Genomic DNA, 260666 nt, shown 5'->3' on the forward strand with positions numbered 1-260666 from the left:
GGGCAAAACCAACCTCCCCTGGGCTCCAGAGGCCCTCTGGAGGCTATAAACAGGCATTTCCTGTATTTCCGGAAGGCCCATTTTTCGGCCTCCTGAGGCTGCAGAGGCTTCCCTCGAGCCTCTGGGAGGCCGAAAAAGGCCTCAAACAGGCCGAAAATCAGCTGGGAGGCACGTGCATGCGCAGTGCAGGTAAAAGGGCTGTTGCACGTGCATGCAACGGGGGGGCACATTGCACTGTGGGTGCCAACGCGCACGCTTTCAGCCCACCACAAGAAAAAGGTTCGCCATCACTGCCCTAGTTGGCCTCCTGCACCATGGGAGGGCGCTTTCACCTTCCCCAGGCTCCGAAGGCTTTCCTTCAGCCCCTGGGAAGGAGAAAAGGGTCTCCCCCAGGCTCCAGAGGCCCTCCGGAGGCCGGAAACAGGTCTGTTTCCAGCCTTCCAGAGCCTCTGGGAGGCCCATTTTTCATCGTCCCCAAGCCTCCACACAGGCCCTGCACTTACCTCGCATCCAAAATGGGCCACGTGGAGACTCCTAGGAGGGATGGGGTGAGCGGGGCCAGCTAGGGGTGGGATATGGTGGTTCACCGAACTGACCATAACATTAGCTATGGGTTTACCCGAACCTGGATGAACCCGTAGCAACCCACCCCTGTTTTCATCCAGAGGAGAACATCTGATGTTCATGCTGGCATTCAGACCCATTGTGGAGCTGCGATACTCTTATTGCTGCTTAAATTCTTTAGGTTATATTGTTTTATCTTTTATGTATTTTATGGACTGTAGCTCATCCCCTCAGATCCTTAAGTTAGTGGGATTGCTGTGAATATTGTAATACATCTCCAGTTACAAGGGTTATTGTATAATGAAAGGGCACGGGTTTACAATATTTGTTTATTTATATGCACACAGTTTTTTTACTTTGTGTTCTGGGGTCATTTGTCCATCTTTCACCATCATGAAGCTTCTTTTGTCAGTGACCCTGGACATTTTCCTGGCAGCAGAACGGCCTTGCGATTGGGGGGGAGGCAGTAGGCCTGAAAAAATGTGGATTCATTGTGAAAGTGAGTGGCCACTACAGAAGGAGAACACTGAGGTCAGTTTGATCTGGTAGGGTGAATGAGTAAGGATTGAATTTCAAAACCAATATATCAAGGAAGAGTGAGAGGAAGGGAAAGACCGAGAAGGCTGTGGTTGGATGGAGTTGAGATCCTCAAACCGGAAAAGGTGAAAAGTTTAGGGGATAAAAGGCAGTGGATGTCTTTTGTATGGAAGTGATGAAAGCAAGAATGGCTTGTAAGACCAGAAGGCTGTCATGATTGGGGTTGGGTGAATAAAGATACGATGAGGTGGAGTTGGATGGAGTGGAAAACCAATATGGTCTAAAGAGGAAAGGCTGGCCCAACAGCAGTGAGACCAAGTTCAAGGTCAGCTGTGACCAACCCTTCCCTCTCAGCCCCACTAAGCCCTCAGAATTGTTGCTCTGGGAATAAAATGGAGGCAGATTTGCTGTAGAAGCCACCATGACAAGATAGTATCTAACTCCAGGGTCTTCAAACTTGGTAAGTTTAAGACTTGTGGATTTCAACTCCCAGAATCCCTGAGCTAACATGACTGGAAGAGGAATTCTGGGAGTTGAAGTCCGCAAGTCTTAAAGCTGTCAAGTTTGAGGACCCCTGATCCAACTAGTTATTATCATCTGGGTGTGGCTTTTATTTCCTTTCCTTAGTTGCCTCTTGTCTCTAATTTTGTAATTTTTATGTATTTTCCTAATATTTCTCCCCCTCCCACAGTAGGGGATAGCACGATGGACAGGTATGCATGCTGACAACAGTTCCGATCCAATGGCATACTTTTTAACAAAATCTGGATTTTTTTTTTCTTTCTCTGTGCCCTCCCTCCCTCCTTTTTTCCTTCTTCTCTAGTCAGATTTTGACCAGACACGACATATATTCCCAACCCACAGAGTCAAATGGTTCTTTCTTTTCTGACATGTTCAAGTAGTTTGTGGATTTCAGATCGTCTGGGTGGGGCATTGGGAAGCCGGCAAAGCCTCCAAAATTCCTGCCTTTCCCAGATGAGATCCAGCTGTTTCACAGGTGCACCGGGGCTAATAGCTGAAGAGGTTTGGCCAGCTAAAAATGGTTGCCCACATAAGTCAGTGGATGAGAAGATTGTATGTGTGTGTCAACACACACACACAATTAAAGTACAGTATATCCTTCCATTCCTTTTTTGATTAGTCAAAGCAATTGTTCTCTGTTAAAACCGGTCAATTATAGCACAAATTCTCTGGCACTCAGTGCTGGGATTCAATTTTTTTTACTCCTGATTCTCTGGGCATGGCTTGGTGGGCGTGGCAGGGGAAGGATACTGCAAAATCTCATTCCATCCCCACCCCACTAACCTGCTTTCCAGCTCCGTTCTCCTGTGCAGGGCAACAAAAGGAGACCCAGCCGATCTGCTGGGACTCAATGGGAGGCAGAGAATAGATGGGGGCAGGGCCAGTCAGAGGTGGGATTGGCCGGTTCTCCGAACTACTCAAAATTTCCGCTACCAGATATTTTTATTGGGAATTTTGCCTGAAGGTTATAGTAGAGAGGTAACATATTTGATTATTAATGTATGAACAGCAGCTAGAATTGTATTTGCACAAAATTGGAAAAATAAGAAAATTCCGACAGAGGATGAAACAATTAAGAAAATAATGGAATGTGCGGGAATGAGTAGACTAACAATGGCAATTGGAGAACAGGAGGAAAAAGAGTATTATAAGATTTGGGATTTATTTTACGAATGGTAAGAAAGATAGAAGAGTAAGAAACTGAAATATGTGGTAACAGTAATAATATACTATAATTGATTAACCTTGAATGAGTAAGAGAATGAATATAACTGTAAGGATGAGATATGTTCTTAAAAGATAACAATTACAAAATTATATTGTTAATGATAATATAATAATTGAACAATATGATATAAAATGTTGATTAGAATGGTTTATAAGTATAATTAAGTAAGAAATGTATACTAATATTATTTGTGCACAAGCTATTTGTACCCAACCGACACACTGTAAAATTGAAAGATGGTTTTATTTATTGTTTTTGTTGTTAAATTTTTTTTAAAAATCCAAAAAATTTCCACTACTGGTTCTCCAGAACTGGTCAGAACCTGCTGAATACCACCTCTGCTCGGATCCTTCCACATCAGAAAGTAGCCTCATCTTTTCTTGAAGCCAGTTATTTTCAGATTATTGAGATGGGGGCCCAAATTCTAATTAGAAAGGCAAATTAAGTGGGGAGGATTCCATGTAAACTCCATCCAAGCCAGACTAGTTTCAGTTTACTTGGTGAGTCAGCCCTGCAAAAACGCACTGCCACTTGTTTAAAGGTTCTTCCAGTGACTGTTTTGTATGCCATAATGGAAGAGGTGAACTGTTTAGGAAGTTTCAAAAACCTTTCAAAATTAGTTAAACTGTTGTATTAGGAATCTGGGTTTATGTCAGATTGCTTCTTTTGCAATAGCCGTTGATCTCATCTATGACACACAGGCAGTCCTTGACTTATAACCATTCATTTAGTGTTGTGGTTCGCTGGCAGCAGGTGTGGACAGCTGAGGACTCGGAGAGCAAGGATTCAGATGAGGGGCCTGCATGTGATACAGGGATGGGGCCAGGACCATCAGGGAATGGAATGCTGCCTTTGGAGATGGTGGAGGCTGGCAGCAGTGATGAAGTGGTTCCCAGGAAGCCCGAGCTTCTCTTTCTCAAAGGAAAGACCAGCTGCAGCAGCACGGGCGACTCGGGAGTAAGCCTGCAAGGTAATGGCCCCTCCCTGAGAAGATGAAAGCCAGCTGAGAAACCGGAGTTCTTTGCAGGAAGCAAAGAAGTTTGATAGTCGAGCCTGGTGGATGTTGGAATATCTGAGTTGGTGTTTGGAGACTCTTTGATGTGAAGAAACAGACTTCCTAAATGAAACAGTAAAAGGTGGTGCTGTTACCTTTGTCTCGTGTTTGCTTTCTTGGAACCAGGTTTGGCTCAGAACATTTAGCAGGCATTTGAAGATACAATGGCCCTGGGGGAAAAAGTTACTTATGATCCGTCTTCACACTTATGACCTTCACAGTCACATTATCAAAATTCAACCAGCTTATATTTACAACAGTTGCAGCAACCTGGAGTCATGCGATCGCCATTTGCCAAGCTCCCAGCCAGCTTCTGACCAGCAAAATTGATGGGAAGAACCGGATTCATTTAATGAACAGTTGATTCGTTTAACAACTGCAGTGATTTGATTAATAAACATGGCAAAAAGGTCATAAAATGGGGTGCAACTCACTTGAAAACCACTTTGATTCTGGACCCAGTTGTAGTCGTAAATCGAGGACTACTCGCATGTTACAATATTTCCATATGAGTATTTGGACACAGATGTTGTAGGACATGACCAGGTTGAGCTGGAGGGAGGGGTCAAACACATCATCAGTTTAGAATCTCTTTGAGTTCTAAGTCCAGCTGACCTTGAATTCCACTGATTCTTATCTACTTCCAATTTGCTTTAACCGTTAGTAGTTCAGATTCTTGTAAAAGGTTGGGGATCACTGTTGTAAAGAACATAAGCCTGCAATAAACCTTTATATTCATTTGAACTGCCTGGATTTCCAGTTTCCCATGCTTGACAGATGCCCCAAGACATACAGTAATGGTAATTTCTAATCTCACAATTTATTTGAAGAGCTATCTTTTGAAAGCAACATACAAAGGGCACAATATGAAAACAGTAATTTACTCAATCTGCAGAAATGAAGAAAAGGTAACAAGTGCCCTAAAATGCCAATTAGCAGGGGTTGCACTGCTGCATTGATACTTGTCTACAAAGATTAGGGCTGGATGATCTTTATGCTCATGAGAAATACATGCTAAGGGTGGAGTTGCCTTAGCCCAGGCTATGTCTGGAATTCATGCCACGAAGGAAGCATGATGTCATTCTTAAGTCAAATTAAGGCAGAATTCATAGATGGAAAAACTCTGAATTCAAAGCAGGAGATTGTGAGTTCAACTCCTGCCTTAACCATGAAAGCCAGGTATACTCTCTTAGCCCAACATACCTCAAAGGGTTGTTGTTATGGGGAAAATAGAAGGAATAAGTTGCACTGGATATGTTTGCCACCTTGAGTAATTTGTAAAAGCAATAAAGGTGGGATACAAATAAGTATTGATTTGATGATGTAATCTTAAAGAGGGAGGTTACATTATATATTGGTTTGTTACTGCTGTAAAAGATCAGAATCCATTTCTTTATGGTTTTCCCCTCCTCTTTTTTTTCTTTTTTCACTATTTTTATTTACTCTTTCTTTTTCTCTGGGCGAAATGGTGCATTGTAGGACAAAACCTTTTCAACCAAGGTACCTCAAATATGCTAAATTACAGAATGCATCCAAAATCCCGAACCCATCACTCCTGTGGAATTGAAATTTGGCAAATTTTATATAACATTTTATGACGTAAAAATGATCATAAAGCATTTTATGACTGTGACCGACTCCTTATATTTGACTGTGCTGTACATTCAACTTGGACCACTTCCAAGGCAGATATAGTTCTGACTATTATCTCGAGTTTCTAAGGTCTTTACCAGTTCTTGGTTGGTTCTCTCCTTGATTAGTGTCCATCCATTGGTTCTTGTCTTGCCTTCAGGTGCTTTGGAGAAGATGGAATCGACCTGTTTTCCAAAGCTGGGGTCTCCAACCTTGGCAACTTTAAGACTTGTGGACTTCAACTCCCAGAGTTCTGGGAGTTAAAGTCCACAAGTCTTAAAGTTGCCAAGGTTGGAGATCCTTGATCCAAAGCACCTGAAGGCAGGACAAGAAGCAATGAATGAACACTAATCAAGGAGAGAACCAACCTAGAACTCAGGAGAAATTTCCTGACAGTGAGAACACTTAATCAGTGGAACAACTTGCCTCCAGAAGTTGTGAATGCTCCAGCACTGGAAGGTTTTAAGGTGAGACTGGACAACCATTTGCCTGAAATGCTATAGGGTTTCCTGCCAAAGCAAGGGGTTAGATTAGATGATCTCCTAGGTCCCTTCCAACTCTGTTATTCTGCCTTTTGTTCCCCTGGATCATTCGTGGATTTGATGCATCGTACATCTTACTCTCTTCCTACAATCCTCCTAGAATAGGATAAAATAGAATAGGATAGGATAGGATACGATAACAGAGTTGGAAGGGACCTTGGAGGTCTTCTAGTCCAACCCCCTGCCTAGGCAGGAAACCCTACACCACTCCAGACAAAGGGTTATCCAATCTCTTCTTAACAACTTCCAGTGTTGGAGCATCCACAACTTCTGGAGGCAAATTGTTCCACTGATTAATTGTTCTAACTGTCCGGAAATGTCTCCTTAGTTCTAGGTTGCTTCTCTCCTTGATTGGTTTCTACCCATTGCTTCTTCTCCTGCCTTTAGAAGCTTTGGAGAATAGCTTGACTCCCTCTTTTTGGGAAGGTCTTGATTCTACACCAAGATTCACTTGGGGACCCTTTTATATCCCATTTCCATGCACCCTTTTGTTAAAAACAGCATCTGAAGCTTGCAAGTTGGGTGGGGAGTGAAAGACCCCAACACGTTCCCATTTCCTCACATTTGGGCTATGTTTGATTCAACTCAGCTTAAGAACTGGAGTCCATGTTTCCTTCCCCCCCCACCCACCCTCTGCTTAATATCTCTTCTTCCTTGCCACCCCAAAGGCTTCTCTTTGCTTTCATGAAGAGCCAACTGAAAGCCGTATCAGCAGAATCTCAGCTGCCACTGCGGCTTCCACCACAGAATGAATTGATTTAAAAGCAAGGTTCAGTTTTAAAGATGGGGTTTGCAGTGTGTCCATATGACTAATGAGGGTTTGGAAGACATCTAGGCACACATCAGGCTAACCTCAGTGCAACCCAACCGTAGCAACGAGTCCCTCGTGTGATCGCTTGCCATACCCAAGGCCTAGGCCTCCATCTCTGTGTGCATAGAAGGGAAGGAGGCTGACCTTGCTTTGAAATGCTGACGTCTATTTACACACACACACACACACACACACACACACACAAATGTTGAATGCATTAACAAGCGGGAGAGTGAAATCCCGAGGAAGCAAACATGGACAATCCAAAGCAATGTGAATCACAAGAACATGGGCAGAGCTTAGGACAGGGGTCTTCAAACTTGACAGCTTTAAGACTTGAGGACTTCAACTCCCAGAATTCCTCCTCCAGTCATGTTAGCTCAGGAATTCTGGGAGTTTCAGTCCCCAAGTCTTAAACTTGTAACGTTTGAAGACCCTTGGCCTAGCAGATTAGGCCAATGGCCCGTCTCATTCAACATTCACCTTCCTGATTTGGCCATCCAGATGCTTGCAAAGAGGGCACAAAGTCAACACCATTTCCTGTTTGATGTTTATTTCCCAGAGACTCTGACCTAAAGGCTTATTCTGTTTGAATGTGAAGGCTCGATTAATATAGGTAATGGCGGTTGGCCAAACCTTTGTGCACTGCAAACAGGTGTCTAATTATGGTTTCCCCAACTTGTCCCCCTCCCAATAAGTTGGGACTCCAACTCCCAGAATTTTCTGCGAGGCCAGTAGATTTGCCAGTGGTTCATGCTAGCTGAGAACTTCGGCATTTGCATTTCCCAAATGGGGAAAAGCGGATTCAATTTTTTAAAATGGATTTATAGTATTGGATTCCTAGCCCTCCTGAGAAGCAACCCAGGTGGGCTTCCAGAATCTTACATCAAAACATACTGTGAAAAATTAAAAGTGCAGATAAAATAAGCCAGCCAATAAATACCAAGTGACCTAACACTTAAAAGTCAAGCAGAAGAGAGAATATCTGTTACAGATTTCCTAAATATCAGGAGCAGAGGTGGTATTCAGCAGGTTCTGACCAGTTCTGGAGAACCGGTAGCGGAAATTTTGAGTAGTTCAGAGAACCGGCCAATACCACCCCTGACTGACTGACCATCTATTCTCTGCCTCCCATTAAGTCCCAGCTGATCATCTGGGTCTTCTTTTGTTGCCCTGCACAGGAGAACGGAGCTGGAAGGCAGGTTAGTGGGGTGGGGAGGGAATGGTGATTTTGCAGTATCCTTCCCCTGCCATGCCCACCAAGCCACACCCACCAAACCACGCCCACAAAACCGGTAGTAAAAAAGTTTGAATCCCACCACTGATGAGGAGATATCAGCTACAAGGGGCTGTTCCTGAGGAAGTGTCTTTAAAAATCTGGGAGCCATGCAGGCGAAGGTCGGTTTTGATTTGCCAAATAGGTGAACCTCATTTGCAATAAATGAGACAGGACCTAAGTAAGGCTGTACGCCAGTGTTTTCTCAACCTTGGCAACTTTCAGATGTGTGGATTTCAACTCCCAGGATTCCCAAACCAGTCTTGCTGCCTGGAGAATTCCAAGTCCACATATGTTATGCCATACACTAAATCAATAACCTGTTAGAGGAAAACAGAATGTGCTTTCCTCCAACGTATTATTGATCTAGTACACCAGTGTCAAACTCGAGAGGTCACGTTGCTGTCACGTGACGTTTTCCTCCTTCATGGAGCTGGGATGGGTGCAGTGGTAGGATTCAATTTTTTTTTACAACCAGTTCTGTAGGCGTGGCTTGGTGGGCGTGGTGTGGCTTGGTGAGTGTGTCTTGGTGGGCATGGCAGGGGAAGGATACTGCAAAATCCCCATTCCCTCCCCACCCCACTAACCTGCTTTCCAGCTCCGTTCTCCTGTGCAGGGCAACCAAAGAAGACCCAGCCGATCAGCTGGGACTCAATGGGAGGCAGAGAATAGATGGGGGCAGGGCCAGTCAGAGCTGGCATTTGTTGGTTGTCCAAACTACTCAAAATTTCTGCTTCTGGTTCTGTAGAACTGGTCAGAACCTGCTGAATACCACCTCTGGATAAGCGTGCCCCTGTGTGTGATGCATCTGGCTTGTGGGCCACCAGTTTGAAACCCCTGATATGGCATGCTGGGTTGGGAATTCTGGGAGTTGAAGTCCACACATGTTCAAGTGGCTGAGGTTGACCCAAATGTGCTTTTTCAAGGGGCAACTGGACTTTCTGTTTTTTTCTTTGAAAATTTTTCACTTCTCAACCAAGAAGCTTCTTCAGCACAGACGGACCATTCGTCCTAAGCTGAAGAAGCTTCTTGGATGAGAAGCAAAATGTCTTCAAAGAAAAGTCCAGTTGCCTCTTGAAAAAGCACCTTCGGGACAACCATGACCTGGATGACTGAGAGTCTCCATAAGCATTTGGCTGAGGTTGAGAAACGCTGCTTTCCCAACAAGATCTTTGCTTCTTAGCCACAAGTGTCCCCAGTGGAAACTTGGCTTTGATTTCCTGAAAGGAAGAGATTGTGCTGCTGTGGAATTTTAGGTCCTGCATAAATTAAGTTCACTGTGAGGAATTCTGGATTTTGGTATCTGTCTTACGTGCTTTGCAGAACTTCTAGACATCTACCAAAGGTTGACAAAAACAGCAGGACTAAACAGAGCAGCAAACAACCAAAGCAAACATCTAGATTTGTAGAGAGGGAATTAATCCTACTCCACTCCAGGAGGAATGGACTTAACTCCAAGTGGACAAATAAATCAAGATGGTTCTCTCCACATTAGAAACATCTGTGCATGACAGTGACAAGCTGGCTTTTGTAATTGCAAAGAACCAAGTGTTGCAGAAAGAAGGGGAAATGATGGCTTAACTGAGGTAGGAATCCAGTGTAGGATAAGTAAATTGTGCATTTACTCTGGTGCATCAAAGGTTACTCTGCCTTGCACAAATGTGAACACAGCTACCTTGACGTATCTGCTGTTCAAATGTTCTTTTCCCTCCATTCCTGGGAAATAGGAACTAATGCAACAGGCTCTTCACACATACAATTTTCTTCCTTCAGCTGAAAATACCTCCTTTTAGATACGGCTACAATAAAAACCAGAATGGTCAGCATCTTAGCTATTGCATCAACTCAAGTCCATCTTTTCCTATTTTGTGCAGGTTTTAACCATATTAAATATCTTGTGGTGTTTATTTGTGTTTTAGGTGAGCCAAATAATTCATTTAATGTATGTATGTATTTGTACTGTGTATGGCTGACACCTTGACTTTTTTTTTTTTTAAACCCTGTCCAGGGATGGGATTCTGCAGGTTTGGACCGGTTCAGCTGAACCGGTAGCTCCGGCGATCATTTGGCCCCGCCTACCCATCCCTGCCCTAGTCTGTTCTTTATTTCCATGTTTTGCAGCCCAGCTGATTCGCCAGGCACAGTGGACGGCCGCGCCTCAGCTCTTTTACTCACTGGGGCTGCAGGAAAAGGTAAACTGTAGAGCTAAAAATGGGCAGTTTTCAAACACTGCGCGTACGTGCAAAGAGCGCACTCACTGAGCCAGTTGTTACACCAGCTGAATCCCACCACTGACCCCGTCCCACATTATATTATTCTTTTTTGTAAAGGGTAAGCAACTTTGTGTAAAGTTGAAAAAGGAAGAGAAATCAGGAATATATTTCAGTAGAATATGCTTTGCAATTTTATAAGGAGAAAACTTTGACCTGTTTCAGGTGCCTTTTAAAGCAGTGGTCGCCAACCGGTGGGCCAGGGACCACTGGTGGTCTGTGAGAAATTTTTGGTGGTCCACAGAGAAATGTCCCCCCCAAAGCACTCCCCCCAAAGCAATTAATCCAGGCTGCACGGGAACATAAGGCTGAGCCGACCACAAGGACTGCCCACCCATTGGCCCCCACCCTTTGCCCAAACGCAAACCTTACCTTGAGTAGAGCCATGCAAGTTGGAACTGGAAGGTAAGACCAATGGTGGGGGAGGGAAATCTGCCCTGGGGTGGCTTGCTGACAGTGGTGGGAAAGTCAGTCCCATATTCCAGAGCTGGAGGAGCTGTTCCGGGATGACCAAAGGGCCAGACTACAGCAGCTCTGGAATATGGGACCGACTTTCCCACCAACGTGAGCAAGCCACTGTCAGTCAAAATTCATATTAGTGGTCCGCGAGATTTAAAATTATGATTTTGGTGGTCCCTGAGGTCCAAAAGGTTGGCGACCCCTGCTTTAAAGAGTTTCAAAGCAAATAAAAATACAGTGGAAGGAAAAATGTTCTCGAATATTCATAGGCTGCTTCACTCTTTGATAAAAGCGAGACGTTGCTTTCCAAAATCCAGAGCTTTAATACTGCAACTTTTACTTACAACAGCCGTGGGTGACTGGTGGAAGCATGCCCAGAAGGAAAGACGCAAGAGGAAGATTTTTACAGATCACAGCTTGTGGTTGCTAGTGTTCCCCTGCCACAAAACCCAACATCTCTTTGCAAGAACTCATCGTGGTGTATTATCTTTGGACAGCTGCCTCATTGTAGTAAGGGTGAAGCAACTCCCCTCGTTCAAATTATACCAGATCCTGAGTAGAACCAAGTAAAAACTATCAATGGTTTCCTCGCTTTCTTGGCAATCAGGCACCTAAGGATCAAGGGACCAATTCTGACTTTTGTGTTGTTGGCATTGGAAATCGAGACATCAAAATGTCAGGAACTTTGTGATCTCTTCTGAAAATCCATTTTGAACCTTGACCACTCCATCCTGAAAAAGTGGAAGAACTGGAAAAGCTGATAGTGTTTGCTGTCCTCTAGTGTTTTATCTCCACACCAATTCTATTTAAAAAATAATCAATGAGGGGGAGAAGCAGGGGTGAGATTCTACCAGTTCGCACCTATTCGCTAGAACTGGTTGTTAACATTCTAAGCAGTTCAGAGAACCGGTTGTTAGAAGAAATTACTGGGCTAATCCTGTAAGGAAGGCAGGAAGGAAACATTCTGGTGTTGCTTACAGAAACTGCCTCTCCGTTAACCCTTATTACATTCTTGGCAGGACTAGACTTCCTGTCTCAGGAACTTCTCTGGAGTTTTTTCCTTCCTTTGTTGGTACGTTGCTTGTGTGGAGTGACCATTCAAAGTTACAATGGCACTGAAAAAAGTGACTTATGACCATTTTTCACACTTACGATTGTTGCAGAATCCCCACAGTCCTGAGAGGCCAGGCGAGGAGATGCATGCCTCGATGTGAGTGATGTTGAGTTGGCCACGCCCAGCCAATAACATGACCACCAAGCCACGCCCACCCAGTCACATGACCACCAAGCCACGCCCACTAACTAAGCCACGCCCACAGAACCGGTTGTTAAAAATTTTGAATCCCATCCCTGCGGGGAAGGCAGGAGAGGGTCACCTGCCTAGAGGTGGATCATCAGCAGAAGATTCAAGCTGAAATATTCCTTTGTGTGATATATTAATGGCTCCTAGAACCTGCTGTCTTCACAGAAGGGCTGGCTAGATTTTTGGGCACAGGGATGTGTTCTGACCCAGCTCCCCAAACATAACAAACCCTCTGAAGGACTCAAAGATTCCTTTATTAGGAGCGCCAGCATCCCTGGCAAAACGTTTCTCTCTCAATGCAGGCTAACAAGTCTGTCCGGCTGGGAGATGAATAGTTGTCTACCACACCTATTCATCTCTGCCCCCTGCCTTTGATCCCCAGAGCTAAGGTGGGGCTTCGCTAGGGTGGCTCTTCCTTCCCAAGGTTCAGCTCGCGGATTTCCACTGCTCTCCTCTCCTCTGCTTTCTGCGCATCTGCACGTCAGGCACTGGACCCAGCTTTTCCTCCTCTTCCTCATCAGCCACCTCCCGACCTGGGGGCTGTTGACTCTCCATTTGAGGGCTGATGGATGGCCCAGGCTCCGCCTCTGTCTCTCTCTGCGCCGTTCCTTCTTCCCCCTTGGAGCTCTCAGGTTGCCTTGATGCTGTTCCTGACCTCCTCCACACCTCCTCCTCTGATTTGGCTGTTGGACGGGCCCGGCAGCCGACAGACCAAAACAGGATGACTGCTTCGGGTGGCATATACTGGAGGATAAAACAGGGCATAAATTCCGGGGTGGGATTCTACCGATTCTGTCCGCCTCTGTAGAACCGGTAGTTCTGAAGAGCAGCAGACAGAGAGCATACATAGAACCGGTTCTATGTCTGCTGCTGTTTTGGCCCACCTGCCCGCCCGGGCTCTTACCTGACCTTTATTTTCTGCTTTGTCAAACGCAGCTGCTTCGCGCAGGATAAAAGGGCTTTTTCAACCGCTGCGCACTTGCACGCAGCGCTGCTAAGCTGTCTGGGCAGCTCAGCAGGTCGTAAATTGCGCTCGCGCGACTCACGCGACTCGCACGCACGTAGCATGCGTGCGCAACGCAGAGCAACAGAACCGATAGTTATACCGGTCGGTTCCCATCCTTGCATCAACTCAGCTTCTTCCATTACTCCCAATCAATGCTAAAGAATGTAAAATAGGATGGGGTATCTTTTTCAGGGAGTGTTGCCACAGAGACCCAAAATCTTAGGATACAAATCTTAGAGATATACATGTATTAAAACCATCCATTCAAATGCATTTATTCCTCTGTTTTCCAAGACTTCTGCACCTTCCAGACTGAAACTGGCACTTCATAACTCAGATGAGAAGAATTCAGTTGACTTAATATAAACAATCAAAGTTGACAAAAAAATTTTATCTCGGCTATGCTTTTTCCTTCTCCTGCTGAGACCATCTTGGCTGAAATAGCCTGAGCCCTGAAAGTTGGTTTCTCTGCTGTGAGTACTTCTGGTAGTAAATGGCCATTTTAAATTTTAAATCCCAGCTGCTTTGAATGGGATCTGTGGGTTTTTTTTATTGTGGTTTTAGTATACATCCTGATTTTATATATCATTGGCCACTGCCATTTTATTTTTTCTGCCCATTTTATTATGTAACTTGACTGATTATTTGGCTTCTAATATATTTGTAATGGCCAACATAGTTATTATTTTAAACTAGAAAAAGCAGGGTCCATTTTAAAAATAAATATAATCGCATGCAGACGGATCAATGTGTCCCAAAAGTGCTTTTTCAAGAGGCAACTGCACTTTCTTGTTTTTCTTTGAAGATGTTTCACTTCTCATCCAAGAAGCTTCTTCAGCTCTGACTGGATGGTAGGGAATAGAGGGATTTATACTCCTTGAAGACAGCTGGCCATTTGCATTCTTTTAGAGAGTGGCTGAGGTCACTTCAGGGTGGGATTCAAAAATTTTAACAACTGGTTCTGTGGGCGTGGCTTAGGTGGTGGGCGTGGCTTGGTGGTCATGTTATTGGCTGGGCGTGGCCAACTCAATATCACTCACATTGAGTCATGCATCTCCTCACCTGGCCTCTCGTGACTGTGGGGATGCTGCAACAGTCGTAAGTGTGAAAAATGGTCATAAGTCACTTTTTTCAGTGCCATTGTAACTTTGAATGGTCACTCCACACAAACAAAGTACCAGCAAAGGAGGGGAAAAAACTCCAAAGATGTTCTTGAGACAGGAAGTCTAGTCCTGCCAAGAATGTAATTAGGGTTAATGGAGAGGCAGTTTCTGTAAGCAACACCAGAATGTTTCCTTCCTGCCTTCCTTACAGGATTAGCCCAGTAATTTCTTCTAACAACCGGTTCTCTGAACTGCTTAGAATGTTAACAACCGGTTCTAGCAAATAGGTACGAACTGGTAGAATCCCACCCCTGGATCACTTGGAGGTTTATCTGTGTGTTCAGGGTCACCTGAGTAGTGCAAATGGGTGTGGAGCCTTCTTGAGATAACCATGACTGGATGACCGAGAATCTCCATAGATATGGAGAGGAGACCAATATTTAGAGGTTGGAGAATATTGGTCTCCAGCTTCTAAATATTGGAGAATGCAGCTAAGGATTGAATTGTTGAGATTTTGATGTTTTCTGATTTTGGGTGTTTTCTTCCAAATGTTTCGTCCCCAGATTAGGGAACTTCCTCAGTTTAGAGGAGAATGGGGTATGCTGGTTGTTTATATTATATATTTATATCTTGCTTTATTATTTCTACAAATAATTGAAGATGGTGAACATACCCAACACATCTTCCTCCTCTTATTTTGCCCGCAAGATCCACACTAGGAGGTAGGTTGGAGTTAGAGAGAGGAACTGGTCCAAGGACACTGGCTTTCATGGCTAAGGTGGGATTTGAATTCAGTCTCCTGCTTTCTAGCCTAGTGTCTTAACCACTAGGTAAAACTGTCTGTCCTTGGCAGGAGATATGAATTATATGTGATAACCTCCCTTTATATTTGGTAGTCTTGGTTGGGGTGGAGTTTCTTACTTGATTGCTGTTCATCTAGCTAGTACTGGTTCCTGTTGATCTGGGTCTTGGGTGATGAAAAAGGGTGAGTTTCCTTCAGTTGGCATCTTTCCTTGACCTCTGGTTGCCGCTTTACTTCAGTGCACTGATGATGTTACCTAGGTTGGTAATATAATGTCTGCAGGAAGAGAAGGAAGCTCAGAGAACTCAATAGATAACTTTCTGTTTTAAAGGTTTTTAGAGTGATATATGAGAGGCACTTTAAGGGGCATTTGTTGTATGTGGGGAGATCAAACATTGGTGATATGCAAAAACAGATGGCCCTTGTCTTCGTGCCTTGGTTATTTCTTCTAACACGCATTGTGTGGGAACCCCGATGACTAGGCCAGATGGCCTGATCCTGCAGGATGACTTTTATCTTTTATTTTCCATAGTTTAGGATATACACCTACTAAGTTGTATAGCGTACATCCCATCATCAATGCTTCCAATCCCAGTTCTTCCATGCTCGAGTTTATGGAACCCAAATTATGTTTCCATCTTTCCTGAGATACTCCTAAGCATAAGTAATGTTTTGAGTGTAAAGCTTTTAGAGCATGATTAGTTGCCTGGAATGTTGGCTAGCTGTTGGGAGAAAAAAAAACATTTATTTATTTATGTATTTGCTTGCTTACCTACAATGGTATGATGTCCATTTCCAAGTAGCTCTGAGAGCTTACATAAAGCAACTTACAACTTACATCATACTCAGCTTCCCAGTGGCAATAGGTTAATGGCAACATCTGCCAGAGTAGATTGACACTGTTGCGTCCATATATTTTCCTGAAGATCTATATCTTCAAGGACAGAGGTGGGCTGCTGGGAGTTCGCAGCGGCTCGGGAGATCCCCTAGCTAAGACTCTGCGGGGCTCAGAGAGCCCCCAATAACCTCAGAAAGACAAGCAGCAAGGGAAAGCTCTTAGTAGGCTTAACAGAACTTCTGGGCGTTCAGCCAAGAGCATTTCACACCTTGTAAAAGTGTTGCAAGCTGGATAAACAATCCACTCAACGATTGTGAGGGAGAGCCATTGAGAAAATCAGATAACATAGCCACTAGCCTCCGAGGGGATTAATTCCCAAATAATAAGAATCACGTAGCTCACCAGAAACGCCGCTAAGAATCCAAGATCCTTCTCACAGTCACTGCTATTAAGCCTGGTTTCACCCAGTCTTTTATTTAAGTATTAAATGCACGAAATAATAAACAACTTTTTGGTATATACCTTTGTTTAAGTAATTAGGGCAAAGAAGCGAGTTGGCCACACCCACCCAATCACATGACCACCCAGCCACGCCCACCCAGCCAGTCATTAGGGCAGAGAGCCCCTTGCTAAAAAATTTGAAGCCCACCCCTGTTCCAGGATATTCAGAAGCCCAACCATATATGGTCTAGGTTAGTGGCGAATATTTGTAGCTCAGGTGTAGGATGAGGATGGAGGTTTGTTCTCCGAGCTTGTGAGTTGGTTTCCAAATGTTTCCTTAGCAGGCTAAGTAACATCTTCAATGGAATTTAGTGGATGTCAGTGTTGGTTGTTCTTCTGTTCATAAGGGCTTTGTGTGGTCCAGGAAGATGGTACGAAACAGCCACGAAAAGGGTTTGCCATCATGTTTGCCATTACGTTTGCCATAGGCTTGCCATCATGGCTATATAGTGTCCATGTGACACCTTATGGATATATCCTGAAAGATCAGAATAAATGGCGTCAACCTTGAGCCGGTCAGAATCGAACTGCTGAAATGCTGACAGCCGGCAGTCAGCAAAAGTAGCCTGCCGTATTGCATTCTAACTACTGCACCACCATGGCTCATATCCTAGACTGGTAAAGTGGTCAAGTTATTGATTATATCCTGCCTTTATTATTTTAATAAATAATTCAAGATAGTGAACGTACCTATTATTCGTTCCTCCTTCTATTTTCCCAACAACAACCTTGTGAGGTGGTTTGGGCTGAGAGACAGGGGCTGGCCCGAGGTCACCCAGCCAGCTGTCATGCTTAATGTGGAACTAGAACTCACAATCTTCTAGCTTCTAGCCTGGTGCCTTAACCATTAGACCAAACTGACCGTGTCTTTCTTGCTGTTATTTTGGCACAATTGTGGCGGGATGACTCCAGAAAATACTCAAAGTCATTAAGGGGGAAAACAGCCTGTGAAAGATAGATAATTGTTCTCATTGGATGATTTTTCTGGCTGTTCCTTCACATCTCGAATTTTAGAACATCTTGTAATGAAAAGGAATTCAAAAGTTTGCACCTTCATTTTTATGGCAGTATGGGTGGTCCAATAAATAAAATAAGGATTTATTGTTTGAGGGTTTTTGTGAAATGTCACAAAGTAGTGTATAGTGTTTCCCTCAGGCAATATGTATATCATGGTAAAACAAAATGAAATATCGATCTCTATATCTATCTCTATCTATCTATCTATCTATCTATCTATCTATCTATCTACAAATAAATTAATATAAATATATATTAAATATTATTTAATAGAGACAAATTTGGTGTGTTCAGTTTTAGGACACCTAGAAATAATCTGAAGCTGTGCTAGACTTTCTTTAAATAAAACTGAAAATATAATTTGAATCAATGGGATTCCTTTAATTTATAAAATAAAAAGATGAAATCTCAGAAAATAAAAACCCAGTTTAAGGTAGCATAAATTTATCTAATATAAATTTTAAACATGCAATGTACATAGTTCAGAATTTAGTTGTTCTATGAAAGGATCCTAAATTGGAGGGTTTTTCTCTCATCTAGCTTTACACTCTATCATATCTCCTCTGATTATTTAGTCAAACATTAGTCAGATTTATGTTCAGATGATCTGGAGAGGGGCAATTAATTGCAAATGTTTACAGATTCTCAGCTGTGCTTGATGTTTCTTCTATTTCTCAGCAAGCTCAAGAGGACTGCATGGGAATCGAATTCAAATTAAATTAATGTATTTAAAAACGGAATTCAGAGAGTGGTTGGGAAATTGAATTGCTTTTACACAATCCAAACGGCCTTTTGAGACCCAGCATTGTAAGCATAACTAAGGACAAGTAGTTTCTTCTTTTTTCCTTGCTGCAAAGCTTTTGAAAACTGAATTGCAAAAAGAATGGAAATACTTAAAAGACATCTTCTCGCAGGCTCTTTCCTAAGCACCCACAGTCCTGTGGCGTTTCTCTTCTCTGATCATCTGATGACATCATCAGCTGTTATTCCCCTCAGCCTCCCCTCCTCCCCTCCATCTTCTATGCCCTGTTTTCCCTTGTCTGTCTTAGATGCAATATCTTCCTGTTGGCTTTGGATCTGATTTGTATTTTTATTGGCCAGAACTGGCAACCTTGAAAATCAGAGGCTATTTCAGGCGAGAGTGCTCCATTTTTTCCCCCAATGTTTTTTCAGAGCCTCCAGCCACACCCCTGACCTTTTCTTCCAGCCATAATAAACCAGCAGAAAGAATGTTTTATTTCTGCTTCTGGTCACAATGTGCCAGTGCTCTGGAAAGCTTGTTCAGGATCATAATAGAATCAAGGGGAGACCAAGCTGGGATGGCTCCAAGAAAGTCACAAGGAGTCAAAAAGCAAAGCCAACCTCATCCACTCAGTCACATTTTTCATGGTCTCGAAGAGTAAGGTTCCATCAGAAATGAGTTTTGCACAAATGAGCTGCAATGACAGCGAGGTGCTTGTTAAACACCCATATTTGGCCATCATGTGTGTGACACAGTCACTGCCCACCATTAACGATGATTATGTCTTGCTGTTGCATCTTCTTCCCTCTGGCTCAAAATATTGCTCCCCTCAACCCAACTGAACATCAAGATATTGGAAAATGCTTCCTTCTTTCTGGAGCTTATAGTGGATTGTGTGCGCATGCATAGGGGGTACGCATTGCCTTCCGGGTGCTGGCACGCAAGTGAGAGCATGCAAGCGTGCGCACAGTTTTTGGCACAGGAGCCCAAAAAGGTTATCCATCACTGCTATAGTGACAACAATACCCCCATTAACACTGCAGTTATTACATTCCAATGCATATTTAGCAGCTTTCCGAAATCAGGCCTGATTATAAGCTCTGAATAAGAACAAGATTGCACCAACATGAAGGCTAGAAAAAAGCCTGACACATGGAAAAATATTTTACTTTTTCAACTGCTCTACAATCTTTATATGGAAATGTTGAGGATCCATCTGTTAGGATAGGGAGTCCCTGGTCTATAGTCCATTCTTAGAAAAGCATTCAAAGTCCAGTTTGGTCTTCCATGTACATCTTCCATATAATCCTCAAAGCTCTTACTATCATATGCTGTCCAGTTTCTTTAAAACAAATGGAGTGATGCACAGCACAGCTATGTAAATGTGGAAGTTGTGAATCGAAGAGGGAATGCCCTTGAGCATTTTCAGGTCCTCCAGGTCCAGCTTGGGCCCCAGACCTTCAAGGTGGAACATGGTCTCAGCTGCCGTCAGTGCCCAACGCTCAGCCACGCTCCTCTCCTGGGCCAAAGAAGCTTCCAAAAAACCAAGGTTGACTCAGCCTCCCATCCTTCCAAGATCGATAAAATGAGGACCCAGATTGTTGGAGGCAATATGCTGACTCCGTAAACCGCTTAGAGAGGGCTGTAAACTATGTGAAGCGGTATATAAATCTAAGTGCTATTGTTATTGCTATCTTGAAAACACAGCCACAGCAAAACAAGTTGGGAACAATTGACCTCTGTGTCTTCAGAACATTTTCTTTTTAATCACTATAGGGAATATTGTATGGAAAGCTGGACTATAATGCTACTTGCAAATTTTTTAAAATTACAGCTAATTTGTGGTTGCAATTCGCACAGTCTACTTTGGAATCTCTAAATACTGACCCCAGTAAATGAATTGGAGGATTTCTGTTATTGTTTACCAATATTATTAAAATGGTAATATTTTATTATTTCCAGATCTTAGGGAACTAATATATTATGAGTTCTTCTCTTGTTTTAAAGTGAAAATTTTAAGGACTATGGTACTCATTGTCAGAAGTTGACTTTACAGCATTGAAAGGAATAGTTGAAAAGGTGACCAAGTTATTTGCACAGCTTTTAAAGGCACCATGATGTGATTACAAATTTGCCAAGAACCCAGCCATCAGTCAGACGTGTTTATGGCCATCAAACATTTGAGTTGGACTTTTGAATTGTGGAGAAGTCAGCCAGAGTGTCTAAAAACCTGGATCCTTTGAGCAGCAGCCAAACCTTGGTTTGAAAAATTACACATGATACACACAAAAATCAGATCCTCGGTACAAAAATAAATAAATAGCAAAAACAACAAAAAATAGAATGCTTTCCATTTTACTTTGAAACGTATAAAAAATATCAACTTTTAAGAACATGGCATTAAAATGTAATTCAAATGTCAGGATGGATAGAAATTTTTCAGCTGTTGCATTCAGTACATGAATTCAGACTGTCTATACCAGCGTTTGTCAACCTTGGCAGTTTTAAGATGGGTAGACTTCAACTCCCAGAATTCCCCAGCCAGGCATGACTAGGAATTCTAGGAATTGAAGTCCACTATCTTAAAGCTGCCAAGGTTGAGAAATGCTGGATATAAGAAGATATATCCAAATGTGGCAATGTATTAGAACTTTCTTTTTTGTAGACAGTTTAAAAAGAGGGCACACAATTTTCAATCGTTTCAGCTGAGCTCATGCTTTTCATATGTTGCAAATACATCTGAAACCACTTCTGAGAATGTGTGTAGAGAAGGTTGATAACAGGAAGAACATACCCCAAGCATATGAGGTCACCAACCTGAAGTGAGCTTGTGGCAACTTATAGATCTGTTGAGGCATCCGAAAGCATTAAAGCAAACACCTCCTTTGGAAGGCTTGCTAGCATACAACTCAACCCATGGGAATTCTTGAACTTGGAAATGGCTGCTTGGGTCTTTCAAAAGAGACGGCTGCTTCAATGGGTCAAGGACTTGTCTCTCACCCTTCTTTCCAATATTTTGCTCAACCATAGTGTCTAGGATAGCATTCTATTCTGGATTGCTTTTGAAAAAGCTAAGTAGGGTAGGACCAGTGGTGGGATTCAATTTTTTTTACTAACGGTTCTGTGGGCATGGGTTAGTGGACATGGCTTGGTGGGCGTGGCAGGGGAAGGATACTGCAAAATCTCCATTCCCTCCCTACTCCTGGGGGAAGGTTATTGCAAAATCCCAATTTCCTCCCCACCCCACTAACCTGCTTTCCAGCTCCGTTCTCCTGTGCAAGGCAACAAAAGGAGACCCAGCCAATCAGCTGGGACCCAATGGGAGGCAGAGAATAGATGGGGGCGGGGCCAGTCAGAGGTGGTATTTGCCGGTTTTCCGAACTACTCAAAATTTCCACTACCGGTTCTCCAGAACTGGTCAGAACCTGCTGAATACCACCTCTGGGTAGGACAAGTTAGTGTATGTGGGAATCCCTGGACTGCAGGAAACTGACCTTTTCATTCCATTCTCACAACACTTTAGCCAAGCGCCAATGGGAAACCCATCAATAATACCAATTTAATCCTCAAGGTTTAGGGCAATTCTTTTGGTAATGGAGAAAGTCTTCGTGATGGTTTCTGTTCATCAACACGGAGAATTATCTCCAGTCTGACCATCTCCTAGCTCAATTACATGATTTTAAAAGCAGTGGTTTTACCCTGCTGTATGCGGTTCTCTAATCTCTTTCTCTTGCAAGTCCTATCCCTTTATTCCTCCTCTTGATTTCCCCCCACCTCTTTTAACCAGTTCCCGGCCTGTAAGAGGACTTTTCTTCTTATCCCGTGGCTGCTACGTTTGTTCAGGGGTCTTTGGTGAGGGCCTTTGTTGAAAGCCTTTGAAAGTCCCAAGTACACAATATCTTCCGGATCACTTCCATCCCACATTGCTTGTTGACACTTTCAAAGGACTCAAAAACACTAATGAGCCATAAAAGGACCAAGTTGTGAAACCTGAAGGAGCAACCTGCGGTTGAGACAAATTGGGTGTGCAATCAGCCGGAGGTTTCTCTAGCCTCTCCAAAGTGGTCAAGTGAGTTTGGATAGCTCTTTATTTATTCTACTTTATTTATTTAATAATGTATTTTTGAATTGCCCTGCCACTCGAGGAGTGCTTGAGACATTCTGGCCTCAAATGTGCACACATCCTCAGAGGTCTGTGTTTGTAGACACCTATTAAGAAGAAGATTACTAAGCAATGGCTGGAATTACTGAAAGGAACATTAACTGATTTAATGAGCTTTTAGCAGTTTCACTGTCTGCAACCAGGTACTAAAGAAAAGTAGCAGCCACAACAAAGGTCAGAGGGGCCATCTGTCTTTAGATGGATCCCAAAATATTTATTATTAAGTTAATAGAACTTCTGTCGGAAAGGTACTTCCATGTCCAACAGCTTGTATAAGAAGACCCTATATTTCAGACAAATGGCTGTCTAGCCTCTTCTTAAAAACTTCCAGTGATGGAGCACCCAAAACTTCTGAAGACAAACTGTTCCACTGATTAATTGTTCAATTCATGCTGATTATCCTTTATCTATTCACAGCTATAACTTCCTTACCCTTAATACCCTCAAAAGTTTAGGGTTCCAGGAATTGTACTTAAATCCTTTTCCACCTTAGAATTCTAATGCTGGATTGAATTTTTCCCCCCTTCCAGATAATTGGCTACAAGTTAATTATTGTACAATTTGAGAAATCAGAGTGCAAATTTGCTAGGGGCTGATTTGGTATGATTTCTGCTTGCCTAGATATTCTAAAAAGTCATAATTTACTATAGCTGCAAAAATAGTGGGCCCAATGTCCAGTTAGGAATAACAACCAAATTCTACCTAACACCAGCAGAAATTCATTGGTGTACAAGAGAAATTGAGCACCGACATGCTGGAACAGGTTTCTGTCTGTGGCCACTTCAACAGAGACCACAAACATCTTTTAATACACCGATGACATATTCTGTTCATACCTGAAATACTGTTCAACACAGCACTAAGAGCATCCATTACAAAAAAAACATCATCCAGTAGGTGTAATTCTAGGAAATGGACAGAGAACCTGTTGAGTTTCTGATCGATCATGATATTTGCTGGAATTCCAATTCTCCATTCCCTCCCTACTCCTGGGGAAGGTTATTGCAAAATCCCAATTTCCTCCCCACCCCACTAACCTGCTTTCCAGCTCCATTCTCCTGTGCAAGGCAACTAAAGGAGACCCAGCCAATCACCTGGGACTGAATGGGAGGCAGAGAATAGATGGGGGTGGGGCCAGTCAGAGGTGGTGTTTGCCGGTTCTCTGAACTACTCAAAATTTCTGCTACCGGTTCTCCAGAACTGGTCAGAACCTGCTGAATACCACCTCTGGGTAGGACAAGTTAGGGGAAGAGAAAGACGCAGCCCTAAACAGGGATGGCACCAGCATTAATCACTGTCTCATGAATTAATCTTGTTTGACGGACTATTATATTTGGCAGATTATTATATTCATCGCCTTGAGTTATTTGTCAAAAATAATAATGGAAGGATATGATTCATTCATTCCAAGAAAGTTACTATTCTATGCAATTCCATCCCAGTTATTTTTATTTTACCTTTGAGGCCAGTTAAAATGCTGAGTTATTATTTATTAGATTGATATGCCACCCAACCAGTGGTGGATTTCAAAAAAAAATTTTTACCATCGGTTTTGTGGACGTGGCTTGGCATGTGCACATGTGCAGAGGGTTTGATACTAACTTTCTTCTGCAATCCTGCATGCTCCCTGTGTCTTCCACAGCTGATCCGCAGCAATCGGCTGTGCCGTGCGAAGCAGCTGAGCTTCAGAACCAGGAAATAAAGATAGTATAGAGCTGAAATGGGCGGGCGGGCCCAGCAGCTGATCCTCGGAGCTACCGGTTCACGTGAACTGGGCTGAACCAGTAGAATACCACCACTGCATCCAACTCATTGTCAAGCAGCTCTGGTATTGTAACTGGTATTGTGCAGAGTTTGCCCATTTCTTTAAAATGGGGCTCTCCAAACTTGGCAAGTTTAAGACTTGAGGACTTCAACTCCCAGAAGGCACCTGGGAGTTGAAGTCCATAAGTCTTAAACTTGCCAACTTTGGAGAGCCCTCTGTAAAAATCTGTGGATTTTAATTAGTTAGCAAAGAATTTGATGCATCTCTGTCTTGCCTGCAGTGGGGAGTTCTATATGTGCCCTCAGAGTGGGGGCATTTCTGGGGAGGGTTTGTCAAAAAAGCCAAGATGTGGGCCACAATCAAGTGACTAAGGCCCCACCCTTCTTACATATGCCACATCCTCAGTCACCCCTAAGCAAAACATTTATATTTATATGGCACAGATGACTTGCATTCCAGCTTTGAGCCCTTTTATAGCCCAAAAGAAATGGCCTTATAATGCCATCTCTAAACCACAGGGTTGTATTTATTATTACCGTTATTAATGATTTTTTAAATTCAACTTTGGAATTCCCCTACTCCTTTTGGCTGATGCCAACGTTGCACTTAGATCAGGGGTGTCAAATTCAGTTTCACCGAGGGGCACATCAGGGTTGTGTTTGACCTCGGGGGAGGGGTATGGGCATGGCCAGCTTGATGTCACTCATGTCTGGGCCAGGGGTGGGATTCAAAAATCCCAGCAAAAGGTTCGCTGCCCGGTTGCTGGGTGAAGGTGGCCATGATGGGTGTAGCCTACAGGAAGCTCCTATTTCCGGCTTCCGGTGGACTTCCAGAGCCCAGGGGAGGCCGTTTTCACCCTCCCAAGGGTCCAGAGGCCTCTCCCGGGCCTCTGGGAGGGTGAAAACAGCCTCCCCTGGCTCTGGAGGCCCTCAGAAACCCGGAAACAGGCCTGTTTCTGGACTTCCAGAAGGCCCATTTTTTCCCCCTTCCCAGAGCCTCTGCGTGGATCCTGCACTTACCTCCATCGAAAATGGGTGTGTGGAGACTCCTGGAAGGGACAGGGTGGGATGTGCAGGGCCAACTGGTCAGTTGAAATACCAGTTTGGCTAACCAGATGTAAATTTAACATCTGGTTCGCCTGAACGGGTCCAAACTGGTAGAATCCCACCCCTGGTCTGGGGCACCTGTGGTGGCCCAGGCAGCCCCCCTGGCTCCATTTTCGTCTGGGATGCCTCCTGCAGTGCCTCTGCCAGCAAAAATGGGTACAACCTCCCCCGCAGCCCTGAGGTCCATTTTCTCTGGCAGAGGCACTGCAGGCCAGGGCGGCCCTGCGGGCCAGATCTAAGCACCCCATGGTTTGGATCCAGCCCACGGGCCTTGAGTTTGACACCCCTGACTTAGATTAACACAAGTGCAGCCTTTACTTCTAGTGCCTTACAATGTCAGATCTGTATTGTGTTAATCTAAAATTGTAACGGACATGTATCGGCAGCGTCCACAAACTGCATTTCTCAGTTTTATTTCTGCTATGGCTAATTGAATTATATGGGTTATTCCAGCTCTACCCCCACCCCCAAACCATTGTCTAACCACGTTACGCTGGTTTTCATTTGGAGAAAACCAAAATCATAAGCAATGAAGGAAGAGTCGTTACCTATCTCTGCAAAAATGCAGAAACTTACAAAGAATTGTTTCACCAAGAGTCTCGGGACTTTTATTTGAAAGGAACCATACATTTTCAACACCACTGAAAGGACAGCGATTGAAGCTAGCTTGGTAATGTCACAATATAGTGTTTTGAGAACTTGAAGGACAAAGAAAGGCAGTTTTTTTTTTCTTTCTGTGTGTTTGATTGCTTTGCTTTATTCAAAAACAGAATGAAATGGAGTTACAGCATTTGGTGACAACCATCAACCTTTGCCTGACTTCAACTAAACCATGCCATCCAAGACCAAAGGTGGCAATTCTCCCTGAGCCAACGAACCCCAAACCCAGAGCCACTTGGTCTTACAGGGGTTTAGTTTCAACCCGTTGCTCCCCATCCAGCCTCTAACAGCCTCCAGGCACTGCGAGAGGGAGGACACAGCAACACTTAACTCACCATAGGCCGAGACATACAGCTGAGTATCATCAGCATACTGGTGATACCTCAGTCCATGATGATGGATGATCTCACCCAGCAGCTTCATATAAATGTTGAACAGGAGTGGAGAGAGTACTGAGCCCTGCGGAATCTTGTAAAGCAGTGGGTGAGGGCTGGATTTCTCCCCTCCTATCAACACTGACTGAGAGCAGCCGCAGAGGAAGGAAGTGAACCAGGACAGCACAAGGCCTCCCACTCCCATCCCCAGAAGCCACCCCAGCCCATGGTCAATGGTATCAAAAGCCACCATGAGGTCAAGTAGAGCAAGGATGGATGCACTATCCCCATCCTGCTCCCGCCAGAGATAATCCAAAAGTGCGACCAATGCCGTTTCTGTCCCAGATGGAAGGATTAATGTTGCTTGCAGACAGCTGGTCATTTGCATTCATTGAGGCCACTTGGAGTTCTACCTGTGTCCTCAGGGTCACCTGAGTGGCCCAAATGGTTCCTGTAGTCTGTAATTTTTGGAAATCCCTGACCCTGAGGACACAGATAACCCTCCAAGTGGCCTCAATGACTCTCTAAAAGGATGCAAATGACCAACTGTCTGCAAGGAATATAAATCCTTCCATTCCCCACCATCCAGTCAGAGTTGAAGAAGCTTCTTGGATGAGAAGCAAAACATCTTCAAAGAAAAAACAAGAACATCCGACTATCATTTTACCTTCTCTGTTTTGGAGCACAGGTAGTCCTTGGGTTGCGAACCCAATTGGGGCCAGAATTTCTGTGGCTGGAAAAGGCCTCTGGTAAGTGGTAAATTTTATGACCATTTTTTTTGGCCATAGCTCTTACATTATTAAGTGAATCATGAGGTTGTTAAGCAAATCTTGGCTTGTCGGAAGCTATTTGGGAAGGTAACAAGTAGCAGCCACATGATCCCTGTAATTTGTCATAAATACATGCTGGTTACCAAGCACCTGAAGTTTGATGACGTAAATATTAGTATGCTGGAACAGTCATAAGTATGAGGACTGATCATAAGTTACTTTTTTTCCCAGTGCCTTTGTAACGGTCACTAAATGAATGATTGTAACTTGAGGATTATCCAAAAGGCATAAAAAAGTCAAAAGGTTTCTGTGTAACTGAAGCCTTACTCCTTTTTTACGTGTTGGTGGTGCCCATAAAAAAAAAAGAACTGCAGTTTCAGTTGCATAATTAGAGCTGACTTCTTGATCTCTTGACTTTTTTGACCTTACTGGACTCCCCTTTTTCTTTCTCTGGAAAAACCTTCATGCTTTACTTTCCCCAAAGTACAGGGTCCTCCTTCGCGTTACATTCCCTCCGGAGTTTGTCTGATTAAGGAGCGAGGGTCTTGGATTACGGCTCTTTTCAAAGAACGAGCTCTTGCTTAATCAAATCCAATTACAAAACTGTGTTTCTCCAGCCAGCTTGTGCCTTCTGCCCAATTTCCTCGTTCTTAACTACTTAATCTGTCAGGTCAGAAACCGTGGTTTAATAATAGTTTGTTCCTACAGGACTACCGACCCTTAGAAAGAAGGAATTAGAGTGCCAGGAAAATGCTTAGGCCTCGTATGCTGAACATTCAATTAGGCAGTAAAGCATGATAAAGTGGCAGCCACTAAAATTTCCAGCAGCGGGAAAATGTTCGTTATGTTATGTTTTCCTAGCCACAAAGTTTGGTGGGAAGGGTTGACAGTCTGGCTGGATGCCAAGAGCAACTATTTGCCAAATGGAAAGCATCCAGGTTTTCGCCCCTCTGCCTTGAGAAAAAGGAGCAGCCGCAGCTAAAATTATTGATTGATTCCAAACAAGTCAAAGTTGGCCTGGTACCCAGCTCTTGTGTTTCCTTAACAGTTGTGCAATTCCAAGGATTACGCCAGGATTAACAAATATTGTCAACACACAAAGGCGGTTTTTTACCATGGGTATCCATCTAGATGCTACAATAATACTTGATCCAGTAGATCTGAGTTTAATCCACTGCTCTATGCAAGAATCTGAACAAAATCGTCCCAGACAGGTGGCTGTATAGAGTGAACATCATGAAGGAAAAATTCCCTTCTCTCGGAAAGGCCTCCATTGTCTGATTTTTATTGAACCTTTTCACAATAATAATAATAACTTAATACAAACAAAAAAGAAAAGAAAGGGGGAAAAGAAAGCTAGAAGTGCAAAAAGAAGAAGAGAAGGAAAATAGAAGGATATGAAGAAAAAATGGGAAGAAGTCGTTTACAATCACCTTTGCAGCAGTTATAAGTACAATTATATTTTAACCTCTCCTTCTATAATCTATCATCATCAAATATGTTTTTTAATGCCACTCAGAGTCACTTCTTGTGTGGCCCTATACATTTGATGCAGAAGTGGTATTCAGCAAGTTCTGACCAGTTCTGGAGAACTGGTAGCAGAAATTTTTAAATCCCATCACTGATTTGATGATTGATAGGTGGATAGATAGATAGATAGATAGATAGATAGATAGATAGATAGATAGATAGACAGATAGTAGATAGATGATAGATGGATGGTTGGATAGATGGATGGCTAGGTAGGTAGGTAGGTAGATATGATAAATATGATACCGTAGAGATAAATAGATAAATAGATAGATAAGATAGATAAGATAGATAGATAGATAGATAGATGATAGATAGATAGATAGATAGATAGATAGATAGATAGATAGATAGATAGGTAGATAGTAGATAAATGATAGCTAGATAAATGATAAATAGGAGAGAGAGAGAGAGAGAGAGAGAGAGAGAGAGAGAGAGAATCACAAGTTCATTTTTTTCTGTTCCACAAAAATAGTCCATGAAAAATGTTGTTAATGTTTGTTATCAAACAAGTCAGTTTAGCCATTTCAGCAAGTTCTGTCATCTTCACCGATCTGTAGATATTGGGGACACATTCATGAGATTGCCAAGAGTTGAGCTCAGCTGGAAGACTTCCCTTTCTCCCTTTCCTATAACTTACATTCATTATTCTACAACTTAGACTTTGGAATAATAGTGGGAATGCGAGCTACGTTTGCCTGGACAATGATTGAGGAATCCTTTGGATTTCATGCACACACTCTCAGACCCCAGCTTCAATGTTTCATGCAAGCTTGAGAAGAGACGCAGCTGCTTTAAAAGTCACATTGCCTTTAATGAACCAACCCTTCTAGAGCATTCAACTTACAATAATTTGTTTAGTAACAGTTCGCAGTTATAATTTCACTGAAAACAGTGACTTATACTGTTCTTTTTTCACACTTACGGCCGTTGAAGCATCTCCATGGTCATGTGATCAAACTTCAGACACTTGGCAAAACTGGCATGTATTTATGATAGTTGCAGTATTCCAGGGTCATGTTGTGGTTCGCCAGCAGCCTGTGCAGACGGCAGCAGAATCAGACAGTGGGGAAGAATGGGGACCAGTCCAGGAGTCTGGAGAGGACTCGGATGAGGGTCCTGCATCCAATGCAGAGATGGGGCCAGGACCATCAGGTGTGCTGACTCTGGAGCCTTCGGGGCCTTCGGAGTCTGGCAGCAGCAAGGCAGAGGAACAAGGGGAGCCTGTTCCCAGTGCACATGTGCACAGAGCTGCTAGAAGGCAAGAGCAGCTGAAACAACAGGGGTGACTAGGGAGTAAGGCTTGGAGGTGATTGGCCCTCTCATAAGGTATAAAAGACAGGCAAAGGTGAAGAAACCTTTGTAGGAAACAAAGTCGTTCGTTCTGTTTGGATTAATCCTTGAAGCTCTGTGTGGACTTCGTACTTCAGTTGGGTTTTTATAATTCATTTGGCACTCTAGCTGTTGGCAGCAATTCAAAGGAGAGAAAGGTGGGTGCTTATTTCGAGGGATTGTTTAGGACTCATTACAGGCTGGGAATGAACATAATTCCCAGCATTGAAATAAAACAAGAGTTGTTTTAACTAAACATGTGCTTAATTACGGTCTCGGAAGCCTTGGTCAGAACACATGTGATCACTTTTTGCAACATTCTGACAAGCAAAGGCAATGGGGAAGTCGGAGCTGTGGTGGCGCAGTGGTTAGAATGCAGTACTGCAGGCTACTTCTGCTGACAGAATTTGGCAGTTCGATTCTCACTGGCTCAAGGTTGACTCAACCTTCCATCTTTCCAAGGTCGGTAAAATGAGAAGCCAGATTGTTGGGGGCAATATGCTGACTCTGTAAACCACTTAGAGAAGGCTATAAAGCACTGTGTATTGGTATGTAAGTGCTATTGCTATTGCTATCCACTTAACAACTGTGGTACTAACTTAAGAATTGCATTGCTTCACTTAATAACTGTCACAAGAAAGGTCATAAAATGGGGCAAAACTCACTTAACAACTGTCTTGTTTAGCAACAGAAATTTTTGGCTCAGTTGTGATCGTAAGTCGAGAACTACCTGTACATATAGTGCTCCCACCTGTGTGCTTTTTACGGAGGAAGTAAGAAACCACAGGACTTGAAATGCCTTACCTAATTTTCTGGTGGCTTTTTTTTAATGTTTGTACATATCTTGCCTTTTTTTCTAACTATAGTCTGTGGACTATCCTGCCTGCTTAGAAACTTTAGCTAAAGCCACAACTCTGGGGAGGCACCTGTTCACTGCAAGACATCTTGTGTGCCAGAAGCCTGGAAGCTTCTGTGCCTGTTATGGTAAAACAGCAATTAAATTGTAAATCTATAATGTCAGTGCTTCGGAGTCAAATACAGGCTACAAAAGGAGCCGTGCATTTCTTTGCAAAGATATCCATTGAGGCTCTTTCTCTGATGGGCTATACCAGTGGTGGCTAACCTTTTTGGGCTCCTGTGCCAAAAAATGTGTGCACACTTGCACGTGCTCGCTCACATGCCAGCACCCAGAAGGCAGTGTGCATCCCCCCCACACCTTTTGCACATGTGCACACAATCTTCCCCACCTCCTTACCTGCACTGCATCTCACAGCTGATTTTCGGCCAGTTTAGGGCCTTTTTTGGCCTCCCAGAGGCTTGTAGGATGAATAATAGGCCCGTTTTGTCACTTACAGGAAGTGAAAAAGGCCTCAAACCAGCCGAAAAATCAGCTGTGAGGTGCACACATGCGCAGTGAGGTAAGTTTGCCTGCAGCTCGTGTGCTGGCACAAATGGCTCTGCGTGCCACCTATGGCAGTTGCTCAATATCTGATGCTTGGTTGACTTGAGTGTAGCAAGAATGTAAATTAAAAATGTTCAGGTTCCTTCCAGAGACAAGAACTTCTCAGCTAGGATACTTGTTTCTTTTTTTCTTTTTTCTTCTTTCTTTCTTTCTTTCTTTCTTTCTTTCTTTCTTTCTTTCTTTCTTTCTTTCTTTCTTTCTTTCTTTCTTTCTTGAAGTTTTTTTAATTTTTAAACATACATCAATATCATTTTATGGACAGTGTGGCATTCATTTTGATACAAAAGTAATATTAATACAAGTGAAAATTACTACATAAATCAAACTCACATCATCTAATGTTATTATACATATCTGTATCAGCACATAATCCTTCATTTTTCAATTTTTCAATATTTGCTACATCCTCCTAGTAGTAATAGCATTATTTTTGAACATACCTGATAGCATCCTTTTTTCAAAATCTGATCTTAACCTCTAACATTCACTTTAAATGTGTTATGTAAAAATATGTATAACAATATTCCCCCTATTTCTAATTTTTTAATCTATTCTAATTTTTAATACAGTCAATCTTGGGTTGTTGTTTTTAAAGAAGAATGCTGCCTATCGATCATCTCTTATCCTCTTGGAAGTTTCACTTCTCCTCTTTTTGACTTACCTCCCATATTCCTCCCTTGAGTCCTTATCTACATCTTTCATATCTTTACAACCCAACTTGTACAAGGATACTCCTAATTACCACAGAATATGGTGGCCTTAATAATCACATCAAACAGTTGGCAATTTGCGATCAGGTGGGTGAAATGTTTCAAAATATATATTTTATAACCTTGGTTTTCTTTTATTGCACTGTCCCAAAGGAGAAGAATATTTTTTCTCACTCGTCTTTATCTGGGGCATTGAAAGCGGCTGTATGTTTACGTACTCTGCATTTGTGCTTCCTTGTCTAGATAATTATCTGGTTATCACAAGTTAGATCGGAATGTCCCTGCCATTATTGGAGTCCTGTCAAAAATGTCACTGCTGGTGTGAAAAAACATGTCCTTGGTGTGTGTAGCTAGAAAGATGGAATCTTTTATCATTAGTCTTTTAGAGCCTCTTTGTAAATTGGGGTGTGCTGGATCATTAAATCCTGCTCTCAGAAGTCAGGCAATATCCAGGCTCCTTGGAGCCACCCACAGTTCCTTCCTTCAGAAACGAGATAATAAACTAAAAGGGAAATGAAATTGCCAAGACCTAAGCATTTAATTGTGGCTTCCTATCGTATGAAACCCAGAAAGTGATTATTCTTGGTTTCTCAAGAAGTCAAAGCATGAAGCCTTAGCTCCAAGTTGGCTTCTGAACAGCAGCGGGGTCCTACTTGTCCCACTACTGGTTTGGTGATTGTGCGTGCGTGCACATCTAACACTTGTTGGTTGCTACTCTGGATCTGTTTAGGGGCAAATCTTGTTGTCAAAAGCTGGACTTGTAGGAGTATTTCTGTGCTAAGAGCTGATGGACTTTGAAAGCCAGTCTGGGCATCTTCCTCAGAAGGGAGAGCAGAGACTCCTATGTCAATTCACGGTGCAGAAGGTCCCAAACTCTTTAGGGTGGAATAATAGGTATGGTACAAAACCAGAAACCATATGAATCATGCCTGGTTTGGCGAATGCGCTTCTAAAGTCAGAAAACAAAGATATTCTTCATCCAGAGGGATTTGTAGACTTCTTTTGCTGGCCTTGGGAAGTGTTTCAGCATGCATCGGGTGTGATTTATAGACCTGTGGTGAATGTTATGTGGTTTCCACATTGTGCTGCTGTCTTCCACCAAGTCAACATTAACACTTTCTATCTGAAGTTTCAGCTTCTTCTGGGCTGTTTTTCTTTTCTTTTTTTTCCTGATGGAGATCGGCCTTCAAGAAAGACCAGTGCAGACTCAAAGATCAATGGCCGTGTTTTGTTTTGTTTTTTTGCCAGATCTCTTTAGAAAAGAAGGGACTGCATTCATGTTTTTGGAGTGATTCGACAATTAACATAAAAATTAGGGAGTCTGTGGAAAAGAGGCACAATTGAGTGGATGCTGCATACTCCTTCACTTCCAGAAAGGTGGGAGAATACCTTTTGCTGCACGGACTCGATTTGAAGAGGGTGGCTCAGGGATCTGTAATTTTCAATACATTTCTGTGCTTCTTTTTTGGCCATTGCACCGAGCTGTTCTGGATTATATGCACAGAGTAAAAAACAAAAGTTGTTATTTTTAGATTGTAGATCATGGACCAGATATGAAAAGCAGCATATTCAGAAGGGTCCCCCAGAGGTCAAAAAGTCCAAAATAGCAATAGCACGTAGACTTATATACCGCTTCATAGTGCTTTTACAGCCTTCTCTAAGTGGTTTACAGCAGGGGTCCCCAACCACCGGTCCGCGGACCTGTACCAGTCCGTGGAACAAATCCTACCGGGCCGCTGTTTTGCTGGGCGCCGCCATCTTGTTTTGATGAAAAAATGCTTCCGGTGAGCTTTTCCGGGTAGAAAGCTTACCGGAAGCACTTTTTCATCAAAACAAGATGGCGCCGCCCAGCTGATGCCGGTACCGGGCCGCGGCATAAAAAAGGTTGGGGACCACTGGTTTACAGAGTCAGGCTATTGCACCCCCCCCACCAACAATATGGGCCCTCATTTTACCAACTTCAGAAGGATGGAAGGTTGAGTCAACCTTGAGCCTGGTGGGACTTGAACTCTGCTGGCAGTCAGCAGTCAGCAGAAGTAGCCTGCAGTACTGCACTCTAGCCACTGCGCCACCAGGAGCATGCCAACAAAGCCCCACTCTTCTTTTTTTGTGATTTGATGTGTGACGTGTGAAAAAGGAGATTGTGCTTCGATCTTGGCCACCATCTTGGCTTTTTTGAGATCTTTCTGAAGTTGGTTCTGAATGTTGTGCTGGTGGTTTTGGTGGGATATTCCAATATGGGGAGGTGCAACACGGAGCTCCATAAAGACCCAAAGGCAGCAGAGGAAGAGAGTAGAGAAAGTGAGCCAAGGAGGCTAAAATGTCTGGAGAAAGTGGACCTAGATAAAGCCTCCCAGTAGTCTTCCAATATTTGAGGGACTGCCACAGAGAGGAAGGGGTCAAGCTATTTTCTAAAGCCCCTGAAGGCCAGACAAGGAACAATGGATGGAAACTGGACAAGGAGAGATTTAACCTGGAAATAAGGAGAAACTTTCTGACAGTGAGAGCAATCAACCAATGGAACAGAAGTTGCCTTCGGAAGTTGTGGGAGCGCCATCACTTGAGACCTTCAAGAAGAGATTGGACTGCCATTTGTCAGAAATGGTTTAGGGCTGGGATGGCGAATCTATGGCACGCATGCCACAGGTGGCACGCAGAGCCATTAGTGCCGGCACATGAGCTGCAGACAAATTTACCTCACTGCTCATGCGTGTGCCTCACAGCTGATTTTCGGCCAGTTTGAGGCCTTTTTCGGCCTCCCAGAGGCTTAAGGAAGGCTTCTGCAGGCTTCTACAAGCTTTGTAGGCCAAAATCTAGCCCCGTTTTGTCACTTCCATTTTTTTCCGGAAAAACAGGAAGTGACAAAACGGGGCTAGATTTTGGCCTACAAAGCTTGTAGAAGCCTGCAGAAGCTTTCCTCAAGCATTTGGGAGGCTGAAAAAGGCCTCAAACTGGCCAAAAATCAGCTGTGAGGCACAGTGCAGGTGGGGGAGGCTGGGGGAATTGCACGCACATGCGTAGGGGACGTGGGGGGGCGCATTGCCTTCTGGGTGCTGGCACGTGAGTGTGAGCGTGCAAGCGCGCACACAATTTTTGGCACAGGAGCCCAAAAAGGTTAGCCACCACTGGTGTAGGGCCTCCCGCTTGGGAGGGGGGTTGGACTAGATGACCTACAAGGTCCCTTCCAAGTCTGATTATCTGTATCTGTACCTTGAAAATCCAGAAGACTTCGTGAACGTCAGATCTGTTCCTGCATACTCCTTCACCTCTAGAAAGGTGGGAGAATTTTGTACCTATGGCCTGAAGGTGGGGAATGACTCTTGCTTCAATGTGTCAACACTGTTCATCTTGCTTCCTTTTTGTTTGTTTTTTTGACACTGGGAATTATTGTGCATAAGTTTCTTTATTTATTTTTTTTAAAAAGGGGGGGAAGGTTCATTTTTGAAAATGTCTCCAATCTGCACTCAGAAATGGGAATGCCCAGAATCCTACCGCTTTTTTTATTATTATTTTCTGTCTCAGAGGTGTAGAAGAGCTCTTACTGTAAAGGTATGTATTTCAACCACACCCAAAGAATGTCTAAGGGCATTTTAAACACTCCCACATGTCTCTGGGTACATTGGATTAGAATAGGTATGTATTTTTCTTTCCTTTTTTTTTTTGCTTGCTTGTATCAGTCATCATATTTCATCGGTAAATTCTTGGTCCAAAACGCCATTGAACCTGTCGCTGCCGCTGTTGCGCTGATGCTTTCACCACCCCACTTTCTCCAGCCTAGTTGCCCCCTCCCCTTTGGAAGGCAGACACGTTGTCCCCAGGGAGAATTAACGGAGAAGCATTAGCTTGCGAAATATATGCCAAATGAGCTAATGATTCTGACACTTCCACAATGCAAGCTTTGCAAGGAGGCCGCGCAGACAGGCAGGGCTGTTTTTTTCTCCCTTGCTTTTCTCTCTTTTCTTTTCCCTTTCTTTCGGGCTAAATGTTTGTAGGGAAACAAAATGGATTTATTTTTGCTCAACCCAGGCATAATATCGGGACTTATCCAGTTCCGGACCCCAGGGCTTCAGACAACTAACAAAACCCTTCTTACTTCTGCTCTGTTGCTTCCCTGCTATGTTTTTTCACACGCAGGAAGAGGAAAAAGCCCAGCTGCCAATCAGGGAGCTTGGTTGGCCATTCTTTTCTGCTGGGAAAGCCCGGAATGGCCTCCCCAGGCACAAACCCAGTCCTTGCTTTCCTGTATGCCCTGGGAGGTGGAAGAGAGGAAGGAAGGAAGGAAGGAAGGAAGGAAGGAAGGAAGGAAGGAAGGAAGGAGGAAAGAAGGAAGGAAGGCATAAAGGAAGGAAGGAAGGAGGAAGGGTGGAAGGAGGAAGGAAGGAAGGAAGGAAGGAAGGAAGGAAGGAAGGAAGGAAGGAAGGAAGGAAGGAGGCAGGAAGGAGGAAAGAAGGAAGGAAGGCATAAAGGAAGGAAGGAAGGAGGAAGGGTGGAAGGAGGAAGGAAGGATGGAAGGAGGAAGGGTGGAAGGAGGAAGGGTGGAAGGAGGAAGGAAGGAAGGAAAGATGGAAGGAGGAAAGGTGGAAGGAGGAAGGGTGGAAGGAGGAAGGAAGGAGGAAGGAAGGAAGGAAGGCACAAAGGAAGGAAGGCATAAAGGAAGGAAGGAAGGAAGGAAGGAAGGAGGGGTGGAAGGAGGGATGGTGGAAGGGGAAGGAAGGAAGGAAGGAAGGAAGGAAGGAAGGAGGAAGGGTGGAAGGATGAAGGAAGGAAGGCATGAAGGAAGGAAGGAAGGAAGGAGGAAGGGTGGAAGGAGGAAGGCATAAAGGAAGGAAGGAAGGAAGGAGGAAGGGTGGAAGGAGGAAGGAAGGGTGGAAGGAGGAAGGAAGGGTGGAAGGGTGGAAGAAAGGAAGGAAGGGTGGAAGGAGGAAGGAAGGAAGGAAGGGTGGAAGGAGGAAGAAAGGAAGGAAGGGTGGAAGGAGGAAGGAAGGAAGGAAGGATGGAAGGAAAGAAAGAAATAAGTTAGTTTTGACACCAAGACACATAGTTCTGGATGCTTCAAGCTAGACTTCAGCCTCTATTCCCATGCTCTTCTTTCTCTGCTGCTAACAATAATTTCCCAAAGTTTTTCCACCAAGTCCCAGACCAATATAATAAGCAAAGGGAGGTGCACCAAAAATCCCATGGCTTCCTGAAGGTTCTTTGTGGGATCTGGCTCTGCAAGATGAGTGGATCTGAAAAATAAGTGAGGGATATTATACTCTTGTTGGGAGTTTGATACATACCAGTTTAGATTCAGGTTGGTTTCTGTCAAGCTCGGGACACGGTGGCGTAATGACGCTGGAAGTGCCAGCCAGAAATGGACTAAACTCTGGTAGTTCGAGCCAAGCTCCATGAGATGGACTGAGCTCTCATCACTCAATCCCTAGCTCCTGCCCTTCCCAGCCGTGCAATATTGCGAGTAGATAAATGGGTACCACTTTGATGGAAAAAATGTAGCCACGTTTGTGTGTGCGAAAGAATGGAAGCTGCCTCTGGATCTGACCAGACATGGGGCAAAGCAACTTGAGGTGAGTTAAGGTGAGACTAGCTAGCCCGGAACAGCTAGCTACCTGAGTACCACTAGTCAGCTGGTGTAAATTAGTTCACCCCCAATGGTCCACCAAGGATAGGCACACAAGCGCTGAACAGAAGGATCTAGCAATTGAGACTGTTAGGACTGCATTATGATTTCCCAAACATTGTATGCCATATACTAAGTGAATAAATAAATCTATCGAGCTACTAGGTGTATATATAACCACTGACACTGAATTTTATTTCATTGAAAGGTCTGAGGCATGTTCAGAAACTCCTCCTTAAATTAAGTTAAATTAAGTTGGGGCAAAGCAAAAAGTGCTTGAATCAGGCTAATGGCATTTCCCAATGTAATTCTCTACTGAACCGGTGCAAGTCATTTTGGGTGAAACCTCGCCGCCTCTCTGATTTTTCTGAGTTTAATGATGGTGATGAAGTGTTCTCTCCTATTTTGTAATTTTTACTTTTAAGGAATCTGTTCTACCCCAGATTACAGGGTTGGGTGAATCACACGGTAAGATGGCTGTCTACCTTCTTCCAAGGTTTTGCTCTTGTCCAGGTCTTTCCCAGCCATTCTCCACCAGCCACGCTTGTAGGTCTATGCAGCTTACCAAGGGTGGCAACCACAGGGATTCCAGGCAGAGGAGCTTCTGAAATGGACGGTCACCGCCAAACCCTCACACAATTTTCATCCCTCTTTTTATGCTGAAGCAGGAGTTGCGTGCTACAGGAGAGGGGCATTGGCTAAGACTTCATAAAATTGGTTGAAAGCATTTCAGGAAGAGAAGAAAAATAATATTGCGAGAAAGTGGCCCTATGCTGCTAAGTCATAATTTTCAAAGATGAAGGACAAAGGTTAACTCGACTCTATTGGAACTCTAGCATTACGCATGAGGAAACCCTCAGAAATTGTTTGCCTTGCTGATACTTTAATTTTCCAGAATAAGGTGAAAGAAAAGATAAGATTGTCTCATCGTTACCAAACAAAACGTGATGGCAGCTTCGGATGGAACGAACTCCAATCTCCTGGGTTAGTGAGATAAATGAAAAGGGAACATGGTCAGACATGCAACCTAGGTTTTAGGAAAACTGATTTCAACAATATTGAAAAAACACTAGAGAAGAGATAAGAAGATGGATGGAGAGATTTTGAGAGTGAAATATGGAGGGTCCAGTAGCAAACAATTAGATCGAAAGAAGAAGAAGATCTAAAGAATCTGGTGGAAAATGTCCTTCAGCAAAAGAAATCTGAAAAAATATCATCTTTGAGTGTCATCTGTTCCTTCTTGGATTCACGGGCATTCCTTTCTCTTGTTCCACACAACCTCCTGGATTCCCATACATACAGAAATGGAGACAGCTGGTCATTTGCATCCTTTTATCTGCAAGGAATATAAATCGCTCCATTCCCCACTATCTTGTCAGAGCTGAAGAAGCTTCTTGGATGAGAAGTGAAATGTCTTCAAAGAAAAACAAGGAACTCCAGTTGCCTCTTGAAAAAGCACCTTTGAGGACAGTCCAAGAAGCTATTATGCAAAGAGGAATGGTCAAGATACCATCAACAGTACAACAGTTTCATGGATATTTCCTTCTTTTGTGCCACACTAGCAACACCTGGGATACTTATCCAGTTATTATAGTATAATACTACTTATTATATTATGGTTTGTCATTCAGCCAGCCAGATGCTTAGGCAGGATTTGGCATTTTTGTCTACCTATCGAGTCCTTCCCAAGGACCTGGATAGGCAGATGATGTTTGTTAAAGGTATCTTTGCAGGATGTAAGCTGTTCTGAGTAAAGCTGCTTTTTGCAATTGACCAATGGTGATTTTTGTCGATGGCGTTCCAGTTGTTTTGGAACGCCAAAGGTGCCTATTACAAAGATAATATATTATTACTGTTGTTTTGAACTGCAAATTGGAAAAAACTTTCTAAACTTGTAGATTGAAATTACTAGATTGCCTACTTCACATCTAAAGGTATTTTAATCAGACACCCCCATTAAAAGTGCACAACATCTATTCATGAAATGTAGTGCAGTTCTAAGATATTATCATACTAGTGTTTCACAAGAAGAGTTCTCCACTCCTCTACTCGTTGCAGAATACCTTATGCCACCAAACTCGAAATTCTAGACCTAGAAAACCTAGAACTACGCCGCCTTCAGTCCGATCTAAGTATAGTACATAAAATCATACATTGCAATGTCCTACCTGTCAATGAATACTTCAGCTTCAACCATAACAATACAAGAGCAAACAATAGATAAAAACTCAAGGTTAACCGCACCAAACTTGATTGCAAGAAATACAACTTCAGCAACAGAGTGGTCAATGTCTGGAATACTCTACCTGACTCTGTGGTTTTTTCCCCAAACCCCAAAAACTTTTAAGACTTAGACTGTCTACTATTGACCTCACCCCTTTCCTAAGAGGTCTGTACATAAGCACACCAACGTGCCTACCGTCCTTGTCCTATTGTTTCTTTTATTTTTTTTATTTTTCTTATATGTATCCATGTATTCATAATTATGTTTTTACTTATACCTATTATCTTGTAAGCAATTGACAAACCAAATAAATAAATAAGTGTTGTGGATCTAGAAATTTTTTTTCTTTTCCTTTGTGAAAATGTGAGAAACGTTCTCCAGCTTTCTACCTGTTTGTGACAATTCTGTTTGGGACCAGAATTTCCGTTGATAAGCAAGGGGATTGTTACATGAGTCACACTCAATTTTTTTCAATTTTTGCCAAGATTGTTAAATGAATTACTCCAATTGTTAAGGGGATCATATGATTTTAAGCAAATCTGGCTTCCCCCATTGATTTGGAAGTCAGGTGGAAAGGTCACAAATGGTGATCACATGACTGCAGGACACTGCAACAATCCTAAATACTGTGTTTCCCCCAAAATAAGACTCTGTCATATATCTATCTCTATCTCTATCTCTATCTCTATCTCTATCTCTATCTCTATCTCTATCTCTATCTCTATCTCTATCTATCTATCTATCTATCTATCTATCTATCTATTCTTAAGTTTTCACGGGTACTTACATATATGGTATTCAGCTTTGTTCGGGTATTTTCCCACGTCATTATAGTTGTGCTTTTAAAGTTGTAGCAATGTTTGATGGCAGAATCTCATCTGCCATCATCAGGCTTCTGTATTGGGATATACATATAATCAGGCTTCTGTACAATACAGAAGCCTGATGATGGCAGATGAGATTCTGCTGAAACGTTGCTACAACTTTAAAAGCACAACTATAATGACGTGGGAAAATACCCGAACAAAGCTGAATACCATGTATGTATGTATGTATGTATGTATGTATGTATGTACATATATAGCCATCAAAAAAGGCATCAGGTCTTATTTTCGGGGGATGTCATCCACTGACTAACTTCACTTGCGCGCATCACCCCTGGCCTCCTTTTTGCTGTCAGAGGCCTTCAGGAACTTCTTCTGCAGTGGGCAAGGCTTTCCTGAAGGCCTCTGCAGCTGATAACAGAGCTTTGGATCAATCCTGAGCTTTGTTATTAGCTACAGAGGCCTTCAGGAAAGCCTTGCCAGCTGCAGAAGGATCGGGCCAGCAAGGCAGGTGTTGGCATGTGCGAGGCCTGGCTACAACTGTCCAAAGGTAAGTAGTAGGGCAGCTCCACCTCCCATCCCCACCCTAGTTTAATTTTTACCCGTGCATTCTGGAGTGGGCAGGATCTTAATTAGGGTTTATTTTGGGGGTAGGGCTTATATTGGGCGCACATGTAAAAATCAAGCTAGGACTTACTTTCAGGGTAGGTTGTATTTTCGGGGAAACGGTACATGTCGGTTGGCTGAATTTTGATCTCGTGACCATGGCGATGCTGCAACAGTCATAAGTGGGAGGACCATCATAAGTCACTTTTTTTCCAGTGGCATAATAACTTCACATGGTCGCTAAACGAATGGTTGAAAATCGAGAACTACCTATAGTCGGTATGAAATGTTATATGCTGAAAAAGAGAAATTATGGTTTGTTTACCAGCTTTGTTACATTCTAAGAAAAATATTATGCTTTCCCATCTGAAGAAAGAGTTGGTTATTGATGGCGTAGTTATTATTTCTGCCCTGCGCAAAAAATAATAATAATAATGTGCTTTTTCTTTTTATCTTACAAAGGGAGACCCCTGGAAGATTATTCCCTTGAAGAGCTCCATTCAGAGCTGAAATGGATTTGAAGTACTTTAAAGGATATTTAACTCCAGGTATACTTTCTTTCTACCCCCCCCTTTTTTTTTTCTTTTTTGAGACTGATGCACGTTATTCATTAAACTAACAGTTTCCCCTTTGCCTGTCTTTTTTAAGTGTGACTTGTGCCCTTGCTGTGTGTGTGTGTGTGTGTGTGTGTATTTGTCATCACAACATGTTTCCATGGAGCTGGATCTGATGTTACATGAATAAGGGCATTGTTTCTTTATTTTTTTCCTTTCTTCCCGAGTTCCCAAGCATATTTGCGACACAGGTTGGGAAGCAAAAAACATGACTTCACAAGTTAAATATTGCTAGCTGCTAGGGTGTATTGAAGCTAAGCATCCTTGCACGCCATAATTCTCTGTGCTGTTGAGTTGAGGTTTAAGCATTTCAAAGTAGATACGCAGCAGGGACCCCAAAGATGAAATTTCACCCCCCTGAACCTTAATGGATTCTGAATCATAGTGATGCAAGCCTTAAAGCTATGAGATTCTCTTGCACCAGCTCTAGAGAAGACTTGTGTAGAAATGGTCTTGTACGAGGGCCACACAAAATCTGATCAAATCTTAGAGGTAGCGCTCCGACTTTCTTTAAAGGAAGTCTAATTGAAATCAGAGCCCCTTAGTCTGCTGGGGGGGTTCTGTATATTCCTGAGGACTAGAATGTTAATTTTAAATGGAAGTTACTTTGTCAGGGTTTTACCAAGCTCATTCTTGATCATCTCCATTTGCTGATTTACCTTTACATGTATATCTTTTAGTTTGTTCTACACAGCACAGAGTTCACTTTGTAATCAACATCAAATCTAATTTAGATGATAGATAGATTATAGATAGATAGATAGATAGATAGATAGATAGATAGATAGATAGAGATAGAGATAGAGATAGAGATAGAGATAGAGATAGAGATAGAGATAGAGATAGAGATAGAGATAGACAGACAGACAGACAGACAGACAGACAGACAGACAGATAGATAGATAGATAGATAGATAGATAGATAGATAGATAGATAGATAGATGATTAGATGATAGATAGATAGATGATAGATGATAGATAGATAGATAGATAGATAGATAGATAGATAGATAGATAGATAGATAGATAGATAGATAGATAGATAACAGAGATAGATAGATAGAGATAGAGATAGATAAATAGATAGACAGACAGACAGATAATAGAGAGAGAGAGGTAATAGAGAGAGGGATAGGGACAGAGATAAATAGATGATAGATAGATAGATAGATAGATAGATAGATAGATAGATAGATAGATAGATAGATGACAGATAATTTGGAAGAATCATCATGAAACCAAAACTTTTGTTAATTAAAAGGGCATTTTCTTTTGCAGTGAAAGCATGCTTTTACAATTATTTAGCCTTACTGATTTCAAACCTGGGGAAAAGATGGAAATGCCTTCATCAAACTACATTTAAGTGTGGGTGTACCTTGGAGTTCAAGGGAGCCTGAAAAGAGCCTATTTTGGCTTGGTGACTTCTGCACTGACATTTGGCAAAGATGGAGTTAAGAAGTCCCCCATGGGATGCTCTTTCCTAGCGTGGCTCATTCATCACCCCGAAATGGCTGAGAAGGTTTCTTCAGTAAAGTCTGAATAGCTTTACAAAGAGAAACGAGAGGGAAGCGTAGTGAATGGAAAATGCTAACTTAACAAGGACGCCCCGCTTTCATTGCTAAGCATTTTGATCTGCTAGGATTTGTATGTGGTTACATCAGACCTGGAAAAGAGGGATTCTGCTCCCACTATCGAGTAGCATTTCCTCAATTATTTCTAGAGAAGGTTTTACTCACCTCTTGGGAATTGTCAGTTTTAAAACAGGGGAAGGGATTGGGATTGGGCAAAATATACTAATGGAGCTTAATGAGATACAATCACCCCCAGACCTTCCCATCACAATAAGAATAAGAAACCAAAGGAAAGAAATGCTAGTGTTTCTGTACAACTTCTTCGAACTAACCCAGTTTTGGTTGGTTCACAGTCCTTGTGCAAAAACAACTCCCAGTGAACTGCTGGTTTTAATTTAAAATCCACATCTTTATTAATTCCTTAGAACTTGCTAAGTTTTTAATCCATCCATCTATGTTTTGCCTTCCAACAGAAGACTTATCATGGTTAAATTTGGGTTGGACCTTTTGCTATTGATGTTGGGTGTCCTAGTTTTGGTTTTCATTGGTCTGTAAAAATAATAATAATAATAACCAAAGGAACAACTTGCCTCCAGAAGTTGTGGATGCTCCAACACTGGAAGTTTTTAAGAAGAGATTGGACAACCATTTGTTTGAAATGGTATAGGGTTTCCTGCCTAGGCAGGGGGTTGGACTAGAAGACCTCCAAGGTCCCTTCCAACTCTGTTATTCTCTTATTCAAAAAACCCCACTTTAAAAAAAAACCATACAATTTAATATTGTATCAAATAAATACAGATTGTCCATGTAATGGGCATTGTTTTTAACTCTAAAATGTTTCTAATGTATTGTGCATTGTTTTGGAACAGTGCATATTTCTTTTTCATAGTGACAAAGTGGAATGAAGTAATATTACAGGGTTTTCCAAGTCTTTCTGCAATTGCCCAAACTACATTCTTTGAAATAATAGCAGAAGATCTGGAAAATTTGAAGTGAAACCAAAAGTTGTAATTGTTTATTTGTTTGTTTGTTTTTGCAGAGGTATCTGGGGCATTGTTAAAATCTGCATGGACTGTATATAGCTAGACAAGTGACTCTAATAGGAATGAATGAATGTTTATAGTGAAAATGAATGGAAAAAAGTACACAAACGAGTACTTCACATATTTGCTCAGAATGAATATTTGAAACAGAAGGAAGGGAGAGACCACATAGGCTTATCTTTGGATGCTAAGACTTCATTGTGATTCTATATTGGCTGTATTAGAACAACGTAACAGAAGCACCAACCATTTCTGAATTTCTCAAAAAGGTGAAAGCTACTATAGTATCTGCTAGTTTGCTTCCTGTAATGTGCTCAGAGCAAGACCATTAAAAATTAAGCCAAGCGAAGCCTACAATTCTTTTAGTCAAAAACATCGAGCTTGATAAAGTTCTGTGGAATTTTTTATGGCCTGGAATTCCTTTGAAACCTATTCCTCCAAATCTTCAAGACCACAATAATTCATCAAGGGCATGTAATTTTTAAAATTACAGCACATTAATAGCAACTTTTCTAAGTTGCTTTGCTAAGGGTTTAGAAGAAGAAGAAGCACTTATTGTCATCCTGGGTGGCAATGCCCTATTAGCCAACATTTTCAGCTCAACAGTTTGGATAAAAGTGAGAGAAAGAAAAGAAAAAATCAGGCAACAGTCTTTTTAAAATGATTCTTGCAGTAGTATTGTTTTCTGTGCTCCCTACAACATGTATAAAAAGGTTATCTAAAAATGTACTCAGTTTTTTTTATCATTGGATAAAAAATAAACTGTCGGATGTGTCATGGGAAACAGAAGCAGCTCCGTGGTATTCTAAACCAGGGGTGTCAAACTCAATTTCATTGAGGGCTGCATGAGGGTTGTGTTTGACCTTGGGGGGCTGGGGTGGGCAGGGCCAGCTTGATGTGACTTGTGTCGGGGGCGCCTGTGATGGCCCAAGCTCTCTGCCAATGAAAATGGGCTCCCGAGTTCCATTTTCGGCTGCGACAGCCTCCTGCAACCCGCTGTCAGTGAAAAACAGAGTTTGGGAGGGCTGCCCACAGGCCTCCTGAGCTCCATTTTCTCTGGTAGAGGCCCCACGGTCCTTTGCTGTTTCCAGGGCGGTCCCATGGGCCAGATCTAAGCACCCTTCAGGATGGATGCGGTCCGCAGGTCTTGAGTTTGACATCCCTGTTCTAAACTGAGGGAAGATGTATTGTCTGAAAAATGCACTTAGAATAGAAAAACAAAATGACCGCCTCACTCCCAGATTCTTCAGCTTTCTTCACACAACTTCATAGTCCAAAACAATGTAGCTGCTCTTGTTAATATATCATTCGTCCAACCGAACATGCATGGAAAGAATAATTACTCAGTGCTTCGATGCCTCTTACAAGGGGATGTGTTGCACCCCTGATCTCAAAAGGCTGCACCCCTCTAAGCCAGGAAGTCCACACATTAATCTTATCCTTGTTTTGTTGAAAATCACAGCCGCAACTCTTCTCTTCCTCTTCAGCAGTTGCATCCTTCTGCTCTTCTCAAGCAGGATGATTAGGGGACTGGAGACTAAAACATACGAAGAACGGTTAGAGGAACTGGGCCTGGCTAGTCTAGTGAAGAGAAGGACCAGGGGAGACATGATTGCAGTCTTCCAATATTTGAGGGGCTGCCACAGGGAGGAAGGGGTCAAGCTATTTAACAAAGCACCCGAAGGCTAGACAAGGAATAATGGATGGAAACTTGAACAAGGAGAGATTCAACCTGGAAAGAAGGAGAAACTTTCTGACAGTGAGAACAATCAACCAATGGAACAGAAGTTGCCTTCGGAAGTTATGGGAACTTCATCACTGGAGGCTTTCAAGAAAATATTGGACTGCCATCTGTCAGAAATGGTGCAGGGTCTCCTGCTTGGGCAGGGGGTTGGACTAGATGACCTACAAGGTCCCTTCCAACTCTGATTATCGGTTAAATCTGATATTTGAAGTTGTTAGTCATTAAGTAAATTTCACCTGGGTTGACTGCTTGAAACTGATCACTCTTGAACCAAAAACACCCAAGCAGTAAGAAGTTCTCTCTCTCTCTTATTTTGTCCAAATAGCTGAAATGTTCCTTGGTAATAATTATGTATTGGATAGCAAAGGCAGTGAAAATGGGCGACCACAAAGACATTTCCTCATTCCTTCCTTTTCAAGTATTCAATCTGAAACGCCCAAACTGCATATTTTCTTTCCCCTTTTCATAGATTTACGTTTAAAGGTATGGATGATATCTCTGTTTCTCTTTGCTTTTAATTGACCAGGAATATTTTAAAGAAATTCGTAGAGCAACTTTCCCTCAGAGGTGCCTCTCAGGGCAGCTGGGGGGGGCAGTTTCCATCAACTCCGCTCAACCCAGGCAGAGGGAGAAGAGCTCCACAAAGCAACGGCTGAAAACATATAATTATTAAATTTATTCATTAAACACACTTCTACCCTGTTTGAATCCCAATGACTCTTGATGGCTTACATAGAATATAAATAGAAACAATTTAAAACATCCACGGTCACGTGTTAATACCATACTGGGATAAAAGAAATAATAGCAAGAATAACAACAATCCATCAGAATTCTAAAAATAAAGGGTGGAGTCATATAAGAAGCTCCAACTCCCTCCCAAACAACGTTGTTTTCAACAAATTCCAAAAAAAAAAATCAGCACGGAGGAGGCTAGCCTGGTGTCCACTGGAGGCTGTGCCACAGCATTGGCGCTGCCAAAGCAAAGGGGCACTTTATCATTGTAGCTCCCTCCTCTTGAAAATGTGGGGTTTTCACCAGGGTTTTTCCCACTCCTAGTTATTTCAACAAATGGGCCTCTACTAGTTGGAGTAGGTGATTCCAGACGTGGGCTGCTGTCGGTTTGCACCGGTTCATCTGAACCGGTAGTTAAGATTCTGCGCAGTTCGGCGAACCAGCAAATCCCACCACTGGCTGGCCCAACCCCCGCTCTTTTTTCGGCCTGTTTTGGGGGCCATTTTGGACAAAAATTGTCCAAAAAAACAGCCTGGAAACAGTCCCAAAAATGGCCCGAAGATGGCCAAAAATTTGCCAAAAAACAGGCCAAAACACGGACAGAGGCGGGGCTAGACAGTGGTGGGATTAGCCCCAACTGGTTGAATTCTACCTCTGGCTTTGAGGTGAGTGGCCAGGAGCCGGGGCTGGGCGTGATGAGTGACATCACCCACCTACTCACATGACCAACCAGCCACACCTACCCAGCCAGAGAACCTGTTGTTAAGTTATTCCAATTCCACCACTGGGTTCCCAGATTCTGCAGATAACCAGGGCTTTAGGAATCAAAACCAGGACCTCAAATTGTATCTGGAAACTGGTTGGCAACCAGGGTGCAAAACCAATGCTACATATTCCTATCATTGGAAACCAGAGAGTATTCATTCTACACTAATTACAATAAGAATAATCTTTCAGAGCCGCCTCATGCAAACACATTACAGTAGTCTTAATGGAGGTAAGAGGGTGCGATGGCTCAGCAGTTAAAGACCCCGAGCTTGTCAGCTTGGAAAACTGACAGCCTGGGTTCAAGACCCGAGTGCCATGGGATGGGATGAGCTCCCGTTGTTTACTCCAGCTCCTGCCCACCTAGCAGTTACAAAGCAAACAAATGCAAATAGATAGATAGGTACAGTCCTGCTGGCCACATGACCATGGAAAAGGTCTTTGGACAGCATTGGGACCCTCAACTAAAGAACAGGAATAAGTATTGCCCCCTAGAGTCAGACACGACTGGACACGACTATGTTTAACAGGAGTAATGAGGCCATGATCTGCTCCTAGGCAGGCCTCAACAACTGGCCCCAACAGATGGAACTGTGCCTTGGACCTTCTGTGGACCATGACTTCTTGGACCATGACTTCTGTGTGCTGTCTGAGCAGGAGCCTTGAGTCCAGCAGCCTCCCCTAAGTCACAAAGCTGCTGCCTTGCGGGAGGATATGTCCATCAAGCAACAGGTCCCGAAGGATCTTCTGAAAAAAGGGTGCCCCAAAGTCCTGTGTTGAACTCATGACTCAGTTATCACTTGAGGGAAGCAGGAGTGACTTGAGGACAAGTAAGAGCAGTGAGTCAAAGAGAGAGAACTGTCTGCTGGGCCCAGCAGGAGTGCTAACCAAGGAAACAATGATGCCGTACTGAAGTGCAATTTCTGACTTCGTTTCCCACCAACACTGAAAAGCTGGTTGTTATATTTCCTGCTCTTCCCACGTGAGTCCTTTTCATATTTAAGAAGCTGTGTTGTAAAGGTGCAGCTTCAGTGTGAGGGGGGTCTCTGCTGATCAAATGAGGTTGGGACCAGACTGGCAATTGTGTGGAATTTTGATGCATCCAATGGTTTTCCATGGATGGGAAACTCGTTTTCCTAGGCACTCTTCTTTGAAATGTGTTCACACCCACAGGCCCCACCGAAACCTAGCAGGAAGGCGATTGCTACCCAAATGGAAATTCCTCTTGCTTTGCTCATTTGGCCTGGATTATTAGTTTTAACCAGACCCTGTGTGAGTTTCTGGAGACAGATATAGCAATAGCCCTTAGACATATATAGCGCTTTACAGTGCTTTACAGCCCTCTCTAAACGGTTTACAGAGTCAGCCTATTGCCCCCCAACAATCTGGGTCCTCATTTTACCCACCTCGGAAGGACGGAAGGCTGAGTCAACCTTGAGCCTGGTGAGATTCAAACTGCCAAATTGCAGGTAGCCGGCAGTCAGCAGAAGTAGCCTGCGGTACTGCGTTCTAACCACTGCACCACCATGGCTCAGGATATGGATATGATGAGCCGCGTGTTTAATTCATGGCTGTGTTGTGACAATGGACAAGGGAAGCATATACGAAAATAGAGGGGCTTCAGTTACAAGGGCACACTTACCATTTTGCAGATTTTTGACACCATACCCCATGGACTCCTGGAGTAAAGATAAACAGATAGTCTTCTAATTACAACGATTCATTTAGTGAGCAGTCTTTGAGCCCTACGTGCACGTGTCCGTGAAGCGCATGAAGTGTGCTCTCCAAACCAGTAGGAAAAAAATTGGAAACCCACCACTGATTCAAAGTTACGATGACACTGGAAAAAAGGGACTTATGATTGTTTTTCACACAATTATTGCAGCATCCCCATGGTCACATGATCAAAATGGCAAAATGGCAAACTTGGTAACTGACTCTGACTCAGAAAGAGTGCAGAGAAGAGCAACACAGATGATTAGGGGACTGGAGGCTAAAACATACAAAAACAGTTGCTGGAACTGAGTATGTCGAGTTTGATGAAAAGAAGGACCAGGGGAGACATGATAGCAGTGTTCCAATATCTCAGGGGCTGCCCCAAAGAAGTGGGAGTCCAGCTATTCTCCAAAGCACCTGGGAGTAGGATAAGAAGCAATGGATGGAAACTCATCAAGGAGAGAAGCAACCGAGAACTAAGGAGAAATTTCCTGACAGTTAGAACAATTAATCAGTGGAACAACTTGCCTCCAGATATTGTGAATGCTCCAATACTGGAAGTTTAGAAAGAGGTTGGACACCATTTGTGTGAAATGGTATAGGGTTTCCTGCCTAAGTAGAAGGTTGGATTAGAAGACCTCCAAGGTCCCTTTCAACTCTTATTCTATTCTATTCTGTTCTGTTCTGTTCTGTTCTGTTCTGTTTTCTTCTGTTCTGCTCTGCTCTACTCTACTCTACTCTACTCTACTCTATCTATTCTATTCTATTCTATTCTATTCTATTCTATTCTATTCTATTCTATTCTCATTCAATTTCCTATTCTATTCTATTTTTTCTACTCTATTCTACTCTATTCTACTCTACTCTACTCTACTCTATTCTCATTCTCATTCTCATTCTCATTCTCATTCTCATTCTACTCTACTCTACTCTACTCTACTCTACTCTACTCTACTCTACTCTACTCTACCCTACTCTACTCTACTCTACTCTACTCTACTCTACTCCACTCCACTCCACTCCACTCCACTCCACACCACACCAATCCACTCCACTCCACTCCACTCTACTCTATACTCTACTCTATTCTAATTTATGACAGTTGCAGTGTCCTGGGGTTATGTGATCGACTTTTGTAAGCTGACAAGAGTCGATCACACAATGGGGAAGCCAGATTCACTTAATAACCATGTTACTAACTTAACAACTGCAATGATTCTCTCTACAACTATGGCAAGAAAGCTGATAAACCGACTTAACAAATGTGTCCCTTAGCCACAGAAATGTTAGGCTCAGTTGTGGTTGTAAGTCAGGTGATACAGGTTGTAAGGCTGCCTGTATCACCCAATATTATGCTATAGATAGGCACCAGAATGTTTAACAGGCATGCATCTAATCCCCCAATCAACCATATTCACACATTCACAGGTGTATGTGCATCTACATGTTTGTTACGTGATAGTTTGTGAACCAACTTTTTTGGAAACAGATTGAATTGCAGAGGTGGCTTTTGGCCAGATCGGTTGGAACAAACGTAGAGAGCAAACCTGTCTTTCTGCATTGCTGCCATTTTTTTCTTCATCTTTTTTTAAAAATTATTTTGAAGAAGAAGGATTTTATCCAGTAATTTCCATTTACAGTGTTTTCTCTAATGAGCCTTAGGCCTTTCTGCATGCTTGAGCAATGTAGAATGAGCACGACTTTAATATTATATTCATATTACGGAGAGCAACACAAAGAATCAGGATATGTTTCACGTAGTTTAGGATTAATATATTTTGCACTCCTATTCAGTCTTTGCAATGCAAAAGCCCGACTTCCTTTGATGCATTAGGATAATAAAATTTTACTTTTGCATAGTAGTATAAACTAGCCATTTCTGTAACAACAAAGCTATCTAATTAGTAAAACCCAAAATCAATGGTTCGTTTTTTTCCCACCTCAAGCACAAAGTCCAGAAGCTGTTTCTAAGTAGAAACAATTTGGCCACCTCTGCTAACTCCATCAACTTTTGCAACTATGGCATATAAAACTTTTGCTAGACCAATACTCGAATACAGCTCATCAGTCTGGAATCTGCACTGTATATCGGACATTAATACAATTGAGCGAGTCCAAAAGTATTTCACCAGAAGAGTACTACACTCTTCTGCTCGCAACAGAATAACCCTATATCACCAGACTTGAAATTTTGGGCTTGGACAACCTTGAACTACGCCACCTACGGTTGGACTTAAGCGTAGTACACAAAATTATCTGCTATAATGTCCTACCAGTCAATGACTACTTCAGCTTCAACTGCAATAATACAAGAGCACACAACAGATACAAACTCAATGTAAACCACTCCAAACTTGATTGCAGGAAGTACTTCCTTGATTGCAGGAAGTCAATGCCTGGAATACACTACCTGACTCTGTTGTTACATCCTCTAACCACCCACCCCCACTCTTTTAACCTCAAACTATCCACTATTATCCTCACCCCATTCCTAAGAGGTCTGTAAGGGGGGTGCATAAGTGCACAATTGTGCCTACCATCCCTGTCCTACTCTCCTATTTATTCATACCTATTTCCTGTATTCTAACTCATGTTTATACTTATACCTACTATCTTGTAAGCGATTGACAAATCAAATAAAAAATGAAATAAAATTAATAAACCATTTGTCCATTGTGGGGATCACAGATGATGACCCAGGGTGGGATACAAAATAAACACAGTCACAAAAACAGGTGAAGCCCCTTTTATTCCTTCACTTTGCTTCAAAGCTCCAAATATTCTTGACTGGAGACAAAAAACTCCCTCACAAGCAGTTAGGAAAAGGAGGAAATTCCGTTTAAACTAAAAATGCCTACAAATTATAAAGAGTAAAAAGAACACAAACCACACTGAAGCAGTTAAGGGAACCAGGCAAGATTAGGGCTTGAAGACTTCCACAGATATCGGAACACACACTGGGAAGGACGCAAAACTCAGAGAGGAACGACAGACTAGAGATATTTCCATGCTTTGTTTCCAGCACTGGCCCATACGCATGTCCGTCCTTTTAACCAGTTCTCACAGCTGCAGCCCATGAAGAGGATCAAGGCCCTTTCCTCCCCAGTAGACCACGCCATTCACATCTCTCCCTTATTGTCTCCTCCCTGTGTGCCCTAGGATGGAGAAGGGATGGGCCTGGGTCTTCCTCTGACTGCCCAGCCAGACTCTGCCCTTCCCCAGCCTCCTCCACAACCTCCGGAGCCACACTTCCACTCCCTGTCAGCTGTTCCTTCTCTCCCTCGGAGTCAGTCTCCAACAGGGGCATGACAGCGTCCTTCCATTTTTGGGCATAAAGTAATCTTACTGCCGACAACATATATAACATCAAAGTTCCATCCCCCCCCCCACCCCCCCAAAAAAAGTTTCTGGTTTTATCTTTATATTCACTTTAAGAATCGTCTGTATTACGATGTGAATCCTACTCCAATATTTCACAGGAAGCTCAGGCCTCAAACTCGGACTGTCAGCTTTCCAAGCTGACATGCCTAGGATCTTAACTGCTGAGCCATAAGGCCTCACTTGATGCTCAGCTATCACTAACATCACAAGTAAATGTGATGGCACAGAAATGTTGCTGCTGGCATAAATATGCCTTGTGCACCACCCATTACTCTCCCTCAGCCAAATGGATGTGGCAGGATGTACATCGGTATTCAATAGAAGACACCATGTTGTGTTGTGTATCCTGTCATCATGCACACTGCACAAATGTTTTGGGTCATGCTCTTTGACATCATGAGATGTGTGGTGACATTTTCCCGCCCCTCACACTCTCCACAGACACAAGTCCATCTTTGGGTGATATTCACAGCCAGAGGTGGTATTCAGCATGTTCTGACCAGTTCTGGAGAACCAGTAGCGAATAATTTGAGTAGTTCAGACAACCGGCAAATACCACCTCTGACAGGCCCCACCCCCATCTATTCTCTGCCTCCCAAGTCCCAGATGATCAGCTGGGTCTTCTTTTGTTGCCCTGCACAGGAGAACAGAGCTGGAAAGCAGGTTAGTGGGGTGGGATGGGGTGGGGAGGGAATGAGGATTTTGCAGGATCCTTCCCCTGCCACACCCACCAAGCCACACCATGCTCACCAAGCCACACTCACAGAACCGGTAGTAAAAAAAAAAATTGAATACCATCACTGTTCACAGCAATGCGCTTAATGTTGAATTAGCTTTGTAGAATAAGTGAGGACAGCCAAAACACCTTCCCCATCTAAGAGGTCTAAGAAGGCCCTACTACCTGTTTATTTGATGACAAAAAAAAAAGAAAAAAAAAACCTTTGTTTGTGGGGCAGAAGAAGGAGGAAAAAACCAAAACAGGGAAGCCCCCTTGCTCAAAGTAACGCTGGAGAAAAACCCAAGCAGTTAGGAAAAGGAGGAAGACAAAAGCACAAATAAAGGAAAAGACCCCACCGAAGCAGAGGACCAGGCAGAAGGGCGCCAGCGACCCGGAAGGGCCAGAGACACGCGGTAGCACTGGCCCAGCCCGCGCCGCGCAGCCCGAAGGGGCCCTCTCCCAGGCCACGCATCTCCTCCCTGGCTAGATGGAGAAGGGGGCCGTCCCGCTGCCCAGCCGCTGCCCTCCCCAGCCTCCACACCCCGAGCCCTCCCTCCCTCGCGTTTCTCCTGTTAGATGATCAGCTGGGGTTGCCCTGCACAGGAGAACAGAGCTGAAAGCAGGTTAGTGGGGTGGGGTGGGGTGGGAGGGGAATGAGGATTTTTGCAGGAACCACCTCAGCCACACTCACAGAGTATTGCAAGCGCTTAATGTTGAATTAGCTTTGTAGAATAAATGTTAGTAGTATTGCAGCAGTAGTCCAGGAAGCCAAAACGAGAGTGGAAGGGCCCCAGAGTATACACACACTGAACACAAACACTGTTTGTAGTTTAAATAGTTTTTAATCCAGTTAGAGTTTAAGAATTGTCATTCAGTCCATTAAGTCATTCACAGTATTTCCATCCAGTAAGACTCACTAGTATAGTCCAAGTTAAGAGTTCTTGCAATATCTTTATCAGCCGATAAAGATATCTTCTCCTTCTCCGGTTTCACTCTCCAGAGAAACAAACGCTGGATATTCAGTAGAATTACGCAGTAAATCAGCAAACAGTAGCAAACAATAACAGTTCAGTCACAGGCACTCACAGTCAGTAATCACAGTTAGTCACAGTAACACACAGTTACTCGCAGCAGCACACAGTTACAGCAAGACACACATTTACAGTCAGTAAGCTTTCCAGCTTCTAATGCTTCCTTATATTGTAACTTCTAACCGCACCCTTAATCGGCTAATTGCCTGCTGTATTGTGCTTAAAGTGATAAGCACTTAAACCATGATATCTAAGTTTATATATTTATTCACCCAAACCATATTTGGTATCAATGTTATACCTAACATACTCCCTTTGGGTGAAATAAATATATAATACCTTACAATCTAACCCCATATTTTTCACAACACTCCTGGTGCTTACTGGCACCTTGGGCTTTAGTAAAATTATCAGCTAAATTGTCCTCCGACATACAGTACTCTAGCTGAATCATCTTACTTCTTACAGATTGTCTCATGTTTAGGTATCTTAGATCTGTATGCTTGCTCCTTGTTTTTACTCCAATATTTGTGGCCATTTGAATTGCTGCCTGATTATCTTCATGTATAATTATAGGATAATCTACAGTTATACCTATATCAATTCAACATTTGTTTATACATTATTAATTCTGTACATAACAATGATAAACAGGAGAATTCTGCCTCCATAGTAGACAAACTTATATGCTGTTGTCTTATTGACTTCCAGCCTATTAATGTTTTACCCAGCATTATGGCTGTTCCTGGAAGTCGACTTTCTAGTGTCTCTTTCTGATGCAAAGCTAGCATCTGCATATGCACTTAGAATTAAATCACCCTTTGGTTCTAAATACAATGAATAATTCATTGTCTTTTAAGATATCTTAATATCCTCTTAGCTGCAATCCAGTGTCTTTCACATGGTGCAGAATTGAATCTAGCCAACTGATTCACGCAGTACGATATATCTGGTCTAGACCAATTACTAATATAACTCAAACTACCAATTAAAGATTGATAAATCACCTTATCAAACTGAGGGCTTTGTACATCAGTGTTGCTAAAACTCTGACTCATTGAGTCTTAGCTGGCTTACAAAGCTCCATCTTGTAATCTTTTAGCAATTTGCTTATCTTATCTTCCTGAGATATCTTAAAACCTTTCCGTGTTTTCTTTATATTCAAACCGAGATACTTCTTTATCTCCCCTAATTGCTTGATCTTTATTCTCTTTCCTAATGATGCTATTATTTTATTAGCTTCATCATTAGTTTCAGTTATCAATGCAATGTCATCTGTGAATAGTAATAATAATGATACTTTCCCATTTGTCTCCCTCTTAAACAGACATGGATCGGTTAAACCAGCTTTAAATCCTATATTGTCTAGTTCCTTTACAATATACTGGTTCCATTCATAGCCTGATTGTTTAAGACCATAGAGGCTTTTCTTTAACAACCAACAATCATTATTATCCTTATTTTCACTTTTAATACCAACAGGTTTTTCATATAAATAGTATGTTTTAATGGGGCGTGCAAGTAAGCAGTTTCCACATCTAGATGGTTAACTATATAGTTTTTACTAGCTGCCCACACTAAAGCTGCTCTCAAGGTTGCTGCCTTAAGACTAGGTGCAAACACCTCATCATAGTCATTAGCATTCTGCCTAAAACCTTGGGCTACTAACCTTGCCTTATGGATTAAATTACCATCTTTATCTATTTTTACCTTAAATATCCATTTGCAGCCAATGGATTTCTTTCCTACAGGTAATTTTGCATTCTCATACACCTTCATATCTCTTAATGAATTCAGTTCCTTATTCATTGCTGCATACCATCTTTCTTTTTCCTTAGTAGGATACTTTTAATTTCTTCAACAGAATTAGGAACTTGATTAATCTGACACACTGTGTTAGCCTGGTACCTATCAGGCGTGTCTAGATATACGTGTAGTTCTTCTGGGAATTACAGGGCTTACAGGAGGACTTTGTTGAACTACTACCTGTTCATCTTCCTCATCCTGTTCAGCTATTGAATCTGTTTCTTCCTTTATGGGCACTATTTCATCCTGTATTTTTCTCTTTACTTTATTTTTAATTTGCAAATTTCAATTGCTACGACATGCATCAACTAAACTGTTCTAGGACCACATCAAAAAGATATGCCAACATTTTGCTTTGGTTGCCAAATATTTTACATGGACAATTTGGCCTTCATAGGGTTCACCCCTGTTTGGGACATAGTCAGAAACAATTCTCAGGCCTGAACTGCTCAGATGTCCAGATTGTATAAGACAACAACTCCGTATAAGAAAGTAACTCCTTTAAAACTTTGGAGTGTTTTTACATATGGTCCCACCTTTTCATCTTTGGAAAAGGAATTCAGGACTTCCTTTTAATCTTGGAATGTTTAAAGATGATTTGTTCAGCATTTTCCCCTATAATTGTTTTAATCATCTGTCAATAAAGTAACTTTTTTTTGTCAATGTTTGTATCTTTATTTTCTAAAATGCAGGCAGCTAAGAAATCAAAGGAATAAACTACAGCAGCATCAGTTTAACTTCCTGACTTTCCTATGGGAAGTTTAGAAAAGGTTTCATCAGGGACATCAGCTGCAAGACGGCAGGTATGGAGTTGGGTTCAAAGTCCTGCCTCTTTTGTATCTGTGTGGTGCCTGGAAACTCCACCTGCCGTGTTGCTGATTTGACATCTTGCAGAAGCTCCTATTTTTCATCATTATTTATTTAACAGAATAACAGAGTTGGAAGGGACCTTGGAGGTCTTCTAGTCGAACCCCCTGCTTGAGCAGGAGACCCTATACCATTCTAGACAAGTGGCTGTTCAGTCTCTTCTTAAATGCCTCAAGTGATGGAGCATTTACAACTTCTGGAGGCAAGCTCTTCCACTAATTAATTGTTCTCACTGTCAGGAAATTTCTCCTGAGTTCTAGGTTGCTTCTCTCCTTGGTTAGTTTCCATCCATTGTTTCTTGTCTTGTCTTCTGACACTTTGGGAAATAGGTTGATCCCTTTTTCTTTATTGACTCTCAATTTTGAGTCATGCCCCAAATCCTTCTACACTTTCAGTTGTGTCCTGAAGAAACTACCATAGAAAATAGGTTACAGAATGATCTGAATTTTTCTCTCTCTTGTTCTTTGCAGCTGTTGGACACTTCCAGTAAGAACCTCTTTGAAACTAAAGAAGAACCCAAGTTTTAGAAAGTAAAAAAATATAACTTGTTCTCGAGGACAAGAAAAGTAATGGCAGGTTTTATATTATGCATTCTGTTTTAGATTTATTGGAAGAAATGCTCAAAGGCTCAAAACTGCTTATGGCGAGCAACCATTTCATAGCGAATGACTTCTGTGGTTTCGGCACAGTGGCCTAGATTTGACAAGAGTTAAATACAGGTTTAGATTTGGGGGGTGGGAAAAAAAAAACAAATCTGCATTTGAAGTTCCATGTGGTTTGTTTGGCGTTCAAGTAAATGTCCTATCAAATCAAATTCACGGAACTGCGCTATGGAATTGCACTCATTCACCAACAACGGAACACAAATCTCTAATATGTTCATTCTTGGAAGCACTGGAGTGGTATGTCTTAATAGTTACCACACCCTCCACTGCAGCAAATCCCAGCAGGCGATTTTGCTTCCTGAGGTTCTGTTTGTGTTCATATGAAGTCGAGTTCACTGGAGGATATGACAAGTTTCTTTATGTCCAAGGAAGAAACAAGGAACACAAAGGGGAGATAAAGACTGCTGTGGTTTGCAGCCGTGTTGATGGCAGCGAAATCGGACAGTGGGGAAGAACGGGGACCGGTCAGGGAGTCGGAAGAGGACTTGGACGAGGGTCCTACATCTGATGCAGAGATGGGGCCAGGACCATCTGGGAGTGGGGTGCTGCCTCCAGAGCGTCTGGAGCCTCCAGAGTCTGGGAGCAGCGAGGCAGAGGACCCAGGGGAGCCTGTTCCCAGTGCGCGTGTGCTCAGAGCTGCTAGAAGGCAAGAGCAACTAAAACAGAAGGGGTGACTTGGGAGTAAGGCTGGGAGGTGATTGCCCCTCCCATAAGGGATAAAGGACTGGCAAAGATGATGAAACCTTTGCAGGAAGCAAAATTGTTCGTTCAGTTCAGATTCGTTCTTGAAGCTCTTTGTACTTCAGTTACTTTCTTTTCTAGTTCATTTGACACTTCTGCTATTGCCAGCACTTCACAAGAAAGAAAGGTGGGTGCTTATCTCGAGGGACTGTTTGAGATTCTTTACCAGCTGGGAATGAAAATAATTCCCAGCATTGCAATAAAACAAGACTTGTTTTTAAAATAAGTATGTGCGTAATTACGGTCTCGGAAGCCTTGATCAGAACAAAGACATGGCACTTTTGACCGGTCTGTTGGGCCCTCAAGCCACCACTAAAATTTCTCCTGATGGAAAGAAAACATTTGCAAAATGTCAAAGAGTCAACAATGACAACTGCAGTGAGAAGTTGTTGTTTTTTTTTTAAAGTCAAGATGTCACCCATGGCCACCATCTTGGCATTGTTGAGCCACGCAGCCCAGCCACAGGTGCTTCTGGTAATACGGGGATTGATAATTCAGGATCTCAGTCAACATCTGAAGGGTTTTCTCCAGAGGGAAAAGATTAAGAATGTGTGCATAGCTGAAGTGTGCCGAGTACATTAGGATGGGCAGGGTCTCATCTGGAGATGTCCCATTCTGGCAGTGGTGGGATTCAGTCAGTTTGCTCCACTTTGGGAGAACCGGTTGTTCACTTTCTGAGCCAGTTTGGTGAACCAGTTTGGTGAACTGGTTGTTGAAAGAAATCATTAGGGCAGAGAACCTGTTGTTAAATTATTTGACTCCCACCATTGCGTTCTGGAGATAGCTAGTAGACTAAGATAAGATCCCACCTCCAGCCAATTGATGCCTTAGTGAATTTTATCCAATTTGTTATTCATTTTAACATCTTAACTTTTAATAGCAATAGCACTTAGACTTATATACTGCTTCATAGTGCTTTACAGCCCTCTCTAAGCGGTTTACAGAGTCAGCCTCTTGCCCCCAATAATCTGGGTCCTCGTTTTACTGACCTGGGAAGGAGGGAAGGCTGAGCCAACCTTGAGCCTGGTGAGCTTTGAACTGCCAAATTGCAGGTAGCCGGCAGTCAGCAGAAGTAGCCTGCAGTACTGTCTTCTAACCGCTGCGCCAATGCAGCTTAATGCCCAATATTTTAATTTGTTTAAATCTCCTAATTGTTTTATCCTGCTATTTATGACATTGTAAGGTGTGGACTTCAACTCCCAGAATTCCCCAGCCTGGCTGGGGAATTCTGGGAGTTGAAGTCCAGACGTCTTACAGTTGCTAAGGTTGAGAAATTCTTTTTTTACATGGATATTTCTGAAGATGGAACAATCTGACTATATTTTTTTAAAGTCCCATTAGAAACCCATGATCAAAACCCAATTCATCACTACTTGAATTGAGGTCATTCAGAGGAGATATTTAGCAAGCAATCTGAATCAAGTAGACATGACTAAGATTGCTATAGACAAAAACCTGTTTATAAACTACTAGCTCAATACCCATGCTTCGCTATGAAACTATGTGGTTGAGCTTACTTTTTGGGGAGAAAACAAGGGAAAAAATTCTGCCTCTGCTTACCAGCATCCATCAGTATTCATCTGGCTAGCATCCTGTCAGTGTGTGAGAGAGTTGAGGGCTGTTTGGAAACTGAAAGAGTATTTGCTGTGTGAGCAAGGAGACAGCATGGAGCCTGGCCATGGCTTAGCTCAATTGTTTTGTATTAAAGCTGCTTGGTGCCATGAAACTAAAACTGAAACTCCTCTCCTCTGCTTGTGTTTTGCAATTGGAATTTCTTTTCAGGTGGGGAGGGGGGGTAGAACTCCTTAGCACCAGAGCGTGTTAATAATAATATAGGAAATACTAATGCTGTGATGGTCGTTTTGAAAAATTCTTTCTTAGTGAGCACCTAGAAGCCAAGAGGGACATACATGCCAAATTTCAAGTTTGTAGGCTTTATGGTTCTGGAGATTTTGTGATGCTGTGTGAGTGATATTTCGCTTTTATATATAGCAGCAATTTTAAAAAAAAAAATCAGTGGAGCAGTATTGAAGACAACATCCCACAAATCTGAAGATACATTGAACATTGTTGATACAGGTGTGCGATTCTACTGAGTTGGCAGGGCAGTAAGTAAAACCAAGCTTATACACTATAGCACCTCCTGAAGGACAATCCTTGTTAGATAGCCAATGATCCTAAAAAGGCTGGAAAGGAGAAAAACCTTCTATAATTTTCCTGCCATCTCTGGGCAAATATCTGAAAAAGAGCTTAAAATGGGATAGGTGGAAGGCCCAGGGGCACCTGCATGGAAGATAAAAAAAAGGCAAGATGGAGATGGCCCCACTTAAACCAAAGCCATACTCGCTTGTACTGGTGTTGCCAACATGGGTAACCTCCAGGGATGGGATTCTACCAGTTCGCACCTATTCTCTAGAACCAGTTGTTAACATTCTAAGCAGTTTGGAGAACCGGTTGTTAGAAGAAATTACTGAGCTAATCCTGTAAGGAAGGCAGGAAGGAAACATTCTGGTGTTGCTTACAGAAACTGCCTCTCCGTTAACCCTTATTACATTCTTGGCAGGACTAGACTTCCTGTCTCAGGAACTTCTCTGAAAGTTCCTGAAAATAATTGAACTGGACTATGCTAATATAGTTATGATGGGAGACTTTAATGGAATTGTAGACAATAAACTGGACTATACAGAATGTTTTGAACTTTCTTAAGGCCACGGGAGCTATAAAGCTCTTCCAAAGAGAGGAAGAGGGCAACCAATAATCTTCTGGACAATGACATTAACCCCCTGGAGTGCTGTCCTATCTGCCCCTGTGCAATTGGCAAACCATACAGAGGTGCTGTATGATAAAATGCTCTCTATGGTGCAGCGGTAGAAGGTTATCAGCAGTTTAATGATTTAATGATCATCCACCTGTTACTTCTTGCCCTGCCCCTCAGGTGCTTTGGGGAATAGGTCACTCCCTCTTCTCTGTGATAGCCCCTCAAGTACTGGAAGACAGCTATCATTTCACCCCTAAACCTTATGTTTAGTAGGCTGGAGATACATAGCACTTGATCATTCCTCATATGGTTTAGCCCAGGGGTGGGATCCAACCGGTGTAACTACTGGTGATTTATTATTTGCATGCTGTGCACGCATGTGAACCGTCGTCAGCTTGCTGCCTGGACAGCTGAGCAGCGCTGCGTGCGGGTGTGCAGCGGTTGAAAAAGCACTTTTTTCCTGCTTTTTCAACCGCAGCTGTGTTGTGCAAAGCAGCTGAGGTTGAAAAAGCAGGAAATAAAGGTCAGATAAGAGCCCAGGCAGGCGGGTGGACCAAAACAGCAGCAGACATAGAAGTGGTTCTATGCCTGCTCCTCTTCCGAGCTACCGGTTCTACAGAGCCAGACAGAACCAGTAGAATCCCATCCCTGGTTTAGCCTGCAGAGCCCTTAGTGCAGGGGTGTCAAACTCGATTTCATTGAGGACCACATCAGGGTTGTGTTTGACCTCAGGTGAGGTGGAGTGGGCATGGCCAGCTTGATGTCACTCGTGTCAGGGGCACCTTTGGCCCAAGTGCTCTGTCAGCAAAAACGGGTTCCTGAGCTCAGTTTTCAGCTGCAATGGCCTCCTGCAACCCACTGCCAATGAAAACGGAGCTTGGGAAGGCTGTGTGTGGCCCTTGTGGGTTCCATTTTCACTGGCAGGGGCACTGTGGGCTGGTCCTTTGCTGTTTCCAGGGCAGCCACATGGGCCATATCTAAGCACCCCAGGGGCCGCATGCGGCCTTGAGTTTGACCCCTGCCTTAGCATCTGTATTGCTTTCTCTGCACTATTTCTGGGGGGTCAGCAACTTTTTTTGTACAGTGACAACCAGATCTGGATGCAGTATTCCAAGTATGATCTCACTAGTGTAGAGTGATACTGTCACTTCTTATTATGTAGATGCCAGCCCTCTGTTGATGCAGCCTAGGACTGCTTTGGCTTTTTGGGGCAGCTGCAGCAAACTCCTGGCTCATAGGTTATGTGGTTGTCTACTAGGAGTGAGTTCCTCAACCTTTCCGGTTTTGCAAACCGGTGGTGGGGGGAGAGGGGATGATTCCAGGCAAGTGGCCAGCAAGTAGCCCATGCATGCAACTCTATTTTCATGAATGATGTGCATGCTTGCCCACTGCTTGTGCAAGTGGGGATGTGTGTCTGTGAGAACACTCGCCTGCCATGTCTGCAGCCCAGTTGCAAATAACTCACTGTCCACTAATGGGACGTGGCCCAGAAGTTGGAGACTCCTGCACTAGGATATCTACTGTAGATCCCTGTCACGGTTACTGCTGTTGAGCCAGGGTCTGCCTATTATATAGTCGTGCATTTGATTTCTTCTGCCTAGATACAGGACCTTAATTTTCTCACCACTGAACTGCTTCTTGTTTGATAAGGCCCAATGCTCAAGTCTATCTTCTGAGTCTTGTGTCTGTCTTCCAACATGTTGGCAATTTCACCCCAGCTTAGTGATGTCTGCATTTAATGAGTTCTCCTTCTATCTCCTCATCTAGATCATTTATGAAAATGTTGAAAATCATTGGGCCCAAGACAGGAACTTGAGGTATCCCACTGCATGCTTCCCTCCAAGTAGATCAGAGGTGGTATTCAGCAGATTCTGACCAGTTCTGAAGAACCAGTAGCGGAAATTTTGAGTAGTTCAGAGAATCAGCAAATACCACCTCTGACTGGAGATTTTACAGTTTCCTTCCCCTGCCATGCCCCACCAAGCCATGCCCACAGAACTGGTAGTAAAAATTTTTTGAATCCCACCACTGATGTAGATGTAGCTCCATTGAGGTCTACACATTGAGTGCAGTTGCTCAGCCAACCGTGAATCTATCTGGTGGGGATGCTGTCTATTCCACATTGTTCTATTTTACCAAGAAGTAGGCTGTGATCTACTTTGTCAAATGCCTTGCTGTTGTGTAACTATGCATCTCTCTCATCTCTCTCTTGACATCTACATCTATCTCTATCTATGTCTTTATCTGCTAATGCTATGCATATTTTGTGCATGTGTTTTGAAACTTGAAAAGGCACAGATAGCCCAAACAAAGGCCATTTTGTCAAATATTTTGTCCCAGATACTTACATACACATATGATCTCCCAGCTTCTACTTGATCTCTGTTGGAGGTGGTTGGATTATCAACCAACTCCAATAGTTGACTTCCTCAAATTTGGGACCCAATGTGAAATTGCCCCTTGGGGGTTTACTCTTGATGTGATATAAGAACACCTTTAAAAATAGTTTCTCATGTCAATGTTCTCTGTCCCAAGAAACAAGCATAGTTGAGATGTTTTTGAAATTCTTTAATGTACAGTGTTCTGAGCTCTGTCATCATTAATTCTTGTAAATCACAGTGTGACATTGGAAACACTTGGCATTTCCTAGGCTTTCTCCCACTTCCACTTCCACTCCCATCCCCTTTTGGTCCCCACTCCTTTGATACCAAGCTTTTTTGTGCTTTTCTCAAGATTGACTGTTTCTCATCTTTTTGGTACACAACTAGCATGGTTTCCTATTGTCATCAATGCTGCATTCCTTTTGATGTGCTTCTGTCACTCATCGGCCCATCAGGCATTGATTGATCCTAGAGAAGCCTTCGTTAAAAATCTCCTATCGGTATGAGGAAATTTCAGAACCTACTGAAAATTCCTGTCAATCTGTAAAAAGAAATTTCAATTGGGTGAACCCTTGAAATAAAGTTTAGGGGAGGAGAAAATGTGATCAAATTCTGGGGACGACAATAATGTTTAGATAATGGAAGGGCTGTTTCATGTTTAATGCAACATACTATGAATTTGGGGATATGTATGTCCTGCCTGCAAGAGGCCATGGTGTTCATTCCGTGGGATAGCAGTACATTGTTTTTATTCTCTCTCTCTCTCTCTTTTACATTTACAATTTGCACACACACAAAAGAACACTTTGCATGCATTAGAGTGCAAGTGAAGCTCTGCAGCAAGGTGAATTAATTTGAGCAGGCAGGAAAGTTATGTAAGTTGGAGATAGTTACTTCAGTGAATGCTGTGTAAATATTCACACATGCATACACACAACTTTGTTCAGTGTTGCTCACAATAATTTAAAATAATTTCTGTAGACATTTAAATGCTATAGCATAATATAACTTAAGTGAATACCCACCCTCCACAAATATTACTGGCATATTTACAATATCTTGTGCCATAGGACTGTGTATGGAAATATGATACTGCAACTGGTGAGCTTAAAGAATCAGTTCTCCTGATCTAAGGGATGAACCTTCTTGAGGGTTCAGCTTAACTGTAGGGGTGATTAATACTTTTCAGACATTGATTATTTTTTTTTAATGGGGGAGAGGAAGAAGGAAAGAAAAAACCCACAGATGATGATGATGGGGAAAGATGCTAATGAAGGTTGATTGGAAATATCTGCAGTGAAGATGTAACCATGCTATCTGACTATGGTTACAGTATTTGACCAGAATGGAAGCATATTTGCCCTCTTAACAATCTGTTCATAGATGTCTTAAGAGCGGTGGCCTCCAACCTTTGTGGGCACCAGGGACTGGTTCTGTGGAGAGGTTTTTCCACGGACTGGAGGGGGCATGGTTTCGCATGCTGCCTGCATCCCACGGATGGGGCTTCACTTGTTTGCACGGCAGGGGTGAAATCCAACTACCTTGCACCACCTCGGGACAGGTGGTGGGGATGATTTGAATCGGTTGGCCCCGCCCACACCCCTCCACCTTCTTCCTTTTAGAGATTGAGTCCCACCAAGCCACGCCCACCAAGCCATGCCCACAGAGCCGATGGGGGAAAAAATTGAATTTCACCCCTGTTGCACGGCCCAGTTTCTGGCATGGTACCGGTCCACGGACCAGGGATTCGGGTTGGGGACTGATGTCTTAAGAGGACCTGGGATCGAACCTGTGAATGAGCTTTAGATAGTAGGGTCAATAGAGTGTGGCCAAAAGAGCCAGGAAATGCATTATTGAAACTCCTCCCCAGCCTTAAAAAAAAAACTTTTGGAGGCTCTTTCCTGCAAGTACCCCTAACGGTTGGCGCCAATTCATAAGTGGATTTCCAGAATTTTTGAAAGATCATCAGAGATCCCGTATCTCTACAAATGGAGCTGACATTTTTATGCGTAAACTCCTTTGAATCTAGAATTAAAATTGCTATGACAATCTTCACCAAAATTGAGCAACCACACTGCCTAAAAAAAGAAAGGGAAATATATTTCTACCAACTAAAATGACTTTGCTCCCCATGTGAGAATTTGGTGAATTTTGTAATTGCGTGTTCTGCTTCACAAAATTATCACTTAACAGTGAAATATTTTCCAAATGCATGGAGATCAGCTTTTGTTGTGATTTCAGTCTTTGTATCTGTTGTTTGAATAATTTTGCTAGATGCTAATAAAATGCAATTAAATATTCTGGAACAGAAAGTTTATGAAGCTTCATATTTGATGACTGCAAAAATCATGAGCGCGTTCTAACGCTCATAATTGCATTTGGGGGCATCACACGGCTTCACATTTTATATTTAAAGTGTTGTGGTTTTTTAAAAATTGTTGAATTATGAGCTGAGAATGCTAAAATTCCATTGGCCTGTTCTGCCACACAGCAGTGACATAAATACGTGGCATGAAATCAAGGATAGCAAATGATGGTTTGATCTATGAGATATTTACCAACAGGCATAGATGTGTTCCAGGCAAATGTACAATTATCTTCCTTTCTGTGATGTCACTACATAAATGCCACTCTTATGGGCCTGCTTCTCAACAAATGTGCAGCACACTTATATTATCATTTCTCCTCTAGATCTGCTAATTATTCTCAAGGATTGTTATATCATACAGTCACTAATGATCACGATTAAGCTTCCTACATTAAAAATAAATCATTTCAGAATCTGGATGAATTGTGACTTGGACAAAGATGTTCTACGATTGAAGCCAATGTTTTTAAAACTATGGCATAGCATTTTGTGTGAATCTGGTCCCCATAATTCTCTAAATCATGGCCACTCACAGTCATGCACTAAATGTTCTCTCACTAATGTTTTATTGTAGTTTCCGTTTACTCTTTGAGACCACAGACTGAAGCTCAGCATGCTGGCTGGGGAATTCCGGGAGTTGAAGTCCACACATCTTAAAGTTGCCAAGTTTGAAAACACTCAGCTGGATGTCTCAAGGGCCCCCTTCCAATTCTAGAATTTTAAGACTCCCTTGTGAAATTTGGTAACTTTGGACATTTGATAGATTAGCCATCTATCTCAAGGTGGCAACAATGGTGTTGAATGAAATCTTGGGTGCTGCACTCCAGCAAAAATTGCCCTATTTTCTATTACCTTTATAGGTAATTAAAATGAATTACAATTGGTATGATTATTTTCCAATTCAACAATTTCATCCTCAAATTGGAATAAGATTAAATTTGGTAAACACTTTTGGAAGATTCAGAGAGCGGCAGATAAGGACTTGAGGAAGATTTGACCCCAGGTCAGCTCTCCTTGTTCTATAAACACACTTGCTTTGTTTATATTGTGTATGACCTCCTACCAGATGCCCCCTCTGAGCCATACATCCCATCAATCTGGTGATAGAATGGATTAAAATTATCCAGATCAGATAAATATGGTTGGCTTATCTAACTGTACATTCACAAAGTGAATTGTTGGAAAGCACCGATCTGCACCTATCAACTCTTGGAAGATGGAAACCAAAACCACATTATCACCTTTGAAGCCACCAGGTGTTGTATTGAGTGATTCCAACACAACTTCCTGAACTTATTCCAGGGGTGCGTATGTCAAATAAGTCAAGATGGCAGCTGCAACTGGGTGGTTGAAGTCCTGCTGTTCCCCCCCCACACACACACACACACATGTAAGAGAAACAATGGGGTTTCAACTATTCTTGGTTTTTTTTTATCTTCTCTCTTTGGGGACATCCATGCCAGGCAGGAAGTTTCAGTAGCAGCTACTTGCTTAAGACTTAATGTGATTTAATGTCACACTTTCAAGTTTGTAGTAGCAGACTGAGGCTCGGCTACCAGTTCCGTCCCTTGCCTAGGAGAAGATACGTGTTCACAAGCACACCCTCTCTGTATCGGCTGCCGTATTGTTTTAGGAATATGCCTTAAAAACGAAAAAACAAAAGCAATATACAAAGAGGTCTATTGGGAAGCAAAAGGATGGTTTAATGCTGTCAACGTTAGTTAGATTAATTGTGTCACTAAAAATGACTCAGACTAATACACTGGCCTTGTATTAGCTTGTTCTACTGTGCGACTGAGTCATCGGCAGCTGCAACATGTGCTTCAACAACTGTTGTTTACATTGCTTTCCTGGCATGGGGTTAGCATGTAATCTCTTCCAAAGAGCCAATAAAAAGCCTGTCTAAACCTGGAAATTATGAAACAATAAGAAAAGGCCATTGCCGAATAATGCTAACACCGCAAAAAAAGCGCCCCTTTCCTCTGAGTTACTGGCAATTCAGCCGCACAACGGATGACTTGCGACTGAATGTCGAATTGGGGTTTATAGGGGAGAAAAATAAGGGGCGTTTCTCTGTAAGAAATTTGAAGTGAACTGGGTGGGACAGTGTTTCTCAACCTCGGCAACTTGAAAGTGGGTAGACTTCAACTCCCAGAATTCCCCCTGCCAGAATTCCCCAGAATAGCTGGCTGACAGAATTCTGGGAGTTGAAGTCCACTCACCTTCAATGGCTGAAGTTGAGAAACGTTGGCATAGGAGAATGAATGAGAAGGTTTTTTTCCCTTGCATCCTCAGTACTACAGTAGATTTTACACCACAATTCGAGGATATTTGTAATGCAATTGTTGGGGGGGTGGAGGGGGGGCGGGAGGAACCTGCTCTGCACCCTAGTTCATACCAACTGTGATTGCTGGCAGAGACTGAAAAAAGGAATACTTAGAATCACAAGGCATGTGATGACAGGAAGACCCCAGAGAATCAGCTAAATTAAGGGAGTAGCTGTCCATCAAACAATCCAAACTGAATTTGCATTTAGTGAGAAGAGTGTAAGCAAATAGTCAGGAGTGTATCTTGCACCAGACCCTATTTTCAAAATGGAGGGCTGGAAATATACACCGTGTTTCTCCAAAAATAAGACCAGGTTTTATAATTTTTTTGCCACCAAAAAAGGCACCAGGTCTTATTTTCAGGGGATGTCTTCCACTAACTCACCTCACTATCTGAAGGTAAGTAGTAGGGCAGCTCCACCCTAGCTAAATTTTTACCTGTGCGCCTTGCCCCATTGCGTGCACCCCAGAGCGGGTGGAGTCTTAACTAGGGCTTATTTTGGGGGCGGTAGGGCTTATGTTGGTGTACATGAAAAATCAAGCTAGGTTTTATTTTCGGGATAGCTCTTGTTTTGGGGGAAACGGGGCACCTGAATGGGTCAAAAATGTCTTGTGGCCGCCATGACATAATTGAAGCTTGGAGCCTTTTTTAGATGAAATGTATCCCATATTGAAAAGGGGCAGGACATGAATCGTGCAGTTGCATTGCCATTTTGATGTTTCTGACCCCTTATATCATCCTCATAACATAATGTGCAATGGAGTCATTCCTCATCTCTAGAAGTCACTAAATTTGGTGATTCACAGCCCACAAAGGAAATGAAGTTCTCTCTCCCCTCACCACTGAAGTGTCATCAATTGCCGGATAAACCCTAGATTTGTTTCTGGTATTAAGTAACTGTTATACAAAGATCTTCCTCCCTAATTCATCTCCATAATCTACGAAGACCCTCAGAGCTTTGCAGAAAATTGTAAGAGAAATTTGAGCACATGTAATTGTTTGATACAAAGCCCCATTCAACTGAGAGAGACCACACAGACCTAGAAACATGACACAAACAGTGAGAGGACTTTCAAGAAAGGAGGAATCCAAATACACATCCCAATAAACCAATAAATTTGTATAAGGCTTAACGTATCCCCAGGAAAATCAAGATGACACAGGACCATGGTTGCCATCTTAAGAGCTGTTTGACTTTTTTGCAACCCTCTCACCTTTGTGGATATATTATCCCTGCTTGTCTTTGTCTAGCATCACAAGAGGGGGTCTCTGACAATTTTCCATGTCCAACTTGCCATAGCCAACTCACTATAGCCACCTCACCACAGACAACTTGCCCTGGCCAACTTTCTGCAGCCAACATGCTGTGGGACAACTAGCCATGACCAACTCACCACAGGACAACTCACTGCGGGACAAAAGATACACTAATAAGCAGTTAGGCTTATATACTGCTTTACAGTGCTTTTACAGCCCTCTCTAAGCAGTTTACAGTCAGCCTATTGCCTCCAACAATTTTGGGTCCCCATTTTACCGACCTCGGAAGGATAGAAGGCTGAGTCAACCTTGAGCCTGGTGTGATTTGAACTGCCAAATTGCAGGCAGCTGGCAGTCAGCAGAAGTAGCCTGCAGTACAGCACTCTAGCCACTGCGCCACCCTGCAGAAATAGTGGAACAGAACCATTAAAAAAGGAGGGACAACATGAAATGTGAATGACAAAAGTTAAAATAGTTTTTTTTTATTTATTTTAAATAATTAAAATGAATTGTTAAATTGTCCCGCAGCAAGTTGTCTCATGGCGAGTTGGCTGTGGTGACTTGTCCCAACGGCGAGGTGGCCACAGCAAGTTGTCCCATTCTGTGGTGTGATTGCTATTTCTGCCCCAGCTTTCAATAGCAAAACAAGGGAGAAGCCAAGTCACCTGGCTTTTCAATCATCATTTTACACTGTCAGTTTGCTTTTCCTTTGTCCTGAACGATCCTCTGGCCCAAGGACAGAACTCTGGTTAACAGTGGAGTGCCATGAAATCAGTAGCATTGAAAAACATCAGGGAGAACCAAGTACCCAAAATGAAAATAAAAGAAGTCAGAGCTCCAGTAATTTTACATTTAGTTCAAAGTAAAGACATGGCTACCCGTTAGTGCTTAGAGAGTTTTGATAATATTAAAAACATAAATAAGAGAATCTTTTTTTCTTTTTCCTGCTGAAATGTCCATTCAAAAGGTTCCAGTGTTACTGGGAGCTGTCAGAATTTCCTCTTTTATTTTGTCTATAAATTCATCGTCGAAGTTCCTCCCAACCCCGCATTTCATTTGTCTTAGCTGCTGCCCTTTTCCCCTACTTTATTCCCTTTCTTTTTCAGAAGTAAATGTTGAAGCAACACTGTCAGAATCTTAGTTTTGTACTTAACATTTCAATTCCTCTTTCTTCCTTTTGTCCTTTTCTTTAAATAGAAAAAAAAATGTTTCCGTCAGGCGTCTTGATGCTCAATCTGAATTTGAAAATCTCTTTCTGGAATCTGTGTCTATTTGTATTGTATGCATGACTTAATCTAAGAGTAAAACTCTACAACACCTCAGACTGCAGTGGGCAAAGGGAGGAGGAATCAAAAGGAAAAATTGTACACCTTGAATAACAGCATCCTAGTTCCATCATCCCATCCCGCGGGTCCCTTGGACCAGGGGTCGCCAACCTTTTGGACCTCAGGGACCACCAAATTCGTAATTTTAAATCCCAGGGACCGCTAATATGAATCTTGATTAACGGCTTGCTGACATTGGTGGGAAAGTCAGTCGCATATTCCAGAGCTGCCGTAGTCACAGGACTGGCCCTTTGGTCATCCCGGAGCAGCTGCTCCTCCACTCGGGTGCACTGGCCTGCCATGGACTGGAGGAACTGCTCCGGGATGACCAAAGGGCCAGTCCTGTGACTACTGCAGCTCTGGAATATGGGACCGACTTTCCCACCAACATCAGCAAGCCACCCTGGGGCGGATTTCCGTCCCCCACTGTTGGTCTTACCTTCCAGTTCCAGGTTGTGTGGCTCTACTCAAGGTAAGGTTTGTGCTCGGCCGAAGGGTGGGGGCCAGCGGGTGGGTGGGCCATGAGGGCAACACAGCCTTGTGTTCCTGTGTAGCCTGAATTGATTGCTTTGGGGGGAGTGCTTGGGGGAGACATTTCTCTGCAGACCACCCAAACATTTTTTGCGGACCACCGGTGGTCCCTGGCCCACCGGTTGGCGACCACTGCCTTGGGACTAATGGAATCAAAGCAACTCTAGCCAACAGATTACGCATTGCTCTTCCAACTGTGTTAGTAAGAAACAAAGAGATTGGTTCTACCCCTCCCTTCCCACCCACCCCCCAAAAAAGGAAAAGAAAGAAAGAAAAATGTGCAAAATGATGCTGTAGTTATTTCGTTCCACACTACCAAGTTGGTGCTTTATGTCCATGTTCAGGTTTGCTCCATCTGAAGGTTACTTGCAAGTGAACACTTCTGTCCGTTCACTGCAGGTGTTGCATTTCACAAAGCAGCACCAGTGGAACTTGCAGTTGCACTGCCACACCTTGGTGTACTGGTGAGTGTTGTAGCCCCTTCCGCAGCACATCATGCCACAGCCGTCTGCCCCGAGGGACGTACGGTTGCAGAGCCTGCCCTGGGTCCCCACGCTCCCTGTGGAAGCATCTTCTTCACAGTAATTCGGCGACTTGTCGATGTAGACCAAATCGGTCTCCATCGGCTTCTGGTAGCTTTTGATCTGTTTGATCTTCAGGAAGGTCGGTTGCCGTAGCCGGCTGGCCCGGACCACTTCCACTTGCACCGCAGCATTGTATTTCTCTTTTAAAATATATCCAATCTCTCGGAATTTGGGGAGTGTAGTCCAACAAGTCTTCGTGGTGCAGGAACCAGAAACGCCATGGCATTTGCACTCCAGTTTCATCCGCCCTTCAAGCACCTGTGCAGGCAAACAGGGAGAACAAAGTAACAGCAACAGGCTACAGCTTTCCTTCTGCTTGGGGGATCTTAAATGTTGGGCCTTCAGAGTTCATTAAACGTTACAAAACCTCTATAAATATTAGTGGCGCGATCCGTCAAGAAGCCGCCAATTTTAAATCCCGCTGATTTCATTTGGAGAATAGGGTTGTATCATTTTCTCATTAAAACCCATGGAAATTAAACAAGATTCCTTCTTTTTAGCTGGAAGGAATATAGCCTAGTATTTTATTAGCTTCTCATGGATCCTGAGCCTTTTATTTATTTATTGAGTACAATTTATTTATTGAGGAGAGGAGGGGAGGAGAGGGGTGAGAAGAAGGGGGAAGTGGGAGGAGAGGAGAGAGAGGGAAAAGGAGAAGAGAGGAGGGGAAAGGGAAGACAAAAGGGGAAGGGGAGGGAGGAGGAGGAGGAAAGATCGGAAAGAGGAAGTAGGAGGAGAGGGGAAGGGGAGGAGGAGGAGAAGACAGAGAGGGGAAGGAGAAGGGGAAGAGAAGAGAGGGGGAAGGGAGAGGAGAGAGGGAAAAGGAAAGAGAGAAGGGGAAGGAGAGGAGATAGGGGAAGGGGGAAGAGAGGAGAGGGAGGGGAGAGGGGAAAGGGGGAGGGGGAGGAGAGGAAAAGGGAAAGGGGAAGGAGGAGAGGAGAAAGAGAGGAAAGGAGAAGAGGAAAGGGGAAGGGGAGGAGAGGGAGGAGAGATAGGAAAGAGGAGGGGAGGAGAGGAGAGGGGAAATCTATATTCTCCTTCCATATTCTATGTTACTACATTCAGAATGTCAGTCCAAGCATTTTACTCCCAACGCCAGCTGATTCATGATGCCCACATTGGCCTAAGTTTATGTTTCACTGTAAGATTATTGGTTGCATTTTCCCGTTATGTACATTTTTCTCCCCATACACATTTTCAACAGTTGGGAACGCAATGCAGCCCATGAAAGACACCCTTCTGTTTCCCGGGATTTTGCAGTAGCAAACCTGGCAGCCAAGGGGAGCAATCGGACCAATTCCTGGACTTGCCCTGAAGTACGTGCAACAGGAAATCTCCGGCGCAAAGCAAGAGCTTGGGTTCATTCTGAAGTCATTTTAGACAATAATAAACCTGACAAGAAGGATCTATTGCATTTCCCTTCCCCTTTGCAGAGCACGCCAATGGCATCACCCTCATCAGGAATGCCCCAGACAGAGTCAGTTGCTATGGGCAACTATGGCAAGACACCAGTTTGAACTACATACACAGTCCACAACCATCACTGTAATGTGTAACCACTAATTCAATAATATTGTTTTCACACAGTGTGATTATTAAATAGATTAAGTAAGTGCTCATTTTGGAAAGGTTTAATTGGATAGATTGAAATGCATGGCCTGCCTTCTTCCCTTCCCTTCTCTTCCCCTCCTTCTCTCCCTCCCTTCCCTTCCCTTCCCTTCCCTTCCTTTCCCTTCCCTTCCCTTCCTCCCTTCCTTCCCTCCCTCCCTCCCAGAGGTGGTATTCAGCCGGTTCTGACCAGTTCTGGAGAACCAGTAGTGAAAATTTTGAGTAGGCCAGAGAACCAGCGAATCCCACCTCTGACTGGAGATTTTACATTATCCTTCCCCTGCCACGCCCACCAAGCCACGCCCACAGAACGGGTAGTAAAACAAATTGAATCCCACCACTGCCTCCCTCCCTTCCATGTTATATTGCTCTTGCCACACTTTTCTGGCACAATATTTGAATATGTGAGACTTCTGGATTGGGAGAAGAGGCCAAGAAGCTTTGAGCACAGATTTCAGCGAGGAGCTGGCATTAAATCCTCTCTGATGATGGATTAACTGCACATATCTGTTCCCATAGGAGAGATTGGTAGATCTATGATACAGGTTACTTCCCAGCACTGAAGGGAGACCATACTAATCAAACCATGGACAGCATCTGACAAGGGAGCAAATCCGATTATTTGAAGCTCCGCCTGGATTTTTCTCCAAGGAGAACATCTCCATTCAGATGCAGGAAAAGGGAAGAGCTTTGGCAGACACCTTCTCCTTGTCTTATTTTCAACCCTCCTATGGATGCCTGGCTCTTTTATGGTGGGTTCCCCCCGACCCCTTTTTTTTTCTTTTGTTTCCTCAATGTTCTCTATTTCTGCTAACCTGGAATTCCTTCTCTTGTCTCAAGATATTTAGGTTAACAAGCCTTCATTCCCCAGCACCTGAATTCCTTATTAGGCCAGATCAACACAGCCAAAATTTAATGCTGCAATGGCACTAGATGTGTGTGTGTGTGTGTGTGTGTGTGTTAAGAGAGAGATGGCCATGATGACAAGGGCCTGTGCCTTTTCTCAGGCCTTGTTCGTGGCAAAAAGAGAGAAAGAAACCAAGAACAAGAAAAGTAAATGAAGGGTTGCAACCAACTTGTCCAAAATGACACAGAGTTGGAGGATTTAACATTCCCAATTTGGACTGGGAGGAAAATCTGGAAAGGATCTTTTAAAGGACCAAAACATTTGGCTGGGAGTCCCAATTGGAGGATGAGTCCATCTCACAGGCTTCAATGTTCAGTTATTCCTAGAAAACTCAAGAGGATTTATTTATTTGATTTGTCATTCGGTCACAAGATAATAGGTATAAGGATAAACATAGTTATGAATACAAGAAATGAGTACATATAAGAAAAAAAGAAACAATAGGACAGGGACTGTAGGCACGATTGGTGCGCTTATGCACGCCCCCTACAGACCTCTTAGGAAAGGGGTGACATCAATAGTAGACAGTCTAAGGTTCAAGTTTTTGGGGTTTGGGGAAGAAACTACAGAGTCGGGTAGAGTATTCCAGATATTGACTACTCTGTTGCTGAAGTCGTATTTCCTGCAATCAAGTTTTGATTTTGATCAAAATTTGGATCTAGAGCTCCAAATCGTAAACAAGATAAGATCTAAATAGTATCTGAATTGGGAGACTTCTATAAAATCACAGGAATGTAGACTTTACAGAGAATGTAGATTTTCCTCTTGGAAATCTTTCCCATATAGGTTTTTCCCATGTAATTTCCTAGTAAACATAGTTGGGGCATACTGGAAACGTTAGTACCCTTCTAAGCTAACTAATGGGCTACTAATCCATTGGTGACCTCCATTTTGCAGTGCGAAAAGAAGGAGATGTAACCCTAACCCTAAGTGGAATTTTTCCCAGATGGGTTTTTCCCATGTATTTTACCAGGAAACATTTATAGGGCACACTCTTCATGGCCTCCTCAGGTTTCCAATGGGCTATGAACTCATTGGCGGCCTCAGTTTTCACTGCAAATTCATGGCGACCTAACCCTAACCCTAAGTTGGATTTTTCCTGTGATGACTCGGGACGTGGCACAAAGGCAATAGGGTCAGCTAATCAGTAGGAGTCCCTTTATTAGCTCCAACTTTGCCCCTAATGTCCTGGTTACCTTCTGGGCTGGAGAAAAACTCTCCCAGGAACAGCCTTTGGCTGCAGAGAATCAAGTCCAAAACATGGTCAACAAAAACTGTAACTGTAAGTCCAATCAAGGCAAAGTGAGGTAATTAGTCCGGCAGGGCAAGAGAAGGAATTCCAGACATGAAGGAATGGCAGTAATTCAACCTGGTTGGGAGGATGCCAGGAACACAGAACTAAAGTCAACACAAAGATAAACTCACATTTGTTCCCAGCAGACGTTGCACTCATCTTGCATCTCTTTTAAACTCTCTTTCCAGGTGTGCCCTAATGAAGGGAATCGGGGCCCTTTCCTCCCCCATAAGCCAGGCAACCCACGTTGCGCTCTTCTCCATTCCACCCTGCGTGCCCTAGGACAAAGAGGGGATGGACCTGGGTCTTCCTCTGAATTCCCTTTCCCTTGTTCTACCTCTCCCCTGCTCTGCCCAGCCGGACTTCCCCAGTTTCCTCCACAGTCAACGGAGCCACACTCCCACTCCAGGGGTAGGATTCAAATTTCTCAACAACCAGTTCTGTAGGTGTGGCCTAATTTGTGGGTGTGGCTTGGTGGTCATGTGACTGGGTGGGCGTGGGTTGCTGACTGGGCATGGCTTGGTAATCATGTGACTGGGTGGGCATGGCTTGTATGTAAATATTATAAATATTTATGTAAATATTGATATATATTTTTTAAAAAGAGCAACTTTTACCCAAAATCAGGCAAAGCAGGCAGACAGATTGAGTTGCTCACAGAATCACAGATTCACTCAGAGATCTATCTATCTGCCATTGGCTAGCTCAGTCTGTCACATAAAATTTGCTTGCAAGCAAACTCATAAAATTTGCTTGCAAGCAAACTCACAAAATTAACTCACAACACACCATGTATGTAAATATTGAATTTTTTATTTAAAAAAAGAGCAACTTTTACCCCAAAGCAGGCAGGCAGATTGAGTTGCTCACAGAATCACAGTTTAATTTAGAGATCTATCTATCTGCAATTGGCTACCTGAGTCTGCACTGAAAACTTTCAGTCCTAAGGAAGGTTCGGCTCTGCTTTTAGATTAGCTAGAAAGCAAGAAATCCAAGGATTTCCTGCTTTCTAGCTAATCTAAATCTCCTGGCAGAGCAGAACAGTTAATGGTTGGGAGGGGAAAAAAAGGAAAAACAACAACTTACCAAACCAAGCAAGTTGGATGGCTCACATGCCAGGTAAGGAGTGAGAGGGCGGGGAGGGGAGGGGCCAGTCAGTGGAGCGATTTGCCGGTTCTCCAAACTGGGGACAATTGTGTGTGCAAGTGTTTGCAAGAAATCATCAGCTGTGCTGCCTGGACAGCTGACAAGCGCTGTGCTCGGGTGCGCAACATTTGAAAATCCTCGTTTCCTGCTTTTTCAACCTCAGCTGTGCCGCGCAAAGCAGCTGAGGAGGGAAAAGCAGGGAATAAAGGACAGCCTAGAGCCCGGACAGGCAGGTGGGCCAAACAGCGAACTGGTTTGGTGTCAGCTGCTCTTTGCAGCTACAGGTTCTATGGAACCAGGCTGAACCAGTAGCATCCCACCCCTGTCCCGCTCCGTCAGCTGTTCACCTTCCTCCTTGGATTCAGACTCCGACAGTGGCCTGACATTTCCATGATGGGTTTTTTCCCATGTAATTTCCCAGGAAACATAGATATGGCACGCTGGAAAAGTTAGTGGCCTCCTAACTCAACTGAATCAATGTCTTCCTTGGGAAACAGACACGGTGAGACGATTACACCTCACACAGGATCTAAAGAGATTTGAAGGCTAAACGTTCTCCTTTCTAGGGCTCTGGGGCCTTCAAGTTTTATGTTGCTTTTCAAGACACTGAGAACTTTAATAGAGGTAGTCCTCGATTTACAACCGTTCATTCGGTGACCGTTCAAAGTTATGACGCCACTGACAAAAGTGACTTAGGGCCATTTTTGCAGCATCCCCATGATCATGTGATCAAAATTCAACTTATGACCTGTTGCAGCCTCTTGGGGCCGTGTGATTCCTTTTTGTGACCTTCTGACAAACAAAGTCAATGGGGAAGCCAAATTCGCTTAACAACAGTGTTAAGAAAGGCTGTAAAATGGGGCAAAACTCACTTAACAAATTTAGTTTAGTTTAGTTTTTGGTTTACTTTATTGTCATTGCACCTCGTACAACGAAATCAAACATCATCTTCAGTGCACATCATGACCATGAAAATAAACACAAACATACATCCTTCACACTCCGCACATTGAATTGAAAACCCCGACAACACACCAACACTGCACTATACAGCAGAATTCAAAAGAGCTACTGCCCTGGGATAGAAGCTGTTTTTCAGCCTATTTGTCCTTGTTTTTATTATCCTGTACCCTCTGCCAGATGGCAATAGTTAAAAAAAAAAAAGGGTGCCCAGGATGAGATGGATCTTTGATAAGAATGTTTTGAACTTTCTTAAGGCAGCGGGAGCTATAAAGCTCTTCCAAAGAGAGGAGAGGGCAACCCATGATCTTCTGGGCAATGACGTTAACCCTCTGGAATGCTTTCCTATCTGCCACTGTGCAATTGGCAAACCATACAGAGGTGCAGTAAGTTAAGATACTCTTTATGTTGCAGCGGTAGAAGGTCACCAGCAGTTTTTTGTGCAGTTGTTATTTCCTGAGAAGCTTCAGGTAGTATTATCTCTGCTGGGCCCTTTTAGTTTAGTTTAGTTTAGTTTATTGTCATTTTACCTTGTACAACGAAATCAAACACCATCTTCAGTGCACATCATGACCATGAAAATAAACACAAACACACATCCTTCACACTCCGCACATTGAATTGAAAACCCCGACAACACACCAACACTGCACTATACAGCAGAATTCAACAGAGCTACTGCCCTGGGATAGAAGCTGTTTTTCAGCCTATTTGTCCTTGTTTTTATAATCCTGTACCGTCTGCCAGGTGGTAATCGTTCAAAAAATGGGTGCCCAGGATGAGATGGATCTTTGAGAATGTTGTTGAGAATTTTCACTGAACAACATAAATTTTGGGCTCAGTTGCACTCATACATTGAGGATTACCTGTATGCAACTCGTTATGCCGAGCATACTGAATAAATATTATGTATTTATAACTATTTTCTTTTTCACTTTGTGTTATGGAGAATTAAAGTGCTGTCAGACCATACAGTAGCTGGGAATGCCTTCAGTTATAGTTTGCCAACAATGAATAAATGTTTACATTGTATAGACCATGAAGATTTTTAGAATTTGACTCATTTAAGACAGATGTTTTAAAATGTCTTTGAAGATCCATAAGCATAAAAATCAACTTTTCTGGGCTTTGGAGCTTCACTGGGAGCCAAATCCTGAACTCTGGTCCAGTTTCTGACTTCCAGAACCTTTCCTCTTTCAGTAGGCTTAAAATAAAAAATAAAAAGTTGTGCAGCTCTCCCCTTGTGAAAGCTGGTGTTGGAACAAGAGCGTCATAAAAACCCCTCCTTCCATCCCTCACATCTTGTGGAACAGTCACAATACGTTTCCCTTTCATTTAGGGGATACCGTATCAAGGCAGGATGCATCCCAGCCTGTTGCTTCCCTATGAAATTAGGCATCGAGCGTTGTATAATTTTGAGATACCCTAAGAATACAATGTATAAAACCAGTAATAACATTCTGCACGTGTTAGTTTTGGCGGGCACCCCCTAGTTTCGTATTTTTTCCTGGTGGAGATATTCATTTTCAAACCAGATGCTGGCTGAAACAAAACCCCAAGCTACTTTTATCCAGTTAATAGACAGAAAAATGTTTAAAATTGTTGGGTTCAATCAGAAGCTCCTGAGTCTGTTTCTTTCTACAGTAGGTCAAGCTCAGAAGCAAAACCACTGACATGGCCTTGAACTGAGCAATACTAGGCTATTCAGGTAAGTACAGGTAGTCCTCGACTTATGACCAGGAATGGGATGCTGCCGGTAATAACAACCTGTTTGGTGATTGCACCTGATGCGCGTGCACGCACCTGACGTGCAGACTGTACATGTGTGAACCTTACTGCAAAAATCCTTACCTGCTATGTTATTTGGAGTTAGTTAACTCAGCTGAGGAGCGGCACTCCGCTCTTCCATGCTGATCAGCTGGGATGATAAAGGTCAGTACAGCACAGGGACAGGTAGGTGGGCCCACACGATCGCTGGAGCAAACCGGTTCGCTCCCAGCTGATCTTCAGAGCTAGGGGTTCACCCGAACCGGTCCAAACCGGCAGAATCCCACCCCTACTTATGACCACAATTGAGCCCAGGATTTATGTGGCTGTGGAAGAAAGTGAGTTGGGTCCCGTTTTATGACTTTCCTTGCCACATTCGTTAAGTGAATCCCTACAGTTGTTCAATGAGTCACAGGGTGGTTAAGGGAATCTAGCTTCCGCCGTTGACTTCGACTGTTGGAAAGTCCCCAAAGATGGTCACTTAACCTCCAGGACACTACAACCGTCATAAATATCAAACCTCGGGAATGTAAATCATGTGACCATGGGGAATGCTGCAAAAATGGTCGTAATTGTGAAAAACTGGTCGTAAGTCCCTTTTTTCAGAGCCGTTGTCACTTTGAATGGTCACTAAATGAACTGTTGTAAGTTGAGGACTCCCTCTATTTCCAGCTTTTCCATCTTCAGTCCTGTAAAAGTCAGTGTCAAGCACTCCCAGGTCTTTTAGATTCAAGAATATTATAAGCAAACTTAGTACAATCATTCATTTAGCAACAGTTTGAAGTTACAAGGGCAGTGAAAAAAAAGTGACTTACATCTGGGCCTCACACATACCCCACAGTCATGTGATCAAAATTTGGGTGCTTGGCAACTGGCATGTATTTACCTGGTTGACATTCCTATACGCATGAGCCAAAGGTGTTCTCAAAGTGTTAATGCAGCTGCATCTTTTTCAAGACCTGTGCAGCTTCTTTGAAGGCTGCTCCCCAGCTGTTGGAAAGTATCCACACCACTGCCAGCATCGCAACCACTTTCTTTCCTTATTCTTCCCAATGCCTCATTGTCTGTATCTCTCACACACGTGAGGGCACAGGGGTGGTATTCTACCGGTTTGGACCGGTTCTGACCGGTTCTATAGAATCGGTTGTTATGATTCTGCGCAGTTTGGAGAACCAGCAAATTGTGCCCCTGGCTGGCCCCGCCCCTCTCTGCCCACCCCTCCCCTCCGTACCCAGTCCTTTTCGCACATGCGCGACATCACACACATGCCCAACATCGCTGACTGCGTTCTCCCCCACCCAGTCACTTCTTAAGGTATTTCTTTTTTCCCCCCTCCCGATGATCAGCTGTTCTGATGATCAGCTGTGCTGGGATCCCCCTCGCTGTCTTACTGCTTCACCCAGGAGGCTTCCCTGAGGCCCAGGAGGCAAAAAGGCGCATGCAGGGCAGTGCTGCACCCCCATCTGTGCTCCGTTTTTGGCCTTCCTGGGCCCCAAGGAAGCCTTCTGGGAGCAAAATGCCCCCCCCCCCCAGGAGGCTTCCCCGAGGCCCAGGAGGCAAAAAAATGGGGGGGAGGTGCTGCAAGAAGAAAAGGAAGAGGAAGAGGAGAGGAAGAGGAGGAGGAGGAGGACGATGAAAAAGAAGAAGAAGAAGAAGAAGAAGAGGAAGAGGAAGAAGGAGAAGGAGAAGGAGAAGGAGAAGGAGAAGGAGAAGGAGAAGGAGAAGAAGAAGAAGAAGAAGAAGAAGAAGAAGAAGAAGAAGAAGAAGAAGAAGAAGAAGAAGAAGAAGAAGAAGAAGAAGAAGAAGAAGAAGAAGAAGAAGAAGAAGAAGAAGAAGAAGAAGAAGAAGAAGCAACAGCCATACCCACCTAGCCATGCCCACAGAACTGGTTGTTAAAAAATTTGAATCCCACCCCTGTGTGGGCACACCTATCCTTCCCTATGAAAATCTACTTTGCCCCTGAGACCTTTTCCATTTCCTCACAACAAAACCTTTTTATCTTGTTTTGCTCAAGCAGAACATCATTCAGTCCATAACCATCCATGTACAAGCTGCAATCTTACTGTCCAGATGTGTGTTCCCAATTTAGCAATCCCTGGACCTCCCCTCCCTCAAATCATATCACCCTTCTCCTGTGTAATATACCTTTCTTCCGGCTTCATTGTTGTGCAGATTCATCAGCCTCCGAGCGCTCTTTCGGATTTCTCTGGCATCAACAAACCTTTTGGAGAAGTCGATGCCGTATCTGATATCGGCAGAACAGCCTCCCCACTTCCACCCTTCCTCCTGGTTGTAATAACCTTGTTTCTCTCTGTCACAACCACAACTGCTGAGATTCCCCTGGCTGCAGGCAGCCGTGATTGCGTGGGCGACACCAGCGGCAGTGATGGCATAGGTGAAGGCAGCTTCTTTGCTTCCTGTGGGGACAACGTAGAAAAAAAAGGGAGGGGGAAAAATCAGCTGGAAGATCATGAGAAACTCAGTCCTTGGACATCTTGAAAAATTGCACATTTTAGGAGCACACATGGCGTTCATTCTTGTACCAGTGTTTCTTTAAGATGGGTGGACTTCAACTCTGGGAGATGAAGAGAAATCTTGAGAGTTGAAGTTCTTAGAACTTCAACTGGCCAAAGGTGAAAAACCCTGCCTTACACTATTAGTTATGATATCCACTTACCTGAAATTGGCCCAACTTAGGGGCTGATGATAGCGGTGAGGAAGCTTCCATAAATTAAGAAAAAAATTGAATCCAACCACCTTTTTTATTCAGTTCGATATGAAACTCCCAAATGGGCAGATGAGATCAGTTTGATGCAATTTAGAAAAGGCCCTTGTGAAAGAAGTTCGAAGATCTTTTGTTCAAAGCTTATCTTGCCCAATTCGATTAGGGGGCTTTGGAAAGCTGTTCAGTTTTGGAGACCTGATCAATCCCATTTTCAGTCAGCTTGCTGAACCGACTGTACTTGCGTAGACCTAAAACTCGGATTTGAGTTGTCTGAGGGCAGCAAATGAAGGCTGGGAAGGGCTGGTTAGCATTGCTTACTAACAGGGCCAAGCCCAAGGATGACACGGCAAAATCCTATCAAGTCTATTCCTTTATTTGCTTACACGTAATAGACAGAATCTTGCCAGACTAAAGTTATGCCATTCTAACCTACAAAGAGGCATACTGAGAGATTCTAGGGTGTGACTATCCTAAACCTCTTCTTCCCTCCCTATCCAGCTCAGGACTGGGCAGTCTCTTATTGTAGGCTTCTCGCTAGTATGTACTACCTCCTCCCAAAAAATTGTGATGCTCTTGCACAATTTCCCCCCACCTTGTCGGATAAAGAGCATTCCCTCCTAGGGATCTATAAGAGAGAATATAGTCCACAGCTTCATAACAGGCAGAGAAAGAAACTCAAAAAGGACCTTCCTAAATCCTCAGGTTGTAAAAGACTTGCAGGATTTGGTTAAATGTAGCCTTACAATAAAGTAGAATTAGTTCATCTAGTTGAGTTTCCTATTTGATCTGAGAAGACTAACAATACACCACCTTTTCAAGGTATTTGAAGAAGGCTAATATACACTCTGAGAGCCAGTTAGATACAGGCATGAGGCCAGAAACCCTTCTTCCAGTCAGTTTCAGTTTGACTAGTTAGATTCACTAGAGAGAAATGTTCAGGGATGTTCAGGGCATACCGCTGTGTTCTACTGCTTATTCGCTTTATACTACCCAGAGGTGGTATTCAGCAGGTTCTGACCAGTTCTGGAGAACCGGTAGCAGAAATTTTGAGAAGTTTGGAGAACCTGCAAGTACCACCTCTGACTGGCCCCACCAACCCCATCTCTTCTCTGCCTCCCATTGAGTCCCAGCTGATTGGCTGGGTCTTCTTTGGTTGCCCTGCACAGGAGAACAGAGCTGGAAAACAGGTTAGTGAGGTGGGGAGGGAATGGATATTTTGCAGTAACCTTCCTCCGCCATGCCCACAGAACTGGTAGTAAAAAAAAATTGAATCCCACCATTGATATTACCCTGATTGCCTTGAAAGAGAACAGCATGATGGATATGCAACTTTCTAAAATTAACTTGCAATTACTTTTGTGAAATCAAAAACTGGAAAATACTTCGCTGTCTTGATCTACATATGAATAGTTTGCTCTTGATCACTATCAAAGCACCAGATTAATATTTTATTTATATTTAATAAATATTTATTTATTTATTGTATTGATATTTATTCATTCATATTTCCACAGAATATTATCTCTCATTGCTTCCTTAATGTTATCCAAGTCTGGATGACGTTCAGCCTTTCTCCTGGAATAACGGAGCTGTTCTTCTTTGCAACTGATTCGATCTGATGAAGGAATTCTACTACTGGCATCTGGATCCTTGTTCAGTGTGATCATCCTTAACTCAGAAATTAAATGCCAAATAAAAGATCTCTTTCCAAGTCAGAGTTTCAGATTTAACTCTTCGCCCCCCCACCCCTTCTGTAAGACCTGAGCTTTCTGAAAACTGGAGGCCTTCCAGAAAAGGGTGGGAATTGTGTCTGAGAGGTGAAAGTTTGCAATGCGAAGATGAGGAAACCGTCTGAGTTGTTCCAGTCAGGCAGCTGGATTTTGGACCCAATCTGTGAAATATTAGAAACATGGGTGTAGTCGTATATGAAACCTCTAATTAAATCAACAAAAAATATATAGTTTGAGATGGATGCTGAAGTTATGGGCTTATGGTCTGAATATCAACCTTTCCACCCTGCTAAGCAACCCCTTTGATAAGGTTCAAGACAGAAGACAGAAGACACTCCAAACCCTCTGGGAGCTTGCTTGATGATCTCTGGGACCTCACCAACAAAGCCTTGAAGTCTCCGACATCATATTTCCAGTTCAGCAGCAGTAAGTAGCGTCCCGCTTTGGAACTGCGGCTGGTCCCCAGAGATCATCAAGCAAAACCAGAGAGCAAGTTTAGGAAACCTAACGTGCAAGGTTTCTCTTTCCTCAGCAACCCAAAGGAGCAGATTGCTTGCAGTCTGAACCATGTTGCTTCTTCCAAACGTTTGCGTTCATTTCCAACATTAGAGCAGAGCTCTGTTTCACCATGGCAAATTGTTTTTGCTCAAAGGACATTTCTGCTTAACTCTTAACACCATGATATGGATAACTGCGGAGTGAAATCATCAGCTGGGTGGAGAAATTCAGAATCCTACCTTGCATAACTTTCTCTCAACCTAGCTGACTTTACAAAAAAAGAAAGAAAGAAAGAAAGAAAGAAAGAAAGAAAGAAAGAAAGAAAGAAAGAAAGAAAGAAAGAAAGAAAGAAAGAAAGAAAGAAAGAATCAATCCTTAGAGAAGGTGGGGAGATGGCAAACCTAAGGATAATCCCCAAAGACAATGCGTTGTGTGGGAGCCCCGGTGATCCAGTGGTTAGAGTGCAGCACTGCTGGCTAACTCTGCCCACAGTCTGGAGTTCAATCCTGACAGGGGCTCAAGGTTGATTCATCCTCCCATCCTTCTGAGGTCAGTAAAATGAGGACCCAGATTGTTGGGAACAATATACTGATATTGTAAACCACCCAGAGAGTGCACTATGGGGAAGTATATAAGTCTATTGCTATTGCTATCATGGTAGAGGTCAGGGGTTTCATTGAGGGCCGCATCAGGGTCTGGTTGACCTTGGGGTGGGGCCAGGGCCAACTGGGTGGGTGTGGCCAATTGGGTGGGCATGGCCAGCTTGACGCCACTTCCCAAACGGCTGGCATATTATAGTTGTCAACAGAAAGAAGGGGGTGGGGGGAGTTTCAAAGAGCAGGCGGCAGTGTGGAATTGAAAGTACATTCCATTCATATTTTCTTCAAAGACTGATTAGATGGCTGAACCTTCTGCCATGAAAAAATCTAATTGGAGAGCATGATTGATGACTCTTGGCTTTGGACATGTTTCGTTGGATGATACACCCAGAGGGGTGAGAGGGAAAACAGAATCAAGGGTGACAGTGAATTGCGTATCTCAGACTTGGCTACGCCCAGGCTAATGCTGGAATGTTAACTTCTAATAAATCATTTTTAGTTTTGGGAGTGTGGCTCGAGACTCATGATTTAATTTGAGTAACTGCCAGAATCCTGACAGCCACGCTGGCCTGATCTTTCCTCTTTGCATTGGGTAGGCCAGGGCAGCCCCATGGGCCAGATCTGATCATATTAGAGGCCAGATCCAGCCCGTGGGCCTTGAGTTTGAAACCCCTGGTAATGGATAAAGGGCTCTGGACTTTTCTTCTGAACATCAAGTCAAGTTGTGTGATGCAAACTCAGGACTGTTGCTTGCTCCCTAGAGAACTGCTATTGACTTGTGGCAATAAAAAGGCCCCCAGCATAAATGCAAACCAAACAAAGTCCAGTTGCCTCATGAAAAAAAAAAGCACTTTTGGGAAAACCAAGCAGCTATATTTTGCTTTTTTTCATGACTCATCCATTCTTCACAAGCAAATCAATTACTATGGTCATTTCAATGACATACCTTTTAGTTTTCACATCCTTTAACAAGCCCTGGTGACCCACTGGTTAGAATGCAGTACTGCATGCTAACTCTGCCCACAGACTGGAGTTCAACCCTGACAGGTGCTCAAGGTTGACTCAGCCTTCCATCCTTCCAAGGTCAGTAAAATGAGGACCCCAGATTGTTGGGGGGGGGGGGGCAATATGCTGACAGTGTAAATTGCCCAGAGAGTGCTGTTAAGCACAATGGGGCAGTATATAAGTCTATTGCTATTGCTATTATGGTAGAGGTAAGAATCTACCCAACAAATTAATTACTATGGTCATTTCAATGACATACCTTTTAATTTTCACATCCTTTAACAAGACCTCCCATTCATCAGGTCCATCTTAGAACCATTATTCCAAATGATGGAAACAAACCTTCAAAGAACAAAACTCGGGGAAATTATCTTTCCATACAGAGTTGTCCATAGCATGTGGTCAAAAGCAGAGATGGTATTCAGCAGGTTCTGACCAGTTCTAAAGAACTGGTAGTGGAAATTTTGAGTAGTTCGGAGAACCGGCAAATACCACCTCTGACTGGCCCTGCCCCATCTATGCTCCGCCTCCCATTGAGTCCCAGATGATCAGCTGGGTCTTCTTTCATTGCCCTGCACAGGAGAATGGAGCTGGAAAGCAGGTTAGTGGGGTGGGAAGGGAATGGGAATTTTGCCATGCCCACCAAACCACATCCACCAAGCTATGCCCACAGAACCAGTTGTAAAAATTTTTTAATACCACCACTGGTCAAAAGGTCATAATCAATGGTGGGTTTCCAAATGGTTTCCTACCAGTTCTATGTGCGGTTCTATGCACGTGCGCTTCTGCTACCGGTATGCAACCTCCGCTACTGGTATGCCAGAACCGATCTGAACCGGCTGAATAACACCCCTGGTCATAATGATGCCATAATGGTGCCACTCAAGCTCTGGGGGGAGTGAGGGAAGACAACACATGTGAAAAACAGCACTGCTGATTGCACAATTGCGATGCCATCTTGACTTTCTGGGCCACATGCTCTGCTTTCATTCTTTTGAAAAGAACGAATTTGGAGAGGTTTGTGCCATGCAGTCCTGGTGCTGGCTGTTATTTAGAGCATCTTGCCTCTCGAGAGCAGCGGAGACCACGGCCTCCTTCCGTCATCACATCCCATTGCTTCTTTTCTGCCCTCGGTGTAAGCCTGTAGTGGCCTGTTTTGTGTTCAACAGTATTTAATGAACTTCATTGTTAGGGAATCGCCACAGTTCAAACAAGCAGGAGCAGCGTTTGAATGCGTAGGCAGTGAAAGGAAAGGAAAGGTGAGGAACGTGTGTGCACTTGAATGGACATCTCGTAGCACCCAGGCAGGATGGAGAATGATCCATTTTTGAAAAAAAACGCTTCAGAAAATTAGTCCCCTAGCTGATTATACCACACTAGGAAATTCTTATAACCGTCTCTTTGAAAATAAGCCTCATTGAGTGTAAGGAGACTGTCTTCCCAAATAAGAGGACAAAGCAGAGGTGGGGTGAAATTCAAAGATACAGGTAATCCTCAACTTATGACCCACAACTGAGCCCGACATTTATGTTGCTAAATGAGAAATTTTACATGCGCGCAAAGCGCACATAAAACATAGTCACGAAACCCGTAGTAACACCGGTTGAATCCCACCTCTGTAGATATGGCGCAGTGTTCTAGTCTGTCAAGATCCATCTGGATCTTGAGCCTATCATCTAGGGCAGTGGTGGCTAAACTTTTTGGGCACCTGTGCCAAAAATTGTGCGCGTGCTTGCATGCTCGTGCTCACGTGCCAGCACCCAGAATGCAATGCGTCCCCCCCACGCCCCCTATGCATGCGCACACAATCCCCAGTCACCCACCCCCCACTGCCCCCTTACCTGCACTGTGCCTCACAGCTGATTTTCGGCCGGTTTGAGGCCTTTTTCGTCCTCCCAAAGGCTTGAAAAAAGGCTTCTGCAAGCTTTGCAGGCCGAAAACTAGCCCTGCTTCATCACTTCCTGTTTTTCCGAAAATACCGGAAGTGACAAAACGGGGCTAGTTTTCGGCCTGTAAAACTTGCAGAAGCCTGCAGAAGCCTTCCTCAAGCCTTTGGGAGGCCGAAAAAGGCCTCAAACCAGCCAAAAATTAACTGTGAGGCACGCACATGTGCAGTGAGGTACGTTTGCCTACATACAGCTCGTGTGCCGGCACAAGTGGCTCTGCGTGCCATAGGTTCGCCATCACAGATATAGGGCATTGGCTATTCCTGCCAGCTTAGTATCATCTGCAAATTTCATAAGTTCCCCTTCTATTCCCTCATCTAAGTCATTTATGAAGATATTTAAGAGTAGTGGGCTTAAGACAGAGCCTTGTGGTACCCCTCTACTTACTTCTCTGCATGTAGACGTAGTACCATTAAGGAGTACTTGTTGAGTACGGTTTGTTAACCATCTGATGGTAATGCTATCTATCCCACTTTTTTCTAGCTTATCAAGAAGAAGGTCCCTGATGGTGAACCTATGGTACGCATGCCAGAAGTGGCATGCAGAGCCATCTCCACCGGTACGTGAGCCATAGCCCTAGAGCAGGTCTACTGCGCAGTCATGCGCACCGCCTGCCTGCCAGCTGATCATTGGGTAGCTGCCACGCATGTGCAGGGGGCGTGCGTGCGCAGATCTGCGTGCATGCGCAGAAATGCACGGTGCGTGTGGGGGGTTGCACGTGCATGCACAGGGTGCCCCCGTGCATTGCACTTTTGGCACGTGAGGACGGAAAGATTCGCCATCAGTGAAGTCGGTTGTGGTTTACTGGAGGGGGAGATGTCAATGTTGCTGGCGATTATAAATCATTTGCATTTTCCTGAGGTGAGAAATGGGGATTCTTCTCCCCTCCCTCTCCTCGCCGCCCCCCCCTCCCCCCCCGGGGGGAATTGCTCCTTCATCTAGAAGACAAGATGATTCAGTCTGGTGGAATCAGCCCATCTTGAAAATTCAACACATAGAAGATGAAGATGGACACACGATTGTTATAAACGGATAAGGCAAAATAAGATTGTGCCCCCACTGCCAGATTCTGCGTGAACAAACGTTCAATACTCATGTTTGACATGGAGATGTTGCCAAGGCCAAGAAGAAAAACAAATGCATAAAATCAGAGCTTTTTTTTTTTTTTTTAAAGGAAAATTATAGGGTGTTATTATTATTTCTTAGCTGGGGGCAGTGGGTGGGATTGTTGGAGATCTTCTGCACTAAGCCACAGATCCAAATTTATATTTCATTTCCACTTGTTGAAAGAGTCCAATTTCCAGTGCAAAATCATATTTGTGTCTGTTCAGAAGTACGTGCAGTGGTTTCCATGGGGCTTATTCATACAAAATTATAGGCTGAAAGTACCAAGTTATTTATTCATTTTCTTCATTTAAAATTTTTCACCCCTCACCTTCCGTTAGCCTCCTCAAAATGATTAACAAAATCAGAGCATGGAGGAATGCTGCTAAATCAATACAGAATAGCAAATCGATGGCTGGAAATTGATGGTGCCAATGGCAGGTATGGCGACGGAAAGATCATTCTCAGCCCCTCCATCTGCTACGGGGCGTTGGATTTATAAAGGATTAATATTGATTCCTAGTGTTCTTTTAGAAATTTGGGGGTGGGGGGAGAGGCCTCTGAGAGGAAAGAGAGAGAGGGAGAAAGGAAGGAAGTACAGGAGAAAAAAGAGAGAAAAGGAGAAAGGGAGAAAGGGAGGGGAGGGAGGACAGGAGAAGAGAGAAAGAGAAAAAGGAGAAAGGGAGAAAAAGAGAAAGGGGGGAGGGAGGGAGGACAGGAGAAGGGAGAAAGAGAGAAAGGGGAGGGAAGGAGGGAGGAAGGACAGGAGAAGAGAGGAAGAGAGAAAGGGAGAAAAAGAGAAAGGCAGGGAGACAGGGCAGGAGAAGAGAGAAAATGAGAAAGGGAGAAAGGGAAGGAAGGAGGGAGGGAGGGAAAAGGAAAGAAAAAGAAAGAAAGAAGGAAGGAAGGAAGGAGAGAGAGGGGGGGGAGAGAGAGAGGGAGAGAGAGAGAGAGAGAGAATCCAGATTATGTTTCACTGTGTCAGTAGTAGTATGTGGAATATTGCCACTAATCCCTGAAAAACAAACAAAAACGTGTTGTTGCAGAAAATGCCCCTGGGTAATAGGTCAGAGAAATTGCAGCAAACTCTCCTGCTAAGGGCTTCTGTTTGAACAGTAGTTAATATTACCAGGCCTGTAGAAAAGGCCTGGATCGATGGAGTAGAGAAAGCAAATAACTGGTAGCGGTGGAGAAAAGCATGATTTTTTCCCCGAATAAAAGTAGAAAGTAAAATAAAAAGACACTAGAAGCAAGAATTTGCTATTCAAAGATCAGCAAGTGCAACAGAAGAGGGAATTTACAGTACTATCCTTCTAGAGCAGGGGTCTCCAACCCCCCAACCCTGGTCCACGAACTGCCACCGGTCCGTGGCATGCCAGCAACCGGTCTGCACAAACAAGCAAAGCCCCATCTGCGGGATCAGAGGTGGTCTTCGACAGGTTCTGACCAGTTCTGAGAACTGGTAGTGGAAATTTTGAGTAGTTCAGAGAACCGGCAAATACCACCTCTGAGTGGCCCCACCCCCATCTATTCTCTGCCTCCCATTGAGTCCCAGCTGATTGGCTGGGTCTCCTTTTGTTGTCCTGCACAGGAGAACGGAGCTGGAAAGCAGGTTAGTGGGGTGGGGAGGCAATGGGGATTTTGCAGTAACCTTCCCCTGCCACGCACACCAAGCCACGCCAAGCCGCCAAGCCACACCCACAGAACAAGTAGTAAAAAAATTTGAACCCCACAGGATGCAGGCAACATGCAAAACCATGCCCCCTCCAGTCTGTGGAAAAACTTTTCTCCACAGAACTGGTCCTTAGTGCCAAAAATTGGGGGGCTGCTGTTCTACAGAGCATCTTGAGGTGATTTCATGTACAAGGGCTGAAGGTGTTATCCTCTATCAAACCTTGTGAGGGCCTTTCCGCTACTCTGCTCCCCAAACAACTAATTCCCACAACACTGTCAAACTATTTACTAAGACTGTATTACTATTATTCTTCACATCCTTCCTATTCCCTACCTCTTATGACTATAAGAGATATTACCTATCACTTATGACTATAACCTTGTTGCTTATATCTTTACGATTTATATTGTTTTATGTGTTTCCTAGTATTTGATTGCTTATCCTATGACTATCACTAAATGTTGTATCTTATGATTCTTGATTATTATTTTTAATGTATACTGAGCGCCTATGCACCAAAGACAAAATCCTTGTGTGTCCAATCACACTTGTCCAATAAAGAATTCTGTTCTGTTCCATTCCAAATTCTAATTCTAATTCTAATTCTAATTCTAATAATAATTAATTCTAATTCTAATCAATTAATTCTAATTCTAATTCTAATTCTAATTCTATTCCATTCCATTCCATTCCATTCCATTCTAATTCTATTCTATTCTATTCTAAATGGGACCCTGTCCGGCACTCTTTGGCTTGTTTCCCTCCTAAGTCCACCTATGTCCATTTTGCAAATAGACAAACAGTTTGTGCAATGTCCAGTCCCCATCAATGTTATGTCCGGGCACATCACACCAGGTTGCCACATTCTAATATTTTCATGGGTGGGCTGCTGGGGGTTTGCAGGGGTTCAGGGAACCCCTAGCTAAGATTCTGTACAGTTTGGAGAACCTCCAAATCCCACTCCTGGCTGGCCCCGCCCATCCTGCCCCACCCCTCCCAGGAGTCCCCATGTGGCCTGTTTTGGATGCAGGCGCACGTGGAGACTTGGGGAGGGCAAAAAACAGGCCTCCCGGTAGTTCGGGAAGGCCAGAAATGGGCCCGTTTCTGGCTTCTAGAGAGCCTCAGGAGCTTGGAAGGGCTGTTTTCGCCCACCCGGAGGCTCAAGGAAAGCCTCCGGAGTCCGGGAAGGGCAAAAACACCCCTCCTGCTGTGTTGCAGGAGGCCAACTAGGCCACGCCCACCATGGCCATGCCTACCCATCAACTGGGCAAAGAACCCCTTGCTAAAATTTTTGAAGCCCACCCCTGAATATTTTGTCTGCTTCCCTGATAAGTTTTCATATACTTTTTATGTCCGCTGAATTTGTTCCCTGCGTTAGCCGAGGTTGGCTTTTCTATGCGTTGGGACATTGGGGGGGGGGACGGGGACCCAAGCCCTAAGGTAAAGATTACCTCAAGTTGAGCTTTGCTCCTGATGAATCGATCCGTACCTGGAGGTCTTCTAGTCACAATTCCCAGGGTGTTTTTTTATTTCAACTGCCACTTCTTTTTACACGTATCACATGTGCCACTTCGACATTTGTTCACACCCTCATCCTCAGGGGTGTCCACATCACAGGCCAAACATCCATCACGCTGTTGGGGGTGCCAAATTGATTTTTGTGGCCATACACTGTGGGCATCCCTGCCCATGAAAATAAATAAGCTTGACTCTCCTTAACTTTTTCCCTATATCAGCCACGGGTGGCTATGTGTTACCACAAATTAACAATATGTTTCCTTTAAAAGAATTGAACAAAGTTTTATAAAGTATGAAGTTTTATGATAAATCACAATTATCATTATAGCATAGTGCCGACTTTGGATAATATGTATCTGACTACGAAGTCATGTACTATAAGGACAAAAAAGAGCAATAAACTTATATTTTCTACTCATACGATGCATTTGGGATCATGTCTACTCCCAAAGCATAATATATTTATATATATTTCACCTTCAGTTTTAGAAACCAAGCCCAGTCAGCTCAGTCCTAATTCAATCTTAATGGGAGAATCTGAGATTTAAAGAGGAGAATATTCAAAGCTCAATCAATTCAGTTCAAGCCACTTTGAGATTCAAAGTTTACTGAAATATATACTAACCTTGGAGGAAGAGCCACATTCTTACAGGTGCCTCGTAGCTTGAAACATGGAATAAAGATGGCAGTGGTAACAGATAGTTTTGGAGGATATTAGCCATCCAAAGAGTTAAGGACAAGTTTCAGCCAAATACCTTAAACAGTTTCACTGCAATAAATTTTTGAAATAGTCCTTTTGCATCGCTTTGAAGGCAGAAGCAGCAGAGATGAAGAAAAGACACTCATAATTCAGTGAGAAGTCTATGCTGAATTGAATGAACAATGTAGGAAGCAACTCCAACTTAAAAATAAACACTTTCAAAAACTATAAAAAGTACTTTTCTTAATTCCCCGCTTGCTTTTCTGGAAATACTGAATAATGCCCCCGTTTTCCCCCCCATTTGTGTGTATGTGTGTGTGTGTATTTGTGTTTGTATTGTTGTTGCTGTAATTGCTAGGGCATTAAGAGGTTGGGCAAAGCAGTTGGCAAGCAGTCCCAGACTCACCATCTGCAGAAACTATCATGGGCACAAAATACACCAAAGCTGCTCCATTTTGTTATGTCCAACTGTAATTTAGCGATTGGGTGATGTCCAATAAATCAACATATGTTAGAGCTATGGTTTGCTGACAATGTTTGTTTGTAAAGATAACAGTATTTGGTTTTTCACAGTATTTTATTTATACATTTTTTAGCTTTTGTATAGGTTTTATCTTTCTAAGATTGTCAACTACACAGTTACTCTATGTTAAAATTGGTGGCCAATAAATTTTACAAAGGAAGGAAGGAAGGCAACAGGCCAATATAATGAAATGAAATGCAAAGTCCAGGAGATACTGGAAAGAAATTACATGGACAGTGTTATTCCCTCCTCTACTACTAAAAACTATTAAAAATATTTTTTTTAAATATTAAGGTTGACCCCAAAGTATGTTCCGATATGGTCATCTGGGGGCCACACTTGAATTTGCTCAGAGCAGGATTCAAGAGAAGCACTAGAGAGAACAAAGTTAAAGGCTGTGGCTATTAGGCTGAAAAGATGAAAGATGAAAAATGAATGAGGTTCGGAATTAAGTTAGACTTCACACCTCCAAAGAGCTTTGACTGGCAGAGGCTTAATTAACTTGCTATCTGTCATCGGCTGGTTGTTTCAGTTCAGAGAGAACATCAACATCTCACCTCCATCTCCCGGTGTTTTCCAGAGGTGGAAAATAAGTGGCAATGTTGGGCATTGTTTGTAACAATTCCAGAAGCAAAACCAGCAACAGCCACCAGCTCTACAAAGTATTTCGTAGGCCTACCAAGCCCTTTTCAGCCACCTGAGGCAATTTGCTGCCTTAAGAAAGCCTTTATTTTTATTTGTGAAACTGCTTTGATGGTTGATGTTTGACTAACATTTCATGACAGGGAATCTGCCTTTTCAAACTTTGCTTCGATATATTCCAGACCCATCTCAGAACATGGAAGCTTGGAAATCCATGTTGTATTGCTTCACCCTACCCCTGTGATGACAAACCTATGGCACGTGTGCCACAGGTGGCACGCAGAGCCATTTGTGGTGGCACGCGAGCCACAGGCAAGCTTACCTCACTGCGCATGTGCATGCCTTACAGCTGATTTTCGGCCTGTTTAAGGTCTTTTTTGGCCTCCCAGAGGCTTGAGGAAAGTCTTCGCAGGATGAAAAATAGGCCTGTTTCGTCACTTCCTGTATTTCTGGAAATACTGGAAGTGATGAAACGGGCCTATTTTTCAGCCTGCAAAGACTTGCCTCAAGCCTCTGGGAGGCCGAAAAAGACCTCAAACAGGCCAAAATTCCACTGGGAGGCGCAGTGCAGGTAAGGGGGCAGCGGCGGGGGGATTGTGCGTGCATGCGCAGGGGGTGTGGGGGGACGCCCACATTGCCTTCTGGGTGCTGGCATGCAAGTGCACGCACAATTTTTGGCATAGAAGCCCAAAAAGGTTACTCACCATTGCCCTACTCCATTTCTCAGGCTTTCCACTTGAGTTAAATTAAATTTCAAGGGGCGACATCAGATGCGAATTTAGCCTTACAACTTTTTGAGAACTCTACATACGATGTACCTGAGGCACTAATATGTGCTAATGTATTCTAGGTAGAAAACCAGAAGCTGCTTTGGCAAGGAAAGAAACTATGGAGAACACAATTTAATATTAGTAATAATCAGTTTCCTGGATGCCCTGCTGACGATTATATGATATACTAAAAAGTTAGCTAATTACTGTCTGAGTGTATAACATTCTTGAAATCTTTTCAGGAAATACAGAAATAGTGTATTGATTACCAAAGATAGCTCCAAAGTGATTGCTATGTACGTGTGTGTGTGTGTGTGTGTAAATGTTTGTGTGAGTGTGCTTTTGTGTTCTCTCTGTATGTGTGTTTATGTGAAAACAGTCAAGATGAGGTTCCAAAGGTGCTTTTTCAAGAGGCAACTGGACTTTCTGGTTTTTCTTTGAAGAAGTTTCTTTTCTCATTCCAGAAGCTTCTTCAGTTCTGTCTGGATGGTGGGGGACCATCTTCATCTTGGATAAAAAGCGAAACATCTTCAAAGAAAAACCAGAAAGTCCAGTTGCCTCTTGAAAAAGCACCTTTGGAACAAACATAACCTGGATGACTGAGAATCTCCATAGGTAGTCAAGGTGAGGGCTATGGCTATGCAATTGTAATCTGCTCCTTTTCCTAAATAGGCAGGCCTCCGATTGCATGGTTAAGCCCACCATCTTGATGTCCTTGCCAGATGTTCTTCTTTCAATTTAAAACCTGCCCAGTCTGGGACACCACTCATCCCATTTTATTAGCAACAACAAGCCTTTATATCTGAGGACTGAATCAGATTTGGCATTCAGATGCTTCTGGTATGGTGGGCCGAGCTTGTCTTGTACCACAACAGTAATGGCGCCTGTATGAAAAAAGCAAGTAATTCCTGACAAACTCTTGACATACAGGAATTGCTTGGCTGCTGTTAAGTAGACACTCAGATATTCTTTGACCTTGTCTAATTTTTATACCTAATTACCAGTTGCACTTGAAGTCCACCTGATTGTGTCAGAGACCTCAGAAATCATTTACAGTGGTGACACAGCCAGGCCAAAAGCTTTCCGACTCCTTTCCTAAAGAACTAGGCCTACCCATAATAAAAATGCATTTAGGGTGGGAATTAATTTGTCAGCTACGCTTCTGGAGTAAAGCTATTTTTCAGCTACTGATTTCCTTATTTGACTAAACATAATAAATGGATCACTGAATAGTTTATTTTCTTGAAAGTAATATTAATCTGCAGCCCTTTGTGTATTTTGAGATAATAAATCTTTTTATAAAATACAGTTCGGTGCTTGAATGTTGCATAAACGTCTCCTAGGCAGCTTCCAGATTTGGGGCACATTTGGCTAGTACAGTGTGAGGGCAAAGTGACTGTTGTGTTGTGTGGTTGCTTTGCAAATCATACCCCCCCACGCGCTTTGGTTAAGGAACATATGATTTACTAAATAGGACAGATGTTGAGGTAAAGACAAGCAGAGGAAAAATGCTACCCTTGTCACTTGGAATTGTAATTCTATTATTTAGCATTTCCTGTTCGGTATCAAGAGCTGGACCAGGTGATCAGCCCATCATCTACAATTGCAGGACATGGATTTGAGCAGCAATTGTGCAGGACAAGAAGCAATGGATGGGAACTAATCAAGGAGAGAAGCAACTTGGAATTAAGGAGAAACTCCCTAACAGTGAGGACAATTAACCAGTGGAACAGAAGTTGCCTTCAGAAGTTGGGGCTGCTTCATCACTGGAAGAAGAAACTGGACAATCACTTATCTGAAATGGTATTGATTCTCCCTTGAGCAGGGGGCTGGACTAGAAGACCTCCAAGGTTCCTTCAGCTCTATTCTGATAGTTTTTGATTGAACTACAAACAAATGCCAGGTCATTTTGAGAAACAAACCAACTTAAATGGATGGGTTTATATTGTAGAAAATTAGCCAATGAGATCTTTGAGTTTCTGTTTATATTTCTTGGGGAAGTATGTTTTATCCCAATTGCAGTTCTCTTTGATTTCCATGTAGGGGTAGTCCTCGTCTTATGACCACTATTGAAGCCAAATTACTCTTGCTAAACAAACCTTAGGTGAGGTTTGTTCAATTTTACAAGCTTTCTTGCCACAAATTGTTAAGTGAATCACTGCAATTGTTAAATTACCAACATGGTTGTTAAGTGAATCTGATTTCCCCTGATATTTTTCTTTTTTCTTTTGCTTGTCAGAAGGCCGCAAAAGATGATCAATGACCCCTGGATACTATAACTGTCATAAACACACGCTGGTTGCCAAGCAACTGAATGTTGGTCATGTGAGTACAGGGAAGCTGCAATGGTCTTAAGTGTGAAAAGCAGTCATAAGTCACTTTTTTCAGTGCTGTTGTAATTTTGAATGATCACTAAACATATGGTTGTAAGTTGAGGACTATAATTACCAGGGGTGGGATTCTACAGGTTCACACTTATTCGCTAGAACCGGTTGTTAACATTCTAAGCAGTTCGGAGAACCGGTTGTTAGAAGAAATTACTGGGCTAATCCTGTAAGGAAGGCAGGAAGGAAACATTCTGGTGTTGCTTACAGAAACTGCCTCTCCATTAACCCTTATTACATTCTTGGCAGGACTAGACTTCCTGTCTCAGGAACTTCTCTGGAGTTTTTCCCCCTCCTTTGCTGGTACTTTGCTTGTGTGGCGTGACCATTCAAAGTTACAATGGCACTGAAAAAAGTGACTTATGACCATTTTTCACACTTACGACTGTTGCAGCATCCCCACAGTCATGAGAGGCCAGGCGAGGAGATGCGTGCCTCGATGTGAGTGATGTTGAGTTGGCCTCACCCAGCCAGTCACATGACCACCAAGCCACGCCCACCAATTAAGCCAAACCCATAGAACCGGTTGTTAAAAAATTTGAATCCCACCTCTGATCATTACCCCCAAACAACAATATTCACACACTTTTTACAAAAGACCAAAGATATTGCAAGGTCACCCTTCAAATAACCAACTTAGAGAGAAACCTGAGGATGGCCAGAAAGACATAAATGTCCATGGGATTCAGGTTATGGCAGGCTCCACCCTCAACAATGTCACTGAAAAATCTCCCGTGTACAGGGTTGGGAATCAACTGGTGTTACTACCAGTTCAGTGACTACGTTCTGCGCGTGCGTGTAAAAAAAACCTTAAGCTGTGCCTCCTGGAGAGCTGAAAAGTGCAGTGCGCAGGTGCACAGCATTTGAAAAGCCTCTTTCTTCCTGCTTTTTCAACCACAGCTGTGCTGCGCAAAGCAGCTGAGGATGAAAAAGCAGGAAATAAAGGACAGGTAAGAGCCTGGGCGGGCAGGTGGGCCAAACAGCAGCAAACAGAACCAGTTTGGTTTTGCTGCTCTTCAGAGCTACCAGTTCTATAGAGCCAGGCAGAACGGTAGCATCCCACCCCTGCCCCTGTAAGTGACACATCATGATACATGATTGCACATCTTCAGATGCTGCAAAAACATATCCTGTTCCTTACTTGCTGGCAAAAAAAACCCAAGCCAGTCACCCGAGTTGGCTTGTTTTCAGACTGTAAATTCCGATGTCCAGCCAAGAATAGCCTTTTGCTACAAGTGTGGGGTTTTTTGCCCACAAGATAATGATGTTCGTCCATCGTGTTTGAAGAGAACTTTGACATCTAACGGGTTATGGGCTGTCCACAGTGTGTCCTCAGGTGGCTGGTAAGGCCTATACGGGCACAGAATGTTCTGCCACATGTCAGGCAGACATGTGCGAGCATCATTGTTGCAGCATTTGCAGCACTGGCTTTGCAGAGTGCTTGCTTCTTTTGAGCTGTGGTAGTTCTTCAAATGTCTGGCAGCCTTGGTGGACCAACGTGCGCAATGTCAATCAATCTTGTGCCACGGTTTCCCAGGAGGTGATGTCGATGTCCAGGGACTTGGAAGAGGCTTTTAACGTGTTTTTGTATCGCTTCCTTTGTCCTCCTTGTGATCGCTTTCCTTGAGACAGCTCACCATGGAGGAGCTGTTTAGGGATGCGGTGGTCTGGCATCCTTGCAACATGGCCTGGCCAGCCTGTCTAGGCTTTCATCAGCAGGCCTGCTCTGGAGAGGACTTCTGTGTCTGACACCTTGTCCTGCCACTGGATCCTCAGAAGTCTGCGATGGCAGATCGTGTGGAAGTGGTTCAGTTGCCTAGAGTGCCTCCTGTATACAGTCCAAGTCTCACTGGCATACATCCAAGTGTGATGACCTGGGGCGTGGCACAAAGGCAACAAAGCAAGATAATAAATAGAGATCCCTTTATTAGCTCCAACTTTGCCCCCAATGACCCGGTTATCTTCCGGTCTGGAGAAAAACTCTCCCATGAACCTGCACCAGCCTTTGGCTGCAGATATTCCAGTCCAAACATTGTAAACTGAAAACTTTAAATTATAAATAATTCCAGCAGAGCAAGGTACGAAGTTCCAGAAATGAAGTAACAAAGTTGTAAATCAAACCAGTTGGGAGGATGCCAGGAACTCAGATAACAGCAACCAACACAAGATAAACTCAACATTTGTTCCCAACAAACGCCCCTCCCAACTGGTTCTCCTTTAAACTCCCTTCCCAGGTGTGCTTTGTGAAGGGAATCAGGGCCCTTTCTTCCCTCGTAAGCCACGCAACCCACATTGCTCTCTTCTCCATTCTTTCCTGTGTGCCCTAGGATGAAGAGGGGGTGGGCCTTGGTCTTCCTTTGAACCCCCTCTCCCTTGTTCTACCTTTTTCCTGCTCTGCCCAGCCTGACTTTGCCCTTCTCCAGTTTCCTCCACAGCCAACGTAGCCACACTCCCACTCCCTGATGGCTGTTCAGCTTCCTCCTCAGATTCAGACTCCGGGGCGGCGGTTAAGGGCATGATACCAAGTCTTATTTGCCCACAAGATAAAAAAACAAACAAACAACCCCCCCACAACCCAAAGTCAATGGTTTAATGTTGTGTTACCCTCTGCTTGGATATTTTAATATTTTCTAGGCATATAGTTATGTATGTTGACTGGATTGGCTATACTGGAATGCCCATGCCAATAGTCCTCATGTATTTTGGGGCAACTGCAAAGGAAGAAATTAAACTGAATGATGATAGATGTCCTAAAATGAAGGACAATGTGCTGTAGGTCACACCTGTATTGTGTAGGGTCCTTGCTGGCTGCTGTTGCTCTAATATTAGAGTATATTAACTACATCATAACCCATCATTCCCTTGGGGTTATTGCATAAGGCACCTCTAACAATTACAGAGGTATAAATAATCAGGAAGGAGAAGACATCCAGTCTTGAACATTAATAGTGAGGTCTTGACATATCTTGCTTATTTTTCTTAGGAAGACTTTTGCAGCTCCGGTTCAAGTCACGACACAGCAAAGTGCTGAAGGCAAAAATTCTGCACCCAGCAGAATTCAGACAGCATGGCCTAATTAACTCCTGAAGGGCTGAACAGAGCAGTTAAGGATATCTGACAACTGTTTGACATGAGCTTGAGTGGAGAGGAAAGAGTTTGTCTTGACTCTTCCACTGTAACTCTTGGATCCACAAATGTGATGATCATTTTTTTTAAAAGAAGGATTCCCCAACCTTGGCTATTATAAGACAGGAGAACCTCAGCTCCCAGAATTCCTTAGCTATAGAATTGTAGGGCAGAGGTCTTCAAACTTGATAGCTTTAAGATTTGTGGACTTCAACTCCCAGAATTTCTCCTCCAGTCAGGTTAGCTCAGGAATTCTGGGTGTTGAAGTCCACAAGTCTTCAACTTGCCAAGTTTGAAGACCCTTGTGCTAGGGGTTGAAGTCCATGGGTCTTAAGGTTGCCGTGGTTGGGAAATCTGCATTAAGGAAAAGCAAACCCTACTGCAGGAGTGTTGAAATAGCTAAGATGGCATCTGCAAAGCACGGCCAAAGCCCCTCCCACTTTTTAAACAAGTTTCACATGTATCAGACACATAAAGAAGGAGCAAGCTTTGACTGCATGGTCGGATATGCAGTCTTCCCTTTTGGGATCTTGTCTTTGATGCCCCTGGGTGATTGGACAATCTTTCCAATGATTTACACAAGGAAGTATCGGAAGGAAGAGATAGGTCATTTTAAAAGAAAAATAAATAAATTCAATTGTCCTTAATATGGCAGAATTTATATGATTAATATCTCTTACCTGTCAGGTATTAAACATAAAACCTTACATAAATTATCAACCATCAAATACTCTAAGTTATGTGTTAAATATATTATTATGTGATGCTGCATAATAACAAATGTAGATGACTGTATATCCCATATACATGGGCATATATAATATGTACTATGCATATTACATATGTAGTAAAGTCCTCAACTTGTGACTGGTCATTTAAGGACCATTCAGACTTTAAGAAGCTATTTACAGCCTATCCTTCAAGTTGCAATTTCCTCTCCACAGACCTGTGATAACATGACTACAATTCCAGGATGCATCGTGCTCATAAATCAACCTGTATAAATTGCGATCAATAATAATAATTTATTAAAGTTCTACGCCACCCAGCTCTCAATATCTCCTGGCAGCACATAACAATCAAACGGAAAAATTACAATACAGTCAATAAAACAGAAAGAGATAAATTATTGTTCTTAGTTGCAAGTTCATCAGTTCGATCTAATACTTCACACCATATATCAAATGGCATCAAGAATGAAAAAGAATGCCCAAAATGGACCACAATTGAGCTCAACATTCCCACTGCTAAGCAAGGAAGTTGTTAAATGAGTTTTTTGCCCCCATTTTACAGCCACAGTTGTTAAGCTGCTTTTTAAATCGTTAAGTGAATCTGGCTTTCTGAGTTGGCTTTGGTTGTAGGAAGGCCAGCTGGGAAGGTTATAAACCAAGGGACTTCAAACTTGGCAAGTTGAAGACTTGTGGACTTCAACCCCCAGAATTCCTGAGCTAACATGACTGGAGGAAGAATTCTGGGAGTTGAAGTCCGCAAGACTTAAAGCTATCAAGTTTGAAGACCCCTGTTATAAATGGTGATCATGTGACCCTGGGACATTGCAACTGTCATAAATACAGGCCAGTTGCCAAGTACCCCAATTTTGATCACATAACCAGGCGGAGGCAGCAACTGTCATAAGTGTCAAAAATGGTCATAAGTTACTTTCTTCGGTGTCGAAACTTTGAACAGTCACTAAACCAACAGTTGTAAGTTGAGAACTTTCTGTATTTAGCAATAAGGAAGAAGTATCGGATTTTCACCTGGAGTCCTTTGGCCCACTACTCACAATTTTCACTAAGTCCCCAATGTTTAATGTAATATGGAATTCAACTGAGGATTAAAACAAGGGGTGGGGGAGAAACAAAGGCCATATAGAAAGATAGAAATGTACCCAGTAATATATTAGCTTACTCCAGATAAATTTCATTAATGAACTGCAAAATTGATCTTGTTGGGACTAATTAAACTCAATGCTTGTTTCAGAGGAGCAAACCCTCTACTGCATTTTGAAGGAATCTTTAACTTCTAACTCAAGACTCTCAGGGAATAGTAATAAAATAGTCAGAATCTTAAAATCATGTACTCAACAACATTTTAAACCACCAGAGATAAATATCGTAAAGCACATCTTACAAAGATAGGAATATTCTTAATTTCAGAATCTCACTGAGTGCCAGCCAAGACAGGTTGAAAAAGAACGCAGAATAGAGAATAGTTAGGTTGGAAGGGACCTTGAAGGTCTTCTAGTCCAACCCCTCTGTCCAATTTACAGCAGCTTGCAACCCCAGAAAATGAACAGGAGGACAAACAGGAACAGAGTTTCACAAGGAAAGAGCATGCCAGCTCAAAACTCTAAAAATATAAACCAGTGATTATATGTATGTTATGTAATTCCTAAAAGTTATGTTTAAAAAAACCCTGCCTGTTGCCAACAATAACTGGCGTAAAGATAGTGAGATAGGTGCTTTGAGTAATTGCGTAGTATCAACAGACTATTTTGAGTTTATGCTCAGCGAAACAAGCTCAGTTAACAAACTGATTCCTTTGAATCAAGGAGGCTAACCTGAAGATGTTTAGAGAGTCAGAGAGAGAGATATAGATGAAATGTGACAATCAGAGGTGGTCTTCAGCAGGTTCTGACCAGTTCTGGAGAACCGGTAGTGGAAATTTTGAGTAGTTTGGAGAACCAGCAAATACCACCTCTGATTGGAGATTTTACAGTATCCCTCCCCTGCCCTGCCCACAGAACCGGTAGTGAAAAAATTTGAATCCCATTGCTTATGTTGTATCTTTCATTAGCTTCAGGTAGACCGAGAGAAGGTTATCTGAAAGCAATTGATAATTTAAGACATTGTACATTATATGGGTCATTGTTTCTCAACCTCAGCAATTTAAAAAAATGTGCTTTAACACCCAGAATTCCCCAGAGAACAAGTCTGAGTTTGATTTCTAGGATGCATTCACTTGGTCAAATATGGAAGTGGCTACCTCTGCCTAGGTACTCGCAATCTCCCATCCAAATACTAACCCAGAGGTGGTATTCAGCAGGTTCTGACCAGTTCTGGAGAACCCATAGCAGAACTTTGGAGTAGTTCAGAGAACCGGCAAATCCCACCTCTGACTCTGACTGGCCCCGCCCCCGTCTATTCTCTGCCTCCCCTTGAGTCTCAGCTGATCATCTGGGTCTTCTTTGGTTGCCTTGCGCAGGAGAATGGAGCTGGAAAGCAGGTTAGTGAGGTGGGGAGGGAATGGGGATTTTGCAGTATCCTTCCTCTGCCACGCCCACCAAGCCACACCATGCACACCAAGCCACGCCCACAGAACCGGTAGTAAAAAAAATTTGAATCACACCACTGATTACAACATCTTCCAGGTTGATGGGCCCTTTGCTATCAGGGGGAATTGGGGTCTGGAAAGAAAAGGACATCATCATGCCCAGGATAAGAGAGAAGTTCCTGCAGGAAAGAAGCCACCCACATTCTCTCATTCTGAAGACTCTTCTCCAGAGGGGGAGAAATTTTGATTGTGTACAATCTAATCAAATGTGGCAAGAAAAGTCAAAAAGTGGGGCAAAACTCACTTAACAAATGCCTCGGGAAGAGAAATCTGGGGCTCAATTGTAATGGTAAGTCAAGGACTATCTGTGTAGTCTGACTGGGAAATAAGTGCTCTTAGATCAAGGGTGTCAAACTCAAGGCTGGATTCGGCCCATGGGGTGCTTAGATCTGGCCCACAGGGACGCCATGGAAACAGCAAAGGACCGGCCTGTGGTGCCTCTGCCAGCGTGTGGCCCTCCTGAGCTCTGTTTTCACTGGCAGAGGGTTGCAGGAGGCCATCGTAGCAAAAAATAGAGCTCAGGAGCCCATTTTCACTGGCAGAGCACTCGGTCCACCACAGGTGCCCCGACATGAGTGACGTCAAGCTGGGCCATCGCACTCTGGCCCTGCACCCCCCTGGTCCCCCGAGGTCAAACACAACCCTGATGCGGCCCTCAATGAAATCGAGTTTGACACCCCTGTCTAGGATGGTGGGCTGAAGGTTCCATAGAACTTGTTAGGGATGTCTTGCTGATCCAAAAATAAATATTGGAACTGAGACACCCAAACAGAAAAGGTGGCTTGTCCTGGATGAAAAAATTTGGATACAGTATACAATTAGAAGATTGCGAAAATTATGGATGAAAAATTACAAATTAACAATGGCAGCCTCATGCAAAGAACATTTGTACAAAATGTTTTATTGCTGGCAGGTACCTTCTTTCACATGTGGTGGACCTGCCCAAAAGCAAAGAAATTTTGGAATAAAAGATCTGGTTACAGGAAATAACAGGCTTAAAGATAGTACCCAAACCCAAAACATTTCTACCAGTGATAACTAGAGGTGAATATTCTAAAGATATTGAATACTTAATAACACATATATTAACAGTGGCTAGGATAATATATGCTCAAAATTGGAAATTAGATGGTAGCCCCACAGACGATATGATCATAAAGAAAGTAATGGACTGCGCAGAAATGAACAAGCTTACAATGGAAGTGCAGGAGAGAGAAGAAAAAGAATGCTATACAGTCTGGGAAAAACTGTATGTCTGGTTAGACAATGGAAAGAAAAGATAACATAAAAGTGTAATAATGTAATTGTAAATTTTATATGTGTGTGTGTACAGAAAAATGGAATAACCGATGCCACAAACAACTGCAAAAAATGTATATAGAATTCGTTTTATATAGAATGCGATCAAAATGGAACCTCCATGTGCGTGTCGGGGCAGAGCATCAACCTTGATGTTGGAAGTTTCCTCTTCTCTGTGATTCCTATGGCTTGATAGAGCCCCAAAAGGTGAAAACTCAGTAAAATTTATTTTAAAAAAAGAAAGAAAGAAAAGGTGGCTTGTAAGAAGTGGCCATAAGGTTAGCGTGACCCTTGAGTTGCAAACACCAGGCAGTCAAAAATGAGGAGACCCCCTTGGCTCCTCCATAGTGGCAGATACATGCAACTTTTTTCTTTTTTTCATAGCAGGCCTAGAGAAGAGAGAGAGAGATTTGAATGGAATGTGGAGAGGTAGCTTCCTGGCTGACCTTGCAGCTCAATAAATGTGCCATCGGAGTTCAGAGGGACGTGTTACTTGAAACTCCAGCAGCCTGGAGGAAGAAAAATCCTTCTTGATGTGGCTTCAGCAATGCACCTAGACGCAAGCTGGAATCTTGAGCGTTTTATTACGGTATCCAGCCAGTGCCTTCTGAGTGTCTCCTCCTCTTTCGCGGTAGCAAAGTCACCTCTTTATCTTATCTCATCACCAAAAACATCATCTCGAGATCACCTTCTGTCTGCGAGCTATGCAAGTCAGCCTTTAACCCGCCCACCCCTGCTTCTAAGCCGCTTGACAATAATTCCACGGCTTATATTGCTTTCTGCTAATTTACAGCTTCAAAGCAATGTCAGAGTAGAACTTGGGAGTGCTTTCGCATGATGGATCGTTTCATTGCCCCGACTTGCTGGCAATTGGGGTGCCGGATGGCATGTGGCAGAAACCTAAATGCTGCTGTGCATTCTGAGACACCTCTGTGGAATTTGGGGATTGCAAATCATTTGGCACTGGCACACATTGGCAAACTGGAAAAAACAAGGCCTGTTGTCTTTTGGCTTGCAATATAATTTGCCTTTGGTTTCATCTAAAAAGGCCCTTTATCGCGTCTCATCCCAAAATTGATATTATTCTCATGCAGCCCCTGTTCACTTCTGCTGTGATTTTCCCCTCAGTGCAATTTCCCAGCAATTTTGGGTATTATTTCTAGATGGGGTGGGGATTACATGGCTAGGTTCAGAGCAATGCCAAGACCTAAAATTGTTGCTCCGATTCATATATTAGGGCAGGGGCCTTCAAACTTGACAGCTTTAAGACTTGTGGACTTCAACTCCCAGAATTCCTCCTCCAGTCATGTTAGCTCAGGAATTCTGGGAGTTGAAGTTCACGAGTCTCAAACTTGCCAAGTTTGAAGACCCTTGTCTTAGGGCATTAGTCAAGATTTGTCTGTACCAAAATGTGGATCGGTTTGATTCCTCTAAAAGTTCCAGTCACATTTGATTATTCTTAGCTAAAGGGGTGAGTTGTCTAATGTGGTAGCAGGGATCTTCCTAATGAAGGACGTGTCTCTAAAACAAGGGTCTTCAAATTTGGCAAGTTTAAGACTTGTGGACTTCAACTCCCAGAATTCCTGAGCTAACATGACTGGAGGAAGAATTCTGGGAGTTGAAGTCCACAAGTCTTAAAGCTGTCAAGTTTGAAGGCGCCTGCTCTAAAACACGGCCAATTTGATCCAACTCTTCCTGATCCCATGTTCTTTGAGTGATAGAACCTCAACTTCCAGAACTTCCAGGCTACTAAACGGCCACAATGGGATCCTGGAGATTGTAGCTCAATCCATAGGACACTTAGCTACCTGGGATTTAACCATTTCTTTCGGACAAAGCATGGGACATTTTGCAGAGCACACTCCTCCCTTTGGATGGCAGCCATATTTGAAAGACCTCCTTATTTTTTTTAAAAAAGGATTCAATTGACCAGAGGAACAGTGGAAATGAGACCAAAGCCTTATTGCTGGCCTCTAATATGGAACATCATCATGCACTGAATGAGTTTTGTGGTGGATCAGAATCTGCTTGAGAAAACTGTCAGGACTGCAATGGTCAGCCCAGCTTTTTCAGATTATTAAAGACAGAGATGCATGTAAAAAGGGGCAGGTGTTGGATTATAGTTGTAGTTATCAACTTGACTTTTTTACCCCTCCTATGGATACCTCTACCAGATCTCATTCCACTCCTTGATTTATCTTCAGAATATAGCATTTAGACTTATATACCGCTTCCAAGTGCTTTACAGTCCACTCTAAGCGATTTGCAGAGTCAGCCTATTGCCTCCAAGAATCTGGGTCCTCATTTCACCGACCTCGGAAGGAGGGAAGGTTGAGTCAACCTGGAGCCGGTGAGGATTGAACCCTGGTAGTCAACAGAATTAGCCTGCAATACTGCATTCCAACCACTGCACCACCACAAATAAGGCTGCTCATATGCCTTTTTCTCACTGAACATTCATCAGCTGGGAATTCATGAAACATACCCAGGACAATAGAAGAGAATATCTGTAACTCAGAGTTGAATTGATGATGTTACCTAGTTAGGTAATGAAACATCTGCAAGAAAGCCATCAAACTCAGAGAGCACCAAGGACCCCACACCAGGACAAATTTAGAGGTTTCCTGAGACCGTAATTAAGCGCACCCTTAGTCCAAACAACTCTTGTTTTATTTCAATGCTGGGAATTATGCTCATTCCCAGCCTGTAATGAGTCCCAAACAGTCCCTCGAGATAAGCACCCACCTTTATCTCCTTTGAATTGCTGCCAACAACTAGAGTGCCAAATGAACAATAAAAAACCAACCGAAGTACACAGTCCACACAGAGCTTCAAGGATTAATCTGCATAGAATGAATGACTTTGCTTCCTGCAAAGGTTTCTCTACCTTTGCACTAACTTTATACCGTATGGGAGGGGCAATCACCTCCAAGCTTTACTCCTGTGTCGCCCCTTTTGTCTTAGCTGGTCTTGCCTTCTGGCAGCTCTGCGCACACGCACAGTGGGAACAGGCTCCCCTTGTTCCTCTGCCTCTCTGCTGCCAGATTCTGGAGGCTCCGGAGTCAGCACAATACTCCCAAGATGGTCCTGGCCCCATCTCTGTATTGGACGCAGGACCCTCATCCGAGTCCTCCCCAGACTCCCGGACTGGTCCCTGTTCTTCCCCACTATCCGATTCTGCTGCTGTCTGCACAGGCTGCCGGCAAACCACAACAAGAGTCTTGACGCATCTTATGTGCACACAAGATTATTTGAAAGACCTTACAGGGGGTGAACGTGGCCCACATATCACTCAACTGAATTCTTTGGTTCAGTTGTGTGCTAGAAGAGTCATATCACGGGTTTGCTGAAACTGATTCCAACCAGGATGGCCCTTGGAAGCAAATCTTCTGAAGTTCAAACACATTAACAATAAACTTGCTTTTTACTGGTCCTTGTGATGTTGCTTTGAAATAAACATATAATATTCCATATGTTTATGTTTAACACATAGCATTATGAGGGCTATTTGCCACGAAGCTTAAAAAAAAGTAGAGGTGGAAGCTGTGATCATGTGGTTGTAGCCTCCATTTTGAATTATTGGACATTTTTCCCCTCCCTGTGCCCCTGGAATTAACACTATTCCATGTTTTATTTTAGAGCCGTGTTTTTCAAACTTAACTTAACAGTTCCCAGAATTCTCCAGCCAGCACATTGAAAGCCACGTATCTTCTAGTCAAATTTGAGAAATGCCGATTTAGACTTTGATTTTACACTGCAACATTATACTTGGCTGGAATACAGTACTATATCAGCTGCTGTTTTGTAACAACATTATAAAATAATTGCTAATTTAATTATAAGTACACTAGCTCGATACCCGTGCTTCACTATGAAACTATGTGGTCAGGCTTAGTTTTTGGGGAGGAAAATAAGGGGGGGAAATTCTGCCTCTGCCTACCAGCATCCATCAGTATTCATCTGGCTAACATCCTGTCAGTGTGTAAGAGAGTTGAGGGCTGTTTGGAAACTGAAAGAGTATTTGCTTTGTGAGCAAGAAGGAGACAGCAAGGAGCCTGGGCGTGGCTTAGCTCAACTGTTCTATACTAAAGCTGCTTGGTGCTGTGAAACTGAAACTGAAAAAAACTCCTCTGCTTGTGTTTTGCATTTGGAACAGATTTCTTTTCAGGTGGGAAAGGGGAGTAGAACTCCTTAGCATCAGAGCGTGTTAACAATAATAGCATAGGAAATACTAATGCTCTGATGGTCATTTTGAAAAATCCTTTCTTAGTGAGCACCTAGAAGCCAAGAGGAACATACATGCCAAATTTCAAGTTTGTAGGCTTTACGGTTCTGGAGATTTTGTGATGATGCATGAGTGGTATTTCGCTTTTATAGATAGAGATTAATAAAAATATCCCTCTGTATTTTTTTGTTGAAAAGTGCTTTCTTGCTCAAAGTTTTCCTGCAGAAAAACATTTTATTACTCATCAACAATAAAATACTTATAGGGACCAATATTCACAGCCTGGCCTTAATGTGAATCAGCTTCAGTACAATTCAAAATATGCTTTCTTAGTACTCAGAAAGTAATACAGCATGCTTCTGCCTTACATTATAAAATTATCCAGATTGTCCTCTTTTCTGTCTCTCTCTCCAATTATTTCCGGCTTCCTTAACATTCTCAATGTTTTTATTAGATTGAAAAGATATCCGCAAGGTAGCTTTCCCATAATAGAAACAAATATATTTTGCAATAAATAAGCATAACGTTAACTTGACATTAATGGTATTTATCCAGTTAAATACCAGTGCCAATACTACGTAATCTGAAACAAAGGAACGGACAAATCCCAGCATGAATAATAATTTTAAAGGTAAAATCATTTCTCATTTATCAAAATTGTCAAACTTGATTTAAGATCTCTCTTCCTCCTTCTCTTCAATAAATGGAGCCATAGAGTAAGGATATTAAAACTACTGCAGAGATAGTTATCAACTTATGACGAGTCTATTAGCAACAGTTCAAAGTTACGGCCTACCTGAAAAAGGTCGTACCAGATCCAAAATTCTGATGCCTGCATTTCATGTGATTGGCAACAAGCAGTTTTCCAGTATTTGAGGGGCTGCCACAAAGATGAGGAAGGGAAACTATTGTCCAAAGGACCAGAAGGCAAGGCAAGAAATGATGGAGGGAAACTAGTCAAGGAAAGGAGACACCTAGAACTAAGGAGAAATTTCCTAACAATGAGAACAATCAACCAGTGGAAGGGCTTGCCTTTGGAAGTTATAGGTGCCCCATCACTGGAGGCTTTCAGGAATAGACTGGACAGCTATTTGTTTGAAATGGTAAAAACTCTCCTGCTTGAGCAGGGGGTTGGACTAGATGACCTCCAAGGTCCCTTCCAACTATGTTGTTCTATGTTCTATGGTTGCATTTATGGCTATTGGCATTATCTCATGATCACATGTCCGTGTTTTACAACAGTTTTGCCAAACTTCGGTTTTCGGCAAAACCACTCCATAGCAAAACAATGGGTTCACTGAATGACTACCACAAAACAGTCCTAAAATTGGTTTTTAATTTTACAACAATTATGACAATAACCATAATGGGCAGGGTCAATTAAGATCGTAACTAGAGGACATACCTATATGCCTACCTACTATATATACGACAAATAACTTCCATGCAAGTATAGAAAAAGAATGTTATGTTATTGTGCAATTCTCTGTCCTGAAGTTTTCAGGGTTTTTTTCTTTTTAAAAGCAAGGGTTCTAGCCATTCAGAGTATTAAAAACAGACAATGAAAAGGTACAAGTAGGCATGAATCCAGATGCAAAGCAATCCCACAAGTTCAAATCTTTTCAACGCAAAATGGACAGGGGAATGTGTAGCCACCATATTCCAAAAGGTATTTAATCTCACTCTTTTTTTGCCACTTCCCTATTTGGGGTGCAGGTAACCTCAATCCTTGACGAGGTCATGAAGGTCACAAACTATGTTTTATTACAGGCTATTGTTGTGAAGGATGGGGGCAACTGAACGAATGCTTAAAATGTACAAACAACACCTACTGAAATGCAGGGTTGAAGATTTCCAATAATTGGATTTGTGGACTCATTACCATTAATAAAAAGTTCCTCATTATCTATTCTAAATAGTACAGTAAAGATGCAAGGTATGAATAATATACAAATAATGGCCAAAAAACCCCACACCCAACCCTCTTAAATGTTTTCTCATTTATCACCATTGAAGTAGAAGATGGAATGTGATTTCTGACACCACCAGGTTTGGAAAATAATTTTGAGCAGATGCAAATGGATAGCAATAGCCCTCATATTAGCAATAGCAATTAGCACTTAGACTTATATACTGCTTTATAGTGCTTTACAGACCTCTCTAAGCGGTTCACAGAGTCAGCCTTTTGCCCCCAACAATCTGGGTCCTCATTTTACCCACCTCAGCAGGGTGGAAGGCTGAGTCAATCTTGAGCCTGGTGGGATTTGAACTGCCAAATTGCAGGCAGCTGGCAATCAGCAGGAGAAGTTTGAAGTACTGCACTCTAACCACTGTACCACCGAGGCTGATTCATATTGTTTCTTGTATCTGATTACCACCATCATCTACAAGTAGTTCCTATTATTCCAAATAGCCTTACCCTAACCAAAAGGTGTTGATAGCTATTGTATGGAGATGAGGTGGGCATTGTTTCTTCCTTAATATTATATCTGATGTGTTTCAGCCAGGGAAGAAACAATACTCCAATTAAGGAACTATCAAAAAAAAGTAATCCACCCCAACCAAGATTGGACCCCACTCTCCCCTGCACTGATGAAGTTCCCTAGTCTGATAACCAGATGTTTGGAAGAAGCCAACCAAGCTCAGACAACATCAAGAACCCAACAGTTCAACCTTCATCAATTCCCACAGAGGTGTGGGTGAGAGTCAAGATACAATTAGCAAATGCACTTAGATTTATATACCGCTTCATAGTGCTTTACAGACCTCTCTAAGCGGTTTACAGAGGCAGCATATTGCCCCCAACAATCTGGGTCCTCATTTTACCAACCTCAGAAGGATAGAAAGCTGAGTCAACCTTGAGCCGGTGAGATTTGAACTGCTGGCAGTTGGCAGTCAGCAGAATTAAATCTGCAATACCGCATTCTAACCACTGTGCCACCAACATTCTTGGATGCAGCTGCAACCATGTAATCAAGCCCTCCCCCCCTTTTCTGCATGTATCACACATGCATCGCACATAAGAAGGGGCAGGGGTGCAATTGTTCAGTTGTGGCCAACATTTAACTCTCTTGATTCTTTCCCACAAAGGCCCCTGTACATAGGCAGAAGAAATTTTACAGAAATGTTAAAGAACAGATTCGAGAGCAGATTGTGTGTGTGTGTGTGTGTGTGTGTGTGTGTGTGTGTATGTGTGTGTACTATTACAGTTTTCAACTAGCTAAAATAGTGCATCATAGGGAATAAATTTTTGAATCAAGTTGTCTCAAATGGGTTAACTTATGTGTCCAAAATCTGGGATCCATTACACCCCATACTGAAATTTCAAGGATTTTCAGACCAGTTGTATTAGCTGGCTGGGCAGCTGCACTTAAGCAACCATGATTTCTAATGCTTCCTGCCAGCTTCCACAATTGATGTCAATGGAGAAGCCTACAGGAAGTCAGAAATTGCTCCGAGGCCCACTGCATTTTTGCCCGCCTGTGATCATGCTGCTTCTCTGGTTAGGTAAGGAAATATCTCTGAAATGATATGTGCTATTTTTGTCTTACAGCTTTCATTATTCTGCTACAGAATAATAATGGGGAAAAAATTAAAGGTTTTTGCAGTGGCGCAAAGAAGAAGAATTGATAAGGGTGATGCCTAGCTTCTCAACCTTGAATATGAGATGGTTACATCCGAGAACTTTGTTGAGATGTAACTCATAGCCATCAATCCCTAATTTTGTAAAACTGTCCTAACTAAGCATGCATATATTGCACTGGATCCAGAAATCATCTCTACTTATATGTAAGGCAGGACTAGAGAATGTAATCTTTGTTCTTCTTATGATGTTGTCCCACTCTCATCTTCAGAGGTGTCAACAGGGTATGGTAATGATGGCAACTTTTTAAAGAATAGAATAGAACTTCCAGTGTTGGAACATTTACAACTTCTGGAGGAAATTGTTCCACTGATTAATTGTTCTAACTGTCAGGAAATGTCTCCTTAGTTCTAGGTTGCTTCTCTCCTTGATTAGTTACCACCCATTGCTTCTTGGCCTGCCCTCAGATCCTTTGGAGAATAGATTGACTCCTTTTTCTTTGTGGCAGCCTCTGAGATATTGGAAGACTGCTACCATGTCTCCCCTGGTCTTTCTCTTCACTAGACTAGCCATGCCCAGTTCCAGCAACCATTCTTCATATGTTTTAGCCTCCAGCCCCCTTAATCATCTTGTTTGCTCCTCTCTGCATTCTTTCTAGAGTCACAACATCTTTTTTACACTGTGATGACCAAAACTGGATGCAGTATTCCAAGTATGGCCTTACCAAGGCATTATAAAATGATATTATCACTTCACGTGATCTTAATTCTGTCCCTCTATTTATGCAGCCTAGAACTGTGTTGGCTTTTTTGGCAACTGCAACACACTGCTGGCTCATATTTAAATGATTGTCCACTAGGACTCTGAGTTCCCTCTCACAGTTACTACTATTGAGTGGGATAATGAGTTGTATGTGTACATTAAAAAAAAGCAGCGATTTGGTCACACCATTCTAGCTACCTTCTTGATTATCTGACCACATCCTATGGGCACCCTATCCTTTCCCATGATCCTGGTTGTTTATGTTGGTTCATAAATACAAATTCAACATGTAGAACAGCCCAGGGCACATATTCTGGAAAGAAAGAGAAATTCTCTAGTGATGGGTTCAGAGGTTGGTAGTCAGCAGGTTCTGACCAATTCTGGAGAACCGGTAGAGGAAATTTTGAGCAGTTCAGAGAACCGGCCAATACCACCTCTGACTGGCCTCACCCATATCTCTTCTCTGCCTCCCATTGAGTCCCAGCTGATCGGCTGGGTCTTATTTCATTGCCCTGCACAGGAGAATGGAGCTGGAAAGCAGGTTAGTGGGGTGGGGAGGGAATGTGGATTTTGCAGTATCCTTTTTCTGCCATGCCCACCAAGCCACGCCCACATTATTGTTAGTAAAAAAAATTGAATCCCATCACTGGATGGTTCCAGCACAAGCCTAAAAGCTTGGAAGAATAAACCTTTGGTCCTGGTGGCAGACTGGATTCTGCAATGAGTCATAAAGCTCAAATGGGTGCAACTATGGGTCAAGTCATGCAAGAAAAGCAATTTGCAGACTCTCTGAGCAGGGGAAGGAGTGTTCCACATTGCAGTAACCCCAGCAAGAGCAGAGACAGCCCCAAGGCCACATGTGGAGCCTGTAATGCTCAACAAGGATCTCACTCATATGCAGAATCCGCCCCACTAAAATGAATAACAAATGTTGGTCAATTCACTGGTTTCATTTGAGCTAATCTAAGTGTGAATAAGTTTAGATTTGACTTGTGGCATTGCTTCTAAAATTAATATCCCTCAAAGCTCCTACCAAAAAAATTCACCTGAATAAAAAAAATTAAGTGGAGGAGGAAGAAGAGAAAGAAAAAGAGAAAAGGAGGAGGAAGAGGAAGAAAGAGAGGGAGAGAGAGAGAGAGAGAAGAGGAGGCAGAGGAGAAGGAAGAAGAAGCGGAAAAGGAAGAGGGAGGGAAGGAGGAAGGAAGGAAGGAAGGAAGGAAGGAAGGAAGGAAGGAAGGAAGGAAGGAAGGAAGGAAGGAAGGAAGGAAGGAAGGAAGGCAGGCAGGCAGAGGACAAATAATACTGTGATTTAAAAAAAACTAGTAGAAAGAAAGGCAGAAGACAAAATTGCCAAATATGGAGCATTACTTTACACAGAACCTTACCTACTCGAAGCTCTTGACCAAAGACGGTTTTTTCTCCCAGTGCTGAGCAGTTCCACCTGCCATATCGGAACTGGTACTGACATTCATTGATTCCCATCTGGGCCCCTTCTCCAATAACTATGATGGCATCGGGGCGGGTCTGGCAAATCGCTCGCTGCCGTGGGGCCAAGCCTGGAATCTTGTTGCAGATGATGTTCGCTCCCAAAGCCACCACCGATGACAACGCTCTGAAGAAAAGCAGAAAAGCAGCGTGAGAATTGAGGGAAGCCATTCATTCTATATTCTTTGCTAGAGCAGCTGGCTGCAGAAGGCAATTGTCTACAGAAGGAGGGAAAGGACTGTAAAATGGCTCCTATAATTATACTCACTTATCTCAACCTCTTTGTTCTGGCAGTTGAGCTGGAAGCCTTGTGTGACTTTTGGTAACGCCTGGTTCTCTTGGACCAGACTTAACACGTGTGCCATCTGCCTCACAAAATGTTGGCACCTTCAGGCTCAGTCGCCCATAAAATGAGGAAGTGAGGAGATACGAGAAGCTGATATTAAACTTTGATTTGGATTTTTGGAAACGGGCGCAGCTGAAATTCGCATTGAGTATAGAAAGGTTTGGCTCAGCCTGGCTGCAGAAAGCAGGACGACTGCAGTTCGTCCCTTCTAATTTTAAACCACAGCAGAAAAAAAAAAGAGAGAGAGAGCAGGGAATGGCTTTATTTGACCAACATTCATGCTCATTATTATAAACACGAAGTGGTGAATGATTAATAGGAGCTTGTAAGCATAAATTTCAGAGTCAAATTCTTCAGACCTGGAAAATGGTTTGCAAGCAGTCCAGAAAAGCATCTCAAATGTTTAGTCAAAGAAGCATTTTCGGTAATTGCAACAGACACATTTATAATTTTCATTAAACCCTTTGCATACTGTGGTACATTGTCTCAGGCATGAACGGATCCAAAACGGCATTCAGATTCTTGGCTCCCAGTGGGATCTCTCCTCAGTTCATTTACCTTCCATTTATAAGGTTGTGGGTATGAATCCCACAATGCTGCTGGCAAAGGGGGAAGCTAATTCTTGGAAACGAGATGCTGGGCTAGCAGGACTCTTCTGCTGATTAAGCAAGGCTATAGTTTGGTTCCTCTGTGATGAAACAGGCTTTTGTGTCATCCTAGCCAGGTCTTGAGTCAGCAAAAACACAACGCAGAGAAGAAAGGGGACATAGCTGATATGGCGGATATAAAGGATCAAGAAGATTGTGGGGGTGTCCATAGAAGAGTTACAGCAGGGGTGTATCAAACTCGATTTCATTGAGGGCCACATCAGGGTAGTGTTTGACCTTGAGGGGCCGGGGTGGGCGTGGCCAGGTGGGCGTGGCCAGCTCAACGTCACTTGTGTCGTGGGCACCTGTGGTGGCCTGAGCGCTCTGCCAGGGAAAAAGGGCTCCCAAACTCCATTTTCGGCTGCAACAGCCTCCTGCAACCCCCTGCCAACGAAAACGGAGCCCCTCCACCGAGCTCCATTTTTGCTGGAAGAGGCACCGCAGGCCGGTCCTTCACTGTTTCCAGGGTGGCTTTTCAGGCCAGATCTAAGCACCCTGTGGGCTGGATTCAGCCCACTGGCCTTGAGTTTGACACCCCTGAGTTACAGACCATCACGAGGGACAGTGACGATACTATCCCAGGAGTTTAAGCCTCAAGCCTCAGGATTTTGCTGATTTTGCAAAAGTTCCAGCCCTTAGAAGTATTTCAGATGAATCCCTGTTGAAGTGACGGTAGACTTAGAACCAGAGAAATAAGGCCAAACAGAAGGATTGTCACTAAGCTGGGAATTTTATCACCATCAAGCAGATAGGAAGGTCTGCAAGAACTTGTTTCATGTTGACTATCTTTTGGTTTTTCATAACAGAATGTCTCTCTTCCCTAAGATTACGCTGTCTTATGTCTCCCTCCCACCCAGCCTCCCAACCTCTAAAGCACATCCAGTTCTCACCTTCCTACCTGATGTCAGTGATTAGCCGAGAATAAATGTTTGCGACTTCTTTATGCAAGCGGAGCAAATGCCAAAACATCACAGCTCTGCCCAAAACACAACTGCACTGCCTTTCTTAAGGGCGAATGGAGTGCAAACATAATATTTGCTGATGAACTCTCTTAATAAGATATGCCAATGGAGAACCCTTTCAAGATGGCTCACGTACAAAACCACGATGGAATGCAGCGATTCAGGCAAGGCACGGCCTTGAAAGAGCTGCTGGAGGGAAGGCAGCTATCAATTAGAACAGAACTTGCTGTGTACAGCAAGTATCTGAAGCATGTCTAGGAGCCTCAGAATGCAAGGAACAGAGCCACATTCCTCCACCCACTCTCCTTGGAACAACCAGGTACCTACTTCTTAGTCAGTGTCCCTGGTTCAGATTATGGTCTCCAGGTACAATTCCAGAGCTGATTTTCACTGTTAAGGTCCCTCGTGTTCTAAAGAGCAGGCACAGAAGAACTTCATGGTTAAGCAGCAGCTTGTAGAGCGAGGTCTTAGCTGGTCTCCAAAAGCTGAGCAAGATCAGATATAGTTAGAGCAGGGCTGTCAAACTCGATTTCATTGAGGGCCACGTCAGGGTTGTGTTTGACCTCGGGGGGGGGGAGCATGAGGAAGGGGGCCGTGGTCAAGGGTGGAGGTGGTCAGCTTGACATCACTCGGGTCAGGGATGCCTGTGGTGGCCCGAGCACTCCGCCAGCGAAAACGGGCTCCCAACAGGGGTGGGCTGCTGGGGGTTCGAGAGATCCTTTAGCTAAGATTCTGCAGTTCAGAGAACCCCCAAATCCCACTCCTGGCTGGTCCTGCCCTCCCCTCCCCTCCCAGGAGTCTCCACGTGGCCTGTTTTGGATACAGCTAAGTGCACGGTGCCTGCACAGGCTCAGGGAGGGCGAAAGAAGGACCTCCTGGAAGGCCGGAAATGAGCCTATTTCTGGCTTCCAGAGAGCCTCCGGAGTCCGGGGGGCTGTTTTTGCCCTCCCAGAGGCTCGAGGAAAGCCTCCAGAGTCCGGGGAGGGCAAAAACCGCCCCTCCCCGCTGTGGTGCAGGAGGCTGCCTAGGCCACGTCCACTATGGCCATGCCTACCCAGCAACTGGGCAGAGAACCCGTTGCTTAAATTTTAGAAGCCCACCCCTGACTCCTGAGCTCAGTTTTCGGCTGCAATGGCCTCCTCCAACCCTCTGCCAGTAAAAATTGAGCTCGTGAGAGCTGCATGCAGCCCTCCTGAGCTCCGTTTTTACCGGCAGAGGCCCACAAGTCGGTTTTTCACTGTTTCCAGGGTGGCTCCACAGGCCAGATCTAAGCACTCTGCTGGATACTTCCGGGTTAGAGTTTACAGGAAAAAGATCAGGAAAAACCAAGACTACAACTCTGACCAAGAAGTCACAGCTCAGAAAAAGGTTATGGCAAACCACTTCCATATTCTCACCAAGAAGACTACCTAGACGTGTCCCTGGAATCATCAGGACCTCAAAAAGGATTCGCTCCGGTCTAAGAATGATCTGTCTACTTGCTTAAGTCACCAGTTATTTTATCATTGATACTGGATTGGTTTTCTTACCTTGTCATTCTGGTAAAAAAAAGAAAATAACTACTTGCCCTTAACAGAAAATAATAATTTAATCTACTCTGTGCCAGACAGGCCACAGTTAAATGTGTTATTCAGATAGCCTTGACTTAGAATATATAGATCAACAGGATCACATCCAGAGAAAACATTGGGCGGCCTTCACAAGAGCCACCCTATGTTAAATGGATTGCAAAGATCAGTCTGAGAAGTGGTAGCGGTAGGATCATCAAGGAGAGATCACAATTAGTTTGAGAGCCAAAGCTAGAAAGAAGACTCCCTTGGAGATCCCTAAAGACATACCACCAATTTATCTTTGATGGGAGATGCTACATCTCATATGTAAAACACCTGACAGGTAAACAGTAGAAGGTTTCTGTGCCAAGAATTTCCAGTTCATGCCTGAACCTATCCGGATGTACATTTTAACATTGGCCACTTTGTGCTTCCAACAAGGAATACTGGCTTACATGTTGTTACCTACAACTAGCCAATAAAAAGACCAAGACCTGGCCAAAGCAAACAGTATTTTCTGCAGGGATACTCAGTGTCCCTGTAGATAATGGGAAGAATTGTTTTAATGGGCCAAGGAACCAATAAAAGAAATATCAAGGGGAAAAAAATAAAAATACGTAGATGTGCACTTGTCCTTCCATCAGCTTTCTTGTTGGCCTTATCAATATTTTATAGCCTATGTCAATTCTTCAGACGAATTCCTGATCAGATAGTTCTTCATCTCCCTCCTGTTACAGTCACCACTGAGCAGAGCATCAAAGCTGAAATCCCATCGTTTTGACCAATGAATGAAGCCCAGATGTTTGGAGTCGGGGGGAAGGGTAAAGTGGATGAACGTGAAAGTGTGGATAGAGATCTCAGGACCCGGGCCGCATGATTTACCTACTTGCATCAAAAATCAGGACGCAAAATGCATAATGAGCCATGGTGGCGCAGTGGTTAGAATGCAGATTAATTCTACCAACTGTCAGCTGTTCAATTCTCACCAGACTCAAGGTTGACTCAGCCTTCCATCCTTCCGAGGTTGGTAAAATGAGGACCCAGATAGTTGGGGGCAAGAGGCTGACTCTGTAAACCGTGAAGTGGTGTATAAGTCTAAGTACTATTGCTATGCAGGTATGAAAAGCTGGAGATTGCACTGATTTTGTATTTTGTCATTTTTATATCACTGTGGTTTAAAGCAGATAGGCATGATGGAGGAGGAGGAGGAGGAGGAGGAGGAGGAGGAGGAGGAGGAGGAGGAGGAGGAGGAGGAGGAGGAGAAAGTATTTTCCTCAGGGTGACTATCACAAATGTAAGACTTATCAGATCAAACCAGTAATAACAGGCTAGTCTTGTGTAGGAAGGGATGAAAGCTTCATAATTTGTTGACCACATTCTTTACACAAGGAAGATCCTGAGTTCAACCTCAAGCATAATTGCTTAACGGGATCTCAGGTTGGGATACTGGAGAAGTACCAGCCACAGCTTCAAAGGTTACTAGAGTGGAATTCTGTCTCAGTGACCACAGAACTTGGGCAGTGGCTGACATACATGTTGTTCTGTGGTCACTGAGCCAGAATATTGATGCATCCCTTCGGCAGATGCACAGAATGGATTTTTTGAGGGATTACCGAGAGAAAACTATTTTTCTCTTTCTATTTGCCTATCAGAAAGCTTCACTCACTGTTGGCAAAGAATGCGTACCAGTCATAGATTGAAGGAAGTTAGCCATGCACAGATCTCATTAACAGAACACTCAAATCCCTTGACACGGCTTTAAAAATCTCTTGTACAAGGGTTGATTAAAATAACAAAACAACATGGTATAATGGAATCTTTGTGCAAAAGGGCTGCCATGTAGTTTCTGTGATACTTTTGACACATCTGAAACACAATCTCACTACTGGATGGTTTATTTAATTAAGAATTCCTAAGCAAATGTTTTTTTTTTTTTTTGGAGCATCTGTACATCACTGAAAATTGGCAGGGAAACATTTGGCATTTGACTTCATCTGCATGTATATTGCTGTTCTCCATAGTCCCTACTTCAATCTTCAAAACAATCACCGGAGCTGAAGCAACGATGAAAAGGAAATAAAAGAATTTACAGGGGTGGAGGTAGTGGTTTCAGTCAGGAGCATCTGTGCAGATGTTTTTAAAAAAAAGTCAAAAGCCCTGCTCCGTTTTTCAAATGTGTTGTGACTTCCATCATGGCTGCCATCTAGACATTTTTTAAAAAAAAAAAAATCCTCATTCTCGGGAGACACCCTTAGCTCCAGTTCTGGCTCTGACTCGGCATCCAAGCTCACGAGTCTGGATAGGAACTGGAAAGATGTCCTCTAATCAAAATAATAGGCAAGGCAGAGCCCAGAAACTTGGCAGACTGGATCAGAAAGACCCATAGGCTGAATGAGCAGAGCATCGAAGACCCCACGAGGAAGACCTCGAACAAGAAGAACATCAGAAAAGAGATTTGGGATATGCCAGAAACAGAAGAGGAAAAGAAGCTAAACACTCTGGATGTGGAGGAGGGAAGAATTTATTAACTGGTAGTTTTATGTCTGTCTTCTCTCTCTGACGGTCATTGTAGTGGAAGATGTTTAGGAGGGACCAGGAGACAATGAAGAACAACACAGCTAACTTAAACGAATTCAGGTCTCTAGGATGAGGTGAGTTTTACAGCCTAGGTGCTTAAAGAATTAGGGGAGACAACAACAGAACTATTTCAGGTAATCTCTGAGGACCCATATTGAGGACCCCAAAGAATGAAGAGGAACTGGTATGGACCCAATGCCTTCAATATTCAAAAAGGGGAAAATTACAGCTTAATGTGACTGATACAAACGACGCATCACTTTTTATGCAAGGGTGGGCTTTAAAATTTTTAGCAAGGGGTTCTCTGCCCAGTTGCTGGGGGGGGCGTGGCCATGGAGGCCATAGTCGGCCTCCTGCACCACAGTGTGTGTGTGTGTGGGTGTTTTTGCCCTCCCTGGGCTCCAGAGGCCTTCCTTGAGCCTCTGGGAGGATGAAAACAGCCTCCCTGGGCTCTGGAGGCTCTCTGGAAGCTGGAAACAAGCCGGTTGCCAGTCTTCCTGAATTTCTGGGAGGCCTGTTTTTCACCCTCCCTGAGTCTCCGTGCGCGCCCTGCTTTTTCCTGCATCCCAAACAGGCTGTGTGGGGACTCCTGGGCAGGGTGGGTGGGGCCAGCCAGGAGTGGGATTTGGGGGTTCTCCAAACTCTGCAGAATCTTAGCTCGAGGGTTTCTCCAATTCTGTGAACCCCCAGCAGCCCACCCCTGCTTTGATGATGTCCTTGTACTTTCCAGCTTATGACTTCTGCTTTGGTCTAAGATTAGGATCCCTGTTTCCTCAGGGAGACACCAGCCAAGAAGGACTTGGACAAATAACCCGGCGGTTGAACACGTAGCATTTTGACTGTCAAAAAAAAAATCAGTCATTTGAATGGTGTTATATATTTGCATTCTTTAATGATCGGACACCGTTTACAACCTGCCCCAGTCTTCCTGCAAAGAGTTGCATCTGGAAACTACGGTAGCAAAGCGATGCAATTCTTTGTGGTTCTCTGCCACCACAGACCTAATTAGAGGCTCAGCTTCTGGCAGCATTCTCACTTGTGATGTGGAAAATCTAAGTCGCACCGTGAACAATCCAGAAAATTGAGGATTTGAAATGCAGATGTTCTTTGGCAATTTGAAATGTACATGTCCCTTTACAATAACCAACTAAGCGGTAATTATCATTGAGGACTTTGGGCCTTGTAAAAGTTTCATAGGTGCATCAAAGGACCGGTGTCCAATCCATGCACTTGAGGACTTTATAACGTGGATGCCTGTCACTCAGGCTACATTCCACTTAGTGGCCCTCGCCATAAAATATGTCCATCAGAGCTGGAGGCCCCTCCACAATTTTTTTCCCCTCACTAGTTTGATCTCCAACCTAAAAGACACTTGGCACCAATTCAGCACATATCCCAAGCTTACATCTAAATGGCACATGTTGGGATTTCCCCAAAACTAAAGGCTGGAGGAGATTTCGACAAAAACAGGATTTTTCCAGCAATGTGGATGGTGGAATTTCCTCTGGGATATCTTTTAAGGGGAACAGAATCAGCATCGTGCCGTGTTCACCATCTTGTAGATTTTGACACCCGTCCCTGTGGACACTCCTGGATTCGCTGCCAGTGGCTGTGCTCATAGCAGCCAGCTGGAATGGTTCAAATGTACGCTGGATGGTTTAATGGAATAGCAGGCTCACGAATGTTGAGAAGCAGGGAAGGTTGCTTACAGCTCCTGAATCATAGTCAGCAAGCTTTACACCTTGTCACAGTTCAAGGGGCTCCTGCCCTCTAATCTAGGGCTTATGAGTTTCCCACATGCATCCAATCGTCATCACTGATGAATTATTGTTTATTCTTTTCTCTTTGCTTAGATGAAATGGTTAAAGCCAGAGGCGGTATTCAGCAGGTTCTGACCAGTTCTGGAGAACCAGTAGGGGAAATTTTGAGTAGTTCAGAGAACCGGCAAATACCACCTCTGACTGGCCCCGCCCCCATCTCTTCTCTGCCTCCCATTGAGTCCCAGCTGATCGGCTGGGTCTTCTTTGGTTGCCCTGCACAGGAGAATGGAGCTGGAAAGCAGGTGAGTGGGGTGAGGAGGGAATGGGGATTTTACAGTAACCTTCCCCCAGGAGTGGGGAGGGAATGGAGATTTTACAGTATCTTTCCCCTGCCATGCCCAGCATGCCACACCCACCACACCACGCCTACAGAACCGGTAGTAAAAAAAATTTGAATCCCACCACTGGTTAAGGCCACTGTAGTTAAATATGTTGTCCCCTCAAAACCCTTAGTGAGACAGCTAAGGATGGAAGTGAATCAATTGTCCTAAGGAATAGTCAGTGTGAAATGAAGGAAACTGAACACCTTCCAGGCACTTGGAGTCTTCATTTTAATGTATTCATTCAAAGTATTCATTCAAATGTCATGCAAATTAAAATAAGGGCCAAAGTGTCCACTAAATTCTCTTGACATGCATTAACTCAGGGTCCCTGTGATGAGAGTCCACAGGTCCCCACAGGAGTTTTTCAAGAGAAAGGGGCCACGTTGTAATGCAAGACATGACTTCCATGTCTCCCACTGTAGGACAGTGTTTCTCAGTTTAAGATGTGTGGACTTCAACACCCAGAGGGAAATTTTATGACTGAAATTTGGTGATGTGATTGGAGATGTTGGTGGGGGGAGACCAGGAGTGGGATTCAAATTTTTAGCAACCGGTTCTGTGGGTGTGGCTTAAGTAGTGGGCATGGCTTGGTGGTCATGTGACTAGGTGGACATGGCTTGGTGGTCATATTATTGGCTGGGTGAGGCCAACTCAATATCACTCACATCGAGGCACGCATCTCCTCGCCTGGCCTCTCATGACTGTGGGGATGCTGCAACAGTCGTAAGTGTGAAAAATGGTCATAAGTCACTTTTTTCAGTGCCATTGTAACTTTGAATGGTCACTCCACACAAGCAAAGTACCAGGAAAGGAGGGGAAAAAAAACTCCAGAGACGTTCCTGAGACAGGAAGTCTAGTCCTGCCAAGAATGTAATAAGTGTTAACGGAGAGGTTTCTGTAAGCAACCCCAGAATGTTTCCTTCCTGCCTTCCTTACAGGATTAGCCCAGTAATTTCTTCTAACAACCGGTTCTCCGAACTGCTTAGAATGTTAACAACCGGTTCTAGCGAATAGGTGCGAACTGGTAGAATCCCACCCCTGGAGGAGACACAGAAAAGAGAGATTTTGGAGCTTTGGGAGCTTTCATCATATTTGCAAAAATGGCACAAAATAGTAAAAATAACACCTGCAGGAAGACACGTGCATTCACTGAATTTGGTCCATATTTAGAACTGTGTGCCTCCTTTAGAAGTTCACTGGGGAAGCTCCCTCCATTCATCAGTTAAGTATTCCCTTGTCTGCTGGCCTATCCAATTTCAGAATTCAAAAAATTCTGGGCCAAAATTTTGAGAAAAGAGAAAGAAATGCCCTCTTCCATCAGTCAATGGCACATCGTGGGTCAAAAGCCAACATTTGCTTTTAAAAGTTATGCTCTCTTGTTTCTTTTCTTTTATGTACACTGAGAGCATTTGCACAAATTCCTTGTGTGTCCAATCACACTTGGCCAATAAAGAATTCTATTCTGTTCTGTTCTGTTCTGTTCTGCTCTGCTCTGCTCTGCTCTGCTCTGCTCTACTCTGCTCTACTCTACTCTTTCAGAGACACAGCTGTGCCCTTTTAAAACGGTGCTTGCTCTAGTATTTATAAAAGCACTGTAAATTAAAATAAATGCACTGTTAAGGGCAGGTCAAGAAGTAATGGGTAGAAGATAATTAAAGAGAGATTCAACCTAGAACTAAGGAGAAATTTTCTGATAGTGAAAACAATTAAACAGCGGAAGTTGAGGGTGTTCCATCACTGGAGATTTTTAAGAAGAGATTGGACAGCCAATTGTCTGAAATGGTATAGAATCTCCTGCCACATGCAGAGGGTTGGACTAGATCCAACCCCCTGCCCAAGCAGGAGACCCTACACCATTTCTGACAGATGGCAGTCCAGTCTCTTCTTGAAAGCTTCCAGTGATGAAGCTCCCACAACTTTTGAAAGCAAGCTTAGCTGTTCCATTGGTTGATTGTTCTCCCTGTCAGAAAATTTCTCCTTATTTCTAGGTTGAATCTCTCCTTGTTCAGTTTCCATCCATTATTCCTTGTCTGGCCTACAGGAGCTTTAGAAAATAGCTTGACCCCTTCCTCTCTGTGGCAGCCCCTCTAATATTGGAAGACTGCTTTCATGTCTCCCCTGGTCCTTCTCTTCCCTAGACTAGCCATGCCCAGTTCCTGTAACCGTTCTTCATATGTTTTAGCCTCCAGTCCCCTAATCATCCTGGTTGCTCTTCTCTGCACTCTTTCTAGAGTCTCGACGTCTTTTTTATAGTGTGGAGACCAAAACTGGATGCAGTACTCTAGGTGTAGTCTTACTAAGGCTTTAGAGAGTGGTATTAGTGCCACACTTGATCTTGATCAGGGGTCTTCAAATTTGACCGCTTTAAGACTTGTGGACTTCAACTCCCAGAATTCCTCCTCCATTCATGTCAGCTCAGGAATTCTGGGAGTTGAAGTCCACAAGTCTTAAACTTGCCAAGTTTGAAGACCCTTGATCTTCATTATATCCCTCAGTTAATGCAGCTTAGGATTGCATTCAATCATTCATTCAACAAAGCTCATCTGCAATCTTGAAGCGGTTGGTGAACCTAGGAAAAGCAGACCCCACCATTTTTCATGACATTTTGTCTGAAGACAACAGGTCCACCCACATGATTCAAAGGGCCATGCTTGGTGCCAAAAAGTGTTCTTTTGGGAAAGAGGCGTGGACTGTTGTCCCGACATGCACCCAAAAGCAACCCACCATTTCCATACTGATTTTGTATTTGTTTCTGGATGTGTTCGCCCACAAAAATCTTCAGAGGTCCACATTACATGTTACCCACTACAGAATGTTGTTCGTAACTTTGAAGGAGCATTTTCTGGGAAGCAATTTTAGAGTCAGGAATATACAATTTGACACACAAGAATGGAGCTGTGGTGTATAGGGAATCTACTGTCATACAGTCATGCTTTTCTAAGGAGTAATCTTCGGAGCGAAAGGGTGGGGAAAAATATTGTTACTTATGGAAGCTTTGTATTTCTTGTCCTGAAAAACTGACCCTTATGGAGTTGACCTCATCTTTGAAATTTAATCTATGTCCACAAGTTAAAAAAAATATTGGACGAAAATACATACTTGGTTGGAAAAAATGATAAAACAGCATAGAGACATGAAACCAGAAATGTTCTTATTGGGCATTCTACTAGAAAAATATGATAAAGAGACTACATATTTGATTTTACATGTATTAACTGCAACTAGAACTGTATATGCTCAACAATGGAAATGTGATGAGATCCTGACAGATGAGAATGTAATTAAGAAAATACTAACATGTGCAGAAATGGATAGACTAATGCTTACTATTGACAAAGAAGAAACTAAACACTTTTTTGACATGAGACTTATTTTATCGATGGCTAGACAATAAAAACAGGTTAGAAAGAAAGAGACAGAAAAAGATAAATGTTAAAATAGAAATTTGTTAAAATGCACAAACGAAATATTATTGTTACTACTGTATTAATGTTATTGTGATGAATGTTATTGTAAACAGTTTGATTATAATTATGACTGGCAGCCAAACTTACCTCACTGTGCATGCGCTCACCTCACAGCTGATTTTCGCCCTGTTTGAGGCCTTTTTCAGCCTCCCAGTGGCTTGAGGAAAGTCTCTCCAGCCCGAAAAATAGGCCCGTTTTGTCACTTTGGGGGCTGCAGAGGCTTTCATCAAGCCTCTGGGAGGCTGAAAAAGGCCTCAAACGGGCCGAAAATCAGCTGGGAGGCGCAATGCAGGTAAGTGGGCAGCGGCGGGGGGGATTGCGCGCACTTGCACAGGGGGCGTGGAGGGGGTGTGCATTGCCTTCTGGGTGCTGGCATGTGAGCGAGCGAGCACATGGACATGGACAATTTTTGGCACAGGAGCCCAAAAAGGTTAGTCACCACTGCTATAAAAGGATGCAAATCACCAGCTGTTTGCAAGGAATATAAATCCTTCTATTCCCTACCATCCGGTCAGAGCTGAAGAAGCTTTTTGGATAAGAAGTGAAACGTCTTCAAAATAAGAAGAAAAAAACCCAAGAAAGTCCAGTTGCCTCCTGAAAAAAAAGCACCTTTGGGGAGACCCCTGACCTGGGTGACTAAGAACCCCCTACCGAATTTCCTTGGGAAGGTTTCCTCGTTTGCAAAGCTGTCAGGGACCCCTCCCTCCCTCCCTTCCCCGATTCAGAGGACCGATGACAGAGAGGGTGCCCTCCCAGCAAGAAATCCTTCCCCTGCAGCCGGTTAATGCAGTTCGTCATTCTGCTCCAGGAAAACAAATAGAAGCGAGAAAAATTGTGGTTGACAAGAATAGAAGCCTTGGCCTGAGCCTCTGCCCCACCCGAGCTTGGCAAAGATCTTGAGCTGCCTGAACAGCTGCCAGCCCCTGAGGCTTCCACCTGCTTGTGATACATGTTGGGACATCTCAGGATCATCATCTTAAGCACAATCGTCTCTCGCAAGGGCCATTCCTTTCCCTAATGTGCCCAGAAGGAGTCTCGAGGTAAGTAAGCGGCCTCTTCCTAAAAAAGCAATTCTACTTCCACTGGATTACCATAAAAAACCAGCGTTTTGGGAAGAATGCACAGCTACAAACTCTTTCCACATCTGGTGGGGGGGGGAAGGCAGTTTCGAGGTGGAGAGGTGATTTGGTGGTGGAGGGTTTCTTTTAACGCAGGAAAAGCAACGATTTGAAGTCTCTCTCGAGTTGAGCTTAATGCTGCCATATATTTCCTTGGCGATAAGATGGGAACAGCTTGATGAACCCTTTTAGAATAGAATAGAATAAGGGACCTTGGAGGTCTTCTAGTCCAACCCCCTGCCTAGGCAGGAAACCCTACACCACTTCAGACAAATGGTTGTTCAATCTCCTCTTAAAACCTTCCAGCGTTGGAGCATTTACAACTTCTGGAGGCAAATTGTTCCACTGATTAATTGTTCTAACTGTCCGGAAATTTCTCCTTAGTTCTCAGTTGCTTCTCTCCTTGATGAGTTTCCATCCATGGCTTCTTGTCCTGCCCTCAGTTGCTTTGGAGAATAGCTGGACTCCCTCTTCTTTGGGGCAGCCCCTGAGATATTGGAACACTGCTATCATGTCTCCCCTTGTCTTTCTTTTCATCAGACTAGACATGCCCAATTCCAGCAACCGTTCTTCATATGTTTTAGTCTCCAGTCCCCTAATCATCTTGGTTGCTTATGCTTTAGGGGGGATAGTCTTTAATTCCTCAAAACAGCTTAGAGCCACTTTTGTTTGATGGCGAAGGTACCAGGCTAGAAACCAGGAGACTGCGAGTTCTAGTCCTGCCTTAGCCATGCAAGCCAACGGGGTGACTTTGGGCCAGTTGCTCTCAGCCCAACCCATCGCACACGATTGTTGTTGTGAGAAAATAGGAGGAGGAAGGTACGTTAGGGAGGGCGTGTCAATTTTTTCAACTTTCAACTTCCAAACATTAGGGGTGTTCAAAAGCCTGGGGGATGATACAATATATTTTGGTTACTTGAGTATAATTTAGGTGCACTTGATAAGTAACGACATAAATGTCATAACTTTTTAACATTTTGTTTGTTTCCTTTTGATATTCACTTTTGAGTTATTTGTCAGTAAAAATGATAAAGGCAGGATCAGGGGTGGGATTCAAATTTCTTAACAACCTGTTCTGTGGGTGTGGCCTAATTTGTGGGTGTGGCTTGGTGGTCATGTGGCTGGGTGGTCATGGCTTGTGGACTGAGCATGGCTTGGTGGTCACATGACTGGGTGGGCGTGGCTTGTATGTAAATATTGTAAATATTTATGTAAATATTGAATTTTTTATTTAAAAAAAGAACAACTTTTACCCAAAAGCAGGCAAAGCAGGCAAGCAGATTGAGTTGCTCACAGATTCACTCAGAAATCTATCTTTCTGCAATCTGCTGCCTGAGTCTGTCACGTTAAATTTGCTTGCAAGCAAACTCATAAAATTAACTCACAACGTAACATGTATGTAAATATTGAATGTTTTATAAACAAAAGAGCAACTTTTACCCAAAATCAGGCAAAGCAGGTAGGCAGATTGAGTTGCTCACAGATTCACTCAGAGATCTATCTTTCTGTAATCTGCTACCTGAATCTGCACTGAAAAATAGAAGCTACACTCCTAAAGAAGGTTCAGCTCTCCTTTTAGATTAGCTAGAAAGCAAGAAATCCAACAATTTCCTGCTTTCTCACTAATCTAAATCTCCCAGCACAGCTGATAGTTGGAACAGCTGATGGTCAGGCAAAAAAAAAGGAAAAATAGCAACTTACCAAAAATTTGGTAAGGCACAACACAGGTAAGTTGGATGGCGTGCATGCCAGGTAAGGAATGAGTAGGCAGGATGGGGAAGGATGTGGCCAGCCAGTGGCATGATTTGCCGGTTCTCCGAACTGCACAGAATCATAACAACCGGTTCTATAGAACTGGTCTGACCAGGTAGGTTGGAAAGACCCTGACAAGAAGGATAATATGAGGGGGAAAAAGTTCAGTTTGGATCACTACTGTGGTGTGCACACACCTTGAGGGTGGTGTACAAACAAACCAGATTATGTCATATTCTGTCTGGGACAATCCCATAGCAGCCCCCTAGCCAACTTTGGCTGCCCTCAAAAAACTCAGCTGGGTTAGACCAGGTTGGTATTTGGAGAGAAGACTTTGAGAAATGCATTTACTTATTTGAATCCCACCCAAAAGAGCCGGTTTGAAGTAAAGGTTAAAAGCATCAGACTAGAAATTGGGAGGCCATGAGTTCAATACCTGCCTTAGACACAAAACCAGCTGGGTGACTGTAGGCTAGTCACTCTCTCTCCCAGCCCCAGGAAGGAGAAGAAGAAGGAAAGAGCAAACCACTTCTAAAATCTGGCCAAGAAAATTGTAGGGATTAGACTGATTCAAAGGTATACATACACACATACTTAACCACCATAATATACTTCAGCAAAGACACACCAGCATTGCTCCAGTATTAAATAAACCACAATAGAGCCGTAGAACAATCTCTGACGATTTTCAGACCACCGATGTCTTGTGATCCCAAGAAACCAGAACTATTTTGAAACTCTCTGGTGTGAGGAGTCCCCGTTTTGAACACAACTTTGGGCAATTTTAGATAATTAACATGATCCCTACTTCCGTAGTATTTGAAAATAATCCTGCCACAGAGCAAAGTAATCCACAAAAGACAGACAAGGCAACTCAAACTATCATCCTCTTTTAACGACCCCATAATCCCTTATGGGGTGGAGTCCGGGAAACTGAATGGAGCTGAGTGTTTACTGGCCGGATGCCCTTCCTATCACCAATTCGGGGTTTTATTTATTAAGGCAATTCAAACTATGACATGGTAAAAAGAAAGCAAGGAATTGAAAGTCGGGAATAGGAAGGAAAGAGGGACCTTGTATGAAGGGGCAAAGGGAATGTCATGCCCCTGTTGGAGACTCACTCCGGGGGAGAGATGGAATAGTTGACAGGGAGGGGAGTGGCTCCGGTGGTTGTGGAGGAAACTGGCCAGATGGGCATTCAGAGGAAGACCCAGGCCCATCTCCTCTTCATCCTAGGGCACACAGGGAGGAGTGGATAAGGGAGAAACGTGAGTGGCGTGGTCTACGGGGGAGGAAAGGGTCCTGATGCCCTTCATGGGCTACAGCTGGGAGGACTGGTTAAAAGGACAAACTGCTCATGGAAAAGTTGCTGAAAGCAAAGCGTGCATTCTTGTCCTCCCAACTGTGGTTGCTGCGTTATCTGGTAGAAGTCTGCAATTAATCACCCTTGCCTGCCGTAGTAATTCCTTCAGTGTGGTGTGTTGGTTTTTTTTATTTTGAATTAACTTTGCTTTGGGTGCAGACTGCATTTACTCCCTCTGTAAACTGTTTTCTTTAAGAGTTTGATATCCAGCAGAGGTTAATTGGAATTGGGGCAAAGTTGGAGGCATTAAAGGGACTTTCTTCTGTTTTTGTGACTTGGTTATTTTTGTGTCATGCCCCAGGTCATCACAGGGAAGTATAAATGAAGGATTGATCCTGGCGAGAGTTTTCAACATGAACTTACTTACAGCTATGTCCACCTGCCAGCCTTAAAGCATTGCTACCTTGCAAGGGAAATCCTATCTTGCTATCTAAAAGCTTACAGGTAGTCCTTGACTAACAATCATTCATACAGCAATCATTCAGTGTGACAATGGCACCGAAAGAAGCAACTTACAACTGGACACTCACAACCATCACAGCATCCCCATGATGATCAAAATTTCACAACCAGCATGTATTTACCATGGTTGTAGCATCTCTGGATCCTGCGATCGCCATTGCGACCTTCCCAATCAGCTTCTGATAAGCAGAGCCAATGGGAGGAATCCAGATTCGCTGAACTATTCTGTCATTTACTTAAACCGGGGCTATCCAACTTTTGCAACTTTTAAGACTTGTGGACTTCCATTTCCAGAATTCCCCAGCCAGCGAAGCGAATTCTGGGAGTTGAAGTCCACAAGTCTTAAAGTTGCCAAGGTTGGAGAGCCCTGATTTAAACAACTGCAGTGATTCACTTAACAAAAACAGGATATACAACCGGGCCACTTAGCAACTGCTTTGTTTAGCCACAGAAATTGTGACGGTAAGTTGAGGGCTAGATGCATTTCCTTAGCATGAACAGCTGAAGTGGGCTAGTTTTGCAAAGGGTTGGAAGCAGAGGTGGAAGTCCTGACCAGTTCTGGTGAACCGGTAGCAGCAGTGGTGGGATTCAAATATTTTTACTACCGGTTCTGTAGGCGTGGCTTGGTGGGCATGGCAGGGGAAGGATACTGTAAAATCTCCAGTCAGAGGTGGCATTTGCCGGTTCTCCTAACGACGCAAACTTTCCGCTACCGGTTCTCCAGAACTGGTCAGAACCCGCTGAATACCACCTCTGGGTAGTGGAAATTTTGCATCGTTAGGAGAACTGGCAAATCCCACCTCTGACTGGCCCCGCCCCCATCTCTTCTCTGCCTCTCATTGAGTCCCAGCTGATCGGCTGGGTCTTCCTTGGTTGCCCTGCACAGGAGAACGGAGCTGGAAAGCAGGTGAGTGGGGTGGGGAGGGAATGGAGATTTTGCAGTATCCTTCCCCTGCCATGCCCACCAAGCCATGCCACGCCCATCAAGCCACGCCCACAGAACCAGTAGTAAAAAAAAATTGAATCCCACCACTGGGTCCACCCCTATCTATTCTCCGTCTCCCGAGTCCCAGCTGATCGGCTGGGTCTTCTTTTGTTGCCCTGCACAGGAGAATGGAGCTGGAAAGCAGGTGAGTGGGGTGGGGAGGGAATGGGGATTTTGCAATAAACTTCCCCTGCCCTGTCCACCAAGCCACAGAACCGGTAGTAAAAAAAAATTGAATCCCACCACTCCTTCACTCTTCCTTTTCCTATCAAATCTGCAGAGAAGTGTGAGGAGGGCAGAAGTTTAGAGTGAACGTAAATGTCAATTTTCTAGAGGAGTAAGCAGGCAGATTTACTGCAAAAAAAAATCTTCAAATCTGGCTCTTGCTTGGAGGATGTAAATCACTAACTTTCCCCCCTTTTATGTAGGATCTGATTGTGCAACAGAGACACCCTCAGGGTAAGGTCAAAAAGTTAAATGCACTGCACATCAAACACAGACAAAGTTTTGGTGACACCCTTAAATGTTACAGTTACACCATCTTATGTTTGTGACCACACGTGCAAATGTCTGTGTGGACTCACACTTCTCCATGGGCATCAACAGTGTGGCAGCCTAGATTCTGGGAATGGGAGAATTGGAGGTAGTCCTCGACTTACAACAGTTCATTTAGTGACCATTCAAAGTTACAACAGCACTGGAAAAATGGACTTACGATTGTTTTTCACACTTAGGACTGCTTTGATATCCCTAAGTGATCAAAATTGGACGCTCGGCAACTAGGGTCCCAAGATCATAGGATGAACTTTTGAGACTTTCTGACAAACAATCTCAATGTGGAAGCCAGGTTCACTTAATAACCCGGTTACTAACTTATCCATTGCAGTGATTCACTTAACAACTGAGGCAAGAAAGGTCATACCGTGGTGCAAAATTCACTTTAAAAATGTCTCACTCAATTGTGGTCGTAAGTCGAGGACCACCTGTATATGCCATGAATCTTCTTTTTTTTTTTAGTCCAAGTTATTTTTATTTATATATAAACATTTTGAATACAGTGTGTTGTCCGGGCATGTCGTTTTACAAAAGAAACAAAAAAAGAAAAGAAATAGTAACGTATATGCTAATAACAACAGTAGTGGTACAACAGAATGATTTTAACCAAATTTATAATTATGTTGGCTTGTTTATAATCCTATTGATTGCACATCAACATATTTACAGTTATAAACCATATTTACGTTTAATTTATACATAGCAACTGATAACTTATAAAAAGTTATGACATGAATCTTCATAGGGATACAACTCTTCTTTTTTCTTAATTTCCAATGTTAATCTATTCATTTCTGCACATTCAAATATTTTCTCAATTAAAGTTGTTTCTTTTTCTGATGTATGAGATATCTGGGGGGGGGCTTAAACATTTTTGGAGGGTCCCTGGGAGCTTGGTCAGCCTTAGACAGTGAGCCTATGGTGCCTTCTGGATTATCCAACCTTGGTCAAGGGAGAGGACTGTACCACTTCAGGCTGTAACGGAGAGACTATTTTTCTAATGATGCTTCCAAGCCTCAAACATCCTTCCCAATCCTTCAAAAAAAAGTAGACTGCGGTTATGTTTTGGGCCTGGACAAGCTAGAACTGTGCCACCTGCGGTCCGATCTAAGCATCATTCACAAAATTGTCTGCTACAACGTCTTGCCTGTCAACGACTTCTTCAGCTTCAACCACAATAACACACAGGCAAATAACCGATACAAACTCAAGGTAAACCGCTCCAAACCCGATTGCAGAAAATATGACTTCAGCAACAGAGTGGTCAATGCCTGGAATGCCCTATCTGACTCTTGTCACAGCCTCAAGCCCTCACAGCTTCAACCTCAAACTGTCTCTCATGGACCTCACCCCATTCCTAAGAGGTCCTTAAAGGGGGTGTGCATAAGCGCACCTGCATGCCTACCATCCCTGTCGTACTGTCCCCATTTATCTGTATTTATTTCCTTTGTTCTTGTTTATGTTCATACTTATACTTGTTATCTTGTACATGTTTGACAAACAAATACACAAATAATAATAATAAAAATGTTGGGTCTTTACATTGGTCCATGACCATAACAAAAATTGATTTGGTCAGTTCTTTCTTCAGATGGCTGATTTATTTTAACGCTGGATTTACGATTCTCTTACATCGGTAGCCCCACCTGTGAAACAGGGGTGGGGCTTCAATTGTGTTTTTCTGCCTCCATTTTAACTTTCCCTCAGGTGCCTTTGCAGTGGGTGGCCATGAAAGTGTCATTCAGGGGGGAAAGGGGGGCACGATTCTCAAAAAAAAAAAAAGAGTTCCCAGTTGAGCCAGGGGTCCTTTCCCCCTCCCCTTCCACCTGCTAAGCGAGCTCAAACCGTAATCCCCTAACTAGGGATGCCCCATTTCTTCTGCCTCGGTAGCCTCCAGACACCCCAACCCCAGCCATCATGTGCTCAGTGGAGGGGCCGCCTTTGAAGATTATCTACCACTCCAGCTGGGCCATAATCCACCTAGATTTCCCAAGGGGGAAGGACACCCACTGCCCCAAGCCGCACACCGTTTTTTGTCACAGCCTCTCCGCTTGTGTGAAATGGTCTGCATTTAACTTGGTGGTCCTTATTGTGATATATTCTCACTGTCACTCTGCACCAAGCATTATTTCCCTTACTATAGTAAGGGAAATAATCCACGGTGCAGAGTGACAGTGAGAATACCTCACAATAATATATACTTTATCTTCTTGGAGCCAGTTTGCACCCCCAAAAGGTCCACATGGTTGATACAATAGCCCCATTTTGATTTCCAATGAAGCTTGAAAGAACTAATATTTGAGGTAGCAATATCTGATCAAGTGGACTAAAAACAGAGAAACTTCTTCTTTTCTTTCGGGAAATAAAACAGCAAGAAGCTGATTGAACAAGGAATAGCTTCTGGTCTGTTACGTTTATGTAACTTGACACAGTCCAAGCACCCTGAATAACTGGTAAATTAATCAACAACTGACACAAAAATATATATTTGGGGAGGAGATTGTTATTTTTTTCCTTCCTAAAAAGTAGATATGTCAACCATTTGACTTGTTGTCCCTTCTTTTCCCTTTCTTCTTTTTCTCCCCAGTTTGGGCTGAGTTGCCAGTTAAGCAGGGGGAGATGTCTTTGTGAGGTTCACTTTCATCTGCACCAACAGTGTGCAAAAACTGAACAAGGAAGAAATTCAACCTGGAAATAAGGAGGCAGTGAGAGCAATCAACGCATGTAACAGAAGTTGCCTTCGGAAGTTGTGGGAGCTTCACCACTGAAGGCTTTCAAGAAGAGACTGGACTTCCATCTGTCAGAAATGGTGTAGGGTCTCCTGCTTGGGCAGAGGGTTGGACTAGATGACCTACAAGGTCCCTTCCTACTCTGTTAATCTGTAGAGTGCTGGAGAGCAACTGTATGCCCACTTAATCACAATGTTGTGTTCTGCAACTAAAGCAAGCTCTAAAATAACAGATGACTTTCCCCCGGCCAAGCTTCCACTGCCCAGTAGCCTGTTTGGTAGCTTCTTTTTCTACTTGCAGTCTCGAAGTCACCCCATAAAGCGACCTCTCTCTGGCATAATCTGGTGGCTATATGATGGAAACCGGTTGACATGAGATTTATAGATTTACCCTGAAATAATCAGGAGGGACCTAAGATACAAGCTTGACAAGGCAAGGCCCTCTTTGGAAGCATCACCTTAAGGGAAAACAGAGGAAGAGTGAAACATTTGATATTTTGCCCAGGGTGGGGAAAGAAGGAAGGGGCCTCTGCTTTAGGCCGAGAAGACTTGTTCGGAAGAAGAGGGAACTTGAGGAATGCAGTCTGGCTAGAGAAACCAAAATACTGGAGAACCAACTTGAGTTCAGCTATGTAAAACCGAAGTCTCTGAAACGATCCTTCCCTTTTTGGCCAGCAAAATGCACTCTCTTGAATTATACATTCTAAAACTTAAGCCATGAGATATTATTGGGATGATGTTTGGCTGCCAAGAAACCTACTCTTTCTAGGCAGCGCTAATAAAAATAAATAAGGAACATTTCCCTTAACGTGATTCCATTCGGAGGTACAAACTTTTTTATATTTTTATCAAAGATACAAACTCAAGATTAACCGAACCAAACTTGACCTGCAGAAAATACGACTTCAGCAACAGAGTGGTCAATGTCTGGAATACTCTACCTGACTCTGTGGTTTCTTCCCCAAACCCCAAAAACTTTAACCTTAGACTGCCTACTATTGACCTCACCCCCTTCCTAAGAGGCCTTTAGGGGGTGTGCATAAGCGCACCAGTCGTGCCTACCATCCCTGTCCTATTGTTTCTTTTATTTTTCTTATAAGAATCTTTCTCATGTATTCAAAAATATATTTATTCTTATACCTGTATCTTGTAAGCGATTGACAAATCAAATAAAATGTTTTTAAAAAATGTAAATGAGGTATTTGCAAGAGGGCTGAAAAAGCTGATGGCTGTAATTGCATGAAAATGACAGCTAGTGTAGCACTGCAGAATTACCCATCCGCCATCAACTTACGACAATTGGGACTTGAGTTTCTGTTGTTAAGCAAGGCAGTTATAAGTGAGTTGCACCCAGTTTTATGACCTTTTTTGCCATGGTTGTTAAATGAACCACTGCAATTGTTAAGTGAATCACATTTAACCATTAAATCAATCCAGCTTTCCCAATTGATTTTGCATGTCGGAATGGTGATCACATGCCCTCAGGATTTTCATTACGTGGCCATGGGGATCCTGCAACAATTTTAAGTTTGAGTCACTTTTTTCAGCGTCATTGTAACTTCAAACAGCTGCTAAATGAACGGTTGTAACTCAAGGACTATCTGTACAATGGAATCTGTTGGGAATCATAGAGAGAGACAATAGGCATTATCCTTGCCAGGAATCATAGAGAGACAGCAAGCACTATCCTTGCAAGGAATATGGGATTCTCAGGGAGTTCACATTTTTAGTAACAAGTTGATGCAAACATTAGAAATGACTGGGGGTGCAGACAAGGCTGCAGATATTTCCCAGATAATTGTCCCTTCATAAACTTTAGCTTCTGAATCAAGGATGTGAAAATCTTCTTCTGGTGTGTTAGGGGTGTTATAGGCAGGACAGACAAATTGTCCATTTGGGAATTCTCTAAGCTTCTTCTTTTTTTTTGAGTTGCAACTGCAGGAACACAAATGTAGCACCTCCGCGTTAAACTTTAACCTTAGACTGTCTACTATTGACCTCACCCCTTTCCTAAGAGGTCTGTAAGGGGGCGTGCATAAGCGCACCAACGTGACTACTGTCCCTGTCCTATTGTTTCTTTTATTTTTCTTATATGTATGCATGTATTCATAACTATGTTTTTACTTATACCCATTATCTTGCAAGCAATTGACATAAATAAATAAATAAATAAATAAATAAATAAATAAATACATACATACATACATACATACATACATACATACATACACAAATACTAGTTCTTGTAGCCTTGAACCTCCCTCCCAGTGGATCAAATGTCCTTCCAGATTATTCACTCCGGCCTAATGCTTGAATGAGTTACACATGCAGTCAGATTAGGAGGTCAGAGGTTTCGCCCCTTAACGAGGCCTATTCCCCCTTGTGACAAATTTATTCAATTGTCAGAGGAAAGCTTTGTGATGAACTGGCCACCCAATCAGAGGGTCAACCTCCAAACGCCACTTATGTTGGAAATTTGACCATGAGACTAAAGCCCTGTCTGGGTGTTGAGGGCAGGAGAAAGATTAGGATAGAATTCGCTTGTTGAAAAACCTCATCCTAAATTTCCCTTTGGCTTTTTGTGAATGTCATAATGCTAAAGCACTGCGCACAACCAACTTGGCCCTCTGTATCTGAAGACTGAAATATTTAAGGCAAATACTGTAAGACTCGGATTAGGATGGACTTGCCGCGGATTGAAATCAATGCATACATTTAGCAGCCAGCTTCAGTAAATTAAGGACCATTTTTTCAAAGGATATACTCCAAGGACCAACTGAAATTGTTTTACGACTTGAAAGGAGCGAGTGGAAGAACAAATCTGTGGGACAAAGGACCTCAGGGTGAAAATTATAAGAGCCACGTCAGCTGTGGTGGGATTCACATTTTTTTTTACTACTGATTCTGTGGGCGTGGCTTGGTGGGTGTGGCAGGGGAAGGATACTGTAAAATCTCCAGTCAGAAGTGGTATTTGCCGGTTGTCTGAACTACTCAAAATTTCTGCTACTGGTTCTCCAGAACTGGTCCGAACCTGCTGAATACCACCTCTGCATGTCAGTTACCAAAATTCAGAAGCAGATTCATAGCACCATTTCCGACTAACACGTTTTATTACAAGACTAAACGTTTATCTTTAACAAAACTCTGTTTGTCTGATGTGACCAGATTCCTTTGGGTCCTAGGAGTAGTAATAGAGCAGAGAACAGGCCTTGCCTAATGAAACAAGCTTCTGGTTTGATACACTATACTTAATTCAGAATGAGCCAGAAGACAGGAGCCAAATTGGGCAGCAAGCAAAGCAGAGCAGTTGAACAGCGAGTTTTCCAGAAGCAAATAGAAAAGGAAAGAAGACAGACCTTTTGGATGTATGCATTTACAGATAGTTACCGAGAGTGCTGTGGACTTCTAAAAGGCCCAGTCATGGAACAAAGAATGGCTTGACTACCCCCTGGAAGTGAGGGGAGAAAGAAAAATTCACATCGTCTTGGCAGGAGATGGAAGCAGATGATGAACCTGGAAGAAGTCCACTCTGCTTGGCAAGGTTGAAGATAGCAAAAGAAAGGAATGGAAAATGGGCAAGGCGGCTGGACAAGTTCCAGGAGGCCACTGGAATGACCTCAGAGAGAGATCATTGTCAGAGATAGGTCAAGATGATGGACAGCTGTCCTTGACGTGGCTGAGAGTCAAGTCTAATACACTGGCACCTAACTAATTGACTGGGAGAAGACCAACTTGAAGGGTAACGCTCCGAAAAATAAAGGGAGAACTCAATTTCTGCCCAGGCTGAAAACTAGGCTTAGGGTAGGCCTACATATAACAAGACTACCTCTCCAAGAATCTGTTTGGCGTTATATCTATACTTGTACCTGGAAAAGCAATTTTCCAGATTGGAAAGCCAGTTACCAAGTCTCAGATTTTGACCCAAATATTCTATCCGTCCTCCCAGTTTCCCATTGCCCCTCTATTTCTTAGTCTCAGGATCTCAGCCTCCAGGCACGAGGCAATGCTATGATGTGAGGCCGGTGGCTTGCGTCAAGTTGTCAACTAACTGCATTGCACAATCTGGCCTTTGGCAAAAGGTTCTGACTAGCTCCATCCTACAATCTTTTCTACTTCTTGCGCACCCTTAACGAGAACTATTCCAAGAATGTTTTAATGATCAGTGTTTGATCTGAAGGAAATAAATGCAGTAGGTGCTCCTCGTGTTTATTTGTTCAGGAAGTAACATTAGCAAATAAAAGCAAATGTTTGGAATACCTGCACTGAAAGGGCATTATGAAACGATACCGTCATGCTTCCCTCAAAAAGTATTGTTAGAAGGGCTCCGTGAAATAATCTGCTTGGGTTTGTCATGCTTCACAATTTCAACCATCCCTGGGGGGTGGAGGGAAAAATTCCACAGCATTCTCATCATGTTGCATAAGGGGCAGATTAAGGAACCCGCTCGGCTCGACTCCATCGCAGTTTTGCTTGAAAAACAACAAGTTCCCGGAGGATCTGATAACTAATCCATTTCTCTGGATTATCTTACTGGCTAAGGCAACCTAAAAACTGCAGATCGATTCCTATGATACATGCAGGAAAGACTCAGTCTTGGATTGCAGAACCATAATGGATTCCCATCAAAACTTACTCTTTGGAATTGGGAATATCCTTCTAAATGCAGAGGTGTCAAACTCAAGGCCCAGGGGCTAGATCCAATCTGCAGGATGCTTAGATCTGGCCCATGGGGCTGCCCTTAAAACAGCAAAGGACCAGCCCGCAATGCCTCTACAAGCGAAAACAGAGCTCAGGAAGGCCGTGGGAAGCCCTCCTGAGCTCCATTTTTGCTGGCAGAGTGTTGCAGGAGACCATTGCAGCCAAAAATTGAGCTCAGGAGCCCATTTTCACTGGCAGAGCGCTTGGGCAACCACAGGCACCCCCAACACAAGTGACATCGAGCTGGCCATGCCCACTCCGGCTCCCTGAGGTCAAACACAACCTTGGTGAGGCCCTCAATGAAATCGAGTTTCACACCCTTGTTCTAGTGGGAAGTTTCTGCATTATTGATTAATTCTGTGGTTGATTCATCCAATTATATTGTTGCAGAGGTGGTATTCAGCAGGTTCGGACCAGTTCTGGAGAACTGGTAGCAGAAATTCTGAGTAGTTTGGAATACCACCTCTGACTGGCCCCGCCCCTATCTATTCTCTGCCTCCTGAGTCCCAGTTGATTGGCTGGGTCTTCTTTTGTTGCCTTGCACAGGAGAACGGCGCTGGAAAGCAGGTTAGTGGGGTGGGGAGGGAATGGAGATTTTACAGTATCCTTCCCCTGCCACGCCCAACAAGCCACGCCCAACAAGCCATGCCCACAGAACCGGTAGTAAAAAAAATTTGAATCCCACCACTGTATTGTTGGGATGGGAGATAAAAATCTTTAATGAAATCTTGGCAGTTGTGGCATGGACAATGAGCAACCTTATAGAGTTCCATAACAGTCTGGGAAAATCCTGTGTTCTCTGCCTACCTGAACATTCACCTTCTTGATCTTGATTCCTATCAACAACATCCACTCTTCTTTCTACTAAGTCCCATAAGGATGGTTTCCAGTGTCTTCATCCTACCATCACCTTCACTTATAATATACCGAGTTGGATCCAGTTTTCGGATCTTTCCCCATTGCTGAGTTAGTGTTATCTATCCATGGCGGAGCTGACAGAAATCAACACAGCCTAACCTTTACTCTCCCCTCTGCCAATTCTGCTCCTACCTGCCTGTGATTAGGTCTGCCAAATTTGTAAGGAGGCCAATCATTAATTTTTCCTCTAATTAGGAAATTAGGAATTCTTGATTGGGAAATCAGGAAAAGCAGCATTGGTTTGGCTGCTTTCATCTTTCAGAACAGCTACTGACAGGAGTGAAAATATCCCTCAGGTGGCCCTGAGACAGGACTGAAGTAATCTTAACTTCATAAGTAAATAAATGCACAAGCAGGGATGGTTAGAGAAGAGAGCAATGCAAGCACCTGCCACAATCTAGTCTTCGGTTTTATTTTGTTTTTTTAACTTCCTTTGGCAGCCCCTTAGGGCAGAATTTTGATCACAGAGCCACGAGGAGACCCAACTGTTCCCTCTAGGGCTTTTGTCAATCAAGCTTAACGCACAATGCACAGGTAACAAACTTGAGATTGATCCAAATGACTTTGAGATGTATTGAAAGAAAACCAACATTTTCAAACACATAAGCAAAAGTTCAACATCAAATTTAGGAAAGGATACAAAAATACACAATACAAAAAAAAAAGATGTTGAGACTTTGGACATTGTTCAGAGAAGACCAACAAAGAGACTGGAGGCTAAATTGTCTAATGCTTGAGAGGCCTAGTTATTACTAGCCTGTTGAAGAAAAGGATTAGGGGGGGACATGATGACTGTCTTCTAAGACTTGAGGGGCTGTCACAGAGGAGGAGGGCATTGATTGATTCTCTTGTGCACCAGAGGGCAGGACAAGAAGTATTGGGTGGAAGCTTGTCAAAGAGAGCTACAGCCTAGAAGCAAGGAGAAATTTTGTGAAAGCGAGAACAATTAATCAAAGAAATAGCTTGCTATCTGAAGTTGTGATTGTTCCATCAATGGAGTTCTCGAAAACAGATTGGATGGCTGGGATTATATAAGACTCTTGCCTTGAGCAAAGGGTTGGACTAGAAAACCTCTGAGGTTCTTTCCTGCCCTATGATTTTAATCAGAAAAGGAGCTTACTTTGTGGTATGAATCACAACTTTTTAGAGATTTAACAAAGCTTTGTTTCTTTCGTGACTGATTCATAGAAGACAAGAGCTACTTAGAGTGTGTCCATGGAGTGAGCTACTGTTCAGAGTATTGCGGCATAAATTCAGTGCCAGAAAAGTAAACACAGATGGCTGAGGCTTCATTTAACTTCTTTATAAACATATAAAGTAAATTTTACAATACCAGTTGTAGAATTTCTCCAACATGGAGCAAACTCAAACAGAAGCAGACATGTTACAGGTTCAGAGCAGAGCTCTAGTTTTCAGCAAGGAAGTTAGTTTCTCTTTCACTTTAGAGCTGAGCACAGAACAGAGATAAACCACGCCCAGATTCTCTCTTTAAGTTTCAGCCCTCAATTCAGCTCTCATTGGCTGACCTTATTACTAAGCTCTATTCCAGTTCCTGAATATACTCTGACAGCTAATTATGGCAAATCACTAGCAATACCCCAGAACAAATGGCTTTATACAAATCTAAATTAAAATGGCTTGCAAAGCAGCACAAAGACAAGATAACTTTTTTAGAGACAAGAAAAAAACCCACACCATTATATGATTGGCACAAGGCTGAATTATGACAGGACATTTTCTACTTGGTTTTTAAATTAATGTTGTTAGTTCATTAGAAGTCCCATTAAAACATAATTTGAAATTAACATATCCCATTAAGCCAAAATGTATGTTTGATTTGTATCAGGTTTAGAGTTTTTATTTATTTATGGCCAGGGGTGGGATACGACAGGGTTAACTACCGGTTCGGGATTTACGAGCTTCCCTGCCTGCTGTGAGCCCCACGCACCTGTTAATCGTCATTAGCACGCTGAGTGCCGAGAAGCAGCCTTTGAAACAGTCCTCTTTTCCTGTTTTTTAACTGCAGCTGTGCAGGTAAGAGCCCGGGTAGGCGGGTGGGCAAAAACATCAGCAGACATAGAACTGATTCTATGTCTGCTGCTCTTCAGAGCTACCGGCTCTACAGAGGTGGCTTACTCTGATGTGGGGAATTTAGCCAACTCAGTTTTTCAACAAGCCATGAGCAAAAGAATCCAGTATGATTAAAACGGAACAACCCAGTCCTTTCAGCAGTTCCAAGAAGGCTCTACACCCATTTGCACTACTCAGGTGAACCTGAGGATATGGACAAATCACCAAGCGGCCTCAACAACTCTCTAAAAGAATGCAAATGACCAGAGCTGAAGAAGCTTCTTGGATGAGAAGCGAAACACCTTCAAAGAAAAAACAAGAAAGTCCAGTTGCCTCTTTGGGACATTCAAACGAAAGGTTCCATATAGCAGAGTTGAGAATCTGGAATTGAGGCAGTCCTCAACTTATAAAAAGTTATGATAGACTTATCCCCCAAAGATACTTATGAAATGAAATGGTTCCAAAGTTCTGACAGACAGACAGACAGACAGACACACACACACACACACACACACACAGAGTGAGAGAGAGAACATGATCACAAGACTGCATTTTGGGCAGTCATTACAGTCATTTGTAGCATCCTACAGTCATATGATGGCAATTTAGGTTTTTGCTGGGAGCCAACATTTAGTTTCAGTTTCTGACAAAAATTGCCCATAGTGATCAGTAGGTTCGCTTAGTGACTGGTGCAAAAAAAAGTTGTAAAATTGGGTCAGTCACATGATGATCCACTTTATGACCATCACAATTTACGATCGTAATTCTCAGGCTCAACTATAATTGTAAGTCAAGGACTACCTGTATACTGGCATGAATATTCAATGGTAGGTTCTTTAGTTTATTTGAATATACCATTATATGTAAATTTAACTCAAAGATATGATCAAATTTTTCCAAGCTATAACAAAGTTCTGCACATTTTCTTAAAATCCTGAACATGCATAGTTGTTTACCAAGGCCCATTAACTTGCATTAATGAGTACACAAAGTGCACCAAAATTAATAGTGCAAAATTTGGCTTTGCTGCTGAATATCCAAATGTAGGTCTGATAAATGACAAAACTGTAGTGTTGTGGCTTCCCACTTAGCAAGCTCTGTAACAAGTATATAAAATCAATGTCACTTGAATCTCTCTAAACAGGTGACAATATTTGAAATGCACAGAGATGCTTCTGCACTGCAAAGTAAAAAAAGACTCATGCCTTTTTGTAGATCCATGCCTAATGTCCATTGTTCCTTAGTTCTTTTGGCATTTTTAGATCTGAGAATTACAACACGTTCTAAGGGAAACCTGGAGACCTGAGCTTTTTCTCCAGATTTCTATATCTGATCTATTTATTTATTTAGTTATTTTTATTTGTCAATCGATTATAAGATTACAGGTATAAGTATATACATAGTTATGAGTACATGAAAAGGATACATAAAAGAAAAATAAAAGAAACAATAGGACAGGGACGGTAGGCATATTGGTGTGCTTATGCACGGGGCCCTACAGACCTCTTAGGAAAGGGGTGAGATCAATAGTAGACAGTCTAAGGTTAAAGTTTTTGTGGTTTAGGGAAGAAACCACAGAGTCAGGTAGAATATTCCAGACATTGACCATTCTGTTGCTGAAGTTGTATTTCCTGCAATCAACTTTGGTGCGATTAACCTTGAGTTTGTATCTATTGTGTACTCTTGTATTGTTATGGTTGAAGCTGAAGTATTCATTGACAGGTAGGACATTGCAATATATAATTTAATGGGAACCAAAATTGTTTTGTCTATTATCAGTCTTAACAGTAAATAACCTTATTATTTCAGTTAGATGTTAGGAGGGACTGAATGTTCCAGGCAAAAAGGGAAAAAACCCAATGCCTATGGTTCTGATTGGGATTGGGATTTACAAAATGACACAATATACTGTAAAATTTGAAATATCAGAGATCTTTGAAGAATAGGGCCAGAAATTAATATCTACATTATCACCATTAGTGGCAATGTCTGCTTTAATGGGTAGACTATGTCTAAAGATTAAACTTATTGTTAATGAAGGAATGATAGATGTGAAACAAATCTTGCTAGATGCAGAAATAATAAAATCAGAAATATTGGATTTTTTTAAAAAAAGTATGGATTACAACATAGAGAAGGCATTTAAAGTTAAACAAGTGACAGGCCAAGAGAATGACCAGATAAAGACCCTTTATAATATAGGAAAAACAATAAGACAAGAATATTCTTTAAATATTTAATAAAACAGTGGTAAGAATGAAGATGAAGAAATAAGAAATACAGTAATAAGAAATAAAATAAGAAAATAAGGTAAGAATCTTGATAGAGCCTTGGTGGTGCAGTGGTTAGAGTGCTGTACTGCAGGCTGCTTCTGCTGACTGCTGCTTGACTGCAATTTGGCAGTTCAAATCCCACCAGGCTCAAAATAGGCAGTTCAATGGTTGATAAAGTGAGGTAGAGATATAAAGAAATAAAGAAACCAGACATCTCTCCAATTGAAAACTAGTTATAATCTGGGCCCATGATGGCGAACCAATGGCATGCGTGCCACAGGTAGCACACAGAGCCAGGGGGCGGATTCTACCAGTTCACACCTATTCGCTAGAACCGGTTGTTAACATTCTAAGCAGTTCAGAGAACCGGTTGTTAGAAGAAATTACTGGCCTAATCCTGTAAGGAAGGCAGGAAGGAAACATTCTGGTGTTGCTTACAGAAACTGCCCCTCCGGTAACCCTTATTACATTCTTGGCAGGACTAGACTTCCTGTCTCAGGAACTTCTCTGGAGTTTTTTCCCCCTCCTTTGCTGGTACTTTGCTTGTGTGGAGTGACCATTCAAAGTTACAATGGCACTGAAAAAAGTGACTTATGACCATTTTTCACACTTAGGACTGTTGCAGCATCCCCACAGTCATGAGAGGCCAGGCGAGGAGATGCGTGCCTCGATGTGAGTGATGTTGAGTTGGCCTCGCCCAGCCAATAACATGACACCAAGCCACGTCCACCCAGTCACATGACCACCAAGCCACGCCCACCAACTAAGCCACGCCCACAGAACCAGTTGTTAAAAAATTTAAAGCACCCCTGCACAGAACTATTTGTGCGGGCAAGCGAGCCCCAGCCAAACTTACCTGCACTACACATGCGTGCGCCTCCCAGCTGATTTTCGGCCTGCCAGAGGCTCAAGGGAAGCCTCTGCAGTCTTGGGAGGCTGAAGAACAGGCCTTCCAGAAATACCGGAAGTGCCTGTTTTCAGCCTCCAGAGGGCCTCTGGAGCCCAGGGGAGGCCTTTTTCGGCCTTTGGGGGCTCTGCAGCCTTTGGAGGCCAAAAAATGGGCCTGTTTCGGCATTTCCGGTATCCTTTTGGCACACCACAACAAAAAGGTTCACCATCGCTGACCTAGGCATTCTGCTATTCTGTTTTCATTTCTTTCTCAGTGTAGCTAATTCAGTCAAACAAAAATGTATGGTAGATACAAATAGTCCTCAGTTTATGACTACAATTGGGCCCAAAATTTCCATTATTAGGCAAGACAGCTGTTAAGCGAGCTTTGACCTATTTTATGACCTTTCTTGCCACAGTTGCGAAGTGAATCATGGCAGATGTCAAGTTAGTAATACAGTCGTTAGGTGAATCCAGCTTCCTCCATTGAATTTGCTTGTTGGAAAGTTGCAAAAGGGGATCGCGTGACCCCCGGACGCTACAACTGTCATAAATACATGTCAGTTGCCAAGCAGCTGAATTTTGATCACGTGACTGCGGAGACGCTACAACGGTCATAAGCATGAAACACAGTCATAAGTGTGTTTTTGTTCAGTGCTGTTGTAACTTCAAACAGTCGCTAAACAAAAGTTAGTAAGTTGGGGACTATCTGTAGAAGATTTTAGAAAGCTTTCTAGGCCTTACATTGTGTCCCTGTTCTGACCCAAACCCTTTTCCAATAAAACAAACACGAACCAAAGGGAACAGAAACCTTTTAATGATTCTTACGAATCCCCAGTTAAAAGGCTGCTACAAACTAATTAACTTTGATAAGCACGAGCCTCGCCAAAACTGTGCAAGGCTGCCAAGAATAGCCAATAAGGTTACCTAGAAATATTTTACAACACAAGAGTCTTCAAATACCAACTAAGATACCGCAATGTCCACAAGGCTCAAGTTTCAAAACGTCTTGGCTTCCTGCAAAGAACGTCCGATTCACAGCTGGTTTTATCTTCCTGAAGGAGGGGCCATTACCTTGCAGCCTTACTCCTGAGTCGCCCGTGCTGCTGCAGCTGCTCTTTCCCGCAAGCAGCCCTGTGCGCACGCACACTTGGCACAGGCTCCTCAGGAACCTCCTCATCGCTGCTGCCGGCCCCCACAATCTTTGAAGGCAGCAGTCCACTCCCTAATGGTCTGGGCCCCTAGTCTGAGTCCTCGCTCTCCTCAGCCGTCCGCACCTGTTGCCGGCTAACCACAACAGTCCCCGCACCCACTTTCAGCATCCACCTTTATTTATATAATTTCAGCATTGCCTGAAATGACCAGAATTTGGTTTCTTCTTTCAACCCACGGGAAAATTGCCATGTATTCTAATGGCTTTATCAGAAAAATAAAGGCCAAGCCAAACCAAGGAAGCTTCGGATGATTTTTGCAAACTGCTCCTATCTGCAAAAAAAAATTTCACCCCTTCACGAAGTCATCTGGATGGCTGCTACCACCTCCTGAGATAACTTTTAGGATGTTCCATTGTTTTAGTGAAAGCCAGGTAGTACAGGTAGTCGTTGACTTACAACAGTTCGTTTAGTGACCGTTTAAAGTTACAACAGCACTGAAAAAAGTAACATAAGACCGTTTTTCAAACTTACAGCCATGACAGCATCCCCATGGTCACATGATCAAAGTTCAGATGCTTGACTACTGATTCATATTTATGACCTCTGCAGTGTTCCTGGGCCACGCAATCCCCTTTTGCAGCCTTTTGACCAGCAACATCAATGCGGAGGCCAGATTCACTTTAGAACCGTGTGACTCATTTAACGAAAGCAAGAAAAGTCATAAAATGGGTCAAAACTCATTTAACCGATATCTCACTTAACAACAGAATTATTGTTGTAGGTCGAGGACTGTACCCGTACTCGTTTCTTCACGCACATTCTCCCAGAATGATGAAAGTAAAATTGGAGGTGGGTAAAATAATCTCAAATAAACCCATTTAACTGAATATTTTCACAGCCTTTTTTTTTTCTGGTCCGTCTTGTTTTCAAAGGGAAGGAAACTTGGGAAAAATCCTTCTGAGTCACAGCATCAACCTCTGGATCACAGACATTCAATACCAGCCACAACGATATCACATACATCATTATGTTGCCCTCATGCCAACAGTGCTTAAATTTCTTTATTACAGACCAGCATTACGAATAAGAAAGAGAAATAAAACAGATTGGTACAGAAAGCCCAATATTGGGGGGGGCGGCGGGGGAGTGTCCATCAAACAACATAACTAACCCAAAGTTCTGAGCGGTTTTATAGCTCAGCAAAGGTAGTTTGTAACCTAAAATAAAGGGCACCTCAAATTTGGAAACAAATGGGGAGAGCAAAGGGGATATTTATGGGGGGACCCCCTAGGGATAAGGGGGGGCAAGAGTTTCTGCCTCTTGGGTGACATAAAGTCAACATCTCAGAGGACAAGGAATCTCATGAAAACCTCAACTCATGGAAAGTGCAGAAGAAAGTGCATTAAAACAGACTATAGAAAAAGTAAACACACTGCAATAGAAGGCTTGTGACTGTAAGCTACGTTAGGCCTTTACAGTCATCAACTGTCTAAGAGCATTAATGAGACAATTAATGTATATAATTTTTAAAAATTGATGGCCTAAAATACACGTTTTGCCTCTTGTCAGAAAAATCACCTCCCTGGGTTACATCCCACTCTAAGTCGCTCTTTACCCTGTAAATTTATGAATTGGCAGCAGTGGTGGTATGCTACCGGTTCAGACTGGTTCGTCTGAACTGTTAGTAAAAAAAAAAAAAAGGTGACGATCAGCTGAGAGGAGGGAAAAAATCCTCCACAATCAGCTGACAGGAAAAAGAAAAGTGCAGGACGGCCCTCCTACCTGCTCTTGCGCTTTTCTCTTCTTTATCCTCTCAGCTGATTGGCCCTGTAGGTCTCAGCTGGTATGAGGAAAGCTGCGCATCGGTGTTAGGCAAATCACGCCCACCAAGCCACGCCCCCCGAACCGGCGGTAAAACAATTTGAATCCCACCACTGATTGGCAGCATTCTACTCAAATTGTCCCTTAAGTTACCAACAGATGATACTAAATAGTTTTAAAACCAGGAAAAGCTGGGCATACAGTCAGATAATAATGATTTATATATTCATCCTCCAGTGGCACGGCAGGTTAAGATTTAACGGATTGTTTTTAAGATTTAACAGAGTTGGAAGGGATGCTGGGTTTGTCGGTTGGAAAGCCAGCAACCCTGGTTCTTCAAGTCCTGAGCCCACACAATGGGTTGAGCTCCCATGCTTGCCTCAGCTCCTGCCAACCTAGCAGTTCAAAAGCATGCAAATGCGAATAGATAAATGGATACCATTTCAGTGGGAAGGTAGTGCTGTTATCTTACTACTGAAGTGATACCTATTTAATCTACTCGCATTTGCATGCTTTATTACTTCGGTGGGAAAGTAACAGCACTCTGTGACATCCTGCTGGCCACATGACTGCAAAAATGTCTTCAGACAGCGCTGGCTCATACTCAGCCACACATGTTAGATGTCTGTGGATTTGTCTGCCCCATTTCCTTCCCTTGGTTGTGCATCCACTCCAGGCCATAATTTCCATCAAAACAAATGGATGTTAAAGCTGTTTTACACACCTTCGAACTATAACTGGAAATCCTAAGCCCTCTGAAACAGGTGTGGCAAAATATGGAGAGCCATCAGCAAGATGTGTATGTGTGTAGGTGTGTGTGGGAATGGGAGACAATTTAGGTTCCTATGAAAACGCTGAGCCTTGTGAAAATTCATTGTTGCACTAGTAAAAATAAATCTCACAATCAGCATCTTCCCGTTTTATTTTGGGGTTTTTAAGGATCTGATCGGACATAACTTGCCATTTATAAGCAGGAAGCGGTCTTCAGTAAACTGCAATATGAAGTCATCATTTAGTGGTTTGCTTAGAAACTCTGAACTATTGCTTTTTGCAGGAAATGCCGTTTCCAAACAATTTCATTTCAGGGTAAGTTTGTTTACGTGCAATAAAAACACTGGAAATACCAAATAATAAAACAAGAGTTTAGGCAGACGGGCAAACGGGAGAAAGTCAGCAAAGGTCTTGAAGGCAACACTGGGTTTCCCCTTTCTCAAACGTTTGCATTTCACAAACAGATGGGATTCCCACAAGCAATTTGAGAGATGACACATAGCCCAGCTTCTCAAAGATAAGGCAAGAGGGAAAAATTCTGTGGAAGCCATTGAGATTTAAGTAGAACTTGGAATCCAAGTGCCTTTCTCTATGGCTGACTCAAAGGGTTGTCCATCCATCTTTTGATACGCAGAAAACTGAACCAGGATCCATTTGGCCCATTCCTGAATGCTTTTCCTGCCTTTATTTATTCTGTTCCCATCTCCTGATTTCCCTCAAAGGCAAGGGAGATGAAGCTTAAGAGCTTTGAGACCCCTTCAAGCAATCCTTGGTCAGTGGGGATTCAAAAGAAAGACTGAATGCCTTCTAATGCTGATACAACAAAATATGATTTAGAACATAGCATAACAGGTTGTGTCATGCCCCTGTCAGAGTCTGAATCCGAGGAAGAAGATGAACAGCTGACAGGGAGTGGGGTGTGTGGCTCCGTTGGCTGTGGAGGAAACTGGCTGTGGAGGAAATCCAGCTGGGCAGAGCAGGGAAAAGGTAGAACAAGGGAGAGGGAGTTCAGAGGAAGACCCAGGCCCATCCCCTCTTCATCCTAGGGCATGCAGGGAGGAACGGAGAAGAGAGCAACGTGGGTTGTGTGGCTTACAGGGGAGGAAAGGGCCTTGATTCCCTTCATTAGCCACAGCTGGGAAGAGAGTTTAAAAGAACTGCATGCTGAGTGCGGCAGTTGCTGGGAACAAATGTGAGTTTATCTTGTGTTGACTTGATTATCTGTGTTCCTGGCTTCTTCTCAACCGTGTTGAGTTATTGCCATGCCTTCACGTCTGGAATTCTTGCTCCTGCCCTGCTGGACTAATTACTTCATGTTGCCTTGATTGGATTTATAGTTACAGTTTTTGTTGACCATGTTTTGGACTTGATTCTCTGTAGCCAAAGGCTGTTCCTGGGAGAGTTTTTCTCCAGCCAGAAGGTAACCAGGACATCGGAGGGGAAAGTTGGAGCTAATAAAGGGACTCCTACTGATTATCTGACTGTGTTGCCTTTTGTGCCACGCCCCTTTGGGTCATCACAGGTTGGAAGGGACCTTGGAGGTCTTCTCGTCCAAACCCCTGCTTAAGCAGGAGACCTTATTCCATTCCAGACAAATGGCTGTCCAATCTCTTCTTTTAAAAAGCTCCACAACTCTTAAAGGAAATCTGATTCATTATTCTCATTATCAGAAAATTTCTCCTTAGTTCTAGATTGGATATCTGTTTAATGAGTCCCCCCCCCCATTCTTTCTCATCCTACCCTCAGGTGTTTTGGAGAATAGGTTGACCCCACCCCACCCTCTTCTCTGTGACAGCCTCTCAAATATTAGATGACTGCTATCATATCACCCCTAGTCTTTCTCTTCATTAGACTAGGCACACCTTTTGTTAGTTGCGAAGTTGTGTCTGACCATCATGACCCCACAGATAACGTTCCTCCGGGCCTTCCTGTCCTCTACCATCCTCCGGAGTCCATTTAAGCTCACACCGACTGCTTCAGGGACTCCATCCAGCCACCTCATTCTCCGCCGTCCCCTTCTTCTTCTTTGTCCCTCAATCGTTCCCGCCTCTTCTCCAGAGAGTCCTCCCTTCTCATGAGGTGGCCAAAGTATTTGGGTTTCATCTTCAGGATCTGGCCTTCTAAAGAGCAGTCAGGGTTGGATCTCTTCAAGGACTGACTGGTTTGATCGCCTTGCAGTCCAAGAAACTCGCAGGAATCTCCTCCAGCACCAGAGTTCAAATGCCTCAATTCTTTGGCACTCAGCCTTTCTTATGGTCCAACTTTCATAGCCATACAATTGCAACTGAGAAAACCATAGCCTTGACTATACGTACTTTTGTTGGCAGGGCGATGTCTCTACTTTTTAGTATGCTTAGATTTTGCCATACCTAGGTTCCTCAATTATTCATCATATGATTTAGCCTCCAAACTCCTTATCATCTTCGATGCTCTTCTCTGCACATTTTGTTGGTTCTCAGCATCTTTCTTATATCATAGTGTCTCTTTTGAGGGCTGGGGGCAAGAGGAAGGCAATATCATTATGACCAGGGCAGCCAGAAGGGAGGTCAAAATTTGAAAGATGATGAATCTGGGCCTACTACCACCTTGCAGATTTTGACATTGTGAAGACTTCTTTGGGGGGAAAAACAGGAAAAATGGACAGGGCCCATTTCTGCTGTGGGAGGCCCCCCCTCCCTCAGAAGAATGAAATATTTTGGGAAATATTTTAAAAGGCAGGATAAAATATTTCCGCTAAAACAGAAATGGAAAAAAATCTTAACGGAGGCAGAAACCAGCTCCAAGCAGAAACTGAGGAGGCCAGCACTGAGGAGGCCAGCTTTTGGAAATGAAGATTTGGTAATCAGTTCAGAAAGCCTGGGTCAGACAGAACCTTCAGATAAGCCACAAGCCAAAGGTTGACAAGATTAGCTAAGACAAACACCTAGGATTTGCCTATAGAGCCAGCCATGACCCCTACATGACTCCATAGGAATCCAGAAGGTATAAAAACCCACCCATTCTCAACTCCATTTTGTCAGCTGCCCCAGAACCACAAACCCTGGTGGTTCTGTTCACTAGTAAATGGACCTTATTTCCAATCATCCTCCAGCCTCCATTTTGTTTCCAGAGCCTCTCTCCAGGCTTGGAACTGAATCAGATGGATTATCCTTCCAACACTGCTACATTTACAAACACGTAGAAAATAATCTACAGCTTTTTATTTTGCTTCATTTTGTTGCATTTGTGTGCAATTTCAAAGTCCCACCTCTTAAATTAATTTCCAATTTCCACTGTTTCTGCTTCTTTTCCTAGGTTTTATGAGAGGGAGTTTTAGAACTGGTTTATGAAAAAAAAAAACACCTATATTAAGTCTTTTGGGGGGAGGGGTTACATTATAATTTTTGTGTTCTCTCTGTAGGACTTTTCATTTTAAATTCTCCCTTAAATGACTGGAATTTTGAATAATAATAATTGTGGGATTCTGTGGCCCACAAAAACAGCATTTAAAAGGGGCGTCCATGCAGAGCCAGTCAAAAAGTGGATGACAGCTCGAGTCATGCAATAGAAGCCTCTCCCATTTTTTTGTTGCGCTTACAATTAAGCTGAAATTAAAAGGGTGGTGATTTTATCACACAGTTGCAGTTACCATTTTGACTTTCTTTCAGCCCTCTCCCGTGGTACTTTATCATATCAAAGGGCATTTGCCATCTTGCTTTACAAGCCAGAGAAGCTTCTATGAAAATTCTGAGCAGGCACCTTGCTTAAAGACAGTTGACCAAAACCTCGGCAGGTATCAGTGAAAAGAAGCAATTCCATCTCAAGTCCTTGGTATCCTGCATAACCTTCTCTTGCAAAGCTAGAAGCCCCTTTCCACTGGTGCTAGAGGCATTTTTTTTAGCATACTCCAAAAACTCACCAAAAGTGGAATTTGCTTCTGAGCAGAAACTTCCTTTGGCTCTTGGAAGGCTCATGATGAAATGGATAGATAGATAGATGATAGATGATAGAGATAGATAGATAGATAGATAGATAGATAGATAGATAGATAGATAGATAGATAGATAGATAGATAGATGATGGATGGATAGATATGATAGAAAGAGAGAAATAATGGATGGATGGATAGATAGATTAGATGGATGGATGGATATGATAAATGGATGGATATGATAGATATAAATAGATGATACAGTAGATAGATAGATAGATAGATAGATAGATAGATAGATAGATAGATAGATAGATAGATAGATAATGGGTAGATGGGTAGATGGATGGATAGATGATATGATGGATGGAGGATAGATATGATAGATAGATAGATAGATAGATAGATAGATAGATAGATAGATAGATAGATAGATAGATAGATAGACATGCCTTTGCAGAATGAATTACAACTGTAATCAGCTGCATACCATAACACTCTAAGTTGACTTTTTACAAAGTAAATAGATGCATTCCTCTCAGGCTTAAGAAGATGGCTGAGAAGAAAGTTCTCCAGATTTACTTTCTGTCTCAAAATAGTTGACCAGGGAAGACAAAGTCTAGTTATTTACGCACTTTAGTTTAATTGCTTGTGGCCGCCTGCATCTCAACCGGTCTTAATAAGGTGGCATCAGGATGACCTAATTGATGGAATCTAGATCTAACATGAGATTTTTTAGCAAGCATGACTGGGGCCTCCATTCAGAAACTAAGTGGAGAAACCAAATGCCCATGGAAGTTGTATGGGATAGGGTCAATATGCGTGATCAACTCCTTCTCTTCCGAAGCCCTCTTAACATTCTTCAACAGAGCTTAATTTTTCTCTCAGGTTCACAGCCTTATGAGTCCTCAGTATTCAGGTTTAGGAGTACTAACTGATAATATTCCAGTGGCCATCACCATAATACCACTATTAGTGTTACTGTACATCTTTACCATTTTTAACTCTTAATCAAATGTTCTCTAAGTAGACTTTCTTTGGCTGAGGGCTTCTCCCAAGGTCAGCCATTGGTCTTTCCCTGCCTCCCCAATTCTTCTTCCTTCTTCCTCCCTGGCCAAGTGGTCTCTAGGGATGAAGAGAGGCCAGGTCAGTCTTGCCAGAGTCCTTCTGAAATTAGCTTAGGAGGGCATGAAGTTTCGCCAAACGACGCATGTGGCCTGGACCACAGGTTCTTTGCGTCATAAACGCTACATTTTCCTGGAACTGCTCGGGATATTTGCAATTTTTAAAAGTTAATGGAGATGAGCCAGACGGAATACCAGTAACAATGGTTCTTTCTGAGAACTCTGGATGATGATCAAATTATCCTCACATTCTCCTTGCATTTCCCAGGGATAAAATAAAGCTTTGTAATTTGCCCAGAGAATCCCAGGTAAAGAACTCAAAAAGCAAATAAATAGGAGATTAGTTTAGGCCTCAGTCTTGGTTCAGTTTTTAGCTTAATTCTCCTGATATGAAATGAAGGATGAAATTTATAAAATATATCATCTTATCCACAGGAATGTTTTGCACCATTTATAATTCATGGGATAAATATTACCCACATATATTTCAGAAAGTGTGTATATTTTTGGGCAAATAACAAAGGCTGCTTATAAGTAACTATTATTATAAATAATTTTTAAAAATCCCAAGTTTGCTCCCAAATTAAAAGCACAACAATGTGATAAAATTAATCACTTTTAAAGTTAATATATCATTGGAACAATTGCAAGTAGCGGGGAAAAACAACCAGCTTAATTTAAGTACACTTGGCCAAAGTATAGAGAAAAATACTTTTTTTTCAAATAATCCTTCTAAGAATATAAAGAATATGTTCCCCCCTCAAAAAGTCTGCTTCTGGACATTTATGATCTTACTTATCTCATTTTTGCTAACTTTTAATATTTAAAATTTTGTGTTTTTTCTTCTATGATAGTGTAAGCTTCCAGGTGTCGCCTAACAATGACATGGGAGGCATATCAATTTCATAAACACACAAATAAATACTGTAAATAAATAAACAAATATTTTCTTGGCCCTTGTGAGAGTCAAAGTTTGAAAAGGACTTCCATTTCCATTCTCACAGCCACCGTGACTTGTCCTTCAAATCCTCTGGAGCAGGGGCCTCCAACCTTGGCAACTTTAAAACTTGTGGACTTCAACTCTCAGAATTCCTCAGCCAACAAAGCTCTGGAGAACCATCAAGTGTCTTTTCTTCTGCACCAAAATTGGTAGAAGTTCTCCTGTTCTTCACTGACACTCACTGCTTCTGATGTCCTTCTCTCTGTCTCTCCTTTATGGATTCCATCACTCCGTAGCTTAATATTTACCCCATTATCTTCTCACTGGTACCTCAAGTTTCTGCCTTCTTTCCCTCAAATGCTGCTTCCAACCCTTCTTTCATCTGCCATCTTTACCCAGCAGGATGGGGACAGTGCAGTAGTGCAGTGGTCGCCAACTGGTGGGCCAGGGACCACTGGTGGTCCATGAGAAAATTTTGGTGAACCACAGAGAAATGTCCCCCCCAAAGGCTGCGTGGGAACACAAGACTGCGCCGTCCACATGACCCACCCACCCGCTGGCCCCCACCCTTCGGCTGAGCACAAACCTTGAGTAGAGCCACGCAAGCTGAAACTGGAAGGTAAGACCAATGGCAGGGGAGGAAAATCTGTCCCGGGGTGGCTTGCTGACATTGTTGGGAAAGTTGGTCCCATATTCCAGAGCTGCCGTAGTCACAGGACTGGCCCTTTGGTCATCCCGGAGCAGCTCCTCCAGTCCATGGCAGGCCGGTGCACCCGGGTGGAGGAGCAGCTGCTCCAGGATGACCAAAGGTCCAGTCCTGTGACTATTGCAGCTCTGGAATATGGGACCGACTTTCCCATCAACGTCAGCAAGCCACCGTCCGTCAAAATTCATATTAGTGGTCCGCAGGATTTAAAATTATGACTTTGATGGTCCCTGAGGTCCAAAAGGTTGGCGACCCCTGCAGTGGTGGGATGCTGCCGGTTCGGACAGGTTCAGGTGAACCGGTAGTTCTGACAATCAGCTGGCCCCGCCCATCCACCCTATCTTGTCCTTTATTTCTAGCTCATCTCAATTGCGCGGCACAGCTGATTTCCCCATCCCCCCCGCCTCGCTGTTCAACTTACTGTTGCTGACTTGGAAGGTAAGCAGCTGAGCTTCTAAACGCTCCATTTTCAGCACTGTGTGCAAGTGCCTTAGGCGCGCGCGCCCATGAAGCACGCATGCGTGCTCAAAGCACGCGCTCACCAAACTGGTTGTTAAATTGGTTGCAACCCACCACTGGGACAGTGGATGCATGACAACTGGGGTTGGGGATTTTAAAACAGCCGATCCCTGAGGAAAATGGAAACTGAGCCGCTCTTCCTTTAGCTAGAATATCATACCCACAGGGGTCACGATGGTTGGCAGACAGAAACCAGGATGCCTTACTACATGTATCTGCTTGAAGTGTTTGCATCCCTGATAACATTGCCCTGGTTATTATACTTGCATCCAATGCTCTTTTCTTTCCTTTCTTTCCAGTTGCATCCTAATCTATCCAAGCAGAGCTTCTAAATGTAGCTGAGACTATCATCCTGTGGGGAAAAATCTCATTCCCAGTGAGATCTGAGAAATCCAGGATGCTAATTTTGAGCCACAGAGCTGTTATTAAATCTCAGAGTCACCATGCTTGCTGCGGTTTAACTTCTAACACACAGGCAATTAGCAGAGGAGGAGAGCCTATATTTTATATAAGGAGAAGATTTTTTCCCCCTCATAGCATCAGTTCACAAGGCAGCTGGAGGAATGCTTGTGAAATTTAGTCAAAAGTACCAGAAGCCCATAGCTGCTGAAACCTTTCCAGCCCCTTGAATGGGTTTTAGATTAAATAGATCACACACAGATGTCTACACCGCAGAATATTGAGAGAACAGCACAGATCCATACAGCGTCATTACTATTTAGTAAGTTTATCACACCAAAAGCTCCTATTTTGCAAAGTTCCTGCAAAGAATGAGATGCAAAATCACTTGGAATAAAAGTGTTCAAATAAAAAGGGGTAGTCTTGTTTGACGTTTGTTATAGAACCTCTATATACAGATCATATTTAACCTATCCTGCATGGTTTAGTGTGGCAGCATGCACTGAAGTTTTACTGTAAGCATTATTTTTCAGAAGGTCGGGAACAATGTAAAATTTGACACTAGGAACGAGGAACCTAACAGTGCACACATAGCACAGTGCACACACAGCGCACAAGCAGCAGTGCACACTCAGCAATTGCAAACTGTCATGTTAAACAGGAGCAACTGTGGATAATTCTGAATGGCACGCATCAAGGGTTATTCACAGGATGCCAAACAACATTCAGCCTTGGTGTCAGCTAAATCAATTGTTTCCTATCGGGGTCAAAGACTGAAATCCCACATTGTTGTCAAGCCATTGCTAGCTGAGCAAATTGCTTTGCTTGCAAACAGGGGCATCCATCAGAAGGAGGGAGAATCGTATATTCAAGATGGTCAGATTGAAACCCTGCCTCCCCCCTTTTTTACATGTGGCATACTCAGGATGCTTATCAAAAGGAGGCAGGACTTTGTGATGACCCAGGGCATGGCACAAAGGCAACACAGTCAGATAATCATTAGGAGTCCCTTTATTAGCTCCAACATTGCCCCCAATGTCCTGGTTACCTTCTGGCTAGAGAAAAACTCTCCCAGGAACAGCCTTTGGCTGCAGAGAATCAAGTCCAAAACGTGGTCAACAAAAACTGTAACTATAAGTCCAATCAAGGCAAAATGAGGTAATTAGTCTGGCAGGGCAGGAGAAGGAATTCCAGACGTGAAGGCACGGCAATAACTCAACACGGTTGGGAAGACACCAGGAACACAGATAATCAAAGTCAACACAAGATAAACTCACATTTGTTCCCAGCAACTCAGCATGCAGTTCTTTTAAACTCTCTTCCCAGCTGTGGCTAATGAAGGGAATCAGGGCCCTTTCCTCCCCTGTAAGCCACACAACCCACGTTGCTCTCTTCTCCGTTCCTCCCTGCATGACCTAGGATGAAGAGGGGATGGGCCTGGGTCTTCCTCTGAACTCCCTCTCCCTTGTTCTACCTTTTCCCTGCTCTGCCCAGCTGGATTTTGTCCTTCCTCAGCCTCCTCCACAGCCAAGGGAGCCACACTCCCACCCCCTGTCAGCTGTTCGTCTTCCTCCTCGGATTCATACTCCAACAGGGGCATGACAACTTTGATCATATGGTCCCAACTGCCATCTTGATTTTTTTTTTGCACACCCCTCATGGACGTCCTTGCCTGCAAAGGCTCAGATTATTAACAAAACACTCCACAGTTTCTCGGTTATTTCTAGAGGAGCTGCTTATGTGGGTTTACATGTCCAGAATAACAAAAGAGTGACAGAAAGCCATACTTGCCACAAGCCTTCTGAAATTCCCTTGTGGCTTTGCCCTTCACAAGCAGGAACCTGTATGTAATGTGATTATGTGGCCACATAATTGTAGATTATTTGCAAATTGCTGCACAATTAGGCTGTAAGGATTCACTGCCATGAAACACGGGTCAGGACCCATTTCAATGAGAAAAGCACACTGCCAAAGCAGTGAGGGCTTCACACTGGCACACCCTTTTCTTTCCATCGGCTGGTGAGATGGTCTTGCATTCTCCTGCGCCCAAGGAAATGCTTACACATATCTTTTCCCATGCTGGTGGGATATGGAAGTACAGATGACACTGAGAATTATAACATTGCTATGGCAAAAGGACTACTAAGCTCTGAAATGCAGCTTGTCTCACCCTAACTCAATCGATCTATCTGAATAGAGCTGGAAGCAGGGGTGGTATTCTACCGGTTCAGCCTGGTTCTGCTGGGCTGGTAGCGCCGATGAGCAGTGGAGACCGAACCAATTCACTGCTCTGCTGTTGGGCCCGCCCGCCCAGGCTCCCATGCTCACAGCAGAGTGCCGCGCGGCAGCTGCTGAAGTGTCAGGGAGAGTGCAGGCTTGCAGGAGATGACTTGAAATGCCTCTGCGCCTGCACAAAATGCCTGTTCGGTGCGTGCGTGCATGCAAAGTGTGTGCATGTGCGCAAAGCGCACCCACCAAGCCACGCCCACCGAACCGGTGGTAAAAATCTTTGAATTCCACCACTGGTTGGAAGGGACCTTGGGGGTCTTCTAGTCCAACCCCCTGCTCAAGCAGGAGACCTTAGAACAGGGGTGTCAACCTGGTGGGCCCCACCCACCCCAGCTCCACGAATGGGAAACATGTGACAAAATGTCATGTGACAGCAACACAACGCGTTTGACACCTGTACCCTATAACATTTCAGACAAGTGGCTGTCCAACCTCTTCTTATAGACCTCCAGTGATGAAGCACCAACAACCTCTGAAGGTAATCTCTTCCACTGGTTAATTGTTCTCACTGTTAGGAAATTCCCCCTAAATTCCAGGTTGCTTCTTTCCTTGATTAAGTTTCCATCCATTGCTTCTTATCCTGCCTTTGGGTGCTTTGGAAAATAAATTGACCTCCTCCTCTTTGTGGCCATCTCTCAAATACTGGAAGACTGCTATCCTGTCCCCCCCCAGTTCTTCTTTTCTCTAGATTAGCAAAACCAAATTCCTGCAACCAATTCTTCATATGTTTTAATCATCTTAGTTGCTCTCCTTTGCATTTTCTCCAGAGCCTCAACATCTTTTTTTTTTTTTTTTGTAATGTGGTGACCAAAACCAGATGCAGTATTCCAGCTGTGGCCTTCCTAAGGATTTATAAAGCGGTACTAATACTAATACAAAGTTCCTGTGAGGATAAATGTCAGGAGACCAGATGAAGGTAGTCAGTGGAATTTATATTTTACCAACAAAGAAATAAAAAGAGACTAGTATAGTTCTATTTCAAGCTATTTATCTCTCATCAGCCAGCCATACCCTTCTGGGATTTGAACCCAGGCTACTTTATCCCATAATTGGGTAGACCAGGTTGCCCTGATTAAAAAAAAATCTTTTCCCTGGTGTAGCTGACAAATGAGGAGAGCCCATGGTTTAGAGGTTAATGCATCTACCTAATATGCAAGCTTTGCAAGTAGGGACACGATGGCTCAGGGGCTAAGATGCTGAGCTTGTCGATCAAAAAATTCAGCAGTTCGGCGATTCGAATCCCATACTTGTCCCAGCTTCTGCCAACCTAGCAGTTCGAAAGCATGTAAAAAATGCAAGTAGAAAAATAGGGATCACTTTGGTGGGAAGGTAACGGCATTCTGTGCACCTTTGGCATTTAGTTATGCCAGCCACATGACCACGGAGACGTCTTCGGACAGCGCTGGCTCTTCGGCTTTGTGACAGAGATGAGCACCGCCCCCTAGACTAACACCTATGTGCGAAGGGAACCTTTACCTTAATATGCAAGTAGCCCAGGTTCAAATCCCAGAAAGGTATGGCTAGCTGATGAGAGCTAAATAGCTTGAAATAGATCTATACTAGTTCTCCCTTTATTTCTTTGTCAGCAAAACATAAATTCAACACAAAAATAGTTTGTCGCGAAAGCGACTGCCTGCGAGGAAAGCCATATAAGTACTGATTTCCATCATCTTTTAATGCCAACAGTGATGGATCGAGATTGGAGTTGCTCTGCACTTTTATTATCTACATTACTGATTTTGTTGTAAAAATACCTTGGTTCACCCTAGAGTTAAGTGCGCTATCTGAGCAATACTGCACCGATCGTAAGCTCATTTTTCACACGCGTGCACGCACACACACACACACACACACACACAGAGTAATACACGAAAAAACTGGCTGTGTATTCAAGGAAAGACATCAATCATGTCATCTTTTTAGAAGAAGATCCACAGAGACAGTTCTGCAGCTTTAGCCAGGGCTGGGCTGCTGGGGGTTCTCAGGGGTTCGGGAAAGCCCCTAGCTAAGATTCTGTGCAGTTTGGAGAACCCCCAAATCCCACTCCTGGCTGGCCCCGCCCACCCCTCCCCTCCCCTCCCACCCCTCCCTTCCCCTCCCAGGAGTCCCCATGGGGCCCGTTTTGGATGCAGGTAAGTGCAGGTGTGCATGGAGGCTCAGGGAGGGTGAAAAACGGGCCTCCCGGAAGTTTGCAAAGGCTGGAAATGGGCCCGTTTCCAGCTTCCAGAGAGCCTCCGGAGCCCAGGGAGGCTGTTTTCGCTCTCCCGGAGGCTCAAGGAAAACCTCGGAGCCCAGTGAGGGGAAAAATGCCACCCCTGCCATGGCGCAGGAGGCCAACTAGGCCACGCCCACCATGGCCACACCCACCCAGCAACCAGGCAGAGAGCTAACATTTTTGAAGGCGATCCCTGGCTTTAGCCCTTGGAAGTGTCTGCTAGCCCCCATATTCTTCACTCTCACTCTCACCAAGGTTTTGACACAATAGTTAGGAAGGGATAACAAAAGCTTTGGGCAAATTTTTACATTGCAGGGCGGACCCAAAATCAAGGGAAATGCAAGAGAATAAAGTGTATTGTTCATATTAAGACAGAGGTGTCCAAACAGATTTGTGGACTTCAACTCTCAGGTTGAAATCTGGGAGTTGAAGTCCACAAGTCTTGAAATTATCAAGGTTGGACACCCCTGTATTAAGTAAACATCCCCTAGAGCCCACTTCTAGAATCCTGAAGCTTGGAAGAGTCCCTACATTAAGATTCAGTGCAAACAAGAGGTGCGTCTTTTCTACTTTGAGAAATAATTTTAAATCAGCTTTGTTTCAAAGGACTTCAACCATTTCAAAATGCATGCCTCAACAAAAGTTTGAAATCTGCCCCAGGAAAATATATCAGTGGCCACTCTTATACATATGGTTTTGATTGTTGAATCCTCTCTATTACAAATTGGGGTTTTTTAAAAAAATATTTTTAACTTTTCAAAGTAGTGTTACTGTCGTTTTAATTGTACATATATGGATCAAATAAATAAAAATATTCCTCCAGAACAGAGGAGAGCAAGAAGAAAAACAGTACAAGAGTCCACTCAAATCTTCCAATTTGCCAATTCTACTGACAATGCCAAAGCTTCCAAAACAGTCTCCTCAAATCATGAGTCCAATCAGAAACATCTAGAACAAAGACATCTTTAATTACTGTGAAGAGGCATCCTAGAAAACCACACCAACCTAGCAACAGCTGAATCATCTTAACAGATAACAGATAATCAGAGTTGGAAGGGACCTTGTAGGTCATCTAGTCCAACCCCTCGACCAAGCGGAAGACCCTACACCATTTCTGACAAATGGCAGTCCAATCTCTTCTTGAAGGTCTCAAGTGATGGCGCTCCCGCAACTTCCGAGGGCAAGTTGTTCCGTTGGTTGATTGATCTCGATCTAGTCTTTCCCAAGCTGGCTAACTTTGAGATGTGTGGACTTCATCTCCCAGAATTCTTAACAATAGCCATAGTGGGCTACAGATTTCTGGGAGTTGCAGTCCACACGTCTCAAAATTGCCTGTGAGGGGGAACCCTGGATTTAGATCGTCCAGCTCTTGATCTGGATCTAGAGCCTCCAACACTGTTGCAATCAATCATTATCCCATGCCCTCCAATAATTTATTTCCCTGTGCTTTTTTCCATTTTTAAAAGATGAGCCTGGGGCACTGTGTTTAGATTGGCATCAAGGGAATCCCAGTTGAGGTGCTTTATTTTAACAGAGTGATGCATAGAAGGCCAATAATAACATCTTAAGAGATGTTAGGAAAATAATACAGTGCTATGTTGCGCAGTAGTAACAGGTTGATGGGTTTCCCTTCACCTTCCCACTCGTCATACGCATATACATGTCTGGGTGGGTGTGTTATGCATAGAAGGAAGGAGTGAAAGAAACACAGTGAAGGGCAGGGGAGAACAGAGAGCAGAAGAAATGTAAAATACTTTTCAGTCAAAGCATAACAACAATGAATTGTGTTCTCTGGGGTGACAACATGATTAGTTTTAGTATTTTTTTTAAGAAAAATCACTTGCCTATCTTCTCCCAGGCATACCTGTAAACTTTGGCGCTACAGACATTAATCCCTTAATTCAACCTTGACAGATATGGCAGAAAAGCTTACAAACTCGGCCAGACTAGTTACAGTATTCAAGAAAGAATCCGTGTACACCCAGAAGATCTTTTTATTGCATTACCAGGAGATAAAGCATACCTCTGGTCTATACTTTGGGGTTTGAATACTTAACCTTTTGTCAAGTTTTTCAAGTCAACAGACATTTTCTAGCGATTCTTTCCATGTCCTTGAGATTGGGAGAAAGCTGGCTAAAGGTTGGCCTGGTTGGAGAATCTCTGGCTGGAAGAGGATGCTGGATCATAACACTGTGGGAAGACATATCCATCTGGTTCAGTTCCAAGCTGGGAGGAAAACACTGGAAACATGGAGGCTGATTGGAAAGATGGTTTATTGATGAAGCAGAACCACGTGTGTTTGTGGTTCTGGGTAGCTGACCACATGAAGTTGAGAGTGGGTGGCTTTTATACCTTCTTTTGGGCTTTGCACTTGAGCTTCCTGTTCCTGTGCAAGAACATGTATTCTATTGGCTGCTGTTAGATTCCTATGGGGTCATGTAGGGGTTATGTAGGGGTCATAGCAGTGGTGGTATTCTACCGGTTCGGCTCGGTTTGAGTAAACCAGTAGTAAAAAATGCTACTGTTCGGCCGAACTAGTAGTAAAAAAACAGTTTTTTTTTTCCTCCCGATGATCAGCTGTTCCAATGATCAGCTGTGCCAGGATCACCCTCACTGTCTTACTGCTTCACCCAGAAGGCTTCCCTGAGGCCCAGGAGGCAAACAAAATGGAGCTTGGGGGGGTTGCTGCTGCAAAATAAGCCATACCCACCTGGCCACACCCACAGAACTGGTAGTAAAAATATTTGCATCCCACCTCTGGGTCATAGCTGGCTCTATAGGCAGAAAAGGAAATGCAAATCCTAGGTGTTTGTCTGAGCTAATTTTGTCAATCTTTTGTTTGTTGCTTAAACTGAGTTTCTGTCTTGACCCAATCTTTCTGACTGGATTACCAAACCTGGCCTCCTTAGTTTCTGCTTGGGGCAGGAAAACGGGCTGGTTTCTGAATAAGCTGTCCCAATCTTTCTTAACAGGCACAAAATATCTGCCTGAAAGACTGAGTCTGCTTTCTGTCTTTAAAACAAAACATGTTTCTCCATTTCTCATCTGGGGAAATATAATATTCTGCCCTTTTTTTAATAATCTCTGAAATATTTCATTCTTCTGGGGGGTGGGTGATGATTTTCTACAACACGTGTGGCTGAACACGCAACTTTAGATTCCATCCTGTGGACACCATTTTTGCAACTTCACGTGATACCAAAGTTGCTCTTAATGGCAATTTCTCAGTATTAAAAGAGTTGAAAAGGCTACACTTATGCCCAGAGAGAAAGCACTATTAGGACATGGAAAGCTTTATCAAGCTCCTTCAGTTTAGGGCAGATATTTTTTTTAATAGATTTTTATTATATTTTCTACCAATACAAATCACATTCATATCTATGACAGCATTTTGACATCAACACATATAGTCATAAATCATCTTGTACTTATCAACCAATATCTATTGTCTCTATCTTATATATTTATATAATCATCTCTCTTATATATTTATATATTTTATATATTTACTGTAACATTCTCTTAAGGTCTCTTAATTACTCTAATCCATTCTTCTTATTTCTTATATCTATTTTCTAACATTTATGCCAGATTGAGTAATATTCAGAGTTTTCCTTGTCTTTCATTTCTAGAGTAAGCATATCCATTTCCACATATTCCAGTATTTTATGTAGAACTAAGTTTTCTGGAGGGGTGTTAGGTCCTTTCCACATTTGTGCAAAAGCTATCCCGGCTGCCGTTAGAATATGTAAAATAATATATTTTATCTCTTTTGGGTATTGATCCTTAATTATTCCTAATAAGAAGAGTTCTGGTTTAGTTCAAGTTGATATCCCGTAATTTCCTGCATCCAATTTTTAATTTTAATCCAATAGTTCCTGGCCTCAGGACATAACCACCATAGGCCAGCTATTTTTAAGTAGTGTGTTTTATGAGCATTCAAATATGGACAACCATTTGTCTGGAATGATATAAAGTTTCCTGCTCAACCTCCAAGGTACCTTCTGGCCAGAGGTGATATTCAGCAGGTTCTGCGTAGTTCTGGAGAACCAGTTGTGGAAATTTTGAGTAGTTCGGAGAACCGGCAAACACCACCTCTGACTGGCCCTGCCCCTATCTATTCTCTGCCTCCCATTGAGTCCCAACTGATCGGCTGGGTCTTCTTTGGATGCCCTGCACAGGAGAACGGAGCTGGAAAGCAGGTTAGTGGGGTGGGGAGGGAATGGGGATTTTGCAGTGTCCTTCACCTGCCACGCCCGCCAAGCCACACCACGCCCGCCAAGCCACGCTCACAGAACCAGTAGTAAAAAAATTTGAATCCCACCACTGCTTCTGGCCCTGTTATTCGACGTGCTATTATTTCTCCATCTGAAATCCAACAATCATGTAAAACTAGCAATAGATACCTAGCAGTAGCTATATTGTAAACATCTTTTCTTCATCATCTTTGCAAAGTGATAGGATTATTCAGGAAAGCCAGCCTTAACCAGAGCCATAACATGCAACAAAAGAAATTCCATAGAACAAACTTTCAAATCTAGACCCAACGTAATGATTACATATACAAAAGCTAGCTTTATCTAAGATAATGACAATAGCTTTTAGACTTATATACTCCTTCACAGTGCTTTAGAGCCCTCCCTAAGAAGATTACAAGTCAGCATATTGCCCCCAACAATTTGGGACCTCATTTTACAACCTTGGAAAGATGCATAGTTGGTTGCTTAGCATTCTACTTCTGGAAAAGTTCAGTTCCAGATAAACCTCTAGCAGATTTAAGCATTAGGTAGGCATACTTTAAGGACACAGACTACATAATATCAATTCTCCTTTGCCTGAAATAACAAGAAGTATCACAGGGTAGAAGTCCCAGGCTCCCATGTTCTCCTTCCATTTGCATGCTGGGAAAGGAAAGAATTTAAAGTTGCTGTTTATGACAAGTAACGAACTGTGAAGTGAAGATTTGTTGCCCAGAGGTCAGTCTCATCCAGGGTTTGACAAACTGGGCAAGTTTAAGATGTGTGGACATTAGCTCCCAGAATTCCCTAGTCAATATGGCTGGCTGGGGAGGTTTTTTTATGATTTATTTATTTTATTTTGTCAAGCGATTATAAGATAACAGGTATAAGTATAAACATAGTTATGAATACATGAAATGAATACGTATAAGAAAAAAAAACACAATAGGACAGGGACATGTTGTTGCACTTATGCATGCCCCCTACAGACCTCTTAGGAAAGGGGTGAGGTCAATAGTAGACAGTGTAAGGTTAAAAGTTTTTGGATTTTGGGGAAGAAACCACAGAGTCAGGTAGAGTATTCCAGACATTGACCACTCTGTTGCTGAAGTCGTATTTCCTGCAATCAAGTTTGGTGCGGTTTACCTTGCGTTTGTATCTATTGTGTGATCTTGTATTGTTAAGGCTGAAGCTGAAGTATTCATTGACACGTAGGACATTGCAATGTATAATTTTATGTACTATACTTAGATCCGACTGAGTCTAGGTCTAGAATTTCGAGTCTGGTGGCATAAGGTATTCTGCAACGAGTAGTGGAGTGGAGAACTCTTCTTGTGAAATATTTCTGGACTTTGATTTCTAGAGTTCTGGGGGTGGGAGTCCACACGCATCTTAAAAGTTGTCATGTTTGTAAAGCACTAGTCTAATCCAACTGTTTTCAAAGCAGAAAGGCACATAATCTGCAGTGGGATCATGAGAAGTTTCAGGGCTGATCGCATATTAAGAAGTCTTCACAGAATGATGCAGAAAGTCAGGTTAAGATAGCAGCTCTCTCTTCTTTCTGATGCCTTCCTGGATTGGCAGGGTTTTGGAGAGAAGTCTGCAAAGTCACTCTTTAAATGCTTCTGGGCAATATTCCACAGATCTTTATATTAGAGAACAGAAGTGTGTATATGCACAGCTCTCTCTGTTGTGCAAAGGCTTTGTGTGCTTGTGTCCTGAAAAGATAGCAGGAGCTCCCGTGGTAACAGAGAAAGCCAGCAGAATTCAAAACAATCTGGGAATATAAATCCTTTAAAAAAACAACAACAACTTCTTGGCTCGAAGATCATCCCCATTTCTTTCGGTCACATTTACATATGCAGGCAGGCGCATGAAAGTCGATAAAAAGTGTGCAATTGGGGTTAATTTAGATAACGTCCTTTTAAAAAACCTCCCAGGTTACCTTATGAATAGCGCATTGATAGTGTATTGAGGCCGCAATGAAATACAGTAGCTATTTTGTTGGGAAAGGTTTGTTGGCCATGGTGGCTGCATTCATATTCCGAAACTAGAGCCTATTCAGTTGAAAGAAAGAATGTGAGTCAGAACATTGGAAGCAAAGGAGGGAGGGGGCTGGCTTGGAAAGGCCTAGAAATTCCATCGAAGAACAGTTACATTGCAGGGGCAAATGTTTAAATTAAAGTTGGGGAAAACAGGACCAGCCTGAGTCATAGGAATAGTTTGGAGAAGGCCAGGCAGCTTCCATGGGAGGCCAATCTACTCTCAAAGCAGCAAAAAAAAGAGAAGTTCTAACAAGGTAGAACTCGTGTGTTTAAAAACATCATTCACGCCATCTTATCCATCTCCATTTTGGGGGGTAATTGAGGTTTAGGCCTCCAATGGTGTGCCTGAAGCATGTATTAAATTAGATGCCCACCTGTCCACAATGTGGTACAGGAAGTCCTCAATTACCACAATGGGGACCAGAATTTCTATTGTTAAGCAAGCAATTGTTAATTGGGTCTAATGTGCTCTATTTTAGCAATAGCACTTAGACTTATAAACTACTTCAGTGGTATCACAGCCTTCTCTCAGCAGTTTACAGCAGGGGTCTCCAATCTTGGCAACTTTAAGCCAACTTTAAGCAAAGCTGGCTGGGGAATTCTGGGAGTTGAAGTCCTCCAGGCTTAAAGTTGCCAAGGTTGGAGACCCTTGGTTTACAGAGTCAGCATCTTGTCCCCAACAATCCAAGTTCTCATTTTACCGAACTTGGAAGGCGGAGTCAACCTTGAGCCTGTCAGAATCAAACTCCTGGCGATGGGCAGAGTTAGCCTGCAACACTGCATTCTAACCACTGTGCCAACACAGCCTTTTTTTGCCACAGTTCTTAAGTGGATCGTGTGTTTTTAAGCAAGTCTGGCTCACCACCCCACCCTGAGTTTGCTTGTTGTAAACCAGCTGGGAAATTCAAAAGTAATGATTATACATGACCTCAAGATGCTGTGGACTTAGTTTTTGGGGAGGAAAATAAGGAGGGGGGATTCTGCCTCTGCCTACCAGCATCCATCAGTATTCATCTGGCTAGAGTCCTGTCAGTGTGTGAGAGAGTTGAGGGCTGTTTGAAAACTGAAAGAGTATTTGCTGTGTGAGCAAGAAGGAGACAGCAAGGAGCCTGGGCGTGGCTTAGCTCAACTGTTCTGTACTAAAGCTATTTGCTGCTGTGAAACAAACTCCTCTCTTCTGCTTGTGTTTTGCAGTTGGAAGAGATTTCTTTTCAGGTGGGGAGGGGGACTAGAACTCCTTAGCATCAGAGCGTATTAATACTAATATACGAAACACTAATGCTCTGATGGTCATTTCAAAAAATCCTTTCTTAGTGGTTGCTAAATGAATGGTGATAAGTCGAGGATAACCCATACTGGAAAAGTACTAAAAGAGATTGCAGCTACAAGAAGACCCTGGTGTAATTCATATTCTTAAGATGGCCCTGGCATCTGTCAACTGTCTGTGACTTACTTTTTTTCAAAAGTAAGTTTTCTTGTTCCTTTATTGTCCTTTTACATTAAAATACTTCCAGCTTTAATGATTTCTCTGTTTGTCCCTGTTCATCAGAAGACCCTGGCTTTGATAGAAAATCTTTTTTGTGGGGATTAAAAGCATGGTGAATATTCTTTGAATGAATGAGTATACAGAAAATATTTTATTTCTAACAGCTGTAGGAATCTAGGGTATTTGCTATTTGCTGAATACAATGAAGTTGTACTCTCAACATGCCAAAACTTCTTAAATAAAGAAACTTCAGTCCCATGTTATTTCAGGGCTGAAACCAAGCAGTTAAGGCAACTTTAGATAGGAAGAGGTAAAACAGAAAACAACCCCAGTTGTACACTTTATAAAAAAAATCTGTCTTATCAACAGTTATTAAACCTAGAGTATAACATGGCAGGTGCTTGTCTTTTGGAATTCTAAAGTCCCATAGCAGTTTAGCTCCTTCATTTTCTGTAACTTTTTTTTTCTATTTTGTGGTTCCCACCAGTTCTTGCTTGCAGAATTTCTTGTGGCTCTTCCAATGCACCATTGTTGCTACTTTGTCATGCTGTTGCTTATAGTCATTCTGGGTGATCCCTTTCTTACAGCAGCTAACTGTTTATTCTGCAATGGAGAAATGGACACTGGAGCAGCCGACAGGAGGGAAGGAGGAGGAGCAGGGAGAAGAAAAGGAAAATGGCCTTCTCCGTCCCTCACGCCGGCCACTCCATTGCCCAGTTGTCCATTGCAGCGCAGCACCCAGGATCCACTTTGATTGTGTGTGAGTGTGTGATTGTGTGTGTGTGTGTGTGTGTGTGAGAGAGAGAGAGAGAGAGAGAGAGAGAGAGAGTGTGTGTGTGTGTGTGTGTGTGAGAGAGAGAGAGAGAGAGAGAGAGAGAGAGAGATTTAACAACCAGTTCACCTGATTTGTTCTCCATGCTTGGTCTTGTACAGCCAGAATTAGTCCCTTGGTCTCTTTCTGTAACATTCCCTGTTCTTAGCCATTGTCAGGTCTTGCTGTTAACTGTTTTCCCTGCTAGTTTTTTATGTACTGGCCATAAAATACTTTGCCTTGCCCGCTGTGTTTTCTATTCTTTAGTTCGTCTTTTATTGTAGGCTATGTTGGTCTCTTTGGTAATCAATAAGCCTTCCTGGTATACTAGCTTCAGTGCATCTTCTTCACTTCAACTGTCTGGTGTACTTGCAACATTTCACACCCACCCATTTTCCTTGCTAAGTAGAGTCTGTCAATGTTGCTGCATGGTTGAAGGGTGTGATTCACTGTCATTATTTTTCTGGTCATCCTATTCAGGGCTTTTGATTGTGCTTGAGTCCCGTCTACTATTCCAGCTGTGTATCTAATGACTGAAATTGCCTAGGTGTTGATTGCTTTCCTGGTATTTCTTTCACTTAACTCCTCTTTATTCTTCTGATGTGTTTATTATTATTGTCCCAGCAGATGGGATAATGTCATGATGCTCATTTTGTCATTTGGACCCAAATTGTTGGGGGCAGTAATGCTGACTCTGTAAATCACTTTAAAGTAGAGTAGAGTAGATAACAGATAATCAGAGTTGGAAGGGACCTTATAAGTTAGCTCAAAACACCAAACTGAAAGAAATCATTAAGTGTCCTATGAATAAGTTAGGGAAATAGCAACTGTCTTCTTTCTGTAGAAAATATTTGAAGCATTGTAAGGCGTACTTTGGCAGTATATATCTATGGGTGTCTGCAGGAGGGAGTGGAGAGAAAGAGACATTAAGATAATGCATCATGACACCCTCATGCCAATAATGTCAGGATGCACACAACTTAGTTCCATTGGTTGATTGTTCTCACTGTCAGAAAGTTTCAGGTTGAATCTCTCCTTGTTCAGTTTCCATCCATTATTCCTTGTCTGGCCTACAGGCGCTTTAGAAAATAGCTTGACCCCTTCCTCTCTGTGGCAACCCCTCAAATATTGGAAGACTGCTATCATGTCTCCCTGGTCCTTCTCTTCACTAGACTAGCCAAGCCCAGTTCCTGCAACGGTTCATTGTACGTTTTAGCCTCCAGTCCCCTCATCATCCTGGTTGCTCTTCTCTGCACTTTTTCTAGAGTCTAGTCAGTAGAGTAGAGTAGAGTAGAGTACGGTCAGAGTAGGAGTAGAGTGCTCTTCTAGCACTTTTCTAGAGTCTAGAGTAGAGTAGAGTAGAGTAGAGTAGAGTAGAGTAGAGTAGAATAGAATAGAATAGAATAGAATAGAACAGAACAAAACAGAATTGAATTGAATTCAAGTGTGGTTTGGACACACAAGGAATTTGTCTATCACAAGGAATGATAGCAGTATTTCAGTATTTGAGAGGCTGCCACAAAGAAGAGAGGGGTCAACTTAGTTTCTAAAGCACCAGAAGACAAGAAACAATGGATGGAAACTAATCAAGGAGAGAAACAAACCTGGAATTAAGGAGAAACATCCTAACAGTGAGGACAATTAACCAGTGGAACAGCTTGCCGCCAGAAATCATGGGCGCTCCATCACTGGAGGTTTTTAAGAAGAAACTAGACAGCCACTTATCTGAAATAGTATAGGGTCTCCTGCTTGAGCAAGGGGCTGGACTAGATGACCTCCAAATGTCTATTCCAATTCAGATCATTTTATAAAGCAGAAAAGGAGAATGGAGGAGAGAAAATAAAAGTCGGGAACGGTCATCACAATCCTATATGTTCAGTTGGTCAGAAATGTCCAGAGACTGGGGATCACTTACAAGGAAATGTTATTATCAACCTACCTCCTCTAGGAAAAAAAAATGCAGTCATTACTAGGAGATTCCACACATTTTCTTTTTGAGTGATTCGGGGAGCATCTGCGGTGCCAAAATGTGGAAGACGGTGGGCACAGCATTATAATTGAGACCCCCCCTCCCTTTATAAATCTAAATGAACCCAGCTACCGCTACATTTTTAAAACAAACTTTGTGGTACTACTGATTAAAATAAATTATGTTGGTTGAGCAGCCGATATGCTCCATCGCATGAGAGGATCTGATGCTAATGCTGACGTAGTAGCTAACTGAAAAAAATGCCCTTAAGAAGAGCAACTAAGATGATCAAATGCCTGGAGATTAAACCCATATGAAGGATGGTTGCAGGAATTGGGTATGGCCAGTCTAGAGAAAAGAAGGACTAGGGATGACACGATAGCAATAATCCAGTATTTGAGGGGCTGCTAGACAGAAGAGGGAGTCAAATTATTCTCCAAAGCACCAGAGGGCAGGACAAGAAACAGTGGTTGGAAGCTAATCAAAGAGAGAAACAATCTGGAATTAAGGAGAAACTTCCGAACAGAGAGGATAATTAACTAGTGGAATAGCTTGGCCTTCAGAAATCGTGGGTGGTTTTTAAGAAGAGACTGTTAGACAGTAATTTGTCTGAAATGGTATTGATCTCCTGCAGGGGGCTGGACTAGAAGACCTTCAAGGTCCCTTCCAGCTCTACTCTACTCTACTCTACTCTACTCTACTCTACTCTACTCTACTCTACTGTATTCTAATGTGTGTATGTGAACCTTGGCCAGAAAGTCCAACGTATTGAATAGACAGTGTGGCTATCTCGTGAGACCATCTGTGCCTCATGTTCTTCCTTTGGTATCCTACTTCTGTCTGGCCCTTCTGACTCAGTGTAACTACTTAGTCAAGCGTGGGCCCTGGTTTGGTTCTGGCTTCTCCCACTCTCCTATTTTTCCAGCGTGGTCTCCACTCCTCAGATTTTCCTTTCTCATGGTTCCATTAGAGCTGACCACAGAGGCAGACATGAGCTAAGCCTGTTTGTTTGTGACAATGTGCGGGAAATATGGCCTTTGCCATAGCCGGAAACAACCTCTTCCACTCACTGAGATATCATCTTCCTTGTGGCCAAACTCAACTGGGTCAACAATGTACATCATCTCCTTGCTTGGACACAGTTTATGACATCTATATGTATACAATCCAAATATTTTGAGTTTGGGAGAACCTTACACCTACTGAGCTAACTCATAATCTTAGAATAGTACATGAAAGACAATTTTAAGATAATATATAATGTGGTTTTATTCCTTTTCCTTTAAAAAGTATTCTGGGAAACCAAATTGTTTGAGGGATTTTCATTGGATTCTGGAAACTTTTATCATTGATCAAAACACAGTTCAAGTCAGTAGTGACCAGAAAAGTGCAGGAGGGGGAAGAGTTAACACTTGGCAGATGTTTTGTGGACAAAGGAATTATGAATCTGTTGATGATCTTAATCCAGTTCCCAGTGGGCAACTGGCCACATCACAAAAACCACCACCACAATTGGCAAACCGATTGTCAGCTAGATCAAATTGGCCAAGTTTGAAATAAGTACAGGGAAAGAAGAACAGCCCACTCAGGGCTAGAGGTTGCCCAAGCAGGTCATGGCAAGAACCCAAACAAGCAGGGCCTGACATGGAAAATCCACACTGCATTGTGGATGGAAAACATTTATCTCCAAAATACTCAAATAGTATGCAACAGAATGCAATGCACTCTGTGCTATTCAAATATTACAAATTTTAACATGACTTCAGCATGGAAATGAAACACGTGTTAATTGTTTGGAGTTAAGTAGGCAATGCCTGCCCTTGATGGATTTTAAACCCAAGACCCAGCTCTTCTCACTGCTACATTCAAGTTTCCACTTGGAGTGGAATTTCTTGATCATGAAGAAATACCGTATTTTCCGGACTGTAGAGCGCATCGGAATATAAGCCGCGCCCACTAAATTTTAAAAGAAAAACATATTTTTACATATATTAGCCGCACCAGACTATAAGCTGCAAATATATACGTTGTGAAATGAGATATTTACACAGAAAGAGAAGAATGCTCTTTGCATGTGGCCAGACATCTCCAACGTCTCACCACTGATTCATTAACGCCAAGCTTACGTGCAGCAGCTCTATTTCCTTCCTGGATAGACAGATAGATTGCTTTCAACTTAAAAGCTTCATCATATGCTTTTCTTCGTGTACTTTCCATGATGAGGGTGTGAAAAATATTTTGTGTTAGTGCGTGTCATGCTGCTTGCATCGAGCGTGCCAAAAACTACCGGTAGTGTCTTCTTCTTTGCATTGACCTCTTGCGTCCATCACGTTTTTGCACGCCCTGATGGCAGTTAGTGAAGAAAAATCTATAGATAAGCCGCATTGTTGTACAAGCCACAGGGTTCAAAGCGTGGGGGGGAAAGTAGCGGCTTATAGTCAGGAAAATACGGTACATCCCTATCAAGAAATTAGCAAATGCCCCATGATCCAAAATAGTCGTTCTCCTCCAAATAGGTCAAAAGGAATGATGAGATCTACCAGAAGATGAATTTGGGAGCTGTCAGCTCAGGGCTGGAAGTATGTGGATCACCAATGAAAGCTGAAGAGAGCAAAACTTGGAGTAGAAAACAGTCTCTTGGAACAAGGATGACCATTTTCAGAACTCACATACTGATTTTCATGGATGATGGTATTATCTGTATGCTTTATGATATTGCCAGAAAGGACACTGTGCTTACTAGGTGAACCATACATGACACAGAAGAAGGTGCAGATGGCCATTTACCAAGTAAGGGTGGACCATTTAGCAAAAGGTGGAAAGATCACAGTTCTGTGACTGTTCCCAGTTAATTCTAGGAGAGAGAGAAACATGGGAAGGAATTCTCCTCATTCTCTTGGCAAAGTCACATGGTAGAGATTTTTTCTAAAACCACCCGCATGTCATCCTAACTTGAAAGTTGATAAGTGGATGCTTGCAATTACACTCAACCCAGTAGCTTCCTTGCAGGACTCAAAAAGGAAAATACATGTATATATATTCAGCAACTATTATTAAAAGAGAGCTGATATTCAACACTGGTATAATCTATTAGACTTTGAGCCAAATTCTGCTGAATTGGCTTCCTTTTTTGGGAAGATCTATGAAACAATGGGCAGGCTTCCCTGAAGCTCATTGCAATTAATCCCCCCCCCCCCCCAAAAAGGAGGTTCAGTAAGTGAATTCACATATAGGATGAATTTTTACAGTAAACCACTGGGGCTCCATAGATTTCCTTGGTATCTTAATGCAGTCAAATTATCCATGTGCCACATCGTTGTTAGGTAATGTAGGAAGTTAGCACCCACCCCTTCATTTTTCTCCTAGAAAAATGAAAGACCCTGGGAAATATTAAAAAGGCAGAATATTTCCCCTAAAAGGGAAGTAGAGGGGGGGACAGAAGCTCACCCCCCCCACCTTTGTTAATGGGTCAGCCATTAAGGCCTGGGCCAGAATATTCTACATAACAAAGGCCTCTACCCATCTCACCACCTGGCCTGGGAAGACTGCATCAGCCAGCACTCAGGTGAAGCCATGTGATACAGCTAAGACCCCCGCCCCTGGGAGTCTGACAGCCAATGGGATACTTTTTTTACACAGGAACAGGAAACACCAAGGTGGCGCCCAACAGAGGGTATATAACTAAGGGTCTCTCAGCGTATCAGCCCTTCTGATGAAGCATGTGATCAAGCTTTTCACTTTGGAGCTCCAAGCCATGTGGTCCTGTCCACCATGAAACCATCTTTCTAAACAGCCTCCACGTTTCCAGTGTCTTTTTCCCCACTTGGAACTGAACCCAGAAGGATATTTCTTCTAACAGTAACTAGGAGCTAAAAAGAGGAGTTTGAAAAGCTTATAAGCTGTGATACTTTCAGGAATTTTCTTCTGCCGTGGCAGTAGGGGATCTCAGGGGGAGAAATTAGGGGCATTTTCAGTAGAGGTTTAAAAAAGTCAAAATGGTAGCCACGTGTTCCAGATCAAGTGCGACAACCATTAAAAAGATGGAGCTTCAATTGTGGGACTATAAAGCCCAGTTTTGAGACGCACCCACGGAATCTCTGCCTCAAATGTAAACAGCAGTGGCATTCACCCAGCGCATGAACTGGCTGGCTCTCCGTTCACATGGAGCAAAAACCAGCTCAGCTCACACACCTGCGCAACTTCACTGTGTCTTTGGCAAGGCTTTGCAAAATCATCGGCAGGGATTGTGCAGCAAGCATGTCAACGTGGAAAGAGTTCCCTGAAGCTATGAAGTCTGAGAAGAGGCTGCTGTAATTAAGCAAAGTCCATGGAAAGATGCCAGGGCTGAATTTGGCACAAGCCACCTCTAATTGTTCCTGGTACAAGTCGAGATAAATTCTTTCATGGCATTAAGTAGCATCACTCATCACTTCAATTATCTCTTGAGATGGTTTGCAGGGAAGGCAGCCTGTGCCATAGAGTTTAAGAGCAAGGAACAATGGCAGCTGAAGAGGTCCCAGGCAGGCAAAGAGATGATAGCCTTGGAAAAACGTATTATGCAATATTCAGAAAAGCAAAAGAGTGGGTTGAGTTACATGCAATAAACAAAGGGCTTAAAAAGAGTGACTGATAAAGGCGATTGGAGCAGTCAAAAGAGAGTGCATTCATTTGGACTCCGGAGACAGAAAAATGAAGCAATTCCAAACAAGGATCTCTTTAAAAGTCTCGTCTTCCAATTATCCACTGGGATATAATACTGTGTGAAATGAAAATCGTAGGATCTTGTTCTAGTTCTTTGGACCAGCAGATCGTTTCCCTCTGTTGCAATAAATCACTAACAAAATAACCTGCACAAGAAATATTAGCATTCACAAAAACTAGGACAGCACCCATTTCCCAGATATTTGATTTCCTGCCTGGATGCAGGGCCATCTTAATACCATTATGGGCCTCGGGCAAAGCAGTGTACTGGGGCCCCCTACGACAACTACTCACAGGAATATAAAAATGTAAATGGTCGATAAAATTAAACATATACATGTATATTTGCATGTTAGTATTAATAAAAAAATGCAGTAAAATGTAATAAATCGGTTGCTGTATTTATATGATCCAAGGTGCATTGAAGGGTTAACATCAGGGGTGGGATTCTACCAGTTCAGGCAGGTTCTATAGGACCGGTTGTTACGATTCTGTGCAGTTCAGACAACCGGCAAATCATGCCCCTGGCTGGCCCCTCCCCTCTCCACCCGCCCCTCCCAGTCAGTCCTTATCACACATGCGTGACATCACACACATACCTGACATTGTTGACTGCATTCTCCCCAACCCAGTCACTCCTTAAGGTATTTCTTTCTTTTATCTTCTTGACAATCAGCTGTGCTGGGATCCCCCTCGCTGTCTTACTGCTTTGCCCCGGCGGCTTCCCTGAGGCCCAGGGGGGGCACGTGGGGGGAGGGGAGTGCTACATGCACCCCCACACTCCGTTTTTTGCCTTCCTGGGAGCAAAAACACCCTCCAGGAGGCTTCCCTGAGACCCAGGAGGCCCAAAAACTGAGTTGCGGGTGCTGAATAAAAAGAAGCCACACCCACCCAGGCATACGCCCATGCCCACCTAGCCACGCCCACCTAGCCACGCCCACAGAACCGGTTGTTTAAAAATTTGAATCCCACCCCTGGTTAACATTAGTGTGGGGCCCCTATGCTCGCGGGGCCCAAAGGCGACTGCCCATCAGGCCCCTGTGTTAAGATAACCCTGCCTGGACGGGTTGTGTTATTCTTTTCTAAGAGAGGAAACACACAGTGATATGACTCTCTCACCTGACATTGTCCAGTGGCCAAACACAGGCTGACCTGCGAAGTAAGAATCACTTGTTGCCTTGTTTATGCTGGGAAATTAAAATTGAAACTCTCTTGCTTTGCACCACTCAAGCTAGCAAGTCATGCTTAATTTTTGAATCCTCTGAACGTTTGGGTCCCTGCCCAAAACTTTCTGGAATGAGTTAGAAAATCTGAAAGGAAGCTCATTTGGGTGAGCTTGTGGCCGTGTGTTTCCGCCTATATGGAAACTGAGGAAAATAAGTTTGATGGAAATATGCCAGCTCCATCACCAAAGTGACAAGGGGTGAAATATGATTTAAGTCCACAACAGGCAGACGATACAGGGAAGAGCTTCTGACAAACATCTCCCCAATTCACAAGAGCATAAGGCAAGGGAGTAATTAAAGCAGAATCAGACTTGTAAGAATCAGCCATTATAATTAATCTCACTAAAAATAGTTTTAGCTTGAGATTGACTTCCCATCTCACGGGGTTGAGGTGTGAACAATCTCCTTTTAATTTGATCAAAATCCAGGTGCAAAATCCAGAAGGATATTTCTTCCAACAGCACAATAATGGAAAACTGAGAACACTCCATCAGATGAGGATGTAATTCAGAAAATATTAGACTGTGCAGAGATGGATAGATCGACATTAAAAATAAAGGACAAAGAAGACACAGAATATTACTTAACATGGAATAGATTTTACGAGTGGTAAGAGATAAGAGGTAGAAGTTAGATGAAGAAAGATTATTGCTATGTATGAACCAAATATAAAGATGGTTTATAATTATAAATATGCCAATATAACCAACAGAACGACAAATCTATATATATATAAGCAAAATACCATTCACACATCATCACAAAATCTCCAGAACTATAAAGTCTATGGACTTGAAATTTGGCACTTATGTTCCTCTTGGTTTCTAGGTGCTCACTAAGAAAGGATTTTTCAAAATGACCATCAGAGCATTAATATTTCGTATATTAACACGCTCTGATGCTAAGGAGTTCTACTGCCCCTCCCTACCTGAAAAGAAATCTGTTCCAAATGCAAAACACAAGCAGGAGTTTCATTTTCAATTTTAGTTTCACAGCACCAAGCAGCTTTAGTACAGAACAGTTGAGCTAAGCCACGCCCAGGCTCCTTGCTGTCTCCTTCTTGCTCGCACAGCAAATACTCTTTCAGTTTTCAAACAGCCCTCAACTCTCTCTCACACACTGACAGGACACTAGCCAGATGAATACTAGTAGGCAGAGGCACAATTTTTCCCCTTATTTCCCTCCCCAAAAACTAAGCCCGAGCATATAGTTTCGTACCAAAGCACAGGTATTGAGCTAGTAAGCTAATATAAAGAGAAATCTAGTTAAAACTATTCTGTAACACTATTACTTTTGTTATTAGTATATATGTTAATATTCCTTTTTGTTCTGTCTTTGGTTTTCTGTAAATGATGTGCCCTGACAATATACAGTATTCAAAATGTTTATGAATAATACATATACATATACATATATATATATATATATATACATATACATACACACACACACACACACACACACACACACACACACACATATATATATATATATATATATATATATATATATATATATATATATATATATATATATATATATATATATATATATAAAGTTTTCGGTACTTACATGTATGTATGGTATTCAGCTTTGTTCGGGTATTTTCCCATGTCATTACAGTTGTGCTTTTAAAGCCTGATGATGGCAGATGAGATTCTGCCAAAACGTCGCTACAACTTTAAAAGCACAACTATAATGACCTGGGAAAATACCCGAACAAAGCTGAATACCATATATATATGTTTGTTTAGTGACTATTTGAAGTTACAGTGGCATTGACATGATTGTTTTTCACACTTCTGATCATTGCAGCAACCCCATGGCCATCATCATCTTTTAATGACTCCATAATCCCTTGCGGGGGTGGATTCTGGGCAACGGAATGGAGCTAGCAGAGTGTTTTAATGGCCAGATGTCCTTCCTGTCGCCAATGCGGAGTTTTATTCAGCACATATATTCTCAATGCAGCATTCCCATGGTCATGTGATCAAAATTCAGATTGTTGGCAACTGACTCATATTAATGACCGTTGCAGTGTCTTGGGATCATGTAATCACCTTTTTGCGACCTTCTGACAAGGGGGAAGCCAGATCCACTTAACAACCTGGTTACTAACTTAACAACTCACTTAACAATGTTGGCAAGACAAGTTGTAAAATGGGGCAAAGCTCATTTAACAACCGTCTCACTTAGCAACATAAATTTTGGGCTCAATTGTGGTCGTAAGTCAAGGACTACCTGTATTTCCCTTCTTTCTTCAGTGTTTGCCTCCAGTATCCCCCAAAAATTTTGGTAGCTAAATCTAACTTCCCTTACAATTAGAACATAGTTAATGTGTGACTATTTCTTCTATTATGAGTAAAAAGCCCCATTTTTAAAACACAAAGAGATTCACACTCCTGGAAAGGAAATCATGCTATTTTTCTAATGTTTGAACAAAAACCATTTTTCCCTATTGAATCAACATTCATCTATTTGTCCCTCATATCTATACAAACACAAGTAGCCAATATCTATAGGTTTTCATGGAGAACCAACTTTCAGGAGAAAAATAAAAATTGTGCAGCTGAATATTAATTATGTTGCCATCTCAAATTATGACTGCATCTGTATCGTACTCGTCATACAGATTGTGACTTTATAATCATAATATAAACAGGATTGGATTAGTAATGTCCTTTCTAAGCTTATGATTCTATGGTTTTTGATTATTCAGATGATCATATGGGGAAATTGATACTGAGAGACGCCTTCACAGATATCCAACTAGCCCCAAAGCATGAATTTCATGTATTGTTCTGGTTAACTGGTTATCAACCCAGTTAAAAGTCAACAGATTTTCCAAGTCAAAATATCTTGGATGCAGCGGAATGTAGTCTGGATTCCCAGAAGGGAGGAGCTGCATTCAGGAGGAAAAATGAAACGGCGACGTTTAGATAATTCAGCTGGGGAAGAGAGTTAAGGCAGTTCCTCCCTAGCAATTCTCTGAGTGTATCTTTAATGGTGCAAGTAGTTTGCTTTAGTTTGGCAATATTTCTATCAATAGGTGGGAAACTATAAAGGTAACTGTTGAAGTAAGCCAGTGTCGCTTACCTGGTTGCTGGGCCCTGACACCAACCGATGTGCAAAGCCTCTAACACAGGGGTCTCCAACCTTGGCAACTTGCCAAGGTTGGAGACCCCTGCTCTAACAGACCAAATCACTCATAAAAACGAACCAAGGCAATGTTGAATGATTCAGTCCAAAGAAACAGATCAATCAAATTGCTGTCTAATCAGATCTTAAAAGTGTTAATTGCGTAGCTTTCAGGACCACGTTCTCAGGGTTTTTCATCCTACTTTATTTCACAATTAAAGCCTAAGAAAAACCTGAACCAGTGCCCTGACACTCCTAACACAGCTCATTGAGATCAAAGCTGGAATCTGGAAAGGAGAAAGCTACGGACATCTTACACAGATTACGTGATTAACCCTTAATTGTTACAGGTAGCATGATGTCTTCTATCCCATAAAGTCTTCTGCATCTTAGTCGTTTGGTGAGCTAAGGAATTTGACAATTGCTCTTCCTTATCCTAGCAAAATAAGAACGCTATACAAACCGGCTGTGCGAGTTCAATGTCCAGTAATTGCTTCACTATTCTGAATGTTCTCTGGCAAAAGTCTTCCTTCACCTGTTTTCCCCACTCACTCCCCAAACCCAAACAGGGCCTATTCCATTTGTTATTCTTAACCCCAATTTTAGAGGAAGGTATCAACCACAGCCATTAGTAGGAATGACTTCAGTTGGCAAGCTCAGAACTATTCTGGATTGCAATCAATTCTCTTCGTCCTTGGACTCCTCCTCACCAAACAGCATGCTACATCAGAAGTCCCACTGTTACAGCAGAGAATGGAATCTGCGTTTCTCCAAGTCTTCGGAAACAGCAGGGGCAGAAGCTAAGGAACAGCGAGTTGGCCAAGCCACACAAGAACACTAGACTTTGAAGTAAGTCCTTCTAGCTCCAAGGACAACACAGTCTCCCCTGGAACCTTCTCAGAAGGCTTCCACATCAGTTCTCTTGCTGTCCAGATAAATGTCTAAGCGCTGCAAGCCTTCCATTTAGTGTAAAAGTATCTTTGCACTATTAAGAACATGATCTAGCCAAGGGAGACATCTAACAGTACTGTACTTGTCCATGAAAATCAGAAGCATTTAGGTGAAGTGTTTAATCTTTCACATTTTGTTCCAACCCTCCTAGCCAACTGTGAAGTCTCTTCCATCGTGCAAGTACTCTTCAAAGCATGTCAGACTGAAAAATAAGCACCTCTCTTCTTAAAGAACTGCCTGTTTCCTGGGAACTGTCTTTTTATTAGGCAGTTATTAAGAAAGGGATGGAAAACATGCAACTTTATAATGTTTTTATTCAAATTTACAATGTCCTTATTCTGGGATTAGGACAGTTGTTTCAAACTTGGTGACTTTAAGATATGTGGGCATGCTGGCCGGGGGGAATTCTGAGAGTTGGAATTCTGCACCTCTTAAAGTCAACAAGTTTGAAAAACACTGGATTAGTGTGTACCCTTTTCTTCTCCATCCTTAACGTACAGCACTGACTGAAAAATTAATGTAGCAACAAAGAGTATTGAAGAAATTATCAACTAAAGACTGTTTTATATATGTCTATGGAGATTCTCATCATCCAGGTCATGGTTGTTCCAAAGGTCCTGTGATGACCCAGAGTGTAACACAAATGTAACAAAATCCAAAACATAAATAAATGTCCTTTAATGCCTCCAACTTGGCCCCACTGTTCAATCATTCTCAGTTGGAGATAAAACATACTCAAAAATAGTCTTCAAAAGAAAGCAGTACAGTCCAAACTTAATGAGCAGATAGAGGTGAAATAAAAAACCAAACTACAATGATGAAATTTTCACAATGGACCAGGATAAGTAATTACCAACTTCAAGGTGATAACAAGGCACAGTCTGTTGGAAGGACTCCAACCAAGAAAACTTCAGCCCAAAATAAAACATGCTTTGCTTCTGGCAACGCTGTGTTTTAACGTCTCTCTTATATACTAGTCTCCCCAGCTGCCACCAATGAGGGGGATCATGGCCGAGGCTCATGTAAGCTCATGTAAGCCAAGTTGTTGCCTTCTCGGTTCCTCCCTGCGTGTCCTAGGATGCAGAGGGGATGGGCCTGGTTCTTCCTCTGACTGCCCAGCCGGCCTCTGCCCTTCCCCAGCCTCCTCCACAACCTCTGGAGCCACACCTCCACCACCTGTTGGCTGTTCCTCCCCTCCCTCAGAGTCTGACTCTAACAAGGGCATGACAGGTGCTTTTTCAAAAGGCAACTGGACTTTCTTGGTTTTTTCTTGAAGACGTTTTGCTTCTCATCCAAGAAGCTTCTTCGGTTTTGAAAAAGCACCTTTGGGAGGTTTTATTCAAATGTAATTTTCATTTCTTTGTGATTAAACTATATACTGTATTTCTTAGCAGGTTAACTGTACATTTTAGACAGAACTACCAAAGATGGCCATGTCATGCTTTGCAGATTTTTCATGTTTATTTTTATTCTTTTGGTTTTTTTCCCTTTCCTTTAAGATTAAGGAAAGATTTGCTATCGCCTCTTTCCTAGAGCTGATAGACAATGACTGGCCCAAAGTCCCCTAGATCAGGGGTCCCCAACCGCCGGTCCGCGGACCGGTACTGGGCCGCGGAACAAGCCTTACCGGGCCGCTGGTTGCTGGGCGCCGCCATCTTTTTGGTAAAAAGCGCTTCCGGTGAGCTTTTCCGGTAGAAAGCTCACCGGAAGCGCCATCATAAAAGATGGTGGCGCCATCTCGTGAGCTTTTCCGGTAGAAAGCCATTTCTACCCGAAAAAGCTCACCGGAGCGTTGGCGCCGCCATCTTTTGATGAAAGCGCTTCCGGTGACGCCACCGAAGCGCCGTCATAAAAGATGGCGGCGCCCAGTTGACGCCGGTACCGGGCTGCGGCGCCCAGCTGATGCCGGAACCGGGCCGCGGCGTCGAAAAGGTTGGGGATCCCTGCCCTAGATGGCTTCATGCCTAAGACCGGACTAGAATTCAGTCTCCCAGTTTCTATACTGATGCCTCAACCTCTACACCAAACTGGCTCTCATCCACTTTATACACCATGGCACTTTCCCTTCTTAATTTCAATTACTAGAAATGTTCATCACTGTTTCTCTGCATCAAAGGCAGAGGTAAAATTTCTACCTGTAGTTTTAGTTTACAGGAATTATTAGTGCCTTGATGGCAATGTTTTGGTTCTTTTCTTTCATTGGTTGTTTTCATATGATACACATGAAATATTTTTTAATATTATCAGCTTTTTGGGACTGATAAAATATTAATAAATATTTATTAAATTAATAAGTAACCATAAATCTATTCTTCACTAATGAACTCAGCACAAATATTCATCCAAAAATTGTCACCATTTGAAAGAGAAAGATTTTCTGACAGGCTGTGATGATAGTCAGGGAAAGATGGAAAACTAAAACCTTGAATGACAAAATGTCTATACGTCAACTGAATGAGGTCTTTCAGCACCAAGTGAGAAAGGACAAGGAAAGCTGTCAATCAGGAAGAAAAAACAAGACAAGGAAAAAGAGGGGGTTTTAAGGTAATTTCCTATGAGTATTGACAGCTGAAGGAATAATATGTTTGCTATTGTAAACCATTTTTTTCTGAATGTTTGTTTATATGTAGCTTTCTATTACAGGTAGTCCTCAACTTACGACCACATTGAGTCCAAATTTTCTGTTGTTAAATGAGACATTTCTTATGTGCCCCCTTTTATGACCCTTCTTGCCATAATTGTTAAGCGAATCACTGTAGTTGATAAGTTAGTAACCCAGCTGTTAAATGAACCTGGCTTCCCCTTTGACTTTGCTTGTCAGAAGTTCTCAAAAGGTGATCACCTGAATTTGGGACACAGTAATGTTCATAAATGTCAGATTGTTTGCAACATGACTACCATTATGAGACAACCCAGAAGCAAAACACAGTACACAGAGGCTTAGACATTTAACAGCAAATACCTGACAAGCAAACTTCTTCTTAATTCTACACGGAGAAACTTCTGCAATGAATTCTGGACACAAGGCAAGAGAACCATGTCCTCTAATGGCTGCCTCTTATAGAAACACCTCTTAAAGGGATAGAACCCATCCCCAGTCTTAAAGGGAAATGCTCATGCTATGCTGAATCATTTTCAATTGCATCAGCCAGATTACAGCATCTGGCAGCTATTACTGCTGCTGGTTAGCTCTTAAATCTTAATGCCTCAACAATAAATATGAACCATTTGCCAAGCAACTTTGCCAAGCAATTGCCAATCAATTTTGATCACATGATGATGATGATGCAAAGACCGTAACTGTGACCAACAGTCATAAGTCACAATTCTTCAGTGCCATTATAACTTTAAACGGTCACTAAACAAACTATTGTAAGTCAAGGACTACCTGTATTTTGTTTTCGTCACTCATGTTGTATGCCACCTAGAGTCGTAACCATATAAATAAATAAAATGGCACCTGGGAGCATGTGACCAGAAGCCTCGCCCCTTTTTATGGGCATGCAACACACGTAATTAAAATTTGGGGCTACCCAAGTGCTGCTGCAACAACCATTTTGAATTGCTCGACTCCCTTGCCCACAGGTACCCTTGTATGTTTCATCCATCTGAACGCTTTCAAAGACAGGATTCTACCAGTTCGCACCTATTCACCAGAACCGGTTGTTAACATTCTAAGCAGTTCGGAGAACTGGTTGTTAGAAGAAATTTCTGGCCTAATCCTGTAAGGAAGGCAGGAAGGAAACATTCTGGGGTTGCAGAAACTGCCTCTCCATTAACCCTTATTACATTCTTGGCAGGACTGGACTTCCTGTCTCAGGAACTTCTCTGGAGTTTTTCCCCCTCCTTTGCTGGTACTTTGCTTGTGTGGAGTGACCGTTCAAAGTTACAATGGCACTGAAAAAAGTGACTTATGGCCATTTTTTACACTTACGACTGTTGCAGCATCCCCGCAGTCATGAGAGGCCAGGCAAAGAGATGCATGGCTCGATGTGAGTGATATTGAGTTGGCCATGCCCAGCCAGCCACATGACCATGAAGCCACGCCCAGCCAGTCACATGACCACCAAGCCACGCCCACCAATTAAGCCACGTCCACAGAACTGGTTGTTAAAAAAATTGAATCCCACCCCTGCCCTGGGAGCTCCTTATCTATAATTCCCAGCAAGAGGTAGGGCCAAAAGTGAAAGAGGCCACAGTCAACTCAGGAGATGGGGAAGTTTGTAATTATATTATTCAACTAATCTCTATGCATGATTGAACTGTAGGGGAAATATTTTGCATTCTTCCATGATTAAGTGTCCAGAAGTGGCTGAGTCAAAAATCTGCATTTCTTACCTGCAGGCAAACACACCCAAGGCTAAGCCCTTTTAAACCCTGCCATACACCCCTCCTCCCAGCCTTCTCTTTTTTTCTCACAGAAGAAAACGTAACTTGTGGTGAATTCCAGAGAATCCAAAAGTTTTCTAAGCCCCAAAGGCACCTTCACAACACCATCCCTCCCTTCTTTTCATTTATTTCTTTATTAATCTATGGTCAATGGCCAAATTACATCACCATTTTTCTTCCAACTCTTCCGCACAGTTCTAGTATTCCAAGTGTTCTCAGGGGCACGTGTGGAAAGGATGCCTCCCAGGGGAATGCGCCTGGTCTTCTCCAAATCAACGATGGCGACATTGCTTGTGGTGGAACTCATGAATAGAATAAAATGTTTCACAGGCGCAATTCAGAGTCCAGATCAATATCTTGTCCTTTCTTGTATACACAGGAAAGGAGAAGGGTGAATGACAAAGTTTACCATAAACTTTCCTTACCTAATCTTATTCTTGATTTTGTACTGAAGGACAAAACTCAAAAGTCTGCTTTTAGTTAGCACCAAGCTGACATCAATTCAGAGATGGCTGCATTTCACAAACCATCTGTCTGTCTGTCTGTTTGTCTGCCTATCATATCTATCTATCTATCTATCTATCTATCTATCTATCTATCTATCATATCTATCTGTCTATATCAATCTACTTATTTACCTACTTATCTATCTATCTATCTATCATCTATCTATCTATCTATCTATCTATTATCTATCTATCTATCTATCTATCTATCTATCTATCTATCTATCTATCTATCTATCTATCTATCTATCTATCATCTATCTATCTATCTATCATATCTATCTATCTATCTATCTATCATCATATTGATCTATCTGTCCATATCTTACAGTTCTACAGAGGAATGATTGAGTCTGTCATCTGCACCTCTGTAACTGTCTGGTTTGGTTCTGCAATCCAACAGGACAGACACAGACTTCAGAGGATAATTAAGACTGCAGAAAAAAACAATTACTATCCACCTGCCTTCAATCGAGGACCTGTATACTGCAGAGTCAAAAAGAGGGCTGTGAAAATATTTACAGATCCCTCACATCCCGGATATAAACTGTTACAACTCCTTCCCTCAAAATGACGCTATAGAACACTGCACACCAGAACAACTAGACACGAGGACAGTTTTTCCCCCGAAAGCCATCACTCTGCTAAACAAATAATTCCCTCAACACTGTTCAACTATTTACAAAGTCTGCACTACTATTACTATTAATCTTGTCATCACTTCTTATCACCCATCCCCTCCCACTTGTGATTGTAGGACTGTAACTTTGTTGCTTGTATCCTTACGATTTATATTGACTGTTTCCTAGTATGATGTGATTGTTGATTGTACCCTATGACTATCATTAAGTGTTGTACATTATGATTCTTGATTCTTAATGAATGTATCTTTTCTTTATGTATTCTGAGAGTATTTACACCAAGACAAATTCCTTGTGTGTCCAATTGAACTTGGCCAATAAAAGTATTCTATTCTATTCTATCTGTCTATTTACTTATCTATATCTATCTATCATATCTCTCTATATCTATCTACTTATCTATAGCAATCTATCTACCTATCACCTATCATATCTATTTATCATATATATGTATTTATATCTACATCTATCTATCATATCTCTATCCATCCATTCATCTATCTATCTACATCAATATCTATATTTATTAAATTTGTTTGCTGCTTAGGTAGCCACAAGATGACTCTGGGCAGCTTACAACATTAAAATAAATCCATAAATATATACTTATTCATAAGTATAAATATATAAAATAACTAAAATAAAATAAATAATAAAACAAAACAAAACAAAATAAAACAAAATGCCTTGTCTAAGGAAAAAAAAAACCTAAGCATTAACTAATCATTCTTCTCTCCAATTCCGATACCTTCCTGGGACTCCCATACCTAGAATTATGCACTCTGCAAAATGTAGGTATCTCTTCCGGTTGTTTATTTGCATGACAATTTCATGTGAGCAGGGAAAATTATGTGATAAAGAAGAAATGACAGGAAGGGGCTAAATTATGTCTTAGCTAACACCTTTCCACACACTCGCTTTTCTCCTTGGAATCTTATTTCTGACTGAGATACAAGAGGAGTAAGGAAAACATTTCCGCCCTCCTTCAAATTCTCTCTAATTGCTTTACTTGAATCTCACTTCAATGCTAATGTTCTGACCCAGGCTTCGTCAAACGTAATTAAACACAAACTTGTTTTAAAAGCAAAACCTATTTTATTGCAACGCTGGGAATTACTTTCATTCCCAGCCAGAACTAATCTTAAACAGTTCCCCAAGGTACGCATACACCTTTCAGTGCTGCGGAATGCTGCCAAAAACCGAAGTATTCAATTAATTATAACAGAAACCAACCGAAGTACCAGAAAAAAACAACAACCAGAGTGCACAGAGCTTCAAGGAGGACTCGGAATCTATTGAACTACTTTGCTTCCTGCAAAGCTTTTCGTCATTGAGGCCTGACTTTTATCCCTTATGGGAGCGGCAATCACCCTCCCGAGTCACCCCTTCTGCTTCAGCTACTCTAGTCTTCCAGCAGCTCTGTGCACATGCGCACTGGGAACAGGCTCCCCTAGGTCCTCTGCTTCACTGCCGCCAGACTCCAAAAGCAGCACCCTACTCCCAGATGGTCCTGGCTCCATCCCTGCATTATTGTTAATCCTGGTCTGGCTCAAAGCATCAAAACCGGATTTGTTAGCATCCAACAAATTCATTTTTGTAGGTGATTTGCCGGATTTATGGTATACTTTGCAGTTTAGTTACTCTTTGCAGAGATTCAGTTAATGAAATCCTTAGGAGAATTAGAATGCTAAATGCCCCCAAACAGACGTATAAATGAGGGGCCTTGTCTAGTGGAGCCATTCTAGTTGAGGGAGCCCCAGTCTAACACTCGGGAAATTTCATCCAAGACTTGATCTGCTCCAAGAACAATCTAAAAATAATCCAAGGATGTCTAATAATCTAATAAAACCGTGGTAAAAACCACACCTGGAATACTGCGACCAATTTTGGTCACCCTACTACAAAAAAGATGTTGTTGAGGCCTTGGAAAAAGTTCAGAGAAGAACAACTAAAATGATCAAAGGCCTGGAGACTAAAACATATGAAGAACAGCTGCAGGATTTGGGGTTTGGCTAGTCTAAAGAAAAGAAGAATTAGGAGTGACATGATAGCAGTATTCCAGTATTTGAGAGGCTGCCACAAAGAAAGAGGGGGGTCAAATTATTCTCCAAAGCACCAGAGGGCAGGGCAAGAAGCAATGGCTGGAAACCAACCAAACAGGGAAGCAACCTCAAATTAAGGAGAAATTTCCTAACGGTAGGCACAATTAACCAGTGGAACAGCTTGTGTTTAGAAAACATGGATGCTCCATCACTGGAGGTTTTTAAGAGACTGGACAGCCACTTATCTGAAATAGTATAGGTTCTCCTGCTTGAGCAAGGGGCTGGACTAGAAGACCTCCAAGGTCCCTTCCAATTCTATTCTGTTCTAATATGTAATCCAACAATAATCTCATCCAGCTCCGATCACTTCAGAGGCAATCCACTTTAATTCTCTGGAGTTAGAAAAACAGAGATCTATTCTCACAGCACCTCACAAAAGACGAACAAGCATAAATGAACTATTTGCTGCAATCGTATGAAATTTGCAAGGATAACAAATGTTTATGAAGCATGCCCAAATTTCTTAGAAATATTCACCTTTACAATTTGATTTTAAAAAAAAAAGTCTGTAATATTGCTTTTTGTCATTGTGATTGAAACTGCAGAGTTACCATAGCTGTCCCCATGACAGTAAAAAGCTGGGCCAAATTAATCTCCAAAGGGAGATCAAAAGCGGTGTATGTGTGTGTTTGTGTGCATGTGTGCATGTGTGTGTGTATGCATACCCACATGCAAAAGAAAGAAATGTCCATGAGATCTACTGACAGATCTTTCTGGGTGCAGTGGACGTGTCTGCTCAGACAGAAATACAACAGATTAATTAATTACTTATTTGTAACTTCTAAAAACAAATCTTATGCTAGACCAAGTTGACTAACCAATGCAACATCCATCAGCTCATGAATGTTGATTCAGGTTGAGAGGTGGGCACCAAGTAGCCATTTAATAACTTTAGCTAACAAACTCGCAACTGAGTTGTTAAATAATGGTCCATTTCCTGCTGCTTAGACCCTAACATCCATCCATCAAATTTTTAATTATTTGTTGAGCTGGATATGACAAGGAATTGACGTGGATCGAATATATTCCTATCTTACCCCTGTGCAATTGCCTTTGGCAATACGCACAGATTCACTGTTTGGTTCTTGGGTCCCACCTGAGTTTCTTGCGAGCCTTCTGGCCCCAACTTTTTATTCTGCCTATAATGTTGTGCATTAATGCTTCACCTTTTTTGTAAGCATGCTGGAAAAGAGGCGGGGTGTTTTGAGCATGCCATCATGGCCACCATCTTTTGGACATTTGGACCCACCTCCCTGTGCTCTCAAAGTGCCCCTCTCTTTCCTTCCGTTCTCTTTCAGCATTTTGGTCAAACTTGGCGGGCAGGGTTTTCTCAATTATCGCTAAATCACAAAATATCATTTTATGTTGCCTGTGAATTCCTAAGCGTGCTGATCATTCTCCATTAATGAAGGAAGCAAAATTCCTTCCTGGCTTTAAGTTCACGTGTGCAAGCAAAGTTAAATTTACATTTTGTAGAAGATAAGGATAAAATGGGCCACCTGTTCCTCATTCCGAGGCAAACAGCGTAGAAAAACAGAAAGTTGTGTGCTACATACATTAGGATAATGTAACTAAAGAAAACAGCTCATTAGATCGATGGGTTTCAGTAGCACACATCCTTCATAGATTTCTATGAGTTAAGACACACCTCTCACTGTATAATATTAATGCACAACATTACAGGCAGAATTTAAAAAAAAAATTCCATGCAATTGTATAGTATGAACTTCCTGAGGCATCTGAGTCATGCACAAGAAATTGTCTGAGCTTTGATTGCAAAATGCAGTCAACATCTCAATTTTTGTGGGCCATGTTTAGTGGACACTCCTGCAAACATCCATTAATATTCACCAAACATTTAATGTTTCACCTCTCCAGGAAGGCTGCACTGAATTCCTTTTTATACTATGTATTTTTATGTACATCTATATTAGAGCTGGAGGGATGCAGTGGCTCAGTGGTTAAGACGCTGAACTTGTCAATCAGAAAGGTCAGCAGTTCAGCGGTTCGAATCCCTAGCGCCCTGTAATGGAGTGAGGTCCCATTACTTGTCCCAGCTTCTGCCAACCTAGCAGTTCAAAAGCATGTAAAAAAAATGCAAGTAGAAAAATAGGGACCACTTTGATGGGAAGGTAACAGTGTTCCATGTGTCTTTGGCGTTTAGTCATGCTGGCCCCATGACCACAGAGACATCTTCGGACGGCGCTGGCTTTTCGGCTTTGTAACAGAGACGGGCACTGTCCCTAGAGCCGGAAATGACTAGCACTATGAGTTAAGACACACCTCTCACAGGGAACCTTTATCTTATATAAGAGCTGATATTTATTAGTCAGGCTATTCTTCCCAGAGCTGAAATAGCAGAAAATCATTCATTTAGTGACTGTTGAAAGTTATAACAGAATTGAAAAAAGTGACTTATGGACGGTCCTTACATTTATGGCCATTACAGCATCACCTTGGTCAAGTAATCAAAATTTAGGTGCTTGCTCACTGATGTGTATTTACAACAGTTTCAGCGTCCTCGGGTCATGTGATCCCGCTTTCAACCTTTCTAGTAGCTTCCAAAAAGCAAAGTCAATGGGAAAAGCCAGAATCGCTTACTACTGCATGGCCAGAGGTGGTATTCAGCAGGTTCTGACCAGTTCTGGACAACCAGTAGCAGAAATTTTGAGTAGTTCGGAGAACTGGCAAATCCCATCTCTGACTGGCCCCGCCCCCATCAATTCTCTGCCTCCCGAGTCCCAGCTGATTGGCTGGGTCTTCTTTGGTTGCCCTGCACGGGAGAATGGAGCTGGAAAGCAGGTTATTGGGGTGGGGAGGGAATGGGGATTTTGCAGTATCCTTCCCCTGCCATGCCCACCAAGCCACACCCACAGAACTGGTAGCAAAAATTTTGAAACTGTCTGCGACTCACTTAACAACGGCAGTGATTCAATTAACAACCATGACAAAAAGCTCATAAATTGGGTGTGATTCACTTGACAGTGTTGCCTAGCAACAGAACGTCTGGTCCCAATTACAGTCATACGTTGAGGACTATCTGTACTCTCTCTTCTCCTTTCCCAGAACAACAGCCCCATGAGGTAAACTGAGCTGAGAGAAGGCCCAAAGTCCCCCAAGGAATTTCTGTGAGGGAGAGTAGTTTCAAACCTGGATCTCCTTATTCCTAGGCCAAACCTTCACCACCAAACCATTCTGTCTTATAATAACTTAGGGTCTCAAATTTAAAAATAATTGTCCTATTCATAAACCAGTGTGCAGTAACAATAAGCAAAAAAGAATCAGTCCCAAAGAAAATATATTATTACATCATCATTTATTAATCAAAAATTACACATTGGCTTTCTTGTGTAGATTAAAAACAGCACGGAATGACTAGAAAAATACAAATAAAAACAAGTTGCAAACCCATTCAAGTTTTCTGTCTAACAACTGGAGAAGCCTTCGTTTCCTTTCAGAAAACTACATTTCTCTCAGAAAAAGATCCTGAAAAGGAAACAGGGAGTTTCTGCCAAGTTTTAATCTTCAAAGGTTGCCATTAGTTAACCAGGAAAAGTACAGTTGCCCACAACACATATACATACACACACCACAAGTTCAGTAGGGTACTTTCCATTAGACATGGAAATAATGTATGAGAAATCTAGGCCAAAGAATTGCATCAGTTTTCAGAATGGAACCATGTGCTTTGTAAAAATATATTGCATTAATTCAACCACTCCTGCTGGAATGTTTATATTCAGTGCAATGCAAAGGTTAAATACATCCCATAAAGTTTGTAAAATAAAGTATGGATAAACAGATCATATTAAATAAACTTTGTGTTTCTAAGGTTGGATAATTAAACCAGAAAAATATTAAGCTTATATTTTTCTTTCCAGGTGAATTCTATGGTTTTGTGGTTGCAATTCTGATCGAAAGAGAGAGAGAGAGAGAAGGAAAGAAGCAAAGAAAGAGAAAGAGAGAAAAAAAGAAAGAAAGAAAGAAAGAAAGAAAGAAAGAAAGGAAGGAAGGAAGGAAGGAAGGAAGGAAGGAAGGAAGGAAGGAAGGAAGGAAGGAAGGAAGGAAGAAAGAAAGAAAGAAAGAAAGAAAGAAAGAAAGAAAGAAAGAAAGAAAGAAAGAAAGAAAGAAAGAAAGAAAGAAAGAAAGCTCTCTCTGGATATGAAGGACTTATCTGAATGAACATGGCAATGAGAAACCAGGATTGGCACCTCCCTTAGGCTGAACATGTCCATGCGACCCGTAACTAATTCAGTAATTGACATGTCACCAAAAAATTGCATGTAAAGTGAAGACACATCTTTGATCAGAGGACATTTTTAAATCCTGTGTCCAGTTCTGGACATTGCTGTTTAAGAAGGAACCAGAGGAATTGGAACAGACCCAAAGAAAGGAACAAGGGTCAAGGGACTAGAAAATAAGTCCTATAAAGCAGAGGTCTCCAACCTTGGCAACTTTAAGACTTGTGGACTTCAACTCCCAGAATTCTCCAGCCAGCATAGCTGGCTGGAGAATTCTGGGAGTTGAAGTCCACAAGTCTTAAAGTTGCCAAGGTTGGAGACCTCTGCTATAAAGGAAAAAGAAAGGCGTTGGATACAACATTTTGCCTCCACAAGTCCTTCTGTCTCTCCCCCCCCCTTTCTGTCTCTGTCTCTGTCTCAGTCTCTCTCTTTTTTTCTGTCTCTATTTCTCACAGTCTCTCTGTCTCTGTCTCTCTCTCTCTCTCTCTTTCTCTCACTCTCTCTCTCTCTCACACACACACACACACATCGGGGGAGAGGGGTTTCAACTTGTAGGACATGGAAAAATGAGTTTAGATGAGAAGAAACTGGATTCTGGCTGATTATGAGGAACCAAAACCCCCTAGAAGAAATATTCAACAATCACCCAATCACCCAAAGAGATCATATTTTCCAGACATCTTTGATAAATACCTGTTTCCTATTTTTCAGAAGCCACTTCCCACTCCCCCAAGAATGGTAAGATTTCATTTTGGGAGAATTGATGGACCTGACAAATAGCAAAACGCCTCACCTTTTTGCTTTCTGCTTGCAGGATGTATGTGATCCTCGTGGGTGTACAAATTTCTTCAAATCTCTTTATAACCTCCAGGTTTTCCCACTTCTAAGGATAAGTTCATTTTTTAAGCATAAAAATAATCTTTTTCATTTCTACACTTATTTTGAAAAACTACATTGCTTGTAAAGAACTTATGTCCACTAACCAGCTAAAATAGCACCATCAGCCTCAACTAAGATATAGAATATTTAATTGAAATTTATCTTGATGGGTGATGTTAAAGCCCAGCTATGCATGTATAGCCTGTCACTAATAGAATGCCATACTTAAAGGCATCTATGGGCAATCTACAAGATTTGCCAAGCCTTTTCTCTGAATTGTGCAAGGTGATATACAATAGCATCGTTAATTGCAGGAGTGAACGAACCAAAACTGAGTAAAAAAATTACTAGCATCTAAATGTCCCAAAGGTGCTTTTTTTTTTTTTCCAAGAGGCAACTTCAGAGCTGAAAAGCTTCTTGGATGAAGAAGAGAAATGTCTTCAAAGAAAAAACAAGAAAGTCCAGTTTCCTCTGGATAAAGCACCTTGGAGGACAACCACGACCTGAGAATCTCCTTAGACATTTATAGCATTTAAATGGCTCATTATAAAAGCCATTCCTGTATCCCTACCTCAAAAAAAAACCTGAATTGCATTTCTGTCCTTATTGGGCACTGATTATTGAGGAAACTTGGAAACTTGACGTGCATGAGCTAAACGTGCTGAATAGAGTTGGGTAAAATCGACATGTTAGCTTCACTCATCAGCCCTAAAAGTTCCCAGGGTGGGATACAGAAAGTAGTATATTTTAGGGTATAAATGTCAGGGCCCAAAGAGTAACTGTGGTCAGGGAAGGTGAAAAAAATGGGACCATTGTTCCCATACAAGGCACAGAAAAAATGGAGAATTCACACCCATTGAATCCAATTGCTACTCACATCACTTTAAAAGGCTCTTCTGGAAGCCTGGGTGAAATAGGAAATAATGCTGTTCGGTTCCATGTATGAATTACAGTGAAGCAGATGTTTGCTGCTACAGAATAGCTCAGGTGACCTTAGAATAAAATGAAACATATCAGCTCAGAAGTGGCAAAAATGATCTTCCATGGACACACACACACACATACACACACAACACACATACCAATGACAACTTTGCTTAGGGTCACAGAAATTTGCCAGTAGCCACACCACTGGGGAGACAGCAGATCAACTCCTACCCTCAAAACGACCGCTATATAGAGCACTGCACACCAGAACAACTAGACACAAGAACCCGACCACTATGCTAAACAAACAATTCCCTCAGCATTGTCCAACTATTTACAAAGTCTGCATTACTACTGCTATTAATCTTCCCATCATTCCTATCACCCATCTCTTCCCACTTATGACTGTATGACTGTAACTTTGTTGCTTGTATCCTTATTATTTATACTGACTGTTCCCTAGTATGACTTGATTGCTTATTGTACCCTATGTCTATTATTAAGTGTGGTACCTGATGATTCTTGACTCTTGGTGAATGTATCTTTTCTTTTATGTACACCGAGAGCATTTGCACCAAGACAAATTCCTTGTGTATCTAATCACACTTGGCCAATAAAGAATTCATTCTTCATCTTGAATCCTGGCTCACAAGACTTCACAGAAGCCCTCATTTTCTGCCACCACCCAGAGGCTCTGTGGGCACAGCATCTTGGTAAAAGCCTTGATGGAATCACATGGGCCAGGATGTTGTTACACAACAACGCCATGGCACACTTTGGTGCCACTGGATGGACCGGAGGTCTACCTGGTGCTTCTTCTATTCTTTCTAATCAGCCATTTGCCCAAAGTGCACAGCCCGTCAATGGATGTTCTGGAAAAAGGAAGATCACAGTGTTTGAGAGAGGGATGTAAAACAGTCCATCCCAGCATCTTGGTTTATTTGCTTGTTTGCATCTGAAGGGGGCTTCCACACAGTGGCTACAACCCAAAAGTCTAGCCTTTCTTATGTTCTACTTTTATTTGAGACCTTTAGGAATGAAGTGTTGCCTTTAAGCTTTGGGGGATGGAAGGCGTCTATTTCACCCCTTAAGATTCCCACACAGTCTCCAAAAGAGAATCTAGAATTGATCAGCTACTTTGGGGGGCGTGGCCTTCACCCCCTTGTGCAAGAAAACCTTTGCAAAGCCCCGCTAGAACTTTCTAAAATCCAGTGCTTTGAACTGGAGGAACGTTTATGGATTTCTTTCCATTATTCGTGTGTGTGTGTGTGTGTGTGTGTGTGTGTGTGTGTGTGTTGACAGTCACCCCTGTCCTTGAAACTTGAATCAGAACCTCCCTATTTACAAAAAACCACAAAATGTCCAGCTAGGTGGCATCCAGATGGATTTGCCTGACCTTGAAAAGCTAAGCAGGGACAGAGTAGTAGGGAAACCCAGTAAGATCGGTTCAGCTGGGACACTGAACATTCGCCTTGCTTACCATTGCTAAGAAAAGTAACCCAAGTGGTTCATAAGTTTTCCAAGATGGATGGGGTTACACACACACACACACACACACAAACACAAACACGCGGCTTAAGTTTTTTTAAAAAAATATTTATTTATAGATGATAGATAGATAGATAGATAGATAGATAGATAGAATTCTTTATTGGGCAAGTGTTATCGGACACACAAGGAATTTGTCTTGGTGCAAATGCTCTCAGTGTACATAAAAGGAAAGATACATTCGTCAAGAGTCAAGAATCATAAGGAACAACACTTAATAATAGTCATAGGGTACAATCAGCAATCAAATCATACTACAAAACAGTCAATGTAAATTTATTTTGTCAAGCATGCATTTGATAATATATATAAGAATAAGCATGATTATTAATACATGAAATAGATATGAATAAAAGGGAACATTCAGTCTATAAGGGGCGCTTATGCACACTCCTAACAGACCTCTTAGGAACGGTGCAACAGTAGACAGTCCGAGGTTAAAGCGTTTGGGGTTAGTGGAAGAAACCACAGAGCTTCCACCTTGAACTCTCTACCTAAAAGCAACAGGTGCTCCCTGGGTCCACCTCCCTCCCGTTCTCCTTGCAATGGGGTCAGGAGCACCTAGCAATGCATCTCAAGTCTTTTGGGGGGTTTGGACTCTTGCCAAGCTGTTAGGGACCATCAGCGCCAGGTCCATCGCAGAAAAGAGATCAGACAAGGGGGCGAGGGGGGGGATTAGTCTGCCCACCACCAACTGATGCAGCTCCAGAAAATCCGGGCTCCAGAGCCAACCATCCCCCCGAAATTTTGCTCGAAATAAAAGCTGCTTTGGGATTATTATTCTACTTCCATAGCTTTTGCCTCTGAACCTTATAATTATGTCACACTGCAAGGAAAACCACCAGCATCTGGCCTGCGGTGGAGAAAACTTTTGTTTCAAGACGAGGCTAGCTATTTATAGCAAGGAAAACTGGGGAAGGATAGCAATTTCCTTCCAGTTTTTCAAGAAAATACGGGCAGGGTTATCTTGAGGAGGAAGGGGAGGTGGGAGACAGGGAAGGCTCCCTTTCCAGATTAATGTAATACCCCTCTCCCCAATTCCTACCAGAAGCCCCCACCACTGGGGGAAGAGCAGGGCGTCGGGAGCTCTGGCATCGTTAAGCGCCGATTTGCAAGGAGCCCGCTACCCAGTGCGAACCCGGCGCGGGACTCTCGAAGCCAGCTCCTCGCTCAGAGGCATATGCGTTTCATTTAGGAGGAGAAAGAGGCCGGGCTGGAAAAAGACGCGAGGCGGGTGGATTCGAGCTGGAGAAAGCGATGAGAGAAGAGAACGGCCGACGCTGCGAACCCTCAGCGAAACTCAGCCGCGAAGGAAGCCCCGCAAGGAACCCCACCCACCCACGCTCGCGAAATTCCCTCGCGGAGGTGCGCCTCTTCCACCTCGGTTCACCGGAGAAGTGCCCGAGGGTGTGTGTGGGGGGGTAATCTGGATGGGCCGCCGTCCCGCGCAGGGTTCGTGCCGTTTCGTTGCTGGCCAGACCTCTCCGCGCGGGGTTGCCAAGCCGATCCTTGCTGCTCCCGGTTCCCTTGTGCCGTTCACACAACCCGAGGAGCCAGGTGAGGCGGGAAGCCGCAGACCCGATGAATCCTTGCCACCTGCTAAGGCGGGTAAAAAAAAAAAACCCACCCCACGGTTTGGCCTCCCCGCGAATCTAGGATTTCGCCTCCCCCGCGAATGCAGGGTTGCGCGAATCCAGCCAATGGACTCAAGCAAGAACCGGGTTGCGGGACACGCGAAAGCCGCGCGAGGAAACTTCGCGGGTCTCCCGCATCCCGCCACCCCGAGGCAACCCGGGGACGGTCTCAACCCGGAGCGCCTCCCCTCCTTTCCAGAGGGGTCCCCGGCCCGACTCTGGAGCCTCCCGTTGACCGAGGCCAAGCCGGCTTCCACCTGCGCACGCGGGCAACACCGTCCTGAGGCTAGCAGAGGCGAAGAGCCGGCCGGCAAAGGCCCCGATGCTCCAAACTCTGGCGGCCGCGCCTACTTGGTGGCGAGGGACGGCAGGCGAGCCCCGGGTCCACGGAAAGGGCCCTTCAAGGGCCCGGAACCCGTTGCCTCCTCTCGGGGACACCTGCTGGCCGGGACCCCCTCTCTGCCGACGGTGGGAACTGGGGAGGGAGGGGAAATTGAGACATGGTGGGGGGTACAGAGAACATAGAATAACAGGGTTGGAAGAGACCTTGGAGATCATCTAGTCCAACCCCCTGCTCAAGCGGGAAGGGGGAAAGCATCACCTGCCCGCACGCCGCTCCCGCTGTAGCCCCTCTAGAAGGGGAGCCCCGTCCACCTGCTTCCGTCCCGCTCCCTCTCCTCCTCACATGCCTGATCTGGATGAAGCGGTGGGTTCCCCTTTTATCCCAGTTTCCCCCCCCCTTCCAGCCCCACCACCCCCACCCCACCCACCGACAGGCGGGCCGCCGACTCACAAGTAGCTGCCGCTGGTCAAGAGGAGGAAGAGCTGCGGGTAATAGACGGCGAGGAAGAGGCGGCGGCGGTGGTGGCGGCGGCGAGGGGAGAGCAGGAGCATGGTGGGACGGCCGGGTGCCGGCGGGAGTCTTCCTCGGGCCGGGGCGCCCCGCCGGCGGGCTCCAGGTCCTCCTCCTCCTCCTCCTCCTCCTCCGGGAAGGCGGCCGAGGAGCAACGGCGCAAGGCAGGCAGGTCGGCTGCTGGCGGGGCCGCCTCTAGGGCCTGGCCGGGAGCTGCCGGGCCCCCGCCGCCGCCTGCGGCATCTGGCAGCGGGGGCTGCGGGAGGCGCGCGGCTGCCTGGCTTCTCCCGCCCGGAGGGGCAGCCAAAGCAAAACGGAGGGCAGAGTGGAGGCGCGAGCCCGAGCGCGCTCCCGCAGCTCGCCTCCTTTCCCTCCCTCCCTCCTCTCTCTCTCTCTCTCTCTCTCTCTCTGGGCCGCGGCTGTCATTGGGCGAGCCGCTGTCGCGCGCCCCTCCGCCCGCCCGCCCCATCGACGGGCGAACCCGAGCGAGGGGTCGCGCGGACCTTGCGGGGAGCCTGTGGCGTGGACGCCAAACACGCCCGATCTGTTGGGTCGTCCCTTCCCCCCCTCGCCCCCAGTTTCTGCCTCTGACTGAACCCTAAATGCAGGGAAGGGGCTGGGCAACTCCTGCAAACGGGCAAACCCGGCCAACTCCTAACCAAACTTTTCCAGGCTGCGCAAACGTGGCTTCTTCCCCCCCAGGATCCTCGCGTTGTGTAAATCGGACACAACGTGGAGAACCATCCTCCCTACGGAGTAAGGGTTTCGCGTGTTTTAGGGCATGCGTGCATTTTTATTTTACTTTTTTTTGCCTTCCCTATATAAACCATGCCCCCCAGAAGAAAAGGATGGGACACTTCTGGATGATGGCTTTAACGCCTTGCGCCGTATCCAAACGGGCAGGGGCTCATTCCCGCCCGCAGAATCCTACTGACAGTGCTCCGGGGTGAACCGGGGTTTCAAGAGGGGAAGGTCCGCCCGTGGGAAAGAGGAACCGGTCGCTATTCTGTAGTTCAGCAAAATCCAGCTACGGATTCCGGGGTGGGGGGCGTGGGGGGGGGAGAATCGCCCCTGATGGCAGAGCTGCAGATCTCCCGATCGCATCAGATCACAACAGATCAAAGACCCCATCGCTTGAGACTTTCAAGAAGAGATTGGACTGCCACTTGTCAGAAACGGTGTAAGGTCTGCTGCTTGGAAGAGGGGGTTGGACTAGATGATCTACAGGATCCCTTCCAACTCTGATTATGTAAAGCTACTCCCCCCCCCCCCCCAGCGCTCCCTTTCCCTCCTCGCTGCAAGCGCCGCCACTGCAAGGCGAAGTTGACAGTCTGGCTTGGGTCTGCCTGGCGCAGGTGAGCCGCGCACAAAATGCGTCTCCCCTGATCTGTTCAGTCAGATGATGGGGGAGGGTCCTTTTGAGCAAAATGGCCCCTCCAGGACCTTGCAAAAAAAAGAAAGGGGGAAAAAAACACGAACGCGAAGTGGGAAAGGGAATGTCCTCTTTCCACCAGGAGCTGAAGCCGGAGTCAGGCATCAATCAGCTCGCTCCGCGGCAGTCCAGATCCTCAACTTCGCGCCCCATCATCCGCAAGCAGCTGACTAGCGGGCCCAGAAAGCGCTTGCTTGGGGCATTCACACAGGGCAAAAAAAAAAAAAGAGCAACCCCCCCCCTTTTTTTTCTTTTTAAATAAAGTCGGACTTTGGAATTGGACCAGTCTTGGGAAAGAACGCCTGGTGGGAGAATTTGGATCAAATGCCTCTCTTTCTACCTCGGGTTATTATTATTATTTAATTCCTAAGAGTTCTGGGTTTAAATATTTTGCGGGTTCACACCGCACCCCGTCGCGTGTTTTAAACGCCCTCGCCCTGCAAGCAGCCACAGCCGAGTTCTCCGAACTCTCTTCCCACAAGCCAAGGCTGGAGTGGAGAAAATGGTCCGGTGGCCTGCACTATTTCTGTAACGACCCCACAGCAGCCGAAGGAAGGGGAAATGTCGATCCAGGCCCCGGCCGGGAGATGCGTTCGGAAGATCGCGCGCCTTCCGAAAAAAGCATCTCTGGTTTAGTTCCCAAAAGAAAACTGGCCGCGTTCACACAACTAAGTCAGTGAAAAACCACTGCATTCTCCTCTCCTAAATGGTTACTGCAGCTAATAATCTTGGTTGGGATTAGAGTTAGGAAGCAGGAGAACATTAATATACTACCTCGACACCCGTGCTTCGCTAGGAAACTATATGGTCGGGCTTAGTTTTTGGGGAGGAAAATAAGGGGAAAAGATTTTGCCTCTGCCTACCATCATCCATCGGTATTCATCTGGCTAGCGTCCTGTCAGTGTGTGAGAGTTGAGGGCTGTTTGGAAACTGAAAGAGTATTTGCTGTGTGATCAAGGAGACAGCAAGGAGCCTGGGCGTGGCTTAGCTCAACTGTTCTGTACTAAAGCTGTTTGGTGCTGTGAAACTAAAACTGAAAAAAACTCCTCTGCTTGTGTTTTGCATTTGGAACATATTTCTTTTCAGGTGGGGAGGGGGAGTAGAACTCCTGACCATCAGAGCGTGTTAATAATAATAATACACACAATACTAATGCTCTGATGGTCATTTTTAAAAATCCTTTCTTAGTGAGCACCTAGAAGCCAAGAGGAACATAAGTGCCAAATTTCAAGTCCATAGGCTTTACAATTCTGGAGATTTTGTGATGATGGGTAAGTGGTATTTCGGATAGATGGATAGATGGATAGATGGATAGATGGATAGATGGTTAGATGGTTAGATGGTTAGATAGGTAGATAGGTAGGTAGGTAGGTAAGGTAGGTAGGTAGGTAGGTAGGTAGGCAGACAGACAGACAGACAGACAGACAGACAGAGATAGATAGGTAGGTAGGTAGGTAGGTAGGTAGGCAGGCAGGCAGGCAGGCAGGCAGGCAGGCAGGCAGACAGACAGACAGACAGACAGACAGACAGACAGAGATAGATAGATAGATAGATAGGTAGGTAGGTAGGTAGGTAGGTAGGTAGGCAGGCAGGCAGGCAGACAGAGAGAGAGAGATAGATAGATGATTGATAGATAGATAGATAGATAGATAGATAGATAGATAGATAGATAGATAGATAGATAGATAGATAGATAGATAGATAGATAGATTCTGCCACCCGGCCTCTTAAGCCATTTTACTGTCCCACACATCGTCTGAATCGAGAAAAGGGAAATCCAAGGCTAGTTATACAGCAGATCACATATATTGTATCTACGTGGTAGTAGGTGGAAGCGGTTCCAGAGGACCGATTCCGTTCAGCCGTAATGCCAGGGGTTTCCACTCAACTCGCCCAAATCGAAACCGAGTCCGGCTCTGCGCATTGTGTGTGAACGGACACGCGAGTCTTTCCTGGGCTTTGCTTTCAAGCGAAGCATTTTCTTTCAGTCCCTCAGAAGGGATTGCAAGGAAAATCAGGCTTCACAAGTGATGAATCGCGCCTAACTGCACGATTTTGTTTCGTTCAAATTCGGATGGGAAAGAAGAGCCCCTCGATTCGTTGCCCGAGCAGTCCGTTTGGGTTGCGGAATGAGGCTCCCCCTCCCTCTTCCAGGGGTCGCTCAGGCGATATTCACTACGATTTCGATTTCCTTTTAATATATTTATGGTAAGCCGCCCAGAAGCATTTGGGTGAGATGGGCGGTTTGTAAATAAGTACGATTAAATATTGCCCTTTTCTTTTATGGATGTGCTTTTCTCTACAAGGAAGAAAGAGAAGGCAATCCGAGGCTTTCGGAAAGCGCGGAGTCTCTCAGGTTAGCTGCCTCCTTTGGGGGGAAGGAGGCGAGTTGCGGGGCTGGGCAGGGAGCGAAAAGTTCGTTCGGCACACACGTGGGCAAAAAGGGGCCGATGTCTTCAAAACACCTCAAGAGGAAAATAGAAGGGAAAAAAAAAATAAGAATAAGGAAGAATAGAGGAGAAATGGAGGAAAATAATAAAAATAGAAGGAAAAAGTAGAGGAAAAAATAAATTAAAATAGAGCAAAAAATAAGGGAAAAGAGGGGGAAAGATAGAGGGAAAATAGAGGAAAAAATGAGAGGAAAAAAGAGAGGCACCTTGTCCCTCGTTGGCTAAAAGAGGTATAGCCCAGCCGCAACCCCATTAAAACCAAACCATTCCTTATTAAGGCTTTTAAAGATGGGGCTTTTCCCTTAAGACCGGAACTCCTTGGATGAATACATCCCCCATCATCCCCAACCAGCACCATTTTTGGCTTAATTATGCAGTTGTGTCGCCCCAAATCGGGCAGACTCTTTCTTTTTTTTTTTTTTTTTTTTTGGGGGGAGCAGCTCTTTGATTGGTCTTTACCGACTGCATGAGGTCGATCTAATCTGATGCTCTCCTAAAGCGACGGGGGGGGGGGCGGACGCGACGAAATCCCACGCGACACCACTTGCGCGCCCCCACCCGCCGCGGGGCCTCTTGCCTGGCGGGACCCCAGCGCCCACACTCCCAGAGAGCCTCGTTTTTGCAACTGTCCCCCTCCCAAGAGGTCCTGCAAGCCTCTACCTCGCGCACATTCCCACGACCCTTCATTTTGTGCTGGGAGAGCCCAGCTCCTCTGGCTAGTTTGCCGCCCTGTCTTATAATCCACACGATCTCAGCAGGCGTGTAAAAGGCATGGGAGCAGGTGAACTGGGTTTAAACGGAAGGAAAGAGCATTTGGGAACGGATTTGGCGATCTCTCTCCCGGATCAGAAGGCTGCGGCTTCCGTTGGCCCGCGGCGGCGGATCTCAAGAGGGCAAAGAATCTAAGAAGAGGGCCTCGTCCAGCACGTGGGAAAGGTACGGCCAAGGGAGAGAGCGAGGCTCTTGCATGCCCTGCTATGAGCGTCCCCGCCCCACGCCAACAGGGATGGAGTTGCAGAAACCCCACGGAGGACCGTTCTGACTTGCGAGTAAGGAGGTGATGGCCTGGTCGATTATCTGGCTGGTCCCACCCATTGCGCAAAAAGCATGCCGGCTGGGGCTTGCTTTTTGCTGCCGGATCCTCCTCGACTGAGCCGGCATGGGAAAAACCCTGCTTTGTGAGCCGGGGCTGACGGCCTCGCCGTCGTGGCTCTGGCCATTGTGGCTTGGCGCAGCCTGTGGATCCAGCGCGAGGCTTTCTTCCGAGTCTCCTCTCTTTGGACTCCCTTCTTTTTTCTGTAGGAAGAACAAGCGCTCTTACGAAGCTAAGATTCAGAGGCGGATCGACTCCGAGCAGCTGACTGGCTGGCTGAGATGTTTGCAGACACCTTTGGTAGATAGAGCGATCCCGCCATCTGCCAGGGACAAAACATCCCCCCCGCAAGGAATCCCCTCCCTTCTTGCCTTTCCTCACCAGGGACTTCTATCTTTACTTGCCTCGTTCCCCCAGGAGGGCATTTCTGATATCATGAAGGCGCCGGGTTGGGCTGGGGTTCTTCGTTTTCCAGAGGGGGAAAGGGAGAGTGTCAGCTCCTTTTGCCTTGTGAAGCCAAACTGGGTGGGAGGCCACCAGGAGATCCGGGGGCGGGCAGGCGATGTTGAAAACCTATCCCGGAGAAAGGCAGTAGCAAACCACTTGCTCCTTTTAATTAGATCGATATCACCTCTTTCGATTCGGGATCATGAACCCGTAATCAACCTGTGAGGAAGGTTGGGCTGAGGGAGAGTAATCGGTCCCAACTCATCACAATTAAAAAGAATGTAAATGGAAAAGATATTATAGGGAAAGGTTGGAGGGAAGGGAGGGAGGGAGGGAGGAAAATGAGGGAGGGAGGGAGGGAGGGAGGGAAGGAGATGGAGGGAGGAAAGAAAGGAAGGAAGGAGATGAGGGAGGAAAGGAAGGAAAATGAGGGAGAGAGGAAGGGAGGGAAGGAAGGGAGGAGATGGAGGGAGGGAAGGAAGGAAGGAAGGAAGGAAGGAAGGAAGGAAGGAAGGAAGGAAGGAAGGAAGGAAGGAAGGAAGGAGATGAGGGAGGGAGGCTACTTATTCTTTTATATCGCTTCCCAACTTACTCTCAATTGACTCCGGGTGGCTTACAAATATTAAAAACAACATTAAAAATCCAAAACTTAAAACCTATAAAACCCAAGGTAGCTCGGTAGCTAGGCAGACAGACCGATGATGGAGGGACAGATGGATCAGTAGCTTGAAACTCGTGCAAGCAGCCAAGAGAAACTACCTATACAGAATATACGGGTATTGTTCCGATCCCTAGATTTTTTTTAATGTTTGATTGTTTACTTGATGTGTTGGTTGATTTATGTGCCGCTCAATCGTTTAGACACAACATTCCGGGCCGAATTGTCTCCTTCGTGGCCGCCCCCAGGAAGGGGCGAGCGGAAGGGCGCTGCGCCCAGAGGCCAGCCTGGAGTCAACCCGGGAAGGGTCCCGCCTGGGAGCGTAAGAGAAGCTCCAGTTCGGGGCTCGCCTATTCGCCCCGTAGGTGCTTGGCGGCCGATCCCTCTGCAGAGATCGCAGGGAATCGTTTCCCTCCAGTTGTCCTTCCAAGGCGCATCATTTAAAAAAAAAAAAAAGTTTTCCCGGTCCTTAGCTCCTATTGAAACACAACGCAACACAACGCTTTCACAACGCGCAATGCCAAACTAAACCGACTAAAAAAAAAATCTCAGGGCTTCCTTAAAGATGCGCAGAACTAGCGCAAATCCGGAATCCCGTTCTTCTTTCTGCCTCAAATTCAAGAGAATCCCTCTCCCCGGACCTTTCAAACGCCAGTGATCCAAGAAAAGATGGCGGGAGTTTAGATCGTTTGAAATCTCAGGTTTCTGCTTTGTAAGGCTAGAATGCCGGCCATCAATGGGGCAGGGTCGCCATTGCACAGATGTGGCGCCATCTTGACTTTTTTGACCGCCCCCCCCAAAAAAACATCCCTGATAATCGTTCAGAAAAAGGTGGGGACACATTTCACCTAAGATTGCTTTGGTTGTGTATTTTTTCTAAGTTGGATTTTAACCGATCAGAGGGGACAGACTCAAATAGAGAAATCTTTGGGCAAAATGATTTTTGGAAACGAGAGAATGACGATTTTGGGAAATAGCTTCTCAAAAGAAGCTGAGAGGTCTGAACACCTTTGACCTATATAATCTACGCAAGAGAGATAGACGAGAAATCAAAAAACTAAATTAAAAAAATATCCCAGTTCATAGCAAATAAGGAAAGATATATATATATATATATATATCTTGCTGGCTGAGAAATCTTGCTGGCTGAGAAATTCTGGGAGTTAAAATCCACTGATCTTAAAGCTGCCAGGGGTGGGAAACCTGACATAAGATTCACTCAAGCTCTTTAAATACATACACTTTCAGTCCCTTGCAGAATCTAGCCTAAAAAAACTGGAAATCAACCTGCTAGCTACCTTAACATACCCTAGATTTAACCCAAGTCTTTCCCCTTCCAGATGCATATGCCAGTTATTTGATAGGAAGAGCAGGAGAAGAGATTTCTTTCATGGTGGGGTTGCAAAATAATAAACCTGAAAGATATGAGTGGGGTTGCTCCATGCAGGGGAATTCAAGCAGAAGGGGTTCTTGTTGGTTTGTGTTTGTTTTTTTTGTTTTGGTCTATGGATATAGTTGGAGGAAAGCAATGTTAGTCCAATGCAGTGTTTTTCAAACTTGATGACTTTTAAAGGGTGGGCTTAACACCCAGAATTCCCCAGAGAGCAATTTGGAAAAAACACTGAACTAATGGTTGCAAAAGCTCAGGAGTTCACTTGCAACTTTTCCAACTGACCAACCAATTTTACAGTGTCCTGGAATTATCAGAGGATGACCATAGTTAGGCAAGCTGATTACTTTAAAAAGCAATGCTTCTGGAAGTATAATTTGATTTTTTTTCTCCCAATCTGGAGAAAAGGAATTGGAAGCTCCTTTTCCAACCGTCTAAACTCCTGGTGATTTTCTGGATGCGTCTTAGTCTATTGCCTAGCTGGCTGGAGAATTCTGGAAGTTGAGGTTCACAAGTCTTAAAGTTTCCAAGTTTGGAGAGCTCTGTGATAGACAAAGGCCACCAGATAAAGAAACCAATATCTTCTTCTAGAAATATTGTTTCATTTCACCAGCCCTTCACTGCTGCAATGGTGTAAAATCTATCTTCACGGCTAATATAGCAAGCCAACTATGGTTAGATGACCTGGAAATATGTTTGTGTGGAAAGACTCAAGGAGCAAAGCAGGCTAACAGGTTTTATCCACCATGATATAATCTTGGACAGTGTTGGAATACAGGCAGAAACTCTCGTTTAATACCAGTAAAGTTAGGGTTGAGCCGGTCCCCCTCTTGCCTCTGAAGGTGGGATAAAAAGCCACGCTGGGGAGCAAAGGTGAAAATCGGTGCTGCCAGGTGATGACCATTTGCAAGCAGAAACAGAAACACCTCCTTGCTTGTTTCACATCAGCAACTGGTCTTTACCAAAGGATGCATTTTGGACTGAATATGGAATATTTGATGTGAACGATTTGGTCTTGGAGAAGCAGAATAAGAGAAGTTTGGGCCCAGTTACTCACTCCGACTCGGAATTTAAAACTGTGCTGGGTTCTTGTGGGACTATAGAGGCGGACAACAAAGATATTTGTAACTTTTAGATACAGCCTCAGTAATAAAGCCTTAATTACTTGATTAATTGCCCCAGCAATGGTTGGGTGCCACCATGAATCTTCTGGTCTGGAAATAGGTCTGGATTGTTTTGGGAGTTAGTCTCAGGTGGCAAACATGGATCACAAGCAGTTCTAGCCTAGAAAACCTAGAACTACGCCGCCTTCGGTCTGATCTAAGTATGGTACATAAAATCATACATTGCAATGTCCTACCTGTCAATGACTACTTCAGCTTCAACCATAACAACAGCAGAGTAAACAATAGATACAAACTCAAGGTTAACCACACTAAACTTGATGGCAGGAAATACGACTTCAGCAACAGAGTGGTCAATGTCTGGAATACTCTGCCTGACTCTGTGGTTTCTTCCCCAAACCCCAAAAACTTTAACCTTAGGCTTTCTACTATTGACCTCACCCGCTTCCTAAGAGGCCTGTAGGGGTTGTGCAGAAGTGCAACAACGTGCCTACCATCCCTGTCCTATTGTTTCTTTTATATTTTTCTTATATGTATCCATTTCATGTATTCATAACTATGTATATACTTATACCTGTTATCTTGTAAGCGATTGACAAATCAAAATAAATAAATAAAAAGTTCACACAGGAAGATTCACAAACGCAAGCCACCATTTGTTTCAGTGTGCTCATTAAGACATGCGAACACAAACACAACGCCTACCCAGATAAAGAGGGAAGCCACACCAGGTAGCTTTTTAGAGAGAGACCACCAATTACAGATTAACAGAGTTGGAAGGGACCTTGTAGGTCATCTAGTCCAACCCCCCCTCCGCCAAACAGGAGACCCTACACCCATTTCTGACAGATGGCAGTCCAGTCTCTTCTTGAAAGCTTCCAGTGATGAAGCTCCCAAGCACGATTAATGCACTCAAAAATCGAGCGAGTCTCTAGCTACACAAAGGGAAGGAAGGAGGGTCCATTTACAGGTGGTTCTCGACTTACGACCATAATTGCACCTAGAATCTATGTTGCTAAACGGAAAATTTGTTACAGTGAGTTTTGCCCCAACTTTTACAACTTTCCTTGCTTCCTTTGTTAAGTGAATCACTGTAGTTGTTAAATTAGTAATACGGCTGTTAAGTTTGGCTTCCCCACCGGTTGCGTGTCAGAAGGTCGCAAAAGGAGATCACGTGACCTCTGGACACTGCAACCGTCATAAATATGAACCAGTTGTCAAGCATCTGAATGTAAATCACACTACCATGGGGATGCTGGAGATGAAAAATGATCTTAAACCACTTTTTTCAGTGCCATTGCAACTTCAAACGGCCGTTAAACAAACTGTTGTAAGTCAAGGACTACCTGTATTTCTCATAACAATATATAAATGCTATTGTGTTAGATTTGCTCCAGGTGAGCAATCTGATTTATTTATGAGTTGGGGTTTATATCTGGTGGACTTTTTCCTATTTTTCCCCCATGGCAACACACCGTGTAAAGATTTCCTATTGCGCAGGAGGGGAGAGTTTAAAAAAAGCCAAGAGGATGGCTTCCATTCTGTATACAGTGGTATTCTGTAGTCCTCGGTTTACAACCAGAATGTTTGATTTTAAGAAAAGCAGTGGCTAAGTAAGCCACGTCCACAACTTTACGACCTTTTTGCCATGGATGTTAAGTGAACTTGCAGTCGTTAAGTGAATCTGGCTGCTTGAATTGGCCAGAAGCTGGCTGGAAAAGTCGTAAAGGGGAGAATCCCATAACCCTGGAACGTTACTACTGTTGTAAATACATGCTGGTTGCCAAGCACCCAGATTTTGATTATGGGACCGTGGGAATACTGCAATAGTTGGAAGTACAAGGATCGGTCATAACTTACTTTTTCCAATGCAACTAATAATAGCAATAGCAATTTTGGTCACATGACCTTGGGGAATGCTACGATGGTCGCAAATGTGAAAAACTGTCGTAAGTCACTCAGTGATGTACTTTCGAACGGTCACTAAATGAACTGTTATAAGTTGAGGACTCTCTGTATAACGTTCCAAGAATATGCAACAGACAAGTAGGCTTCCTTTGAATGGACAAATGTAACAAAATGGGGGGTTTTTTTGTTTGTTTTTTTCAGTGTCACACAGAAACATGTTTCAGACTTAAAACCACCGGCTAAAGCTGCTGTGCTATATCAAAATTTCTTTGCTCCTGCTGTTCCTCTCTCTATCTTTATTTTGCTGTTTATTTTATTTGAAATGTTAAATATTATTCAACATATGCTTTTATCAACAGTTGTAATGGATAGTTTGAATTTTATTTGAAACCGTTCTGAGATTATTATTTTTTAAAACGGGAACTAAACTACAAATGCTGCAAATGACTTAATAAATGATCTTATTTGACAGACACAACCTAGAATATTTCCTATATAATGTGGTTGATGGAACACTAAGCAGTTAAAATCTGCTGGGCTTCTATTAACCACCGCAGGCTACTGCAGGGTGTTATTTCTCTTATCATACATTAGTTAGTTCCAAACTTTACACCTGTCTTTCCCAAATGTATTTGTCCACAAAACGTCTTGGGGGTGGGGTATGCACTTGGGTTCAGCACTCTTTAAAAAAAGCACCAGACCTGACTTTTAAACATGTGCTTAGCATTCTTTTGGGACACACCGGAGCTCAAATGAGACGAAGCTCAGTTGTCACTATAGTAGGGCTTCCCAACCTTGAACCATTAAGGCACATGGACTTCAACTCCCCAAATTCCCCAGCTAACCATTGCAAAGATTGGGAAACCTTGCCCTACAGGGTGCATTACAGGTTTTCTGCTAATATGGTGCTTATGGAATTGTGGGTTTTTTTTGTTTTTTTACTGTTTTAATTTTGTCAGCTCTATTTTGACTCCAGGTGCTGGCAGTATTTCCATGCCACTGTGGGTGTAGCTTACTAAAGTTTTGAATCCCACTCCATCCTCCACTCTATCTCTGGATTTACAAGCCTGGTCTGAAAGTCAGCTTGGGTGAAAAGGCAAAAAGGCACAGAGCATCTTCATGACTGTGTCGTGCGAGTGGAGCTGCAGCTGGACGGGTGGCTAAACACAATGGTCCAAGCACTGCCCTTCTTCACCCAACCCTATGTTAGGATGAGTGGTCGGTGATAGTTTTGCCCTCTGAAAAGGCAGTTGGTATTGGGGAGTGGGTGTGTCACAAGGGTGAAAAAAGCAGAACCATGATGTTGCAATGGAAGCAGAATTAAGGGCATCACCAAGAGCTGTGGTGATTAGAATGTAGTATTGCAGGCTAACTCTGCCCACAGCAAGTTGTTCGATCCGGACCGGCTCAAGGTTGACTCAGCTTTCCATCCAGAGGTGGCCTTCAGCCAGTTCTGACCAGTTCTGGAGAACCGGTAGCAGAAATTTGGAGTGGTTCGGAGAACCAGCCAATCCCACCTCTGACTGGCCCCGCCCCCATCTCTTCTCTGCCTCCCATTGAGTCCCAGCTGATCAGCTGGGTCTTTGGTTGCCCTGCACAGGAGAACGGAGCTGGAAAGCAGGTTAGTGGGGTGGGAAGGGAATGGGATTGTGCAGTATCCTTCCCCTGCCACGCCCACCAAGCCATGCCACGCCCACCAAGCCACGCCCACAGAACCGGTAATAAAAAAAATTGAATCCCACCACTGCTTCCATCTTTCCGAGGTCAGTAAATGATGACTCAGATTATTGGGGGCGAGATGCTGACTCTATAAACCACTTAGAGAGGGCTGTAAAGCACTGTGAAGCGGTACAGGCCGTCCTCGACTTACGACAGTTCATTTAGTGACCGTTCAGTTACAACGGCCCTGGAAAAAGGGACTTACGACCATTTTTCACACTTATGTCCATTACAGCATCCCCATGGTCATGCTTAGCGACGGTGGCAAGAAAGGACGTAACATTGGGCAAAATTCACTCAACAAATGTTTCACTTAGCAACAGCAACGTGGGGCTCATTTGTGGTCATACGTCAAGGACTGCTTGTATATAAGTCTAAATTCTATTGCTATGTGACTGGCCCCTCAAAGAGGCTGAGCTGCGTTGCCCTGTGGTGGTTTTTTGTCTTTCTGATGAATGCAACAGTTCCTGCAGAACCTACCAGGGATGACACCTGGGCGAAGAAGAGAAAAAGCTAAGGGGACCAGTGGAGGGATTCAAAACATTTTACTACCAGTTCTGTGGGCGGGGCTTGGTGGGCGGGGCAGGGGAAGGATACTGCAAAATCCTCTATTCCCTCCCCACCCCCATTAACCTGCTTTCCAGCTCTGTTCTCCTGTGCAGGGCAACCAAAGAAGACCCAGCCAATCAGCTGGGACTCAATGGGAGGCGGAGAATAGATGGGGGCGGGGCCAGTCAGAGGTGGGATTTGCCGGTTCTCCAAACTACTCAAAAGTTCAGCTACCGGTTCTCCAGAACTGGTCAGAACCGGCTGAATGCCACCTCTGAAGGGGCCCCACTCTTGCTTTCCTTCCTTAATTTGTCTTGGGTTCAAAGAGTAAGACAAGGGTTGGGGTTTTTTCTTTTGTTGTTGTTGTTTTGAGGATTCAAACAGGGCAACAAACCTCAAGCCAATTTACTTTTTTTGCACGCCAAAGGGCTTCTGTTTGGCAGAGGCTGTTGGCATCAGGTGGACACAGCAGGAAAAAAAAAAAAAACCTTCCCAGGACATGTTTCTATCCCGACTGAGGAAGAAGAAGACAGCTGGTTCCAAGCCAAAAGAACGTGGGATTGAGTAAACTCCATCTCCCAAAGAGCCAACTCGTTTATTCTCCTATATCCTCCAGGACCGGGTGGGAAGGAAGCGAAGCAGGGGGCGTCTGGCAATCTGGAAGTTTTCGATGGGTATTTTTAGGAACGGGGTGTGGGGGGAGGCTTTCCAAGCCAGCCAGAGGTTCCCACAGGAGGAGGGAGGCAGTCCACCAATCCAAGACGTTGGCCATAACATGATCAAAGCATGACACCCCCCCACCATTGAAATGCATGTCAAAACCCCTCCTCCAATACCACTTGCCTTTTCAGAGGAAACTTTGGTTACACCTCCGGGTCCACCACCCTGACTTTTTTAACCTTATTCCGCAGAAACACACACACACACACACACACACACACACATCCCTTTGTGGCTGAGGTTGGAATAAGGCAGGCAAATACCATTTTATCAGCAGTTTTTAGCTAGGCCAGCCAGGAAGGGGGTTGGGGGGGCGGTGGGAAGCGTCCCTTGTCAAACAGCCCATGCAGCCGCCTGGTTCCCTGGATGTCTCCCGGACTGGGGGGGGGGGAAAGGACACCCCCTAATCCCCAGCCTGCCAAAAAAAGAAAAAGAGAGAGGGGCTGCGGGGAGAGTTGAGTGGGGGGGTGGAGGTGGAGGAGAGGCAGAGATCTCGAAAGCTGTACAGGTAGGAACTCGGCTGCCGCAAAGGAATGTGGAAATTCAACTAAGGCGGGCAGGCGAGTGCACCGAGCCAGCTGGCGAGGGCGCGGGGAAGGGGAAGAGGGAGCCAAACGGCGGTCCGAGCGCCAGAAGCAAAAATAAAAAATAAAATAAAATAAAATAAAATAAAACAGGGGCTGCCCTCCACTCCGGGGCAGGGCAGGGTCTCGTGGTGGTGGTGGGGACCCCAGGGCCACCGCTCACTTAGGGGCGCCCTTCGGTCTGGAGCTCGGCCGGTCTCGCCCACCCTCCTTTTTCCCAGGAAGCAGGGCGTCTCCTCCCCTTCGCGGCTTCTGCAGGTTGATTTGGAGGCGCTCGTGGGGAAGCGGGGGGGTGGTCGCGCAGGGGCGTAGGGGAGATTTCTTCCCCCTCCCGGTTTCCTAAAGCAGCTCAGCGGCGCCCCGCGGAGCCTGGAAAAAGACTGACGGGAGCTGCGAGCTCCAAGGCGCGCACCTGCAGTCGGACGATCGGCTCAGCCACCGGGACCGTCCCCGTCCCCCCGTGTCCCCCCCCCCAAAAAAATACCGACCCCTTCCGTGGGTGCTAAACCGTAAATGCATCTCTCTCGGGCCCCCGTTTTTTTTGAGGGGGGGGGGACACACGACACGCGCCGCCGCTGATTTTCAACGGGGGGGAGGGGGGAGCTTCTCCTTTCCTAGAAAAGGAGAAGGGGGCTCCTTTTGCAAATGCCGAAGCCGCTCCGGAGCTCGTTTCCTCGGAAGGCCAAAGACGCCGCCGACTAGCCCGGCTTGCTCCGAAGCCGCGATTTCCCACCCACCCCACGCCCGCTTTCTCGGTCCTGCCCTCGGGGCGCTCCGGCACGGGATCCGAACTCCAAGCCCGATTTCCTTCCGAAGAAGCCCCTCGTGGCTGAGAGGCGGACGGTTCTCTCCCCCACCACCACCACCACCTCCCCGCCGCCGCTTGCGCGGTAAGGGAAGCCAGGCGGCTGGATCGCGCGCAAACCTGAAGCCTCTGAAGCGGCGCGTGCCGACTCTCTGCTCGCTCTCTCTCCCCGAGGCCCCCTTTCTTCCAAAGCAAGCCCCGCTGCTTCCAGAGGGAACGGAGCCTTTATAGGATTCCCGTCAAGCATTAGGAAGCCGCGCAACGCAGCCGCCTCGCGGCCCCTTCCTCAGAATTGCTTTACAGTCTTATCTTTGGGAAGGTCGATGGATCTCCCCTTCGCCTCAGACCCCGTCACCCCCCCCCCCCCCCACCTCTCTCCGTTTCCTCAGGGGGGGGGCGACTCTCCCTCTCCCACCAAAACTCGGGGAAACTCGGGGCGGTTCGCCTCTTTCCAAAGCCCCGCTCCCCAATTCATTTCCTCCGCGTACCCCCCGCCAACTCCCCCCCAAAAAAACACACCCCACGCGATTCGGGCTCGCGGAGCCCCCGTGAAGTACTTACCCTAATTTGACATAGAGGACTCCGAAGCAGAGAAACACGTAGAAAATCCACTTTCGGGAGTTTCTGTGCATGTTCTAGGAAGACGGGGGGTGAGCCATATAAAAACGAAATCGCGCGCCGGGACTGCGAGGGTGGAGGGGAGGCAGGCAGAAGCAAAGGAAGCGGCGGCGGCGGCGGCGTCGGCCGATTAAATCCCAGCGAGGAGCCTCTGAGGAGCGGCTTCTCCGGTGGACCCGAGTGGAAGAAGTAGCAGCCCCGCAGCCTTCAAGCAGCGCGGGCCCGTGCCAACCATGCTGACCTCCCCTCCCCTCCCTCCCTCCCTCCAGAGCCGAGCCAGAAGCCCCAAAGTCGTGAGGAGCGGGGGGGCGCCCGGCAAAGCGGCGGGGCTGGAGGTTCCAAGCCGGGCTGGCTGGGTTGCGGGGGGGAGTAGTATTTCTGCAGGTAAACCGCACCGCGTCTCTCTCTCTCTCTCTCTCTCTGGCGACCTGCAAACTCCAGGTAGGGAAGCTTGGCGCTCCCGCGGCCCGCGCGCTCCCGCCTGCACCGCCTCGCAACACCCGCCGCCGCCGCCGCCGCCGCTGCCGCGCGCACCCTTCGCCCGCGGACACACCTCGCTCCCTTCCCTGCTTGTGGAAAAAAGCTGCTCTCCCGGCGCTCGGCTTCCCAGGCCCGAAGGGGCCACAGCTCAGAAGGGGAGGGGGACCAGTCCCCCCCACCCGACCTTTGAGTCCCGCCAAACAATTCCCTTTGCAGACCCCTCCTCTGTGTGGCAGGACCCTTGCAGATAGAATAGGCCCCACGGATTAGTTTGGAGAGAGAGAGAGAGATGTATATGTATATGTATATGTATATATGTATATGTATATGTATATGTGTATGTGTATTGCCACAATACAGAAGCCTGATGATGGCAGATGAGATTCTGCCGAAACATCACTCCAACTTTAAAAGCACAACTATAATGACCTGGGAAAATACCCGAACAAAGCTGAATACCATACATATATATACACATAGACATGTACATATACATACATACATACATACATACATACATACATACATACATACATGGCAGGGCTCATACAGACTCCTTATACAGTCAAAAATCACAGAAACCAAATACAGTTAATTAAGGAGCAACAATGGTGATTAAAACATTGAAACCCTAAAAATAATCTACAGGAGATTATTACGGGAAACAAGTTCCGCTTACTAACTAACCAGGATTTGTTTCCAAATTGTGCTGTTATAAAGCACCATGTTTCATATTTGTGTCCATGTTGCATCTTTGAGGGTGAGAGGACAGCACTCCCATGATTTGCATAGCTATGGTTCAATAAGCCATAGCTGGCCAAAAATAAGCCATAAATCATTGGTTACCAATGAGTTGTAAGCCAGAGTCATAGTTAATATGTTTTGAAATCCGGCTTTTCCAACAGCAACTTATTATTCAGCAAACCATGATTTAGCACGGTATTTATATTCAAAAAATAAGTCAAAACCAAATAAATCTCAGTGTGGTTTAGCTGACAGCCTCTAACTAAACCAACTTCCTTTTTTGGAGGAATGTGGAGAGAATTAGAAATCATGCATTTAGAACAGCATCCCTCCCCCCCCACAACAGCTGAGGTGATATTGGTTCTTAAAAAAAGCGTTTCACACCATCTCCTGGTTAATTAGAGCCTTTTTGAAAAATCAACCTAAATGCCTTTCCAGGAATGTTGCAATTTAATAAATTAAAGGACCAAACATGGTGAGTCCCAATTATTATTCTAACCGAATAACAGCAGCAACTTAAAAATATGAGATTGCAATCCCAGTTTCCCATTAGTCAGTTCTGAATTACGTGGGGAAGAGGCATCTGTGGGAGGGCAAAAAAGTCAAGATGGCAGCTGCAGCGGTGCGATCAAAGCGCCTACTCCTTTTTTCATGTGCCCAGTGATACACATTGAAAGAGATACGGTTTCAATCCCATGGGGCCAGCTGCTATTTGGACTTTGGAAGCTTCTTTAGGGATGTGTCTACTGGTCCACCTACTAACTGTTTCATTCGTCTAGTACGGGTAGTCCTCAATTTACAGTTGACCTCAAAATTTCTGTTGTTAAGTGAGATGTTTGTTAAGTGAGTTTTGCCTCATTTTACAACCTTTCTTGGCACAGTTGTTAAGTGAATCACCGCAGTTGGTAAGTTGATAACCCGGTCGTTAAGTGAATCTGATTTCCTCCTTGTCTTTGCTTGTCAGAAGGTCACAAAAGGAGATCGGATGACCTTGGAACACTGCAACGGTCATAAGTACGAACCAGTTTACCAAGCGTCTGAATTTTGATTGCATGATTATGGGGATGCTGCAAAACAGTGAAAAACGGTCCTAAGTCACATTTTTCAGTGCTGTTGTAACTTTGAACAGTCACTAAATGAACTCTTGCAAGTCGAGGACTTCCTGTATTATAATTATATACACAACAACATGAAGTCCATGTCATTTCTTTATCTGGTGTTAGCCTCCATATGCAGTTAAATCTGGAGCGTCGTGTATTCAGAAATCCCACAATATTTTAACCTGCTCATTTTCAACTGCACAGTACCGTGTGTTCCCACCTATTTTTCATTACTGGCACGTGGTAATTTTTACTGATGTTCCAGTGAATCATTTGGGCGACTATGTTATATCATTGCTTTTAATCAGATTGTGCAATCTTCTTGCCTCCAGCTGGAGTGTATGTTCTACCATTTCTTCTGCTTTTTTGCAAAAATCTGCCCTTTGAATCGTTTGATGATTGCTGTTAACGGCCTTTTTCACAAGATCACAGTGAATAAGATAGCCATAGCATTTCTTTTTTCTTTTTAATCTCTATATATTCTGTTTGTATTCAATAAGTGCTTAGTGTTTGAGTCAATTTGTTTGCATCACAATATTAAACTCCTAGCTCCTACCTCTATTACCCAACCATTGATAAAACGAGTCCCAAGTTCGAAAATATTCTGTGTCTTCTTTTTCTTTTATCTTCAGTGTTAGTCTATCCATTTCTGCAGAGTCTAATATTTTTTAATTATCTCTTCTTCTGTAGGTGTTTCCTCATTTTTCCAGTATTGTGGAAATAAAATTCTTGTCAAAACATGTCATATTAAATATTCCCTTTATCATATGTCATATTCCCTTTATCATATTTTTCTGGTATTTTGCTTAACCAAGATAGCCGTAGCATTTCTATTTCACCTCCTCTTCCCACTTCGATCTTGCGGCCTCACTGAGAAAAGGGCCTGTCTGCTTCTTCCTAATAAAAGGCATCTTTTAAAAGCTTCTGCTTTCTCAATTAACCAGGAAGCATCTTATCAATCAGCCAAAGTGGTTATAAGGTGCAATCTACAGCCAGCCATCCCCTCTTTGCAAGCCACCCAATGGTGATGTGTAAATAGAGTTGATGCTAATAAAGATAGTTTCCTTCTCTGGCTCTCTTTGTAATCTCCCGGGGATGCCCTGTGAGGTGGCTGTTCAGAGCTAAGTGTGAATAGTGATAAAAATAAAAAAAAAATCCTGGAGCCAAGTGACTGCTCATTATTTACCCCCAGAGGGCTTCAAGGTGGCACTTCCTGCAGGCACGAGCTGCCCCACCAAGCTTAACTTCAGGGCATAAGTGACCATTGCAAGGAGGTTGATCTGCTTTCCTCCAGACAGATTTAAGTCACAATCGGAAACATTAATCGGGGAAGAAATCTACCCTCTTCCCACATCTGGGAAGACGAGGGAGTTAAAACTTCCTTCCCAGAGCATCTTCTTTGTTTTCAGGTTTCTCTAGGAGAAACTGAGGCCATAGAGTTGTGCTTGAAGACAACATTGTTCACACCTGTGGCTGCCATCTTTGACACGGCTGGTTTGTTCTCCACCAACAAGCAACACGGAGGGCAGAAATCATCCTGAAATGTGCAGGTCCTTTTAACCTTTTGAGACACTTTCCTTACAAGGAGATTTTGGATTACAACTTCCATAAACCCAACAGTGGTGAATGATGGCAGCTGTTGCCTTAAAACTCTGGAAGGCACTAAGCTGCCCATCAACAATGGACCAGAGTCTCCTGCTCTTAAACATCATACTTAGGAAGGAAGGAAATCAGGGAAATGAGTCAGAAGGTCCAGGCTTGGTCCAGATGTATGTTGACTGAAAACCAGGAGGTGGTGGAAGGACTAGGGATGGAAAGCCATGTGTCTTCTCCAGGATTCAAACCTTCTTGGTGGTGTCCACAAGGCAAGTGTCAAAATTGGGCATAATCAGAAAAGGAAAAAATAAGGGCTAAAAGACTAACTAAAGATAAGAATCACAGAAGGAAACAAAACATAGAAGCAGGGATATGATCATAATCTAGAGCAGCATTTCTCAGTTTTGTCAACTCGTATGGACTTCAACTCCCAGAATTCCCTTGGCTAGTTGGAATTCTTTCCAGCAACAATGTCCTGGAAAGTCTTTTATTTGCTCCAGGCATGGTAAAAAAGTTAGAATGTTGGCCATGATGGTGCAAACAAAGATGGCGCTTTGAACATACCATCCACCATTTTGACTTTTTTGACCAGCCCGTTATGAACATCGATGATTTGTTTGTTCTGTACTGGCCTTTCTGGCTGCAGAATGCATATCTTCCATGCCTTCAACTCTGCAGTCTTGCGCAAAGAACATGATCTGGGGTCAAAAAAGATTTCCGCAGGAGAGTAAAAAAAAAAGGTCAAAATGGCGGCCGCAATCCTGGAATCTCTAATCCCAAACCCAGTTTAGCTTTTTAAGTGTGTAAAAATGCTCAGAGTTACATTCCCATGCTTACTTGTTGACCTCACCATCCCTGAACCATTTCACTCCTAAACTGGATTGAACAAAATCAGTTGATGAAATGATGACAAAGTCTGTTCGGTATATCAACTTGATTCAATCTGCCAAACCATTTGACTTGAACCCTCCATTGACACAATCCATTTAGGTCAATTCATTTCAGCCAGGATTCATATTGGGCCAAGCAGTTCAAATCACTTGGGGAAGGGAATGAGAGAGGGTTGCTTTGACTGTTTGAATTGGTTCAGTTGTTCAGTTTGACAAATCCATTCAGAATCAGGACTCTCCAAAGGAAATAGTTATACAACCTACACACACACACACACACACACACATATATATATATACACACACATAACACAGACCACCCCTGTCACAACTCTGCTGGGGCATTGGATCCTTGCACTTTTCCCAAGCAATCAAGTAGACAACAAGAAAGGACAAGACACACAGATGGTAGATAGATAGATAGATAGATAGATAGATAGATAGATAGATAGATAGATAGATAGATAGATAGATAGATAGATAGATAGATAGTTGATAGTTGAATCCATGAATGAACGAAGGTTAGGTAACTGGGCAATTCTTCAAAGAGGCATTTTGTTGGAATAAAAATCCATGCAAAATGACTCCTTGAATCTGCTTCAAGAGGCAGCACAACCTCCCTGCCTTACTACAGTGAACAAACTGTAGTGAGGCTTCGCTTTGCTTCTTTCCTTTCTTCCCCTTCGGGAAAGTGCCAAGGAGGCCTCTGAAGAGGGAAGAAGCCAAGCCACACCAGCCCCAGTGCCTCAGCCATAAAGAAATGCTGCTAATCCTGCAAAGGCTTGTGATGGGAGCAGGGTTCTGCAGCATTTCTTCTGTTCCTCTTTACAGGAGCTAAAGACTTAGCCCCAGGTTTGCTCTCTTTATCAGGCTGGGAGAAACCATCTTTCACCCTGGAATTTCAATACAAGCATTACTCATTGCCCCGGGGAACTTTGTGCCTTCAAAATCTTCCACTTCAATGAAATAGGATATGATAGTAGAAACTCAGATTCTGGGCATGCTCTTACAAGTGATTTCTTCTTCTCCTCCTCCTCCTCCTCCTCCTCCTCCTCCTCCTCCTCCTCCTCCTCCTCCTCCTCCTCCTCCTCCTCCTCCTTCTCCTTCTCTTCTCCTCCTCCTCCTCTTCCTCCTCCTCTTTCTCTTCCTCCCCTTCTCTTCCTCTTCTTCCTCTTCCTCCTCCTCTCCCTCCTCCTCTTTCTCTCCCTCCTCCTCTTCTTCTTCTTCCTCCTTTTTCTTCCTCTTCCTCCTCCTCCTCTTCCTCCTCCTTCTTTTCCTCTTCCTCCTTCTCTTCCTCTTCTCCCTCCTCCTCTTTCTCTTCCTCCTCTTCTTCTTCCCCTTCTCTTCATCTTCTTCCTCTTCCCTCCTCCTCCTCCTCCTTCTCCTCTTCCTCCTCCTCTCCCTCCTCTTTCTCTCCCTCCTCCTCCTCTTCTTCTTCCTCCTTTTTCTTCCTCTTCCTGCTCCTCCTCCTCTTCCTCCTCCTTCTTCTCCTCTCCCTCCTTCTCTTCCTCCTCTCCCTCCTCCTCTTTCTCTTCCTCCTCCTCTTTTTCTTCTTCTTCCCCTTCTCCTCCTCTTCCTCTTCTTCCTCATTTTTCTTCCTCTTCCTCTTCCTCCCTTCCTCCCCCCCTCTCTTCCATTTAGCCTACAGACCTAAGGATTTCTAGTCCCAAACCAACTTGGCTTTCAGAGTTCCCAGCCTGGACAACTGGATGCTACTTCATGCTGAGTAATTCCCTGCTCCAAATATTCTGTTGCCATCCAAGGTGAGCTAGAACCCAAATGAAAGTGGTGCCCATAGAACAGAGCACTGGGCAGTTGGTTGTATTATTAGATAATCATCAATATCCCTTCCATCCTTTATATTCTAGGAGAGAGAGGTATGGGACCATTCAGTGTGGTAGTCAGGAGTGTTATCCAAGTGATAGAAGAAATTTGGTTGGGTCTATGGGAATAAGGACCTCCAACCAGGAACGTCTGAGGGGGAAGGAATCAAGTTAGTCCTCCCTGTCTTTCTGTAGGTGGTGCCCTCATGCTACAACTCTCCATTTTGGACCTAGACAGCATGTCCCGCATGGCTCTAAAACATGAACAAAACGCATCTACAATAGGACAATGATCTTTCTGCATGTGCTGATAACTGAGCAATGAAATGCAGATGTCCAGACATCTCTGGCCCCCTCAGCTATTCTGGGACAGATCTTCAAGGAGTCCCAAGCCTATTCAGTAGGATGGAAAAAGCTAACCCTTGGGTTATGTCCAGAGGTGATATTCAGCAGGTTCTGACCAATACTGGAGAACCGGTAGCGGAACTTTTGAGTAGTTTGGAGAACCGGCAAATCCCACCTCTGACTGGCCCTGTCCCCATCTCTTCTCCGCCTCCCATTGAGTCCCAGCTGATCGGCTGGGTCTTCTTTGGTTGCCCTACACAGGAGAACGGAGCTGGAAAGCAGGTTAGTGGGGTGGGGAGGGAATGGGGTTTTGCAGTAACCTTCTCCTGCCACGTCCACCAAGCCACGCCCACCAAGCCACGCCCTCAGAAACCGGTAGTAAAAAAAATTTGAATCCCACCACTGGTTATGCCATTCATACACCTGTTTCACTGGTAATGTGCTATTGTGATGTCATCATCAGCAGTCTTATTTACTGATGTGCGCTCTCCCCCCCTCTTCCCCCCCCAAATGAAATGGAAACAGGATATTTTCAGGAGCAGTAAAAAAAAAGGAATCATCAAATGCTTTGTGCAAATATACTGTACTCTCGAAATGGCCATTTTGGAGAAAACAGATGATTTTTCAGTTAAAAACTGCCTTAGCAATAGCCAGTGTTCCAAATAAATATATCTGTATAGAATATTTGACATGGGTATAAGTAAAGGACATGGAGAAAAAACAGCTCTGATTAATGAGAATGTCATTTTCCACTGTTCCCTTCGCAACCATGATCAGGTTTGAGGCACTGAAAGTGCTTAGCTCTGGCGTCTTGGGCCCCCAAAAGGGCAGAACTCCGATCACATGATTGTGGCAGCCATCTTGACTTTTTTTTAAACACTCCTTCACTCATCTGGAGATGTTTACAACCAGAAGCCTTGCAAACACACGGGGACCAATCTCCATTTTCTGAACACGCTCCTGGCTGACTGGGGATAAAACCCCCACAACTTTTGTAGCATTAGTGTGTGGAGCAGGGTGGGAAGAAGCCACAGGAAAAGGTTGTTCAACTTTCCTCCTATTAAAACACAAATAAACGCTAAGGATCTGAAATATACTAACTGTAAAGCCAGATGGTGCAGCCCAATGGTGGGATTCACATTTTTTTTTACTACCAGTTCTGTGGGCGTGGCTTGGTGGGCATGGTGTGGCTTGGGGAAGGTTATTGCAAAATCCCCCATTCCCTCCCCACCCCACTAACCTGCTTTCCAGCTCCATTCTCCTGTGCAGGGCAACCAAAGAAGACCCAGACGATCAGCTGGGACTCAAAGGGAGGCAGAGAGTAGATGGGGTTAGGGCCAGTCAGAGGTGGTATTTGCTGGTTCTCCGAACTATTCAAAATTTCCGCTATCGGTTCTCCAGAACTGGTCAGAACCTGCTGAATACCCACCTCTGGTGCAGCCCTAACTGGACCATTCCATTCAGAATATAGGTAAGAAATATATTTCAATGGAAAAATATCTTGCTAGGGAGAAGGGTATCTCAGACTTCTTGGAGCAAAGTTTTTGTGGTTCGGAGTCCACAGTTTCAGCAGCATTAGCACAATGCCTCACAATGTGTAGTGTTAGTGGGTAGCTCTAGATCAGACTTTCTTTTTGGCAACTTTAGATCATGTGGACTTCAACTCCCAGAATCCCCCAGCCGGCATGAGAAAGTCCATACGTGTCTTAAAGTTGCCATGGTTGAGAAACAACAATCTAGACTTTCATTTCCAGATGTTGTGCTGTATTTCCAGAATTATTCTGCTTGCATTGACATGTCTGAGATGCTCAAGCCCCAAAATGAGAGGGTTTTTTAGTTGGAACTCCAGAGAAAATCTCACCTGGGTTTTTGAAATAAATGCAGGGATCTTTTGCACATACATTCTGCACCTGGATCTGTAAGAGATTGCTACAGGATCACCAGCAAAACTGACCTCAGTGCCCAGTTAGATTTCATATGCCAATCATTTGTATTTACTTATATTTCATGTTTCTTAACCATCCCTCTCCTGCAGAGAGGAACTCTGGGCAATGAGAGAAGGATTCTGGTTTCCTATTACAAGAGAATATGTAGAAAACCTCCTGTTAACCTTCATTTGAAATGAGGGAAGACAATGTGTCAGGCCAATCTTGATTTGACAGAAAAGTAGCAGGTTCTTCCTTCCGGATTATAAAAATACTAAAAACGCAGCTCATTAACCTGGTTTGTAAATTGGAGTCAAAGTCAGCATTCCCAAATATGTCATTTAGAAGGAATATGGCCACAACATCTGTATAATAGAGTAGGAAAGTATATAATCATATCTATCATATTAATAGATGTGTTTTCATCCATACCGATCCAATGCTAAAACATTGGATTAGAATTAAAAGAAAAGAAATCTTTTTAGTGCCATACATTTCATTGTGTGATAACTATGGAGTGAGAAAGTATTGTACAGGAAAATTGACCCCAAATTAATGGTAGGATGAGTCTTTCTGACTTTAATTTTTACCAATTAGATTTTGGGGCAACAATGGTTTTGTAGTCAGAGATCCTGTTGACAAATAAAGTCAATTTAAGAAATTTTATCCAATGGGAAGCAGAGTTCCCATTGCAGGAAGCAGGAAGTCTTCTATTCACACGGTATTAACACTTGCTAGCATACAGGTATACATTTGAAAAAGTGAAATGCATGATAAATTGTGTTTAGGATGTAGAAGTCAGCTATTGCAGCCCTGTGAAACTATAGGGATGTTGATATTTCAATAAAATAATCCTGGAGGAAATGAGAACATAATACTGATTAATATTTAATGCCATATTTAATATGTACACTGAGAGCATTTGCACCAAGGTAAATTCCTTGTGTGTCCAGTCACACTTGGCCAATAAAAAGAATTCTAATTCTAATATAATACAGGGAATATTTTCAGCTATGGTGGAACTGTCCAGCAGGGAGGGGTTAAAGAAGCCCATGAATAAATGAATGTTTTTTTAATTGCAGGACACAAATTCACAGTACAATAAGTAAGGAGCAGCAGAAGAAATTACATTCATCCAAAACAACAACTTTCTAAAGTACAGCACTCCAAAATGTGCTTGTAAAAAATAGTTATCAAATCATCATTGCTGAAGGCACAGGGATGAATTTTGCAAAGAGTCCACCAGTAGCCAGGAGAGCAAAGAATCCCCCCTTCCAAAGAATTTTAGGTTAAGGTGGAGACAGTTTGACTCCACCAATCAGCCAGAATGATCTGGCTGTTTCAGATTTGGTTTTCCTCTCCCCATCCCCTGCATTTTTCCTTTTGTGATGCATCTTTGTTATCTGTTGGCCTGTGGGCAGACCCCGTTTTAACATTTGTGCCAGACTGAAGCAAAAGAATGACAATTGGCCAGTCTGAGTGATCTAGAATTCAACCCTTCACTCTCTTAGGTTTATATCATGAATATGATCGAGATATGCAACATTTACATAGATAAATGCTTTTACTTACATGCGCTATTTTTGTTTTTGTATTCTGAGTTGCTTCCATTGAAGATAATTTTTTTAAACTAACAAATGCAACCGTAGAGATTGTGGAAGAAGCAAATTATTTAGATCCTTTACAGTCAGGTGTCAGATCACACCAGGGGAGGGTCTTCAAGCATGCCCCCTTGGTCCCTGTTGGCCACCTTGCATTTCTGGATTTCCTGCAAGAGATGTTGGGCACTGTTTTATATTTCCTGGTTCCATGAAGCCATTCAGAGAGTTTATTCAGGTTGAACTTCAGCTACTCATCTTCACCCTGGGCCAAGCCAAGAGCGTTGGGAACCAAGAAGAAGCCAGCTGAAGTCCAGAAATTGTACAATGCTCAGTCTGCTTGGATGACAACCCTGGATGGGTAGATCCTTGACTTGAGGTTCCCATGATTAGAGCCTAGATTCACAATTTGGGGTCCTCCTAGAACCATGATGGCGAGCCTATGGTACGCATACCAGAGGTGGCAGACAGAGCCCTCTCTCTGGGCACGCGAGCCATCGCTCCAGCTCAAATATGTCATGCATGCGCGCACATGCCTCCCACCAGTCAGCTGGTCTTTGGGTGTCTGCCGTGCATGTGTGAGGCATGCATGGGAGTAGCACCAGGGGTGAGATACTACCTGATCAGCCCGGTTCTATAAAACTGGTTGTTACAATTCTGCGCAGTTTGGAGAACTGGCAAATCATGCCACTGGCTGGCACCATTCCTCCCCACCCCACCCACTCACTCCTTACCTGGCATGCGCACCATCCAACTTGCCTGCGTTGTGCCGTTGCTAAATTTTTGGTAAGTTGCTATTTTTTCTTTGTTCTTTTTCACCTGTTCTGACTAGCATCTGTGCTGGGAGATTTAAATTAGCCAGAAAGTAGGAAATTGTTGGATTTCTTGCTTTCTAGCTAATCTAAAAGCAGAGCTGAACCTTCCTTAGGACTGAAGTTTCTATTTTTCAGTGCAGACTCAGGTAGCAGATTGCAGAAAGATAGATCTCTGAGTGAATCTGTGATTCTGTGAGCAACTAAATCTGCCTGCCTGCTTTGCCTGATTTTGGGTAAAAGTTGCTCTTTTTTAAATAAAAAAATCAATATTTACATAAATATTTACAATATTTACATATAAGCCACACCCACACAGTCATGTGACCACCAAGCCACACCCAGTCAGCAAGCCACCCTCACCCAGTCACATGACCACCAAACCATACCCACAAATTAGGCCATGCCCACAGAACAGATTGTTAAGAAATTTGAATCCCATGTGAGTAGCACATGCATGTGCAGGGGCAGGGGGCACGTGTGGGGGTCATGCGTGCATGCATGGGGGTGGGGCGCCTGCATGGGAGACATGCATGCACAGGGTATGGGGCGCACATGCGGGGGCATGCATGCACGGAGCACACGTGCAGGGTCGGGGTGCACACACATGCATGGGGCACACATGCATGCATGGGCGCATTTGTACATTGCATTTTGGGAGTGTGCATGCATGCGTTTTGGGGACTTGTTGCCCAAAATGTTAGCCATCGCTGTCCTAGAACCTAGACTCACAGCTAATAGGCAGAAGAAGTAGTTGAAAGCAGGGGTGGGATTCTACCAGTTTGCACCTATTTGCTAGAACCCGTTGTTAACATTCTAAGCAGTTCAGAGAACCGGTTGTTAGAAGAAATTACTGGCCTAATCCTGTAAGGAAGGCAGGAAGGAAACATTCTGGTGTTGCTTACAGAAACTGCCTCTCCCTTAACCCTTATTACATTCTTGGCAGGACTAGACCTCCTGTCTCAGGAACATCTCTAGAGTTATTTCCCCCTCCTTTGCTGGTACTTTGCTTGTGTGGAGTGACCATTCAAAGTTACAATGGCACTGAAAAAAGTGACTTATGACCTTTTTTCACACTTACAACTGTTGCAGCATCCCCACAGTCATTAAAGGCCAGGCGAGGAGATGCGTCCCTCGATGTGAGTGATATTGAGTTGGCCACGCCCAGCCAATAACATGACCACCAAGCCACGCCCACCCCCTAAGCCACGCCCACAGAACCGGTTGTTAAAATTTTTGAATCCCAGCCCTGGTTGAAAAGGGGGAACTTTGCTTAGTTCTGCCTGCCGTAACAGCTGTGTTTTTTTCTGAAGAAATAGATTCTGGTTATTTCATACGGCGTAACAATATGCAGCATTAGTACATAAACATCCACCAAAACAGCTAGTTCTACAGGGACATCAGATCAACATACACTATGCTCCCTGCGTGGAGATGAGGGTGTCTCCCCACTCCCATGGGAAATTAAATGCTCCACAGTTATAGCCCCATCCCTCTGGAACAGACTCCTCAGAAACCCACGTTTGCCAAAGCTGGAGAAACGCATTGAAGCATCCTTTGAATAGCTAAAATCATTGTTGGTTCAGGATGTCTGATAATACAGGTAGTCCTGACATATGACCACAACTGAGTCCAAAATTTCTGTTGCAAAACAAGGCAGCTGTTAAGTGAGTTTTGCCCCATTTTACAACCTTTTTTTTTTTGCCACAATGGTCAAGGGAATCACTGCAGTTGTTAATAACGTGGTTATACAATAAATCTGCCTTCCCCGTTGACTTTGCATGCCAGAAAGTTGCAAAAGGTGATCACATTGGGACCGTCATAAATATGAATCAGCTGCCAGGCATCCGAATTTTGATGATATGACCATGGGGACACTACAATGGTCATAATTGTGAAAAACAGTCATAAATCACTTGTAACTTTTTTAAAAAAATATTTTATTTAAGGTGCATACCATTCAACTTCCATTTAACAGTGTGTCTTCTGGGTACAAATAACTTGTGCAATAACAATTGAAATTTACATCCATGTTCATTACTTTGGTATTAATTCTCTATTCTTATTCTTATTAATATACATAATATCTCTATTACTATAACACTCCTCTTCTTAACATATTTAATTCTATAAACCTATTTTCTATATTTCACTAATCTATTAGCTATTTCTAGCTTTCATATTTTTTCTCTAGCCATCAATAAAATAGTTCCCATATCTTATAATATTCGGTTTGCTCCTTCTCTTTAATTGCAAGTGTTAATCTATTCATTTCTGCACATTCCAATATTTTTTTAAATTTATTTATTCAACGTTTCCAATATTTTTCTAATCACCTTTTCATCAGTAGAAATCTCTTCGCTCTTCCAATTTTGAGTAAATACAATTCTAGCTGCAGTTAATGCATGAATAATCAAATATACTTTCTCCTTACTGAAAGTTTCAGGTAAGATCCCCAACAGGAATATTTCATTATATCACCTGTAACTTTGAAAGGTCACTAAACAAATGTGTGTAAGTTGAGGATTACCTGTATTAATTTTTAAGGACAGACTTAAAACAGCAGCATAATTGGAAGGCTAGGCTGGTGTGCTAAACTGTTATAAGGTGGCACGCAATTCACTGAAGAAATGAACTGAAACAACACAGCAAATGTTTATTACTGATTTATTACTTTTATTACTGATGTCCATTTATTACTGATGTCCATTTCTTCCTCCCCTATTTCCTCCAGATACTGCAGTTGATATAATAATATGCAATATTTGCTGTGAGAGTAAATTGATATAATAACAATGATCATTACCAAGCAAAAGAACAGCAGGCACCAATTTGAGGGCAAAAGAAATTTGCTGAAAGACATTAGAAAAGACTGCTGTACACTACGCTATGTTCTGCGTGCCTCATTCCTCCCCAAACTGTTTTGCAAATAGCCACTAGAAATGTGAGTAAAAACGTGGGTAAAAATACCCATATGTCAGATTTATAGTGACCATACTCATGGAGTTTTATCAGCAGAATTAAGGAAGTATAAGCATCTTTCAGAATATTGTGGTTTGTGTTGGCTCAGTGGCTAAGACGCTGAGCTCGTCGATCAGAAAGGTCGGCAGTTCAGCGGTTCGAATCCCTAGCGCCGCATAATGAAGTGAGCTCCCGTTACTTGTCCCAGCTTCTGCCAACCTAGCAGTTCGAAAGCACGTAAAAAATGCAAGTAGAAAAATAGGGACAACTTTGGTGGGAAGGTAACAGTGTTCCTTGCGCCTTTGGCATTTAGTCATGCCATCCACATGACCACGGAGACGTCCTCGGACCAGCGCTGGCTCTTCAGCTTTGTAACGGAGATGAGCACTGCCCCCTAGAGTCGGAAATGACTAGCACGCATGTGCGAGGGGAACCTTTACCTTTACTTTATTCTAGCAGGCTGAGATCTCCTTGTGGTCTCCCTTTTAAGCCGTAATTAAGAGCAACCCCGCTTACTAAGATTGACCAAGATCCATCAAGTGCCTTGAGGTGACTGCTGGAGCAGTTTTTCTCAGCCTTGGCAACTTTAAGATGTGCAGCTTTCAACTCCCACAATTCCCCAGCCAACCAAACGCTGTCTGGGGATTTCTAGGATTGAAGACCAGATATCTTAAAGTTGCCAGTGCTCTGGATTGTGTTGATTGTTTCTTTTACATTTCCTTTTCTTTTAATCGAGTCCCTTGCCTACCAAGCATCTTCAAAGCATCTTAGCATCTTAGTTCAAAGGTAGCATTTCACAGAAGGTCTTTGGAAACCACGAATTTTGTTTTTCCGTCCCAGCAGGGAATTATTATTATTATTATTGTACTGAACATGTGAGTTTGTCTTATTTAGTGTTATGAGGTTGTCATATTATTGCGTTTTGTTTTATTCTCATTCTGGTTACAGGCCCTGGGATTTTGGGTTACAGGCAGAATTGACAGAAGGGCTCCTGTTCTGGCCCAAAAAAGGGACTGAGATGCTTCCAGTCCCGGCTGGAGGAGACTGGGGAGAACGAGGATGGCCACGGGGAAGAGGAGACAGGGATGCAATAGTCTGCAATAAAGAGCATTTCTCTTACAATCCAGAAACATTTGCAGCTGGGAGTGGGAGAAACTTTGCCCCCTAGTGGACATAGAGCCAGCATGTCAAATCTCTGATGGGTGACCACTGGGGCAATGCTGCCATCTAGCGGAGAGAAATAATAATAGACTTCCCTTTCCTTTCCTCTGTAAGAAACTGGTTTTTTTCCCCCCTTCCAGTACCCTTCAAACCTAGGAATTTGCAGAAGAGGTCAAAACAGCCAAAATGGTGGCCACCAGGATTTGAATTGTATGGACCTGGCCATTATCTTGATTTCCTTGAAACTCTTCCTTGAAATTTGCCAAACATTATTTCCCACCTAGCTGTACTAGTAAGATATCATTTGCTTGATCTAACACAACCTGGTTAGTAATAACAATGGCAAAACAACCACGCGGAAATGTAAAGTGGCATGGAAGAGCAAGGACTTTGGGAGAAATTGAAGATTAAGCAGGATAAGAAACAACTGCAGAAGATCAACTCCATAGCCAGCCTGTCAAAAGAGTTTAAAAAATGTGATTTGCAAGCAAAAACAGAGGTGGGCTAGAGAAGCGTTTCTCAACTTGGCAACTTTATGATGTGTGGACTTCAACTCCTAAAATTCCTCAGCCAGCATTTTGCTGGCTGGGGAATTCTGGGAGTTGGAAGTTCCCACATCTTAAAAGTTGCCAAGATTGAAAAATACTCTGCTAGAGAACCAAAAAACTGTTGTGATCTGGGATGAGCAGAATTCTCTCCTGGGATATTTAACAGAGGTATATAAATGTTTAATTGAGTAGAAGACACAAACAGAAACTGGTGGTCCCTGCAATTTTTCGCTACTCTGCATAGAAGTTGGAAGAATTTTTCTCCCAGTAAAACAGGTCAAAAAGGAATCAGTCCCTCCTTCCTCCTCCCAGTCTTCCATTTCATTCCAAACACTGCACGCGCACGCACACACACGCACACACACACACACTGCAGCTGCAATTCATTTTTCAAGAAACCACGGGAAATTTCAATGCACATTTCCCACATCATGGCGAGTGGTGCTTTCCAGCAATCGCACATCCATTCTGACTTGACACAGCTTCTTCTGGCCTTGGAAACCTCAAAAAAAAAAAAAAAATACCTCCCCCCGGGGGATTTGCTTGGCAGAACGTTTGGTTCCTATTTTGCTTTCAACAGCTCATCTTCCTTTCACCACCGCTGGCCTTAGATATTCTTCATCTTGGGTTACGCAAGGCCGCTTAGCCTCCATCACGGAGACATTCTGAAGGAAGGGGGCTACCAGCTTTCTTACAGTTTTATATTCTGAGGATTTGGGGGGGGGGGTATGAGTACAAGGGAGAGGAAAAAACGATGCCGTCTATAGTACCCCTTTTTCCAATCAGAGGCTCTGCAGATACATTGAGACCATATGCATGCCCCAAAGAAGCTCAATTTTCTAGTTCTAGTTCACTGTGGGTGTTTTAAGGGCATCCACGGTGTTGGTAGCGGTTCAAATTGTTGTTCACAACTGCACGATCATGACGCTGTTGGAAGTTAAAACCCACCCCCCTCCTAGAAAAATGGAATATTTTAGGATATATTAAAAAGGCAGCATATTTCCCCTAAAAGAGAAGTAGAAACTCAGCCCTCCCACCTTTGTTAATGGGCCGTTAAGGCTTGGGCCAGTCTATTCTACATAACAAAGATCTACCTCCTTCAGGCAGAGCCATTTAATTGCCCTTCATTGCACCACCCACCAAGTTTCAACCAAACTTAGCACACAAGACAACCTACAAAGCTAGCTATGACCTCTGACAGCAACCAATCAGGATACTCTTCCTGTGCCCCAGAAAGTTCCAAGCCAGAGAGGGCATAAAACCCATGGACTCTCAGCTTCTCTTCCCTTTTTCCCCCAGGATCTCCAAGCCATGTGGTCCTGTCCACTATTAAACCAAGCAACTTCCATGAATCCAGGGTCTTTTTCCCCACTTGGAACTGAACCCAGAAGGATATTTCTTCCAACAAAAACCATTCTGATATTTCTTAGGTAGCATCTCTGCCGGTGTCCGTGAACTGTCTCCAGATATCTGGAAAACACCAAGTTTGGGACAATCTGTTCTAATGGAAGTCAAACTCTGATTTTTACCAATCTGCACTTCCAATAAATAAAGTTTACCACTTTATTGGGATGTTCTCCAAAATTCAGAACTGTTTGGGGTAGGGAATGGTGATGTATAAGAAGAAGAAAAAAGAGTGTGACATTCTAACAGCAGCCAGGATAGCTTTTGCACAAATGTGGAAAGGACCAAACACACCTCCAGAAAACTTAGTTCTACATAAAATACTGGAATGTGCAGAAATGGATATGCTAACGCTAGAAATGAAAGACAAGGAAAACTCCGAATATTACTCAATCTGGCATAAATGGTTAGAAAATAGATATAAGAAATAAGAAGAATGGATTAGTGTAATTAAGAGACCTTAAGAGAATGTTCCAGTAGATATGTAAAATATATAAATACATAAGATAGAGATAATTATAGATAGAGATAATAGTTATTGGTTGATGTATATAAAGTATAAGATGATTTATATGTGTCGATGTCAAAACACTCACAGATATGAACGTGATTGGTATTGGTGGAAAATATAATAAAAATCTATTTAAAAAGAAAAAGAAAAAAAGTGTGTGACAACAGGAAGTCTCTTCCTCTATTCTCAACCTCAGCAACATTATGATGTAAGGACTTCAATGTCCAGAATTCCCAAGCCAGAATTTTGCCAGTGAGGACTGATGCTGAATTAGACGTCCCTGAAGCAGCAGGAATGGGGCTGTGGCAAAGCTCATGAGCCAGACATGAATTTGGACTGGAGAAATTTCTTCGAAAAAAAAGAGGGATCATAAGATCACCTATTTGTACTCCGGACAGCTGTTCCTCATGCAGCAACTGAGGTTTTTGTAGTTGACTTATGAGTTGAGCGACTGGGAGTCAAGGGATTTTAATAGTAGTAATATAATAACAGAATAACAGAGTTGGAAGGGATCTTGTAGGTCATCTAGTCCAACCCCCCGCCCAAGCAGAAGACCCTACACCATTTCTGATAGATGGTAGTCCAGTCTCTTCTTGATAATGAAGCTCTCGCAACTTTTGAAGTCAAGCAGTTTCATTGGTTGATTGTTCTTACTGTCAGAAAATTTCTTCTCATTTCTAGGTTGAATCTCTCCTTGACCAGTTTCCATCCATTATTCCTGGTCTGGCCTTCAGGTGCCTTGGAAAATAGATTTTCCAAAGTTCCATCATGTGTCAGCTCAATATTGATTTGACAGAAAAGTAGCAGGTTCTTCCTTCCAGATTGTAAAAATACTAAAAAATTAACTGGATTGTAAATTGGAATCAATATTCCCCAACATGTCGTTTAGAAGGAATACGGCCACAACATCTGTACAATGGAGTAGGAAATATCTATCATATTAATAGATAGGTTTTCATCCATACTGATCCAATGCTAAGGCAAACAAAGAATTAAAAGATAAAAAATCTTTTTAGTTCCACACATTTCATTGGGTGATAACTATGGAGTGCTACTAATTGAGAAAGTATTTTACAGGAAAATTGACCCCAAATTAATGGTAGGGTGAGTCTTTCTGACTTTAATTTTTACCAATTAGATTTTGGGGCAACAATGGTTTTGCAGTCAGGGGGCGTTTCCTTGTTTCCCACCTTTTTCCTCTGTGTATGCCCTGTGTGCTCTTTGATTTACCTCATGATATTTCTTCCATACTGATTTACCTGACGATCAGGGGCGGGCTGCTATGGGTTCGCCCGGGTTCGGGCAGACCTGTTGCTAAAGTTATAGCTAGTTTGGTAAACTGCCAAGTCCCACCCCTGGCTGAGCCCGTCTGCTCCTTCCACCCCACCCCCACCCCTCCCAGGAGTCTCCACGCGGCCTGTTTTGGATGTGAGGTAAATGCAGGGTCCGCGCTGAGGCTCGGGGAGAGGGAAAAACGGGCCCTGGAAGTCCAGAAACAAGCCTGTTTCCAGCCTCCAGAGGGCCTCCAGAGCCCGGAGGAGGCCATTTTCACCATCCCAGAGGCTTAAGGAAAGCCTCCGGACTCTGGGGAAGGTGAAAACACCCCCCCGCCATGATGCAGGATGCTGACTAGGCCACGCCCACCGTGACCACACCCAACCAGCAACCGGGCAGAGAACCCGTTGCTGAAATTTTTGAAGCCCACCCCTGCTGACGATGCTCCTGTTTATATATAATTTTAAATATATTTTCTGCAAATATATTTATTTATATAAAACTTCTGGTTTGTGTCAGCATCTCTGTCTCCATTTGGACACCGGCTGCACAATTACCATACCTGTATAGTGACAATTCCTTGATGCTATACAGGTAATCCTCGCTTAACGACTGGTAGCTTAGCAACTGTTCAAAGCTATGACAGACCACCAAAAGCAAATTACAACCTGGTTCTGATGGTGGCAAACCCCACCCTTAGCCACATTGTGGCTTCTTGGCAACAGTACACTTTCATGGCTGATTGCAGCATTTTGTTGTGTTCCAATGAACCCACAATCACACATCCCCATGACCATGATTTATAATACTTTTTTTTTTTTTTTGCTGTTTCTTGCCTTTTGTGCCATTTTCCAGTAAAAAAAAAAAATGCCCGTAGGAATGAATGGATTCACTTAACAACTATGGTGTTCGCTTTATGACCATGGCGTTCCCTTTTGTTCAATGACTGCCATTGGGCAAAGATTAATTAATCGTGTAAATATGAACAAAGAGGAACATTTTATCATGCTTGAAAAATCGGGTTTCACCCTGATTTTGATTCAGAGGATTTTAAGGGTGTATCTATAAATTGAGACCAGGAGTTTTTCCTTTGTGACCGATGGACAGTTGGAAATAAGCTTATGGAACTTTGTTTTCATACATGATAATTTCAGCAAGATTATTGTACGCACAAAGATGGAAAAATTTGAGACAATCCATTTTGAAGGAATGGTTGGTGGAGATAAATGAACTTGCTGAGATGGCCGAATTGACTTCTTTGAGCAGAGAAAAATCAACATCTGCTTTTATTGCTGACTGGAAATTCCTTATGGACATTTTGTGTAAAACAGACACAAATGAACTTATGATTTATGGCCTTGGTGATTAGACAGGATAGATTATAGAAAGAGGAGAGTTATGCTGTAACCATACAGCAAGAGGTAAATGTATAATTGTACTTTTAATTGCTGTAAATAAGACAGGAAGCTACTTGTATCTTTTTTCTTTTCTTTCCTCCTTTCTTATGCTTTTAGCTTTTTCTTTTATTTCTTTATTTCTTTTTCTTATTTTATATTCATTTGCATTGGTGAAATCACAGGGTATTATAAGAATTTTTGCATCATGTTCAACATGAGTTTAAACCTCAAAAGACAAAACATCAGAATGTCAAAGGCAATCAATAGTTACAAATAAAAGATAGAAGAAAGAAAGAAATCTGTCTTTAAACTTTCCTAAGAAAGCTTAGGATTGGGTGCTATATAGAAAGCTTGAAGCTGGTTCCATAACGTAAAGGCCAAATCCTGAAAAATTGTTATTCATGAATACGAAAGAAGAACTTCAGACAAGCTCTTCTTCAGAGGCATCAACTGGAAGTTAGAGGTAGAAAATGAAAGTTGGCACCATGGAGCCCTAAAAGCCAAATCCAAAAGTTAATCCTTGCTTCAGGTAATGCATTTCTATTCAAAACTAGCCCACAACCTAGGGAATCTACTTTAGACTATCAACCCCTACTTGAAAAGTGTTGGAATTCATTGTTGGAATATATTGTTGCAATGACTACAGTAGTATTGTGGGGGTGCCCTTAAAAATCACTCAGAAGCTTCAACTAGTGACGAATTCTGATCTAGGATGCAGCCGCACAAGCAGCAAAGGGTACGATATGCACATGTGGCACCACTATTTTGTCAGCTGTATTGTTTGCCACTTGGCTTCTGGGTACAATATGAGATGCTGATTATCACCATGGCATAAGGCCTTGGTTATGTGAGGGATTGTCCATCTCTAACCTTGTCTGGCTGTTTAACGGAGATCAGGCAGAGTAGAAACACTGCAAATTCCTTTAATTAAACAATGTTCTCTTTCAGAACCCAGGAAGTGTGACTTCTGCTAAAACGCCTCTACCCAGAGCTCTATGTGACAATTAACCAATTGGACAGCTTGCCTCCTTGTTCTGTAGGTGCTCCATCACTGGAGGTTTTCAAGAAAAAGTTGGACAACCATTTGACCAGGATGTTATAAGGGGTCCTGCCTTGGGTAGGTGGTTGGACTTGAAGGTATCTTCCAGCCCTATGATTCTATGATGAGGATATGGCTGAAGAGCTGGTTATTAACCCAAACCTTGCGATAGATGGGTAATAAGTCATTGTGGGACTTCTAATCTGTTATTATTAATGGGTTTCTCTGATGTCTACCATCCATGTTTTTTTTTAGTTTTTTACTATTGGTTCTTGGTTTTAAAGCTGCAAGCCACCCAGAATCTTGTGTAGTTGGGTGGCCTGTCAATGGTGAAATATAAATTTAATTCATTTATGGGGAACTGATAGAAGGGCCAGGAGATACATAGAAGCACATTTTTCAGACTTTATGGCCGTGGCAGCATTCTCATGGTCCCTTGATTTACATTCAGATGTTTGATAACTGATTTACATTTATGACGGTTGCAGTGACCCGGGATCATCTTTTGAGACCTTCTGACAAGCAAAGTCCAGGGGGAAGCCAGATTCACTTAACAACCGGGTTACTAATTGAACAGCTGCAGGGATTCACTTAACAAATGTGGCACGAAAAGTCGTAAAATGGGGCAAAACTCACTTCAGGAGTTTCTCACTGAACAACATAAATTTTGGGCTTAATTGTGATCATCGGTCGAGGACTATCTGTATATGTACTGGAATCAGAGGTGGTATTCAGCAGGTTCTGACCAGTTCTGGAGAACCAGTAGTGGAAATTTTGAGTAGTTCAGAGAACTGGCCAACACCACCTCTGACTGGAACCACCCCCATCTCTTCTCTGCCTCCCATTGAGTCCTAGCTGATCGGCTGGGTTTTCTTTTGTTGCCCTGCACAGGAGAATGGAGCTGGAAAGTAGGTTAGTGGGGTGGGGAGGGAATGGGGATTTTGCAGTATCCTTCCCCTGCCACGCCCACCAAGCCCACAGAACCAGTAGTAAAAAAATTTGAATCCCACCACTCACTGGAATAATGTCTGCATTAGACACATTTAATAGAATTGCATCTTTTCATGCTATGATGATAAAAGAGGATAAACATTAAAAATAAACCATGAACCACAACATGACTAAACTAAACTCCACCTTTAATGGAGCTGTGAAGTTGAAATACGTTCAATATTTCCAGCGCAGCTCCAGTTTTGGGGTTTTTAAAAGAGTGAATAGTGAGGAAAGGGAAGGAAAGGAAAGGAAAGGAAAGGAAAGGAAAGGAAAGGAAAGGAAAGGAAAGGGAAGGAAAAGGAAAGGAAGGAAAGGACAGGAAAGGGAAGGAGGAAAGGGAAGGAAAGAAGGGAAGGGGAAGGGAAGGAAAGGGAAGGAGAGGAAAGGAAAGGAAAGGAGGAAAGGAAGGAAAGGAAAGGAAAGAAAGGAAAGGAAAGGAGAGGAAAGGAAAGGAAAGGAAAGGAAAGGAGGAAAGGGAAGGAAAGGAGGAAAGGGAAGGAAAGAAGGGAGGGGAGGGGAAGGAAAGGGAAGGAAAGGAAAAGAAAGGGAAGGAAAGGAAAGGAAAGGAAAGGAAAGGAAAGGAAAGGAAAGGAGGAAAGGGAAGGAAAGAAGGGGAGGGGAGGGGAAGGGAAGGGAAGGAAAGGAGGAAAGGGAAGGAAAGGAAAGGAAAGGAAAGGAAAGGAAAGGAAAGGAAAAGGAAAGGAAAGGAAAGGAAATGAAAGGCTGTGGGGCTTCTCACTAAAACGCCGAACAGCTGGGCCTGTTTTTGATCAGTTTTTTTTCCCACAAGGGGGCAACAGACCTCTTCCACAAAGAGGGAATAATTCTGATTTTTTTCTGAAAACATTACCAAGCCTCTTTCTTTCCCTGACCAAAAGCTAAAGACTAACTAACCTCTTTTCTTTTTAATTCAAACAATACTTCTGATTTGTTTTTTTAAAAGTGTATCCTTGCTGAATTAAAGCAGGGGCCTCCAACCTTGGCAACTTTAAGCCTGGCGGACCTCAACTCCCAGAATTCCCCAGCCAGCAAAGCAACCAAAGAAGACCCAGCCGATCAGCTGGGACTCAATGGGAGGCAGGGAATAGATGGGGGCAGGGCCAGCCAGAGATTGGGATTTGCCGGTTCTCCTACTGTTGGAAGAATTATTCTTCTGGGTTCAGTTCCAAGTGGGGAAGAAAGACACTGGAAACATGGAGGCTGTTAGGAAAGATGGTTTAATGGTGGACAGCAGGACCACATGGCTTGAAGCTCCAAAGTGAAAAGGATGGTCACATGCTTCAAGGTGAAGGAAAAGATCAATAAGGGCTGATGTGCTGAGATTGCCTGGATTATATCACCTTTGTTGGGATTTGAATTTGAGCTTGTATTGCTGATTGGTTGTCAGACTCCCATCGGGCCATGCAGGGGCAATTCTGTAGGCTGTCCTGAGTTCCAGGCTTGGTTGAGCCTTGCTGGATGATGATCTACTGAAAAGGGCTTTTGAGTAATTGCTATAGCTTTACCTGGAGATCTTTGTTATGTAGAATACTCTGGCCTAGGCCTTAATGGTCCACCCATTAACAAAGGTGAGGGTGAGCTTCTGCTTCTGAGGTGAGATTCTGCTCTTGAGTTTCTACTCTTTTTAGGAGAAATATTCTGCCTTTTTAATATTTCCCAGGATATTTAAATTTTCTAGGAGAGGGTTGGGTGCTAACTTCCTACACTACTCAAAATTTCCACTACCGGTTCTCCAGAACTGGCTGAATACCACCTCTGCTTTGAGACCACCATGACCTGGGTGATTGAGAATCTCCATAGACAGTTAAGACCTATGGACTTCAATTCCCAGAATTCTGAGAGTTTTAAGTCCAGATCTCTTAAATTTGCCAAGGTTGGACACCCCTGTATTAAAGCCTGGGCTTCAGCAGCACCTGCTGCTCTGGATGGAGAGAAGCAACTCTGGATGGTGGAGGGGAGGAGAAGAAGAAACCCACCCCCCTCCCTGCCTTAAAGGAAGGGGTATTATTGGCTGTTTGAACACTTTTCTTTGGAGTCTGTGGGATGAAGGAGCTAAGCGTCCCACTGAAAACAAGATGCTCATGCATCAATTTTCTAAAAAGAAAGAGAAGAAGAAGAAAAGGTTTTCACGTTTGGCACGTTAAATGAAAGCATAGAAGAAAAAATACGCCTTCCCAAAAGAAGAGCAAAGATACCCTTTGACCGTTTCCTCATAAAACATCTGGTTGTTGTCTCTCAAGATGTCCGCCATTTGCTCTGCGAGTGCTGGAAGGGTTCCAGAGGCCTTAAATAACCAGCTTTTAAAAAGCAGCAGCTTGAAAAACTCTCCTTTAAGAGATAGGTCAACAGGCCTAATTCAAAAAGAGACAACCGGGTCTCCCCAGGCCTCTCCCTCCCACCCATTACTGAGTATTTGAACAGATCAAGTGAAATTCATCTTTGGGAAGAAGTTTTTTTTAAAAAAAAACAAAAAACAAAGTTTCCAGACAAATTTCACAGCACACCGAGCAGTAGTGGGATTCCAATTTTTTTACTACCGGTTCTGTGGGCATGGCGTGGTGTGGTGGGCATGGCAGGGGAAGGATACTGCAAAATCTCCATTCCCTCCCCACCCCACTAACCTGCTTTCCAGCTCCGTTCTCCTGTGCAGGGCAACAAAAGGAGACCCAGCCGATCAGCTGGGTGTCAGCGATGGAATTCATCGCTGCGACATAGTCTTGGAGAAAGTGGGAGGGGGTTGATGTTAACTGAGTAGCTCTTAGTAGACAAAATATAATTATTTTGATAATTCAAGGTTACGGAGTGTGGCGCAGGAAGAATTAGAACTTACTTTGGGATTGGTTCATGTGATGTGGTAATGAAGGAAAAGAGGATGGTCTGTAGGTTGGGACTTTGTGCAGAATCTGGGAAGCTTTTAGTTCCGGAATTCCACAGAAGGTGCCAGGTGCTATTCTAATAAAAGTACTTTGAGATGATGTGTGTCTTGGAGTTACTGACAGGAATGGATTTTCCCTGGAACTCTGACACTGGGACTCAATGGGAGGCAGAGAAGAGATGGGGGTGGAGCCAGTCAGAGGTGGGATTTGCCGGTTCTCTGAATTACTCAAAATTTCCACTACTGGTTCTCCAGAACTGGTCAGAACCTGCTGGATACCACCTCTGACACCAAAGCTAAAATAATGTGATGGAGCAGAATCCAGGACACCATTGCTTGGGAAGAAGTATTTTCCATAGAAGTTCTAAGCTCTAGCTTCTAATAGAGTTCTAAGAAGTTCAGATAGTCCTCAACTTACGCTTCAGTTCATTTAGTGACCAAAGTTTCAACGGCACTGAAGAAAGTGATGTATGGCCATTTCTCACAGTGACTCACAACCTTTGTAGCATCCCCATGACCGTGCGATCAAAATACAGCTGCTTGGCAACTGACTCATACTTATGACCATTGCTGTGCCCAGAGATCATGTGATCCCCTTTTGCAACCTTTTGACAAGCAAAGTCAACGGGGAAGCCAGATTCCGTTAACTCACATGTCAACTGCAGTGATTCACTGGCTTCCTCCATTGACTTTGCTTATGAGAAACAGGTTGGGAAGGAAGCAAATCAGAGGTGGTATTCAGCAGGTTCTGACCGGTTCTGGAGAACCGGTGGTGGAAATTTTGAGTAGTTCGGAGAACCGACCAATACCACCTCTGACTGGCCCCGCCCCCATCTATTCCCTGCCTCCCGAGTCCCAGCTGATCAGCTGAGTCTCCTTTGAATGCCCTGCACAGGAGAACGGAGCTGGAAAGCAGGTTAGTGGGGTGGGGAGGGAATGGGGACTTTGCAGTATCCTTCCCCTGCCATGCCCACCATGCCACACCCACCAAGCCACGCCCACCAAGCCATGCCCAGAGAACCGGTAGTAAAAAAATTGAATTCCACCATTGAAGCAAATAGCAACCAGCCCGGGACGCTATAAAGATTGTAAATGCGAACTGGTTGCCAAGTGCCCGAATTTTGATCGTACAAGTCTGGAAATGCTGCAGCTGCTGTAAGTGTGAGGATCGGTCATAAATCACTTTTTTCAGTACCGTTGTAACTTAGAATGGTTGAAAAACAAATGATTGCACATCGAAGTCCACCTGTATTTGATGTGGTGCCCTAGCAGTCTAATGGTGGCTTGGAATCCTCTTTCTCCTCCCTACTTACTCCCTACTAACTTATTTTAAACTTTTGTCCTTGCTATGGTGTTGACTTCCATGGTCCTGCACTTCTCAGCCCACAGGTACATCACTTTTGCACCACACTATAAAAAAGATGTTGAGACTCTAGAAAAAGTTCAGAGAAGAGCAACCAGAATGACTAGGGGACTGGAGACTAAAACATACGAAGAACGGTTACAGGAACTGGGCCTGGCTAGTCCAGTGAAGAGAAGGACCAGGGGAGACATGATATCAGGCTTCCAATATTTGAGGGGCTTCCACAGGGAGGAAGGGGTCAAGCTATCTTCTAAAGCGCCTGTAGGCCAGACAAGAAATAATGGATGGAAACTGAACAAGGAGAGATTCAACCTGGAAATAAGGAGAAACTTTGTGACAGAACAATCAACCGATGGAACAAAAGTTGCCCTCGGAAGTTGTGGGAGCTTCATCGCTTGAGACTTTCAAGAAGAGATTGGACTGCCATTTGTCAGAAATGGTGTAGGGTCTCCCGCTTGGGCAGGGGGTTGGACTAGGTGACCTACAAGGTCCCTTCCAACTCTGATTATCTGTTATCACATATGAAGGCTGAATTGGTTTTCCTTTTTTTAAAACCTCACAAGGGCAGATTTCCCTGTCTGGATTTTGCCTCTGGGTTGCAGGGGCTCAGAAGAATGGAGAGCCGTTGAAGCTGGCTAGTTGGTTAACTCTGCTCTGCATCCCCTCCCTTCCCCAAGCAGACATGGGCATCTGGCTGCCCATGTCGCTCTACCCATCTGTTCGCATGGCCCGGTGCCCAGTTCAAGCCTGGTCAGACCTTTGTTCTGGGGGTGCACAAAGGAGGAGAAAGAAAAGATTGAGACGGTGTGCAGAGAGAACAATGGGGATGCCATCTCTTCGGCAGGAACGCTTTTTCAAGCCAATGATTAGTTGGGCATCCTGCAGAGACCCTCTTCACGCCTGCTTGGTAAGGCTAAATTGGGCTGGTTTACAAGCTGGGAATGTTTTGTATTTGTTTACATGTCTCAGTCCTGGCCAGGGGTAACAAAGAACGAGACATGGAACCAAACTGTACTTAGCATTAAAAAAAAGAGAGAAGAATTTTGTCTGGAATTACGGTCATCAGGCAGGGAGTGATTACACCTCCTGGCAAAAGATTACCGTCATTTGGCAGGGACTGCAATCTTGGATTAAGGTAATCAAAAATCAAATTCTATGTATAAGACCTGGAAGCATTGAAACCAATATTCTATCTCCCTGAACATCACTCCATGTTGGGCACTCACCTGGTTCCAGCAATTTCACAGATTTTAAACGGTTATTTTAAGACAAACAAATCATTCGCTGACAAAAAAAGGTCACCGTAAAACCACTGGAATCAAAACATAAAGCAAAAGTTAAAGAGAGATCCTTATCAAAGGAAGCACCATAATTTCTTGCTAAACAGCAGGAGATGGCTAAGCCGTGGCAGGTAAGCAATGGCAGGAGTCAGTGCCAGGTGGCATGAGGTGTTTCAAAAAGGTAAGATGGAAGTTGTACCAAGATGACACCAAGCTGGCAGGAATAGCCAACACTTCAGAAGAGAGGCTTAAGCTACAGAAGGATCTTGACAGACTTGAACATTGGGCCCTATCTAACAAAATGAAATTCAATGGCGAAAAAAGGTAAGGTTCTACATTTAGGCAAGAAAAACTCAATACACAGGTATAGTACAGGTCAGTGATGGTGGACCTTTTTGTTGTGGTGTGCCAAAAGTGTGTGTGGTGCCAGCACCCACAATGCAATGCGCCCCACCCCCCTGCATATGTGTGCACAGCACCCCCGCCCTGCCCCCTTATCTGCACTATGCATGCGTGCACCTCCCAGCTGATTTTTGGCTCATTTGAAGCCATTTTTGCCTTCCCAGAGGCTCGAGGGAAGCCTCGGGAGCCTCGGGAGGCCAAAAAATGGGCCTTCTGGAAATACCAGAAGTGCCCATTTTCAGCCTCCAGAGGGTCTCAGGAGCCCGGGGGAGGCTGTGTTCGCCCTCCCGGAGGCTCGAGAAAAGCCTTGGGCGCCTCAGGCGGCTGATAATGGGCCCGTTTCGCACTTCCGGTATTTCCAGAAGGCCTGCTTTTCGGCCTCCCGAGGCTGCAGAAGCTTCCCTCGAGCCTCCACAGAGGGCAAAAACTGCCTCAAACGGGCCGAAAATCAGTTGGGAGGCACGCGCGTGCACAGTGCAGGGGCTGGGGCTCACGTGCCCAGACAAATGGCTCTGCGTGCCACCTGTGGCACGCGTGCCCTAGGTTCGCCATCACAGGTATAGGTGGTACCTGGCTCAATGGTAGTAACTGTGAGGGATCTTGGAATCCTAGTGGACAATCACTTAAATATGAGATAGCAGTGCTGCAGCTGCCAAAAAAGCCAATGCAGTTCTAGGCTGCAATAACAGAGGGATAGAATCAAGATTGTGTGAAATGTTCATGCCATTTTAAAATGCCTTGTTAAGACCACACTTGGAATATTTCGTCCAGTTTTGGTCACTACAATGTAAAAAAAAAATGTGGAGACTCTAGAAAGAGTGCAGAGAAGAGCAACAAAGATGATTAGGGGACTGGAGGCTAAAATATATAAAAAACAGTTCCTGGAATTGGGTACATCTAATTTAATGAAATAAGGACTAGGGTTGACATGATAGCATTGTTTGAATATCTCAGGGGCTGCCCCAAAGAAGAGGGAGTCAAGCTATTCTCCAAAGCACCTGAACAAGGGACAAGAAGCAATGGGTGAAAACTAATCAAGGAGAGAAGAACTAAGGAGAAATTTCTTGATAGTTAACAACAATTAACCAGTGGAACATTGATACAATGGTTAGATTTGGGAGATTCCCTTCTATCCCATCAATGAACATACATGTATCTGTGGAGCTGAAGGGGTGGAAGATCTGACTCATATATTATTTGATTGCTGTCTGTATAAGCTCTCAAATTGCCCAGTCTAGTAAGGCTGCAAGAGAAAAGCTGGGCTGGTGGTGAGAAGACACAGCCAGTAGCATCTGGATTCTGGAACCATCCTGGGAAATACATAAAACTTCTTTAGGATGTGCAAAATGAGACTGCCTCCCTTCCAAAGTAATACAGAAGAAATCATGGCCTTGCAAACATCCATGTTGGCAAACCAGCAGAAAACCTTTAGCACCCCCATCCAAGGAAGAATCATGAATGGATCCTTTTCCACGTTTAAAATAAAGAAAATCAGTGTTGCTTTTTATGGCTGATTTATTGGTCTTTTGAAGGACTAATAAAATATTTTAATAACTCATCTTCTGATTTTCTAGAAGAGCAGAAGAACGCTGTATATATGGAATCTATGAAACGCCCCTATGGGACTTTGCAAAACACAGGTGGGCATTATCTGGGCAGAAGGCCTCCATGGAAGCCAGCTTCAAGTCCAAGCCAAGAGGGCCGTGGAAGGCAATGCCAGTCACTGGGGGCATGCCTCCTGCAGCCTGAATCGCTCCTTAGAAGCTCAGCTGGTGCCTCCCTTTGACCAAGTCACCAAATTCAGGAATGTGAATCATTTGGACAGCAAGTCTGAAGAAGATTTTTTTTTTATTTTAAAGCTGGAAGAGCTAAGGGCAAATTTAAGGTGCCATTGCATTGAGTGTTGAAGGAAGGTTAACTCATGAGGACATATCCTCTCAGGGATGTCTGCAGACCATAAGTCAACTTACAACGCCATCTTAAAATGGTGCAATCAAAACCTCCTCTAGAAATACTTAACGGACATTTTTTGTGCCACAGTGGGTGGATGTGAGAATAAGCTTCGATGGTAGTGTTGTGGCCCGCCGGCGGTCAGCGGAGCTGGCAGCAGAGCCAGACAGTGAGGAGGTTGGGGAGGAACATGGACCAGTCCTGGAGGATGAGGAAGGCTCGGACGAGGGCTCTGCATCAGAGGCAGAGATGGGGCCAGGGCAGGCTGGCAGTTATCAGCTACCTTCGGAGTTGGACAGCAGTGAGGCAGGGAGCAGCTGGAGCCGGTTCCCAGCCTGCACATGCTCAGAGCTGCCAAAAGAAAAGAACAATTACGAACTAAGGGTCAATGTGGGAGTAAGGCCACAGATGAATGGTGAATGGCTCCTCCCATAGGGATTGAAAGAGGAGCAAAAGGGGAGGGGTCTTTTGCAGGAAACCATTCGTTCATTTGCTGCAGCAGTGTGAAGATCTGTCTGTGCATCTCAGAGACTCTGTGCCGAGTCCTTCCTTGTCAGCACTGCGTCTGAAAATATTTACTTGGCAGCCTCCAGACTAGATAAGGTCTGTGCTCCTCAATACACCCTTGAAAGACTGTTTGCCAGGTGTTTGGCTTCGTTTAATAAAAGGGGTTTTGCCAGGACAAAAAGTCTGCTTAGTGCTTTTTGAGGATGCCTAGGTCAGAACAGGTAGTCTACTAGCGGCTGGGAGATATTAATCTATATACTAATAAAACTCTCACGTTTGTAACCTTTAACTTGGCCAAACTATGCATCATAGGACAAAACTTTTTCAACCAAAGTAAGTCACATGGACTAACTTACAGAACGCAGCCAAAATCCCAGACCCATGGCTCCCTTGGAATTGAAATTTAGCAAATTTTATAAAACATTGCATGATATAAAATGATCATAAAGCATTTTATGACATAATACAAAATGTCATAAACATTTCCTGTGGTTAACTGCTGGTGTTTGACTTTGCTTTACAGCTCAATCTGGGCTACTTTCAAGACAGACAACATCTGTGAAGATCTTCCTGGATTTTTAAGAACTTGTCCAATACATAAGAAGCTCTGCCATTGGGGAATCCGAGAAGGAAATATCTCTGAAACCAAGACCCAAGGGCTCCTGGCTTACACAGCCTTTGCTCAAACTGAGTAAGGAAGAATGCACATTACATTTCAAGCTAGCTAAATCCTTGATGGCATGCATGGCCAGTAGATCAAGGATCTCAGCTAGCTAATAGAATTTGCTCTGTTGGAATCGCAACAATTGACTCTCAGACTTTACTGTCTATCCTTGGGTCAATAGGATGCCCTTATTAAACCTTTCCTCTTGGGCAATCGGATGAATCTGGTGACTTCTATCCTGACAGAAGATCATGTCCCCAGCTGCTCAAGAGTCCTCTGCAGAATTGGTATTATTTGCAACATATGAAGGAAACACTGACCAACTTAAATTAACTAAATATAATAAAAACGAATATAAACACCCTTCATTGAAAATGTAGTTAATAGTAGATAATATCTACTAGATGAGATAATATCTACTAGATGAGATAGATAATATTATGCGCGCACACACACACACACATACTATATACACATAGCTCACACAGACAAACGGACAGAGAAAGAGAGAGAGAGAGAGAGAGAGAGAGATTTTAAATGTCTATGACATAATACAAAATGTATTATATATATGTATATTTTGGGATGGGGTGTTATGTTATTTATGTTTCTTTCTTTTTAACATTGTTTATTTTTTCCTGTTTGTGATTTTATAATCAGTTCATAAAAACACAAACCAATAAATAAATGAATGTGGCCAAATGATACTTTGCAGAATTGTTCCACAATTATTTTCACTGAGACCATCTTAGCTGGCTGTCTCTATATCTGACTATAGCAGGGCCCCAAAATTTATAAATATCAATTGCCCTTTTTTTTCTTTTGAAAAAAAAATATTTTGTAATGTTTTATCTGCCAGGAGCATCATAAACAGAAGAAGCAACACAAAAGACCAGCTCCTCTTTACCAGTTGTTATAGCCCCTGTTAACTACTATTGAGATTAAATAAGTGGAAATTGAATTAAATCAGTGGAAACATGAGGGAAATGATTTCATACTGCAGGAATTTATGATGTTATGGAAAGCTAGAAATGAGTGAAGTCAAACACCTTGGACTGTATGAAAAAATTTGATTAAGGCCAAAGAAATGCTAGACAAATTTCGTAGCTGAATATCCTGATAAAGAAAGTATATTTCCATCTGCAGAGATGGAAACCAAAGAGATTAATCCACCCAGGGAGCATTATTGATCCCTCTGGATTCCAGGCAGTTTGAGGTAATGTTTTCTCAAACCTGTTTGGATACTCTATCAGAAACTTGGTCGAGATATGGAATATCAATGTCTTTGAGAGCTCACTAAGTGCCCCTTGCTAAACATTAAATCTGTGGTTTATCGAACAGCCGTGAAAATGCAGGGACTGGAGGCTTGATGGACGTTTAAATGTTTAACCATTTGAACAACTTCATTGACTCAAAAGGCACCGCTTTACAATATTGCAAGTTTTGTTTTAGAGGTATTTTGTTGTTTTTATTGTATTTCTCTATTCAACCCTGTACTAGTAAGAATGGTGGTGGAAGGAAAGAAGGAAGGAAGGAAGGAAGGAAGGAAAGAAGGGAAGGAAGGAAGGAAGGAAGGAAGGAAGGGAAGGAAGGAAGGAAGGAAGGAGAGGGGATAGGACTGCAATGTATAAAAATATCAGAGAAACCAATATTTTGCTAAGAGTAGCAAAAAGAATGTATTGATCTGACTAAAAGAAGAGAAGATAACTTGAATGACTGGTATTTAGTAATAAAGAGCATTCAGAGCTGCCCGATTTGCTTCTCTTTTTTTTCACCAAAGTGGGGAACTGCACCCAACTTCACACAAGCAGCTCCATGGCAAATCAGGACTAGAACACAGAATGGATGAAGAGTTTGTTGAGAAATACGCAGTATCTTTCAATGAATCCAACTGAATGGCACTCTCGATGCCCTTTGGAGAAAAGCAGGAAAACTGGAAATTATATTGCAATTATAACAGACCTTTAACCATATTAATCCAAAGTCTTCTTTTGCCGCTTTAAAAAAAAACACCCAATATGTTGACAAGACAACAATATCAACACTCCATTGCTGCTAAAATAGATGTAGGTTTCTGTTTTGCTTTTACCCACCTTGCATGCCCTATAAATCCACAATTCCTGATACCTTGATAGAATACAGATATAGTCCAGAAAAAGCTATGGATCTTTAACACTGATCCAAAATTGTTGTGGTTCGCTGGCAGCAGGTGTGGACGGCTGAGGTCTCGGAGAGCGAGGACTCAGATGAGGGGCCTGCGTGTGATGCAGGGATGGGTCCAGGACTATCAGGGAGTGGAGTGCTGCCTTTGGAGATTGTGGAGGCTGGCAGCAGTGATGAGGAGGTTCCGAGGAGCCTGTGCCAAGTGCGTGTGCGCGCAGGGCTGCTCGAAGGAAAGAGCAGCTGCAGCAGTACGGGTGACTCTGGAGTAAGGCTGCAAGGTAATGGCCCCTCCCTTAAGAGATAAGAGCCAGGTGAGAAACTGGAGTTCTTTGCGGGAAGCAAAGAAGTTTTTGCACTCAAGCCTTGTTGACGTTCAGACTCTCTTAGTTTCAGACTCTCTTTGTGTTTGAAATACTTCTTGGCAACTTTATCTAGTGTTCTTGGCAGTCTTGCACAACCTTGGCAAGGCTCGTTCTGATCAGAGACAATTCGTTTGAAACAGCCTTTTAACCAGGAAGGAACGGAATTCATAAAGAATCATTAAAAGGTTTTGCTGTTACCTCCGTTTCGTGTTTGTTTCCGTGGAACAAGGTTTGGGTCAGAACAAAAATTAAGTCAACTGGGATCTATTGCACTCTCAGGGTCATCCAGCCCACACTTTCATTGCTTGCTCTTCCAAATGTCAAGGATAGCAATAGCACTTAGGCTTATATACCGCTTCACGGTGCTTTACAGCCCTCTCTAAGCGGTTTACATATTGCCCCTCAACTATCTAGGTCCTGATTTTTACTGACCTCAGAAGGATGGAAAGCTGGGTCAACCTTGAGCCAGTCAGGATCAAACTGGCGAACTGCTGGCCTTCTGGCATTGGGAGGATGGGGGGGGGCCTCCCCTGAAGTTCTTCCGGAAGCAAGGAGAAGGGCAGCATTATGAAGCCTCCAGGAAGAATCGCCACCTGCCACAAATCCATGTTCAAAGTGTGGATTGTTAATATGGCATCTCTCTACGAGCATTTTGGAAGTTCTTCAGGTGCCCCAGCCTATATACACCTGGAAAAGACATTACTTTGCAGGTACAGATAGCCCTCAATTTATAACCGTTCGTTTAGTGACTACTCAATAGTTACAACTGGAAAAAAAAACAGACCTACAACTGGTTCTCGCACTTAGAACCATTGCAGCCTCTCTCAGTGGTCCCGTGATCAAAATCCAGAGAGCTGCTCTTCCGGTTTCCGATGCTCCTGCGTGCGCAAAGATCAGCTGGCTGGCACATATGCATGCACCACCGGGACCCGGAAAAGCAACGGGTGATGGCTGGCATGCCTGCAGAGATGGCTCTGCGTGCTACTTCCAGCACACCTGGAATAGGTTCACCATCACGGGTATAGGCTCTCCTGCTTGAGCAGGGGCTGGACTAGAAGACCTCCAAGATCCCTTCCAACTCTGTCATTCAGTTATACAAAGAGAACGGGGTGAGGCTTTAACGACAACATCATGCCCATCATCCAACAAATGTTGACACACAAACACAGATTTATAATGGCAGCTTCTATTCTCATCGCATGATTGAAAGGCGAACTCTTTAATACACATGTGACTTTTTACTATTTTATATTTGACAATTAGGAAGTAACTAAATCGTATGGAAAAAAGTGCAGATTTCATAGTGTGATACTAGAAATATTTTTTGTCTGTCTCTTTCTTTCCTCCACGCTGTATTTATTTACAAGAAAAATAAAACCGTTTCTTTTCATCACAAAGGAAAATAACGTAGGCATAAAACAGCAACTAGGAACAATTACAGACTCATTGCACTTTTAAAATCGATGTAAATTATTTTACTGTGCCTCTTTATGCCTGTTTACTCTTCTGAAGTCTGTCCCCTTCGACTAGCTGCAACTTCCTCTCAACGTTCAGGCTCAGTTCCCAAGTTAAATTAAGCAGAACTGACCAAAATGATGCATGGCTGTTAGCAAGCGGTGGTGGGAACTCTCACTCCAGCATACATTCTCAAAAGCACTCCAGATTGTCTGGAAGGAAAATCAGATGCCCTATTTACTAGCTTGGCTTTGTATCTTTTGAATGTTCTCCCACCTTCACCCCCAGCCTGAGCCGGGCTACAGTTTTTAATTGAATCTCCGCCTGAAGTTGGCACACGTTCAAATGAATATTCAAATGAGCGAGAGTTCCCATTCCCTCCTGAGTCTCCAGCCAGTCCCGCCTTGGCATTCCTACGGTGGGCAGATGGTCAACGCCTATCGCTGCCCCCTCTCAAATGTGGGAATATTTGCCTTTGGAAAACACACCCCAGCCCACAAAGCAAAAGATTCTTCTTGAGGTTGAGCAACCTGAAAAAAAAAGGCAAAATGGGCCTATTTGTGAAGCTGTGGGGGCTCCAATTATGAAACCCTTGTGTGTGTTTTTTTTTTATCAGGCCAAATGGAAGACAAAACTATAGCATTTTGGAAAGGGGCAATTCCATTTTGACCCAGCTAAGTAGGAGTACGTAGCCAAACGTCACCCACATTGAAAAGCTAAGGAGGGTTGGAATGGTTAAATCCTTGGATGGGGCAATGATGTCCCCAAGGCATGGTCTGAATGGTGGGATTGAAGCTCAACATCAGGGTTAGGCAACTAGGATGCCGCTTTTAGGAGCTGCGGACTTCAATTCCCAGAATTCCTGAGCTAGCATACCATAGCTGGCTCAGGAATTCTGGGAGTTGAAGTCCAGAAGTTATAAAGGAGCCATAGTTGCCCATATCCCTGCTCAATATGTTTGCATCTATGTTGCTCACATACATAATGGATGAAGCTTCAGTCACATTGTTGGGGAACCTAAGAAATCTCACAGGCGTAGACTAGATTGGAAAGGTGGGAAAGAAGACGTCCTGGAAGAAGAAGAAGACAAGAAGTCTGTAGAGATTCTCACTCATCCAGGTCCTAGTTGTCCCAAAGGTGCTTTTTTTCAGGAGTCAACTGGAGTTTCTTCTCTTCTCTTTTGAAGACGTTTCGCTTCTCATCTAAGAAGCTTCTTCAGCTCTGACTGGGAGGTGGGGAACGGAAGGATTTATATTCTTTGCAGACAGCTGGTCATTTGCATCCTTTTAGAGGGTCTCTGAAGCACTTGGAGTTTTATCTGTGTCTTCAGAGTCACCTGATTAGTGCTAATGGTTCCTGTAGTCTGCAGTTTTTCCTCTGGAAATCCATTCCTACTCCCACACACCATTCAAAGGGTGAAGAAGCTTCTTGGACGAGAAGCGAAACGTCTTCAAAAGAAAAAAACAAACAAACAAGAGAGTCCTGAAAAAGCACCATTGGGACAAGAAGACAAGAAGTTCACTTCTTGTTGTGGCCAACCCCTCCCTCCCCACACACATGGATCTATCCATCAACTCATCAAGGATGAAAGTTCACTTGAGAGACTTTAGATTTTGACCTTGACAACATGTTGCGTCAGGCCAGTCCTTTGGAAGCGGGAGAGGCTGCAGAGCCGATCAATGCCAATCAAATCTATTCCAAAGCAATAGATCCACAGAGGGTTGAACCAGTGGTGGCATTCAAACATTTTTACTACCAGTTCTGTGGGCGTGGCTTGGTGGGTGTGGCTTGGTGGGCGTGGCAGGGGAAGGTTACTGCAAAATCCCCATTCCCTCCCCGCCCCACTAACCTGCTTTCCAGCTCTGTTCTCCTGTGCAGGGCAACCAAAGAAGACCTAACCAATCAGCTGGGACTCAATGGGAGGCAGAGAATAGATGGGGGTGGGGCCACTCAGGGGTGGTATTTGCCGGTTCTCCAAATTACTCAAAATTTCTGCTACCGGTTTTCCAGAACTGGTCAGAACCTGCTGAATACCCCCTCTGGGTTGAACTCTACTGCCCAATGCTCTGCCTAGACCATTATTTCTCCAAGCTTGGCAACTTTAAGGTGGGCGGACTTCAACTTTCCACCCATCTTAAAGTGCCAAGAAACACTGGGCTTGGTCCTAGTGCAGGATCAGATAACAGATAATCAGAGTTGGAAGGGATCTTGTAGGTCATCTAGTCCAACCCCTCGCCCAAGCAGGAGACCCTACACCATTTCTGACAAATGGCAGCCCGATCTCTTCTTCAAAGTCTCAAGTGATGACGCCCACCCAACTTTCGAGGGCAACTTCTGTTCCATTGGTTGATTGTTCTCATTGTCAGAAAGTTTCTCCTTATTTCCAGGTTGAATCTCTCCTTGATCACTTTCTATCCATTATTCCTTGTCTGGCCTTCAGGGGCTTTAGACAATAGCTTGATCCCTTCCTCTCTGGGGCAGCCCCTCAAATATTGGAAGACTGCTATCCTGTCTCCCCTGGTCTTTCTCTTCACTAGACCAGCCATGCCCAGTTCCTGTAACCGTTCTTCGTATGTTTTAGTCTCCAGTCCCCTATATATCAGCATGGAGGTCAAAAGACTTGAGGTTGGGGGGAGCTGTGGACCTTTCCCAGGTTTTGCCCATTGGACACCATCAGATTTGGGCGCCCCTGTTCATCCAGCACCCCACCTACATTTGCTCAAGCACCTGAGTCTTCAAGTTGGGCATTCAGAACCAGCCAAGTGACTCAAGGAGATATGAATCTGGTTCCTGGGCCTGGGTTCCCCCCCCCCCCCTTCAATTGAAAGGAGAGAGAATTTTGTCGCAAGATAACATGAATTTTCTTTTGGGGGCGGGTGGAGGATATTCCAGACTTATTGGCAAGGAACCACAAAGTGAAGACCGGGGAGAGAAAGAGACGAGGAGATTTGTTGCTTGTTGTTTCTGTTTACCCACCTGTTTTCTGACTCCGTGAATAACTTTGCTCCGGCGAAGAAAAGCCGGCTGTTACTGAAACAAGTCCGTCTTGGCGTGCATTCGAGGCTCCCTCTTTGTAGGGGAGGTTTAAGGGACCAGATGCAATAAGTTTGCAACAGACCGTCCTGAGACCATCTGTGCATTGTTTGGGAGAGGCAGGGGGAGAAGATGAATGGCGGGGTGTGAAGAAAGGCTGTTTGTGCAAGCCGTGGGAAAACCAGTGGCTGGCCTTGTCAGCGTGCTCCATGAATTGAACTAATTGAAGATTAGACTGGGGAGCTCCCCGGAGCTGTGAGAGAAGATAATCCTTCGTCAACCAGCCTCAAAAGCCAGTAATTGGAGTATATTACAGGACCTGGTTTCCCTATGGTGCAGGCGAAACTGAGACGCATCGGCTCTTAATGATAAGTTCCCAGCAGAAATGGGGTTTGTGGGCTTCCTGCAGGAGTAAAAGTCTAGAGTAAGAAGAAGCCCAGATTGGAAGGCCAAGTTGGAGAAAAGTCACAGACAGAGAGACAGACAAACAGACAGTATCAACATCCGTGCACAACACATGTACAACACACACAATTGAGGCCGGCCTAGAAAACTCATTTCTTCATGCAAATTTACTGAGTCTATCAAATAGATACAGGAAACCTCTAAAATGGCTTGCAGAATGTTACAATAATCTTGGAAATATTTGATTTATGATTTTAAAAAATTAGAGTTTCAGAGGCATTCTTCTTGTGTCTTTTCTTGCTGCCTAAGAATGTCTTGGGCGTTTGGTTAAAAAAAGAAAAATGGTCAAGATAGGAACCACGATAGACAGTAAGGTCTTTGGAGTTTCTGGGTGTATCAATAATAACACGGAAAACATAAAAGTCCCATCTTGCATTGTGTGATTTCCATCTTCACTTTTTTTTTTTCCTTTGACTCTCCTGCCTCTGTAAGAACAGTCAGAGCTCTTATCTTTGGAATGAAAAACAATAATAATCCTACACAAATTGTTTCCCTCTTAGTATTACTTTTACTGTAGCTCTAGTTGAAAGACTTCCTTTTAAAAACAGTAAGCAAAATATAAGTTGCTCAGATCAAGACAGATCATGGTTTTAAGGTTTTAAAATTCAAAATTATATTTTAAAACCCTACAATACTACAGCTGTTCAGCTCAGCTTGCCTTCCAAAAGGGAAACCGCATGTTGGTATGGTGACAATGGAAAAGAAAAGGAAAAGGAGAGGAAATAAAAGGAGCTTTGGAGGATTTGAAAAGTTTGCAAAGCAGAATTGGAACTGGGAAAGGAGAGCTGACCCCCAGTTGGGAATCCATTGGAGGCATGGAACAATATATATATATAAGAGCACTTTTACACATAGCTTTTGCAGCAGTCCAGAATTATCTCTATGTTCTTACGTGGTCATTTGTATCAGGCACTGGTTTGTTCAGTGTAACTGACTCAGAATACCCAAAACTTTACACACTTCCAACCAGATATACTTAAAAGATCATTTTTCTATATACCACAGCCAAAGCTCTGCAAAGTGTGTCAGTTCCTGCTTTCTTTTTGGCAAGGATTCTTGCTGGCTTCTGATTCAGTCCATTCAGGGGTCCTTAAAAGGGAAAGGTGGCATGATGGCTTTGCAGCAGAGGTGGTATTCAGTAGGTTCTGACCAGTTCTGGAGAACCGGTAGCGGAAATTTTGAGTAGTTCGGAGAACCAGCAAATACCACCTCTGACTGGCACCGCCCACATCTATTCTCTGCCTCCCATTGAGTCCCAATTGATCGATTGGGTCTTCTTTGGTTGCCCTCCACAGGAGAACAGAGCTGGAAAGCAGGTTAGTGGGGTGGGGAGGGAATGGGGATTTTGCAGTATCCTTCCCCTGCCATGCTCACCAAGCCACGCCCACAGAACCGGTAATAACAAAAATTGAATCCCATTACTGCTTTGCAGGTCTTCCTCACAGCAGTTACTCAGATGATTTTCTTCATGCAGCCAGAAATACATCTCACCTTGCTGATTCATCTTGATAACACGTTCAGGATTGACTGGGGCTTACCGTTATTCCCTTACACTAGGGATCAGCAACCCACAGCTCTGGAGCCACATGTGGCTCTTTCATGCCTCTGCTGCGGCTCCCTGTCACTCGTTGGCTCCACAACTGATAGGACTTTCAGTTAGGACAGGTAGAGGAAAAAGGATGCCATGCTAGGAGGAAACTCTATGGTGGGGGAACCGGACTTCCGGTCAGTTCCAGAAGTGAATGGGGGGCTTCCAGTTAGAACCTTAGTGGCTCTTTGAGTGTTTAAGGTTGCCAGTCCCTGTCTTACGCCATAACAGAATAACAGAGTTGGAAGGGACCTTGGAGGTCTTCTAGCCCAACCCCCTGCTCAAGCAGCAGACACTGATAGCCCAATGGTGACTAATCTTTTTGGGCTCCCGTGCCAAAAATTGTGTGTGCGCTCATGTGCGCGTGCTCACCTGCCAGCACCCAGAAGGCAACGCCCGTGTCCCCCCATGACCCCTATGCATGCCCGTGCAATCCCCCCCTTACCTGCACTGCGCCTCACAGCTGATTTTCGGCTGGTTTGGGGCCTTTTTCGGCCTCCCAGAGGCTTGAGGACAGCTTCTGCAGCCTTTGCAGGCTGAAAAATAGGCCCGTTTCATCACTTTGCAGGAAGTATTGCAGGAAGTGACAAAACGGGCCTATTTTTTTTGGCCTGCAAAGGCTGCAGAAGCTGTCCTCAAGCCTCTGAGAGGCCAAAAATCAGCTGTGCGGCGCACACATGCGTAGTGAGGTAAGTTTGCCTGCGGCTCGCGTGCCGGCACGAATGGCTTTGCGTGCCACCTGTGGCACGTGTGCCATAGGTTTGCCATCATGGCTATAGCCCACGAGAAAGGAAGAGAGGGGTAAAACTGATAAAAAATACTGTTTCTCCCTCTGTTGGGATGAATAAATGCACCAATGGTCAAGGTCCCAGTGTTTAGGTTACTTGTTTCTTTTTAGAGCATCGAGTTAACGATGGTGTATATTTCTTCCTTTGTTGTGTGTGGAAGGATGCAAGAGGCTTTTCATTACTCCAAGACCATCTCTGTCCTCCCTTCTGGCCCCTTACAGGTAAGCCACAGCATGCTGTCCCAGCTGCCAATCTATCTTCACATTTAGAAATATTTGTCTTTTTCCATCACTGCAACTACAATAGCTTCATTATAGCAACTGAGAAAAGTGCAGGTTTCAATGTGGTTAACGTACAACGTTTTCATCATCAAAGTTAGCAAGCCAGCCCTGGTTGGCTGATAATTTTCTCTTGGGAAGGTCAAACTCCAATTAGCTGGTTGTTTTATATAGTCCTCACATTATGGCCCTTTGTTTAACACCTGTTCCAGGTTACAGCATGACTGAAAAAAGTGACCTATGACCACTTCTCCCACTTACAACCATCACAGCATCTCCATGGTTACACGATCAAAATCCGAGCACTTGGCAACCGGTATGGTTGCATCATTGACAAGAACTGGGGCGGGGGGCGGAATTAGAGAAAGAGCAAGTCAGACATTGTGTTGCTGCTGTTTGGGTAACTCTCTGTGTCATCCAACTGCTGAAGAACACAAAACAACAGAATTGGAAGAGACTTTGGAGATCATATAGTCCAACCCCTACTTGAGTAAGTGACTCTATACCATTGCAGAGAAATGGCTGTCTAATCTCTTCTTAAAACCCTCCAGGGATGAAGCACCTTCAGCTTCTGAAGACAAGCTATTCCACTGATTAATTGTCCTCGCTGATAGGAAATTTCTCCTTAATTCTAGATTGTTTCCCTTCTTAATTAATTTGCATCCATTGTTTCTTGTCTTGCCATCAGGTACTTTGGAAAATTAGTTTTAGTTTAGTTTAGTTTAGTTTACTTTATTGTCATTGCATCTTGAACAGTGAAATCAAACACCATCTTCAGTGCAAATCATGACCATGACCTTGAAAATAAACACAAACACACATCCTTCACCCTTCACACATTGAAACGCAAAACCCCCGACACCACACCAACACATACAGCAGAATTCAAAAGAGCTACTGTCCTGGGATAGAAGCTGTTTTTCAGCCTATTTGTCCTTGTTTTTATTATCCTGTACCATCTGCCAGATGGTAATAGTTCAAAAAAAAGGGGGTTCCCAGGATGAGATGGATCTTTGAGAATGTTTTGAACTTTCTTAAGGCAGCGGGAACTATAAAGCTCTTCCAAAGAGGGGAGAGGGCAACCAATGATCTTCTGGGCAAGGAGGTTCACCCTCTGGAGTGATTTCCTATCTGCCACTTGCAATTGGCAAACCATACAGAGGTGCAGTAAGTTAAGATATTCTCTATGGTGCAGCGGTAGAAGGTCAGCAGCAGTTTTTCATTCCGTTGTTGTTTCCTGAGAAGCCTCAGGTGGTATAATCTCTGCTGGGCCCTTTTGACCAGGGCTGCAATGTGGGCACCCCAGGTCAGGTCCTCTTTTAGGGTAACACTCAGAAACTTAAAACTGGCCACTTGCTCCACTCAGTCTCCATTGATAAACAAGGGCTGGATGTCTGATCTGTTCTTGCTATAGTCCACTATAAGCTCCTTGGTCTTATTGGTGTTGAGGACCAAGTTATTGTCTCCACTCCCTCTTCTCTGTGACATGCCCTCAGATTTTGGAAGATTGCTATCATGTCACCCTGGTCCTTCCTTTCATTAGACTAGAGTCTAACAGCATAGAAGAAAATTATTGAGAAAGTCACAGAGAATCTAGAACTACATCCGCTGACCTCCAGGCTTTGAAAACTTGGCCAGTGTAAGTAATCGTGATTCCATCATCAGAAAAGCACTGGCTGTAAGTCAGGTGAGTATACTATAAAAGAGTAGCGTGATGGAAACCATGGTTAACTACGAAGAACATTGCTGCTCATCTCGGATTTGACAAAAAGCACCTGGATTTCCCTCTGGAAGGTTGTTCTAACAACAGATGGATTAAAAGTGGGACATAAAGGGCTACGTGGGTGTTGTTATGGCTGATAGAAACCAAACACCACATTCCACAATGAGGACCTCATAGCAAATTGTCAATCACGGTGATGGTACTGTCAGAGTTGGAGAAAGATTTGCAACCTTGGGACCTCAGTTATTTGCCGGCACTAAAAGAATCGTGAATTCTGCTTTGTATCAGAAAACTCTACAGGAGAATGTCAAGCCATCTGTCCCTCAGATAATGCCGAAGTGAGTCATACAGCAAGGCAATGATCCAAAACATACAAACAAGTCTACACAAGAATGGATCGAGACCAAGTTCATTGCTCTGAAATGGCCAAGTCACAATCCAGA

General features: G+C 43.5%; 1 protein-coding gene and 1 pseudogene across 2 annotated transcripts; both read right to left on the reverse strand.

The window, feature by feature from the left end:
* Positions 1–19371: 19371 nt before the first annotated feature.
* LOC113419697 (mitochondrial import receptor subunit TOM5 homolog pseudogene) lies at positions 19372–19681 on the reverse strand (annotated as a pseudogene).
* Positions 19682–66318: 46637 nt separating this feature from the next.
* On the reverse strand, positions 66319–217155 carry WNT7B (Wnt family member 7B). 2 transcript variants are annotated; one of them, XM_026679255.2, is made up of 4 exons: positions 216669–217155; positions 115494–115720; positions 82107–82378; positions 66319–72537 (listed from the first exon to the last, which is right to left on the reverse strand). In XM_026679255.2, the coding sequence occupies exons 1-4, from the start codon at positions 216737–216739 to the stop codon at positions 72058–72060; spliced, it is 1050 nt and encodes a 349-aa protein (XP_026535040.1). In that variant the 5' UTR covers positions 216740–217155; the 3' UTR covers positions 66319–72057. The 2 variants fall into 2 exon arrangements, with proteins under 2 accessions (XP_026535040.1, XP_087825646.1); XM_087969520.1 differs by lacking the exon at positions 216669–217155 and adding an exon at positions 201169–201309.
* Positions 217156–260666: the final 43511 nt, after the last annotated feature.

Source organism: Notechis scutatus, chromosome 6, assembly GCF_049901735.1.
Source record: "Notechis scutatus isolate UNSWTSFEM ecotype Mainland chromosome 6, rNotScu1.2, whole genome shotgun sequence".
NCBI lineage: Eukaryota > Metazoa > Chordata > Lepidosauria > Squamata > Elapidae > Notechis > Notechis scutatus.

What these genes read in the sequence shown, in the direction of transcription:
- WNT7B (XM_087969520.1), bottom strand. Translation starts at nt 201,269, where the DNA reads ATGCTCCTGCTCTCCCCTCGCCGCCGCCACCACCGCCGCCGCCTCTTC. An exon ending in TGGTCAAGAGCTTCGAGTAG is followed by an intron (nt 82,379 to 115,493) that starts GTAAGGTTCTGT and finishes TTGTCCCCACAG; the next exon opens with GAAGCAAAGAAGCTGCCTTC. An exon ending in ACAATGAAGCCGGAAGAAAG is followed by an intron (nt 72,538 to 82,106) that starts GTATATTACACA and finishes TTGCCTGCACAG; the next exon opens with GTGCTTGAAGGGCGGATGAA.